A 271626-nucleotide genomic window follows, 5' to 3' on the forward strand; every position below is an offset into this window, starting at 1 on the left:
CCAGAGAGAGGCCTCAGAAGAAACCCAACCTGCCAATGCTTTGACCTTGGATTTCCAGCCTCCAGAAGCATGAGAACGTAACTTTCTGGGGTTTAAGCCACCCAGTCTGTGGTATTCTGTTATGGCGGCCCTAGAAAAGTAGTACAAAGACTATTTTGAAACCCAAATGCCAAAAGTCATCTTCTCTGTTATCTTCATTATACTGGGAAAAAAAGCCCACCTGAGGCTTTATAATTTAGTCACAGAGTAGTCCAGCAGATTTTCCGAGGTCCGCAGGAAGACACAGATTTGATCCCAGTGCTCTTCTCTCTGGGCAGGCAGGTTGGGATAGCAGAAAAAACATAAGCCTTCTGGTAAATCTAGGCTCTTCCACCTAGAAGATAGCCTGCAGTTTAAAATTGTCACTTTTCTGAGCCTCAGTTTGCTTATCTATAAAACAGATGAGCTGTGAAAATTACATGAGGTTACATTCAGGCTGCATATATAAAATACCCAGCATGGGCCTGGCATGTAATAGGCAGAAAGCAAACAAATATAGTTCTATTACTGTTTCTGCTCACTTTATCATGACCTTATCGTGACCTTGGTATTCTCTGCTGGAAAAGAGCAGGGGGAAGCATGTTATTTTTAAAATAGATTTTTAGCCCTATGTGCTAACATTCAAATGTCTGGGTGGTTGAAAAGATGAGCATTAGGTGTTCAGAGTGCTGGATTACCCACAACTGTTCTCCAAAAACTGTCAAGAGTCAAGATTTTGGTGTAAATATTTTGTGTCCTCTGAACTGTTTTTAATTCCTATTTTTTCAGTGCTCCACTCCAAGAACCCTGGTTCTCTCACATGTGACTCATAGCTTCTCAGAACCCCTCAAAACTTTCTTTTTACTCTATTTTATTCTTCTGGAATTTTCCAAAATGTCTATAATGCCTAGGTATTAATTTTTAACTAGGAAAGAATTACATCATAAAATCTACCAAGGGGTTAAGTAAGAGTCCACGATGAATTTGGTTGTTTGGTCATTGCTGAGTTTGATGGAGGGCGTTTAAGTGAGTGATAGTGGCAGATGCCAGCGTGCGTGGGTGGAGGAGTGACAGAAGAGCCAGACAGACACACGTGGATGACTGTGGCAAGGGAGCCAGATTGGGGGAAGCCTTCTCTCGCATGGGAGCAGACTTGGATGTACTTATAGGTGGAAGGAAGTAGCTCCCAGAGAGGGTGAGATGATAAAAATAGATAAGAGAGCAAGGACTGGGGAGGAAGAGGAATTGGGTTTGAGGCTCACACAGGTGATGAGTTAGCCTGGGACTGCAGGAGGGCTGCAATCTTTTCCTCTGGGACAGGTGGAAAAGAGGAAAGTCACGGACGTTGTAGTAAGTTTAGAGGTAGAGGAGGGAGAGGTTGAGTGGTTACTATCTCATAGCTCATTTTCTTGGTGACAAATGATCTCAACTGCTGAGATTGAGGGGGATGGGCTGGAGAAAGGGCTTATGGAGAGCATGTGGAGAGTGAGAAAGGGCATTTGATAGGGATGAGTGAAACCATTGCGAGTGAGGGCTGAGATGAAGGTTGAGAGAAAATAGGGTTATAGAGACAATTGTGAGTCACTAAAGGTTTTTGGGGAGAAGAATGTGATAATAAATGTATTTTAGGACATTTTTAAAGTGCTGGTATGCTAGATGTTGCAGGTAAGCTTCGCCAAATTTTAGGGTGACTGGTAATGGGACGAAAGAAGGGGTGGTAAGCAGGGTCCTTTTAAAGGAAGATCATCTAGAACTTTATAAAAAGGGAGATGTCATCTCTTCTTGGCCAGCTGGCTCCCTATGACACTCTGACATTGAAGGATGCTAAAGGGAGACTGGCAGGCTGGAGGAGATTCTTGGGACTGTTCTGCTTTCTGTTCCTGTCAGTGTCACCTAAGAAAGGTTCTTCACCCTGTCGATGATAATTGGTTCTAGTTCCCATTTTTTCTTACAATTCCAAGCCAACTTTGGAGACACCAGCCCTAGCCAGCTGGCCTCCTCTGCTTAGAGATGTCAGTGTTCCTCCAGTGAGCTCAGGAGACACCAACACTGACAGGCAACCCCCAGGTCTCAGCCCCAGGTCAGCAGGCCTGTCCTTTAAGTTTCTAGACTCTGACAACCCCGAACGTTTCCCTTTCCCTCTTAGCCCTAGGAATGGTAGCTGCTTCCTGCAATTCTATGTTCCCTCAGTATTCCCCCTTTATCTTCCAGTCCCCAACAACTGCTTAGCCAGTTTCTTCAGGTTAATTCTATTAAAAAAACAAAAAAACAAAAAACTGTGTTTTTTGCTTTCTTGATTAAATCCTTACTATAGAGTTACTGCATTAATTTGCTGGGTTGCTATAACAAATTACCCCAAACTGGGTGGCTTAAACAACAGAAATGTATTGTTTCATAGTTCTGGAGGCTAGAAGTCTGGAAACAAGGTTGGCAGGGTTCGTTCCTTCTGAGGGCTGGGAGGGAAGTTTGTAAATGGCCATCTTATGTCGCTATTCTGTCTTCGCTCTGTGTGTGTCTGTCTTCAAATTTCCCCCTTCTATAGATACCAGTCATGTCGGATTAGAGCTCACCCTAATGACCTTGCTTTAACTTGATTACCTTTGTAAAAATCCTATGTCCAAACAAAGTTACATTCTGAGGTACAGGGGGTTAAGACTTCACCACACAGATATTGCAGGACGTGGCAGGAGGCCACAGTTCAGCCCCCTAACAGTGGCCTTTAGCATAACGAGTAGCAATTAGAGAAAATTGTGTGTTTAACTTTTGGTTAGTCCACTTCTAGCTTTATGTCCTTGGGCAAGTAGCCTAATCTCTCAAAACCTCAATTTTTATCCTTTAGGAAATGGATACAGTAATTCCTCCTTCAAAAATTAAGTGAGATAATATTTTTAAAAATTTCAATTCTCTTCTCCCTCCCTTTCTTTCTTCCTTCTCCTTTCTTCCTTCTTCTTTCTTTTTCTCCTTTCCTTCCTTCTTTTCTTCTTCCTTTGTTTTTTTGTATTTTCCTAGGAGAAGATAAACATGTTGCTCCTTCACCTTCCCCTGCTCACTCTATTATTCTCATCCTGTTTGGATGAAAAGATAGAGCAAGGGTTGTGCTGAGCATTGGAAAGTCACACCTCCACTAACCGCTCTCTGCAACACTTATTCTAACTCAAGTGCTACTAATAGGGTTTCTTTTTGCGCCCCCCCCCCCCCCCGTAACTTGTTTCTCTGCTCCCTTTAACACGATCTGGGTGTGTCCCTGTAGAGACCCTACTTTCCCAAACAAGTCTTGGCCAAGTATCTTGCTGCAAATCATACCCCACGTCTCAGGGGAGAGTGCTTTTCCACACACTACTTTGTTTAGAAATCCTTGTTCCTGGAAGCTAAAAAGCTATGAGTTTCTTAAAATGTAATGATTACCTATGAACAGGAAAGCTAAATATAGTCATGCAAAATGTAATATTTTGAAACAGAAGAGCATTGTTTAAACAAGATCATGTATAGTGTTCTACCATGTAGGGATACAGTGAGAGGTCTCAGTGGAGTTTGTATTATATGACATTTTGTAAAAAAAAAAAAAAAATGGAATTTTTAGAGTGGTATGACAGTTAATTTTATGTATCAACATGACTGGGCCAAAAGGTGCCCAAATATCAGGTCTAAACTACTCTGGTTGTTTCTGTGAAGGTGTTTTTGGATGGGATTAACATTTACATCAGTAGACTGGATAGACTGCCCTTCCTAATTTGGGTGGGCCTCATCCAATCAGTTGAAGGCCTGCATAGAACCAAAAGGCTGACCTTTTCCTGAATAAGAGAATTCCTTCTGCCTGACTATCTTTGAACTGAGATTACAACTTTTTCCTGTCTTTGCACTCAAACTGAAACATCAGCTCTTTCTGGGCCTTGAGACTGCTGACCTTCAGATTGGAACTGCTGTTTTTCAGGTTTCAGACTCCTACTAGAACTATACCATTGGCTCTCCTGGGTCTGTAGCTTGCCAACTCACCCTGCAGACCTTGGAACTTGTCAGTCTCCATAATCATGTGAAACCAATGCTTTATACTAAATCTTTCTATATATATTTACATCCTACTGGTACTGTTTTTCTGGAGAAACTGGTTCAGGCTAGAAAAAATTTTAGCAGTTCTTAAACTTCAGTGTGAATACAAATCACATGGCATCTTGTTAAAATGCAGATTCTGATTCAGGAGGTCTGAGGTGGGGACTAAGACCCTGCACTTCTAAAAAGTTCCTAGGTGATACTGATACTGTTTGTCCACTGACCACACTGAATACTGAAGCTTTAGGGATCATAATGTAGAGGTTATCAACTAGCTGCACATTAGAATTATCTGGAGTGCTTTTAACAAATATTCATGCCTGGATCTCAACTCCAAGAGGTTTAACTGATTTAACTGGTCTGTGGCTAGACTCAAGCATCAGTGTCTTTCTTTAAAAGACAGGTGATCCCAGGTGATTTTAATTTGCAGCCATTTTCGAAAGTCACTGCTCTCATTCAGGGCCTCTCAAAACTTTAATATGTATAGGAATCACCTGGGAATCTTGTTAAAATGCAGATTCTGAGCCTGGAGCCTGAGATTCTGCATTTCTAAAAACTTCTATGTCACTTCAGGGCTGCTGGTCCACAAACCACATTTTGAGTAGGAATGGTCTAATTCAGGGTTTCTCAACCTTGGCATTATTGACACTTTGGACCAGCTAATTCTTTGTTTTAGGGGGGGCTATCCTGTGTGTTGTAAAAGATGTTTAGTAGCATCCCTGGCCTCTAACAGATGCTAGTAGCACACTCCCTTACCCGGGACCAGTTGTGACAACTGAAAGTATCTCTGGACATTGTCAAATCTTTCCTGAGGGGCAAAATCACCACTGCTACCACTATCCCCTACCAAGTTTGTCTAAACCAACTTCCTCATTTTATTAGAAACTGCAGTCCTGTTACAATGTCCCCATCTTCTAAGGATCTCAGTATCTTTAGATATTTGAAAGCTGACAGATCACAAGGATGATAGCTCCCTCAAATGAACTGTGGTAGGTAGAATAATACCTGCCTCCCAAGATGTCCATGTCCTGTTCCTGAAACTTGTGCATATGTTACTTTACATGGCAGAAGAGACTGTGCAGATATGATTAAGTTAAAGACCTTGAAATAAGGAAATAATTCTGGATTATCCAGGTTGATCCAATGTAATCACTAGGGAATAGGAGAAGCAATGATGAAAGAAGGGCTAGAGAGAAAGAGAGAGATTAGAAGATGCTATGCTCTTGGTTTTGAAGATGGAAGAAGGGTCCACAATGTGGACAGCTTCTAGAAGGTGGAGTGTCAGAGGGAACAGATTCTCTCCTAGAGCCTCTAAAAGGAATGCAACGTTGCCTACACCTTGATGATGGCCCAGTGAAACCCATTTCATATTTTGAAACTTCAGAAGTGTTAAGAGAATGAATATGTGTTGTTTTAGGCTAACAAGTTTGTGGTACAATGCTACAGCAGCAATAAACTAATACACAGGGGAACATGATAAACAGGTAAACAGTCCTTTGTTGTGGGAGAACCTTTGTTGTAACGTCACACTTGGGTGGAATGGAGTGGATGGGAAGGTGACTGAGGAAGCTGAACAGACTCTGAAGTGGGAGGAAATTAATAACACTGTTCCAAGTTAAGAGTAATTTTTGGACAATACCATGTGGACCAAGGCAGGGCCAGTGGGAACAGATGGACAAGGCATATGCCTGGCCAATTAGGGTGGAGTGCATTGGGTGTGTTGTGTATGGGGGACTTTAGACCATCAGCTCACTGTTTCTGAGTCATGGGCCCAGAGGGCTTGGATAGGACTTTGTCATCCTCAAACTTTGCGCATTAGAATCCCTAGGAAGACTTAAAAAAATCCAGCTGTTCAGTATGAATCTCATACCAATTAAGTAAAACTCTGGGAACTTAAGTAGCTTTCAAAACTTCATGTGATTCCAATGTGACATCACACTTAGAAGAAGAACAGATGAGCAACAGACTAATAAATATACTGAAGTCTAAATGAATTGGTTTTGGGAATAACAGTCCTTTGGTACTTTGGTTTGGCTATGTTTCTTGGGGAGAATAACGTGAATAAGAAACATGGTACCACCTGATGTCCCACAGCCAGTAAGTGGTGGACTAAGGATGCGGATGCAAGCAGGTGTTATGTAGGTGACACCTCACCAGCAGGCCAGGGCATCGGAGAAGAAAGCTTGGAATATTGAGGGCCAGGACTGAGAGTGAGGGTAGGTATCCAAATCATGGCATCCTTAGAAATTAGGTATAATTTCTAAGTATAAACTTGTGCTAGCCTCAAGGTCAATATCAATAAAACAAAGGAAAGTCTCCAGGAACCCATGAACCACCAGAGCCTTCATGAGTATAACTTTCCCTGGTATTTCAGGGCATGTCTTAGAGAGATACTTCTTCCAGAATCCTCCCCTAACCTCCAAGTTCGAGTTACAGCCTCCCTTTTATTTTTATTTTTAATTTCTTTAACTTTTATTTATTTTTGAGAGGCAGAGAGAAACAGAGTGTGAGTGGGAGAGGGGCAGAGAAAGAAGGAGACACAGAATCTAAAGCAGGCTCCAGGCTCTGAGCTGTCAGCACAGAGCTCGGCGTGGGGCTCGAACCCACAAACCGTGAGATCATGACCTAAGCTGAAGTCAGATGCTTAACCAACTGAGCCACCCAAGTGCCCCTAGAGCCTCCCTTTTATTTTTATTTATTTATTTATTTATTTATTTATTTATTTATTTATTGGTCATTTCAAAGTAGAGAGCCTCCTTTTTAAAGCACTTCCTAGACTGCCACGTTTAATCTTTCCATCTGGTATGGTGGTTAAATGATCCTCTATGTCCTCAGGCTAAGTGTGATTTATGTAAAGGCAATGCTATTGGCCCCTGTGTAGAGTCTATTTATTATTCTATAGCCTCTGGATAGCACAAAAAATGGCATCTGTGGCAGAGTAGGAAAGCATGCATTGAACCTTGAGGTTAAAAAAAAAAAAGAAAACAGGAACTACAACCAATGTAGGTAATTAAGCTAAATGTTCAGGGTAATGTGCCTAAGGGCCTTTCTATACCCTGATAGGACCTCACCTCCCAACTCCCACCCCAGGCTGGCCATCACCACCACCAGAGAGCATGTGTCAGGAGGGCCTAGAGGAGATCCCAAATTTGTGCCTACCAAGTATCTCTAGTTGATAGAGTGTATCCTTTCCTGACAGCCGTATCTATACCCTGATAGGACCTCACCTCCCAACTCCCACCCCAGGCTGGCCATCGCCACCACCAGAGAGCATGTGTCAGGAGGGCCTAGAGGAGATCCCAAATTTGTGCCTACCAAGTATGTCTAGTTGATAGAGTGTATCCTTTCCTGACAGCCGTAGCCTTTAAGCCTACAGCAGCCAAGTAAAATTTGCATATAATCTATCTGACTGTTGGTTCTTACCAATTCTAAAACCCAGTCTTCTATTGGACTAGTGACCACTTTTCACTCAATATTATACTTGCCTGTTTAACTGTTTAAACCCTCCACCAAACCAGAATTTTTAAGGTGGCAGAGAACTCTATCTTCTTTACTTCTTTTATTTTCATTGTGAGTATAGTGCCTTACCACATAGTAAGCTCTTATTTATCTTTGCTGAATGATTGAGAATGAGGATGAGTTTTTGGCATGTTGAGCTTGAGGAGCCTTTGAGACGAGACCTTGAGGTGAAGATACCTGCTAAGTAGCAGGTATGTAAGACAGAAGCTCAGGAGGTTGTTCTGAGCTGGAGTTAGAGAAGTTAGAGAGCTGAAGTTAGAGAGATGCCCTGGATAGGAATGAGGGCACTAAGTCAAAGTGTCTAGAATAGGACGTTATTGACATTTGGGGCTTGATAATTCTTCATTGTGGAAGGCTGTGCTATGCATTGTAGAATGTTTAGCAGCATGCTTAAACTCTTCTCACTGGATGCCAGTAGCATCTCCCAACTTGTGACAATCAAAAATGTCCCCAGATTTTTTCAGATGTTGCCTAGAGGGTAAAATTGGTCCTGGTCCAGGATGACAAAAGCATTGGGAGGGCAGCACTTATTTGTGTGCACGTCCCCAAACACTTGGCTGTGTAGAGCCAAATGAGGGGCACTTCCTCATTGCCTCATGATCTCATCCATGCTTCTATCCTGTTTCTTCAGCCCAGACACTCACTTTGATAATGGAAGTAGCAATATGACATCAACAGAAGCAGTAATTATGACCATGCTACATAGAAAAGACAAAACAAAAACAAAGTCATAATCTCAGTCCTGTAAAACTGGGGCTCTTTCCCTCATTTCATGCAAGAAGAATGCCCCCTTCCAGATTGAGATCCCCATCTGAGGTGCTACACAGCAACTTTGAACTCTTGGGCCCTTGGATACAAGCTGAGACTTCTGAGAGAATGTAGGTCTGCCTGGAGGTGTGGTGGTTCTGAGGAAGTAGTTTGGAGCAGGTGCCAAATAAGATATTTCTTCTGAGGCTCCACACATCAACCCTTTCCTTTCACACTTGGAAATATGTGCTGAGCTAACCACACGGTAGCCTCAGTCAGGCCAGTGAGTGATGTTTCCCAAGATTTAATCATTGGAATGCTGCACGTACATTGAAGTCTCAAAATGAATTCACTTTGTTTCTTAAACGATAGGAACGTGAGAAATAAAGACACAGGGCAATTCAGAAAGGGTGGATGTATGTCATCTCACAGCAATATTGGTAGGATGTTTGGAGCGCTTTCCTTCGGGGTCTAGTTGGGAGTAGGAAGGGCTGGCTTTTCTCCCTATATCCCTTCCTATATCTCCCAGAACATTTGCCATGTTGGGAAAAACTTCATTTAGATCTCTTTGGGAAAAAGAAAATCAAGCTCGTCTAGGAAAACACTGCTTCTTCTCTGTTTATGGTACTAAGCATCTTATTTTCTACTATGTCTCATAATGAAATATTCATTACAACATGAAAGGGATCATAATATGAAAGTAAAAAGCATAGAAGGAGCCAGTGGTCACTGTCAAAAGAGTAGCATAATGAAGGTGGGTAAATGGGTCACTTGACCCTCGTATCATTCAACATTTATGGAGCTTCTATTATGTTCCATTCTGTGTGCTAGGCGCAGTAGATGCAGGTAGAAAAGATACAATTTGGAACCACAGGTTGGTAAATAGCTGACTGCCAGCCAAGATGATAATCTCAAGGAGAAGTAAGGGGGGGCTTTGGGTACACGTAAGGGGTACTGTAGATGAGATGGGGTCAGGGAAAGGGTCCCAGAGGAGGTATCATGTAAGCAGGTGGGAGTTATCCAGGTAAAGGTGTGGCTGTTGGGATGGGCAGGGAGTGAGGATTCCAAGCCTAGGGCAATTCAGATGCCCAGGGGGTAGAGAGAGAATGAAGACTAGAAGCAATTTAGTTTGGCTGGTGTAGACAGTGTCAACTGTTGGGGGTGTGGGAGGCTAGCAGAGGAGGCGAGGGAGGTGTGCTTGGGGGAATCCATGTAAGAAATTCTTTGGTTAGCAGCAGGAGCCAGCTGGAAGCCAGATCTAGAGAAACGGGTATCTCCAACATTGGAGCCTGGTATGGCTTTAACAAGAAAGCCCCTTGGGCTTCCTGCTGACTCCAACCCACAGGCTCAGTAAGTAGCTAGCAGGCCCAGAGTGGGGTTTTGGTCTTGGCAGGTGGTGGTGGAGTTGGATTTCTTGAGCTCTGCACGGGCACAGATATGTCTAGTGACACTGTAGTTCCAGGGCCAGACCGAACTTTGCTCCAGTGTTGGTAGGAAGTACTCTGAGGGAATACATATGTAGAATAAAACAATATGATTCATTTCAAAAGAGGAAGGAATTCACAAATAATTGATGCTAATTAGAGGTAAGTGACAACTTAGCTGGAGTTTCTGTTGGCCATCAGGGATAAGTGGATAGTGCCAGCTTGAAGGTAGAGTGTCAGGGTGAGCCCTCCTCCATGCCACCTGTCAAAATCTCTTCTCCAGTTTGGCCAAGTCCGTGATCTCACTGGACCCCTTAAGAAATCCCAAATCAGTACTCTAAGCCTCACCCTGCGGCCGCCTTGCCTGTAGCACTTCTGTTCCCTCCCACCTACATGGTTGGCCCTCCATGCCTCAGGATCCCTCTTAGCAGCCACCACACGGGACTCCTAATAGAGTTCCATCAAATTTAAGAGGCATATTTTCAGTTATAAAATAAGTCATGGAGATATAATGTACAGCACAGAAAACATAGTCAATAATATTGTAATAACTTTGTATGGTGACAGGTGGTAACTACACTTATGGTGATCATTTTGTAATGTATAAAAATATTGAATCAGTATGGTGTATACCTGGAACTAATAGGATATTGTATGTCAATTATGCTTCAACAACAACAAAAAATTCAGAGCTAGAGGGAGTTTGCAGAGGAAGGTATCCAACTTCTTCATTTAACAGCTGAGGAAACACAATTTACAGCTGAGAGCTGTTGGAGGAAGCCATTATCTGCTATGCAAGCTGAGCAACAGAGAAAGCCTGACTGCAGCAAGAGAGGCCATGAGGCAGAGAAATACTCAGAAAGGGGCAGAGATGAGAGATGGTCAAAGAAAATTCCATTTGCCTGGTTCCACCTATTCTTGAGGTCCAGCTGCTTTCCTGCCTTCAGGCTCTTTGAGGCCCTCCTGGACCCTAATGATAAATTCCCTTTTCCCTTATGGTAGCTAAAGTCAGTATCGATTATATGTACGGGTGCTACCTCACACACATAATGAATCAGGATTCAGGTGTGTAAAGTCACCTGCAAGAGAAAAAGGTGAATTTCTAGCTGAAATTAAGTACTGGTTTCTTGTGGCCACTGTAAAAAAAAAATGACCAGAGTCTTTGTGGCTTAAAACAACAAAAATGTATTTTCTTACAGTCCTGGAGTCAGAGGTCCAAAATCAGGATCACTGGGCTGAAACCAACGTGCCAGCAGGGCCATGCTCACTCCAAGACCATGCTCCTTCCACAGAGGAGATCTTTCCTTCTCTAGGAGAGAATCTGTTTCTTGCCTCTTCCAGCCTCCAGCGGTTGCTACCATTCCTTGACTTATGGTCACTTCAGTCTCTGCCTGTCGTCTTCTCTCTGTGCACTGAATGTGACAAGGCATTTAAGGCCTTGTCATATAATCCAGGATAATTCTCTATCTCAAGATATTTAATGTAATCCCATCTGCAAAGACCCCTTTCGCCATATAAAGTAACATTCACAGATTCTACAGATTCGGATGTGGATATCTTTCAGGGGAACATCATTCAGCCTACCACATTTTGTTAAAAAACAAAATGCCAATTTAAAACGCTGATAGCTGGCAGTGGAATGGTAAAGAAAGGCAGAGCCAGTGAAAGCACCAGATTGGATGAAGAACACAGGTTCTGACCCTCCAGGTCGGTATAGCCCCCTGGAGGAGATGGATACATCATGTTATCCTGGTCCAGGCACCAGCCACCATCCCTTGTTCTGATTTCAAGGAACTTTCTAATAATTTGGCTGCTTATGTAGATTAACCAACAGTGACAGAATGGGCTGATCTGTACACCAAAGCATCCAGTTTGTGGATCATTATATTTCTCACTGTGCATGTGAATATAATTTGCCAGCACACTAATAATAAATTCATCCCTGAAGGGGCAGTCAAACTGAGGAGTAGTAGCTTGGTCCTAATTTCAAATTCCCAAGAAAGAAGTTAAATTTTTTTAAGTCAATATCTGGGGCACCTGGATGGCACAGTCGGTGAAGAGTCCGACTTTGGTTCAGACCATGATCTCACGGTTCGTGGGTTTGAGCCCTGCTTCGGTCTCTGTGCTAACAGGTCAGAGCCTGGAGTCTGCTTCCGATTCTGTGTCTTCCCTTCTCTCTGCCCCTCCCCTGCTCACACTCTATCTCTCCCTCTCTCAAAAATAAATAAACATTTAAAACAAAAACTAAATAAATAAGTAAGTCAGTTTCCGACTGTGGAACAATCAACTGTGTCTAGGGAAGGAAGCCCCTTTGAATATACCGCTTTTATTTTATGCTCATTTGGGAAGGATAAATTGGAAGTTGGGTAATATGGCAAAGGACATAACTGTCCCCCACAGTCTGTGTAGTACTTAAATTCTCAGAGGGCATTCTATTTCCAAATGCTCCCTATGCCATCTAGTAACTCTTCTTCATGATGATGTGTTTGTGTGTATTTTCAGGATTCATGGTAAAACTAGTTTCTCCTTCCTCCCATTTATTCTTCTTACTTTCACCTAATTAGTCTCTATGAAATACCTTTGATGTATAATCTACAATGACTATTACTCACATAATTTCTGTGTTTTTAGCCTTATCTATGTATCGCCTGTATTTTATTACTTAATATTTTGAAAAAATCAACTCACTCTATAATTAAATACATTAATTTAAAAAATTAACTGTTTCTACCATAAGTGAAAAACTAATATCTCTATCCTTAAATAGAAGTTAATCATACAAATAAATGTAGCAGGATGTTAGAATGTGGCTTTTTTTTTAATTTTTATTTTTATTTATTTATTTTTTTTTTAAATTTTTTTTTCAACGCTTATTTATTTTTGGGACAGAGAGAGACAGAGCATGAACGGGGGAGGGGCAGAGAGAGAGGGAGACACAGAATCGGAAACAGGCTCCAGGCTCTGAGCCATCAGCCCAGAGCCTGATGCGGGGCTCGAACTCACGGACCGCGAGATCGTGACCTGGCTGAAGTCGGACGCTTAACCGACTGCGCCACCCAGGCGCCCCTAGAATGTGGCTTTTAACCACCATTTTGACTGAGGCTCCAATGCAATATACAATAGATACATTACCAGAGTTAGTATAGATGGACTCCTCCCATGCAAGTTTACAAAGGAAAATGGAGATAACTGGTTCCATGGTTTTTGCATCCCTTAGATCAGTGATATTTAAAATGAGTCGGAGGGTGGAGGGAGAGGAAGATCTGTGAAGGATCTCTTAGGAGGGGTCTGGTGCCAGAGACCCAAGAGAAGGCGTACTGCCTTCTCCTCCAAGCTACTGTGACAAGCTTTGCTGGAAACACACAGAAAGCTATAGAAGGTGTTCCCTGCAATTAGGGGACATAGAACAATGAACGGCAACTGACTCTATCTAAGAAAGGGTGGAAGTTAGAAAGACTGGTTAGGATTGGGCCATACTCCTAGCCATGGCTAGGGGCCATGTCCCCTAGAGTTTGGGGGACAAAGGAGGTGTGACCTATTCCTGTGGACATGATGTAGGCCATTTGGGAGAAAAACAGCTGGAGTGTAGTCAGATCATCTTGGGTATTTCCACTGAGTGGCCAGGAGAAACTCCAGCAAGAAAAACTAGGGGGAAGTGCTGGCTTCTGAGGGCTATGAAAGGAATCATCCATGACCACTTAGACTAGAAATGCTTGAGTTAAGTGCCCTGCGACAGGGAGTGATAGAAATTTCCATGAAATGCCCAGGCCAAAAGGAGTCCTCTAGCATGAATGATGCCTCAGCAGAGGTGAGTCTGATCACTTCCCCCAACTGTTCAATGAGGGCCAGCAACTCTGATTGCTTTAAGGCACCTGGCTATTCCCAGTTTCCTGGGTGTAGCCCAGGGATGGTGGCCTTTAGTGATTCAGTACTGTATGGACATTGCCATGAAGGTAAAAGGTGAATGGATGCTTCTAGCCTTGTTGTAGGAAGCCATGGTCATTTGTGCAGTCAAGTTAAGTTTGTGAGACATGCCTCCCCTCCCCCCACAAGTGGTAGACAGCACTTGGGTGAAGCCAGGGGCCAACCTGTGAGTGTGGCAGTGGTGAGACTGGGCCAACAGGCAGGTGGCAGTGGTGACTTAGTGGCCCTGGCATTTGTGTGCTGGTTTGTATATTCATCTGTGTACCCTGAACACTTCTTGTTTTCTATTTTCTGTTTTCTCTCTCTGATTTTCATTTCTCTGGGTTTTTTTTTTTTTTTAACTTGCCTTCCTATGGACTATGTGAACATTTTTTAGAATTCCATTTTGACTGTTCTGTAGTGATTTGGAGTATATCTCTTTGCAAAGCTTTTTTAGTAGTTGCTGTAACAATTACCTTATATATACCTAACTTGTCAGTCTGTTGGTGTCATCATTTTACCAGTTTGAGTAATCTTAGGGAAGCCATAACTCCCTTTATGTCTCTTTACCCTTTCCTATTTATAATATAATTGTCTTAAATATTTTATATTTGAGACATCAGTGTCATAACTTTTGCTGTACTTATCAAACATAATTTCAAAAACTCAAGAGAAGAAAAAGTCTATTGTATTTACCCATATTTTTGCTTACTGTGTTCCTCTTTGCTGATGTTCCAACGTTTCTTCTTTCACTGTTTCCTTTCTGTTTAGAGAACTTTGTTTAGACATTTTTAGTGTGGGTCTTCTGATGACTAATTTTCTTAGTTTTCCTTCACCGGAGAATATCTTGATTTCCCCTTCATTCCTGAAGGATATTTTTGCTCGGTATGGGACTCTGGAACTGAAAGTTCTTTCTTTTAATTTTTTTTTTAACGTTTATTTATTTTTGACAGAGAGAGAGCATGAGTGGGGTAGGGGCAGAGAGAGAGGGAGACACAGAATCCAAAGCAGGTTCCAGGCTCTGAGCTGTCAGCACAGAGCGCAATGCGGGGCTCGAACTCACGAACTGCGAGATCATGACCTGAGCCAAAGTCGGACACTCAACCAACTGAACCACCCAGGCGTCCCTGAAAGTTTTTTCTTTTAAGAACTTGAAGGGGCGCCTGGGTGGCTCAGTTGGTTGAGCGGCCGACTTCGTTCAGGTCATGATCTCGCAGTCTGTGAGTTCAAGCCCCGTGTCGGGCTCTGTGCTGACCGCTCAGAACCTGGAGCCTGTTTCAGATTCTGTGTCTCCCTCTCTCTGACCCTCCCCTGTTCATGCTGTGTCTCTCCCTGTCTCAAAAATAAATAAAACGTTAAAAAAAAAAAAAAAAGAACTTGAAAAACATTGTGCCACTTCCTTTTGGCCTTCATGATTTCTGATGAGAATTCTACTGCTATACAAATTATTTTTCTGTTGGGGCGCCTGGGTGGCGCAGTCGGTTAAGCGTCCGACTTCAGCCAGGTCACGATCTCGCGGTCCGTGAGTTCGAGCCCCGCGTCGGGCTCTGGGCTGATGGCTCAGAGCCTGGAGCCTGTTTCCGTTTCTGTGTCTCCCTCTCTCTCTGCCCCTCCCCCGTTCATGCTCTGTCTCTCTCTGTCCCAAAAATAAATAAACGTTGAAAAAAAAAAATTAAAAAAAAAAAAAAAACAAATTATTTTTCTGTTATAGGTAAGGTGTCATTTTTCTCTGACTGCTTTTGAGAGCTTTTCTTTGTCTTAAGTTTTCCAAAGGTTAATGATGATATGCCTTGGCATGGGTTTCTTTGAGTTTATCCTGTTGGAAATTTGCTAAGCTTCTTGAATCTGGAGGTATATGTCCCTTGCCAAATTTGGGATGTTTCCAATTACTATTTCTTTGAATAATTTTTCAGCCCCATCCTTTTTATTCTCTCCTGGGACTCTGATGACCCAAATGTTAGATCTTTTCTTATGATTCCACAAGTCCAAGGTTCTGTTCAGTTTTTCCAGTGAATGTTTTTTTTTTTCCTCTGTTGTTCAGATTGGGTAATTTCTATTGTTCTATATTTTATGCCATTGTTTCTTTCCTATGTCACCCCCCCCCCCAACTCCCATTATGCTATTGAGGCCATTGACTGAGATGTCTATTTTGGTTTTTGTATTTTCAGTTCTAAAATTTCCATTTGGTTCTTTATGTAATCTGTTTCTTTGCTGAGACCTTCTCTTGTTGGCTGGAGATTTTCTAGTTTTCATTTGTTTTAAACATTTCTAATTGCTCATTGAAGCATTTTTGTCATGGCTACCTAAAAATCTTCTTCAGATAATTCTAACATCTCTGTTATCCTAGCGTTGACATTTATTGATTTTTTTTCATTCAGATTGAGATATTCTGGGCTTTTGGTATGATGAATGATTTTTTATTGATATCCAGACATTTTCATATTATGTTATGAGTCTCTTGATCTTATTCAAACCTTCTGTTTTGTCTGGCTTTTTAGGACACTGCTCTGGCAGGAGAAGGGGACTGACATCTTGTTACTGCCAGATGGATGTAGACATCCAGGTTCCTCACTCAGTTTCCAATGATACCCAAGGCAATGAGCCTTTTGTTACTGTGGGACAGAAATGGGAGTTCTGATTCTCTATGAGTTCTCCACCGTCACTGTGTTGGAGGTGTCTTGCTTACCACAAGGCAGTGTGATGGTGAGATTCCTGACTCTACACTAGGCCTCTTGAGATAGCATCCTAGCAAGGAGATTGAGGGATGTCTCATTACTGCTGGGTGGGAATGGAAGTCAGACTCCCCACATGGTCTCCACTGACACTGTTGTACCACCCCAGCAGAGAGATTGGGTGTCTCATTACAGCCTCCCAAAGGTACAAGTCTAAGTTCCCCACTTGGAGTTTGCTGGTTTGAGAGGGGTTGAAGCATGTTTTTTTCCTTTGGTGCTTGCTTGAGGTAGAGGGTGTTTTGCCTAAAAACTGTTTTGCTACAATGCCCATTTTCTGGTCCTTTGGTTAAAGAGAACAGGCTTTTGATGAGGGTTTTTTTGTTTTTGTTTTTGTTTTGTCTGCAACTGTTTGGCATTTCTGAGCATTGCATGCTTCCTCAGCTCCATTTCTGAGTTGTATGAAACAAAAAGAAAACCCAGGGAGTTCACCACCATGCTGTTCCTTGGATCTCAAAGTCCTTTGTTCTCTCCATCTTTCAGAGTACTCTTATGTTTGTTTTATATTTTATGTCCAGGGTTTTCAGTTGTGCTTACTGGGAGCAATAGGGAAAAGTACATCTCCTCCATCTTCCTGGAAGCAGAAGTCACAGGTATCTTTTAAATGCTAATAAACACTTGGTGATTTGACTTGGGTTTATCATTTCCTCCCTTTCTACTCCTACCCTTTGCACAAAGACAAAAGAATAAAAGCACCAAATTAGTAATATATTTTTAATCAATTAATAATATATCTATATTTAATCAAAAGGCAGTTTAAAGAAAAAAGTAAATAAAATAAAGATATAATTTAAGATACATGTCTATCTACCCACATAGATATTTTTATACAAGTAATCACATGAAAGTTAGCAGATTCAAAAATATGTATACACTGATGCTGCAAATTGGTGAACCGTGGGTATCTTCTAGAGGCTCTCAGTCCTTGGGGTAGAAGCTGATAGTTACACTGGCCAAAAGTCCTGGGCAGAATCAAGAGTAATATGTTCCCTATTCTGCATGCAGGCAGTAGATCAGGGCACTTTGCCTTTTAGTTTCCAAATACACATATTCTTATCCATCTCTCTTCTAGGACAGACACAGCAGGGTAGTCAGACAGACAGATAAAACACATACTCACTGTGACACACTTGAACTAGACTAAGAGAAAAGTGACTAAAAATGGTTTTAATATAAGAAAAGAGTATGTGAACAATTAATTAGGAAGCATGGTGGGGCGCCTGGGTGGCTCAGTCAGTTAAGCGTCCGACTTCAGCTCAGGTCATGATCTCGCAGTCCGTGAGTTCGAGCCCCGTGTCAGGCTCTGTGCCAACAGCTCAGAGCCTGGAGCCTGTTTCAGATTCTGTGTCTCCCTCTCTCTCTGACCCTCCCCCATTCATGCTCTCTTTCTGTCTCAAAAATAAATAAACGTGAAAAAAAATTAAAAAAAAATTAGGAAGCATGGTGTGGAACACCAGCATTTGTTGATATTATACTATGAATTGGATACTCTATAAGTATTATCTCATTTAATTTTTTAAAATTTATTTTGAGAGACAAAGAGAGAGAGAGAAAGAGAGAGCATGAGTCAGGGAGGGGCAGAGAGAGAGGGACAGAGGATCTGAAGTGGGCTCCATGCTGATAGTAGACAGCCCAATGTGGGGCTCAAATTCACAAATCATGAGATCATGACCTGAGCCTAAATCAGATGCTCAACTGACTCAGCCACCCAGGTGCCCCCATCTCATTTAATTTTTAAAGGTTGGTATTATTACTCCCTTTTAACAAGTAAGTAAATTGAGGTTGCCTAAGACCACATCTAATAATTGCAAAGCCCAAATTCAGTTTGTTGGATTTGAAAATCTGCTTTGCTATCTATCTCTCATGGAAGAAGGTGGGATTCTGGGGAAAGTAGTGTTAGGAGATAAGGAAACAGAGATGCTTAATCAGTCTATGAAGTGACCACAGAGGACTGACTGATGTGGCTGGACTTCACTGCATTTTTCAGTCTCTTGTATTCTCACAACTGAGCTGTACGTTGTCCCAGAGTCTACAACCTTCTCTTCGTAGGATGCACTTTTATTTCAAGAGGAAAGTTTGGGCTGGTTCTGTTCTCTTCTTAGATTTAAAGGGAGTTGGCCGGGTCTTCTCTTCCTGAGTGTATATGACTAAGAGAGATGGGAGGGGGCCCACAGCACAGAAACTCATTGCCAAGAACATCTCAGGGTGGAGAGACCTCTGGAACATTTTTTCCACTCTGCATCAGACAGATTAGCATTTAATTGGTTTCAGCTGTTCTTAACATGCTGCCTAGAAAACTTCGATGTACTTTGCTAAATTCAATATTCCTTATGGCTAACAGATTAAAAGCCAAAAATACTCTTGAAGATCCTTGCTTTGGATCACACTGAGTTCTCTGCTATTGTTCACCCATTTGGAATGCTCTGGGAATGCTAAATACTTTGGATTTTGTATAAAAAAAGAAACAAATTTGTCTGTTATGACTCTTGGAATCAAGATATCTAGATCATAGTCCCAGCTTTTTCTGCATAGCCTGTGACTTCAGTAAACCTCTTCACCTCACTGGACTGCACTCAGTTTCAATCTAGAAAATGAGGAGCTTGAGCTCAATGATCTCAAAAGTTGCTTCCATATCTCAGGTTCTATAATTGTTTTCATTGTTCTGATGTTACAGTACAATTCTGAAAATACAATGATATGATAGTTTCTAATTAAGAAGGGTGCAGGTCAGCAATGGCAAATTGCATCTTGGAACCCATTCAGGGAGGGGGTTCAAAGAACATAAAATGGATACGGCTTACTCAACAGGTATTTTACTCTTCAAAGGCCAAAGGCCAAAGGGCTGGGGGGATCTCTGTTTCATGGTGTGTTGTTGGGCAAGGACACTTCAGTCCCCACCCTTCATGTCTCCATCTATGAAATGCAAATAAGAACACCAACCCATTAATGCAAAAATTTTTAAGAGGTTTAGTCAAAAGATGGGATGCAAATAGTGTGTATCAGACACTGAGGACCACAGCGGGGGTACAGCTACAGTGACTGCTCTTTTCTTAACCATCCCTCCTTGTTCTTCCCCACATTCCCTTAAATTGCTTATCCTCCAGCTTTTCTTTGCTTTTATTTCTTCTCCCTTGCTGAATCACCTTCATGGATCTTCTCTTTATCACTGCTAATTGATGACAGAGGTGGCACCTAGAGCAGCGGAAAGCTCAGAGAGGTTCTGCCCAGCTGTGTAGGACGACCTGAGGGGGAGCTTCTGAAGCACTGCTTGCCACTCACTTTACAGAAATTATAGGCCAGGCTTTACAGGGTCCCCAGCAGTTATTGCTACCTTATCACCCAATCTCAAATTAGCATTCAATTGACTAATTTTCAGGCTTAATCCTGAAGCCTGGGGGGACTCCCAACCCACCTCTGGCAGACCCAGGAGCTTCTTCAGTTACCTTCAGGGCTTTGAGGCCAAATGTGGGTTTACTTGAGCTTGAGCAGAGAGAGAGAGAGAGAGAGAGAGAGAGAGAGAGATGTGACGTATCTCTATTAAATGTCTTCTCCATCCTCTAAAGCTAAGGATCCCTCTATGCCTCCATGAAGGAATTAATGCCTGAAATAGCTCACATTGTTGGGCCCATAGCTGGTGGTGCTGCATTCATGGTCCAGGACCCATTTAGGGTCACAGGCTTTTCAAGGCCAAAGCAAATGCTAGCACCTTGGTGCAGGTACTAACATTGAAGAGCTGTCTGCTTTGGATGAGATGGTTCTCCAGGAGTTCATGCCTCGCATCGGTGGAGTAGATTTGTGTCAGCAACACACAGAGCTATGACATTGAAGGCAAGAGTAGATATTGAAAGTTGTAGGCTGCTTGTAAAATTTCATGAAGGGGACTGTATCAACATGGAAACTTCTTCCCTAGGGAAAAATCATGCACTGGGAGTCTAAAGTGTGGGAGAGAGTTTAGTCTTGGTTATTGACTCACCTATTTGGGAATGTCAGCCTTACTAGATTGGAAAATGGATGAACAGTGTTCTTTTCTTCTGGAAATGTCATGTGTCCACCTGAGAGAGGAAGGAAGGCTTGTAGACAGCAAGGTTTGCCCAGTCCCATCTGGCAGGTTTTTGCCATACTACAAGTAGGACTAGCCTGCACATGCTCTTCTCTATACGTGGTGGAACATTCTAGCTCTCTGAACAGCCGCAAGGGTATAGAACAAAACTGAGCCTATTGAGTGAGCCCACCAGTGCAGCAAGTCCCCAGTGTGTGCTGACCACTTACTTCCTCAGAACCCAGGTCTCACGTGATTATATGTAGAACACCTTACTGAATCTTTCCCTTGCAACTTGGAAATTAAACAGTATTTCAGGCATTATTTCTCTTAAGAGTTTACCCATGGTTGGAAATGTGAAGAGTCCATGGAATAAAAATGAAAACAAAAGAAGATGAAAGTTATTTGTAAACTCTAAAGTGCTGGTGCTGTTTATTTGTTGTTGCTATATAAACCCCATGGACGCTCCCCTGGTGGTCCCTATATTCTGTGTGCTGAGTCAGGGAACAGGGCCCTGTCAGCTGGTGACTTATATGCTCATATTCCCTGAGGAGAAGCCCAATCCTGTTCTTGTAGCCTGGCCAGCCTTGGCAGAAGGCCCAGGCTCATTAGGTCCTGATTGTGCTTTTTCTCCTCAAAGTCCTAGCGAGGCCCATGCACATTGACCCCAGGCACTTTCTCTCATTTTCCAACCTGGATTCACCTTCAGTTAAATACGGGTGATGGGAGATCACATAGTTTTCTTCTGTTTGATTATAAAGAGAGAACTTGAGGGAGCATGTATTCCTGAAGTCCCTCCCTGCTCCCCACACATTGCTCTGGCTCAGGTGTCAGAGAGGAGGGTGTGGTTGGAGTCATGCCCCAAGGCCCCCCAGCTCTCCCACACAGCCTCTATTTCTCCATTGAGTCCCCTTCCCAGCCCTTCTGAAGGCTTCTCTTTCTTTCTCTGGCATCCTTTCAGTCTGAACTCATGTAAACTATTCATGAGCCAGGCAGCATTATCCGATTTTTATAAACTCCACGATAGAGGTTTGTAAGAAAGCAAGTCCTGGTTGTGAAAGAGACCATGAACATCAAGTTCTCATACTGCTGCTTTAGAAATAGGTTTTATTAAAAACTGATTAGAATTTTTTTTGGGTAAGGACTGCTAAAAATATTAGGAATTGACTTGAAAACTCTACACTTCATTATGTTCATTTCCCCCAGTTTATTTGTTTACAGCCAGAAAATCTGACATATCTTAAGTTGCTTGCTTTTGCCATAGGCCATAAACTTAATTTTTAGCTGCTGCACCTTGGAAACCTAAGACACTTAGACCATTGTTATTTATATTCAGGAAAAATTTTTATTGTAATCAATCAGGTTTACTTTACCAGTAATTAGGTCAGCTGGGATAAATCTGCATCCCCCCCACCCTTTTTTAGTGGTGATTACATTATGAGAACTATTATATCTCATGATTATGCATTTGGATATTGTGCACTAACAAAAGAAAAACAATGAAATGAAATGAAATGAAACGTATAGGAGAAAACTCGATTCCCCTCTCCTCCCCATGCCCCTTTTTGGCTATTTGAACATAAACAGTTTTATTAATGTCCAGGGGAGTTTAAATTCTTCTTGTTAGGATGACTATTCTTTCCTAAGTGAAGATTTGTGCTCTGAAGTCATTGTATTCTTGGGCTTTGGTCCAAAGTGACTTCATTTTCTGCCTGCTGGGATTTCGGAGAGACTGCTAATGTAAGGGCGGCAGATTTGTGAGCCAAAGATGTCTTTTTTTTTCTGACTCATGTTAAATAGGACTGAACTGTGTGTTAAGATACAGCAAGTTTCTCCAACATTTCAATTAAGTGTTGCAGAATTCTACTTGGCCCAACCATGGAGTTCATTAAAATGTACATTATAGATCTGATAAACTTAACAATAAATTGGCATTGGGAAGGCACAGGAACAGCTACTAAAACTCTAAAAATAACAGTTCTCAGAGAACAGTTCTCAAACTCATATTAAACACATCAGAATTAATTTCAGCTGCATCAAAAAGCTGGCATGCAAGTCAGTCCAGGATTTTTTTTTAATTGGTTTGAATAGAATGGCAAAATAATTCTAGGGTTTTGAGATGGAAATGAAGAGTTTACTATTCATGAGCCCATTTATTAAGAATGATGCAGCCATCTCAGCCAGGAACATCAAGCCTTGTAGAATTTGACACCACTGTGAAGCAGGTTAACACTCCAGGGAGAGTATGAGCTAGAAAAAACTGTCAGTTATAAGTTCTTTCTCTCCAGTCAGTTACTCCAGCCTTCTGGAAGAAGAAAAGTTTCAGAAGTCACCTTAAAAGATAATCCAAGATATACAGAAACAATTTTTGTAGAAGGGTGTTTATTGCAACATTATTTATCATAGTGAGAAACTGGAAACAGCCAAAGAGCCAGAAAGGGGATTGGTTAAACAAACTATGGTACAGTTACACCATGGAATACTACACAATCATAAAATAATGTTATGTTGTAATTTTAAAACTCAGAAGAAAATTTTATGATTAATATTTTTTTTCAGTTTATTTATTTATTTTGAGAGAGACAGCATGAGCAGGAGAGGGCAGAGAGAGAATCCCGATGCAGGGCTCAAACTCACCAACTGAGATCATGACCTGAGCTGAAATCAAGAAGAGTTGGAGGCTCAACCAACTGAGCCACCCAGGCGCCCTAGAAACTTTTATGATATATTAAGCTACTTTTTATATATGGAGAGAAAAAAAAAAAAAAAAGCAGGCTAAAAAAATAGTAGACTCCAAAAGTTAATCGTGGCTGTCTCTAGGGCAATGCCAAAAAAGCTGAATTTTTCTCTCTGCCCTTTTCTATAAATCCTTTGTAATCAAAGAAAAGAGAAATAAATGCCACAAAAATATATTTTGTTTGCAAAATCTGCCAAGAGATGGTGAATCTTTTAATCTCTTATTTTTAAACTAGAACTCTGAAATTATGTGGCTTTTTAGAGATTCATCTACTTTTGTATTTCTCATCAATGTTTAAAAATATCTGTCATTTCCTATCATATTTGGAAGTTTTCTGCTCTCCATTTACACAATGCCCTGGGGAAATTAAATTTGACCTTGTCAAAGTCATCAGAAAAGCCTTAATCTTGTTTCTGTGTGAAACCTCTTTAAAAGTTGTTAGGTGGTGTGAATAGGCTGTTAGATTGGTCAAGAGGCCACCAGCACTGAAATAAAATGGTTTTTTATCACTGCAAAAACCTCCATGGATAAACTCCACCCTCGAAGCAACATACAAACCCCAGAAACTCAAAAGAAGACATATATGCTAAGCCAGAGTGCTCCTGCATGCAGAGCACAGATCAAACCACTTGTTTGATGCACTTGAAGATGCAGGATTGAGGCTTCAATCCATAAGACCGATCTGGGTGAACATCAGGCCTTAGGTTAAACCACTCTTGTATGGGAGGATCCCTGTGCACAATTTCACAGCACAATGAGAATGACTCTTGGTTAGATGGGAAATCCTACTAAGCCCTATTATCCAAGATTGTCGGGAAACTACAGTGTTACTGTATTAGCTGCTCTTGATTTGAGACACATGTGTCAAAAAAAAAAAACTACTCAATCCCCACCCCCACCCCCCCAAACAGCACAAAGAGGGGCATTCTAAAATCACGACTCAGCAATACTCAGTCCTTAGTGCTCCTCCCACCACAGCTGTCTGCCCAGGACCTGTGGCGGCGCGTCATGTTTCATGTTTCCTACCTCCACGTTGCACTCCAACGTGCAAAAAGGATGATGGAGCAGCATTTCTCTGTGCTTCCAGCCGTAGGTTGCCCTGGTTGCATGCTCTAGGGAAGGAGAGAGCAGAAACTCCAGGCCACAGAGGCATGGCAGGGTGGCATGGAGTGGTGGGGTACAGGAGGATGCAGTGGCCGGGTGCCCCTACCATGGGGATAAGGAGATCTAGGTCAGAGGAGCGGACGAGTAAAGTGAGGAAGAACAGAGGGTGACTAGAGAGGGGGTTAATAACGTGCGCAAGCAAGGTCGGGGCACCAAGCAGCGCAGAGGTGGGGAGGAGAGTGGGTGGGTGGCCCCGGGGCAGGGGGCGGGGTGAAGAACTGCTAGACGGTCAGGTGGGAGGCTTGGTGGGTAAAGTAGAGGTTCTTTGGACAGGGATCTGTGGATTATAGTTTTAGTTTTGTGTGTTTGAAAAATGTTTATTTTTCTCCATCACTCAAATGGTGGTTTAGCTGGATAGATCAGTCTAAGTTGAGAGTTTTGTTCATCCAGTTTTGTTCACCTTGAAGCTGCTTTTTCCATCATTTTGTGGCATTTAATGTTGCTTCTGAGAAATCTGGTAGTATTCTGTGTGTGTGTGTGTGTGTGTGTGTGTGAGAGAGAGAGAGAGAGAGAGAGAGAGAGAGAGAGAGAGGGAGAGAGGGAGGGAGAGAGAAAGAGAGAGAGGGAGAGAATCTGTATTTTCTTTCTGGCACGTTAAGATTTCCTTTTATTCTTTATGGTCTAAGTCTCATTACAAGGTGGGAATTTATTTTTATTTATCCTTTTGTCACCAAGAGCAAACTTTCAATCTGATGACCTATGGCTTTCTTTCCCTCTGGGGAATTCTTAGCCATTGCTTTATGCAAAGCAACTTACATGGCTTCTCTGTCATTCTTCCCATTCTCTTTTTTTGGGATCTCATGTTATATACATGTAATCACTCTTTTGTATATTTAAACTGTCTCTCTGTTGAATTTGGGGTGAGCACCTTAGGTTTGATCTTGCCAGTCACTGGTGCTTCCTTTACTGAGTCTAAAGTTCATTACACCTATTAAGTCGTTTTTAAAATTCCAAGGGCTACCTTTTCATTTTCAAGAGTTCTATTGGTTATTTTGCACATCTATCTATTCTTGCTTCATTTATGCCTGATTTTGTTCCGTATGGCTTTTTATAACTGTTAGTCTCTTATCTCTTTCAGCTTCCTTGTTTTAAACAATTTGTTATGCTATCCATTAAAATTATTTTTTTTCTGCAGAGAATTCATGTTCTGATTTAATGCTTTATTGACTGTAGGTTTTTAGGTTAGGATTTCACGGATTTTAGAATTTTGATCTGCAAGCTTATTTTGAATTGGAATATTTTTACTGTTGTTTGTTTTTAATCTGCTTTTTCCCCCTCTCTTCTATTTCTCTAAATCCATTTGGTTTTATAGTTGTCTTTTTACTTGACCCCCTGGAATTCCATTTCAGAACCAGCTGCTATAAAGGCAGGTCAAGGCTCTTGGCCAAAGTGATGTCAGAGATAACTTGGGTCCAGTCACTGGGCCAACACATGGCTTGGTTCTTTTCCTGGTTTCATGACTAGATCGCTTTTCATTGCCCCAGGTACACAGACTCTCCTAACTCATACATAGCTCAGGCAGTCTCTCTCAGTTGGTCACCCCAATTTAGGTCCCTTGTTGCAAGTGGAGTAGGCTCCCTGTCTAGCAGTCACCACTTCCTAATTCTGGGCCTGGAGACCAGCAGGTCCATGGCTTCAGCCCAACTCAGTCTTTGGAATTCTGTTGCTTTTCCTTGTCCACAGAGATAGCAATCTTTTCTTTCCCCCGGAACTCTGTAATGTCATTTTTGTTTCCTTTTTTATAGTTTATATTTGCCACATGTTAGGGAAAGAACAGCAATGCCAAAATGTGAACTTCGTGTCCCATTTATTAAAAGTCCATGGGGCACCTGGGTGGCTCAGTTGGTTGAGTGTCCGACTTCGGCTTGGGTCATGATCTCACAGTTCATGAGTTTGAGCCCCTCGTCGGGCTCACTGCTGTCAGCTCAGAACCTGCTTCAGATCCTCTGTCTCCTTCTCTCTCTGCTGCTCCCCTGCTCACGTCCTTTCTTTCAAAAGTAAGGTAAAACATTAAAAAAAAAGTCCAGCAGCTCTTTTTAAACATTTACCTTGCCATGATTTTACTTTTCTGTAACAGATGAGTAACTTTTAATTAATACACTGGCCATGGTTTGTAATGTTAAGGATTAAATGAGAATTTTATATTTAGCATTAGAACAACTTGCTGGCTATAAAAATAATAAGGCATGATTTTCCTTATCAAGGTTAAACTGTTCTTACTGGATCAAGAACTGTATATCTGAGTCAATTTGCAAATTCAGTGGTCCCCCAAGACCTAAAATCCAGAAAAAGCTAAGGATATTCTCTTAAGATTTTTAAAAAGATATGTAATCATAGGATTTTACAGCTCAAAGGAACATCAAAGATCATATATCATTAGCTCCTCATTTCTGGACCTGGAAAAGGAGACAGAGAAATTAAAGGTCTTGCTCAAGGTTACCTGGTAGCAAAGCTGGAACTTGAATAATTGGGTTCTCCTAGATTTGCATTTCTTCAACAAAGTTGTCCGCAGTATATATCAGAAGTGAGAGAACTAGGCTGCTTGATAAATGACATCCACTACGATGCTTAATTATTTACAAAGTGGAGGCATTTTACAGAACAAACCACATCTAGCTTTCTAGAGGTCTCGATTTCAATCTACTGTGTGTTTTTCAAATGAAAATATGTGTGTACCAGCATTTCTTGGTAATAGAGAAGAGTCAGCCAATACACTCCTTATTCTGTCCTTCACATGGCTATATCCCATGAAGTATTTTAGATCAATACGGGAATAAAAAATAAGAATAGATATGAAAATATTTCAGGGTCTACAGTTACAAGCATCAGAAGAGGACTCTAGGTAGAAAATAACTTATTACAAGGATTTTGTGTAGCTCATAAAATTGTTGAAAGGCTAAAGAATCAGACCATGGGGGCACCTGGGTGGCTCAATTGGTTAAGTGTCAGACTTAGGCTCAGGTCATGATCCCACGACTCGTGAGTTCGAGCCTCTCACGGGGCTCTGTGCTGACAGCTCAGAGCCTGAAGCCCGCTTTGGATTCTGTGTCTCCCTCTCTCTCTGCCCCTCCCCAGCTCACTGTCTGTCTCTGTCTCTGTCTCTCTCTCTCCTTCAAAAATAAATAAACATTAAAAAAAAAAAAAAAAAGAACCAGGCCATGGGATAAGCTTTCAGAAATGGGGCCCCAAACTGTAGAGCCAGCCTGCTGAGACAATCACTACTGCTGAAGAACTGAACACTAGTTGGTATAGTGAACCAGATGCTTATAGGAACTGGGCTTTACAGTTGTCCCCAGCGTCAATGCCATTGGTGTGCAGAGCATACCATCCTGTGAATGATACCTCTGGAATTGTGCAGTCATGGGAGCTGAGCAGTAACCCTGCTGATCCTGAAAACCAGTCTCCTCTTACCATTTTCTGCAGCAATATGGATTCTATGCAGAGCTTCCTTCTTTAAGTGGGAATCTGCTGTGCTTGCATATGTCTAATTGATGTACTCTGGCTTGTATGCTAATAAGCTAGCTGTAAACGAGGGGCCTGGGAAGCAAGTTTTCTTTCTGCCCTGGCTCTGAATATGGAAATGTCTCCAAATTTAGCAACCATGTTCAGGTACCAGGCAACTAGGAAGTTTGCTAACATGTACTACATTTAATTAAATACACTTTCCAAACAAATTAAGGAGAAGAAATGCTCATGGGGTTGCATATGGGGCAAGACCAGCGCTAAATATTCTCTATTTACTCCTCTGACATCACTCTCCACTCTTCTCCACCCTGCCCTGTGCCATCTGGAGGCTGATCTACAGGGACTGCATCAACCAGCTTCCTTGCCCTCTGCTTCCTGTTGGGTTTGGTCAGTGGGAGGGGCTGGCAGGAAATGGAAAGGTAGCAGAAGGGCAGAGTTTGGGTATTTAGTCCTCCAATTCCCTCCTGGCTGGACTGCAGGTTGTTCCTCTCCTGAAAGGTCTCTGTGGGGTGATCCTCTTTTACAGCTGCGGTTCTGACTACCACTCCTTTTTCCTGCCCCTTCAGGTTCTTGCTATTGCTAGCCCTGGGGCACTTATCCAACCCTTGTAGCTTCCCTTTCCCCTTTCCACATCTTATAAATAGCTTCACTTAAACTCTCCTCAATTATCCTATTAGCATGTTCTATCAGTTCCTTGCCAGGATCCTGAATAATATCTCCATCCCCAATGTGACATATGCTGGGGATCTTGTTTTCTCATCTTGCCAAAGTGCTAGAATGTATTTCCTTTTGTTTTCTTCTCAAACACAAATCACAGATAATTGAATTCTATGAAAATAATATTTTAAAAATATGACAGTAGGAAAAATCTGTCATTAGGGTTTCAAAATTTATTTTCTATAGCTATAACTTGGCCATGCATCATAAAAAGTACCCCCAACCAAATCATGAATTTGGGTTTCCATTTCAGACCAAGAGGGAGACTGGATCATATATATCTTTTTTAAAAAGTGTTTTGGCTGGTCCTGAGGCAAACACAAAGATGTTAAAGATGAAGGAGTCACAGAAACAATACAAAATGATAGATACTGCTCCTGCCTTTCCACATATTCCAATGGACATATTGCCTCCTTCAAAGTACCACAACTATGAGGAGGCTAAAATTAATACCCTGAGTGGATTTTCTTTTACAGAGAGAAAAATTGTGTGTCTGAATTCTCATAAAACTCTACAAAGGACTTCCTTGCTGAAATAGCTGTTTTCCCCGGTTGCTTCTGATTGATGGATAATTTCCTCTGACATTTTAACAGATGTCTTAGCCATTTCTGCCACCTGTAACATAGAATCCTCTACACCTGAAACCTTTACTAATATGATATAATAATGAGTCAATTGAAATTCTACTCCACTTGGCTTACAAAAATTTCCAAGGAAACAAGGTCAAATAAAGGTAACAAATAAAAAATCAACTGTTAGTATAGGTTCAACTGCGCCCCTTCCTTATCTACTCTTGGAGTTATGTATGTGATCATGGGTCTTCAGAATGATGGATGATGGAACTACATTATCTATGATCTCAAAAAATTGTTTTATTATGTTTAATATTACTAATGCCTTTTGCATGCCTAGATCTTCTCCACATTTTATGGGAAATGAAGAAATATTATGCAGTGCTTACTCTCAAAGAGCTTACAATATAATGGAAATGGCAGTGAATATTATTGACATAATATTAAATGCTTAATTGCTGTCATTCAATGGAGAGAAGTTCAGAGAAATCTGGTATGTTTCTGTATGATATATTTCATTGTTCCTAATTGGTCAACCAGCTTAGACCAGTCAATCTTTTTTTTTAATGTTTATTTTATTTTTAAGAGAGAGAGAGAGAGACAGAGTGTCAGCGGGGGAGGACAGAGAGGGAGGGAGACAGAATGTGAAGCAAGCTCTGGGCTCTGAGCTGTCAGCACAGAGCCCGATATGGGGCTTGAACTCACAAACCATGAGATTATGACCTGAGCCGAAGCTGGACTCTTAACTGACTGAGCAACCCAGGCATCCCCTCAATTGTTTATTCTTATCCTTTTCATAATACTTTCTCAACTATGTCTTATATTGTCTATATATACACCTCATAAAAAATTGTTGAATAAGACAAGGGTATGTACAGAGCAAGGACATATAATTAGCCTTAGAGGCCTTCTATATGATTGGATATTGATCCACTAACAGATTTTTGAATGCAATTGTCTGGCAGGCCGTTTACAAACTGGGCAACACCCTTTCATCTTGCTCAAATAAATACTATGAGCATCTTTGCAAAATATTGTGATTAAAAAATTGTGCCTGGTACTCTTATCTTTTATCTCTATCAAAAAATAATATGAAGTCAATTTAACCTGTTTTAATCGTTAGCTCACCAATGTTTATATAATATGCATCCCGGGGTATTGCAGAAAGTAATACAAGCTTGCTCACTCTAAGGATTCCATAATCCTTTTTTTTTTTTTTTCCTGTTTTTAGAAAAATCTGTGTTTTTTGCCTGGCTTAGATTTCTGGCACCTGTCCCATTTTCTGTTTCACTGAGACACGAGGCAGTGTTTCTGAGACCTATAATCTTTGATTCAGTCTGCAAAGCCTGTATACTGGGTTCTCTCTGACTCTCCTCATTTAGGTAGGACTCCAATTTATTCTCTGTGGTATCTGTTATACCCTCCTCAGTTTGAAGATCACGTTCCTTGCTGGAGAAGAAAGAAGCAATTGAGTAACTCTGCCTTTTCTCTGTTATCATTTAACAGGATCTTCTCTAAGCAGTTAGCTTATACTTTTCTTCATCTTCTTGCTTCAAACTGTGTGTATTTTCAAAGCCTTCTCTGTGGCTCTTATCATCTGGCACTCTTCACAGCCTTCTGTCACTTTCTTACAGGGTTTGTACAATTTTCTTATTCACTTTGGTTGGTGTCTTCTTTTATCGTTTGTACATGTCATTGCAAAATATAGACTCATCAGAGAACTCTTTGGTGTTCTTGTTAGTTTCTGCAGGTAATTATTATACTAGAGAGTTTAATTTTTCAGAATATCACAATTTAAAAAACCCAATATATTCCTTTTGATTGCCTCTGGTCTTGGGGTTATGTTTATATTTCCATGAGCCTTTGGAAGTTTGTTTTCTTAAAGCCTCAATTACATGTCTACTATAGCCAAAGGTTCTTCTTTTTTTTCTACTACAGATTCTAGTAGGACTTGCTTCCTTTCTTTCATCTCCAGGAAAGCAAGGACTACATTTTATTTCATATGTTCGTTGAAATATTTTCATCATATAAACATCACCAGCAAAGCCTTCTTTTCTGGTCAGAATCGAGGCTAGGGTAGCACTTCCCTTCCTTCTTTCTTGTACTTTCTGAAAGATAAAATGATCAGGCAGGCAAGTCAAGAATGTATTAAATTCTAAGATTGTTGCAGAGATTTTGAACAGATGTCTAAGTACTTGAAGTAACACATCAATATTACATCTTGCCTGTGTGACATTTTTATCATTTGATTTAGGAAAGCATCCCCCAGCTCCTCCTCTTAGCCTGGCTTTCTTAGCACGCTCCTACAAATGGCAGAAATCTCTCACTTGTGTTTAATCTTCTCCATATGCTGTACTTGTGGATTCCATATCTTTGCAGTTTTGACACATGGTGGTACTATATATCCATTTTTATCAGATCTGTTTATATTGAAAAACATATACCATTTCATTGCTTAAACCAGTTCTATTTCCCCAAGTTTCAGGGACATCTAGGAAATTGTATTTATATGTGTGGTATATCCACACATGATGTATTACCCATTTCCCTTCAGGAATACAGGAATTATTCCCCAGTCAACTGAACTCAAATTGAGAGACACTCTACAGTACACCTGAGAAGAATTTCTCAAAAATGTCAGGCTCATCAAAAACAAGAAAAGTCTGAGAAATTGTCACAGCCAGAAGGGCCTTAAGGACACATGATTGGAACTTAATGTGATATCTTAGACAGGATCCTTGAACAGAAAAAATAAAACTAATGAAATCCAAATAAGGTATGGAGTTTAGTAATAATGTATTATACATCCCTTCATTAGTTGTGACAAATGTATGATAGAGATACAGATGTTAACCACAGGGGCACCTGGATGTGGGATATACAGGAATTCTGTATCAATTTTGCAACTTTTCTGTAAATCTCAAACTATTCTAAAATAAAAACGTATATTTAAAAACTAACGAATTATTACTCCAGCTCCTGGGAATGTCACTGAAGCGGGTCTTCGCCCGTTGGTCTCTTCTAGGACTGCCTTAGTTGAAGACAGCTGCCTCATCTCCCAAGGCAAGTCCCTTGCAGGGTGGCCTGCATCCAATGACTGATTAATGTGGGGATGAAAGGTCAGTCCCTCTTGCTCCAGTTCAGGACAGCTCTGGAGGGTGATCACATCCTCAGAACTCCTCAGCAGGTTTGGCTGAGGCATTCCATGGAGACGGCATCAGAGCACCACTTCCCCCTCTGTTCAGTTCTGCTTCTTCCTTCCCATCCGCAGGTGTTAACACCAAGAGCAGTCTCTAATAAACTCCCTGCAAGCTTATCTCCAGCTCAGAGTCTGCTTCCTGAGAAACCCAACCTGGGACTATCTGCTTGTTTTAAAGTTTCAGTTACATTGTATTATCTTGTATGTTGAAACATGAATATTGGAGCCTTAAAGTGTTATCCAGTATTCCTGGATGATATGACACTGACATGAGCCAGGTTTTCTTTTCTTTTTTTTTAATGTTCATTTATTTTCGAGAGACAGAGCATGAGTGGGGAAGGGGCAGAGAGTGAGAGGGAGACAACGAATCTGAAGCAGGCTCCAGGCTCTGAGCTGTCAGCAGAGCCCAATGCGGGGCTTGAACCTATGGACTGTGAGATCATGACCTGAGCTGAAGCCGGTTGCTTAACCAACTGAGCCACTCAGGCACCCTGCTTTTCACTTTCTTAATCCTCCAAAGGCACAGCTTTCAGCTGGAAGAGCCAAGATAGTGCTGGTGCAGTTGGTACTCTGCCTGTCACCCTCCCTAACCAGCAGGGTCCTCTGTCTGAGGGTCTTCCACTGAGAGGATTCAGCATGAGGCACCCTGTCAAGGAAGGGTCCAGTGGGCTCACATCATTGGAGGGGTCCTTGGGGGCCAATAAGCCCTGTGTGTCAGTTTGGATCCTCTGGGGAGCATGATGGGACAGAGTCAGGAGTCAAGATAAAGAGGGAGGAAGCAGGCTGGGGCAGGGAAAGATTTCAGATTGTGAAGTACTCTGACACCTGTGAAAGGAAAGTAGCGCACATGCAGAATTGGGCAGAGCCCCAGATTGTGCTGCAGATCTAGCAAAGTCTCGGCCAGTCCAGTGGGGGAGATTTGCAGCAAAGACTGCTTATTAGGGTTGTCCTGCAATGGGCACAAGTGGCTGGGCCCTAGCACACCTGCTCAGGGTGCTCATTGACTGGGGACTGCCTGCGAAGTGCATGGCCTGGGCTTCAATGTTGAGGCAGATCCCAAAGGTGCTACAGCTGGAGGGCGCCAGAGAACCACTCCTTGCATCTGACTGGTAACTTGTTTCTTGATGAGAGATCCAAGTGGTGTACCTCCATGGCTGCCATAGTCCTCCCTCTGGCATTAGGGTCTCCTTCTCTACACATATTCAGGGAGCAGTCCCTCCATGGTTCCAGTGGACCCCGCTTCCTGAGGGCAAATGTAGAAGAGGGGGGCTAGTGGAAGAAATGCAGCCTACATGGTGCACAATACCATCCAGAATGGGGTTCTCATTGCCAGTGAGACAGTGAGGATAGAGGCACAGCACCTCATCTTATCATCTACTTTCTTGAACCATTGTCTACATTGCTTATGGCAACTGGGTCCTCCAGGAAGCAGATGTTGAGACACAGCCAGGAGTGTAAGACATTTATGGGAGGTGGGAGGGGGGGAACAATGCCTGAGAAAGATAAAGGGAAGGAGGAAGAACAAGGTAGAGCAAGCCTTTCAACCATGATGCAGATCTGACATCTGCGAAAGGAAAGAGGGAAGGAAGCAGGATTGAGGAGCAAGACCATCAGGCTGTGGCGTGGATCTGACAGTCTTGGCCAGCCCAGTGGGAGCTCTGCATCAAAAATGATCTGTTACAGGAGTCCTGCATGTGGTGGGAGTGGCCAGGCTCTGGCCCCTCCATGCTCAGCCCTTGACTGGGGCTGCCTGGCAGGAGCACCGCCTCGGTACGGCAGCTGCAGGCAGTGGCGAGTTCTTTCTTGAAGCAGGAATCTGAGCCGAAGGCCTCTGTGCCATCCCTCCCCCCCGCCCCGCCATTGCTCCAGCATGCTAACGCAGGCCCCAAGGCATTGGGGAGCCAACCCGCACCCCCCTCTGATGGCACGGTCACACATCCTGCTTGACCATGGTTTTACAAGGTAATGTATCATCAGGGGGCCTAAAAGTCTAGTTTGAGGTGGAGGGAGGAAGCTCTTGTCTGTAAAATAAAGCATTCAGTCTTATGAGGAAGCTATCTTTCTAGGACGTGAAGAGAACATGTGTTCCTCAGTTTTTCGTGGAGTGGGATGTCCTGCTGTTGCTTTTTTTCTTTAAAAAAAGTGATAAATTTGACATTCAACATTGTATAAGTTTAAGGTGTCCAGCGCTTACTTTGGTATATTTGTATATTGTAATATGATTGCCAGTGTAGCGATATTTATCACATTATCTAATTATAGTACAATGTTATTGCCTATATTCACAATACTGTACATTAGATCTCTATAACTTATTTACTGTTAAGAATGCCTTTGTTATTTTGAATGGGATTGTGTTGAATCTGTAGATGGCTTTGGGTATTATGGTCATTTTAACAATATTAATTCTACCGATCCATGAACACAGGATGTCTTTCCGTTTGTTTGTGTCTTCCTCAATTTCTGTCAGCAAAGTTTTGTGGTTTTCATTGTACAGATCTTTCATATCCCTGCTTAAGTTTATTCCTAAATATTTTGTTTTTTTTTTTATGCTATTTGAATGGGATGATTTTTTTTTCTGATGTTTCATAAATAGTGTAAAAGAATGCAATTGATTTTTGCATGTTGATTTTGTATCCTGCATTTTTACTGAAGTCATTGATTAATTCTAACAGTTTCTTGGCTGACTCTTTGGAATTCTGTACATACAAGATCATATCATCAGCAAATAATGACAATTTTACTTCTTCTTTTCTGTCTTGGATGCTTTTTATTTCTTTGTCTTGCCTAATTGCTCTTACTAGGACTTCCAGTACTATAATGAATAGGAGTGGTGAGAGTGTACACCCGTGCCTTGTTCCTGATCTTAGGGGAAATGTTTTCAATTTCTCTCCATTGAGTATAATGTTAGCCATGTGTCTGTCTTATATGGCCTTTGTTATGTTGAGGTATGTTCCTTCTATACCTGTATGTTAAGGTGGGTTTTTTTTTTTTTAAGTCTGTCTTTCTTTTCTTTTCTTTTTCTTTCTTTCTTTCTTTCTTTCTTTCTTTCTTTCTTTCTTTCTTTCTTTCTTTCTTTCTTTCTTTCTTCTTTCTTTCTTTCTTTCTTTCTTTCTTTCTTTCTTTCTTTCTTTCTTTCGAAAGAGAGACACCACAAGCAGGGGAGAAGCAGAGAGGGAGGGAGGAGAGAGAATGGGAATCTTAAGCAGGCTCCATGCCCATTGCAGAGCCTGATACAGGACTCGATCCCACTACTGTGAGACCGTGACCTGAGCTGAAACTTAGAATTGGACTCTCAACTGGCTGAACCACTCAGGTGCCCCTGTTAAGGTTTTTATCATGAAAAGATATTGTGTTTTGTCAAATGCTTTTTCTGCATCTATTGAGATAATCATGTGATTTTTGTCTTTCATTTTATTGGCGTGATGTATTACATGTATTGATTTGCCTATGTTAAATCATCCTTGCATCCCATGGATAAATTCTGCTTGGTCATAATAGTGTGTAATCCTTTTAATGTGTTCTTGAATTTTGTTTACTAATATTTTGCTGAGAATTTCTGCATCTGTATTTATCAGGGATATTGGTCTATATACTTTTTTTTCTTGTGGTATCCTTATCTGGTTTTGGTTTCAGAGTAATGCTGGCCTCATAGAATGAGTTTGGAAGTGTTTCCTTCTCCTCTATATTTTAGAAGAGTTTGAGGAAGATTGACATTAATTCTTTAAATGTTGATAGAATTCTCCAGTGAAGCCATCTGGTCCTCAAGTTTTTTGTGTTGGAGTTTTTTTTTTTTATTATTATTATTACAGATTCAATCTCTTTACTTGTCAATCTGTTCAGATTTTCTATTCCTGATTCAGTCTTGGTAGATTGTGTGTTTCTAGAACCATATCCATTTTGTCTAAGTTATGTAATTTGTTGGCTTATAGTAGTCTCTTATGATTCTACATATTTCTTAAAATTTTTTTAATTGTTTTTTTCGAGAGAGCAAGCAGGGGAGGGGCAGAGAGAGAGGGAGACACAGAATCTGAAGCAGACTCTAGGCTCTGAGCTGTCAGCACAGAGCCCAATGTGGGACTCAAACCCCCAAACTGCGAGATCATGACCAGCCAAAGTTGGGTGTTTAACCAACTAAGTCACCCAGGTACCCCAATTCTACATATTTCTATGGTATCAGTTGTAAGGTCTCCTCTTTCATTTTTTTTTTTTTTTTTTTTTTTTTTACTGTTTATTTTTTAGAGAGAGACAGAGTGTGAGTGGGGGAGGGGTAGAGAGAGAGGGGGAGGCAGAATCTGAAGCAGGCTCCAGACTCTGAGCTGTCAGCGCAGAGCCCAATGCCCACAAACCACAAGATCATGATCTGAAGTTGGATGTTTAACTGTTTAACTGGTGGAGTCACCTAGGCACCCCACCTCTTTTATCTCTAATTTTGAGTCTTCTCTCTTTTTTTCTTAGTTAAGTCTAGCTAAAGGTTTGTCAATTTTATTTATCTTTTCAAAGATCTGGCTCTTAGTTTTGTTGAAACTTTCTATTGTTTTTCTGGTCTCTATTAAATCACTTCTCCTAAGCCTCATTATTTCCTTCCTTCTGCTAGCTTTGGGCTTAATTCGTTATTATTATTTTTTCTAGTTCCTCGAGGTGCAAAGTTAAATGTTTATCTGAGATCTTCCTAATTTCTTTTCTTTTTAAGTTTAGAGAGAGAGAGAAAGAGAAAGAGAGAGCTGAAAGGGGGAGAGAGAGAGAGAATTCCAAGCAGGCTCCATGCTATCAGTGCAGAGCCAAACGCAGGGCTCAAACTCATGAACCTTGAGATCATGACCTAAGCCGAAACCGAGAGTTGGACGCTTAACTGACTGAGCCATCCAGGTGTCCCTCTAATGTCTTAATGTATGTGTTTATCCCTCTAAACTTTCCTCTCAGAACTGCTTTTGCGGCATCCCCCAATATTTGATTTGTCATGTTTTCATTTTTGTGTGTTTTGAGATCATTTTTTATTTCCCTTTTGATTCTTGCTTTGACCCGGTGGTTGTTTAGAAGAGTGTTGTTTAGTTTCAATATATTTGTAGATCTTCTTACATTCCTCTTGTTGTTGATTTCTAGTTTCATACCATTGTGGTCAGAAAAGATAGTTGGTATGATTTCGATCTTAAATTTGCTAAGATTTGTTTCATCGCCTATCATATGACCTACCTGGGAGAATACTCCATGTGCACTTGAAAAGAATGTGTATTCTGCTGCTGTTGGGTGTAAGGTCCTGTATATGTCTATTAAGTCCATTTATTCTAAAGTATGTTTCAATTCCATATCAATTCTTGTTGATTTTCTGTCTAGACAACCTATCTATTGCTGATAGTGGAGTACTGAAGTCCTCTACAATTATTGTACTATTGCCTACTGCTCCCTTAATATCTGTTATTAATTGCTTAACATATTTCAGGGCTCAGGTGTTGGGAGTGTATGTATTTACTACTGTCATGTCTTCTTGATGTATGGACCTCTTTATCATTATATAAGGACCTTCTTTGTTTCTTGTTGCTCTTTTTGGCTGGAAGACTATTTTGTCTGGTCTAAGTATGGCTACATGTAACCTTCTTTTTGTTTCTGTTTGCTTGGAATGTCATCTGACATCTTTTCACTTTATGTGTGTCTCTAGAGATGAAATGACTCTCCTCCTGGCAGCATATAGTGGGTATTGGTTTTTATACAGCCAGATACTTTGTGTCTTTTGATTAATGAGTTTAATCCATTTACTGTTGTTTCCATCTTGCAGGTGGTGAAACTGAGGACTAGAGAAGTGGAGTGACTTTTCCAAGGTCATATGGAGAGCAGGCAGTGAGGTCAAGGTGTAGATCAAAGCAGCCTGGCTCCAAGTCCCCCTAGGAACTCCTAGACTACACTGCCCATTTAAAGATTCCTCAAGCCTCCCTATGGTGCCTCAAGAAATCTTACAGGAAGAATCAAGAATAGATGGTCACTTGATAAAATTTAAGCCAAAGGAAGGTCCTTTGCTGGGAGGGATCACCCTTTTGTTTCTCCCAATGGGAACCAACATGCCATATGTCAGTCCTCCTCATGAAGGCTGCTAATTCTAGTCCTTCTGAGATGGCTCTTTTCAGTCTGAACTTTGGTCTCCCTTTAAATTGTTACTCTCCACTCCCCATTATATGTAGCCATGGCCTCCTGGCAAAGCAATTAACACCTGGAAAGGAGCTTATTTCCTCAGTGGCATTCTAGAATAATTTATTAATTTCTTTCCACTTGTTTGTCAGGACTCTTCATTTAGTGAGCCTCTTAGTCTAGGGGCCTGTGAGAAGCGTCTCAAATTCACTTTGGTTTTTTTATGTACTGTTACTTCCTACCCTTAGGAAACAAGCAAAGCAATGAATACTTAGTAATAAATTAACATGGAAAGTACACTAATTCATTTTAGAAAGATTTTTCTACTGGAAGGTTTTTCCAGTTAACCTTCCATCTCATATTACCCAGAAAATTGAATTAACAAGAATGTCCAATTCCCGGAGCAAGCTGGTCAATCCATATTTCAACGTAAAACAAAGTTAATATTTATGATCATTAATCTAATTTTTCTCTAGAGACTCGATTCATTTGGTTAATATTTTTCCTTGTAACTCTCTTACTTACCTTGTACATCTCTCCAATCTAGTTTCTTCTTGTTTGAAAATGGTTTAAGAATTGTGTCCCGAGTATAAGAAAATGTTCATGGAATTGGTCCATGGGATAAATATCCAGAAAAGCTACTCATAGGACATGGAAATACACATCATTGTTTTCATCACCTTAAGCAGGACAGTTAGACATCTTTGAGGTTCTGGTTTGTGTTTCAGCACAGGCTAGACAATACTGATTGGCCATAATATTGTATAATGTATGTTATCAGTTGTTAGACTTAATTGTGAAGTCAATGCAATGTCCTTTCACCAAGTTCATGGATATAATATTTATATGATTCTTCAAAGCCTGTGGAACATTTCCTACGTTCTGGGAAGCCAGGACCATGTTTCCCAAATCATGGTCCATGACCATGCACATCAGATCATCTTATGGATAGTGTCAAAAATGCAAATGGCTAGGCCCCTGGCAGAACAACTGAATGAGAATATTCAGAATCAAGCCCAAGCACATGCATTTTTATAATTCTTAAGCACACTGAAGTTTGAGAACCACAGGTTAGCCAAAGTAAACAGTTTAAGAATCAACCTAGGGTAGAACTTTTTGTGGACATTCACAGTCTGATTCTAAAACTTATCTGGAAAGGCAAAGGAATTAGAAAAGTCAAAATGATTCAGGAAAAGAACAAGGTTGGAGGCTTCAAAGCTTACTAAAAAGGTACAGTAATCCTGGAAAACATTATGGAATTTCCTCAAAAAATTAAAAATAGAGCTACCCTACGACCCAGCAATTGCACTATTAGGTATTTTTCCGAAGGATACAAAAATGCTGATTCGAAGGGGCACATGCACCCCAATGTTTATAGCAGCACTATCAACAATAGCCAAATTATGGGAAGAGCTCCAATGTCCATCGACTAATGAATGGATAAAGAAGATGCAGTGCGCACGCCCACGCGCGCGCGCGCGCGCGCGCACACACACACACACACACACACACACACACACACAGTGGAATATTACTTGGAGATCAAAAAGAACCAAATCTTGCCATTTGCAACAATGTGGATGGAACTAGAATATATTATGCTAAGCAAAATAACTCAGAGAAAGATAAATATATGATTTCACTCATATGTGTAATTTAAGAAACAAAACAGATGAACATAAAGGAAGGGGAGTAAAAATATGGTAAAAACAGAGAGGGAGGCAAACCATAAAAGACTTCTAAATACAGAGAACAAACTGAGGGTTGCTAGAGGGGTATTGAGTGGGGGATGGCATGAATGGGTGATGGGCATTAATGAGGGCACATGTTAGGGTGAGCACCAGGTGTTATATGTAAGTGATGAATCATTAAATTCTACTCTTGAAACCAATACTACACTATATGTTAACTAACTTGGATTTAAATTTTAAAATTTTAAATTCAACAATTTAAAAAAAAGATAATAAGAAATACAAAAAAAAACCCACCCCAAACTTTAAATGGGTAAATTGTATGGTATATAAATTATATCTCCAATAAAGTTGTAAAAAAAAATAAAAAGCACAGAAATCACAACTGTGTGGTATTGATGAAAAGACAGATACATAGATTGGTAGAACAGAATAAAGAATCCAGAAATAGACCCACAAAAATTGGCCAACTGAGTTTTGACACAAGTGCAAATGAAATTCAATGGAGAAGGGACAGTCTTTTCAACAAAAGGTACAGGAACACTTGGATGCCAGCAAGCATAAAAAGTGAACTTCAAATTATACTCCAAACCTTATATAAAAATTAACTCAAAATGGGTCACAGAACTAAATATAAAATGTAAAACTATAAAGGTTTTAGAAGAAACAATAAGAGGAAATCTTTGTGAGCTTGAGTTAGGCAGAGTTCTTAGAATGACACAAGCATCATCCCTAAAGAAAAAAATTGATAAATGGGACTTGATTAAAATTTAAAACTTTGCTTTGCACAGACATTGTTAAAAGAATGAAAGATAAGTTACAGACTGCGGGGAAATATGTGCACATCACATATCTGACAAATGGCTTTTATCCAAAATATATAAAACTCTCAAAACTCAACAGAAAGAAAACAAACAACTCAATTAAAAAAATAGGTGAAGGATTTGAACACATACTTTGTCATAGAAGAAAATACATGGATGGCAATAAACACATGGAAAGATGCTCAATATCATTAATTATTATGGAAATGCCAATTAATACTGCAACAAAATAACACTAAATTCCTATTAGAATGTCTAAAAACAAACAATTCCAAGAGCTAATGAGGATATAGAGTAACTGAAACTTTTAAATATTGCTGATAAGAATACTATGAAGTGGTACAGTTCCTTTATTATATATTATATAAATTATATATACATTTATCATAACATGAAGAAATCCCCTCTTAGGTATTCATCGAAATGAAATGAAAATTTATGTTAACATAAAAACCTGTATGCAAATATTCACAACAGCTTTATTCATAATTGCCAAAGATTGGAAACAACCCATGTATCTTTCAACTGGTGAATGGATAAACAAACGTTGTGCAGTTATACAATGGAACAACTCAGCGATAAAGAATGAACTACTGGGGGTGCCTGGGTGGCGCAGTGGGTTAAGCGTCCGACTTCAGCCAGGTCACGATCTCGCGGTCCGTGAGTTCGAGCCCCGCGTCGGGTTCTGGGCTGATGGCTCGGAGCCTGGAGCCTGTTTCCGATTCTGTGTCTCCCTCTCTCTCTGCCCCTCCCCCGTTCATGCTCTGTCTCTCTCTGTCCCAAAAATAAATAAACGTTGAAAAAAACAAAACAAAACAAACAAACAAAAAAGAATGAACTACTGATACATGCATCAAAATGGATGACTTTCATAAGCATTTTTCTAAGTGAAACCAAACCAAATCCAAAGGCTACATACTGCATGATCACCTTTATATGGCATTCAGAAAAGAGCAAAACTATAGGGACAAAGAGCTGACCGGTAGTTGCCAAGGACTAAAGGAAAGGGGAGTTTGTTTTTGTTGTTTTAGAGAGAAAGCAAGAGCATGAATGGGGGAGATGTGCAGAGGGAGAGAGAGAGAGAGAGAGTGAGAGAGAGAGAGAGAGAGAGAGAGAGAGAGAGAGAGAGAGAGAATCCCAAGCAGGCTCCATACTCAGCACGGACCCCAACATGGGGCTCGATCTCACAACCCTAGGCTCATGACCTGAGCTGAGCTGAAATCAAGTGTTGGACACTGAACCGACTGAGCAGCCCAGGCACAAAAGAGGAGTTCTGAATACAAAGGGGAAGCATATGTGAAAAGTTTATGGAACGCTTCTGTATATTAATGGTGGTGGTGGTTATCTGTCTCTATGAATCAGAAATATGCCAAAAATATAAATTTTACTTATGTGAATAAAAAAGAATCAGTAAAGGCATAACTGATTTAAAACTGCCAACGAATCCAAACTAATGTTTGTTGAGCATGTATTATGAGCAGGGCCTGGATTGGTGGTATGAGAAAAACAAAGCTTTATAATTAGTCCCTTCTCTCCACAGACACCAATCCACTGGAAGACACAAACCAGTACACAAATAACTTCCATGGGGCACTGAGAGATATATGCCCAACAAAGGAACAAAGAAGGTATAACTGGAGAACATTGGATTTTTACAAGGAGAACTGTAAGTTTGGAAAACTATCTGGCTGAGTCATAGCAGAAATAAATCAGATTATACACTGACCAAAAATGAGACAGGATAAAGTTATGAGCATAGAAAAATGTGATTATTGATCAGGCAAGGTGGGGTAACAAAAAGCAAACTCTAAATGTCATGAGACACATTCAATGCAAGCAAACTCTAAATGTCATGAGACACATTCAATGCATGTAATGCTATCTTTTTTTTTTTTTTTTAAAGACGAGTCAAACAAGTCAGTACTGATTCTTCCCAAGGAAGGGAAATGAAAAGATACAGGGTGTGAAGTTGTGGTAAAAGTTGTGTTGACTTTGGATTCCATGAACAATTTCTTCATTCCCTCCTCCCCCATAAAAATAGTTCCCTCCTTTGAGAACTACTGTTGGAAGAAAAGGCAGGTCTTCCATAAGTAGAATATGAAAGTCATTGTCAGGAGAGACCTCTTTGAGAGAGTCATCTGGTAGTTAGATCTTAAAGAGGAGGTTGATGTCAATGAGGTTTAAAATTAAAACTACCCCCTTTCGGCATTATGTATCTAGTAGGACAGTCATTCTCAAAGCATGGACCCTGGACCAGCTGCAAAGCTTCATTGGGGAACTTGTTAGAAATACAGGTTCTAAGACTTTAAGCCAAACCTACTGAATCAGAAACTTGGGTTGGGCCCAGCAATGTTTCAGCAAGCCATTGGTGTGATTCTGATGAATGTTTGAGGAGTTTGGGAGTTTGAGATGTCAAAACTGAATGCTGTGCTTAACTACTGTGACCAGCTGAAGGTGAAAAAGGAATATTAACTTCTAGTGACTACCCCCCCCCCCCCCACCTTCCAGACCCTTACTGGATCCAGCTGAAGGCTCTCCAGACCAATGAACAATGGCACTTGTTTTAATTTTTTTTAATGTTTATTTATTTTTGAGAGAAAGAGAGAGACAGAGCATGAACAGGGGAGGAGAGAGAGAGGGGGAGACACAGAACCCGAAGCAGGCTCCAGGCTCTGAGCTGTCAGCACAGAGCCCAATGCAGGGCTTGAACTCACAAATGGTGAGATCATGACCTGAGCTGAAGTTGGACGCTTAACTAACTGAGCAATGGCACTTGTTTTAACCAATCACATAAGACCTTTGGACTGGCTCCATTCTATCAGAGTATTAGTTTCCAATCCTTAATTAGCATAAACATCTTGAATCTCTTCCACTTTTCTAAAGCACTTACAAAATTCTGACTTTTCCCCCTTAGCAAACTAGTCAATGATTTTTTTTTTTTTTAACTGATGAGTGTCTTTTTGTCAGGCCAATAAATAAACTCTAAAGTCTGCTTTCTTTTTTACTGGTGAAGCTCTGGTGGCCTTGTCTTATTGCTTTACAGACAGCACACAGTCAGCAGGTTACTCTAGGATGTAAGCTTACGTTTTCATCACCGGACAAGTACTTTAGAATAGGAAGTTCTGTATTCTAATCCTTGTGTCAACCCAACTTGTGGAAGCAAGCTGCTTAGATCTTGGAGTGTCAGTTTTCTCATTTGTAAAAAACAAGGAGGTAATCATCAATCAACATAGTGGCTGTGAGGTTGCTGGGTAAAGTGGAAAGTGGATATACACAGAAGCATTAGTATCATTTTGTGAGCCTTTCTCCATACTGCATTCAATACCTTCATTTTTTCCCTTGTCATCAGAGCACCCCACAGGGGAAGCCTGCAGCCTGGGCATGGTCTATACTCCTCTGGAGGCCTTGCCAGCAGGGCAAACATCATTGTTTTGGAATTAATCTGGGTGAATGGAATGGCAGAAAATATTCCAGCTTGAGGGATCATAGATAAAAACATTAGATGATTATAGGAATACATTATAGACTTTCCATCAGAACTTGGAAATGACATTGCAAATTGGTGTGCAATTTACGATAAAAAATGCTCTTCTAATCCTTGGAATGAACAATTGGCTTATGGCAAATCTTCTGAGCCTCCCCAAATGAAAGTGTTCTGCATGCAGAGCATCTCATTACCTGACACAAACAAATAGGGTACAGCTGATGCCAGTGTCTAGCAGTCCTAGGAAATAAACTGCTGCTTCTGGTAAATAAGTGGGAGCTTATATTGAATTATTTGCTAAGGGCCAAATTAGTCCCTTGTAGTGTATGCAACATTTCTCAAGAATAAAAGATGTTTTTCTGCTTAAATAGTACCCTGACCAAGGCAATTATTACTGTAATGTATCTGACATAGGAATGATCCTGACACTTCCCTTGGGTCTTTAGGAATAAGAGGATTTTTCTAAAGCATGCTAACATTAAAAAGAAAGATCTCTAGACAAGCAGAGAATATATTTAATGGAGAAGGGAAGGTAACATCATTTGTCTAGCTCTTACTCTGTGCCAGGCACTGCACTAAATGTTACAAGTATTAGCCTTATCCTCACAATAACTCTGAGAGGTAGCTATATTCCCCCACATTTTAACAGAATAGGACACTGTGGCTCAGACCAGTTAAATGGTTTTCACAATGTCATAGAGCACACAGTTTATGGCAGAATGGAGATTCAAGTTCAGTAGGTGGTTGTTATCTAGACAGTTGCAGCAGCCTCCTGTGCTAGATAGCTTCCTATGCCCATCCAGATGCCATCTATACCTTTCTCCATCTTGCTTTGCACTTGGAGAGGCTGCCCCAACTTGCCTTTTGCTTTCCAGTTGTGTTTGACCCACAGGGAGTATTGGTCGGAGGCAAAAACAGGGAGGCAAGTGAGGCCTAGGTTTTTATGCTCCCCTCCCTAGCTCTTTCTTGCTCCATCATTCAGAAATCTTAGCTCCTCCTCCTCTGAGAGCCCTGCACCCTGGCCACATCTCCCCAAATCTTCCAATCTCAGTGTGCCATACAGTTAATTTTGCTTTGACCAGCTTATAACACATCAAAGCTTAGACATGACTGCCCCTCCATTTTGTTGTTGTTTTGTTGCTGGTCCTCATTCAAATGAAGTTGTTGAATGATGGACATGTTCTGCTTACCCTACACAGTGTCCTACCTGAATAGCTCCTGGTTCAATGTTTAGAGAGTGTCTCTACCTCTGGCTACTGCTCACTGAGAAAAACCAAAGGGTTTTTATGAACAAAAGCACCTCACTGAGCCATATGTGGTTTCTGAATGATGACATTCAGAGTCTGGTGAAAAATAGTAACAGAACCTGACATTAATACAAAGTTCTATAGCTTTACATTCATTGCTTTCTATTTAAGGATACATTAGAAGCTAGGTGTGGACCCGGAAAAAGAAAATAGCTGAACATGAAGTTAAAGTTTTTTTTAAAGACAGGTAATGACTGAACTCTGATCAAGACACATAACAGCTGTTGAAGGTCTCATCTTTTTCCAAACTATTTTCATTAAGCTGATGAAACTAGTCTGTTTGGACAGTGCTAACTAACTCCTGTTTTTTTGAGTGAATTTATTACCCATGACTTCAGAAGAATAAAGAGGAAATAGACTATTAAATAGAACAGATACAGTGAGTATTTCTCCACATGTTAATGCTATAGGTACAAATAAAACCCTTGGTGATCAGCAAATATAACAGTCCCAACATTTTCAAAGGTGCCATTCTTAAAAGTCTAATGTGATGCATGGATGGGCAATAGTTTTTTAAAAACCGGCTTCATGATATTTTTGTGCTTGAAATGACAAGATATTTTGGAATCATCATCTTACCAGAAGGTAGTTACTCTATTATTAGATAATTATGGCACTTAACACAAGAAAGGAAGCTAGAAATGGGTAGTATTTTAAAATGTCTTCCCATAATTACGAAATATCCCTTTTAGTCTCTAGTAATACTTCTTACCTCCAAGTGCACTTTGCTGATATTTAATTTTGTCAGATTTACTTTAATGAGTGTTTATGTAGTAGATCTTTTCTCATCCTTTTATTTTCAAACATCCTCTTTTTACTTAATGTGTGACTCTGGTGAATAAATAGCATATAGCTGGGTTTTGTGTTTTTTAAATGCAGTCTGACAAACTGTCTTTTAATTGGATTATAGACTACTGACATTTAAAATTATTAATAATTAATGGTAGAGTTTGAGTCTAACACCTTGTTATTTGTTCTCTTGTGCTTTGTTCCTTTTTTTTCTCATTTCCTGCCTTCTCTTGCATTATGAAAACATTTTTTATTATTCCATTTTTCTCTGTTCACTTTATAGTTATACATCTTACATAGTTCTCTTAGTTGTTACAGACACTACAATAAGCATCCTTGATGTGTTATAGTCTACCTTAAATGAGTACTCTTGATTTTACCACTCCCTAAATGAGGCAAGGACTTTTGCAACAGTTTAACTGTATTTAGTGCCCACCACAATTTGTGCTATTCTTGTCATGTATCTTACTTCTACATATGCATCTATTATTGTTCTGATGTAAACAGTCAATATTCTTTTATATTTAACCATGTATTTACCCTTTCCAGTGCCCTTTCATGCTACCTTCTGAGATCATTTTCTTTCAGCCTGAAGAACTTTCTAGTGTTTCTTTTGGTTCACAGCTGCTGGCACTGAAGTTTTATTTGTGTGAAAACTTCCTTACTTAATCTTCACTTTTATTTGTCTATCTGCATTGTGGCATGATTAACATATAATATTCATTCATTTTAGGTGTATAGCTTGATGAACTTTGGTAAATTGCATATATATGTGCATCCATACACCCCCCCCACCCCAAATCCAGTTTAGAATACTTCTATTACCCACAAAAAGTTTCCTTCTGCCCTTTTGCAGTCTATGCTTGCCCCAGGGAACCACTGGTCTGCTTCAGGTCGTTGTAGTTTTACCTTTTCTACAATTTCATATACATGGAATCATATAGTATGTTGCTTGTTGTGACTAATTTCTTCCATTTAGCACGGTGTTTTTGAGATTCATCCATGTTGTTATGTGTACCAGTAGCTCATTCCTCTTAATTACTGAGTAATAGCCCATTGTGTGGATATGCTGTATTTTGATTATCCATTCACTAGATGTTGGACATTTATATGGTTACATTTATGACTATTATAAATGCTTATGCTGTAAATATTCATATACCAGTTTTGTGACAATGTGTTTGCATTTTTCTTGGGTAGATATCTGGGAAATTGCTGAACCATATGGTAAGTATATGCTTAACTTTTTAAAAAATTGCTAAACTGACTTTCAAAGTGGTTCTACATTTTACATTCTTGCTTGTGATATATGAGGACTCCAGTTGCTCTACATTCACCAAAGCTTAATATTGTCAGTATTTAAATTTCAGCCACCATACTGAGTAAACTGTTAATTTGCATTTTCCTTTTTTTTTTTTTTTAATTTTTTTTTTGTTTTTCAACGTTTATTTATTTTTGGGAAGAGAGAGAGCATGAACGGGGGAGGGGCAGAGAGAGAGGGAGACACAGAATCGGAAACAGGCTCCAGGCTCTGAGCCATCAGCCCAGAGCCCGACGCGGGGCTCGAACTCACGGACCGCGAGATCGTGACCTGGCTGAAGTCGGACGCTTAACCGACTGCGCCACCCAGGCGCCCCTAATTTGCATTTTCCTAATGGCTAATGATTTGGTACATCTCTTCATGAGCTTGTGGGCCATCAATATACTTTTTCTGGTAAAATATTTGCTCAAATCTTTTGTTCAATTTGTCTCTGTCAAGTCTTGAGAGTTTTTAAAATATATCCTGAATATAAGTCCTTTGTCAGATACATGTTTTATTTTGCAAAGATCTTCTGTCTGTGGTTTGCCTTTTCATCTTTTTTGATATTAATATGATAGATGACATTGAATGACTTTGAGATATTGAACAACATCACATTAACAGGATAAATTCCCTTGATTCTGGTATATTATTCTTTTTATATATTACTGGATTCAATTTGCTAATATCTTGTTGGGATTTTTATGTCTCTGATAATGGAGTATATTCACCTCTAGTTTTCTTTTCCAGTACTAACTTTGTTTGGTTTTTATATCAAGATAATGCTAGCCTCATAAAGTAAGCTGGGGAGTGTTACCCCTCTTCTGTTTTCTGGAAGAAATTGTGTAGAAATAATATTAATTCTTCTTTAAACATTTTGCACATTCACCAGTGAAACTGCCTGGGCTTGGAGCTTTCTTCTTTGGAAGATTTTAAACTATGAATTTATCTCTTTAATAGCTATAGTACTATGTAGGTTAAAGAAGTTAGTCCATCTCACCTAAGTTGTTGAAAATTTGTGTGTTGAGTTGTTCTTCACTGTATTCCCTTATTATTTATTTATTTATTTATTTATTTATTTATTTATTTAAAATGTTTATTTTTGAGAGTGTGCAAGTGGGGGAGGGGCAGAGAAAGAGGGGGACAGGGGATCTGAAGCGGGCTCTGTGCTGATAGCAGTGAGTCAGATGAGGGGCTACAACTCATGAACCATGGGGTCATTATCTGAGCCAAAGTTAGACACTCAACCAACTGAGCCACCCAAACTTATTCTTTTAATGTCTGCAGGGTCTATAGTCATATCCTCTCTTTCATTCCTGATAGTGGCAATTTCTCTCCTCTCTGGCTAAAGATTGATCAATTTTATTGAGGTTTTGATCTCACCGATTTTTTTTTGTTGGTCTTGTTTTCAATTTCATTGATTTTTTTGCTCTTATATTTATTTTTTCTATCCTGCTTATTTGAGTTTTATTTTACTCATCATTTTTAAGTTTCTCAAGGTGGAGTTTAGAATATTGATTTGAGAACTTTCATCTTTGCCAATAAAACATTTAATGCTATAAATATTTCTCTAAGCAATGCTTTAATTGCATCCACATATTATGATATGTTGCATTTTCATTTTTGTTCAGTTTTAGATATTTTCTAATTTTTGCTTTAGAAAAGTATTTTAAAGAACTCAAGACGAGAATACTCATATTTACTTATATATTTGCTATTTCCTTGCTTTCTCTTCATTTCTGATGGGTTTCCTTCTAGTAACATTTTCCTTCAGTCTGAAGGATTTTCTTTAGCAATTATTTTTGGGTAGGTCTGCTTGCTCTTAGTTTTCCTTCATCGAGAATGTCTTTCATCCAGATGGCCAACAGACACATGAAAAGATGCTCAACATCACTCATCATCAGGGAAATACAAATCAAAACCACACTGAGATACCACCTTATGCCAGTCAGAGTGGCTAAAATGAACACATCAGGAGACTATAGATGCTAAAGAGAATGTGGAGAAAAGGGAACCCTCTTGCATTGTTGGTGGGAATGCAAACTGGTGCAGCTGCTCTGGAAAACAGTGTGGAGGTTCCTCAAAAAATTAAAAATAGATCTACCCTATGACCCTGTAATCGCACTGCTAGGAATTTACCCAAGGGATACAGGAGTACTGATGCATAGGGGCACTTGTACCCCAATGTTTATAGCAGCACTTTCAACAACAGCCAAATTATGGAAAGAGCCTAAATGTCCATCAACTGACAAATGGATAAAGAAGATGTGGTTTATATATACAATGGAACACTACTTGGCAATGAGAAAGAATGAAATCTGGCCATTTGCAGCAATGTGGATAGAACTGGAGGGTATTACACTAAGTGAAATAAGTCAGGCAGAGAAAGACAGATACCATGTGTTTTCACTCCCATGTGGATCCTGAGAAGCTTAACAGAAGACCATGGGGGAGGGGAAGGGGGAACAAAAAGTTACAGAGAGGGAGGGAGGCAAACCATAAGAGACAAATACTGAGAAACAAACTGAGGGTTGATGGAGGGGGGGTAGGAGAGAGGTAAAAGTGGGTGATGGGCACTGAGGAGGGCACTGTTAGGATGAGCACTGGATGTTGTATGGAAACCAATTCAATAATAAATTATGTTTAATATAAAAAAAGTAAAAATAAATAAAAAAAGAGAGAGAATGTCTTTATTTCATCTTCCTTCCTAAAGGTTGTTTTATTGGATATAGAATTCTGGTTTCAGTGTTTTTTTCCTAGCATTTTATGAATGTTGTTCCACTTCCTTCTGTCCTCCATAGTCTCTAGTAAGAATTCTATAGTTATTCAAATTATTGTCTGCCTTTAAATAATAAGTCCTTTTCCTCTGGGCACCCTCAAGTGTTTTTCTTTGTGGTTAGTTTATAAGTTTGCTAACAATATGTCTGGGCACAGAATTCTTTGGGTTTATCCTGTTGAGGTTTTCTGAACTCCTTGAGTCTGTAGATTTATGCCTTTGACAAAATTTGGGAATTTTTAGCCATCATTTCTTCAAATACTTTTTCTACACTCCACTTCTATCCTTCCCTGTGGGACTCTGATGACATCAATGCTAGATCATTTGTTATTATTTCACAGGTGTGTGAAACTCTATTCTTAAAAAAAAAATCTGTCTCCTCTCTCATTCACTTTGGGTAAATTCTACTGATCTGTCTTCAAGTTCACTTATACTTTCCTCTGCCATCTCTCTACTGATGTTGGGCCCATTTAGTTTTTGTTTTACAATTTTGTGTTTTTTAATTCTAAAATTGCCCTTTGTTTCTTCTTTATATCTTTAATTTATTTGCTGAGACTTTTTAGCTTTTTATATTTAAGAGTGTTTGCCTTTACTTTTTGGAGTATTTTCATAATAGTTGCTTTCATTATCAGATAATGTGTGTCATCTTGGCATTGGCATATATTGATTATCTTTTACCACACAGGGTTGAGATTTTCCTAGTTCTTTATGTGTTGATTATTTTTGGATTGTATTTTGGACATTTTGAATATTATATTATGGGATTCTGGGTATTTGTTTTGTTTTAACAGACAACCAATCCAGTTGGGTTCAGGTACACGTTCCAACCAGCTCTCTGTGGCTTCAATATAATGTCTAATTGCAAAGATTTCTCAGTGCTATTCAGATCTGTCTTGCATGTGCACCACCCAGTGGATAGTTTGGGACCCTGGCAGTGGTTAATTCTGTAGATTAGTTCTTACAGTCTCTGGCATGCTGTTTAGGGTTAGATCCATGTGTGTATACTTGGAAATGAGTTCATAAGCAACTTTATAGGGCTTTTCCAATATCCTCCCTATGGTAATTTCTTCAGTACTTTCTGGTTACCTGGAGTTATCCAGCAAGAATTTGGGTTATATTTATCCACTATGTTGCACACTTTTTGTAATTACAATGATGTTCAGGGCTAACCAGTATGATAACACAGAGAAGATAAAAAGTAATGGGGGTTTGTCTAACCCTCTGAGAATCACAGCTCTTCTAATCAGAGAGGAAGGTTCCCCTCCCTCAGCATTTTAGAATCCTGCAGGCCAGTTGTCACTACAGTTGCTGTCACTGCCACTGCTGTTATGGGATTTCTTAGAGGGTGGGGTATGAAAGAATGAAGAAAAGATAAGGGGCAGGGGTTTCCCACATTTGAGAATTAGGAGACTTCCATGCTTTGGGGGCCAGAAATAGATAGCTTCTCCTGGAGCTCTGTCTGTGCAGATGCCCACCTCCAAGTTTTGTGTTGCTTACAGTTCACCCTGATATATTGGAAGGAAAGGATAATAAACTCACCACCAGTTTGATGGTACTTCAAATTCTAGTCCTTTCCCCCAACCACCAGCTACTATTTAATTTTCAGAGTCCTTGAAAAAGCTGCTATATCCCATCTATCCAGGTTTTTATTCCCTGCATCCTGTGTGGACTATGTTTACTCCAGTGTACCCAGAATGGGAAGATTCTATCTTGTTTGAGCCACTGAATTATTGTTGGGTCCTTGGTAACAGTACTGAAACCCATCCAGACTTACTGGGTCATTTCCATCATTCCTTTGTTTTGCATTGCACCTACTCTGCAATCCTTTAATCTTGGATTAATCCTAAAATCCACCTTTTTGACCCCTACTCCTAGAATGATGAGCTGGGCTGAAGAAAATTCATTCAACCATGTGGGCTGGTGTCTTTCACTTGTTAAATATCTCTGCACAGCTCTCTTGCTCCTCAAAACTCTTACTGCCATACTTTCACTTTCTCAGCAGATGTCTTTACCTCCTACTACACAGAGAAAATGTCACTAGTAGGCAGTTTCTTACTGCTTACCTTTAGCAGTGTTTTCCTCTTGTTTTAAATAGATATCGCTCCTTCCCTTCTCCTGTTGAAGGAGCTATTGCTTCCTGCGCTCTGGATCCTGTCTCCTGTTTTCTTAACATTATCTATAAATTATTATCCTTTTTCTTCCATCTTCCACTTAATCTTCTTCAAGGGCTCCTATACTTCAGCATATAACATGCAAAGTCTCTATTTTACCTCAAGTATCACAAACATCTCCTAATACTCTTCCTGTATTAGTCAGGGTAACTCAAAAGGTATTTTTTTTTCTATATACATTTATTTTTTTTTTCAATATATGAAATTTATTGTCAAACTGGTTTCCATATAACACCCAGTGCTCATCCCAAAAGGTGCCCTCCTCAATACCCATCACCCACCCTCTCCTCCTTCCCACCCCCTTCAACCCTCAGTTTGTTCTCAGTTTTTAAGAGTCGCTTATGCTTTGGCTCTCTCCCACTCTAACCTCTTTTTCTTTTTTCCTTCCCCTCCCCCATGGGTTTCTGTTAAGTTTCTCAGGGTCTACATAAGAGTGAAACCATATGGTATCTGTCTTTCTCTGTATGGCTTATTTCACTTAGCATCACACTCTCCAGTTCCATCCACGTTGCTACAAAAGGCCATATTTCATTTTTTCTCATTGCCATGTAGTATTCCATTGTGTATATAAACCACAATTTCTTTATCCATTCATCAGTTGATGGACATTTAGGCTCTTTCCATAATTTGGCTATTGTTGAGAGTGCTGCTATAAACATTGGGGTACAAGTGCCCCTATGCATCAGTACTCCTGTATCCCTTGGGTAAATTCCTAGCAGTGCTATTGCTGGGTCATAGGGTAGGTCTATTTTTAATTTTCTGAGGAACCTCCACACTGTTTTCCAGAGTGGCTGCACCAGTTTGCATTCCCACCAACAGTGCAAGAGGGTTCCCGTTTCTCCACATCCTTGCCAGCATCTATAGTCTCCTGAGTTGTTCATTTTGGCCACTCTGACTGGCGTGAGGTGATATCTCAGTGTGGTTTTGATTTGTATTTCCCTGAAGGAGCGACGTTGAGCATCTTTTCATGTGCCTGTTGGCCATCCGGATGTCTTCTTTAGAGAAGTGTCTAAAGAAGTTTCATGTTTTCTGCCCATTTCTTCACTGGGTTATTTGTTTTTCGGGTGTGGAGTTTGGTGAGCTCTTTATAGATTTTGGATACTAGCCCTTTGTCCGATATGTCATTTGCAAATATCTTTTCCCATTCCGTTGGTTGCCTTTTAGTTTTGTTGGTTGTTTCCTTTGCTCTGCAGAAGCTTTTTATCTTCATAAGGTCCCAGTAGTTCATTTTTGCTTTTAATTCCTTTGCCTCCAAAAGGTATTTTTTTAATGATATTTATATCTCTGAGGCTTACTACACACAACTTTTTTTTTACTCACGTGAAGTTCAACATAAGTGTAATTGGCTGGGTGACTCTCCTGGGCACCCCTTTTCTGACTCAAGCATTCAGGTTCCTTCCATCTTGTGATAAAACCATTTTCAACATGAGGTCTTCAGGTTTTCTGTGGAAGTGAAAACTGTATGGGATAGATTCACTTAACCCCCTTGGCTCAAAATGACCTACACACTTTAACTCACATTCTTTTAGCAAAAACTGGTCACATGGCTCCACTTGGAGAGAGCTGGGATAGGTCGACCCTGGTGAAGCAAAGGCTTCCCAGAATCCACTCAATACTGTAGAATCTTGAATCGCTGAATCATAAATCTTCAGTGGCCAGCCACCTATTTCAGTTATACTTCTTACCTCCGGTCTTGCCACATATCCATCCACATAGAATCCATTGTGATCTTACCTAACACGGATATGATTGTGTCACTTCCCTGTTTAGCACTCATCAATTACTGCCCACTACCAAATAAATGAATCCAAACCCTTTGTTAGGGCATTCAAGACCATTTAGGATCTAGCCCTTCCAGCTTCATCTTTATGAGGTCTTGTCTTAGGCACCAGACCCATGAAACTGTTTCCAGTCCCCAGAAGCTGCATTATTGTTACTTGCCTCTGTACATTAGCACATGCTCTTCTGTCTGAAATATCCCTCTTTTCTGTGTCTAGTGGGAAAATGTCTACCTCTCTTTCAAAACTCAGTATAAGTATCTTCCTCTGTGGAGGCTACCTTCCTCCTTGGGAAAATTTTCTCCTTAGGTAGAGTTGGTCCTTTATTTTTTTTGTGCTACCACTGAGCTTTCATCAAACTTCCATAGTAATACCCATTACACTGAGTTGAAATTTTATTTTTACATATGTGTCTCTCCTTTTTTAAACTGTGGAGCTCCTTGAGAAAATTGGAGCTATGACTTGCTATCTTGCTATTTCTATTTCCTAATATAGTGTCTGCCACATGATGGATGCTTAATAAATGTTCATGTAATGAATAATTAAATGAATGAATAAATGCAGTACAATTTCAGATATTTCTTACACTTCTCTTTCAGTTTAATGTTCATCCTATATTTAAAAACTCTTAGGAAAATTATGAGCTTGTGCTATATTTACTGTCATCTTCTTCTAATGGAGAAGAATGGAAGACATTAAATTAAAGCCTTACAGAAATACACTAACATAAATTCTTGATTTGGTGGGGGAGGCTTCTCTATATTAAATCAACAAACTTAATGAAAGAATGAGCTGAAGCTATAGAGAGGTTAAAGTGAGGTTCTTCCCCTAGCCAGACTTATCAAAAAGAAAAGGGAGAGGACCCAAATAGATAAAATCATGAATCAAAGAGGAGAGATCACAACCAACACCAAAGAAATACAATTATAAGAGAGTACTATGAAAAATTACATGCCAACAAACTGGAAAATCTGAAATAAATGGACAAATTATTGAGACTCACACACTACCAAAACTGAAACAGAAGAAACAGAAAATTTGAACAGGCCTCTAACCAGCAAAGAAACTGAATCAGTTATCAAAAATCTCCAAACAAACAAGAGTTCTGGACCAGATGGCTTCACAGGGGAATTCTACCATACAGTTAAAGAAGAATTAATGCCTATTCTTCTCAAACTGTTCCAAAAAATAGAGATGGAAGGAAAGCTTCCAAACTCATTCTATGAAGCCAGCATTACCTTGATTCCAAAACCAGACAAAATCACACTAAAAAGGAGAACTAGGGGCCAATATCCCTGGTGAAACTGGATGCAAAATTCTCAACAAGATACTAGCAAATTGAATTCAACAGCACATTAAAAGAATTTCTCATCATGATCAAGTGGGATTTATTCTTGGGCTGCAGGTCTGGTTCAATATTTGCAAATCAATCGACATAATATACCACATTAATAAAAGAAAGGATAAGAACTACACGATCCTGTCAATAGATTCAGGAAAAGCATTTGACAAAATACAGCATCTTTCTTGATAAAAACCCTGAAGAAAGTAGGGGTAGAAAGAACATACCTCAACATCATAAAGGCCATATGTGAAAGTCCCACAGCAAATATCATTCTCAACGGGGAGAATCTGAGAGCTTTCCCCCTAAGGTCAGGAACATAACAAGGGTGTCCACTCTCACCACTATTATTCAACATAGCACTGGAAGTCTTAGTCTCAGCAATCAGACAACAAAAAGAAATAAAAGGCATACAAACTGACAAAGAAGAAGTCAAACTTTCACTCTTTGCAGATGACATAATACTCTGTATGGAAAACCCAAAAGACTCCACCAAAAAATTTCTAGAACTGATATGTGAATTCAGCAAAGTCACAGGATATAAAATCAATCAGTTGCATTTCTATACACCAATAATGAAGCAGCAGAAAAAGAAATCAAGGAATTGATCCCATTAAGAATTTCACCAAAAACCACGAGATACCTAGGAGTAAAGCTAACCAAAGAGGTAGAAGATGTCTACGCTGAAAACTATAGAAAGCTTATGAAAGAAATTGAAGAAGACCCCCCAAAAATGGGAAAATATTCCATGCTCCTGGATTGGAAGAACAAATATTGTTAAAATATTGATACTATGCAAAGCAATCTATACATTCAATGCAATCTCTAAAAATATAACACGAGCATTCTTCACAGAGCTAGAACAAACAATTGTAAAATTCATATGGAACCAGAAAAGACCCTGAATAGCCAAAGTAATGTTGAAAAAGAAAATCAAAGCTGGAGGCATCACAATTCCAGACTTCAAGCTGTATTACAAAGCTGTAATCATCAAGACAGTACGGTACTGGTGCAAAAACAGACACATAGATCAATGGAACAGATCAGAGAACCCAGAAATGGACCCCAGAATATATGGCCAACTAATCTTTGACAAAGCGGGGAAAGTATCCATTGGAAAAAAGACAGTCTCTTTAGCAAATGGTGCTGGGAGAACTGGACAGCAATGTGCAGAAGAATGAAACTGGACCATTCTCTTACACCATACACAAAAATAAATCCAAAATGGATGAAAGACCTAAATGTGAGACAAGAAACCATCAAAATCCTACAGGAGAAAACAGGCAGCAATCTCTTTGACCTTGGCCGCAGCAACTTCTTACTAGTTATGTCTGCAGAGGCAATGGAAATAAAAGCAAAAATGAATTATTGGGACCTCATCAAGATAAAAAGCTTCTGCACCATGAAGGAAACAATCAACAAAACTAAAAGGCAACTGATGGAATGGGAGAAGATATTTGAAAATGACATATCAGATAAAGGGTTAGTATTCAAACTCTATAAAGAACTTATCAAATTCAACACCCCCCAAAAAAAATCCAGGGAAGAAATGGGCAGAAGACATGAATAGACACTTTTCCAAAGAAGACATCCAGGTGGCTAACAGAGACATGAAAAGAGGCTCAACATCACTCATCATCAGAGAAATACAAATCAAAAACACAATGAGATATGACCTCACATCTGTCAGAAGGGCTAAAATAAACAACTCAGGAAACCAGATGTTGGTGAGGCTGTGGAGAAAAGGAAACACGTTTGCACTGTTGGTGGGAATGCAAATTGGTATAGCCACTCTGGGGGAAAAAAACAGTACAGTTTCCTCAAAAAGTTAAAAATAGAGCTACCCTATGACCCAGCAATTGCACTACTAGATATTTTTCCAAAGGATACAAAAATGCTGATTTGTAGGGGCACATGCACCCCAATGTTTATAGCAGCACTACTGACACTAGCCAAATTATGGAAAGAGCCCAATGTCCATCAACTGATGAATGGATAAAGATATGGTGTGTGTGTATGTGTGTGTGTGTGTGTATATATATATATATATATATATATATATATATATATATATAACGTAATATTACTCGGTGATCAAAAAGAATGAAATCTTGTTATTTGTAACAACGTGGATGGAACTAGAGTATTATCATGCTAAGAGACATAGATCAGTCAGAGAAAGATAAATATCATATGATTTCACTCACATGTGGAATTTAAGAAACACGGCAGATCAACATAGGGTAAAGGAAAGAAAAATAAGGTAAAAACACAGAGGAAGGCAAACCGTAAGAGATTTTTAAATACAGAGAATAAACTGAGGGTTGCCGGAGGGGGGAGCAGATGGATTAAATGGGTGATGAGCATGAAGGAGGACACTTGCTGGAATGAGCATTGGGTGTTATAAGTAAGTGATGAATCACTGGGTTCTACTCCTAAAACCAATAATACTATACTGTATGTTAACTAACTTTAATATAAATAAATAAGTGAGGTTCTTACTGATGCAAATATAATAGTTAAAGTTTCAACTCTGGAAAGTGAAAGAGTACAGAGAACACTAATAGGGACTTGAGAGGGTTTGGGTGATTGAGATGAAAAGCTGGAGGAAACATTACTTCAGTCCATAATACAGTCATGAAAGGTACAGAGGGGCAAGAATGCTTCCCTGAACTCTTCTGAAAAATGAGAAAATAATTACAGTTCATTTAGATTTTGAATTAACCATATTTCATTAATAATTCTGTGAGAATCATTGTTCATCTATTTCATATATACTATCTCTTAATTAACTAAACTGTTCAGTTAATCAGCTTATCATTCCATCTGACCAGTTTATGTAAGCAGAAATCACTCTATATTCAAAAGCAACAAACCATAAACCCAAATCCAAAAATCCCACAAATACCCTCATGCCTGTATTATTTATTCTGACCCATAATCAGTTACTATCATAATTTGGGTGGCCTCCAGCTTGATCTATTATAGAAGTTTGCCACCTAGGGTGGCTGGGGGCAGAGGGATCAGTGGGAAGCTGGAGTGAGGCAGGACTATTCTTTATCAAGTTGAGATAAGAATCAGAAAAACTGTCCCAGCTAGAGGGACTAATGCAGATCAGGAAAAGAGTCTGAGAAAGCCTCAGCCCTCATTTCTGACACCAGGATATGGATGCAACAGTGGGAAGTCTGCCTCTCCATGAATTTGGAGATTAGGGACATAAGGTCACCTTCTGAGTTGAACTAGTAAAATTCACAGACAATGGGGATATGATTAGTCATCTGTGGGAGTAAAACAAGACACTGTAAAATGCGTGGACCTCACAAAGCTCCAATCAAGATAGGTGATTTGGTGTAATCAGAGGAAGCCAAGTCCAGGATGTGAACGTCATTTAGCAGAGGATATTTAATCAATTGAATTGTACACTGCCTGGAGGAAGACTGGGTGGAAAGTGGATGGCGGTGTGGCCAGAAGGGGAAGTAATCAACTTGGGCTACAGAAAGTGAAAACCCAAGCACTGTGCAGAGGAGAGACCCTGCCCTTCGTGGCTGCTGGAGAAGTATGCTCTGCTGGGGGATTGGAGTGTCTCTTCTGATCTCTCTTCAGTACCCTTTGCACTCTTTGTTCAGCATTCATGTTCATTTTGTTCCTAGGATTGGCTGCCTTGGACAGTGGACATAAGACCTTCAGTCCCTGGGAAGAAATGTCTCCCACTGTAAATTTGTAAGTTGACTATTGAGTAAACTTATGGTTTTGCCTGATTCAAGTGACCTTGAATTCTGGAAACTTCTGAGATCCTGATGAGCATAAACAATAAAATTTGGAAGGTGGTCAAGGGGATACTACCTATGAGACCCCTTGATAGGCAGCCACAGCCTTCCCCTGGGAAGGCACTGACCTCATCTTCAGTCTTTTCTTGCTTTCAACAGACAGTGCCGCAATATCCACTGAGGTCAAGGATTCTTTTTTTTTTTTTAATTTTTTTTTTTTTAACGTTTATTTATTTTTGAGACAGAGAGAGAGCATGAACAGGGGAGGGTCAGAGAAAGAGGGAGACACAGAATCTGAAACAATCTCCAGGCTCTGAGCCGTCAGCACAGAGCCTGACGCGGGGCTCGAACCCAAGGACCGTGAGATCATGACCTGAGCCGAAGTCAGATGCTCAACCGACTGAGCCACCCAGGCGCCCCAAAGGATTCTTAATCTGATGAGGCCAATGAGCTAATTTGTTTTTTAAAGAAACTGTTTCTTTTCCATCAACCTTATTTCATTTTATTTGCCTTTGTGGAAGACCAGCTTAAGACCACTCAGTGGTTATTCTTACCCACTCAGTGGCGTGAGGAGTGGGAGCTGCAGACCAGTCTTCAGTGGTAGACTGAGTGCTCCAGTCTTCAGTAGGGAACTGCTGAATAGGGACAGAGGAAACCTGCATGCCCCCAGACCAGTCTGTGACTTCAAGTTGAATCACATAAACTCAGGAGCTGGAGTAGTCCATTCACCCTGAAATTCCTCTTTGGTCACAGCCTTTTTAGCAGCAGCCTGCTTTTCCTTTCCAATCTCTTCAGGATCTCTGTATAAGTAGACATTAGGCATGACCTTCCATGGATGTTCATGGGAAATGGTGTCACACATGCACAGAACTCCCCAGGTCAGCATCAATTTTCAGACCCACTGAGTGAGCTCCCTTGTTATTGCAAGGGATGGCAATGTCCACATAGCACAGAGGACAGTCTCTGTTACACAGAACAATGGTAGGCAGGTTAACATAAGACACCTCTCTGAGAGGCTGGTGGTCAGTCCTTGGATTAGTAACCACGAGAAATCTCAGCTCCCAGCAGGTTGCCTGGATCTGGTTAGTGAAGGCTCTGGGAGTGAAGCAGCCAGCAATAGGAGTGGCTCCAGCAGCAAACTTCAGCACAGCTTGCTGGCCAGTATTCCTGGATGATATGACACTGACATGAGCCAGGTTTTCTTTTTTTTAAATGTTTGTTTATTTTTGAGACACAGAGTGTGAGTGGGGGAGGGGCAGAGAGAGAGAGGGAGACAAAGAATCTGAAGCAAGATCCAGGCTCTAAGCTATCAGCACAGAGACTGACACGGGGCTCGAACTCACAAACCGTGAGTTCATGAACTGAGCTGAAGTCGGATGCTTAACCGACTGAGCCACCCATGCACCCCTGAGTCAGGTTTTCAATGGCAACAATGGCTCAAGCTGCCAAGAGAAGCTTCTCCCAGGTTCTCTTCAGATTCATGATGTAGATACCATCACTTTTCCTTTTGTAGATGTACTGTTCCATTTGGAATACCAACACAAGGTTGGTACCACCTAACTGGGTTCCTGCTGCAAGGAATTTGAGGGCATCCTACTCCTTCATTTGCTGGACGTCAAGGGCTCCAGACACTGTGAAAGTTCGCCTTTAAGTTACAATGGGAACATAAAACAACACCATTATAGACCCCTCCCTGGGTAGCGTGGAAAGCCAATGACCTAATTTTAAATGAATGTTTTGTTAAGTCCCATTTACTACTATGAAAAGAAATTCACAGATAATAAACCACCTATATACATATTTTTAATATAACATCCTAACTATAAAAATAAAGAAAAATACTGTTAGAAGAGGAATATTTTGTAATAAAATTTTAATATGTATTAGAGTATATTAATGCTTGGGGATGACTAACTAGAAGATAGAATAAACTAGTCCATTGCTTTGAGATCACAGTGAATGTGGCAGAGACAAATGTAGACACAGACAGGTGTGTTGGCAACTCAAATACCAAGAATGATGTCACTGTCAGTGAGAAACTTTTCTGAAATTATGACTATTGCTGGTAAAGTTCTCAACCAAACACAGTACAGTCTTCTCTTTCTTTAAAAATGCTTAGAGGGCATGTATGGAAAATTCCATGTATATTAACACTATGCAAAAGTAACTTGTATTTCCAAGTAAAATGGGACTGAATTCCACATCCAGACAATTATAAACAGATTTTTGCACACAAATGTCCAGTGTGACTTTTGAAGGTTATACGGGACACACAACATTTCTTGGTTAAGGTGCCTGTGCTGCACACAATTGCACAATAGCATCCTTGGTTCCCTCTCACTAAATGCCACTAGTGCCCCTCCCAATAATTGTGGCAATCAAAAATGCCCCCTTGAGTTTCCAATACATCCCTCAGGGGTGGTTCCACTCCTGTTGAGAAACACTGAATTAAATCAACAGGACTCAATATGAGGGTCCAATTAGACAAATGTGCCCTGTCCCATGGCATAATCATTCCATGACCTGGCATCAGAAAACCCCAGCTTGTGGGGAGAAGGGACAAGGATGGATGGAATCTAGTTCTAGAAGGAGAAGAAAGTAAGTAAGAAGTAATCAGGAAAGAAGTAAGAACTTAGGAGAGGAAACCAGGGTAATAGTTCACCTCTGGGATTTGGGCCAACATACAGGGAAGGGCCAACATAGAACTTTGGCTGCAGGGCCACCCATGTATCCAGGTTAGTTCTGGGTAGTAGTTATCCCAGACCTGGCTTAAAGGGAAGAATTTGTGGTCAACATGGGAGCCTGGATGTAGTCACTTGGTTCCTAGCACTTGGGTCTGGGTATGTGACTTATTTCCAAACCCCTTGTGCACAGCACCAGCCAGAAATGATTCAGCATTAGGCCTGGGCTTAAGCCTTCTCAAATCATAGCAGATGAGAAGATGGCAAAGTAAGGAAAGACCAACAGCCACAGTTTATCAATGCCACACATGTGACTGGAGAGGGGATATCTATACAACATTTGATTTTCTTACATTAGAGTGTTTTTTGCCCTCCCTTAAACACAAACTAATCAACTCTTTCTTCAAACAAAAATGCATGCTCAAGAGAACAGATTTGGGCATTCACAAACCATTTCACCCACCCCCACATCATTTATTTATTGGCTTCCTGTGGGTAGACATAAAACAGCTGCTTGGAACTCAGATTTGGAGTCCATTTCCAAAAGTGGGGTCATGAAGGCATGGCCATAAATCAAGGCAATTGTTATACTGAATACCATAATTTATAAGGATAAATACATAATTTTTCCTGGAGCCTGGGCTAAGGCCAGCCCTACAACCCATGCTTTGTGACTCAGGAGCCAAATAACACTCACATACACCCAATATTCCCTGAAGACCATCTCAACAGGATGATGCTTCATCTCCTGTGACCATTCCCAAAGTCCCATCCATGACAATTATCTAATCTCTGCTCAGAAATCAAATTATCCAATGCTTTTACTCTATTGGCTTGAGCAGGCTTCTTTGTGCATACAGTTCCTGGAAAATATAAAAAGATGCTCTTATTTCCATCACCACCCTTTCAAAGTTCTTATTACTTCATCTGTCCCACATTCATTAGAGTGGATGGTCATGAGAACAAGCTTGGCTTTATAGTGCTGGATAGAATGTATTAGCAAAATCGAGTCTTAAAAGACACAGAGAGAAATAAAAGCATTCTGTGCATGAGAAAAGATTTTCCATTTTAGCCTGTAAAAAGAGGGAAGGGACTAAAGAGATTATCTGCTACTACAAAATAATCAAGGAGATAGCTGACAATATTTTTGCCTCTTCCAGAAACTTTGATTCAATCGTGCTTAAGATATCACTGAACTATACACCCAAGGTTCCAACTCATTTTGCTGAGCTCTCACTTGCTGTCTGACATATTCTTCCCTCCACTCTTCCCCACTGTCTCCTGATCCGAGGTCTCCTATCTCCCTGTAAACACTATCCTCTAAGCCTATCGCAGCCCCTGGCTTTTGATCACGTACCTGGGTAGATTTCAGGTCTGTTTACATTTTGGTTGTTCCCTCCATGCCACCAACCAAGGATTTATCCCCTTTTAGCTTAAGATCTGAGAAGCCAATGGAAGTTACTGCACAAGGCCCTCTACGAAAAGGAAGGGCATCTGTACCTATGTACTAATATATTTCTCTGTGCTTTTTTAAAATGTGAAGGTGTCCTTAGGATTTCCTTCCTGTGTACAGTGTCTCAATTTAATGCCCTAAATTGAGATCCACTTCCCTGCTCAGAAACTTTTTTTTTTTTTTATGTTTATTTGTTTTGAGAGAGAGAGAGAGAGAGAGAGAGAGAGACAGAGCGCACGCAAGCAGGCTCTGTGCTGACAGTGGGGCTTGATCGTATGAATTGAACTGTGAGGTCATGACCTGAGCCAAAATTAAGAGTCAGACACTTAACCAGCTGAGCCACTTAGGTGCCAGCCTGCTCAGAAACTTTTCATTGTTTCTCCTTTTGACCACAAAGTCAAGTCCAAGTTTGTAACGTAGTATTCCAGATCCTCTATGATCTGCCACCAACACACCTTTCCAAGAAATCAACCCTTCTAGCCACAACGAGAGAAGCAGTGGCCAAATGTGTAGCCTTTGGGCTCAAATTCCAGCTCAGTCACTTATAAGCACTGTCCACAGGTAAATTACTTAAGCCTCTCTATGCCTCAGTGTCTTTGACTATAAAAATGCGATAATAATGGTACTAATTTGAACTGCATGAGAATCAGAAGAATTAATGTTAGCTGAGATAATGCAACAGCTGAGAACAGTGTCTGATACATGATAAGCATCATCTACTATTGCAATTATCTTTACTTACTACCCTTGCATTTTCCTATTTTTGCATCTTTTCTCAGTTACCAATTTCTGTAATGCTCTTTCAAACCTTCTCTCCACTCCTTTGAATTCTACCCATCCTTCAAAGCCCTGATGAGGTTTTTCCTTTTCTACAAGCTTCCCTGAACCGTTCAGTTCACAGTGTTTTTTCCTGTGTACCAACACACAGATTTTCTATTCCAGTAATTTTGCAAATGGTTACTTGTTGCTTCGTGGCACTTCTTGTATCGCTACCTTGTGATATTAACTTAAAATGAAATATCACCTGGTCTCCCCTAGTTAGCTTTTGAGTCCTTTGAAGGCAGGGACTCGGGCATGTCTTTGTGTAGAGCTCAGCACCTGTACATTGGCTTTCCAATAATACCTCAATAAATATCTGTTTATTTGACCTAATCTGATCCACAGGTTGAACGCAAGTTTGCTGGATGCTTTTGGAAGTGTGAACTAGAGGCAGTGTAGGAGATGTGGAACCTTAGTTATTCACTTGTAGAGCATTTATGGGATGTCTGTGCAACATGTTCCACTTCCAACTTGTACCTGACAAGGTATCAGCCCCTTTGCTCCAGGAGGAGGCACCAAGACTGGTGGGTGGAGATCTACTAGGATGAAATCAGGTACTGGGTTTGGCCAGAGGGGGCAGGCTTGGTGGCCAGAAGGGCGTTTAGAACAAAAATTTCGGTTCTCTCTCTCCCTACAGGATGCAGGGAGGCAAGGACACAGTCCCAGGGCTGGCTGCAACATAAGAAGGTCTCCTAAAGAGCAGTAGTTTCCACAAAGCAGTTTCGCAAATTCAGACCTTCCTTCCTTGGTTGCTCAGAGTTGCCCCTGGGTGGAAACCTTTGCCATCTAAGAGGGCCAGGGTGGGTAAGATAGGAGAAGGGCTAGTGTGGTATTGGGTCAAGACCTCTGGGTTCTAGTGCAGATTCTTTCACTAACTTCCTGGTTGGCTTGGACACTGATGTCATTGCCATTTTCTTAAGTCCCCTCATGTGTCAATGAGGTTGTTGGATGAATATGTAATAATCTCTAGGGTCCTGGTTCTCTGTAATATTGTATCACCCTAGAATTGTTCTCATAGTAGAGTCATTGTTATCTACAAAGTAAGAAACAGAGACCTCCTTTGTCTGAAATTCAGATTCCTCTGACCAGTGAAACTCAACTGAGTCAGTCCCTAGGGTACGGGATGGTCTCATTTATTGGGAGTGGCCCCGCTTGCTTACAACAGTCTTGGAATCCTTTTCCTTCTCCACCAAACCTGGGAAAGTAAGGACTTGCGATCCAGGGTAACGAAGAGGTGGCAGGGTAACAATGGGGCAAAGGTCTTAAACTGGGGCCATCTGTGTTTAACTAGTCAATTGTCCTTGCCTTTGGATTATCACTGAGTGTTTCCTCCCTGTAGCTCTGGTGAGAAAACTGGAGTCACAGTTGCTGATGAGTTCTAGGGAGATGAAGCAAGATGGCCCTGAGGTTTGGTGCCAAGTGAACACTGTGGTCAGAGAATGTCACTGGCCTTGGGCTCCGCCTTACTGAGGCATCCCCCAGGCACATTTACCCCTCCCACTGCCAGAAGGCACTCTCTCCTTCTGGTCACCCACATGTCCTCAGCAGTGTTCCTTGGATGCTCTAGCTGCTCCTGCTTCACTGCCACCCCTCCCTCTCAATTTAAGCTCATTACAGCCCCTCCCATGGACCCACCTCTATCCCCCAGCTAAGGCAGCCAGTCTGTCTTCTTTACTGACATCAGGATCCTGGGGTGTGAGATCACTGAGGTTGTTACCTCTTCATGCTTGTGAGCCCATCTTGTGCCTGGAAAATTATGTCGAGGAGGAAGATATTACTGCTGCCACCATGGGAAACTGCTTATTCTAGGATTTGGGAAATAGTGTGGCTGGCAGATGACTGTCTTGGACAGAACATGTACAAGGATACCAGTTCTTGTAGGACAAGTGGTCAAATGTGGAAATGGACATCTGTCCCACTTACTTAGTTTGCTTTCTTTACTTTGCCTTACCTCTTCCTGGCAATGCAACAGCTTTGGCTAGGTGCTTGGCTCTGTGACAGTTATGAGAGCTAATGGGAAGGAAGAGAAAACACACAGCCTGAACCTCCAAGGAGCTTGCAGTCTGGTCAGGGAAGCAAGGCATGCATACATTCGCAAGAATTCATAAGGGTGGCTGAAAGTATGGGAATTTTACCTGGAGTCTATGTTGAGTTTCAGCATCTAAAAATTCCAAGTTTATCTTTCTGGAGAGAAGGTCCAGAATTCTCTGATTTCAAAGGCACACTGGACTGCTCACAAGGATGAGTAAATGAGCTCAAGTTAGAAGACCTGGGCTGGAGTTCTGGCTTTCCACCTGCTATCTGTGTGATAGCACATTGTCTGACTGCCTTGATCCTCAGTTTCTTAATTTCTAAAATGGGGGTAATAATTTGTGTCCTACCTCTCTCATAGCATAATTGTGAGGATCAAATAAGACAAGTGTGTGAAAGTGCTTTTGAAACCATAAAGCACCATACAGGTAAAAGGTGTCATAGCCAAGACCAGAGGACAGCCTCTCCAGGGCCATGCTCTGGAACCGCAGGGGAGCCAGACAACCAGTGCCCAGCACAGCTCTCTGACTCTGTGAGCCCTGGGGCCTTGTCTACTGAAGGCAGGGCCTCTTGCTCCCTCAGCTGCATGGAAAATACTATCTGGCTAAACCTGGATTTTTTTTTAAACCTCTTCACTCTCTTCTTCTCCAGTCCCCATTTCCATTCCTTACCACCCAGCCAACCTCTATGAAAATGGTTTCCAAGTGGAATCTGGGTTTCAAGTTACATCACCACCAAATAATTCATGCCTTTCTGGAAGAGACCCAGAGATAAGTTGGGAACAACTTGTGTAGAAAATGAGAGGCCTGGTAGCCAATCCAAATATTGCGGACAGAATTTTTGTGAGCAAAGGCTTTCCAAAAAAACATTTGCCAAGATGGCTCACATCCCTGTAAGCAAAGATCAAGGTACAAGTTCATGAAACAAATGACACAGAGGTGGCTTAATGAAGGGTCTCTGGCATGTTGGTGAGAGGTGGGCCAGTGGGGACCGTGGGCCTTTCATCTGTCCATTTCTCTCTAGCTGCTGCTAAAGGCCTCTAATGCCATAAGAGTTCTTTTCTTTCCCAGTCTAGAAGAGAACCTGGGGAGCTAGCTCATCCAGGACATGCCTCTGTCTCTACCCTGGATGTTACCTGCAGCATTGTGGAACACAAAGGCTCTGTTCTTTCCATAAATACCTCTGGAGGAGAGTCACAGCCATGGTGACAGCCATCCTCTGTGACCCATTTTAGTGTTTAACAGTTGTCAGATCTTGAAAAGTGGGCCTCACAATGACCTTAAGATGCCATCTTAGCAGTTTTTGTTTATTTCCTGTTTCCTCTGGCTTCTACTGATTAGAGGAAGGGAATAGCCACTTCTCAAGTTTTCCACTTAAAAGTATGCCTTTAAATACTTGATCATAGTGGGCCCCCTCAACCTACATTTATCTAGATCTAATAATTTAAAAAACATTTTATGTGCTCACTAACTGGATTATAAACTTCTCCAACTGTTCTGTAATCTCTGCTACCTGACCTCCAGCTCCCCCTCCAAGAACTCCCCCGCAGTGCTCCCCTCCCCTTATTAGGCACCCACCTCTCTTCCCTTCCTAAGAACCTTTTCATCTTCAGTTCACCAACATTTGAACAGCTGTACAAGCACAAAATGTTTAATTTGGGAACAGAGTCTGTGGGCAGGAATGCTTTGTTAATTTCCAAAGTAATGCAAAGCCTAATTTAGAAACTCATATAGCAATTCTTTGGTTCTGGAAGTCACAGAGATTATAGATTGCACTGCAGAGGCAACCTGCCTGATGATGTTAGCACTTTGCAGTGCTGGGTTTTTCTGCAGCAGTTTCATTTTTTTTCCCATCAGAGAGACAGTGGGTCACTCCAATAGAAGCATTTGCTCCCTGATGACAGGGTCTATGTCTTGTTCAGACTCTCTGTATGGCCGGGCCTAGAAAGGGCAAGAAAGTGGTAAATATCTTTAAATTGCATTGCCTGTCTGTCCCCCTACTCCCTACTTTAGTCTTAAACTTGGTTCCAAACAGGTTCTGGAACTAGGAAGTGATGATGGTTACCAAGAATTGAGCAGGACAGAGATAACTGTGATCTGATCGTAGCACCACTACCATCCTTGAATCCAGGAGGCTTAAAGAAAGTTAAGATAACAAGAGTTAAGGTACTGAAAGTTAAGGTACTGGAGAGTATCATGTCCTACCAGATCTAATATTAGAATCCACCTCTCAGGGACACATACGACTGGATCTTAAAAATAATGAGACCCTGGATAGAACAGAATAGATTTGGAGGTAGAGACTATAGCGTGTAGAAATGAGGATACATCACTGCCACTGCCATAGTCACAGTACTTAGGGCTGGAACTGATATAGCTCCTGCTGAGCATCATGGCCCAGGAGCTATCTGTATCCTGTGCATGCTCAGGGTCCTCTTTTGGCCTCTCTGGGCTCCAGGCAAAGCTGCCTTCCATCAAATGCTCAGGGTGCTTGACTGTCCCAGGATGCTCTGGAACCTTAAAACATACTTAGTTGCATTTCTTGAATCTCCAGGGCTCAAAAGCCCAGAAAAAAGAATTCAATCTTTTGGTTGTTACCCCACAGACTCAGATATACAGATTGTGTGATAAACTAAAGGTCCCTGAGGGTCAGTCTGGAAAGAAATACAATGAGGAAGATCCCTGAGAGAAAGTCACCATGAATGAAGATACTGCGACAGAGTGGACCAGATCCAGTCCAGCACCTGAATATTAGATAATAAGAGGTTCCATGTAGAGTGCAAAGCTGAGTCCCTCTATTTCTCCCCTGGAGCCCCTCAGCCCCTGATCCCACAAGAGTTTCATGTTCTGGAAATGAGGGGCTGGGTCTTATGTAAGAAACACTATGTCACTAGAGGTTCAGCTATTCAGGTGTGGGCATCTTCTCTAAAAGACCTGGAAAACCTTGTCCTGTTGGTCAGGGAGGGAGACAACTACTGGAGGTCAGTAGTTGGGGGAGGTGGGCAACAGCTTAGCAGTAACCAATGGCAGTGGAGAGACTGCAGGGTGGCAAGGGCAGCAGGCCTGGAGGACAGAGACTAGAGAATAGACATGAAAGACGTGACTGCACAGCTAAGTAGTGGCAGAATGAACCACTTTTGTGGCACAGCATACATTTTAATCAAAGTATTAGTTTTTGCAAGATCTCAAAACCTTTCAAAGCTCAGCTCTTGGGTGGGTTCATCTCCATTTATTTTTCATTTATGTGACTAGCAGACCTAGGATGATGCAGAGAAATAACAAGAAAGAAGCACAGACAGAAACACAGATTCAGAGAAAACAAGAATTATAAAAAGAGGTACAAAGGGTTACTGAGAGAGTTTGAGAAAAAGGATTAGAGGTCGAACAGAACACAGAGGAAACAATTTGGGGGACAGAGGCAGGCAGACAGACTTATGAAATCGGTGTTCTGCGAGATGCTAACTGAGTCCCCTACAATGATGATCAGGCCGTCCTGGACTGAGCCGGCCTGGATTAAGAACCCAAGAGAAACCACAAAGGTTCATTGTTTTGTTTGTGCGGAGTTTTGGCTCCAGGCAACCTCCGCGCCGGCGTTCTGACACACTGCCTGAGCTCCCCCTGCTGGCCGCTCTGCAGAATTTCACCATCTGGGTCCAAGCGGAATCGGATTACGTAAGCTTCTTGAGCTTTGCACATCCATGTTTTTCCTTTCCTTTTTTAAAATTAAAAAAAATTTTATTTCCCTAGTTCCTGGTTTCTCCGAAGCCTGCTCTTTAATGCTGGGGTTTAAATGCCCTGACAGATTGCCATGGCCTTAAATGCCCAGTGAAGGCGGTCCTGAGAGACCCACCCTAATGAGGGTACAGGCAGGAGGCTGGCTGAGCAAACATATTTAATGAACACGTGCCACATACAAAGTGCTGTGGAAAGGCCTGAAGGGAGCTCATTTGGCCTTTAGTCTTTTTGCCTGAAAAATGACTGCTAGAATTAAACCGGTCTTATGGGGTTGGGGTGAGGGTGCTCCAGCCGGACCAGCCTTCCACAATAAGTCCCGAGAAGAGCCTACTGGGGCAGCAGCGATGGTGCCCGTCCTTCCTTTTTTCCCCTTCTCTTTATCCCCTTCATCTTTTCTTTATGAGGAAGAGGAATTGCAATGGCAAAACCCCTGGGGTGGGAAGGAGAAAAATACAAGTCTCCCCAAATGCCAAGTCGATTTGACTGCTAAGAATAGCTTTTATCTCTGGGAGGAAAGGCAGAAGACCTGGTTCTCTCTTCCCTCCAACTTAAGGTTGATTTTAAAGGGGCAGCATCCAGCATGGGAACACAGTAAGCCCTGTCGTTTCTAAAATGATTGAGTTCCAAGTCACAAAGCCTAGAGAGGGGCGATGTAGGAGGAGAGAACTTGCATCCAGAGGACTAGGGAAGGAGGTAAAGGTGGAGGCAAGAGGAAGATGGAAAGGAAGAGATCGAACAGGACACAGGAATCTCTGTTACACACTGAGCCCTGGTTTCTGTGGTTCCAAGGAGACTGACAAGGACAGTGAGACTTTTGGGGGGTGGCCTGGGGATGAGCAGTGGAACCAGTAGGGGCTCTAGGCAGTGGAGTCCCCACTATGGCTGTACTTTCGGGAAGGGGGACAGATTTCCAGAACTCTGGCTAGAATGTATGCTCATCATAACGAATCATTGTGACTCCCCTCCTTCCCAGCTACTCAGATGTTAGAAACACAAACTGTGTCTCTAAAAATTAAGTTTTCTTTCATGAAAGCGCTGCATTTCTCTCAGGGAAGAAAGTTAAAATGTTCCTAAAACATGAGTTCAGAGGCATAGAGTTATTCTCAAGGACTCTGGATAAAAACATCGAAAGGATTCCTTCTCCTTTGTTACCTAAAAACTGAACAGGTTTTTACTGCATTGCAGAAAGCAGTAATGGTCCTCAGGGAAGCAGTCACTTCTTTAGTCCCCTGTTCTGCCCTTGTAAAACCACCTTCCCTCCTCTACTTTATTTTCTTTCCTCCTGTCACCACTTCAGCCTTTTGCTTACATTGTCTCCTGGTCTCCTTAGGCTCTGGCTTCCTTCCCCACTTATCTTTCATGTCCCTCCTGGATCTGCTTCCCTGGCCAGAGTGCCCACTTGGTTGCCATATCTGCATGGGATCCCCAAATGTCTGATGCCCTGCAGCTTTCCAACAGGGCAAGTGGGATATCCCACAAAACTTGAGGAGAATCAGTCCCTGGGTCTTTCTTTACTCAAGGCAGTCTACAAACCACCTCTGGAAAACTACTAGGCAAGATGATAGCCCACAACTCATATTATGTTCTATCTCAAGTAGCCTTTGCCCACTTCTACCATGGAAGAGTATTTTAGTGACTCATGAGTCAATAGGAACAGAAGGGTCTTGGCAGGCACTGCATAAATACAAATAATGGTTATTTATCACAAATGAAAGTGACTCATAAGTAACTGAAACTTGCTTTTTGAATAAAAGGGAAAAATCTACAAACATCAAAAAGTAAAAAAAATAAAAGAGGAATACCCTGCAGAAGATGCCATTTCTCTGTATTGCTATAAGCTGAGTAAATGGTAGCAATTTCCTAAATGCTCCTGGAGAAGAAATGATTTTGGAAGAAATCTGCTCAGCGGCCACATGTTGCAGGTCAGGGCCAGCTACGACCAGCAGAGGGCAGACTTCAGTTATAAACAGAAACCTGCAGAGCAGTTGGTGGGGAAAGGGCAATTTAGGATTCCAAGGTTGTACCTTGCTTATTCCAGGCCATGCATAACCCTGAGATCATAGTCCAAGATTATGGACAGGATACAAGAGACTAGATTTCAAGGAATCAGTTATAAGCAGAGAATGACATGACTATAAATGTTCCTTTGTTTATAAGATTAAAGCCTGGTCAGAAGAGGCTGGTTCTGTGTACCCTCTCTGGGTGCTACAAGCTGCTGTTTAATGTGAATCACTGCAGTGACTGGTCCCCGTCCTGGGCCTGCCACAGTTACTCGAAGCTGCATGTTGTTTAGAGTGGAGATGTTTGGGCTTTGTAACTGATTTGGAAAAGCAAAGACTGTGTCCAGGATTTGGTGAAGAAGTTCCTGCTTTGATCGTTCCCTTTTGTTTAATGAATATAGAGAAACTGTATTCCCTGGGAAACAGATAGGAATGAAGACCATTAGAAATGGTTCCTTAAGATTTTCGCCAGCCTATCAGTTCCACTTCTAGATAGATACCCAAGAGAAGTGAAAACATATGTCCACACAAAAACCAGTACATGAAAGTTCATAACAGCATTATTCCTCATAGCCAAAAAATGGAAACAACCCAAGTGTCCACTGACAAACAGATAAATAAAATGCAGTCTGTCTGTACAACTGAATATTATTTAGTCAAAAAGGGATGAAGTACTAATCCATGTTACAACATGGATTAACCTTGAAACCTTCATGCTGATTGAGAGAAGCCAGTCACAGAGGACCACATATTGTATGATTCCATTTTTATGAAATGTCCAGAATAGGCAAAGTCACAGAAATAGAAAATAGATTAGTGGTTGTCAAGGGGAAGGGGTGGGGGGAGAGACGGGAAGTGACTGTTAATGACTATGGGATTTCTTTTGGGGGTGATGAAGATGTTCTGAAATTAGATAGTGGTGATGTATAACTCTGAAAATACACTAAAAAGCACTGAACTGTACACTATAAAACTGTCATAAAAAAAAAAAAAAAAGATTTTGACCAGGGCAGATGTTCTACAGGGAAAATCAGAGCAGGAAATAAGGAGAAAATAAAGAGAATATTTGACTTCTGAGAGACCCAGACCTACCACCAAGCAAATATATATATATATATATATATATATATATATATATATATATATATATTATATACATATAGTAGTTCAGTGCAGGCAGGAAATAGAGGTAACCACACCAGGTATAGAAAGCAAGGAGAATTATCCACAAAGCTGAACTGACCCTGTATCTTCTCCAGCTGACTGATTTGTAAAGGGTTGTCACCTTTCTGATTGTGCAGGCATGGTAACATGGGTGCTATTTCACTCAAGGCAAGAGGGCTGCATTTGTGTTGATGTCATGGTGCACCCCTGTGTGGAGCGAAATAAGGGAGAATTACACTCCTCAGGCTACGATAACAGGACAGACTTTCTAAGACCTCAGGAGCTGATGAAGAAGGAAGGTGATAATAATGAAGTCACCAGCTCAGCTCGCTGGGGGCCTCGTGGTCACACTTGAGTTCCAGGTATATAATCAGTAATGCCCACAAGAGTCTAGAAGCGCATACTTTGTTCTTTCTGTAGCTCCCACAGCACCTTGCAGAGGCTAAGCCCATGAGAGCCCTTGGTCAATACTTGCGAAAAGTGGAGGGAGGAAGAAATAGATGAGCACACAACTGAAAAGGCCTAGTGAAGTACCCTGGGATGACTGAAGCCATGCCAGGTATAGCCTTGGTCAACACACCAGAGAGGAAGTGGCCCTAAGTGAGAAAGACAAGAAGACATGACTTTGATCACTCACTCTCTCAGAACCACCCACCCACAGATCACTGGGCCTGCCTTGCTGAGCCCTGAAGCATTAATCAGAGCAAGATCCCAGGCACACCTGAGTTTGCCCTTGTACTACAACATGCTTGACAAGTCTTTAATTTCTTACATTCATCCAGTTCCTGGACATAAATTGCAATGTGTTACCATCCTTGTGTACTAGCATCCTTGTATCAGGATTTGCTTCATTTCTAAGATGTACTGTGAAGAAACTCTATGAAAGTTGCCTTTTAAAATTTGTGTTTACTGATTAGAAAAAAAAAAACAGCACCGTTTTGTTCTGTAATTGCTTAAGGTGACTGAGGAGAGCGATGATACTGGAGTATGATAAAATATTTTCCAGTTCTGTGTTTTTCTTCAAGTGTGGTCCTCTGGGTGAATGTTATACATTTTAGGGAACCTGGGACTATGGCTAACTATGTCTTAAAAAAACTTGCTTAATTATAGATTCAGCCAAGAGATGGGAACTCAGTAACTAATTAGGTAGCTAGAGCTTCAAACAGGCATAGAAACCAGAGCTCATAACACTTCCAATTACATAGTAAAGAAGGGGTTAAGAACAACTGGCCAAATAACAGTTGTTTTTAATAAATTGTATAAGTTTGGTGGTAGTAAGAAGTAGATTTGGGAGTTGAGCAGATCTGGATTTAAAGCTTGGCCTTTTCCTTCAGTTTCCTTTAGTGATGTGCACCGATCACCTATGCACCAGGCACTGTGTTTGGCATTGATGACAGAAGCACGAACAAGAAAGTCTCTCTCCTGGGGCGCCTGGGTGGCTCAGTCAGTTGGGTGTCCGACTTCGGCTCAGGTCATGATCTCACGGCTTGTGAATTCCAGCCCTATGTCAGGCTCTGTGCTAACAACTCAGAGCCTGGAGCCTGCTTCTGATTCTGTGTCTCCCTCTCTCTCTGCCTTTCCCCTGCTCATGCTCTCTCTCAAGAATAAATAAACATTAAAAAAAAAATTAAAAAAAGAAAGAAAGAAAGAAAGTCTCTCTCCTGAGGGGGCTTACAGTCCCAACAGCTACATAAAATACTTGTTATCTTAAAGGAGATGCTAAGCCTCTCTGCATCTAGATCTGTCAAATGGGGAGAAATGATATCTAATTTAAAAGTTATAGTAAGCATTAAACTGAATAACAAACAAAATGTGTGGGACGTTGTATTTTAAAAAATGTTGCTTTTCTTCCCCTTATAAAAACTTGGTATCATTTTATCATTTGCTACCACATAGCTACTATTTTAATTGAACATTCCTAGTTTAAAATGAGACCACATGGCTCAAGGCCTTGAATGGAATCCCCAAAGCCAAGTCCATTAGGAAACATTTAGAGGACTTCAGGGTAATAGGTGTGACATAAATGTCTAGGATGGTTGCTGATCAAAATCCAATCCTCTGATGCATGAAAGGAGAGCCCTTTGCTCTTCTCTGCATCTGCTTCCCTCCTCCTTCTTTCCTTTCAACCTACAGCATCTCCATGTTGCTGCTTCTCTCTCGTCTACTACAGTAATTGTGCTCCCAGACCCTCTGACTCAGAGACAGAGGCCTCTGTTGTGAACACGCAGTGCTGGCTGACCAGCACACTGGACAGTTCTGTGTCAGGGTTCTGTTGAATATTGACTTTTAATGACTCTAATGATTTCATCATTTTGTAGATTTTTGAAAGAAGATTGAGGGCTAGAGAGGTTGTGACTTGCTCAAGGTCTCACAATGGGAAGTAGAGTCAGGAATCTGAAATGCCTCGTGCTCCGCTGTATAAGAGCTTGGGTTTGGCCATCTCCATCTACCATGCATTTTAGATTCCTTTCTTACTATGCCAGTGTATTAAAAATAATTTTTTAAAGATACTAAGCTGTTGTAGTTTTAGGTTGTTTTTTCTAGAAGGCACAAACTGGTTAGATTTACCCTGGTATAAGAGGCCATTAGTTTAGCAAATCTACTTGCATTTTGTGACTGCCATGCTGAAAGTCCTAAAAATAAATGTAATAAAAGCTGCACTTGGGTCCAGCAGTCAAGAAGATAGAACTGGATTCTTTCCAAAGCCAGTATTTACACTTGGATGCCTCTGTCTTTCTCATTTACTTTAACAAGCTATTTCATAAGGTAACTTTATCTTTAAAGATACTTTTCATTTTTTTTTTTTTTTTTTTTTTTTTTTTTTTTTTTTTATAAGGGGAGGTAGTTTTTAGGAGAGAGCAAGGAATTTAAACTCAAGAGGTTTGGGCTCTAGTCCCAGTTCTGCTGGGTGACCTTATACTAATCGCTTCCCCTCTTTGAGCCAAAACTCACTTGTACAATGTATGGGGTGGACTAGCCTAGAGGTTTTCACACCATGGTCGGTGGGGCTTAATGATTTGCAGATTATATTCTGGGCCACAGTGGCAGATCTAAAGTGAAGGTTGGGAGTGGGAGAGGCTGGGGCTCCAGAACCACACTGTCCTCTCCTCTTCCCTCCCCTACTCGGAGCAGCATTCCTTTTGTTTGCCTTCCAGGGGGAGAGTCTGCATACGATTTTACTTGAAAGAAAGGTTCTACTGTTTCTTTAGCATTTAAAAATCATCAGCACAGCTCAATGATCAGAAGGAATCTTTCATGTTCTAACATTCTCTAGTTTCTAAGTTCAAAGATTGGCTCCTGATTTTTCTTTTTAGAGGTTTCTTTGCTGTTATGGACATACTCACCAATCACCCCTTAATTATAAACACTCTCTCTGCTGACCCCAGCTGACTGCTAACTATGTATTATGCGGGCTATAAAGATCCTGGAAATCAGCTTGTCTGGTAATCCTCCCCTAATAGCATTGCGACCGGCAGGGAGGAACATTTGCAGCAGTGTTAATTTGCTGACCAGGGATTTTATTTATTATTATTATTTTAACTTGCAGGCATTTGCTCCAACCACTTTGGAAAAGACAGTTCCAGAATCATCCTCAGCCCTGGCTGGCACAGCAGTGCCCTCATTTGTATGCTGCCGCTTTGTCTCTTGAAGGGCATTCTGCAACGCCATTCCTCACCGCTCCCCACCGCGCTCAACAGCTATGCAGATGGGGTTTCAATCCTCTCCTGCACATTTCATTTTTCCGGCTGTATGTCTTGCCGTGTGCTCACTAAGTCACCTCTAAACGCCAGCAATCTTTGACTGCCGTGGGTGCCGAGCCAGACTGCGCAGCCCAGCCCTTCCTGGAGCACCCCAGCCCTTTCTGGTACGGATTTATTTCATACATGATGTGGATGCTTTGCCCAGAGTGGAGCAAGAGCAGTTTTCCTTTACAAAGAACTGATTCAGATTTTCATCTAAAATCCACTAGTGCTAAAAGGAGATAAAGATTTACTTGCTTTGTCTAGTAGGAAATCAGCATTTTCTACTCACTGCAGGTCAGTAAGGTTCAAGAACTCTGCCAGATGAGTAAAATCAGGATATAGGATGGGGAAGGTGAACTGTGACTCAGGGCCTCTTCTGTATCACACTGAGCGTTCTTTACCTCATTTAATCCTTATAATAACCCTCTTAGGTAGGTATTCCCATCCGCATTCGTTATGGGAAGAAACTGAGGCTTGGAGAGGTAGAATAACTTGTCTAACACACAGTTAGCAAGTGACAGATGCAGGTATTGAACTTTCTATCTGGCACCAAATGCCATGTTCTTTCCACTGCACCATGCTGCCTTCTTGATGAGCATGCTGACTCATTTGGGAAGTTATGTAAGCTTGTAAATCACATTGAGATTCCCAGATAATGTGACTGCATAAAGAACAAAGTATTGCCACAATAATTTTGGTGCACCAGTGGAGAGAGAGGCACTCTGCTGTCTGGGAAGGGTTATATATAACTATTCAGAGGTAAAGGTCTGAACCAGTGGAATCCAAACCAGGGGCAATCATTTGTCACTTCCCCTCCCAACCTGTTCTGTAAGTAAACAAGGTTTTAACTATAAACATATGAATAAAGCTATGTATTCATTGAACTCACAAGTAGTTCCTCAAAGTCCAACATAGACTTTGGCCACCTGCAACAGGTATGCCAAAGGCACTCAGGATCATATGTTTCAGCACCACTCAAGGCCGTCACCTCCGTAAGGGGAAATAAACAATACTGGTCTGCAGCATTATCCACATACCCTTTTTATTGAATAGGGAAGTACCTGAATCAGATTTGCACTTTAGAAAGTTATTCCTGCCACTGTGAAGGAGAGAGTGAGAAGGGAGGCAATGTAGTGCTCTCAGTGCCCTGCCCTTGTCCCCTTAGCATTACTGTTATACATTGAAGGCCCATGACCCTCTGTGTTCTGGCTGGTAGTAGGCTTAGGCCATGCATAGTGCAGGCCAGAAGTGCTGGGGACTTCTTGCCCTTGAAAGCAGCCATAAGGCAATGACAGGTGGAGACCTGATGGATAAATAAGAGCCCAGCTCCCTTGCCTGTTGGTTGGGATAATGCTGAGGGGTATTCTGTACTGTCTCCCAGACTTGTCCAGTGGGATGGAGCTCCAGTGTCCTTCAGTGCTTGTTAACACATCCTGTATTGGCTTCTTTCACTTCCCTGTCTCATTCCCCAGCTCAGCTTCCAGGTCTCCTGGGATCACCTCTCCAATAAATTATTTATACTCAAATCCTTGTCTCAGGCTCTGTTTCTGGGAGGAACACAAATCAAAATCTTTCAATAACCTCAATGTAGAGATAGATAGCAGGGGCCCAGACAAAAGGAGTGGCAGTGGGAATGCAAAGGAGGGGATGGATATGAGCAATATTCACCCTGAGTTTTAGCTCTTCAAAGCTGGTTAAAGGGAGTGCTAAAGGGGTGGGGGCAGGGGGAAACTCTACAAGGACCCTGTTTCTGGAGCTTGAGCTCCTGGGTGGTTGCTGATGCCTTGAACTGAACCAGGGAATATATTTGGGGGTAAGAAAGTAAATCCAATTATGGATATGTAGGAGAAAGTGGCATCTGGCTCTGTGATGTCATTTGCAAGAGTGAAAGTACCCTCTTTGCTAAAAGCATCTTCCCAAACTGCTTACCATAGTGCTTGAAATTCTATATTACTCATTCCTTTGGCTTGCTTTTTCCAGAATCCTATTTTTAAAATGCTCCTGAGATTATTGATAATTTTGTTACGTGTGATAATAGCATTGTGGTTATGCAGGGAAAAAACCCTCCTTAATTGTTAGAAATACATCCTAAAGTATTTATGGGTAAAATGAAAGAGTCAGGGGTTTCTTTAAAACAATCCAGCAAAAAGAAAAGTGAAATGTACATGTAGGGGGGATAGATAAAATGACATTGACAAAATATTTCCAAATGTAAAAGCTCAGGATGAGTCTAAGAGGCTTATTGTATCATTTCCTCTACTTTGTGTACATTGAAAATTTCCATAATAAGAGAAACAAAACTTACCCCAACATTTTAAAAATGGGATGATGTCATTTCCAGAGTAAGGAAGATGCTTATAGGAATGAAAGAATTTAGAGATATTTAGTTTCATGTTGAGAAGGTAACATAATTTGATAGAAAATCTGAGCAAGTGATGGTAAGGTGCATTTTAGCTGTCCTCAGTCAGTCACATATACATGAAACAAACCTCATCGCTGGGCTCTACCTTCTCTGCTTGGTCAAGGTACCAAGTGAGAGATCTGCTCAGCTGAAGATCACAATTATGATAACAGAACACAGACTGCTAGCAGTAAGTCCTTCTCTAGACCTCAAGAGCTTAAATTCATATGACCACATTTTTACTTAGCCATCTCCTTGACATTTTAAAAAAGTCACATGAGTTAGACTCTAAATCTCTCAGAAGCCCTGATTGTCTTTCAGGGGCCAGACTGTTGCTGCATTTTAGAAAGCCAGAGTCAATCCAGGCAAAGATGTCAACACTACCTTTCACCTGGATAGAGACCTTCTCTCCAAACTTGTTAAACCAGAAGCTATACTATTCCCACCCACAATAGGTACAGAGTTTCTTCGGGGAAGGAGTAGTTTCTGCTAGCTGACTCTGAAATTGAAATATTGGGTATCAGTAGCTTTCTTGAAGAGGCTTTTACCAAAATCTACGAAAAGAAATACAGAATGTTTTGTTGTAATTCTACCAACACTGCAGCCTGCAGTGCAGAGAGTCCTGAGCCAGACCCTTCAGACCTTGTAGAGTAAGAAACAGAACTTGCTCTTAAAGGAGAGGGAGAAAAAGACAGTCCTAACATAGCTTGTAATACCAATAAGAATAAAAGAAGTGGTGTGCATTTTTAGGGAAGAGAAAAAATTACCTCAACTTAAGGGTCTTATGGAAAGGTTTCTAGAAGGTGGGGCGTTTGAACTGGACCTTGATGGATATAAATTTCAGTCAGCCATAGAGAGCAGGCAGGGCATGGATGGCCTTGATGTAGGAAAGACTATCAGCAAGCAAAGGAAAAGATGAACAAAAAGTCAACACTTTTTGTTCCAAACTTTTATAAATGCAAGTGGCCCTATGAACTAAGGAGCCAGGAGTCATGGCTTGGCCGATGGCTGCACTTTGTTTTGCTGAATATACATTTGGAAGCAGGTGGAGGAGGAGGCAGTTTGGCTGGAGGGGTTCTGAGAGCACACCTGCAGTGGGGGGAGGGGGAAGAAGAAGGGTAAGACAGCTCCAGCTGCTGTAGAGACAAGGCTGGGGGGAAGCAGAGATGTTAAAGGGCTTTGTTATGGCATTTTACTTTGTAATGTACTCCCTCCTCTGTAACTACACAAAATCTTCAGTAAAAAGCTGTCTTACTGATAATGCTTTAGGAATTGAATTTTTAATTCACAGTGGGGGCGGGGAGTGAAGAGGGGAGGAGTGGTGAGTATGGAGTATTACTAGAAGTAAGCAAGGGATGAAAACAGAGGCAGCAAGAGGGGTGAAGGTATATTTGGTTAATATATTCACTTTGAAATGAAGAAAGGAACTGGTCATTTAGCCCATTACCACTGTTGTGATGGGCCAGACACTGAGCTAGTGTTGGGATGCAGGGTGAGTCCAGCCTGCTGTGGCCTGGTCTTCAAAGAGCCTGCATTCTAGTGGGAGGTGAGGCAGGGATTAATTAAATAATAAAAAATGTAAAATTAGGATTGTAATTAGTGTTGTAAAGGAGAGGTCTACAATGCTGCAAAAGCTTGTAGAGCGATTTTACCTTGTTGGTTAGCCAAGGGGTGATAGAACTGAGTGAGTTCTGCAGGATGAATCAGAGTATGGTGTGTAATATTTGAGGCAGAGTGAAGAGTAAGTGCAAAGGCCCTGTGGAAGGAAGGAACTGAGGAGAGGCCAGTGTGGCTGGAGCACAGACAGTGATGGGGAGCATACAGCCAAGCACAGCTGAAGAGGCAGGAAGCAGACTTTAGCGAGTCTTGAAGTCATATAAGAGTTTAAACAGGGGTGCTAGGATAATGTGTATTTTAAAAGGTCACCCTAGCTGCTGTTTGGAAAAGAGATAGGAGTATGGTAAGGGTGGATGTAGGTAAGAAAGCCAACTAGGAGGCTATTGCTCTCCCTAAGCAAAAGATGATGATAGGGCAGCATTTTATACCATAGAAAAAAGCATGACATAGCCTCAGCTAAGCAGATCAACCCTCTTTTATGTTAAATTGACAAGCTGTAAGAAAATGTCACCTTATACTCTGTAGGCAACTTATTGTTCCTTTCAAGTACAAATATGTCCTTATGTAAGTGACTTTAGTAATAAGAACAGATATATGCTAAGACTAGGATGAAAAGACTGTCTCTGAAGGAGAGAAATGCAAAATGTAATATTCATGAGCTTTTGGATATGTCTACATGACAGATGTGTTTCTAAGTGTTCTGTATATTTTAAGCAGAAATCTTCTTTTCCTGGTTGGTTTGTATACAGCACACTAAATGGATGGAATGAGCGAACCATTATGTATGAGTTTCTTTGTCTTTTGGTAAAAATAATCCAGAGATGCATGTGCATTAAAATGTTTCCATATCACCTTCAATTCACCCTGCGTATTCTAATCTTGCTCAAGGAGAAATGGACAAACCACAATAGCACTGGGAAATTATATGCACTTCTATATTGGAAATAGAGCAAGGAGACATAGGCGAATAAAGAAAGATATAAGACACCTAAACCACCTAATTAAAAAACTTGATCTAACCTTGCACTCAATGACTTACAAAGTATACATTCTTTGTAAGCTTACATGGAACCATAATAAAAATGACTATGTATGATTAGAAGGCTTTGTTCACTTTATAATAACTCATTGAACAGCATATGTATGATTTGTGCATTTTTCTTTCCATATGTATGTTAAATTTCAAAAAATGCTTTGTTAAAAAAAAAACAAACAAAAACTGACCATATAGGAAGCCCAAAGAAAGTCTCAATAAATTTCAAAGGACGAATATTATACAGTAATACAATTAAACTAGAAATTAACAGTAAAAAAATTGACGAAACAAAAAAAACTTCAGAAACTGAAAAACGTATTTCTAAATAACTTATCAGTTAAGGAAAATGCATAATAGAAATTATGAAATACTCAGAATTACATGAAAATCAAAATACTAAAAAAACATATGACTATATACCTAAAATTAAATTTATAGAATTATATGCATAAAAAATTATAAAACATAATATTAAAAATGAATAAGAAATGAATGAGAAATAGAATATTACAGTAATCTCAAGAAAAATAAAAGAAATAATTATAAGAGGAAAAATTGATTAGGGATGACAAAATAAAAAATGGGTTCTCTGGGGGCACCTTGGTGGTTCAGTCGGTTAAGTGACCGATTTTGGCTCAGGTCATGATATCACAGTTCATGGGTTCAAGCCTCGTGTCGGGCTCTGTGCTGACATCTCAGAGCCTGGAGCCTGCTTCAGATTCTAGGTCTCCCTCTCTCTCTGCCTCTCCGGCTCGCGTGCTCTGTCTGTCTGTATGTCTCTCTCTCTCTCTCAAAAATAAATAAACATAAAAAAAATTTTTTTTAATGGGGTCTCTGTAAAGACAAAGAAGACAAACTTCTAGCAAGATGGATGAAGAAAAAAAAGAAGCAATAAATAAACAGTATTGGTGCAGCCATTGTGGAAAACTGTATGGAGGTTCCCCAAAAAATTAAGATTAGAACTACCCTAAGATCTAGGAATTGCACTACTGGGTACTTACCCCCAAAATTAAAAACACTAATTCAAAGGGATACATGCACCCTTATGTTTATAGCAGCATTATCTACAATAGCCAAACTATGGACGCAGCCCAAGTGTCCTTCCATAGATGAATGGATAAATAAGATGGATAAGATCCATAAAATGAATGGATAAATAAGATAAATAAGAAAAATAAGAAATGGATAAATAGCGCTGAGCAAAATAAGTCAGTCAGAGAAAGACAAATACCATATGATCTCATTCATATGTGGAATTTAAGAAACAAAAGGAGCAAAGGAAAAAGGGAGAGAAAGGCAAACCAAGAAAAACCCTCTTAACTGTAGAGAACAAACTGATAGTTACCAGAGGGGAGACAGGTGGAGGGATAGGAGAAATAGGGGATGGGGATTATCGAGGACATGAAAACAAACAATATTAATGGCAAAATGAGGATCATAATTATAAAAACAGTGGAGACTGAGAAAATCATGAGATTAGAAACTCTGTAACAATTAAGTTTAAAACAAAATATTTAAGGGGCACCTGGGTGGCTCAGTCAGTGAAGCATCTGATTCTTGATTTCAGCTCAGGTCATGAACTCACGGTTCGGTTCGTGGGATAGATAGAGCCCTCTGTGCTGACAATGTGGAGCCTGCTTGGGATTCTTTCTCTTGCCCTCTCTCTGCCCCTCCCTGGCTCACACATGCCCTCTCTCTCTCCCCTCTCAAAAAAAAAAAAAAAAAAAAAAAACATTAAAAGCAATAAACAGACATTTGAGAAAATTTAAATTACCAAACTTCATTCCAAAGGAGATAGAAAACCTGAAAAAAACCCCATCATTAAAGAAATTGAATTGATAGCCAAAAGTCTCTCCTGAAAATAAAAAGGGAAGACCCAGGCAGTTGACAGTTTTAAAAAGATAATTTACAAAGTCTTCAAGGAATACAGTTCCTGTCTTAAACAAACCATTTTGGAGAATTAAAAAAAAAAAAAAAGGAAATATATTAATCTATCCACTTCTTTTCATGTAAATAAATTACCAAAACTGGACAAGAACAAAATAGGAAAAAGAAAATTATACAGCCAATTCATCAATGAACATAAATGGTAAGATCCTAAATAAAATGCTAATAAATTTAATTCAGTTTAATTATTTAATCACTACATTAAAAAACATATCATGGCCATGAAATAGTTAATTTCAGAATGCAAAATATTCCACATCAGAACAACCTACTGGCTAACAGACACATGAAAAGATGCTTAACATCACTCATCATCAGGAAAATACAAATCAAAACCATGACAAGACCACCTCACACCTGTCAGAATGGCTAAAATTAACACAGGAAACAACAGATGTTGGCAAGGATGCGGAGAAAGGGGAACCCTCTCACACTGTTCGTGGGAATGCAAATTGATGCACCCACTCTGGAAAACAGTATGGAGGTTCCTCAAAAAGTTAAAAATGGAACTACCCTAAGATCCAGCAACTGCACTGCTAGGTATTTATCCAAAGGATACAAAAATGCTGATTTGAAGGGGCACATACACCCTGATATTTACAGCAACACTATCAACAATAGCCAAATTGTGAAAAGAGCCCAAATGTCCAACAACTGATGAGTGGATATATCACTCAGCAATCAAAAAGAATGAAATCTTGCCCTTTGCAATGATGTGGATGGAGCTAGAGTATACTATGCTAAACAAAATATGTCAGTCAGAGAAAGATACCATATGATTTCACTCATATGTGGAATTTAAGAACAAAACAGATGAGGAGTGCCTGAGTAGCTCAGATGGTTAAACATCTGACTCTTGATTTTGGCTCAGGTCATGACCTCATGGTTCATGAGACTGAGTCTCTTATCTGGCTCTGTGCTGACAGTGTGGAGCTTGCTTGGGATTCTCTCTCTCCCTCTCTCTTTGTCCCTCCACCACTCATTCATGCTTTCTCTCTCTCAAAATAAGTAAATAAACTTAAAAAAAAAAAGAAACAAAGCAGATAAACATAGGGGAAGGGGAAAAAAAGAGAGGAAAGCAAACCATAAAGACTCTTAACTATAGAGAACAAACTGAGGGTTGATGGAGGGGAGGTGGGTGGGGCGTGGGCTAAATGGGTGATGGGTATTAAGGAGGGCACTGGTGATGAGCACTGGGTGTTATATGTCAGTGATGAATCACTAAATCCTACACATGAAACCAATTTTGCTATATATGTTAACTAACTAGAATTTAAATAAAAACTTGAAATAAAAAAACCTACTAAATTTCTCTGTGTTTTTAACAGATTAACAGACAAACCATATGACTATATAACAAAAATGTAGAAATATATTTGATCAATTATCACTCATTCATGATTAAAAAACGTTTGGGAAAGAATATAACAGAATTTTCTCAACCTGATAAAGGGCTTCTACCAAACCCTACAGCAAACATTTAATGGTGAACAGATTTCCTATTAAAGCTGGGAACAATATAGGAGACTCTCAGTTTCTGCTATCATAAAACATTGTACTGTAGGTCCTAGCTAATGCAGTGAGAGAGAGAGAGAGAGAGAGAGAGAGCGAGAGAGAGAGAAAACCAAGTATGAGACTTATAAGAGAAAAGGCAAGACTGCTTTTCTCAAGGTATGGCCAACTACATAGAACAATCCAAAGGAAGGAATAGAAAAGCCAACAGAAGTAATAAAGAGTTCAACAAGGATACTGGTTCCAAAATCAGTACACAAAAATCAATAATATTATAATACACCAGCAACAGTCATTTAGAAAATGTAATAGGAAAAGAAACAATTAACAATAGCAATGAAATCTATAATGTAGCAGAATTAATCTACTAGAGGAGGCAACAATTCCTCACGGAGAAAGTTACAAAACATGATTGAAGGGAATAAAGGACCTGACTAATAGATTACAGATGAGAAGATGCAATATGAGAAGAATGTCTGTTCTCCTCAAATTAAGGTATACATTTAGTGCAGTTCCAATCAAAATCCCAATGGATTTTTTTTTTCACGGAATTTAACATCTTAATACTAAATTCATCTGGAAAAGAAGAGGAACAAAAGTAGCTAACACAATTTCGAACTATAATAAAATGAAGAGATTTGCCTCCCGAAATACCAAGACTTACTATAAAGCTATAGTAGAAACAAGTAGAAAGTAATGTATGTTTGTAATGGACAGGCTGTGTAGTCTTAAAGTGTCTGCTGGATATACCACCACTTCTGAAGCAAGTAGTTCTATGTGGGTCTTCTCTAAACAAGATAAACTTCTGTGACTTAAGTGCATCTGTTGAGTAAAACCAGTAGTGTAGTCTTATTCATGACTGACTTCGACAGTGCCCAAATCAACAGAGCTGCAGATAAGTTGGATACAGTGAGAGCCAACCTCCCATGTGGTACTTTGAGGCAATCTAGATTGAATAGTGTCAAAGTGATTCAATAATATCCTCTTTTGGAGGAAGAGTAGATGCTAGTTAAACAAAGAGAAAGTGGTTTACTTGAGCTAAGATGGGACACTGAAGCTCTAAAGTATTGTTCTTATTCTCTCTTTGAACTGTTGTTCATTTCAATTTTGGAAGATAAATTCCTAGGGTGGCTACATAACCAAATGAGAGATAACTTTCCCTTCTACCCCATATTCTTAGGTCTCCTTGCAATTAAATTAATTCACATAGCACTTTGTATCTCTTCCTTGCAGCCTTAACAAGACGGATAAACAGGAAGATCAGGATTTGATGGGATGTGAAGCTTATATAATTTTGGAGGGGGGTGCTTTTTAAAGGAAAAATGCCAATGATAAGTAGGAGAATTTCCCACAGATTAGCTTCTGGTTCTGTATATTTCAAACCTTATTTCTCCTCCTCTACCCCTATATTTCCAGGGCCAGAATTCACAGGACAAGTTCATATCACAACACAAACTTTGATCCTGCACCTCCCCGGCACACTGGGTGTTAATGATATCCCTGGAAGCCATTCCTACGCCTGGATGCCTAGCAATAATTAAACTCCACTTGAAATTGATGTGAATCAAATAAATATGTCCCACTAAATTCAAATGTTCATTTGTCAGATCCCCCAAATGCCTCAGATCACTGCGATACCACCCACCAGGAGGGAAAATGTAATAGAAGAGAAGTCAGGAGAGACACAGCAGTCTTAGGCAACTGAGATTTAAATATCTTACTTCGTCTAATTTTACAGAAACAGAATGGCCATGTGAACACATTTCTAGGGCCCTTCCCAGGGTTCTGGAGAAGATCATGTAAGGAGGGGACCCTGAACTAGTTTGACAGTACATCACTTGCTGATATTCAACGTCAGGACAAGATTTTTGAAAACAATAATAAAGGAAAATGCTCACTAAATGTCAGCTGCTGACAATCACTGATTACTTAAATCTCCGGGCATTGGGTTTATTCCTGACTCAAAGTTGGGAATTTATTCACAAATTTACCTATGATCCTAGCCAATTAAGAGAAGGAATGCTCTTCATATTGCTGCAACTGGAACTTATCTGCTTCTTACAGTTTCTGTATTCACTTGTCCATCTTCTGTTCCCTGAAATCCTGTCCCAGTCTTATACTTGACTATCCCTGCATATTTGTATTTCTCTCCTTCTCCACTTTACCACTCCATCCCCCCTCTTCCAGCCAAATACAGTTTCACATACTTAGTCCTTGTAATCCATGTCCCAATAAATTCTGATAAATTCTATTAGGAAAAGTAAAAGTTCTTCAAAATATGAAATATTCATTGGTGAAGTGGTTACTTGTGAAATTGTTCCCCACTTGCATTGTTCCATCTGCTAACCCTAGTGCCTACATCCACTCCTATCAAAGTCTTAGCCATCCACTTGGAAATATCCAATCCTCAAAAATAATAGAAATCTACTGCAAATCTTGCAAAAGATGTGGACTTTCACAAAATTCATAAAAGCGATGTTTGCAGCAGCCTGCAAAGTCACTAATAAAGGAGGATCTCAGAGCGTTGTACTAGATAACAAAGGGGAAAAAGAGAAAATCAGTAAGAATAATGATGACATCAATGCTTCAAAAGGAAGTAATTTAGTTTCAAAGAATTAAGAGAGGACCTTGGGAAAACTGGAGAAAGGCCTCCAACATTTCTACAAATATGAGCCTCTGCAAAAATCAAATGCAAAGTGAAGGATAATGAGCTATATAAAAATAACTGTGGGGGCGCCTGGGTGGCTCAGTCGGGTTAAGCATCCGACTTTGGCCTAGGTCAGGATCTCACGGCTCTTGTGAGTTCGAGCCCCACATTGGGCTCTGTGCTGACGACTCAGAGCCTGGAGCCTGCTTTATATTCTGTGTTTCCCTCTCTCTCTGCCCCTCCTCTGTCCATGCTCTGTCTCTGTCTCTCTCAAAAATAAACATTAAAAAAAATTTTTTTTAAATAATAAAATAAAAATAACTGTGCCCACAAATTAACACTTGATTTATCAGAATTAGCACACAGTTGTAATTGTGACCTTAAATGTTAAATATAAGATATATTCATTTTCATAATTTTTTGATTGCATTATTTCAAGATAAAGGCTCAATCAAGTCTTTTTTTTCGTTATAGAATCCAGGTCTTCACGTTAAATAGATTCACTTTGGGAGGACCTTTCCTGGAAAAAGAAGAGGGAAAGGAAGACCTCTTGTACTCATCTCTGTTTTCCAAACGCAAAACGGTATAAGAATCCCCTCAAGAAACTATACAAAGTACAGACATATGGGTTCCCCTGCCAGATCAGTTCCGAATCTTCAAGAGCAGAAGAGAACTTAGGACTTCATCTTTTTGACAATCATCTAAAGGGATCCTTTTGATAACCAAGCAAATGTAGAAACAAACACCTTAACTAATCCAAAGGGAAATGATGAAGTTTATTCTGTCTTTCTCTCTCTTTCCCTCTCTCTTACCTTTATGAAGTCTTTTTAAAATGTTGTCATCTGTAGTCTTTGTACTCCTTTCTTCTTTCTTTTATCCTTTTGCATGCCTTTTTCCCATATCAGTGTCTAATCTATAAACAAAATTTTGAAACACCTTTGAAAAAAAAAAACCTCAGAACTCCTTTTATTCTCATTCCTTTAAAATTGAGTGTAAGCGATTTGTTTCAAATTTCTTTTTTCTACATTCCCTCAGCCTGCATTCTCATGAGCCCATTTTGCTCTAAGTTCATCTGGACATTAAACTGCTTTGCAAATATTATCATATTCTGTCTTCTCTTTCTGTACGGCCTGATTGCCAGCTCCTCAAAGACAACACCACGTCCTTCATTTCTTCTGCATTTCCCCCACTGAGCCTGGAAGATTGACTAAGACTCACTAGTGTGCAGTATGCTTCACGCAGTGGGTGCTTAATAAATGTTTTAAAACAATATTAAAATGTTGAATAAATGTGACAGCAGTGCTGCTCATCACTTCAAATGCCAACACTTTCTAGGTCCCTTCTCTGCCTAGCAACTATTTCCCAACATACCTATATGTCTTCAGACATTTCATCCAAGGTGAAGCTCTCTTTTGATCCAGCTTTCCTTGTCTGAGTTATGGAAATATTGTTTACATGCTTTCCCCTGAGGAGTACCTGACTGGTACCCAAAGACCCTGCTGTGCAACTTGAAGTTGCGTTTTCCCCTTGGTGATAGTGGGGGAAAGGGGAAAGACAGTAGGGATGGAGGTTTCCCTTGGGTTACTTTTTTTTTCTCCCTGAATCATCTTTCACATTAAGACACAATGCCTCTATGCATATTTTCGTATCTTGAAGGTATTTTTCATTTTTAGCACCTGAAGAGTGCTAAGGATTTTAGGTAAGGGGTATTTTAATCAAGATACTGTTTCTTCACGCGCTTTATTCAATATTTCATTTTTTAACGACCTACTAGTCAGGCAGGCAACATTTCTAACATCATTCTCCTATTCAACATTGTTTCGTGCCTAAGAAAAACACACCTTTACTTACGTTGTACGGGTCTAATGTGGTAACGTACAGAAAAGCTTATTCTCTTTTTTGGCAGAGGACATTGTGCTTTGCAAAGCACTTTGGCACCTCTCCATTATCTTATGTAATCCTCACAAAAGGTTTGTTAGGTAAACGGCATAGGGGTCATTACACAGGATGAGCAGGAGGAAAACTCACAGACGTTAAGTGACTTGTTCAAAGTCACACACCTTGGAGGGACCCACAGTGAAACAGGACTCTACTAGAGCCAGTCCCGTTCCCCGTGTCTGCCAGTCTCACACAGTTCAACTTCTCATAAAAAGCTCTGCTTTAAGAAAGGCTGCTAGGAAACAGCAGGCAACGAGCAACAGATTGTGGGTAGGTAGAAGGAGGAAGCGGGGGTGGGCGAAAAGAGCATACTGTGCATGCGCAGATCGCTATTAGGGCCCCAGGACCGCGAGGAAGGTTGCGGAAAGAAGCTTGAGTTCTTTGTCTCGCTCTCTCGCCTACCTTCAGCTGACGCGCAAGCGCACTCCCGCTGGATGAAGGTCAGAATAAAGTGGGGGAGGGCCTCGGAGTCGCGCAGGCGCGCTTCTGTGCCGGACTGCCAAGATGTCGTTCCCCAAGTACCAGCCTTCGCGCCTGGCCACTCTACCCTCCACCCTCGACCCAGCCGAATACGACGTATCTCCAGAAGCCCGGAAGGCGCAAGCCGAGCGGTTGGCCATAAGATCCCGACTTAAACGGGAGTACCTGCTTCAGTACAACGACCCCAGCCGCCGAGGGCTCATCGTGAGTCGGGGGCCGGCCGGGCGGGAATCAAGGGCCATAGAGTCCGGGCTGTCCCCTCACACCGGGCAGCCCAGACCGGCCAAGGGAGACCCCGCAGCGGGGCGGCCACCGTTCCAATCCGTATCTTAGACATTGGCCCTTTTCCAGGCTCAGAGAGCAGGCCAACCCACTAGCCCTTTGACCTTGGGCGGAGAGCTTGGTGGTCTACCGGACGGTTCTCAGTTCACACCGGGCTGGGTTTGAATCCTGGCTTGCTCACTAAAGTGACACAACTCTGCTGCTTAGCCTCGGTTTTCCTGTCTGGAAAATGGGATTAATACAGCACTTCCTACTTTATGAGGCTGTGACGAGGATTAAATGAGACCAGGCACATCACCAGCCAACACAGTGACCGGGCTGTAATGAATGTAATGAGTGCTCAGAAAATGTGTTGTGTGTGTTATTATTATTTTTTTTTAAAGCAGTTTTCCACCATTCAGTTCACAATTCATATCAATACTGCTCTCTCCTGATGGGAATATAGTGATTTTTCAATTTATATCTTTTAAAGACCCCAAAACTGCAGCTATTGAAGCTGTGGTCTTTGGATTCATATGCCAAGGCAGCACAAGTTGGCAAACTATGTGACCTTAGGCAATTTGCCTACTCTCTCCAAACGTTAATTTTCTGATCTTATGTGGGAATGGTAGTATACTCTTTATAAAGCCATTGTGAGGTTAAATGAAATAGTTTGTATAACATTCCAGGCACTTAATATATAACCAGTAGACTGATAGCTATTATTTAATGAGTGCACTTTTTGATAATTTTCTGTCCAAGAGCTGTTTAAATATGATGTCAAATATACTAAAAACAAAACAAAAAACCCCAAAACAAAACAAAACAAAACAAAAAACACTTTTCCCAACAGTTGAATTGGTGTTCTGTAGGACTTTTTGGAAGTTATGAGAATTGAAGGAAATTTAAATTGTGCAGGCACTATCTAAACCCTTTCCGAATATTCAAATGTCACAAGTATTCAGAATTAGGCCCTGTTATTAACCCCATTTTACAGATTGGAAGACAACATGGGAAGGACAAGTAGGTCATAGAGTGATACTCCCTTAGCAAGTGATAGAGCAGAATTTAAACCTTGATCTTTGTAACCCAAAACATCTGCTTAACCAGTTGGCTGTACCAATTCTAGTTAGAACTGGAGAAGAAGGTGTTTACTTGAGAAGGTGTGGAGAGAGACGTTTGTTATTTACATACACAGGTGGGTTTGATGTGCCAGATAGCTGAAGTTTAACCCCAGATTGTCTTTTTTCCAGTTCTGTGCCCTAGGACAGTTTCAGTTTTGTCATATAAAAGAGACAGTAATACCTACCTCATTGGTTGTTCTGTTAATTAAATAAATGAGTGCCTGGCACTTAATCATTTAGTGATCAATACATGGAAATTCCTTGCCTAATCTTTAAGAATGATTGATTCAATGAACAAATAATTGCTGTAATAGGCTAGGCCCTGTGTTAGATGCTGAGGTGACAGTGTAGATTCCTGTCCTCATAGAGCTTTCTTTCCAGTGGGGCAGACAAGTAATAAACAGATTTAAAAACTAATTTAGGGGCACCTGGGTAGCTCAGTCAGTTAAATGTCCGGCTTTTGACTTGGGTTCACGTCATGATCTCATGGTTTGTGAGTTTTAGCTCTGCATCAGGTTCTGCGCTGACAGCGTGGAGCCTGCTTGGGATTCTGTCTCTCCCTCCGACTGCCCCTCTCCTGCTTGCTCTTTGTCTCTCTCTCTCCCAAAATAGATACATAAGCTTAAAAAAGTAAATCATTTAGCATGTTAGTGATAAGTGATAAGAAAAATAAAGCAAGGAAGGGAATTAGGAATGTGTGTATATAGTAGGGAGGGACAGCAGCTGAAATGTTAGATATCCCTAGGGAAGGCCTTCCATGGAAGGTGACATGAAGGAAGTGAGGTGAGGGAGATAGCCACACAGCTCTCAGGGAAAGTAGCATTTTAGGTGGAGGGGACAGGTGTTGAGGTCCTTAGGAGTGTGCCTGGTTAGTTTCAAAAATACTGAAGAGACCATTGTGACTAAAGTGGAGAAAGGTGGAAGCAAAGTAGGAAGAGATGAGGTCAGAAAGGTACTTGGAACTAGATCACACCAAGAAGGACTTTTACTGAGTGAGTAATCTGCCCTTATACTTTAACTTCTCTCTGGTTGCTTACTTAAAAATACATTATGGAGGACAAGAGCAAGGAGTCTAGTTAGGAGGCTTTTGAGGTAATCTATCAGGGTTTTTTTGGCAGTGTAGGTGGTAAGAAGTGGTGAATTATGAGTATGTATTGAAAGTAAAGCCAACCAGATTTGCTAGCAGATTGGATGTGAGGTGTAAGAGAGAGAAGGGTGAAGAATGACTCCAAGGCTTTTGACCTAAGTTATCAGAACAATGAAGTTGCTTTTTACCAAGGTAGAGAAGAATGTGAGAGGAGCAGGGATGGAGATGGAGTGGAACATTGGGAAATCAGTTTGGGATACATCACATTTGACATGCCTGTTAGACAACATGACAGTGTTGAGCAGGTAGTTGGATATTATGTCTGGAGTTCGGGGTAGAGGTCTGGGGAAGTAAAATTTTGGGAGTCATCGGCCTATAGATGGATATTTAAAACCATGTGACAGGAGGAGCTCATCAAGGGAATGAATGTAGATGGAAAAGACAGCAAAGGGGCACTTGGGTGGCTCAGTCAGTGAAGTGTCCAACTCTTCGCTTCAGCTCAGGTCATGATCTCACGGCTCAGGTCATGATCTCACAGTTCGTAAGTTTGGCCCCCGAATGGGGCTCTGCACTGACAGTGTGGAGCCTGCTTGGGGTTTGTCTCTCCCTCTCTCTCTGCCCCTCCCCTGCTTGCTCTCTATCTCTCCCAAAATAAAAATAAACAAACAAACAAAAAGACCAGTAAGGTCTAAGGTCCAGTATTAAGCGTTTAGAGAAATAAGGACATAGAGAGCAAAAGAGACCAAGAGGGAATGGCCACAGGGTTTGGAGGAAAACCAGGCAGGTGTGTGTCCTGAAAGCCAAAAGAAATGATGTGAAGGATTGTTCACCATGTCAGATGCTGCTGATAGTTCTTTGGAGATAGAGTGGTGTCAAAGAAGGAAAACTATCTCCCATGGAATGTGTTTTGGAACCTCTCTTAACAACAGTACCAGGCTCAATAAACTATGGTCATGGGGCTATTGATGTTTTTATGAAATAAAATATCTGTTTCTGGAAGACTGATCTGGCAGGTAAATATGTAGAGACGCGACTGGCAAATTGAGAATCATGTCATGGGAGAATCATTCAAATACATTAATAGTAGAAGGGATAGATACAAGAATAGATGTATTTATCCTTTCAGGTATTGACCTCAAACATCCCCTTAAACCTGTGTATATCTTGTGTCTTCACCTTTACTGTTTCTGCAGACACTTTGGTTTAAAAATGTATCTGTGGAAGATCCAGTTTAACTATTTTAATTCTACCAATCATGACTTCCTTGGCATTGTATAGGACCTTGAATGTTCTCCTTTAGTATTTAAGTTTTAAAGCTGATTTAATTTGCTTATTTTTAATCTGCCTATCAGTTAATTGGAGCAAATAATTTTTATAAAATCATTTGGGGATTTAGCTAATTAAGTTTAATTATGTGTTTGGGACAGATTTGCTATCTTATATAGTTGTTCTAGTATAAATATATTAAAATGGGTAATTACTTTTTTTAAACCAAGACAGTCTGATTATTTTTTTTAACAACCTTGTCCTCACTACAAATTATTTTAATAGTGTTAAATGTAATAGTTTTGCTTGTAAAATATCTGCCAAGTCAGCTTAAAGAAATTAAAGTTCAGAGTTAGCCTACCTCAGTCTTCACCTTCCTGCAATTTGTATGTAGCCTGGAAAGACAGGGCAGGGTGGGGGGTAGCATTAGAAAGGGTCCTGGAAACAAAGTACAAAGCATGACAGAGCATATGAAATCAGTCCTCATCGGGAATACTGTGGTTCAGTTGGTCACACTTTAAGAACGACAATGAAGCTAAAAAAAAAAAAAAAAATCCAGAAAAGAAAAAAAAAAAAAGATCAAAGACAAAAAGTGGCTTCTCTGACAGCTTAAAAAGACTAGGTTTCTTGGGACAGCTGGGTGACTCAATTGGTTAAGCATCTGACTTCGGCTCAGGTCATGATCTCACCATTTGTGAGTTTGAGCCCTGTGTCAGGCTCTGTGCTGGCAGCTTGGAACATGGAGCCTGCTTTGATTCTGTGTCTCCCTTCTCTTTGTCCCTTCCCGGCTCAAGCTCTTTCTCTCTCTCTCTCTCAAAAATAAATTAAAAAAAATAAAAGATTATATTTCTTAAATCTCAAATAAATAGAAAGCTGAAGGGTGATATAAGAATATTTTAAATTCTGAAGGATTTGAACAAGATCATCAGACAGTTAATTCAACAAATACTAGAAATGAAAGGTCTTCCCCAAAGCTATTTAGGAATATTCAGGGCTTACCCTTAGCTGTGGTGGAGCACAAAAGGCATCTGCGGTCCTCCCCCACAAAAGTTTTGATGAGATTGTTTCAGTGTGGTCCTGCTTAAGTTCCTGTAACTTTTTGTTTTCATGAATTTCAGGAAGATCCTGCCTTGATTCGTTGGACCTATGCAAGATCAGCAAATATCTATCCCAATTTCAGACCCACTCCCAAGACCTCACTCTTAGGAGCTCTATTTGGAATTGGGCCCCTCTTCTTCTGGTATTATGTTTTCAAAACTGACAGAGTAAGTATTGGGGCCTGATATTTACTTTCTGTGTGATTAGTTCCCCGTGCTAGCTGCAGCTCTTTCTCTTGTCCATTGCCACCAGCCTTACCCCTTACCCCATCTACCCCTCTACTCTTTTATCTTTATTCCTTTCCAGCAAGAGTTAAAAGAGAAAGTTTCGATTACATGTTTGGTTTTATTGCTTTATCATTTCAACTCTTACTGAAATATACTTTACTAAAATTCATGATAGTCGCTGAGACTTTCAAATTTAATTTAATGGCTGCTCTAGAATATCAAGTAATAAGTTGGTCAGTTTAAATTTCTAAGACTTGAACTTAGAGCTCATGAAAGAGTTTTCCTGGTGTGTTTTAGATGATGTAAGGAAATTGTGCTGTGAATATTAAGTGAGAGAATACAGAAATAACTTTAAAAAGTTAATATAGAAGTTAAACTTTGCTATCTTTAGAAATTATCTTGGTGAATTTTTATATTTAGTTTTCTTAGTTCATCTGTTTTTAAAAGAGATGTTTATTTGGTTAACTATTAGCAGAATACATAAGTCATTTAGTGTGTTCCCTACTTGTATGAATTCTAGTTATATTGGTCACATTTTTGTGAATTAATGTTAAAACTTCCTAATACCCTAACAAGAGGAAAGCAAAAGCAACCCGTGGTGGGAATCTGCCATCAGAGGCCATATGATCGCAGAGAAAGCCAAGCTTATCTTTGACAGCTAGTACTAGACCCCCGGGAGGCCTCATGTTGCCATATAGACTGGAACCCACTCATCTAGCTCTGCCTTTAACTGGCCAATCCACTCTCCTGTTAGACCTTATATATATTTTTTTGATTGATAAATTAACTGCTTCACAGAAAGGTAGGCCACACTTACCCAGAAGGTGTTTGCATTTTGCTTTTGACATATGATTTTTAGTGGGGTAATAAAATGATTCCAACATGTGCACAGGATGTTTTTCTTTTCTTTTTTTTTTTTATGTTTATTTATTTTTGAGAGAGAGAGTGTGAACGTAAGCGGGAGAGGATCTGAAGCAGGCTCTATGCTGAGAGCAGAGAGCCCGATGTGGGGCTCAGACTCACAAACTGTGAGATCATGACCTGAGCCAAAGTCAGATACTTAACCAACTGAGCCACGCAGGCGCCCCATCTATTTTTTTTTAAATTTTTTTAACGTTTATTTATTTTTGAGACAGAGAGAGACAGAGCATGAACGGGGGAGAGGCAGACAGAGAGGGAGACACAGAATCAGAAGCAGGCTCCAGGCTCTGAGCCATCAGCCCAGAGCCCCACGCGGGGCTCGAACTCACGGACCGCGAGATCGTGACCTGAGCTGAAGTCGGACGCTTAACTGACTGAGCCACCCAGGCGCCCCTCTATTTTTTTTTTTTTTATGTTTATTTTTACTTTATTGAGAGAGAGGGAGAGAGAATCCCAAGCAGGCTCAGCACTGTCAGTACAGAGCCTGACATAGGGCTTGGTCTCACAAACGGCAAGATCATGACCTGAGCCAAAACCAAAAGTCAAATGCTTAACCAACTGAGCCACCCAGGTGCCCTACATAAGATGTTTTTCAATAGGAATGTTTTTTCATTGTCCCTTTATTTCTTCAGACTGCTACTTCTTCCCTCATACAATATGGGATGGGAATTAGCTTTGGAGTATTTAAGTCTTGTTTCAGAGTTGTACTGTGGGTTCTGCCAGAATACTTTGTTTTTTTGTTTGTTTTTGTATTTTCTAGTACTTTTTTGTTTGTTTATATATTTTGCAAAATGGTCACCAGAGTTAGTCTAGTTAACATCTGTCACCATACATAGTTACAAAAAACAATCTTTTTTCTTATAATGAGGACTTAAGAATAATTCTCTTAGCAACTTTCAAATATTCAATATAGTATTATTGACTGTAGTCACCATGCTGTACATTATATTCCCATGACTTATTTAGTTTGTGATTGGAAGTTTGTACCTTTTGATCCCCTTCACCCATTTTGCCCACTGCCCACCTCCTGCCCCTGTCACCTACCTGTGTGTTCTCTGTATCTATATGCTTGTACTTATGAAATTGCGAGATTTCATTCTTTTTTTTTTTTTTATTATGGCTGAATAGTATTCCATTGTATACATATACCATGTCTTTATTCATCCATTGATGGACACTGAGGTTGTTTCTGTATCTTGGCTGTTGTAAATAGTGTTGCAATGAACAGGGGTCAGAATGTGTTGTTTCTAATGCAGTTTTTTTTTGTTTGTTTTTTGTTTTATTTGTTTGTTTGTTTGTTTGTTTTCTATCTCTGCAGGATAGGAAAGAAAAACTGATCCAGGAAGGAAAATTGGATCGAACATTTAGCATTTCATATTAAGTCTGGCAATGATGACTCTATGTATTATTGTTTAAATAAATCTCCTATTAATCATTAAATAGTTTCTCTTTCTTCCTATTACCTTAATTCAACAAATATTTGCTGTACATTGTATTATCCCTACTTTGTAAGAGTTCACAGTTTAATGAAGAAACAAATTCACGTTGATGCATTCAGTCATTCAGCAAATGAGTGTCTACTATGAGCCAGGCATTGTGCTCTGGTCCCAGAAGACAACAGTCAATAAGACAAGTTTAGGCCCTGTGCTTAAAGAGTACACTCTGACAACTGTTTTATTCCATTATTGTTATTTGAGAGCTCATTATATCTAGTACTACTTAATAATCTAAACTCGTGTCTGGCTCCAGCCCCAGCGGTAAATGCAACAGAACAGTAACATCAATGTGGTAAAAAAAGATATGACAGGGATTCAGGAAAGTGATATAGAAGCTCATGGAGAAACAATTCTGTCTAGGGAGATGGCATTTGATCAAGGCTCTGAAGATCACAGGGGCTAACAGGGCAAAACGGAAGCATTAAAGGGCAAGGTGTGTTGAGTATGGCTATATTGGGGGCCATTGTAGGGTAAGAAGACAGAGTAGAGGCCACGCTGAGGAAAAGAAGTAAAATGGTTTAGCACATGGGTTTTGAAGGTTAGATTGGGGTCAGAACCCTAGCTCAAGCTGAACAGTTGAGTTGGAATACAAGTCCTCCTGTTACCCCAGCTCTAGCATGGAGGTAGTAATGCCTACTTCCTCATAAGGTCATGAAGATAGAAATGAGATAACATAGTATTGCTCAATAAAATAAAGCTACATGCTTTATAGTTCAGTCTTGAAACAGTAGGGTGACAATTGGACCTATGAAGGCAGAGTAAGAAAGTGTTACAGGAAGAGCTTGCTCTTTAGGGCTGATTTACGTTAGTATATTGTTTTTAATTTTAAGAGCATATTCACAAGTCTTCTCATCTGAATCTTATATGAGTCTGGGGTACTCAGAAACAGAACCTGAGAAAGAAGCTTATGTGCAGGTTATGTGCAGGGAGTGATGTGAAAGAACAAGTAGGAGACTGGTAAGAGTGAAGCAGGGGTAGAAGGACAGCCCATCAGGTGTGTGTGATTGGCCTGTTGCCTCAGAGTAGCAGGCTTAATTCCACCAGGGACCTTGAGGAGCCCTGTGGAACGTACACAGAATGTGTACAAGGGAAAAATGAGTATCCATGAGCTGGTCCCCGAGTTGGTTGAGAGTTGTCTCATGCAGTTAATTCCCTTTCACTTCCAGGTATGGGTGTGCCTCAGAATGGCTGAGGGTGCTTACAGGCTTCTCACATGGAGGGGGAAGAAAGCCTAGGGCAGGAAGCAAGTGATGTGCTACACAGCTGAGGTGTCTTGTTGACAGTTCCACACCTGCAGGAGCTAGGAGCTGCAGCAGCAATTGGAGTAAAAAGACTGGCCAAGAGGAAATGAGGTAGGCACAAGAAGTAGACGATTTCCTTATCCACTCCATGCACTGCTTGGATCTGGGTGCACTTCAATCTGTAACATGTCATTCAGGGTGGTGGCTAGGTCCAATCTCAGCATAGGAGGGTTAGTGGAACAAGTTTCAGTCCTGCACTGTGGAAATGTCTGAAGCCATAACTGACATTCGTCATTTCCCTATACCAAACTTTCTAGGTTTTCCCTCCTTGGATATCACTTTAGACGGTCTAGATTGCTTGCTTGAAGGAGTCACTGGGTCCTTTATCTGCCAAGGCCAGAACCTTAGTTACTCCTGTATCATCAGGTCTTTGTTGAAGCAATTGCCTATTTACATTTATCCCTGGACATGGAAGCATCAAGAAGCACTAGTAAATCTGCATTCCAGATGTATCCCTTTAGGCCCCCATTGTGTAGCAGCTACCCTAGCTCCTTGTAATGAAAGTCATTTAGTGCTGCCAATATGGAAACCTTTTTTTTTCCTTTTGTCCACTGTTTCCCAGGCACAAGAAGCCCCAAATTACCAGGAGATAGTCACAGTTTCCGATTAAAGTGAAATCCTGTGATATTGTGATTTATAATAAGAAATACATATTTGGTCATTGTCCTCATTTCTGTCACAGAGCTCCTAAAACCCTGGGGATTTTCTGAGAGTTGTGTTAAAGGCGTCTTTTGTTATATTAATGAGGCAAGTTTCGGACCACATCTAAGGCTGGGGTTGGTTGCCAAGAGAACCAACTGTCTGATTAGACGGTTGGAACTTGTAGTCCCCTTCTGTGACCTTGCATTTGTATCCCTGCTCTGCCACTTGTGAAGTGACCTGGAAAGTATTTACATTCTCTGTGACTCAGTTTTCTTATCTTTAAAATAGATATACTAGTAATACTTACATTGTTATTAAACTCATTGTTTGAAGAGTTACTGTTTACAAAGTATTTAGTATTTAGGGTAGTTCTATTTTTAACTTAAAAAAATTTTTTTTAATGTTTTGTTTTGTTTTTGAGAGACAGAGAGACACAGCATGAGTGGGGGAAGAGCAGAGAGAGAGGGAGACACAGAATCTGAAGCAGGCTCCAGGCTCCGAGCTGTCAGCACAGAGCCTAACTCAGGGCTTGAACCCACAAACTGTGAGATTATGACCTGAGCAGAGTCGGACACCTAACTGACTGAGCCACCCAGGTGCCCCCTATTTTTAACCTTTTGAGGAAATGTCGTACTGTTTTCTACAGTGGGTGTACCAGTTTGCATTCCTAACCAACAGTGCAACAATTCCTTTTTCTCCACATCCTCACCAACACCTATTGTTACTTGTGTTTTTGATTTTCTCCATTCTGATAGGTGTGAGGTGATACCTCGCTGTAGTTTTGATTTACATATCCCTGGTGATGAGTGATTTTGAGCATCTTTTCATTGTGTCTGTTGGCTGTCAGGATGTCTTCTTTGGAAAAAATGTCTATTCATGTCTCCTGCCCATTTTTAAATTGGATTATTCATTTTTTGTGTGTTGAGTTTGATAAGTTCTTTATAGATTTTGGATACTAACCCTTTATTGGATATGTCATTTGTAAATATCTTCTCCCATTCCATAGGTTGCCTTTTAGTTTTGCTGATGGTAAAACATTTTTTTTTAACATTGAGAATTATTGAGCAATGTGTTCTTAAGAGTTTAATCAATTTCTAAATATTTCTCACTACCACAAACAATGCCCCAAATCACACCCAGAAGTGGTCTGCTGAGGATACCAATTGCCACCTCATCTGAGTGCTATAATGTTACCGTGTGTCTGACTCATGCGGCTGGCCGTGAGCACTGGGCACAGGAGCCTACACTGGTATTGCTGCCTCTGTTGGCCCAAAAGCTAAAGCTTGTTACAGCCACAGCCACCAGAAAAAGTTCCTCAAGGTTCCTGTATCTTCCCATCACTTGCTCCTGAAAAACTTCTTGTTGCAGGGGAGGGTGAAAAAGCAAGCATATGGCATGTTCAGCTTGAAAATGTGAGGCAGATACGGAATTCCCAAACATAAGAAAGTGGTTCAAATGCTGCGCAGCCAAAAATGACAAGGAACCAGAACCAGATCATAAAGCCTTTATCACAGTTAAGGGCTTCTTCCTAATGGCAATGGGAGCCACTGAAGGTATTAAGCAGGAGTAACCTCATTGGATTTGCATCCCTGGAAGATCATTTTGGATTCTGGAGGAGGAGGATCTCAGGGCAAGAAAGGCTAGAGGTTGACCAGTTATCAGGCTGTTGTAAGACTTATGGCTAGAAATGATTTTCAATTTTTGAGACAAGCCCTCTCTGCAGAACAAAGCAGTCCCTACTAATCCCAGGATGACTCATTTGGATGTGAACTTGTCGAAAGCTTTATGAAAGTCTAAATATATTATCTCTATTAGTTCCCCTTTATGCACATGCTTGAGGAGCCAGTCTTAATAATTCCATATCCGTGTACATCATCCCTTCCTCTCTTTGGGACAATATTGCTTCTCTAACAGGCTGGTTTGTTTAAGTACTGTGTCTTTTTACCCTTTATTATGGACCCTGCCTGGTGAAAAATATTACATTCATGCTCTGATCCAAATCTCTTTGGGTCCATTTCCTGATTTATTTTCCTTTTTCTTTTTTCTCATTCCTGGCGGGCACTTGACAGTCTTCTTGTGACTTTGGGGAAGCTACAGAGTAATGGTTATTGCTACATTCTTCAAGATCGTTAATGAAGTAATTGAGGATATTAGAGATTTGTACGAGAAACTATTTTGATCAAAGATGCATGATTTAAAGATATGGACAGCGCTTGAAAATTAGTAAATTATAAAACACCATAAATATATTAAAAGATTCGAGCTTTTCAAAATGTCTGCTGCTACTTTCTACCTTTGTATGAACAAATAGAATTTTATCATGTTTCTTAAAAAAATTTTTTTTAATGTTTACTTTTGAGAGTGAGCGGAAGAGGGGCATAGAGAGAGGGAGACAGAGGATCCAAAGCAGCTCTGTGCTGACAGGAGAGAGCCTGGTGCGGGGCCCAAACTCACAAACCATGAGATCATGACCTGAGCTGAAGTTGGACACCTAACCAGCTGTGTCACCCAGGCGCCCTTATCATGTTTCTATTAGAGGATCCGTTTATACCAACAGTTATGATTGTAATCCTTCTACTAGTCTCCCCTCTGGCTGCCTTGTTTATTGCCATTTCCCCTTCTGCTGATATTCACTGTGGCCTGGAGGGACACTGATCCCTGTCATCTACCCTTCAACATTCCAAGAAAGTGCAGTGTGCATCGATCTCATCGCCAAGCTTCAGGATTTAAAAGATTAAAGTCAACCTAAAGTCTGACATCCAGTCATTTGAACATTGCTGGTGAAACATCTGAGATTTCTGGAGCAAACAAACTTACCATTAGAATTCAAGTTCTTAAAAAAAAAAAAAAAAAAAAAAAGAATTCAAGTTCTTTTCCTCCATAATTACAAGGAGTATTATCTTAGCAGTTTTGAGTCAATTCTTTACTTCTATCATCAATTGCATTTAAATCATTCATCTCTTACTTGATAATTAGGCTCTAAAGAAAATGGGGAGTGGAAATGGAGGAAGGAGGCAACTGGCTGAGTCTGCTCCAGAAATCAATGTAGGAGGGACTCAGGGGGTACCAGTCTGATATGAAATTGTTGGGAGTAGGAGGTGAAGGAACTTCTCTTGAAACTACATCTGCACAGGTAAGCACATTTTTTTCTACTTATTTTCATAATTTAAGAAAACAAAGTTTGCTAGAGAGGGTTTTATTTATGCTTTATATAGGATGGAGACAGCATCAAAGAGTGTTACTATTTTAAAAAAGTGTTTTTGAAGTTTATTTATTTATCCTGAGAGAGACGGAGACAGTGTGAATTGGGGAGGGGCAGAGAGAGAGGGAGAGGGAGAATCCCAAGCAGGCTCCACACTGACAGTGCAGGCCCAATGCAGGGCTTGAACTCACAAAACCGAGAGATTATGACCTGAGCTGAAACCAAGAGTTGGACAATTAACTGACTGAGCCACCCAGGCACCCTGAGTGTTACTATTTTTTATATGAAGTGACTTGGATGAGGGTAGATGGAGATAAGGGTGGCCAACTACCCTGAAGCTATCTATTAGAAACTGGATAGGCAGCTTCTCCTTCGAAATCATGCTCTAGAGAAGGGGTGGCACAGAAGTGTTTGGTCCTATCAGGACCTTTGGGAGGAGACATGGTGCAGGCTGCAAGGAGAATGAGCTGCTGTTGGTCTGCAGGTTCTAGGGATGGTTGGTTTCCTGTCGCCACAGGGGTGAAGGAGCCTGTGTCTACTGAATTCTAGTAGGACATTGGCTGTCAGGTCTCCTCTGAATTGATCACTTCACTGAGCTCAGTCATGTACTAAGCATTGAGGATACTTATATAATAAAGATACAGCTCCTTATTGGAGGAATGAACAATGGAGAAAAACAATTATAGCAGCCAACACTTAATTAAACTTTTGCTTGTGTTCTAGTCACTAAGTTAAAGTTAGGGCTTTACACATCTCACTGCATGCCTTAAAATTCCCCATGATGCAGAGGGATTTAGAGAGGTTAACTAATTTGCTTGAGTCCTCTAGCTAATAAGGGCTGAGTCAGAACTTAAATGTGGGCAGGCTGACTCCAGAGGGCATATCTTTAACCATTCTTTGGACAGGATAAAGACTGACGCTGTGTGGAGTCCAGTACTGAGAAAGAATACCTAACCCAGCCTGGAGGGTTCAAGAGGTGGCATCTTTAAGAGTAGAGACTGCCACTTGCACCTTTAGATTTTCTAGCACATCCACAGGTATATAGAATGTTAGAACCAGAAAAATCTTTAAAGATCTGCTAGTCTCATAGCCTAATTCTATAGGAAAGATTTGGACAGGAGAAATGATTTGTCCGTTTCTTCAAGAAATCCTAACTTGAGGATTAGAAATCTAAGGCTTTTTTTCTTTTTCTTTTAAAATTTTTATTTAAATTCTAGTTTGTTAACCTACAGTGCAATATTGGTTTCAGGTGTAGAATTCAGTGATTCATCACTTACATACAATACCCAGTGCTCATCACAAGTGCCCTCTTTTGTACCCATCACCCATTTAGCCCATCCCGCCCCCCAACCTCCCTCCATCAAACCTCAGTTTGTTCTCTATAGTTAAGAGTCTCTTATGGTTTGTTTCTCTTCTTTTCCCCCTTCCCATATGTTCATGTTTTGTTTCTTAAATTCCACATATGACTGAAATGATACGGTGTTTGTCTTTCTCTGAGTGACTTATTTCACTTAGCATAATACATGTTAGCTCTATCCACATCATTGCAAATGGCAAGACTTCATTCCTTTTTATGGCTGACTAATATTCATATATATATATATATATATACACACACATATATATATGTGTACATATATATATATATACACACACACACACATACATACATACATACATACATACTTACATACAAACATACACATACACACCCCATGTCTTCTTTTTCCATTCATCAGTTGATGGATGCATGGACATTTGGACTCTTTCCATAATTTGGCTATTGTTGATAATGCTACTATAAACATTGAGGTGCATGTACCCCATCAAATCTGTATTTTTGTATCCTTTGGGTTACCTAGTAGTGCAATTACTAAATCATAGGGTAATTCTATTCTTAACTTTTTGAGGAACCTCCATACTGTTTTCCAGAGTGGCTGCATCAGTTTGCATTTCCACCAACAGTGTTAAGGGGGCTCCTCTTACTTCTCCACATCCTTGCCAATACTTGTTTCTTTTGTTGTTGATTTTAGCCATTCTGATAGGTGTGAGGATTTCTTCTTTGGAAAATGTCTATTCATGTCTTCTGCCCAGTTCTTCACTGGATCATTTGGTTTTTTAGGTATGGAGTTTGATAAGGTCTTTATATATTTTGGATACTAACCCTTTATCAGATATGTCATTTGCAAATATCTTCTTCCATTCTGTAGGCTGCCTTTTATTTTTGTTGATTGTTTTCTTCACTTTGCAGAAGTTTTTTATCTTGATGAGGTCCCAATAGTTCATTTTACTTTTGTTTCCCTTGCCTTCAGAGACGTGTCTAGTGAGAAGCTGCTCCAGCTGAGGTCAAAGAGGCTACTGCCTGAGTTCTCCTGTAGTCTTTTGATGGTTTCCTGTCTCACATTTAGGTCTGTCATCCATTTTGAAAGGTGTAAGAAAGTGGTCCAGTTTCATTCTTTTCCATGTTGCTGTCCAGTTTTCCCAACATTTTATTTGTTGAAGAGACTGTCTTTTTTTTCATTGGATATTCTTTCCTACTCTGTTGAAGATTAGTTGGCCATATAGTTGTGTATCCAGTTCTGGGTTTTCTATTCTGTTCCATTGATCCACGTGTCTGTTTTTTTGCCAGACAATATGGTACTGGCACAAAAACAGGAAGCTAGGTTTTGATTAAGAACACTGGCTCTGATTTTCCATGTCACCTGTTTGTGATGAAAAATGAGACTTGGGATAATTGAAACAGTTGCTCACCAACCTACTATTTGTACTTCATACAAACAGAAGACTTGATAAGGCATATTAATAAGGATGTATTTGGAGGAATCAGGCAGATGTTTGGAGCATTTCCTGTATAAAGCAAATATTCGCAGATTTGTCTCTTGTGGCTGTGAGAGTGAAGATGTTAGGTTCAAACCCAATGCCTTCTGTATTGTTCTTGCTGGATTCCCACAGGAAGCTATCCCTGACAGGCACCAGCTTGCCCACCAACACCCAATAGCCCTCCTTTCCTTCTGATAGAACCCCAATTTGTACAGGAGGTTGCTGGAATTCCCTTTATCTCAGGCAAGGTGTGCATGATCCCAGCTCCAGGGAATGAATTGGGGATTGTTCTAAGTGTGGACATGGGACTCAGTTCTGTGCATAAGACATAAGGAGGATCTGCAGGGGAGGGCTTTCTTTCCCAAATAAAAAGGAATTTCCCAAGGAGAAATCCTTTCTGTTCCTTCCCCCTTTTGCTTTCTTCTTTTCCTCTGACCAATAACATGGGTATGAGGCCTAGAAATGGAATGAAGATAAAACAATTTGCCAAAAATAGTGGAGCGGAAAAGCAGAATGAACTTGGGTCTAGGATCACTTCATGTCCTGACCTGCCAACCTCAGACTTCTTTTATACGATAAAGTCCTAGTTGTTAAGCTAATGCTAGATTTTCAGTTTTGCAGGTTTTTTTTTCCTTACAGTTGAATGCACTCTTAATTGATACCATGTCTTTTTATTAAGAGAAGTCATATCATAAAGTACACCTGTCCTTCAGGTTTTAATTTTATTCATAGGATCCAAAATAAAGGTAGTAATATGGTTTCACTCTTACGTGGATCCTGAGAAACTTAACAGAAACCCATGGGGGAGGGGAAGGAAAAAAAAAAAAAAAAGAGAGGTTAGAGTGGGAGAGAGCCAAAGCATAAGAGACTGTTAAAAACTGAGAACAAACTGAGGGTTGATGGGGGGTGGGAGGGAGGGGAGAGTGGGTGATGGGTATTGAGGAGGGCACCTTTTGGGATGAGCACTGGGTGTTGTATGGAAACCAATTTGACAATAAATTTCATATATTAAAAAAAAAAAATAAAAAATAAAAAAAATTTTTTAACATTAAAAGAAAAAAAACAAAAAACAAAATAAAGGTAGTAAATGCTTGTGAATGAGCAAAACTGCCTCATCTGTTAAATTTCTTTTCCAGGGAATGTATAGAATTGCATACATTTGGTTTTTACAAGGTATGACTGTTGATAGTGCTGTGGTGAGTTGCGTCGAAGTTTCTGATATCATTTCAGATTTATTTATTTGTTAAATTTGTTTATTTATTTGTAAGTAAGTAACCTCTCCATCCAACGTGGGGCTCAAACTCACAACCCTGAGATCTAGAGTCCATGCTTTTCTGACTGAGCCAGCCGGGCGCCCTATCATTTTGCATTTAAAAAAACTGAGAATAGGCTAATTAGAGTTCCAAAGGCCTACATGATTAGTTAAGATTCCTCCAGGAAAAGCTCTGTAGCTAGTCATATGCAAACTACTTACATCAAAGTGTAGATTCTGTCTTAACTTTCACTTTAATTGAGCTATTAATATGCACTGTTGAGATCTTAAATTGAGCTTTAATATGGTTTTCATGTTTCAAAACCTAGAAGATGTCAAAAAGGAGGTGGTACTTCTAAATTTTCTACACTTTGGGCTTCTGTTACTTACTGCATTAGAATCATCAGCTATATGCTTGTTTATTTAGTGACAAGGACCTTGGCTTACTCATTCCAGTGTCACCTGCAGTACGTGGCACAACAGCCTCATTGAGGCAGGAATGAATAAGTATTCACTGAGTCACAGTAGCAACAATAGCCACTAACAATAATAGTTGCTAATATTTCCCTATGCTCACCGTGTGCCAAGATTAGTGTGGGTGCCTTCAGTGCATGGTTTTATTTCATCCCCACCAAATCCTTGTGAAACAGATAAGTTCCTTCATTCAAATGAGGAAGGGAAGGCTTAGAGAGGTTAAGTCACTTGCTCAAACTTATTCAGCACAGTCTTGAGTCCAGAGTCTTGGATTCCTTATGAAGAAGTATCTACATTTTACAGTCGAGGAAACAGCAGCTCAGAGAAGTTAAGTAACTTGGTCAGGGTCACGCAGCTCATAAGTGGTAGAACCTGGATTTGAACCCAGTCTTGTTCTAGCATCTGTTCTCTTAACTATGCACTATATGGGCATGCCTCAGATTTTTGATGCAATTATATAAAGTTGGTTATATGAAATTGAAGGCTAGTTGATCAGTAAATGTAATGAAGAACTTTAAAGGTCAGCACTCAAGCCTTTTTTTTTTTTTTTTTTTTTTGTAGTAGTAAGATATCTTTCCAAGACAGAACTTCTTTCAAATCCATAGTGATAACTTTTTTGTCACTCTGGTACAGAAACTACACATTAACTTCTAACTTGTAAAGAATTTACATCTAGGCCTTAGGTTTCCTAACACCTCTCTTTCCCACACTCTTCCTGTGTCCCACCTGGGTACCAAATTTCACTCCTTCTGGAGGGAGTCAGTGGCCCTTCTCACCACTGCATTTGAAGGCTCCTTTCCTTCCTGGGTAATACCTCCAACACAGCCCATGCCCTCCCCCTGCCTTTTTTTTGAGCAAAGTAATAGAATTTATTGAGAGAAAGTGTAAAGCTCTCAAGAGTGAGAGGGCCCCCAACTGGGTTGCCGCTGGGGATTTCTGTCCCTGGCTTTTTATTGGGACCTTATCAGAAAGTCTGTGAGAATCCACACATGGCACCTAGCCCAGTCAGGTCTGGAACACGTTTATCTTATCCTCTTTATTCCCCAAACACCACTGCCACTGCCTCTTCTTCAGTCTTGCACTTGTAGCTGCATCCTGCCTCCCTAAAGTTCCCTTATCTCCTTTTCTAATGTAACCCTTTCCCTAATCATTCCTCCCCCTGGAATAGGGCCTCTAACTGCTGTTAGGCAACAGGGACAATGACCGATGACCAGCTGGCTTCTTCAAGCTGACAAGGGATGGTGTGGGGGTATGGCAGTCTAAGTTTAAGGGTTGGTCAGTCGAGTGGCCCAAGGTATGGTTCCACAGGAAGCCTGACAGGCAGCAGGTGGCACAAACATCAGCAGACACAAAGACTTATTCTGTTTACTGGGAGATTTAGGGATATTTTTCACCTTAATTCTTCTCTTCCTTTCAATCTAGGAAGCCCTGATTCAGACCAGGATCTAAGGTTGGAAACAGAAGGTGTTTTGTTTTTTTTTAATTTTTTTTTTAACGTTTATTTATTTTTGAGACAGAGAGAGACAGAGCATGGACAGGGGAGGGGCAGAGAGAGAGGGCGACACAGAATCTGAAACAGGCTGCAGGCTCTGAGCGGTCAGCACAGAGCCCGACGCGGGGCTCGAACTCATGGACCGTGAGATCAGGACCTGAGCCGAAGTCAGACGCTTAACGGACCAAGCCACCCAAGCGCCCCCAGAAGGTGTTTTAGATACTAATCTTTTTTTTTTTTTTTTTTCAACGTTTATTTATTTTCGGGACAGAGAGAGACAGAGCATGAACGGGGGAGGGGCAGAGAGAGAGGGAAACACAGAATCGGAAACAGGCTCCAGGCTCTGAGCCATCAGCCCAGAGCCTGACGCGGGGCTCGAACTCACAGACCGCGAGATCGTGACCTGGCTGAAGTCGGACGCTCAACCAACTGCGCCACCCAGGCGCCCCTAGATACTAATCTTAAGGTAGTTTCCAAAACAGTGGTCCTCAGCCTTGCCTGTGCATTGGAATTGCTTGAGGAGTTTAAAAAAAAATTCTCATTTGGGGTAAGAATATACAATGGGAAAAAGACAATCCCTTCAACAAATGGTGCTGGACATTGTCAACAAATTGGACATGCCAAAGAATGAAACTGGACCACTTTCTTATACCATGCACAAATATAAACTCAAAATGGATTAAGGACCTAAATGTGAGACCTGAAACCATAAAAATCCTAGAAGAGAGCACAGGCGGTAATTTCTTTGACATCAGCTATAGCACCATTTTTCTAGAAATGTCTCCTGAGGCAAGGGAAACGAAAGCAAAAATGAACTATTGGGACTACATCAAAATAAAAAATCTTCTGCACAGCAAAGGAAACAACCAACAAAATTAAGACAACCTACGGAGGGGTGTTTGGGTGGCTCAGCTGACTCTTGATTTTGGCTCAGGTCATTTTCTCATGGTTTGTGGGATCGAACCGCATGTCAGGATCTGTGCTGACAGCACAGAGCCTGCTTGGGATTCTCCTCTCACTCTATCTCTCAAAAATAAATAAATAAACAATGACAAAAAAAATCACTTAAAAAAAAAAGACAACCTATGGAATGGGAGAAGATATTTGCAAATGTCTTATCTGATAAAAGGTTAGTATCCAAAATATATAAAGAACCAATACAGGTCAACACCCAAAAAACAAATAATCCAATTAAGAAATGGACAGAAGACATGAACAGTCATCTCTCCAAAGAAGATATCCAGATACCAATAGACACATGAAAAGATGCTCAACATCACTTATCATCAGGGAAATACAAATATGAGATATCACCTCACACCTGTCAGAATGGCTAAAATCAACAACACAAGAAACAAGTGTTGGTGAGGCTGTAGAGAAAAAGGAACCCTGGTACACTGTTGGTGAGAATGTAAACTGGTACAACCAGTGTGGAAAACAATATGTAGGCTCCTCAAAAAGTTAGAAATAGAACTACCCTACGATCCAGTAATTGCACTACTAGGTATTTACCTAAAAAATAAGAAAACGCTAATTTGAAAGGATATATGCACCCCTATGTTTATTGCAGCATCATTTACAATAGCCAAGATATGGAAGCAGTCCTAGTGTCCAATGATAGATGAATGGATAAAGAAGATGTAGTGTATATACAAAATGAAATATTATTCAGCCATAAAAAGGAATGAAGTCTTCCCATTTGCAATGACATGGAGGGAGCTAGAGAGTATAATGCTAAGTGAAGTAAGTCAGTCAGAGAAAGGCAAATCCCATAAGATTTCACTCCTATGTGGAATTTAAGAAACCAAACAAATGAACAAATAAAAAAATTAAAAAGACAAATTCAAAAACAGACTCTTAACTATAGAGAACAAACTGATGGTTACCAGGGGGAAGGAGGTGAAATAGGTGATGGGGTGGGGGGAGTAAGAGCACATTTATCATGATGAGCACTGAGTAATGTATAGAATTGTTGAATCACTTTGTCATATACCTGAAACTAATATAACACTGTATGTTAACTTTATCGGAATGAAAATAAAAAACTTAAAACAAAAAATAACAAAATTCATTGGCGCTCTATCCTCACTATTCCCAACTTAGTTGATCTGCAGTATACTCCAGGCACTTGGAGTTTTGGAAGCTGCCAGGAGATCCAGTATACAGCTGAAGTTGAGGAACACTGTGGCTACAGCACGATTTCTCTACCTTGGCACCATTGACATTCAGCCCTGGCTAATTCTTTGTTCTGGGAGCCTGTCATGTGCACTATAGAATGTTTAGCAATGTCCCTAACCTTTATCTGCTAGATGCCAGTAGCACTTTCCTTAGTTGTGACAATCAAAAATGTCTCTAGACTTTGTCAGATGTCTTGGAGGAGACAAAACCCTACTGAGAATCACTGGTCTCGAGCCATTGCTGTTGTTCAAGCTACTGTGGAGACTTCTGTGAGAGAAGTTTCTCCAAAAGAAAAAAGAAAAAGGGAAGGTTGGCTTCTATTTCGCCCTCTCAGACAGGAAAATATATAATAATGCCAAGGGGATCAGTCAGAAAACCCTCCTGCGATTTGAGGAGAACTAATCAGGGTGCTTTTTTTTTTTTTTTTTTTTTAAAGAATTTTTATTTCTCAGTAAAGAGATGGTATATTTCTTCAGGAGTGTGGTAGAGGAAGGTGTTTTGGGAATAGGGAGTTAAGGAAAGGATACAGATCTTTCTAGCTGATCTGAAGCACAACAGAAGGAAACTAAATCTTTTTTTAATTAGCATGAACAGCCTGGCCTGGGGGAAATATTGTCTCTTGCTGAGGAGTTGCTGCCAGCAAGATAAAGTGGAGGAGATAAAGCACAAGGGCTCGGACTGGATGGATGTAAATGCTGAACGTTTCTTCAGCTCTAGGGAGGCTTGGCCACCAAACTGGTGATGGAGTGAACAGAAATAGATGAGAGTCTGGGTTCATGGTTAAAAGCAGAGTTAGAAGAGCTCATTCTGGAAAGACTGGTGTTTGGGAATAAACTATTTGAGTGGTTGTCTTAGTTTGGGTCATCTGAGAGAAGAGCTCAGGAAGCACCACAGGACAGTGGGGAAAGGAGGGGAGGGAAGCTAATAAGAAGTACATTATTGGGCTTTGCCACCATGGGCAGTGGAGCTTAATTCTTCTGGAAGTTGCAAGGGCCAGGGCTGAGCACAAGCCTCAGAGGTGTGGGCCAAGAGAGCTGGCGTGTTTATCCATGAATTCCCATTTGTCACTGGTTGATGGCTGTGCTTAGGGCCACACAATTCCAGCAGTTTTTTTTGGGTTTTGGTTTGGTCCTCGGGCAGAGTTGCCAATGTGGTGCAGGCAACTAGAAGCGGCTGGTCAGCACTGGATGGTTCTTGCAGGTAGGATATAGGTGGGCCACTAGCAACTTCTGCCATAGTGGTCAGTTTCAAAAATTTATTTAAAGCTATTAACTGCTTTGCTAATTAACAATGTTTAATTTTTAATAAAAATGTCTAATATAAAGACAAGGAACATCAGGAAGGCACACTGACCTCTGTCACCCTCAAAGATACCCACCTTACTGTTTGAGACCATGAGATATCACTGCCAGAAGCCTACCCATCATCTTGGCCCTGTCCTCAACTCCTCCTTCCCTTACCCCTTGCATACAGATCCCTAGCACCGTCTTTCAGGTCTTCTCCAAAGCACTCAGGAATTTATTCACTTCTGTCTCTGCTGCCACCTCATTAGTCCCAGGACAGTGCTGTCTTTTGCCTGGACTATTGCAATGGCCTGCTCCTGGGCTCCCCACACTAGCTTTTCTTTTAGTTCCTTGAACCCACCAGGCTTTTATTTCGGAATGCTCCTCCCCTCTACCACACCCCAGCCCAACCCTACCCTTCCAATGATTTGCTTCTTCCTATCTTTTAGGTTTGGCTGTCATTTCTTCATTGAAGATCTCTTTTAAAGAATGATCTCCCCTCCCCATCTGCTATTCCTATCTCAGTTCCTGTTTGTTTTGTTTTGGCATGTTTCACAATTTATAATTATTTTGTTTGTTTATTTCATCAGTCTCCCTCTTAGAATGTAACCTCTGTCAGGGCGAGAACCATATGTATCTCCTGGACCACCATATCCCTCATAGAGTTGCCAGATTTATCAAATAAAAATACAGGTTTCTGGGGCACCTGGGTGGCTCAGTCGGTTAAGCATCCAACTCTTGATTTCAGCTCAAGTCATGATCTTATGATCTGTGGGATTGAGCCCTGCATTGGGCTCCGCACTGACAGCCTGGAGCCTCCTTGACATTCTCTCTCTTTGTCTCTCTCTGCCCTTCCCAGGCTCATTCTCTCTCTTTCTCTCTCTCTCAATAAATAAATAAACTTAAAAAAAAAAAAGACAGGTTTCCATGTCCACTCTTGTACTAAAAATTATTCAGGGTTTATCTGAAATTCAAATTTACCTGGGCATCTTTTGTTTTATTTGGCAGCCCTGGTTCCTAGGCCCTGGTACATAGCTGACTCTCACTACCCGTTGTTAAACAAAAACTTAGTAGCAGCATATCAAAATTGATACTTGGGCAACACAGAGGAGAGAATGTGCTAAAACTATAGAACTAGAGTGGTGAAAAATACACTTGCCATTCTTTTCTGTTCTGATTTGCCTGTTTTCTCTCTCCAAGAGAACCTAATCAGCTCACCACAGAGTCTTGGACAGCCTAGTCCTTGGGAGGGATGCCGGCCACAGGAAGGGAGCTGTTGGGCATAGTGTTTGTATACTGCACTGCCTCATTTTTGCTGTGGTTCTGTGCTGGGACCTTGATCTTCTTTGGTTCTGGTGTCCCCAGACTGTGAGCTCGCTAAGGGGAGAGATGACTTCTTCCTTCTCAATCACTCACCCCCAGGGACTCACTCTGTAGATGACACGTAGCAAGGACTCATTGAATGGCTCTCAAGTGGTATGATCAATGAATGAATAGTAGGGGGGCTAACCACTCTGGTTTGACCGGGCCTGAGGGTTTCATGAGATATGGGGTTTTCAGTGGAAAAAACAGGACTGCTGGTCTCCTCACTGAATGATGCTCACTCTTGGTGGCTGGGCTTCTTGTCCACAACCAACTATACTGGCTGCTACATGACTATCATAATTAGCCTGCTGTTCTGGCTGCCCATCTGTTTTAGGAAGACACTGGATGTTTGGAGCTCTGCTGACCCCCTGTGCTTCCCTATGCCTGGGACCTTGGCCTTGGCTTCAGCCTCAGTTCATGGTCCCTATGTTGGCCTGTCCTTCCTTGTGGTCTGTGGTAAACACCCTGGATTTGCGCTCCTGGAATAAGGGCATCCAGGCAAACTCATGTGAAAAGACTCTTGATCTTGAGCCAATCTCATGGACTGCCCCCAGTCCTGGCCACTATAGGTATGTCTAATCACGACCTGATTATGACCAATTGCTACTTCCACAGAATACCAGTCAAGTATTTATTGAGGAATTAAGCTGACATAGAACTTTCCAAAAACATTTCTACAAATGTCTGAGTTATTTGCCTGTGAAATAGTGAGTTCTCATTTTAACCGACCCCCTCCCCCATACTGCCAGAAGGCGTGATATTCTAAACAAAACCACACAAATCCATTCTCAATTATGATAGCACTGCTTCAGTCTCAGTTAGGTCCTGCTGGGTTCCTGGAATTGGGAGTGAAGTGGCTCTTGAGAGGTTCCCAGCACTTGTAGTAATTCTCATCCAAACAATTAGAGGTCTTGAGCCCCCACTTGGTGACGGCCATACTTAGAGAAGACTCAAACATAAATGCCTGTAGGAAATGGGGGAGGGGACAAAAAAGAAGTGAGGTGGATAATAAAATACATTTGATTAGATGTCAAGAGAAAAGATGTAGGTAGGCAGAATCTTTGAATAATGAATCATGTGTGCTAGCAGGGTGAGGACAACAGGCTCACACCTTGGGTTCTGGCTCCAGCCCTACCACTTCTAGGCGAGTGATACCTGGTGCAAGACCCTTACCTTCTCCGAGCTCCAAGTTTCATACTATACAATGGAATTGGGCATGTAAGCATCACATTGTCCTTGCAGCATTATGGAGCTAAATATGCTAGATCCAAGGGCAGAGGTGGAAGAGTTTTAGGAATATTCATCTTCTTAGGAGCCATCACTTACTGTGGCTAAGTCCCTGTGGGGAGGCCATAACCCCCATTTTTGCAGAGGAGGAAACTGGCTCAAAGCTGGAAGTGGCTTGTCTTAAGCGATAGTAACAAGAGGTGGCAGAGCTGAGATTTGAGTTTTGTTCTTAAGGACTCTGACCAGGAGATGGCCTGGGAAAAGGAGAAGGAGGTAAAGAGAGAGTGAGGAGGAAGAGGTGGAGGAGGAGGAGGAGGAGGAGGGAAGGAGGAGGTAGGACTGGCTGTGTAGTACTTTTAAAAAACCTATCCCAGAAGACTGAATGGTTGATGTCCCTCTGTGTTCAGGAGGTTTTTGTCCCCAACAGAAAGAATATGCAAGTGCTCTGTGCAGCTTAGACATTCTAGCTTCACCAATTGCTGATTTTCCTACCATTGTGGCTTTAAAAATTTTTTTTTTCAACGTTTTTATTTATTTTTGGGACAGAGAGAGACAGAGCATGAACGGGGGAGGGGCAGAGAGAGAGGGAGACACAGAATCGGAAACAAGCTCCAGGCTCTGAGCCATCAGCCCAGAGCCTGACGCGGGGCTCAAACTCACAAACCGCGAGATCGTGACCTGGCTGAAGTCGGACGCTTAACCGACTGCGCCACCCAGGCGCCCCCCATTGTGGCTTTTAAAAATAAAACAAAAACAAAATAAAACCCTACAATTCTTATGTGTTCACATTATTGGAAATTTTAAAAATATAGATGGACGAAAGGAAGATAAAAGTTGGGTCACAACCCAGAGAACCCATGTTAATGTTTGGTATCTAATATACATTAGCTTCAGGGAGATGATTGTCCCTGCCTGACTTCTCACCACAGGCTTGATATGAGGACTGTATCAGATTGTGTGGAACCATCGTGCACATTATAAAGCACTATTCAGATATAAGGGTTGTTATTATGGTCATTCTTGTCTGTTGTTGCCTCTTTGCTGCCTGCTTCTTAAGAAGCTTGCTGTCTGAACAGAGTAACAAAACCCCATCCCAGCTGAGTTATGAGGACGGTATTATACAAAGTTCATTTATTCCAAACTGGAATAAGGATGAGGTGTATAGATAGGCCTGGGTCTCAATTATATAATGGAAAATGGTGATGGAGACCCAAAGTTAGGTCTAAGTAAAGTGCTGGACCCTCCCCTGCCAGGTAGTCTGGGCTGTCTGGCTACTCAAGCCTCCCCTGCCCTTAATCCCTTACATAGGAGAGTTCTTTCTGGCTAGTGCTCCAGGCCCTATGCATTTCCCAGAGTCTTGTTCCTCATAAAAACAGCTCTGTCCTTGCCTCATTGATGTAGAACAGTGCTCCCTGATAACACTGACATCCAAAGCCAAGTTGGGCACCAAAGGTTACTGAGTGGCAAGTGTGGGGTAGCCCATGTACCTGAAAGAGCCGTTGGCTTATTTTTTTATTTTTTATTTTATTTTTATTTTTTGAGAGATCAGGGAGGGGAAGAGGGAGAGAGAAAGAATCTCAAGCAGGCTCCACACTCAGTGCATAGCCCAAGATGGGGCTCAATCTCACAACCCTGAGATCATGACCTGAGCCGAAATCAAGAGTCAGAGATGCGCAACTGACTGAGCCACCCAGGCACCCCTGGAAGCGATATCTTAATTGAGATGGTCAAACCACATCTCAAAGAGATGTAGAGTTCCATAGAAATTTTGCAAAGGCCCTTGGAAAGGGAAAGAGAGCCAAGGTCAAGCAGATGGGACTCTGCACCCTCCCCTTGCAGATCAGCTCTATCAGCTCTGGTCCTGGAACTGTTCAATGCAAACTGCATTGGACAGAGAGACATAATGCTGTCTGTTTGCAAGCTGGGCATGGAGTCAGGAAGGCCTGTGCTATTGATTTTAAAGTCAGGTAGCATTGAAGGCATTTGTTTAAAAATGTAAAGCAAATTTGCATATGACTTAACATAAAATTACTCCTTGTGGTCCATAAACTCCACCTCCAAGAATGCAAAAATAAAGTAAAACTAAGTACCGCAGCCAACTGCAATTGTGTTCAGCCTCAATGTTTATAGCTTGACACAGGAAGAACGCAAAACAGATTTTAAATCCCATCAATTTCATCCCATGCCAAAGGAGAGCAAAAGAAAATGAGAAAACAGCTGAGAACTGCTTCTCACAAGCCCAGACTATAGTGAGGCAAAGGCTTTCTGATCCTCCTTGGCTTGAGAATTCCATTGAAGGTGACATCCTGCATCCCTGGGTACTGTGGCCCTAGAGGATTACCTCAAAAAGCAGGAGATGATTCTGAGACACAGCATATATACTCTGGGCTGCATACAGATAAGAGAAGACCTATTACATAGTATTAATAATATTCCTTCATATTTGAACAGTGCTGGACAGTCTGTAAGGTTAAATACAGCCACCTGCTGGGATGAATACCACACCCATTCTACAGATGGGGGAAAATGAAGCACAGAGAAGTTAAGTAACTTATTCAGGGTTTGTAGGAACTAAGAGCTAGGATTTTTTTTCAGCTTATTTTTATTTATTTTGAGAGAGAGATAGAGAGCAATCAGGGGAGGGGCAGAGAGAGAGGGAGACTGAATCCCAAGCAGGCTCTGCACTGTCAGTGCAGAGCCCAGTGTGGGACTTGAATTCATGAACTGTGAGATTGTGACCTGAGCCAAAATCAAGATTTGGACATTTAACCTACCAAGCCACTCGGGTGTCCCCAAAGAGCTAGGATTTGATCCCAGGTCTGACGCAAGTCCGAATATCTTTCTACCCTATCACATCAGAAGTCTAGTATACGTTTAGGGGTGTGTACATACACACACAGGCATATACACACAGAGAGACACACACTCTCCTCTCCTGACTCCTTCTCTCTGACGTTGGAGAAATACAAAAGCAGCCACTCCTCTCAACAAGGTTGGGGACCCCCAAGGCTGCCAGAGCTTGGCATTTAACTTGCTTACCATGGTGCCATCAGCAATCCTCTCGGGTGCCAGCTTGGCTTTGCTGGCCTTCTCAAAGCAGTCAGCATCAGGCCCGTGGGGGGTCATTGAGCTGTGCAGGCTGCCTCCCCCTGGCAGGAATCCACCTTGCTTTGCCTCATAGTGACCTTTGATAAGTCCCATGAATTCACTCATGCAGTTCCCTAGGAGGGTTGAAATAGTATTATTTTAATGTTTATTCATTTTTGAGAGATGGAGAGAGACAGAACATGGGCGAGGGAGACACAGAATCTGAAGCAGGCTCCAGGTTCTGAGCTGTCAGCACAGAGCCCGATGCAGGGCTTGAACCTATGGACCATGGGATCGTAACCTGAGCTGAAGTTGGACGCTTAACCAACTGAGCCACCCAGGCACCCCTGAAATAATATTATTTTAATTATCTAAGGCAAAACATGTAAAATACCAAGACCTCCCAAGCATTTTTTCTGTGCACTGCCAAGAAGATAGGAGAATATGATACATTTTTAGGATTACTAAAGAATACAGAGGCGGGAGGAACCCACAAAACATTCATTAATGTGGAACCCTTGGTAGGCAAAACTCTACTTGATGGCCATGTGGATTTTCAGAGGTCTTAAGTTCCATTGCCTGAAACAAATGATGTTGAATCTAAAGAAAATCATAGCCAGACGATTTTAATAATAATTAAAATGAAAGTAATAATAAAGAATAGATGTACTCTGTCATCTAGGCTTATAAGCCCCATATTAAAATGATCTTTTTTCCCACATCTTATCTAATCCTCCTCCAAATAGCCCCACAGTAGTACATGGTATCACCATATTTCTGATTCCCAATCGAGAAAACTGAGATGGAGTGTGTGTGTGTGTGTGTGTGTGTGTGTGTGTGTGTTGATGGAAGGGTCATATAATGGAAAGAACGCTGGACTTGGAGTCTATTATCAAATGATAATCCATGTGAAAGGATCTTAGTATCTGTAAAAAACAGTCCATAAATGCTATATAGTCTAACAAATACTATCTTCTGTAGCTGAATCTACCATCTTATTTTCCACTCTCCAAAATGCCTCTGAGATTCATTCTTTTCTTTCTATTTCCATTGCTATTCTCTTTATAGAATCCTAAAATTTTTAAATTGGAAAGGATCACTACTTCTACTCAATACAGAAGAATATTCTATGTCATTCCTGGCATTACTTCTTGGGTCTGCCTGCATGCCTCCTGTGAATGGAAGCTTTCTACTCAACAAAGCAGTCTACCATATTATTGAAAAGCTCTGGGTGTTAGAAAGTTCTCTCATATTAAATGGAAATTTGCTTTAATATAAGTATGTTGGTTTTGTGCTTTCTGGAGTCAAAAAATTTGACAAAAAAATCACCATGTGCCTACTATTTCAATCATGTTTCTATTGAAATAAACCTCTTTATTGGAACAGCAACATATTTAGAGCAAGAATTAAAGAAATACAACACCTGAGCAAATTTAAGTGTCTTTCTATCCATTCACCCATCTACCCATCCATCTGTCCATTCTCCACCCCATCTGTCTACTGATCCATCCATCCCACAGATGTAATTGAACACTCTGCTAAGTTCTGTGATTGAGTAAGAAGTAGCCCCTTTAAAGTTACTTTCATAGTCCCTTCTGTGACAGTGCCGAGAGTGAAAATCATGAGCAGAGCAGAGAGCTATGACATTGGCAACCCTTGCAAAGCTGGACATTGGCATGATAAGTTCCTTACATGTGAAGTATAATCAAGTGCCAAAATATTTCTGTCATTAACTAGGCAGTCATTTTTATCCTGCCTAGGAAACAAAATTCTGCTGCAGGCACACGTAGAAAAGGTAAGACCCGAATCATAGCTCTACTCATTATTCCATGAAGCAGAAATAGAGGAAAAGAAGCAACTGTAAGCATAAAGTGTCTATATTTTAAAAGCAGATCTGCTCATGACTTAAATGTTCTGTCACACTCCTCAATCTAGTATGTGTCCTCAGAGTCACCTTCATGGCTTAATTTTAAGAAGAGAGCAATACAGAATTCAGCTTTGATCTGAATATGAATTTAGGTAGCAATGACTTTGGTGATGACATTTCTATATCATTTTCTATATTTCAAAGGGCAGGGGGAGGGTAGACCTTGCCTCTCTGATTAATGCTGAATCCAGTTGACTAAAGTACATTAAGATGACTGGAGGCAATATTTCTACAGAAATAATTCTTCACTTCTCCTATAAAGTCACATCCAAGTAGCAAAGATTTTGATAATATTGCTAAAGCAATAGTTTTAATATATCTGGAAAAAATAATTTCCAACTTGGGGTTCTGTATTTTTTCCAACTAAATCAGGCAACCATACCTTTCTGTTATCTATCCTGGCCAAATGTACTTGAGAGACTTTTAAAAAATTATAAGAGGCATTTCACAAGGTCATTTGTTTCAGGCAGGCTGAACTACAAGCTCAAGTCTAGGAGTGGCTGGAGAGCTGTAGCACAACAGCAAACTTGTCTAAGTTAGACAGTTCTATTATCCTTCTCTGTGGGTAGGGAGGTAAGCCACAGGCCAGTGTTTCTCAACATGTGGCCTGTAGACCTCCGGCATCAGAAAGTCTTGCTGCCTTGCTAATTCAAAATGCAGATTCTGAGGTTCTACCTCAGAACCAACTAATTATACTCTCCAAGAGTGGGTGCTGGGGATACATTTTTTTTAAGAGTCATTCTAAGTGATTTTTATCTCCCTAATATTCTCAAAGTGTGGTTCCTGGAACAGCAGCATCAGCATCACATGGGGACCTGTTACAAAAGCAAATTCTCAGGCCCCACCCTGGACCTTACTAAAACAGAAATTCTGAAGGTGGGGCCCAAGAATCTGTTTTAACAAGCCTTCCAGGTGACACTAACATATATGAAAATTTGAAAACTACCATCTCAGGTACGTAGAGGTACATAGCAGCCTCAAAACAATAGTGAAATAGTGAATTATCTGTGAAATAGTGAATTATCAAGGGCTAGCATGTAAGGTACAGGCTAAGCTAAAGCAGTTCTCCTGGACAGCAGGTCTTCTAGGGGATTGATTTCCAGAACAGTCAGGGCCTATGATGGGCTTGATACTCTTCAGAAAAGATGATAGTTTATTTTGACTCTATTGACAAAGTAGTATCTTTGTGGTGGTAACTGATTGTATCCTTTTCTCCACCATAATGATGTCACCTGAAAAAGGTGGTGCTGGAATTAGACCATAAAATGGCTTTCTTCCATCCTTAGGGCCCTACTTCTCCACCTTTTATAAATGCCTAAATTACCCATTCAGTGCACTGTTATATCTTGTTGAGCTGGGGCACCTGGGAGCTGGTACATATAGGGAGGAACCTTATATAGACAGCCCTGAGGTTGACTAAGGAAAGGGATTTATTTTTAAGAATGTTCCAGCTGTGGAGTGCCTGGATGGCTCAGTCGGTCAGGCACCTGATTCTTGACTTCGACTCAGGTCATGATCTCACGGTTTGTGGGTTAGAGCTCCATATAGGGCTCTGTTCTGAGGGCGCAGACCCTGTTTGGGATTCACTCTCTCTGTGTTCGTTCCTCCCCCACTTGCTCTCTCTCTCTCAAAAATAAATAAACTTGAAAAAAAAAAAGAATATTCTAGCTGAAATGTACCTCAGAGTCTTTTCAGAACTCTATGTACAGAAATGCAATCTCCAAGAAGTGGAATTGTACATTGACCTTTAGGTTGGATTTACAGCTAGCTATTGCACAACTAAAAATGCCAACTTCATTAAATATAGCCATGAAATACCTTATTCATTCTTGGTGATGCATTTACTAATTAAATAAATGTTTATTAGATGCATATTGTATGTTGGGCACTGGGCTAGGCACATCAGTTACTCCTAACGAGTGTATGTGTGCTCTGGCACACATTTAATTCAATTAAACCCCGACTCGACCACTTAACTAGATGTGGGGCCTTGAGCAAGTTACTCAATCTTTCCAAATTACTTAATCCTTTATGCCTCAATTTCACCTTCTGAAAAAAAGGGAATAATGATATTACCTCCCTCTTACAACTGTTTTGAGGATTAAGTGGGTTAATTCTTATAAGGAACGTATAGCCATGGAAAATGGTTAATAATTGTTAGCTGCTAGTAATAATATTAATAAAATAAAAATAATAGATTTAGTAAGTTCTGTTCTAGGTAACTAATACTCCACAGAAACTGCTTCCAGAATGGAGTCCATTCCCTAGTGTGAACGGCAGTCTGTTTCATCCCACCAAAATAATTGGAGAAGGCACACTTCCTGGCTCTCGAACCAGACTTAGATCAAGAGCTTTCCAAAAACAACAAAGTTACCAACCACATCCCACCATTCTCTCTCCCCTAAAAAGAAGGGTCTGACATGTAAAGAAACGTCTTGCTTCACACTTTATCAGCCTTTCTGCCTCTCCTCAGGGCCAGGGAAACTGGGCTGTAGGCATTAATTACTTCCTTCTCAGAGTCAACACATCACTGCCATCTCCATCTGTGGTGTTTCAGCTGCTACAAGTCTGAGGAGCAGCACTGGGTCTTGGGAGGCAGGATCCTGAAAGCCAGCCAGAGCATGGTGTCTGGAAACTCCTTGGTGGTATTCCCAATGGGTAATAAGTTTCACCGCGTTGCTATCTCTTTGGTTTCCAATGTGGCTTGGGAAAAGAGAGACTTACTGTGGTAATAAGGAGGCCTGAAGGTCTTATCAGCAACCCCCCATCGAGGTGGGAAGATGACAAAATCAGCGACAGCCACCCCAGGGCGGACAGACTTGGCGGTCAATACTGTGAAGATGGATGGGTCCTGTGAAAGCACAAGGAGACACTGAGCCCACGATGGAAAGGAGGCAGCTGGACAATGGCACATGTGTCCCCACACTGGAAGGGGTTTCCAAGTTGATGCTCTAAATTCTGATCAAACCACACAGGCCAGGCTAAGTGTTCTGGGCTTATCGATGAGGTGCAGTAATCACTCATCTGACTTTCCCCTCTTGCTGTGCATGAAGCAAAATGAATTAATTCCAGCTAAGAAGACTTGGAACTGCTTTCTCATCCTGCTGAGCCCCCATTTCATGCAAATATTACCATGTGGGTCTGAGAACCAGTCATGTCTGCCTCTCAACCTCAGGTCAGGGTGAAGAGCTGGGATGTGCTTCAGGGAGTTCTTGGCAGAATAGATGCTCAGAGTGAGGTTGAAACAGCAGTAAAATAGTATCTAGCTTTTGGTATAAATGTAGAATGTGCTTCTCTTTGGGGGCCTCGCAGAGATTCCAGATGCCATCCTCATTGCTTTCTTACCCCTGTTTGATTCTCAGGTCTAAAATCCACCACTTACATCACTAGTTTGGACGGTGGTAGTGTCGAGGGAAACAATATTGTGATTTTAAAAGAACTTTAGAATCTTTCAGTGGAAAGATTGAGATTCAATTTAATTGAAATCAATGATCATGTTTGCTTTCACATGCCATTCTAGGGTCTGGGATTTAAAGATGGTTGAGATCTATCTATTCCTTGCCCTTTTAGCATTACTAGTGGTGGTAGTGGTTGTGGGGGGGTGCTGAAGGAGTCATAAAACAGGTGCATGAACAACTAATCCTAGCAAGGTGCCAAGGATAATCTCACTTTATAAGTAGAAATCCAAGGGAGTATAGAGAGTGCCTGCCTACCTGAGAGGATCAGGGGAGGCTTCGAAGAGGAGGTGATATTTGAGGAAGGTCCTGAGGAATGAAAGGAGAAAGAAAGAAAAAGGAGGGAGGCAGGAAAGAGAGGAAAAGGCATTTGAAACATAGAAAACAAGAAATACATCAAAGTGCACAGAGATTTTGTCAAGAGGCAAGAAAGCATTGCCAGGGTGCACTGGCAAAGGGAAGAGGGGCTAAGAGTTAATACTGGAAAAAGGAGTCCAGGGCCAGATGGTGGAGAACATCAGATACCATGCTTCAGAGCTCAGATGATCCTAAACCACAGGGAGGCTGAAAAGGTTTTCTAATGCAGTGGTAGAATGACCAGACCTGAATTTTGGCTTATCGATAAGGTGCAGTAATCACTCATCTGACTTTCCCCTCTTGCTGTGCATGAAGCAAAATGAATTAACACCAGCTAATTTTGGAAAAAAATCAATGATCATGTTTGCTTTCACATGCCATTCTAGGGTCTGGGATTCAAAGATGGTTGAGATCTATCTATTCCTTACCCCTTTAGCATTGCTAGTGGTGGTAGTGGTGGTGGGGGGTGCTGAAGGAGTCATAAAATAGGATTTTGGAAAAATTTTGGAAAAATAACTGTGGCAGCAGCACAGAGATTGAAACTATGCAAAGGCAAGCCAAAAACCCAACCCTATTGCCGTGAGACTTTAAACTTCTTCATCCGTCATGAGAAATGATCTGAAACTATTAAAGAAAAGGTAGTGAGGCTCAAATAAAGCTCTATCAGTGTCTCAGGGTCCTTTTTCATGCTGTTTTGGTCTTGATGCCTCATTTTCTTTTCCCTTTTGGTTTTGTTACGAGTTGTTGCTCTTCAGAAAGGTAGTTTTGTCCCCCTAGAGATAAACTGAACTGGCTCAGAGTAATCTTCCTGTCTCTGGTTCTCTGGCTTCTGCTCTAATTATCCCGTCAGCTTGTGGGTTAAGTTAATCTATTATGAACCAGGCTGCAAAATGAACTTTCCCCCAGGATCTCAGAGCTAGCACTTTATCATGAATGTGGGGCCTTGGGAGCTTGCCCTGTAGACCAGGGACCTATTTGTGGGCCTCTAATTGAGTGAAAAATATGACCAAGTTCACTTTCTTTGGTTTAAATTCAAGCACTGAACATTCTGAGGAACTTTAGAAGAGGGCTGTCTGCTCCATCACTGCTGAAAACAGCCAGGAGTAGAGGCACTGGAATAAGCAGCTAGACCAAGCAGACTCAGCATTTGTAAGCAGGACAGAGAACTTTCCAAATCCAGAGGTTTTCCTTTCTTATCACTTTATCACTAATATTAGCCTTTTCCAAGAAGAAACTAAGTTTTTAGCCATCTATTGGGGTTGCCGTGATCCTCTGTGTGAGAACCGGGCTGTGTTCAAAGGTGAGTGTTACATGGAAGGCTTGGCTCTCCCACTAGCTTGTTATTTACTCCTTCACCAAAGCCTTGCTGTAGATGATTCAAATTCCTGTCAGCATAATGATGAATGACTATATCGTGGCCTTCCAAGGGTGACACTGGAAACGTTAAATCTGTGAACGTCAGGGGACTACTATGGACCCCTCCCATCCAAGGGCTACCCTATCTCCAGGCCCCTCCATGGTTCAGACTTACTGCGTGGTCAAAGGCCACTGAATTAATGACCATGAAGTTCTCCAGGTTGTACTTGTAGGGGGTGTAGTTCCCGTGCCAGGCCACAACGTTAAATGGGGAGACATCCTGATCACACAAACACAAAAAAAGCAGGAAAGGGTGATCTTAGTACTTAATGCTTTTGTAGCTGTGATTCCACAGTTTGTATTTGGCATCACTGTCTCTCCTGATTTGATTTTGTTCACATAATCTAATAATACCATCCTTTGGGAGAAGTATAACCCTGAATCATGTTGTGGTTGCTTCACGTGCCTACAGACTGTCCCTTGCTAAGCCACTAACCCTATTTTTCCAGTTCATAAGCTGCAGCTGCCTCAGATCACATGTGCAGCAGAAGCACAATGCATTCTCCAAGTAGTGCCTTTTCAACAATTTTTAACACAGTTGTGAGAATCTGCGAATGTCAGCAATTCTCAGACAATCTGGGCCACCGTCTGGGTTTCCCGGTGCACTTGCTGTGACTGCTCTCCAGGTAATTGCTGTCTAGAGGAGCTTCTGGTACATGCAGTGCCTGGGTTGGTAAGTGCAGGAGGGTGAGAAGGGATCTAAGAGTTCCCTTAGGACTCAAGGACTTGAGTTTCCAGAACAATCCTAAGGTGATGCTTCCTGGGCCTGCCCTGGGGTAGGAGAGGATCAGTGCTCTGTTACAGGAAGGTAGTCCCCATTGTAGTTATGCATCTGTTCTGGAAACGGAACCCAATTCAGAATGTTCTAAAGACTTTACTGAAGGGACTACTCAGACAGATATGATTAGAGTTAAGTGAACTGACTAGAGATGGTGAGGTTTCTGAGTCTAGCAACAGTGGGAAGACATTGCCATTCCTAGGCCTGAGGGATATGGGAAGAAAATGCTGTTATAGGATTCAAGCAAGAGCTAGAACCATGAAGAAGGGGCTGTTCAGTGGTGTGGTGGTATATATTTAACAACTGCCTCTCTGGAAAAAATTAAAAAGCTCTGTTTTATAGCATTTGCTAATTTCTGGGGTATAAATACTCTCACCATGATCATTTTTTCATCTACTAACGTGATGTTGCTGAACACAAAGCTGGGAAGAATGTGTATATTAGCTCTTTCATGCCAGTATGAACTGGTTTCAGCACACCACCGAGGCTACCCAACAGGAGCTGAGATCATGGAGGGATGAAGTCCCAACTAGGGAAGAAGCAGGGGAAGAAAAACCCCAACTTGTCTTTCCTCCTGCCCTCCAATTTCCTGTGAGTACCTCTCACAGGTTGAACCTAACCAAAAGCCTAGGGAGCCCATATAGGTCAAGCTCTCAGGTGACAGATTGTGGCAGAGAAGGGATAATGGATCAATGTAGGAGGTCACACAAGGAATAACCAGCACAGAGTTCACTTGGGAAGTGGAAACCCATGGAGCTGCTGGCTGCCTCTAGAATGATGGCTCTCTCTCAACTGTATGTCAAAAATAATATGGGGAGCATGCTTAAAATGACTGAAGGTTTCCACACTCCCAGAAGTTATCATTTTTGCTAGGCTGGAGTAACATCAAAGAACCTGCATTTTAAACAAGCCTCCCTCAGAATTTCTGATGCAAATGATCTCTGAACCACATTCTGAGAAATCCTGACCCAGACAATATGAAGGTGACAATGTGTCAATAAGGCAGGCAATTAACTCTCAGGGGTTAATTTTAAGTGCCAAACTAGTTGGCCTCTGTTGGTTAGCATACCCTCTAGATGCTGTCCAAGAAAAATAATATGCCTTGAAAAATATAAGCAATATGTCAAATGGGCAAAAATAATGCTAATAGATAATGGTAAACAGAAGAAATCTTTGGATTGCTTTGTTTATATGATTACTTTCTGCTAATATATATTCCATATATTAAGTAATAATATAATATATCTGATATAGATTACATATTGTTATTATTTGTTAATATATCCCTAATAAGGGATAAGCCTTTGCTTGTCTTTGAGTTTACAAGGCTGTTGGTATAAACTAAGTCAAGCTAATGAACTGAGTTCTACTTGTTTTGTGTCAGTCATGGCTTGTATTTGAAATATGGTAGCCATTGATAATATAAATATTGGGTGACCTGCTTGTTTACTCATTTCCCTTTTCAGAACAAACTATCCTGCCTGTATATTATATTTTATACACCATTTATAGAGATCTACTATATTGCCAGGATTTTTATTGCTTGGTGAGTAGAAAGAGCATGACCTTTGGAGTCAAAGAGATATAGGTACTAATGCTTGTTCTGCCATTTACTATGGCATTTGGCAAATTATTTGTAATTCCCTTTTCATGACTATAAATGAGACAAATAGTACCTTATTTGTAATTATTTAGTGGTATGGTAAAGATTAAAGAATATAATATATGTCAAGTACTTATAAAGATTAAAGAATATATGTCGAGTACTTAACACTGGCCTTAGCAATCAGTAGGTGCTTAATATTCCCTTCCTGTCTTCCAATCATCCTCTTACTTTACCTGTTTGGCAGCAAATAGCTTGCCCTGGTATTTATTAATCACAGTGTAGCCACCTGGCACTTGGCGATCTTCATACCAGGCAACGGGTATCAAAAAATCACGAGGATTGGCCAGGCCATTAGCTCCTAGAACACAGCAACCCAAAAGTCTTTTAGACACTTGTGAAATCATATAGGAAAGATGCCTACAGTTGCACAAAGAGAAAGGGCTCTCTTCCATGTCAAAAGCCATTCCATAATTTGTTTTCATTGTCCAAATGCTCATTGGAATCCTTTTTACCTTTTACCTCCTAAAAGGAAGGTAAAGGATTAGGAAAAAGATTAGGAAACATGATTAGTAAAAAGAATCATGAAAATCATCATCATCATCATCATCATCATCATCATCATCATCACCAGCATCACCTCCTAAAGTTGTAGAGTAAGTATGGCTTATCAACCCTGTTACAGGCATTACTGCATCACTGCAGGTGAGGGGAGAGGATGAGGCTAGAAAAGAGGCAAAGGGAAGGTCTGGTAGAATACTAGAACTTCTCTGTTAAGAAAACCATGATGATTCTAGAACTCATCTACAGTCCTTGATCTCAAAAAGGAAGGGTTACATACTGTGGCCCCAGGCATGCCTCTGCTCCTCAGACAGAACTCAGAATCAATCTGCAGAATTGCTCTCCAGCCTGACAAATCTGTCTGCCACTCAGGAAAAAAGTATTCAGGACTTGCCTGCTTACCTTTGCTTAGGAGCGAGTGTTCCCTCCAGAGAAGGAAAATAAATCAAAAGACCAAAAATAAAAAGTATAAGTGCAAAAACATAATTTAACTCTGAGAGGAGAGACCTGGGGAGTGTTTTATCATTTCCAGCTCCTGGGGTTAAAAAATATAAGCCCCCAGCTGGTTAGTAAATTATATATATTTTCCAGAGGGTACGTGTTCCATGGAACCTGGAGGCTATGCTGGCTGTAGAGCAGCAGGAAGCCAGACTGAAGTGGGAAGAGCGGGTGGTGAGCAGGATGACAGACGGCCCACCGTGGCTCCAGCTGCCTCTCTGCTGCCTCCCACCTTCCTCTGACTATTTGGATCTCCCCAGGGGAGTGACCAGAAGGCACATGCTGGCCTGGCCTGTTTTGCTCTAAAAAAGCTGTTGACAAGGAAAGGAAGAACTGGGAGGTGTGGCCACCACCTTCAGCAAACATGCCAAAGATGAAACCAAGGGCCCATTTTCCAAGCCACTCCTTTCACTCCAAGAGATGTTTTGAGAACAACTCCTACCACCTTCACTTCTCTCCTGCATCTTCTGCCTCCAGTTTGCCAGAAGAATCGGGGGTGGGGACCTTGATTCACTTTTGAAAGTTTTAATCTGCCTCATAGAGGCTGTGGTTTCTAGCTCCTTCAGAGCTCTGAGTTAACTGTGTAGATTTTGTGGAATGTGATGAGTAGGAATGTGAAGTTTGTAGACTATCCGCACTTCAGCCTGTGTCCCCTTTCCATAGGAGTATAGCCCTTGTTATAGCTTTTCTCTACTTTATCGTCTACACACACCCTATTGACGTAAGAAGATGATCTCCCTCCTATTCACAAAGCTTATTCCCACATGTATGTTTTTGCTTAAGCTGTTCCCTTTCCTTTTATTTTTCCTCAACTCTTCATCAAGGATTAATCAAATCTCATGTCTTCTGTAAAGCTGTTCCTGGTGACTTGGCCCCCCAGTAACCCAAACTTCTACATCCTTCAGGATATACACTGTATAACCAGAAATCTATTTTACATTGTCTGTTCTTCAACAGTCTATATACTACTCTAGAGAGAGATTTAGAACATGTTGGCTTTGGTTGTTCACTTTTATGTATGTATTTTATGGGAAAAGGCTTGTGTTACCCTTGATGAGATTCCTGTCAGTACCCTCAGCACAACACAAGAGCCAAGACTAGCTGATGGATTGATATACCGATGAACTAATTAATGATTTTATTTCATCAGTTGGGTCCGCCATGACACTGAATCCCTGAACTTAGAGGTCTGAAAAAAATATTTGGGGTTGCTTAGGGAGTTCTAATAGGTTTCTGAACTTCTCAACTACACTTGGTCTAGAGAAGTTGTCTGGAGAGGAAAGTTGAAATTTGAGTGAGATAATGAGGGGAGAAGGGTGTGTCACTCTCATGAGATTATCTGTCCTATCTCTCAAGGGAGCCTAAAAGCTTGTAGTGAAGATTTACCAATTGGTCCCAGGTCAGGCAACTCAAAGTGGACGCCGTAGACCTCCAGGATGTAGCCCCTGGTCTCCTCGAAGACATCTATGCTGAACCGCATTCCTCTCTGGAATGGGAAGCAGACACTGGTGAGCACTCCCAAATCATACCTGTAGCTATAAAGAAGACGCCCCAGAGCCACAGCCAGCCCCACATGCAAAAAGTACAGCTATAGTCTGTTGAGGTATGTTTGAGAGGTGACCAGCTCAAAGATGAGTTAAAACGAAAAATTTAGGGCGTTTGGGTGGCTCAGTCAGTTAAGCATCTACCTTCGGCTCAGACCATGACCTCATGGTTCCTGAGTATGAGCCCGGCATCGGACTCTGCTGTCCACGTGAAGCTCGCTTTAGATGCTTTAGACCCTTTCTCTCTGCCCCTCCCCCCACTTGCACATGCTCTTTCTCAAAAATAAATAAAAACTTTTTAAAAATTAAAAATAAATAAATAATTACTTAAAACAGACAAACAAAAAAGGAAAAGTATAACTCCTAATCACATCTATGACCCAAACCAATTCTAATCTAATCTCTCATTGGACTCAGAGATCCCAGTGCTCTGATATAGCCACATTTTTAAGAAATTAATCTTCACTGCACCCCCTCCCCCAATCCATGTGAACAGAACCCTGTCTAAAGTATATATAAGTATTTCGGAAAGCAAATTGACAATGCTCTTTGCTTTGTGATGGTGTCTTATTTTAAAACAAACCAGGCACCCAAGCCTGCTTACCCTTCGGCACAAGAGCCTTCTGCATGACTAAAACTCCCTCTCCTTGCTTAGACACGATCCACCAAGAAATTTTAGAGTTGGAAATAACAGCAGCTGAAACATCTAATTGCTCCCAAATTAGGGAGAGGCAAGGGAGAGGGGACACATCACCAACCTGAATGACGCAGATCTCATTGGGCTGCACAAGCATCTTGCCAAACTCAGTGTAAATGAGAAGTTTCCCTTTCTGGGGAACTAACAAAAAAGACAGGGCAGCAGTGAGCAATTCTTCCCATGTGAGGACCACTTCATGAAGAGCAAAAGGCTTAAGGGCTGCATTTGATTTTTCATTCCAAAAGAAAAGAGCTTTATTGAGTCTCATGGAGGGAAATGGATATTCTGACAACTTAGGTTAGCAATTTTACTACCTAGAAGAAAGTGAAAGAAAAAAGTTGACTCTGTTTACTCTTGGTTGCCAGGAAAAGAGTTTGTATATGCACAGTTTTGTGGATTGACCAAAAAGGGCAGCAGAAATAGGATGGAAAACCACTTGTTTCTGGTAGTTCCAGCAAGAGTCTGGCATTTGCATATCTAATGTCTACACCAAAATGTTGACTTCAAAATATCAATACTGAAACCATCAAATAGAATGGGCAGACCAAAGAAATCTCTAACAGACATTCTGTTTTAGATGGCATCCTGAAAATTTCTATTTAAACTGCAGATATCGATAACAGATGGTATATTATTGAGTGGGTTTGAAGGCAAATAGAGTTATCTTAGTAAATTAATCACAGATTGGTATTACTCTTTATTTCCTTTCAGTTGCCAGATCTCCCATGTTATAAAGGCCCAGCAGAGATAGGCAAAGGCAGAGAGACTATGGAATAGAGTAGGGGCTTTGAGGTACACCAGGAATCTGTTCCAGACCACCAATGACCTCTAGACCTCAGTCTGCAGATTGGACTACATAAGATAGACTGAAGGATAAAGGAAAATAATATGTATAAAATAGAAAAGTTGCTTGTGATTGGGGACCAATTCACAGTGAAATCTTCAGAACTTACCAATCAAGAAGTCCCCATCTGAATTGTAAAAACATCTGAAACATAAAGAATAATTCCTGTGATTTTTCAGTTTTAACAATGTTCAGACAAATTAGCTCACAACACAAAATTGTTTACTACCCACCATGTGCCAGGCTCAGTACTGGGTATAAACTGGTGAGTAAAATGACCCAATCTCTGCACTCATGCAGCTTACAGTCAGGAAGCTTACAGTAGGAAGTCAGATAGCAATCAAATAATTACAGAATATCATCATAAACTGTCATGGCACTATGAAAGTCAAGTTCAGGAGAATGGAAGAAAAATGAACCTGTTCTAATGGGAGGGGTCAGCAAAAGCTTCCCTGAAGAAGAGATATTTGACCTGAGATTTGGAGGAATTATCTAGGCAAGAGTTTGGGGAGTGGGGAGAACATTCCAGACAGAAACAACAGCACATGCAAATAAATGCTGTGAGGCAGGAGAACACATGGCAGGTTGAAAGAACTGTATGAAGACTACTGTGGCTCAAGTGAAAAGAGAGAAGGTGGAATGATGTGAGGCTGGACCCACAGGTACATCTTCAGTGCTTTGTCATGGCTCAGAGAATTTAAATGACTTGCCCAAGATTACTCAGCTAGGAAGAGTGGAATTGGGTTTGGATGTAACATTCTGGTTCCAGAGGTAGAGTGCAAAACTGCCATGAGATTCTGCTTCCCCAAGAAAAGGCAGAATGCCATTTATATATTTTTCTAGTTCAAAAATTTAAGCTCCTCTATTGAGGAATGTTAAGTTTGCACAATTATTACCTGAAGCCAAAGTCTGTCAGCCTGACCTACCACCAACTTGTGGCCCTTAATGGCTTCTCATGCAGTATGACTTTGGGCTCAAAAACAGTCCTGGGGAACTTTAAGAAATTAGAGATATTCTGACCCAACCTGGTTAAAGTCAAAATGCCTCTTGGACTACTCCACCTTCCCAATGCCCATCGTCTGTTTTCTATTTACATTGTTATGTGACATTTTTGTTTATGTTACAGGAGTCAGTCAAGTTTGAAGCCCTCACTTATTTTTATTAATTAATGTATATCAATGTTGCTCTGGGGAAAAAACAATAACATAAAACAACCTGGCTTTCACCCTCTCACCAATAGCTCTTAGGGAATGGGGATGTTCTGCCCCAGTACTGAGCCACTTACCTGTTCCCCATGGAGGTGTTACACAGGAAAATATGGATGGCAAGCCCATTGTTAGACTTTATGTCTCCAGCTCCACACAAGGTGTGCAGGCCCTGGGAGAGACCGCAGGAGAAGGAGGGGTGAATGTGAGTATTGTCCAAGACGCCAGCCCTCCTCCTGGTCCCTGAGAGCCATGTGGCAAGGTTTTACCAGGGTCTGCCCTGTGGGACAAGTGAGACATTTGGGGTCCAGCCTGCCTCTGGGGAGCCTGAGATTTACTGTTTATGTTTAGTAGGTGGTGGCTCACCCTATTTGCCAGCCATGGCCCTAGATTTGGACTGTCTCAGTGGCTAAGATCACTTTACTTGGCATTTTATCAGTTTTGTGCTTAAGATCAACCTAGAGGAGAGTTTCTTTTGGAGGTAAAACTAGGCACCTAGGAGGCCTAGGGAGGAAGGTTGCCACATCAGTGTTCCCCAAATACACCTTACCATGTAGGCAGCCCCGTGCTTATACATAGGGTCAGCCCTATTTTTTCCAGAACAGGGAAGTGGAAGCATTCTGACCAACTGTAATCCTCTCTGCTGATAATCCACAGTCCAAGAAACCTTAACACCTGGGTCTTCTCAAAACTCTCAGCCCCAACCTGCAGATGAGAAGCCTGAAAGGAGGGAGCTCTGCTCCTTCAGATATCCACAGTTCACCCACAGTGGGGGATTTATTTTTGTATTTTAACTCAGTTTGCCAGTTTGGGGTCTATTTAGATGAGTCTACACAGAGCTTGGAGCATTGAATATAGACAAGGAATTTGCATGATCCAGAAAATTTGGCTTATGGCTGGGCACCTGGACTCTCCCTAAGTAAGCCATTGGCTGAGGTTGGTCTGCAAAGGCCTCCACTGGCTTCTTTGAGCCCCTCCTCATTGTAGCTCCCTTCCTTCTCCCCTACAATGTTTGCTCTGAGCACAAGTGTTCCAATACTCCCAGCCCTTATAACTACCAAGCAGAACTTGTGACCAGCATTGCATTAACTAGAGTTGTCGACCTGAGTTGATGCTACTCTAGCCCAAGGGTCCATTTCAGAAAGTTCATGAACTTGGATGGGGACAAAATTATATATTTATTTTGACTAATCTCTGAAATGTATCATTTGCTTTAATTAATATGAATGTAAGCAAAAACCCACAGAAATATTAGAAGTGCCTGTAACCTTTCCACTGATAGAAATCATGGGTTCTTTATATCACATTATAGTTATTATGGCTATTCCAGAGTATCATTTATGTTCGTACTTCTAACAACCATAGTTATTAGATATTTTCATAGATCTTGTGATGTAGTGCATTAATAAGGAAGCATATATGTTACTATAAACCAAACCAAATTTGTTATTTTAATATGTTAATCATTGTATTTCAATATAATCAGCTTCTTTGTAATTTTATGGAATTTATTTTATGCATTTAAAAATACAAGATTTGCCAGACTATTAAAGGAGTCCATGGGGGGAAAAAGGCTAAGAACCCTTTTCTAGCCAAAAACAAAAAACCTTAGGTAGGTCAATGCTCAATTTCCACTGGCCATTCAGAGATGTTGTAAATAGCTTACCAGTGCCCTTTGGTGTCAGGGGCCATATGGTGCCTAAGTAAGACATCGCTCGGCCAGCCCTGAAAACAGAGGCAGGTGGTTCTGTCTCTGCTGCCTGCCTCTAAGTCTGCTTCCGCTTGGCATTCAGCCTGAAGATGGCTGGATCACTCACTGGGGAAGAAAGAGCAGAGGGCAGGTGTGGATGCTGTTGACTTACACTCACAAAGTCCACTTTCTTCTGAGACGTTTTTGGAATCTCAAATGGTTTCCATCGAAGCTGGAAAAAAGATACACATAACAGGAAAATTATTTTAGAAGGGGAAACCATAGACTTTCTAAACAAATAGCATCGACTACACAGAGAAAGGACAGCTGTTTCTTCTGTGTGGCTCTGACTACTTGTAATTTTGTTCTTTTACAATTAATAATTACCCATTATTTCCTAAAGGGTCTCAGTTGGGTTCTCTGTGTGTATGCACTGTGTGTGTGTATGTGTGTTTAACCTATATGTATATATATTGTTTTCATTCTTTAGCACTTTAAATTTAAAAAAAAATAAAAAAAGATCATTGCTTCTTATTTCAGAAGCTGTTTGTTTCCCTTAACATTTTTCTCAGGCACATCAGTGAGTTTTGACTGATGCTGCTTTTTCTGCTATTTATAATCGGCTTCCTTTCCTGGCATGCCAGCCTCTCTGTGTGGGCTCCTGACACTGCAGGGGAAGGTTCTGCTTCTACTTCCAGCCCTGGGAGGTTTGAATTACTTCTTTAAGAGAAAGAGAAAGCACCCAACTGAGGCTGGATTTAGTAAATGTAGCACCAAGGTTCAATTTCTTCACCAAACCCCACGTTTGTCTCCAGGCTGCCTGACAGTTCAGTTTAAATCACAACAATCTTTAATTTAATAATGAAATGATCTAAGGAAGTTGGGGAGAAAAATAAGCAGGTCTAGGACCTACTAGAAGTGTCGGCCCAGCACTTATTAATCAACTTGGCAGCAAGCCTGACCCAGCCAGGCTGGCAGCGGATAAACTGAGGAGCCTCAGGACATTGCATGGGGTGACCTGTGTCCCGATGGCTGGCTCCACTGGCTGTGGCACCTGGTCAATGCAGGTGAGGCAGGGCCTCTGCTCGGTCATGAGGCTCAGCTCATTTTGTATTTCAGAAAGGCAGCCAAGTGGGAAAGGAAGCAGCAAGTGGAAAAGTTGGCACTGGGATTATTCTGTCTCTCTGACATACACAGTTGGGCAGGAGTCTTTATTGTTTAAAAGCAAAGCAGAATTATCTCATTTGGGGACTACTTAAAAAGGTTGTAAAATGTTGATTTGGAAGACATTGTTGAAATCATGTCTCAGAAAGAAGGAAAAGGTTTAGGATGAATTCCTTTAAGGATGATGTTTTCTGGGGCAGGAGGGAGAACCTGAGAGCAAGGATCTAGGAAAGGGTTTCTCAACCTTGGCACTACTGACACTTTGTATTGGATAATTCCTTGTTGTGGGAGGCTGTCCTATGTAGTGTGGGATGTGTGGCCGCATCCCTGACTGCTACTCACTAGATGCCAGTAGCACTCCCCCAAGTTGTAGCAACCAAAAATGTCTCCGTATGTTGTCACATGTCATCTGGGGGACAAATTTCCCCTGGTTGAAAACCACTGACCTGGGAGGATAGTCCCCTGACATTAAGAAGGGCCACAGCTAAGCACTGCTAGTTTTTTGAGAGGAGGTTCTGATCTACTACTAACCACTACATGCTGCTTCCCTCTATAGTAGCAGTGTGCAGAGTTTGTAAACCCAGGAAGATTGTCTGGAAGATTAGACTACTGAGCATCTTTGTCTCAAGAAGAGTTATCATTTCAGATTTCCCAATGGAAGGGATTTAACCATCAGATCAATGATTGCCTGGGTAACCTTTAGACCTATCCAGAGATTCTAAACCTGCTTACCCATAAGTCACCCAGAAGGTCTTTGAGACCCAAGACCAAATTAGATCAGAATCTGTTCAGTATTTTTTAAATGCTCTTCTAATGGGGCAGCTACAGTTTAAGAATTGGCACACCCAGCCAGAGATTCTGTGATTCTCATACTGCTGAACCAAGCATCATGTTCAGAAAAGTCCACTAAGTCAACCAATCAACCAATTAGTCAGTCAACTAAATTGTGGTACTTTGGCCAGATGTGGCAGTAACATGCCAGCTACCAAACAGCAAGAATGTTTAAATAATATAAGGATTTATACACCTAAGAAAAAAGAGCAAGAACAGAGAACTCCCTTCAGACGTAACTTGAGTCGATCTTCTGCACGACATATCATAGTGAAATTGGCAAAATACAAGGATAAAGAGAAAATTCTGAAAGCAGCAAGGGGTAAACGTGCCCTAACATATAAAGGGAGACCTATAAGACTCGTGATGGATCTCTCTTTTGAAACTTGGCAGGCCAGAAAGGATTGGCACGAGATCTTTAATGTGCTGAACAGAAAAAATATGCAGCCGAGAATCCTTTATCCAGCAAGTCTGTCATTTAGAATAGAAGGAGAGATAAAGGTCTTCCCAAACAAACAAAAACTGAAGGAATTTGTCACCACTAAACCAGCCCTACAAGAGATCCTAAGGGGGATCCTGTGAGAAAAAGTACCAGAGACATCGCTACAAGCATAAAACATACAGACATGACAATGACTCTAAACCCATATCTTTCTATAATAACACTGAATGTAAATGGATTAAATGCACCAACCAAAAGACATAGGGTGTCAGAATGGATAAAAAAACAAGACCCATCTATTTGCTATCCACAAGAGACTCATTTTATTTATTTTTTTATTTAAAAAAAAATTTTTTTTTTTACATTTATTTATTTTTGAGACAGAGAGGGACAGAGCATGAACAGGGGAGGGTCAGAGAGAGAGGGAGACACAGAATCTGAAACAGGCTCCAGGTTCTGAGCTGTCAGCACAGAGCCTGATGCGGGGCTCGAACTCACAGACTGTGAGATCATGACCTGAGCCGAAGTCAGTCGCCCAACCCACTGAGCCACCCAGGCGCCCCAAGAGACTCATTTTAGATCCGAGGACACCTTTAGATTGAGAGTGAGGGGATGGAGAACTATTTATCATGCTACTGGAAGCCAAAAGAAAGAGATGTAACAAGAGATGAAGAAGGGCATTATATAATAATTACAGGGTCTATCCATCAGGAAGAGCTAACAATTATAAATGTCTATGCGCCGAATACCGGAGCCCCCAAATATATAAAACAATTACTCATAAACATAAGCAACCTTATTGATAAGAATGTGATAATTGCAGGGGACTTTAACACTCCACTTACAGAAATGGATAGATCATCTAGACACATGGTCAATAAAGAAACAAGGGCCCTGAATGACACATTGGATCAGATGGACTTGACAGATATATTTAGAACTCTGCATCCCAAAGAAACAGAATATACTTTCTTCTCGAGTGCACATGGAACATTCTCCAAGATAGATCATATACTGGGTTACAAAACAGCCCTTCATAAGTATACAAGAATTGAAATTATACCATGCATACTTTCAGATCACAATGCGATGAAGCTTGAAATCAACCACACGAAAAAGTCTGGAAAACCTCCAAAAGCATGGAGGTTAAAGAACACCTTACTAAAGAATGAGTGGGTCAACCAGGCAATTAGAGAAGAAATTAAAAAATATATGGAAACAAACGAAAATGAAAATACAACAATCCAAACGCTTTGGGACGCAGCGAAGGCAGTCCTGAGAGGAAAATACATTGCAATCCGGGCCTATCTCAAGAAACAAGAAAAATCCCAAATACAAAATCTAACAGCACGCCTAAAGGAAATAGAAGCAGAACAGCAAAGACAGCCTAAACCAAGCAGAAGAAGAGAAATAATAAAGATCAGAGCAGAAATAAACAATATAGAATCTAAAAAAACTGTAGAGCAGATCAACGAAATCAAGAGTTGGTTTTTTGAAAAAATAAACAAGATTGACAAATCTCTAGCCAGGCTTCTCAAAAAGAAAAGGGAGATGACTCAAATAGATAAAATCATGAATGAAAATGGAATTATTACAACCAATCCCTCAGAGATACAAACAATTATCAGGGAATACTATGAAAAATTATATGCCAACAAATTGGACAACCTGGAAGAAATGGACAAATTCCTAAACACCCACACTTTTCCAAAACTCAATCAGGAGGAAATAGAAAGCTTGAACAGACCCATAACCAGCAAAGAAATTGAATCGGTTATCAAAAATCTCCCAACAAATAAGAGTCCAGGACCAGATGGCTTCCCAGGGGAGTTCTACCAGACGTTTAAAGTAGAGAAGGGGCGCCTGGGTGGCGCAGTCGGTTAAGCGTCCGACTTCAGCCAGGTCACGATCTCGCGGTCCGTGAGTTCGAGCCCCGCGTCAGGCTCTGGGCTGATGGCTCAGAGCCTGGAGCCTGTTTCCGATTCTGTGTCTCCCTCTCTCTCTGCCCCTTCCCCGTTCATGCTCTGTCTCTCTCTGTCCCAAAAATAAATAAACGTTGAAAAAAAATTTTTTTTAAAGTAGAGATAATACCTATTCTTCTCAAGCTGTTCCAGAAATACAAAGGGAAGGAAAACTTCCAGACTCATTCTATGAAGCCAGTATTACTTTGATTCCTAAACCAGACAGAGACCCAGTAAAAAAAGAGAACTACAGGCCAATATCCCTGATGAATATGGATGCAAAAATTCTCAATAAGATACTAGCAAATCAAATTCAACAGCATATAAAAAGAATTATTCACCATGATCAAGTGGGATTCACTCCTGGGATGCAGGGCTGGTTCAACATTCGCAAATCAATCAACGTGATACATCACATTAATAAAAGAAAAGATAAGAACCATATGATCCTGTCAATCGATGCAGAAAAGGCCTTTGACAAAATTCAGCACCCTTTCTTAATAAAAACCCTTGAGAAAGTCGGGATAGAAGGAACATACTTAAAGATCATAAAAGCCATTTATGAAAAGCCCACAGCTAACATCATCCTCAATGGGGAAAAACTGAGAGTTTTTTCCCTGAGATCAGGAACACGACAGGGATGCCCACTCTCACCACTGTTGTTTAACATAGTGTTGGAAGTTCTAGCATCAGCAATCAGACAACAAAAGGAAATCAAAGGCATCAAAATTGGCAAAGATGAAGTCAAGCTTTCGCTTTTTGCAGATGACATGATATTATACACGGAAAATCCGATAGACTCCACCAAAAGTCTGCTAGAACTGATACATGAATTCAGCAAAGTTGCAGGATACAAAATCAATGTACAGAAATCAGTTGCATTCTTATACACTAACAATGAAGCAACAGAAAGACAAATAAAGAAACTGATCCCATTCACAATTGCACCAAGAAGCATAAAATACCTAGGAATAAACCTAACCAAAGATGTAAAAGATCTGTATGCTGAAAACTATAGAAAGCTTATGAAGGTAATTGAAGAAGATATAAAGAAATGGAAAGACATTCCCTGCTTATGGATTGGAAGAATAAATATTGTCAAAATGTCAATACTACCCAAAGCTATCTACCATTCAATGCAATCCCGATAAAAATTGCACCAGCATTCTTCTCGAAACTAGAACAAGCAATTCTAAAATTCATATGGAACCACAAAAGGCCCGGAATAGCCAAAGTAATTTTGAAGAAGAAGACCAAAGCAGGAGGCATCACAATCCCAGACTTTAGCCTCTACTACAAAGCTGTCATCATCAAGACAGCATGGTATTGGCACAAAAACAGACACATAGACCAATGGAATAGAATAGAAACCCCAGAACTAGACCCACAAACGTATGGCCAACTCATCTTTGACAAAGCAGGAAAGAACATCCAACGGAAAAAAGTCTCTTTAACAAATGGTGCTGGGAGAACTGAACAGCAACATGCAGAAGGTTGAAACTAGACCACTTTCTCACACCATTCACAAAAATAAACTCAAAATGGGGGCGCCTGGGTGGCGCAGTCGGTTAAGCGTCCAACTTCAGCCAGGTCACGATCTCGCGGTCCGTGAGTTCGAGCCCCGCGTCAGGCTCTGGGCTGATGGCTCAGAGCCTGGAGCCTGTTTCCGATTCTGTGTCTCCCTCTCTCTCTGCCCCTCCCCCGTTCATGCTCTGTCTCTCTCTGTCCCAAAAATAAATAAACGTTGAAAAAAAAAAATTAAAAAAAAAAACCCACAAAACTCAAAATGGATAAAGGACCTGAATGTGAGACAGGAAACCATCAAAACCCTAGAGGAAAAAGCAGGAAAAGACCTCTCTGACCTCAGCTGTAGCAATCTCTTACTCGACACATCCCCAAAGGTAAGGGAATTAAAAGCAAAAATGAATTACTGGGACCTTATGAAGATTAAAAGCTTCTGCACAGCAAAGGAAACAACCAACAAAACTAAAAGGCAACCAACGGAATGGGAAAAGATATTTGGAAATGACATATCAGATAAAGGGCTAGTATCCAAAATCTATAAAGAGCTCACCAAACTCCACACCCGAAAAACAAATAACCCAGTGAAGAAATGGGCAGAAAACATGAATAGACACTTCTCTAAAGAAGACATCCGGATGGCCAACAGGCACATGAAAAGATGCTCAACGTCGCTCCTTATCAGGGAAATACAAATCAAAACCACACTCAGATATCACCTCACGCCAGTCAGAGTGGCCAAAATGAACAACTCAGGAGACTATAGATGCTGGCGAGGATGTGGAGAAACGGGAACCCTCTTGCACTGTTGGTGGGAATGCAAACTGGTGCAGGCACTCTGGAAAACAGTGTGGAGGTTCCTCAGAAAATTAAAAATAGACCTACCCTATGACCCAGCAATAGCACTGCTAAGAATTTACCCAAGGGATACAGGAGTACTGATGCATAGGGGCACTTGTACCCCAATGTTTATAACAGCACTCTCAACAATAGCCAAATTATGGAAAGAGCCTAAATGTCCATCAACTGATGAATGGATAAAGAAATTGTGGTTTATATACACAATGGAGTACTACATGGCAATGAGAAAGAATGAACTATGGCCCTTTGTAGCAACGTGGATGGAATTGGAGAGTGTGATGCTAAGTGAAATAAGCCATACAGAGAAAGACAGATACCATATGGTTTCACTCTTATGTGGACCCTGAGAAACTTAACAGAAACCCATGGGGGAGGGGAACGGGGGAAAAAAAAAAAGAGGTTAGAGTGGGAGACAGCCAAAGCATAAGAGACTCTTAAAAACTGAGAACAAACTGAGGGTTTATGGGGGGTGGGAGGGAGGGGAGGGTTGGGGATGGGTATTGAGGAGGGCACCTTTTGGGATGAGCACTGGGTGTTGTATGGAAACCAATTTGACAATAAATTTCATATATTGAAAAATAAATAAATAAATAAATAAATAAATAAACGTTAAAAAAAAGAAAAAAGAGCAAGAGAAATACATAAGAGAAAAAAGGAGAAAGAAAGAAAGAAAGAAAGAAAGAAAGAAAGAAAGAAAGAAAAGAAAGAAAGAAAAAAGAAGGGAAGAGAAAGGAGAGAGAGAAGAAATTCCAGTAATAGGAGAACTGTCTGATTCGTTGCACTGAAACAACACCTTTGCAGATCTTACTGAAATTGAAATACCTGTTGTGGGTAGAAATAAAATCCTGACCCCTAAAGAAGAGGTTTGTCTTTTGTGAGTGGGAAAAACTGAACCAGAGAGGTTGAGAAGTTGGTTGGGTGGTTTGTGCTGGTCAGTTTTTCAGTTTTCTGTAGCATATCAGCTCTCAAGTCATGAGGAGAGAGCTGGGGGAGGCAGGTGTAAAGGCACCTGTATGATGATGTGTGGAGCATGGCTTCAACAGGACCCACATACTAGATGAAGAACTACTTCCTTGATACTACCTTGAAGGACCTTCTCTAATGCACAAAATAATACCCTTCAAATGATAGAGATGGTATGGGAAAGAAGTAATTTATCTGCTGAGTCTGATGGCAGTAGATTGCACAGGGTCTATATTCAATGTATTATGAAGGATAATAAAAGCTCAAGCTGGTTCTGATAAACCCAGTGCCAACAAGAAGAAGATTTTGATCTTCAGGCTAAAGATTTGTGTCAGGAGCTTCAGTACAATATGTTGTTGAATGCAAGAAGGGAGATTTGGGGAGAGGATAAACGGGAAGAACCCATGAAGTGGAGGGTAGAAATATCTCTTGCTAAAGCTAGATGTTGAGCTTAATTTCATGGTGTGGAAAAATAACCCACTGATCCAAGGCCAGCCCAAGGGGGCTGTGCATTGGGCTGAGCCAGCGAGGAGACCTGGATCCTGCTACTGCCTCTGTTTCCATTTATTCTGTGGCCTCAGTCAAGTAACTTTCTCTTTCTGGATTTTGTATCTCTTCTTGCATATAACAGTGGGGTGCTAGAGGAAACTATAATTCCAGAATTCTCTTCAGAGAGGAGCTTCTGAAAGTGATAAAGAGTGCTTGTTAATTGATTTAGTCCCATAAATTTTTTAACAATTTTATTCTACTATATATTATTGCTAAATAACCCCCCCCCCCAGAATTTAAACTTTTCAAAAACAGTGAAAATCAATTATAATACCCAATGCAATGCCTTGACTATAGAAGATATTAATAAATTTCTGTTGAATGATTGAATCTATGAATAAATAAATATAAGGCACTAAGAACATTGCCAAAATGTCAAAGAATAAGACTAAAGCAAATTTGTAAGATTACTTGGGTCAAATGACATTCAGGCAATAGTTAGTAAATTGGCAAACATTTCTAAAAGTCCAAAGATGTTTTTCTAGAATGTAAGTCAATTTTTATATGTGTGAGAAATCCTCAGTTCTTCCATATCCTTTCTGATTTTCTGTCTAGTTGTTCTGTCAATTGTTGAGAAAGAGATGTGGAAGCTTATAACTATAATTGTGAATTTATCCATTTCTCCTTTCAGTTCTAACATTGCTCCACATATTTTGTACTGTATTCTCCAAATTCCATTGGAAAATAAACTTTTACTTACTAGAAATGAGATGGTTAGAAATAATTTGAAAAGCATCTTAAGGGAATTAAAAATTTAGAATTAGACATTAAAAAATGGATGCCTTTTAAGTTTATTTACTTTGAGAAAGAGAGAGAGAGAAACAGAAAGAGAGAGAGCATGAGTGAGGGAGGGGTAGAGAGAGAGAATCCCAAGCAGTCTCAGCACTGTCAGCACAGAGCCTGATGTGGTGCTTGATCTCACGACTGTGAGATCATGACCTGAACTGAAATCAAGAGTCAGATACTTAACCGACTGAGTGACTAAGCACCCCCGAATTAAATATTTTTTAAGGTCACCAAAGGAGAAAAACAGAGAATTAGTGGCAACATTTAGTGATCAAAATTTGAAATGCATACTCAAGAATGAAAAGAAAATTAGAGAATTGGCCTCAATGTTTCCAGAGTCAGAAGATCGGGAGTTGGACTGGATTAGAATGTCTGAATATCACTTTCAACACTAAGATTCTTTTATTTACTGAAATTTCCTCCAAAATTGCCTGGGACTCAATTAGATTGGATGAGTTAGATACTCTCAACAACAATGGCTGACTAGAGGTAGACATATCTTTAGAAGTCTATACCGTCTATCCAAGAATTTTGGAGTAACTTGTAGATACAGAGTGATCACAGTGTATAAGCAATTATTACCAGTAGGTATGGGCTAGGAGAGGCCCGGGCTATTACTCTACAGTGAGTTTTAGTCCAGACTAGGGAAGGTGTGTGTATTTGTGTGTGGGGTAAATAAAATAAAACAGTGGCTCACTGAATTCTTCAGCAAATCTAGTAATTTAAGAGAAAAGCCAACATGATTTATGTGGAGAAAAATCAGGCTTTGAATGGCCCACTGGAGTTCTCTGAGATAATAGGCAAGAGCTCAGGTAAGGAGGATTCAAGTCACTATACTTTATTTAGACTTTCCAAAGTCTTTTGTGAAGCCACAAAAATGATGAGACTTCATGAGATTTGACTGACATTTTTTCATAAATAGAAACCTGGATTCCCATTTGACCTTGCCCTTGAGTGTAAAACTAAGAGCATTATATCCATTACTCAGCACCTCATGTAGAGCAGGAAACATAGTAGTCACTCAATTAATATTTGTTGGATGACATTTAATTCTCACAACAACCTTCTGAGACACCTATGATTGTCATCTCTATTTTAGAAATGAAAGAATTGGTGGTTTAGAGAATTTTTCTCTGCTAAGAATGGATACCAACATTCTCTCAGTCTCTCTTAGTAACCTATACCCTGAGCCCTTTAATCTCAGCCTATCTTGATTTGCTTCCCAAACTATTCGTGCTCTGCTTGGCTCCTGAACTCAGGGTTTGCCTTCCTTTAATGGTCTTAGACTTGGTCTTCCAATCTCACCCTTATTTACTGCTCCTTCAGTGCTAAGTTGCCCTGGGCCAATCTGACTCCTGGGACCCAAAACTTGCTAAGGTCCTGTGGTGTCAGTATTATTGTTCAAGCCCCTTATATTAATTCAATCAAATGACTGATTGGACCTCTCTGTGTGTCAGGTTTTATGCTAGGTGTGGAGATAAACATGACAGTCTCTGCCCTTAGGGAATCTATTACAGAAGACCCTGAAAGTGTGGGCACTTTCTGATAGGAAAATAAGGAAATAGGTAAGTAGAAATGACTTTGGAAGAGAAATATAAACAGGAATGTTCACTCAAAGATGTTTCCTGACACAGAGTCTATTTAACATTCTTATACATGGGAAATAAAAGATATGCACAATGAAATAATCTGGTTTTCAGAAAGCTCCAACATCTTTCCAAGGAGTGAAATGTAAGCTGATGCAGATGTACTCTAAAAAGAGCCAGCAAGTTGTCCCAAAGGGCTGAAGGGAGCGAAGTGCACTGTAATATTGGTAAACACAAGTAAGTGAATTTAGGAAAATGCAATCTAGTCTGTTTATAGGATGATGGGATCTGAACTATCAGGGAGTCAAGTCAATAAATGCTTGTGATTCTACTATTTGGAATAAGGCATGTGCTGAACACTTCAGGTCATATGAAGATGATGGAGACATAGATCCTATTCTCAAATACTCTGGGAAATATTGGAAGGGATAAATGAAGGAAGTGGTATTTAAGATGAGTCTTAAATTATGAGTGGGATTTGGATGAGTGAATATTTGTGAGGGAAAAAGAAAATTCCAGGTAGATGAAAGAGCATAAAGCACTACGGAAGAAAAACTTAGGGTATTGCCCTGAAATGGCAGACGTTCCAATATGGCCGGTATGTAGGGGATATTAAAGAAAGTGGAGGATTTGAAAGATATGATAGTAAATTAGGGCTCTTAACTGCCTATCTTGGAAGCCTGTACAGGAAGAAAAGAGGGAAGACAACTGTTTTCGGCTCGGGACATTGAGGAGATGAGGATTGTACTTAGCCATAATGATTATAATAGAAAAAATGGAAACACTCTATCTGACAATAGAGGAATTATCTTATAAACATACATTGGATTATGATGCCACATTAAAAATTATCTAGGGGTACCTGGGTGGCTCAGTCAGTTAAGCGTCCAACTAAGGTCAGTTAAGTTCAGGTCATGATCTCATGGTTTGTGAGTTCGAGCCCCGCGTCGGGCTCTGTGCTGACAGCTCAGAGCCTGCAGCCTGCTTCAGATTCTGTGTCTCTCTCTGTCTCTGCCCCTCCCCGGCTTGTGCTCTGTCGTCTTTCTCTCAAAGATAAATAAATATTAAAAAACAAAATAAAAAAAAATTATCTATACTTGGGGCAGCTCAGTTGGTTGAGCTTCTGACTTGGGCTCAGGTCATGATCTCATAGTTCATGGGTTTGAGCCCTGTCTGCATCAGGCTCTGTGCATGCAGCACGAAGCCTTCTTTGGATCCTCTGTGCCCCTCTCTCTTTGCACCTCCCATGCTCACACTCTCTTTCTCTCTCTCTCTCTCAATAAATAAATAAATAATTTCAAAAAATTATCTATACTCAAGGAGTTTAAAAAGACATGGGAAAAGGCACAAAATATGTTTAAATTAAAAAAACACAATGTTAAACTGTATTACAGCATGATTTCATTATAGTTAATATATATGTAGCTGATTTTTTTTTCAATTGAGGTGTAGTTGACACATGTTACATTAGTTTCAGGTGTAAAACCTAGTGGTTTGTCAAGTCTATGTGTTATGCTATGCTCGCTGCAAGTGTAGCTACCATCTGTCACCATACAACACTATTATAATACCATTGACTATGTTCCCCATGCTGTGCCTTTTATCCCTGTGACTTACTCATTTCATAATTAGGAGCCTATATCTGCTCCTCCCTTTCCCATTTTGCCCATTCCCCCACCTCTTTCCCCTCTGGCAACCATCAGTTTGTTCTCTGTATTTATGGGTCTGTTTCTGCTTTTTGTTTGTTTCTATAACTGATTTCTTTTTTTTTTTTTAATTTTTTTTTTCAGCGTTTATTTATTTTTGGGACAGAGAGAGACAGAGCATGAACGGGGGAGGGGCAGAGAGAGAGGGAGACACAGAATCAGAAACAGGCTCCAGGCTCTGAGCCATCAGCCCACAGCCTGACGCGGGGCTCGAACTCACGGACCGCGAGATCGTGACCTGGCTGAAGTCGGACGCTTAACCGACTGCGCCACCCAGGCGCCCCTATAACTGATTTCTTAAACAGCATTGATACAAGATTATTTACAGCCCTTCCTCTGCCCTTCCCTGCTCCTTTGGAAAATTGATTTGCCCATCCCCACTCCTCTCGGGTCTGGTGAACTGCAGCCTCATCATACAGATCCATCTTTCCTGGGAGTTTTCTAGGAAAGGGGGTGGAGACCTACACTGTCTGTTCTTGCTCCAGAGGCAAAAGGGAGGGGAGGAAGACCAGAGTTGTGAACCAGCGGTGGGTGGGGCTGAGGAGCTTGGGGAGAGGTGGCTGAGAGAGGACTCTGGATGGAGGGGGCTGGAGTCTAGGGAAACTGGGGAAAGGGGAGTTTACCAAGTGTTCTTGTAGGTCACATATTGGGTATCTTTTAATGCTCTCCAGAGAAGCAAATGAAGATTGGAATTATTTTCAATTACTTTTGGTTTCTGGCTGCATAGGACCCAGATCTTATTTACATATATGCACCAAAACCAAAGCAAACCAAAACAAAACAAAAACCAAACCAAAACCAAAACCAAAAAACTGAAAAGAAAGAAACCAAAACATTAGAAGTGGTTAACTCTGCATTGATGCGATTATTGGGCATTAACACTTTTATGTAGGTTTTGAATATATTAATGGGGGTGCATTATTGTTTAAAATATATAATATAACATATATGATATAAGTAGTTTCAATCGAGTGGTCTGGGCAGGCTGAACTGCAAAGGGTTAAGGAGTGAGTGGGGGTGATAAAGTGCAAGAAATATGGTGTGAATAGGAGAGACTTGGTCAAAAACTTAAAGAGGTGGGAAACCCAAGACATTTTTGCAGAGAGGGGGCTTTTAGGATGGTGAGATCTGAATAGTTTAACAAATTAAACAGCAAATACCCTGGGAGGGTATAGGTTTTGGAAACATTTTTGGTAATTTGCATGTCTTGGAGGCAAAGGAAATTTTATGGTTTGGTCTTCAATTAGCTATGAGGTGTTTATCACTTGGTCCAAATTATACTGGATGAGAACTAAGAGTTATTCCTTCAGCTGAGGCTTAACTGGCTCCAGTCTGGCTTTCCAAAAGTCCAAAGGTTAGGGCTGCAGTATTAAGAAAGATAAACTTTAAAGGACTCTGATTTTTAAAGGGGAATGTTGATTCAGGAATGCGAATTGAAATCTGCAAAATCACAGTTAAATTGGATGCAGATTTCTTTGTTAAATTCTGATATTCTCAAAGTTAGAGGAAGGTACATGATGAACAAAATTAGGTATATTTCTTATGAGAGATATTAATGGATTGGATGTGTTATGTCCACAGGTTGAATCTAAGTACACTCAAAAAAAGTTTGCATTAATTGTTAGACAATTGATTAAATAGATACTAAGGGAAAATAAAGGTTTGAGGAACATCGTCCTCAATCTTCCTGGGTAGGTATCAAAAATGACAGTGATGATAGCATATCCCACGATGCTCTCTTGGAAGAAACATTAGGTAATTCTTAAGTCTTCAAATTCCCAGAGATGACTAATGTGGGGAGTTGGTGAAGCTGATGAATTATTTATTTTGGTCTGTGACAGGTGAAGACATACCTACAATACAGACTTAAATGGGAAAGGACTGTCAGATGGGTACCTAATTATAATTGTCTCAGACTTTCTTTATGAGTCTAGTGTCCATATTTGGAAGAGGTTATAAGACGGGAAAAGTGATGAATGCAGATTGCTGTGGTTATTAATGAAGCGTAATTGGAAAGAGATATTAACTTGTCAAGAAGGTGTAAATGAAAAGACAAAAAGATCGATGCAGCATGAACAGCTAGGATGTGTGTATCAGGGCAAAGGAAGTAGGATGGCAGGGGAGGTAAGTCATGAACAAGAGGATGATAAACCACTACCTTCATGGAGCTGGTGCTCAGAGAGGCACTGGTGAGTTCTGGGGCACAGCTGTCCCACCGTGTGTGAGCACAGGTCATAAATGGGAAAAGAGGAAATACTGGAGAAGAAAGTCATTCAGTGGCCACCATACAGAATGTGTCTGAAGGAATTCAAAACAGGGAAAAAGTATCAAGTTCAAGGCGAAGTTCAAGGGGATGCTAGAATGAGAAACACAGAGAAGGGAGAGGAAACAAATACATATTGAGTGTCTACTACAAAGCAAGCAGAAACTGTTGATGCCTCTACATTAACTCAGACTTTTTAATGTAGTTGCCTCCAACTTCCCTCTCAAAGTGCTAATTAGTTATAAAACAATAAGATAATATACACAGATGGCATACTTGATGCTCACCTATGACGAGAGACTTCCATTTTTACTTTGTTAATTTCTACGTCATTTGAAGTTTTGTAAGTATATGTTTTTAACAAGACAAAACCAGAAAAATTCTATCAGAATGCGGTTAGCTTCCATAGATAAGCCACCCGTGCCACAAAATAATCACTATAACGGGGTGTATTCATGTTAAATAAAATGTATCAATAATTGGGGCTCCTGGGTGGCTCAGTCAGTTAAGTGTCTGACTTTGGCTCAGGTCATGAGCTCACGGGTTCATGAGTTTGAGCCCCACATTGGGCTCTGTGCTGACAGCTTGGAGCCTGCTTGGGTTTCTCTGCCTCGCTCTGTCTCTGACCGTCCTCCTCCCTCACTCTCTATCCCTCTCCCTTGAAATAAATAAACTTAAAGAAAAAGAAAGTGTATCATTAATAGTTATAGAAATAATAATGTCTAATAAAAGGATATTACTGAGAATGTTACGTATCATAGTCACATTTTCCTTAGGTTAGGCTTAAAACCTGACCCCCAACCCCTAATAAACTATATAAAATAACCATAAACCAATCTATAAAGACGTATTAAGGTTTTAGAGGTTTTGATGACTGGTGTGGATGATATGAGCAGGCAGGGGCACTGAAACTTCCCACTCCTCCTTATTTACCACTAGTTATTTGACAGTTACCATAAAGGCCCCATGATTTGAATTCCCAAACATTTACCTATGGCCTTTTTCTATAATCCTTCTTTTAGTTTACTCAATTTAGTGTAGTTTGTTCTCAAATTTAGTGTACATAAGAATGACCATATGGGGTGGCATATAGGAAACCATGTATCCTTTAATTTATAGGTAATTCAAGGATTTTGCCCTTAATTTTTGTCTTACTTGCTGATTCTACAACCACCCTGTTCCTTTGTATGATATGAAAGTTGGCTCTACTTGAGAGAACTGTCAGAAACTTAATTGGCTATTCCCTATGTTGCCTGAAGAAAAGAATAGGGAAACTCTTGTGGCCCAAATACCCTTTCAACTTTCCCAAACTAGTGTATATTAAATGCTTAATTTATTTAGCCTGACCAGGAATCCTACCAAAGTACAGGTATCTGTCCTTTATATTTTCTAACAGAAAATAGAGTTCCATTATTAAGTAATCAGGTCTATTGATTGGTCAAAAACAAACAAGCATGACCATTGTAACTCTAAGAGAGAAATTAGAGAATTTGAGATGTAACCCATTGAGGAATCAAGTAGATTCCCAGAAAATGAGCGGTGACTTTCGCTAGAATTATTTCTGGCCCTTTCTGAGATGAGTGGGTGAACTAAATCGTTAAATGTGTGAGGTAAATGGTTAAATGAGGATGATCTGCCAGATGCATTCCTAACTTGAGGATGGGAGAGAAAGTGGTCAAATGGGATTGGATTAGGAGGCCAGGTGAGACTCAACGATGAGGCGGAGATGGAGACAGGGACCCCACGTTGGTTGTGCAAATTGTGTTCTGCACAAGAGCCCTGGCTGGAGGAAGGGGGAAGGGGCAGGAGAGGAAAATCTGGCTTTGGGTCTTGGCAGGGGACTGTGTCTGCAGGGTTGGGGGTTGGAGCAGGGGCTGACCTTTCCCATATGCTGAGAGGCAAAAATAGGCCCGTGGTGAATGGGGAGGATATTTGCTACATGCATTAAACTTCACACAAGTTTAAGGGTCAATTATTTAGATAACATATCCTGGTTGCAAAATGGCTGTGAGATGGCTAAACTTTTGTTAACTTACATTTTGTTTTCCACTCCGAATGCCTCCCTTCCTGTCCCTGTTGGAGAAGGGTGAGTAGCATTCAAGCAGGTACTCAGTTCCCTGAGATTTCCATAATGAGGGAAAAGCTGGAGCAGAGCAGGAAACCAAAAGTAACTATGGCTATTCTGGCTTTTTTTCTACAAAAAGTATAAGCACTTAGGGGAAGGCGATTTGTAGGTACAGACATAATGTCTTGGTAACCCAAGAGGAGGTCACAGATTTCCTAGGGCTGTGGAAAGGAGAGAAAGAGAGAGAGACAGAGAGACAGAGAGACAGAGAGACAGGGGCAGTGAAAGAGGGAGGGAGAGAATCCCAAGCAGGCTCTGCACTGTCAGGGCGGAGCCCCATGTGGGGCTCAATCTCATGAACTGAACCAAACTGTGAGATTATGACCTGAGCCAAAATCAAGTCAGACACTTAACTGACTGAGACATCCAGGCACCCCTAAAATAACATAAAATGAAAAAACAAATTTACCTGAATATAAAACCTGAGATTTATATGTACCACTGGTGCCTTTAAGTGAATATATCAAAATGGCTATATCAGAGTCATGGGTCTTGCCTCCTGTGTGCCAGGCATGTACTGTGTGAAGCATGTTCATACCTGTTCTTTCATGTAATCGTCACAACAGCACTGCATGGCAGATGTTGTGATCACCCCAGTTTACAGGTGAGATACCATGGCTCAAAGACCCAGCAAGTAAGTAGAGGAGCAGGGATGCAAACCCAGGTACGTTTTACTTCCTGCATTATATACCTGGTATCAGTGACATGTACCCAAGCTCAGAGACAATGGGAATATACTAGAGTTCTCAAAGGTAAAAAAACAAAAACAGAGCTCAGTCCGCTATAGCACTGGGTCCGTCTCATTACTGAAAACTGGGTATATAAACACACACACACACTCATTCATGCATGTGAATTCCAGTTTTCCCAGCAAACAATTCCAAAATTCCCAGCCAAGTATGAGCAAAAGAACAGACACACTTTAGCATTTATTTTTTACAAAGTGTCTAATTTCTCAAAGACCAAGGTTTGACCTAAATATTTATATTCAAGGCTTTGGATGCCTGGTATGCACCAATTCACAGGACCATTTTACCTGGTTAGGGTCAGGATCAACTTCATCCCAGTTGTGAGTGACATGGCCTTGGTCAATGGACTCAAAGGGCTTGTGGGAAACTGAAGGTAGAATCCGATACAGCCAGCTGGGGGGGAAACAAGGACACATAAGCCTTAGGGTGGTGTTATTAGGGATACACAGACTGGCTCAGGAAGTACCATCAGGAAGATGCTCAAGTCAACAACGATCTGTGGGCTTTAATGTGAGAAGCAATGACACAGCATCACTTCTTAATAGCCACTGCTGCCCATAGCCCTGGCCTCTTCCCACCTTTCCACTCTGCCCATTACTCTTCAAATTGAGCCTCTGGCTCTTGGTTGTTCCCATACTGACAAAAAAATAAAGAATTGTCTTTTCCAATGACAACTATTAAGGAAGGGGAAGTATCTTGAGGGATATCTGTACAGGAAAATCCATAGAAAAGCATTAGTGTGTATACGTCATTGGACACTATTTCTTATTCTGGAAGGTGAGGACAATGAATCCTACATAGACTGAGAGAATATAGGGTGTTTCTTTGTTATTTTTGAAATATAAATTTTTTCTTTAAAATTATAAAAGCAATACATGACTATGGTAGAAATAATTCAAGAAATTCAAGAAATTCAAAAGTCCCTAAGGGTAAATGGTTCTTCCAATTTCTCCTCCAATTTCTTCAGGGCCAATTATCAGAAGCATCAGAGCCTAACAATCTTCTTATATATTCTCTCAGATATTACCAGTGCATATATAAACAAAATTGCCAAATCACTGTACCACTTTATTCTCACAACAATACTGTGTGAGTGACTGATGGCTCGTGTCTTCACAAATAGGAGGCATTATTAAAAATGATTTTGGCCCTATAGGCAAAAAATAGTATTTCATTTTTATTTTGTATTAACTTTATTATGAGTAAGGTCAAGAATCTGTATGTTTATTGGTTCTTTGTAATTTTTCTATGAATTACTTGTACAAGTCATTTACCATTTTTTTTATTGGGTTATGTATCTTTTTGATACTAATTTGTAAGAGGTTTAGGACATTAACACTCTGTACTCCAAAATTATAAGATGATCTGTCCATATAGTCTTACAGTTAGTAATTTCTTTCTTTCTTTCTTTCTTTCTTTCTTTCTTTCTTTCTTTCTCCTTTTCAAGTTTTGTTATCTGTGTATGTCAAGGTCTGAGCCAAAGATCTCCCTGCCAGGACCCAGATCTCAGGCTTCAGGAAGAGAAGATGCAGGAATCCTGAAGAGCACCAGGAGAAGAACCATCCAGAAGTTGCGAGGGACACTGGAGCTTGCTAAGTGGGACCCAAGTCCTTTCAGAGACCATTACTCTGGCAGTGTACAGAACAAAAAGGAACACTACTTCTGACAATGGGAGACTAGACCTGCTTAAACAGCCTCTGGCCCCTTAAACCCTAGGACAGTCTACTTCAAGGGATGGAGTTTGCCTGGCCCTACACTGAACCATTTGGGAGATAAAAGGGCTAGATTGTCCAGGTTCCATTTGATTCCTCCAGTTCTAAATGATGTGACCTCTGACCTTGCACTTTATGCTTATGAATAAACCAAGCCTCTGTAGTTTCTAGTAGTTAAGGGCATGCATACATATCTAAGAAACAACTGTGTGACCCTGGGCAAGTTATGTTTCTCATCCTTATCTCCTAGGATTATTGTGAGGATTCAGAGTTTATGTATTTAGAGTGCCTGGAACATAGTAAATTCTCACTTACTAGATATGTGTTGAATTGTCTGCCTACCCCTAATCATCTGGGTTTTTAAGATGGTCCAAATTTTCCACATTCTCTGTCCTGACTCTCCCCTCCTCAGTACCTGAGGGATCAGCTAACAATCTGATAAAAAGTAACCCTTGATAGATATAATCTCTGAGAGTTTTGTGAGGCCCTCTACTCTGATTTAAATGAGAAGTGACTCACTGTAAGAATTCCAGGCTTACCTGGTTCTATCTTTCCACTGGGGATTTTGAGCATTTTCACAAAAATTATTGTGGATACCTTTGGAGAGTTCTAAACAGATGGGTGAGCCATGCCTAGTGTCCCTTGTTTTTTAGCTGTTTATAAAACTCCCCAGGCAGCACTACATTACCCTGGGCAGAGATTTAATTCTGATTCAAGGAATGGTGCCAGCTTCTTAATGAAATGCCAACAGCTCCTTTTCAGCCTCCTGGAACAGAGCTAAGCTCCTGCTGGCTGAAGATATCACTGAATAATGGGGGTAGGCAGCAGAATCTGGAGTCCAGGTGTCCCATTATTGAATGGCCATAAAGTCAAGAACATAGTCATGGAGGCTAGGTTGTCATAAATTAAAATGAACGGGAATTGTCAGTGTTCCTTCCTTACCTTGACTGGAATTGCAGAGAGAGAGAGAGAGAGAGAGAGAGAGGTGATTAAACGATAATAGAATTAACCCCTGAGTTTTGACAAGTATGGGAAACGATCTCTTCTTCCCTCCATGCACATATCTGTCAAGACAGAAGCAGTATTGTTATGGATAGACGTAGTAGCATAGCACTTGCCATAGCTCACACTCAGTTCTCTGACAGCCTCCTAGGGGTACCCTGTATTGGAGGGAGAAATACTACTATGCTGACAGTAATGGTGATTGGAATAATTAATGTTAATTGAGCACTCACCATGTGCCAGGCAATGTGCTAAGTACTTTATATGCACTGTTTCCTTTAATCCTCACCACAACTATGAAATAGGTACTATCGTCATCTCTTTGACAAATGAGGAATCATAGGCTCTGAGGGGGTAGATGACTTGCTCAAGGTCACACAGCTTAAAGGAGAAGGAGGCATGATTTAAGCTCAGGGGACCTGACTTCAGAGTGGGCATAATTAACCACTAAAGACAACAACCTATCGTTCGTGTGGTCCATTGTGCTGTCGTAGTCACTACCTCATTTGCTCCCTAGGAGGAGACTGTGGAGGTAAAGCCAGTCCCATCCACTAAGCAGTACCAGACCAACTGCCCTCCTCCCCAAGTCTCCAAAATTAGGAGCACTCCTCTCCACAGATGCCCTAGCCTGACATTCCTATAGTTCGACACTACTTGTTTAAGTACGACACTTACTGCCTCCCCAAACCACAACATCTATTGTGTTCAATCTGCCCCATGGGAGTAAATCAAGGGAGTGAGTTCATTGACCTGGCTTGTGGGATTAGAGGAAGCATGCAACATGACACATTTTGCTAATGAATGTGCTGGTTTCCAGCAAAGGCAAATTCCAAAGAGTAAAAACCTTATTAATTCAAACCACAAGAGGCCATAATAGATGACCTTTCAATTGCCCGAGGTTAGTTATCCAATATTTTCATGCAAAGAAATAATATTTCTAGTCAGCTGAAGAAGATGTTACACTGAATCATCTGTAATTTTGAGTTACTCATTATTTAAAAACAAACAAACAAACAAACAAATCAAAATTGAAAATTCAACTGGACAACCCTTTGGGGAAGGCCAGTTTACTGGGGACATTTTCTTTTCTTTAAAAAAATTTTTTTTTTAGTTTACTTATTTTTGAGAGAGAGAGCGCGCGCATGAGTGGGGGAGGGGCACAAAAAGAAGGAGACACAGAATCTGAAGCAGGCTCCAGGCTCTGAACTGTCAGCACAGGGCCTGACGCGGGGTTTGAACCCGTGAACTGCAAGATCATGACCTGAGCCAAAGTCGTATGCTCAACTAACTTAGCCACCCATGCACCTACTGGGGACATTTTCCTTTGGAGACAAGTGATAATGTAAATGGAGCTGGACATGTGTGTTTTCCAAGACTCTGTGCAGCTGCTTCCTTACTTTTTTCCACCAGTGACTTGATCCTAGCTGGAGACAAGCCCTCCCCTCACAATTACCCAGAGTACAGCCTGTGAAAAGCAGAATCTTCGGCAGCCCTGGGAAGTGATGGCCCAGATGTAGGAGCCAGCACTAAGTACTAGTCATAAATCCCACAGCCTTCAGGTCAGAATTAATCTAATCCTGTACCTTCTCTTATTTGTGCTCCGTGGACAAGTGAAAGCCGATCCTGAGAGCTGCTCAGCATACAGGTTATAAGGGCAGACTTGAGGATTGTTCTAAAACAAAGGAGGCAATAAACAACATCACTCCAATCAGAAAAGCATCTCACCTTCCTGCAAACAATTCAGTGGGGGAATTCTGTCCTGGATGAGGATGCTCTGGTCCACTGCACAAGACCATCTTCAACCCATATATACTTTTTGTAACAACTGTTTAGGTGACTTTCCTCGTGTTTAGAAAAGCAATACATGTGTAATACAGAACATTTATAAAATATAACCCATGATCTCACCATCCAGAAATAACCCAATGTTGTCACACTGGTACATTTCCTTCCATTCTTATCCTCCAAAATAAGGATCCAATGATGGATGATGTGTGTAGTCCTATAATGATCACGAAATTTTTTTTGGTGGAAGAAACACCATATCATGAGCAATTTTTTCATGCCATAAAATATTCTTTAAAATTTTTGAAAATATTTTGTATGCCATACTTTTGTTATTGTAACCAACACTAGTGTAAACATCTTTGTGGATCCATTTTTAGGACTGATTATTTTCTCATCATTGTCATAACTCATGCCATTGTCATAACTCATGCCTCTTAACCTTGAGCCTAGGGGATCCTCCTGAAAGTCTTACAGTTAGTCTTGCTATTTCAGATTGGGTGCTTTGCCATAGGTAACCACCATCCCACTTTAATCTTTGTATTGGCATTGTTGTGTATCCCAAGTATCTTAATGAGTTGGGAAACTCCTAGACAGTTCCCAGGAACAATGGTGAGTAGATGCACTTTGGCCTGAGGGCTGGTTATTCATTCCTACAAATCAGAGCTCTCTAAGCTGATATTCTATTTATCCATACCTGTCCTTCTGGCAGAGCACCTGGGCAGCGAGGGTCCTCTGAGGCACATTCATTCCCGAATCCAGAAATGTACTGCATATGACAAAGATACGAAGGCTGTCATTAAAGTATTTAAAGAGCATTTCACGGGGCGCCTGGGTGGCGCAGTCGGTTAAGCGTCCGACTTCAGCCAGGTCACGATCTCGCGGTCCGTGAGTTCGAGCCCCGCGTCAGGCTCTGGGCTGATGGCTCAGAGCCTGGAGCTTGTTTCGGATTCTGTGTCTCCCTCTCTCTCTGCCCCTCCCCCGTTCATGCTCTGTCTCTCTCTGTCCCCAAAATAAATAAACGTTGAAAAAAAAAATTTAAAGAGCATTTCACATTGATAGTCTAATGAAGGTAAGAATTTCTATAAGGACATGTGTTTGTGTATGATGTTCCATATGTAATATGTTTGCTATGTCTTGGCATGTGGACCATCTAGGAAAGAAAATATGCTCTGTGTGAATTTTAAAGACCACCAATTAGGGGCTTCTGGGTGGCTCAGTTGGCTAAGCGTCCGACTTTGGCTCAGGTCATGATCTCAAGGTCTGTGAGTTTGAGCTCCGCATCAGGCTCTGTGCTGACAGCTCAGAGCCTGAAGCCTATTTCAGATTCTGTGTGTCCCTCTCTCTCTGCCCCTCCCCCCACTCATGCTCTGTCTCTCTGTCTCTCTGTCAAAAATAAAATAAACATTAAAAAATTTTTTTTAATTAAAAAAAAAAAGACCACCAATTAATTGGGAGAAGACTCCTGAATATTGCATAGACTTTCCACCCTTAGCTATACTTAGTTGATTTGTGGGTTTGTTCTTAATTATTCCACCCCAAGAACAGTTTCTTTAATTATCTTTCCGCCAGGAAATTCTGGAGAAAGGAGATAACTAGGCATCACCTCAACTCCAGATTAGTAGGATCTTGCTGGGCCTAGACTGCAACCTCCCTGTGTGTGGAGCTCCATTCCCCTCCATGCTCTGAAACAAGCAACTAAAAATAGGCATGTGGATCCAGTCTACAGCAGAACGCTTGAGGGAAAGATCTCCAAACTAGCCTTGTCGAGAGGCAGAAGCCTATATTTTCTGATTCATCTATGGAACACTTGTGTACATATTTGTATTTTTGTGGCTACATGGAAACAAAATCTGGAGATATGGGTGGCTTTCACAAGTGCCAGACCAGAGTCTGTCCACAGTGGTACAATGGAGTCTATTTGATTGCCGGCTGTTTCCTTTATACCTAGAGGGAAAAAAAGTTAAAGACTTTCTCAACAAAGTAAAGTATGAGAGCCCCTGGAATTTATTCTTACAGCACTTAGCATACCTGTGAGCTCTTGCTCACTGTCTGGCTTCTCTGCAAGTTGGTAAGCCCCAAGAAATCTGTAGCAGTCTTGTTCGCCTGGATGTGCCCTGTGCCTGATTTACCAGAGGGTACTCAATAGATACCTATTGTTTGATTTAGCCTTTCACTTAAAGCCTATTCTGAGTGTATGTATGCTGCCGTAGGTGGGGTTAGAACCCCCTTTTCTCTAACTCAAATATTTAAAAATGGCTATTTTCTGCCCATAGTTGTTCCTAATAAACGGACTTAATTTTAGCTCTGGATAATGAAAGTGCAGCCTTGCTCTCTGAGTGAAATGCCACCATCCGAGCACATGTCTTTAAAAGATATAAGAAGGATGCTAGTGGGTGGAGGGTGAGCCCTCCAGAGTTCTCAGCAGCATGGAGACAGATGAGCTGAATGCAATACGCCTGGATGTGTGAGCAACGATCAGGCCAATAACTGCTATATTTGGAAGGAATATCAAATGTGAAATGTTATGACCTAGAAAGCAATGGAAGTGAAATTATTCTTTTTGCCTCCAGACACAATTTTTTTTTTTTTTTTGTACTTTGGAAAATCTATCAGCACTAAAAACACTGAGTTATATTATACACAGATAGGTTAACTGCAGCGACATGCAATTTGGACTGATTTCTTTGGGGAAATGGTAGAGCATTGCGACTCTCCACTGAGTACAATTTTCTTCTCTCAGAATGGGCCTCACGCTCACTGTCAACAGGAATGAATTGGAGTTGCTGAGAAATGGTAATGACCCCAAATTATCTTCAATTCTGTAGAATGGAATTTTAGACCAATCTGTGACTGAAGCAAGCCATTGAGCATGACAGCGCCCTTACTTTCTTTGTTCAACTGCCACATTGTTTCTCTCTGCAAGAGAGGCCGGGGAGTCTTAAGTGTTGAGGCATACAGCTGAACCTTCTCCAGTCATGGGCGGGTTTACTTATTAACCTTCCCCATTCTTTGCAACTGCTGGTCTCAGAACAGAGTCCAGGGTTCTATGTATTTTTGGCACAAGGGAAAAGAGACTTAGTATATGTAGTTCTGAAGCATTTGCTTCTGACTGCTTTAAAAAATAGAAAAGAAAGTAGAAAGAACAGCTGGTGGTTTGGAAGGGAGCCACCCAGCTCTGAGAGAGGTGTGAGTTCTGAGCCTGTTTCTGCATCTTAGCTGTGGTGCATTGGCTGACGAGGAGGCGGAAAATGCTGACTCACTCTCCAGTCAGTCGGTTTTCCTAATCCTCGGAGAGAAGAATTTACAGATGAGTTTATTAGAGCTTTCAAATGCCATGTCCCTTATTGCCGAAGGTATCTGACTTGAGGAAGCAGTATTCAGCAGGTGCTTTCCCAAGTTGCTGAGATCAAGGGCAGAATCTGAACTCTGCTTATATCAGCTGTGAAAATCCAAGTGTGCAACTCCAGCTGGTTCAGTGACTATGTACAAATATTCCTTATGCAAGAAGAAAAGAAAATCTAACATTAAGCAAGTGAGTTTGTATGTTTTCTTCAGTCCAGATTTCTGAATAACAATCCAACATAAAAAAATGATCTCACTTTTCTCCAAGAGAATGATATGAATCCTTTCTAAACAAAAGAACAATTAGCGAGCTCCATATAACTTCAGTTGTCTGGCAGCTGCCTACCATACCGCTTTTTAATCCTCGCCTGGTCCCTGGGACGTACTCTGTGTCAGAGTAGGCTTATGAGGTGCTTTCTCCCAACTCTGATTCTGGGTAATGCCCTGATGGGACGGGCAGATGGTGCACCTCACTGCCTTTCACTGAGCATAAAGGAAGGAGAGAGAAGTCAGGGTGGAGATGGAACGATAGCTACCTTGTTCCTGTGGCAAGAGTCCAGTATTTCTAATGAACTGTGCTGGGAACAGAGAACAGAGATTGTTGGGAACTTGCAGGTTATTGTGGTAGAGCTGAATAATGACCTTCAATGATATCCATGTCTGAATCCCTGGGAACTTCCTACACTCAAAGAGACTTTGAGGATGTGAGTGAAGTACGAATCTTGAGGTGAGGGATTATCCTGGATGATTTGGGTGCGCCCCAAATGTAATCACAAGTGCCTTAGTACAGGGAGGTGGAGGGATATACAGCTACAGAAGAGGAAAAGGCAGTGCAGTGACAGGCAGAGGCTGGAGTGATGTGCTTTGAAGATGGAGACTCAATCACGGAATGCAGGCAGCTTGGGGAAGCTTGAGTTTAGCCCTGGGAAACTGATTTCACAGTTCTGACTTCCATAACTGTAGGAGAATAAATATGTGTGGTTTTAAGCCACTAAATTTGTGGTAATTTGTTACAACAGAAACAGGAAACAAATACAATCACAATATTAGTGGGACCCGTCTCTGGCTAATCATTAGAATCACCTCCAGAAATTTATCAAACACACACCCAGACCTAGTGAATGAAAATATTTGATAGTGGGGCCCAAAATCTGGATATTGAACAGCTCTTCATTTTAGAAATGAGGAAATCAAGACTTGTAGAAGTGAAGGGACTTAAGAATGTGGAATAGTCTGTTTGAAATTTAACCTTATTATTTTCTCTTTTGAATTTTCTTCCCCCAGTTGTGCTGCTTTTACATAAATGTGATTTCTTTTAGGCTTTGTGTTGATATATCCGTTAAAATGAAGACATAAAAGCTGAGAAGTATATTTTTTAACTTATGTAATGTTTATTGATTAGAATGATGCAATCTGGTTTTCTGTGTTTGGATTCCTGATCTCTAGAGCTAACCTTTGCTCGTGCAGATCAGACAGCAGCCAGGGAAGAAAGCCTTTGAAATTGAGAACAAAGACCAGCATGCAATTTACATTGGTCTGCTGGTGCTGTGCATAATAAGTTGCTAAAAATTTCAGCAGGATAGGATTTTAGATATAATTTATTTATAAATGGTAAGGATGTTTCCAGCCCCTGCTGAACTCTCCCATAGGATTTTCATCAGGAAACAAAATTCTTATGCACTCTCCCTTTCCCAGAGCTTCAGCTGCCACCATTGATAGGATGACCTCCTGTATCTATTAACCTGGTCTTACCCCCTCCCCTGAGATCCAGATCCATACATCCCACTGCCTCCTGGGTATGTCAACTTGGCTGTCCCTGCAGCAGCTCAAATTTAGCTGAAACTCTCTTGGCTCCCAGAATATGCTGGGCTGTCTGTGTATGCCGTGCCTTTGCACTTGTTTTTTCTCTGCCCCCCACCTCTTTTCATTTAGCCAATTTCTACTTCTCTCTTATGACTCAGCTGAGGAACAGCCTTCTTCAAGAAGTTTCTCTTGACCCTACCTAGCCCAGACTCGGTTCCTTTACAGTATCAACCTGTGGCATCAGTACTAACACATAATATTTGCTGAATGAAAGAAAGAGAGTTCTTTCTCAGCATTTCCGACTCTTGGTCACACATGAAGGTAAAGAAACAAACGTTTACTTCAGTGTTGTGTGTTTTCAGGATCCCTATCAACTGGGGCGATGTTTGATTCTTCAAACTCAGCATCAGTTGAAGGGCATTAGGAAAGTGTTCAAATTCTGCATTCCTGAAAGAAGCCCGGAGTGTGGCTCACCTGACTTGAGTCAAGTTCTGGAAAGTTCTCCTCAGTTCCACATGCATGTGTTGGGCACTGATAGAGCCCAGGCTGGACACTAGGTGTGGTTTTAGACACTGGGAAAACAGTCCCCTTCCCTGGACTTAAGGCACACGGTCCAGTAGATGTCACAAAATCTCCTTTTGGAACTTGGGATTTGGATTCTGACAAACCAGGTTCTGATCTAGTCTCTGTCACCTATAAGTAGTGACCTTGGGCAAGTCACTTAATCTCTCCAAACTTTCTTTTCCTTTTTGGTTAAATAGAAACAAGAGTGCCTACATCTCAGATCTATTTTGAGGATTACAATATGAGTTAATTCATTAATAGCACATAACCCACACATATTTTTCAATTGCACATTAAATAATAAAAAGGAATTACTTCCTAGAGGAATTGCTAGGGCTTCTATTGGCCAAGCGCCAATTGTGGATCCTCAAAATAACTGAATAGACACGGCAGATCTAATTGGTTGGCTGGAGGCAGTCCAGGAAGCTGTAGCAACAGGAAGATATCAGGGAGTAGGGGCTGGGAAGCAGACAGTGAGATATGTGTCTGCCCATGGTCGTTGGAGGGGGGGGGCGGGGAGCCCTTATGATGTCTACAGATTCCCAAGACAATATTTGAAATGAACAAAAGCAAAAGATGGACAATGAAGGTTTCATCTCTTTTCTTTACCACCTTTCCATCAACACCCCCAGCTCCAGCCATGCCTGCGGACACCGTGGCAAAACCTCTGAACACAGGGGTTTAGAACATGGCCTCTCTAGGTCCTTCCTGACTCCGACACTCTGGGGTTCTCAGAAGCTTCCGTAAATTCTGGCTGAAGAAGCCACAGCAAACTTGGCAGATAGTCTCTTACCTTCAACTCGGCCATTTTCCCTCTGCTGCAGATGTGATGACTTCAGAAAACACAGGCCCAGAGAGGGTATGAAGCTAAAATGCTTCTGTTTCTCCTCCAATCCACCCTCTGAATGTTATTCCCACCACTTCACCGTGCTCACTGGTTAGCAGGCGGCTCAAACTAGCCACAAAAATTGCCTAACTGATAAACTAGGGAGAAAGTCCAGCATGCTTGTTTTCAAACTGCTTACACAATTGTCTTTGCTTTTCACTAAATCTAGGCTGTTTCTGGAAGAGTTTGCAGAGCCTATCTCCTCTCCAGCCGAGGTAAAGATTAGCCAATTATGTGTCCCAGTGAAAAGAAGGAGGTTTATTACTGAAGACAGAGAATGGAAAGCTCTCTGGGAAAGGAACCGTGGTAGTTAAGGCATGCTGTGTGCGGCAGAGGCTTCTCTCAGTCCTGACTCAGGCCTGGAAGGAACAGGGCAGGGTATTCATTCTCTGCTGGGCAGTGACAAAATGAATTGTGCTCTGGCACAGGTGTTTACACACAGCTGCTTGAAACAGGGACTGAGTCTGGACAGCTGTCCAGAGGTACCTCCAAGGGATGAGCTGGGTGAACTGTCCAGAGTCTGAAGTGCTTCACTTAAAGCAAACGGAGATGTTTGCTATTGTTCCTTTCATTTCTTAAATATATTTAGTGGTTTTTTAAAATAAATTCTTTAAAAATCTTGTTTTCTAATACCTTTATCCTTCTAAAAGCGGACCAAGAAATTACTTTCCAGCCACCTTTTCCATGACTCCCTTGCCCTTCATCTTGGCTATTCTCCTTAGCCATGGTTAGATATCCACCTTGTGGCTAATTGTACTCAGGAAGAAAGAAACTATATATCGAGTGCCTGTTCATGCCAGGTTTTTCCATAGAAATTATCTCATTTAATTTCACAAGAACAGTCTTGTAAACTAGGCTTTATCATCACAAACTTAAGTGCAACAGACCAGGCAGGAAATGTAGGCTAGGTGGTATTTCAAGATAAGACTTCTAAATGAAGCTCCAATTTTTTTTTTTTAATTTTTTTTTTCAACGTTTATTTATTTCTGGGACAGAGAGAGACAGAGTATGAACGGGGGAGGGGCAGAGAGAGAGGGAGACACAGAATCGGAAACAGGCTCCAGGCTCTGAGCCATCAGCCCAGAGCCTGACGCGGGGCTCGAACTCATGGACCGCGAGATCGTGACCTGGCTGAAGTCGGACGCTTAACCGACTGCGCCACCCAGGCGCCCCGAAGCTCCAATTTTTAAACACTGGAAACTAGAACAAACACGCGAATGAATGAATGAATGAATGACTAGATAAAACCATTGTGGTAGATTGCAAAAATGTCCATAATTTTCTCCCATCCTTGTATGCATGCTCTTTTGTAATGTTGGACTTTGCTGCTCTTCACATAAAGAGATGTAGTCTTTTTCTTACCTCCTTGAATCTTACTTTGGTTAATAGCAAGCACAACACAAGCAGGGGCGTGAATAGTGCTTGTGCCTTAGGATTTGTCCATTTCTTACTACTTGAAATTACCATGCAGAGAAGCTGGGCCAATCTCCTTGAGAATGAGAAACCACATGAAGAGAGAAGTTAGTCCAGCACCAACTGCCGGACATGTTGAATGATGCAGTCTGGCTGTCATATAACTGGAGACACATGAACGATCCCAGGTGAAAATGGCAGAAGAACCCCCAGCAAGACCTAGTCCAAATTGCTGACTCACAGAATTGTGGGCAAATGGAATGGTGTATTTTATGGTATTTAATGGGGTGGTTTGGTGAGATAACTGATACACTGATATAAAAAACATACACGCAGATTTGAAAAGGTCATGGGCCATCAGCTTAGACCCTCTGCTCTATATTAAATGGGTCTAAGTTACCGCCAGAGGTCCCCAGGCTCCAACATACTGCAGTAGCAGCAGATGATTTGCCTGTGTATGAGGTGTTAGCACAGAGAGGGCCAGAAAAAAATGACAGGTTGGTAGCAAACCAACCTGTGTGGATTGATGCCTGAGTTCCAGACAGTTATAGGACATCTCAGCATATGTCAGCATAGACAGATGACACTGTGGTATTACGTAAGCTTGCTTCCCTGGAATTTATATACAAACCCTGGAGGAAGTGGTATGTGTTGGGGGAGGCCCTGGTTTTACTGAGGCTAAGTTTTTGTTACTCCTGCAGTATGCAGACTCAAAATCAAAAATGAATTCCAGAAAAAATATTTCTTACATCTGTGTTTATGAGTACTTTGAGTCTTCAATCTATCTATCCTGGAAGTGAGTCTTTGGTGGTTAGAGGGAAAAAATGAATGGGAGTCAATAAAAGACAAGGGAAAAGCTTTACTGCTTTATTTTTCCATAGGCTTCCTATGTTCTTTCCATTGAATCAGCTTTGAAGGCAAATTCAAGAAGCGTTTAAACTCTTTCCTAGGGTGTAGGAGATTTCTGAAAGAGTAAGAAAGTGGTCACAGATCCTTGATTGGATGAAAATTACTTCCAGGAGCTTGAAAATATTTGAAATTGAATAACCTATCACCAAACTTTATGCATTTCTCCTGACTTAACTGTATTTCTTTTTTGTTTTTATAAACGTGATTCCATAAAACAAGTATTTGCTTTGTATAACTATGTGCCAGGCACTGTGCTTTATACACACAAGGGATAGGAGAATAAATAAAACTCAGCAACAGCTCTGATTTGAGGTCTGATGGTTTTCCACTTTAATTAATGTAACCACACACTCATTTCTTTATCTTACAATTATTGAGGACCTGCTATGTGCCAGACTGTGTGAGATGTAGGGGATACAAAGATGACTAACTCAGTCCTGTTCTCTACTAGTGCAGCATACTGCAGAAGGCTATTACAACAGAGAACCGTATCTGCTGTGACAGAGACGAGCCCAGGGTGCTACAGGAGGGATTGAAGGGCACCTAGTCCTGAGCAGGAGGGCAGGGAAGGCTTCTCAAAGGAGGCGATAACTGAGCCAAGCTTCACAGGATGAGTTGGATAGGGCATTGAGCAGAGGAAAGAGTGTGTGCAAACACAGAAAAGTGGAAGGGCAGTGCATTCAAAGAGCTGTGTTTAGGGCAGAGTGGAGGGGTCTAGTGAGGGAAGACCGGGAAGGGAAAGTTTGGCAGACATCTGAAGCAGGGATTGAGGGATGCCATCTGGGCAGGTGTCAAAAAGACACCCAGTGGAGGGAGAAGTTTGTGTAGGGACAAGGCAAACACACTCTGGATCAGAACAGAGTCACGCTGTCAAAGTTGTGAGCAACAAGAACAAAGATGCTAAAAACCAGCAGAAGAGGATAGATTCGGTGAAACAATACAGGGAAAGCGTGAGGGGGGAGAATTTGAAAAGGACCAGGAAGTGGAGACAGCAGGTATCTGCTTCTCCCAGATTCTAGTAGAAATTAGGTTTACCCTCTGCAGAAGCTTCAGAAGAAAAGTCAGAGGAGTTCCAGATTCACACCACCAGATTGTGGAGTAGGACCAAAACCACGTGTAGGTAAGTGATGAAACCTCCAGCCTCCTTCTTCCACTGCACTTCCTGAGAATGCTATCAGGAAATGTTTCACCCTCCAGAAAGGAGACTGGAAAGATTCTTCTCTAGGACAGTAATCCATACATACTGGATATTTTGATAAATATTAAATATAAAAGGTAAAGTCTTTCCAGAAATGCTTCTTTTAATAAGTGGATGCCTCCCCCATTAGTTCGTATTTCCACGAATTAGTAATTCTCATTTGTAGTTCTGATTTCCAGAATAAGACATGATTCAACATCATTTAATCTCACTTTTTGGTTTTAAGACATGTTAAGAAAATTCATTCACATAGATAAGTAGATATGAATGGAAGGAATTTTATTACCTCACTTCTCCTTCTGAATCAAGTATCAAAAATCACATAGCAATCTATCATAAACATCATTTTTAGTCACCTATCAACAACTCAGGTTCTCCTTTAATTTTTTTGCAAGGAAATAATTGGGAATCTGATTGGAAAAGGCTTGGTTACCCAGCTATTGGAATCAATGACTTTAATTAAATGTTACCTTTTCACTTAGATGTGCCTTTTCTAACTCATTTTACTTAGAAAGGGTTGAGAAAATAAATGTTAATTTTATATTCCTTTGCCTGTATAATTATTTTTCACAAAAATGTTATTTTGATATTTTGATAGACCAAGCAAGAAGACTTGCCATGAAGAAATGTGCCATAGCCTTGGTTATTTCTTACCAAAACTCTCTTCGCTGTGTTCTCAGGAACTAGGAACCGCTTCCTTGAGAGGTCTGTTTTTTTTTTTTTTTTTTGTTTGTTTGTTTTTTTTTAATAATTGTGTGAGTGGAACAAAGTCCTTAAATAAAACTAATATTCAGAATTGTCCTTTTATTGGCATCCTAAGACATTTACACCCTGGGCCAATATACCACATTCCTACATAAGCAAGATATTCCTTTTCCACTGTGGGAAAAGGACAATTGAGAAAGAAAGCACAGGTGGGAAGAACTAGCACTGAGCTGCATTCACAAGAAGAACAATTTTAACATACATAATGGAGATGGATGACCTGGAAAATGATTCCCCTAAAACTATCTGTGTCCATGCACCTCTTGGAGGGGACATGTGTACCCATCCCAGTTGGAAGACCACAGATCCACACCAAGAAAGTGGCAAACATTTCATCCTGGGAGCTGGGGTAGTGTTACAGGGTAATGTGAAGGAGTGTGACAGGTCTGGAGAGCAATCACCCCAGGATGGAGTTAGAGAAGTTGCAGTTAGAGGGTCTCCCCAAAAAAAGATGGAATTGATAAATGTACTTGCTGGTACTGAGCAAGATTTTATGTCTTTGTGGGAATGCAGGGGTTTCATCCTTCACCAATACTTACTGATGACCTTGGTAAGGCTTAGTGATTAGCCAGCTGAGAAAACAAATGTGGTACAAGTGAGGGACCGTGTATGAGATGGCAAGGCATCTTATTAGAAATAAATACACCTGGAATGCAGAACATGGTGGTAGTAAAAATGACAGTGGTACATTAAAAACAAACATCTCCTGTTTTGCCAATAGAGAATGGGACAATCATGTCATGATTGCTGTGGCATGTATCACCTTGAGAGGGAAGAGTGGCTCAGCTCATGAAGGCGAAATCATTTAAGGAAGCCCAAGATGAACTTTGATGAACTATGTAATGGTGCCATTAAGTACATTCCGCATATTCTCTATGATAGTTTATTATCTTTCTCAGAGTGTGGATCCCAGGCCACTCACTGCAGAATCACCTGGTTTGTCTGTTAAAAATACAAAATCCTGGCTCTATCCTATATACATAGAATTGGGCAAGGAGAGGGGGGCTGATAAAATCCCAGAATCTGCATTTTTAAGCACTTCAGAGGATTTTTATGCACATTTGAGTCCGAAAGCCACTGCTTTAAGTCCTTAAATGGAGGTACTAATAGTAACTGGAAGTCGGACCCCCTTCCTACTCTATGGAGCAGCCCTGGTAGGCTTCAGCTCCAATTTTGCATCAGGCAAACATACTGTGGAATATTTGAGGCTCACGGTTCTCCTAGGGCTAGATTGCCTGGAACCTTTCCTCTCCTACCATAGTGATTTCACTCAGTCTGGGGACTACAGAGGAATGGATTTTTTATTTCCTTCTCCTCCTTCCCCGCAAACAGTATCCTCCTCTGAATTTTAACAGATATTAAATCAATGCAGACATCCTGTTAGACCTTCAAACTTCTTAAAATAGATGCTACCTGTGCTTTAAAAATTTCAATTGAACAACATTTATTAAAAACCCACACAAGGTCCTCCCTAGGTTGGGTGCTATGGCATATACTATTCAAATGGACACTCCAAAGCTCTGGTCATAGCAGCAGTGAGGAGCTCTTCATCTCCGTCTGATGGCCCAGCACATCAGTTCCACGCAGTCCATTTTCAGAATGGACAGAAAAATAGCAGTGTCAAGGCACTGTCACGGATTATGTTATGGATGCCTCAAGTTTAGGGACTTCTGAGAACCTAAGATAAAGTGATATGGATCAACCCCTTTGGTGCGAGCAGCAATTCTTTTCAGAGCACAGAAGTGGAGAGGTCAACCCAAATCTTGGGCTGGATTTCAACGAAGGGCCCTGCCACCTGAGCGACAGATGAATGACTGTATGCCTTCATGTCTGGTTGCCTCCATGATAAATAACAACATTGGTTAGACATCTAAATCACAACAGGAAAAAAAAAAACCCAAAAGAACCTCTATTGCTAATTACCTGTTCCATCAAGAAAATTAAAGATTTAATTAATACTCTTTAGGAAGTATTTTGGTATTTACATTTGTTGATTATCCAAAAGCAATTTTGATGAGCAGATCTCAGGAAATCCCAGCAAAAATTATTCTTCAAAACATTCATTTTCAAGATCTTTGGCTAATAACATTCATCTTGGCAAACAGCCTTGTTTTGCTGCTACTAATACTTTGCAACAAATTTACCTTAGATTATTAAAAATTATTTTTTCTCAGAAAACTATAATTCAGTCAAGCCTCACAACCAAGAAGAAATGGAGTTGAGGAGTACTGCTAAGTTTTCAAGGCTGACCCTGAAAGGCATCAGTGATGGGTTATTTTTATTTTTTAGCAAGGGAGAAAATAAAGAAATTGAGAGAGGTTTTTTAATTAAGGGAAAGAAAGAGGAAGAAAGGGGAGAGAAGGAAAGGGTTATATGTATTTTCGCTTCTGTGTCGTTGTATTATTCTTTTATTTTTTCAGAATGTATGTATAATTTTTTTTAATTTATTGTTTACAAAGAGCTTTAGTTGGGTCTTTGTGCATGCATTTGTGCAGCCTCTGTCACAACTCGCTTGTGCCATACTCCACGCACAGATCCTGATTTGCATAGCTCTACTTTGTGTCAAAAAAGAAATCAGGCCTCGGTTTTATGGCTGAGGATATGAAGACAGACTGGAGAATATGCTAGCTGATCAAAAGTGCTTTAAAAATCCTTCCCCAAATTCCTACAACTGCCTTTCTAAAAGCACTGGCTAACCTTCTTATTTTAAGATCTTCTGGTAGCATACCTTGATTTCCAAAGTACTTCTGAAATTTAATTAAAGTGGAATAGAAAGTGAACTTAGTGTTTTTTGCCTAGTTTTTTTTTTTTTTTTTTTTTCCAACGTTTATTTATTTTTGGGACAGAGAGAGACAGAGCATGAACAGGGGAGGGGCAGAGAGAGAGGGAGACACAGAATCGGAAACAGGCTCCAGGCTCTGAGCCATCAGCCCAGAGCCTGACGCGGGGCTCGAACTCACCGACCGCGAGATCGTGACCTGGCTGAAGTCGGACGCTTAACCGACTGCGCCACCCAGGCGCCCCTTTTGCCTAGTTTTAAAATGAGGAGCTGAAAGTGTATACTTACTATTTTTTTCTAATATGGAGCAAAATCAGGACTGCAAAGACCTGCCTCAGAGCCAGAGAGCGGTTATGGGTAAAAAGGTGGTGCTGAATAAGGCAGCAAACTGCAGTTTTTGGAAACCAGGTCTATATATTAAAGAAGAACCAGGGCAGAGAGAATTAAACAAGCAAAAAAGATGGGTAAAAAAAGGAACGATGAACAATTATGCATACGTGCACATACACCACCACCCTCACAAAATGTTGGATTATGAAATCTAAGAATCCTAGTCCATAATTCATGTAAATGTGTTGCTGTAGAACTTATTTTTACTTCTCTCCATAAATACATTGTTGACACAGAAAATAACATTCTTAGTTTACCGACTACAGTTAAGAGACATTTCAGGAGTTGACTTTTCCTTTAAAAAAATAAAAACAGTAGAAGCTGTAAATCTCTCTTACTGCCCTTGAACAGGTCTTAGATTTCACCCTGCCTATTTCCAAATAGAAAACAATAAGACAGTGCAGACATCTGTAACCCAGAGTGAAGGATTTAGTGAGCTGTCAATTTCTCGGAGAATTCTCCTTTGCTGGTACTGCTGTTCTCTATGTATTATTAATCTATTTATATTTAACTCCAGCTATTAGTCTGCCTCTTCTAGCCACTGAACCATTTGCAAAGGAGAGGAGAGGGAGACAAGGGCTGCTATTATTAGGCATCCTTGTGTGTGATGAGAGTGGAGACAATTAAATAACACCATTTTGCTTCTTTGAAAACGACAGAGATTGTTTGGGGTGGACAACCCAGGGCTGCTTAACATAACCTTTCCCCTCAAGAAGGTAAAACAACAGAGATACATTTTTGAAGTACTTAATTAAGCCTTCAGCAAGGAGTGTGGGAAAGTTACAGACCTATAAAAAACCTTCCAATTCTGGGAAGAGTAAATTTTTTCTGTAGCACTCTGTCACTGCTCATTTACTGCATCATTTTGACAACATCTCATATTTCCACAAGGCTTTTACATAATCTATAAACAGGGACAGAAAGGTGAGGAACAGAATGGGGACAAAGTTTGGACCTCCCACGCTGTCACTTCCTTTCAGCTTTCCATTAAAGGGTGAGGCTGAAGGGTGGCATTTTAGGATGATTCTGCTAAAAGGCTGAAATATTAATAATCAACACAGCAAGAAGAAAGCTGTGCAGAACTGCCACCGCTTGCTCACTCTTCCAGGATGGGTGTAATTCAGTCATAATGAAGGCTCTTTAACGTTCCTCCCCCAAACCTTTTTCGATCAGGAAAGCCTGGAATCTGTTGGCAAGAAAGATAATCACGTTAAGTCTCAAGCAAGCCGAGTTCAAGTGCTAATAGCCTTATAAATTTTTCCCCTTATTTTCTGTTTCTTTATGTCACCCTGTTGTCCCTTACAGAATCATCTCTCTGAGGTTTTACTCAAATAATAAAATAAATGTTCCCAAAATGGAAAACATTTGCCAACAAATTGGTGATAGTGTCATCTAAATCAGGGAAGATGAAGGTGAATCTCATAACATCCGCCTACTGGACTTTTACATGAATTGTCTACATTGTGATAGGTCTGGGATATGTACCCTCTGGAGTCTTAAGCAAATGATTTTCTCCTATGATTTTATAATATAACCTTATCCCTGCATTCTTTTTGTTTCTTAGAACCTTATTTTCCCTTAATCTGATATTTTTGCTTCTGTATTTAGCAGGACAGAAGAAAATGCTTTTGCCTACAAAGGATCCCCACCCCCCCGCCTCACCCTTTTTTAAGCCACTTCTGAAAATAAATTTGGAAATCACCTCTCTTCAAATTTAAGAGCCCACTTTGTCAAGAATAGATACAGACCTGATTACCTTCCCTTAGAAAGTATCTCTTCTCTATGACCTGTGAGAAACAAATAAAGATTTTAAGGGCTTAGCAAAAGTGGTTCACTGTGGTTACCACTAATGGGACAAAAAGGCATATACCCAAATGAAGAGTTTTTTCAATAGTTATGGACATCTAGTACAATAAGTTAAATCTCATGCTAGTAAGATCAGGATTGTGGGCATATTTCCATAAAAGCTTGCCTTATTCCCAAAGGCATTAATAATAGATTAAAAATTAAATGAATACACAAAAATGGCTAAATCATAAGAGAATGGGATAATAACCCATGCAGTTCCCAGTGTACGGAAGCAAATCTGGCTCAAAGTTTCCTAGCAGTTAGCTCAAAGATACAAAACAGAACCCATAAGATAAAAGCAGAACACTTTTACTACTACAATAGTACAGGTATTCCTTATAGCCAAGTCTGTGTAATGTAGTGAACTGCCACATCCCTTGAGTAAACGCAGTGATAAATTTGGTAGGTCCTCAAAGGAGACAGATGACACAACATCAAAGGCATTCAATTAGCTTCTTTCTATGGACTTAATCTGCATCCTTAATTCAGTAGTTTCAGAACTGTATTTGGTCAGCAGGAGAAATGTGGTAATGCAGTGGATGTATCCGCACAAATCCATCACTACTATTGGAAAAAAAAAAAAAAACTCTCAAAAATACATGCCCTAATATAATTTAAGAGTACCATGTTTTCAGATGATAGAAAATAATTTTAAAAAATAATGAATTCTGTTCTAACACTTGAGAAACTGCACTGTTTGTGAAGGCGGTATGATTTTCTTTACACAGAGCTGTTGTGATTAAGAAGCCAATTGGATAAGAATACAGATTAGATGCAGATTAACTCTCTAAGACACTGGAATCCAGAATTATGAAGCTAAGAATTCCCCTGAATAAGAGCATGGCGTCTCCTTCCAGGGCTTTGCCACCTTGATCTCACTGGCTTGACAACCAAATCATCTGGATTCTTTCTATCGTTGAGACTATGGGTTACTTTTAGCCACAAGAGACCCAGTGTAAGGTTGCATTCACTGGCCACAGAGGTAGAAAACCTGGCTTGTGATTAGCACATATATCAAAATACTGGATCCCACAAAAACCAAGAAGAGGCTGACTCCTCCACAGCAGGTCAGGAAAACCCTATCATTCTAGAGTGGGGAAGAATTACTACTAAAGGGAGTCAGGAGAAGGAGCTAGATTCCCTCTTGGTAAATAAATCTTTATACTAAATTCTGGAAGATATGGTAGAAAACTGGGCAAAATTTAGTTGCCAGGTCCCGTGTTTTGAGGCAACCATGTTAGTCTGGAGGTCTGGCCAACTTCCTGATCCATATACCTTTCACTGTGGTGATGAAGAATGATGCTACTTTTTGCTTTTGCTCCTAATTCCCTACTCTCAACTTGCAGTGTCTTTCTCTTACCAAATATTGTTCTCTTCTTAAAGTGAACCAAGTTCCCTCTGATTTTTTTAAAATAAAGTCTTGCCTGACAACTCAGGTCACACTAGTCTATAACCCATTGTTTCTCTAGAGTCTAACTTATTAACATTTAAACCATTTTTTATTTTTTATTGATGTATGGTTGACATACTATAGTCGTTTCAGGTATATAACATAGTGATTCAACAATTATTACATTACAAAATGCGCACTACAATAAGTGTAGTTACCATCTGTCACCATATTACGATATTATTGACTGTATTTTCTATCCTGTACTCTTCATCCTTGTGACTTACTCAATTTTCAGCTAAAAGTTTGTACCTTTCTATCCCCTTCATCAATTTTCAAATTAATAAATTATTAACAAATTAAGCAATATATTGTGGGATCTTTCTGTGTCAGACGAAGATCTGTAAGTTGTTTCTCTCGGGGCAGAACAGTGTATCTGATGGAGGCCATGGATCTAAACTAAACGGAAGTTCTTATGTTTGAAGCTTGAAAATCATGTGGAGGGAAAATCCAGTTCCTTGCACTGCTTCCCAACATTTTTCATGTTATGGCACATTTAGAAAATGCTAATATTTGTACAGCACACTGGGTTAAATGAAAGAGGCTGCCGATCAGTTAGCCTGGCGGGCTCTGGCTGCTTCAACTGAGGGCATCACTATCTCGGCACACTTGTACCATATTTGCCACACTCCAGCTGGGAAGTTCTGTAATGAAGCAAACAGTTCTCGTATTAAACGGGTAGGGGTGTGGGGCTTATCTTATTATGACATAATGGACAAAAGGGCCAAATATTAGATCCCTAAATAGATAAAAGAAAAATGATTCACAAAGAAGAGCTATGAGGAGAGAAATGTTTTTCTTGTCCTCTTAAAAGGAAATGTAATACACGAATCAATCTTTTTCAATAATACATACAGAAATACATTCTTTTACTTTACTACGTAATGTCAACATGAGGCAAACAACTTAAACTTCGTCAATACTATGTGCGGTGGAGCCCCATGGCCTTGCGAAGGAAGGACAAACAGTGCTCTAAATTACCCGTATGCTGAGTCATTCTACATTTTCATTCCAGTTCAGGACAATAAGATGATGCTAGCAAGAGTCAATACTTGAATGCAAAGGTTTCTGATAGGGAAAATTACGGAATCAAGAAGATGACGTAACCTTAAAAGTAATAATAACATTTATGTGGAGAATAACAACAGCTGGGAGAGCAAAAAGAACGCAGGGCTTTAGGCAGAATCTCCTGGGTTCAGTGCCTTTTGTGGGGGCTGAGGGGATGTGAATAAATACAAGAAGAGCTGGAAAACAGGAAAACGTAATTTGTTTTAAGGAGGGAAATTAGGTTTCTTTTAAAATAACTCATTTAAATCCAGTAGCTTTCATCCTTTGCTTAGAGAACACTAGTGATAAAATAAATACGTCAGCAGGCCTTGAGCAATTATACCAACAGATAAGAGAGATCAACACAAATGTTCAGGCTATGAAGTTCAGGATGAAGGAATAAAAGGGCAAAGCATTCTCTAAAAACTTTAAACTCTCATAATATATAAATTAAGTTTAAAAATAACTTAATTGAAGCTATTACCTTATCAAAAAACCTACTGAGCTTGACAGCATTGGAAGAACCTGCAGCTAGGTACCGTGGATTTGTGCAATCCTAGAAGATAAAACATAAGATCCACATATGTCAGGAAACATCAGCTCCTTGTTAGTCACTACTGTTCCTGTTGCACTTTTCTATAGTAAAATGTTAGGCATAACACTCTCATGAAATATTCAAGTAATTTTCAAATCACAACGCACAAAGCTAAGCGGAAAGTGCTAAAGGAAGATAAGGGCGCTTTTTGTCATTTATGCTATGATAGAGCACACTGAACCAATGTATTCACCATCAAATAATTCATAAAGGAAAAGAGGATTGCTAATCTTACTAATAAGAAAACCAAGACACTAATCATGTGACCTACCTACATTTACCCTAAAAGCAGAAATAGAGCCAATAAAAACAACACTTCATTTTTTAGTACGAGTCACTCAACAGCATCATCTAATCAAGTAGTATATAGTTCATACACAAAGCGGGAATCATGAAAACAGGAGTTAGAGGAGCAAAGAACAAACAAAACAGTTGCCAGGGATTTCTCACTCATTGAATGCAAAGTACTACATCTCTTGGTAAGCCATAAAGGTAATAATAAACAATAAATATATTTTTTGATAATAAAAAATAAACAGTAGGTTTATTATTAAGTAACAATCTATTACTATTTAACAGGATTTTGAAAAATAGGAAAAAAAATGGGGCCCAGAAGAGACAAAACAATTTGGAACATTACAATGAAATAACTAGTAAATTACAATAATCAGTAAAGATCTCAAAAGGTTTATTATTTTTTTCCTGGAATTCCAGTGTCAAGCTGCCTTTGCTTGTCATCATTAACTTGCCACCTCAAGAGATAGAGCACTTTGATTTTTACCTCAAATGCCACCTAAGGCCAAACTATAAGGGTATCAGACAGGCTCCTTTACAAAGATGGCATTTGTCTTTCAGTTGTAGATGGCCTATGTCCCTTGGGCAATTACTGCAATTACTGTTGCATTTATTGTTTTGAATGTAATCTCTAAACCCACATGATTCCTTTGTAGTAAACTGTGTAATAATCACCTCTTTCACTCATATATAACACTTCAAGACTCACATTTTTCATTTTGGCTGGAAACTATAATGCATTTTCCAAAACCACACCAAAAAAGAGACTATAACAAGCTTTTCAAAAATCATAGAGTACTAGAAAAACCAGTAGATTAGCCAGAAAGTTCTGAATCTGAATATCTGTCCCAACATTTCTAGACTGTGTAGCATTGGTTAGGTTACTAAGCCTTTCAATTTGAGTTTACTAATTTGTGAAATGAAGATAACATAACAATACTTACCCCACAGGATTTTCATGAAAGTTATATAAGATAATGCATGTCTGGCACATACATAGCAGATACTGAAATATTAGTTCTCTCTTCATTCTAAGAAAATGCTATCAGATTGAATTTTCAGGCACAAAAGCACCTAACATAATGAACGTTAATTCCATGTATGGGGTAAAGAGACAACATCATCGTGGAAACTGTTGTACTTGAAAAAATGTATAAACACATTTATACAGCAATTGGGGCATATGAGACACAAACCTTAGGTAGACTTATGTTAGACATGTTTTCCAAAATGGATATTGATTACATAGTCATCACAATGTCAAAAGACTTCAAAGATGATTCAAGATAGAGCTATAGTGCTAAATACAAAAACTAAATCAAACAGCAAACAAAGCTTAATTCTAAGGCTCACGGTTTTACATTGACCAGGCTAGAGACACCCTATGATTTTAGGATGCCAATTTTAGAGTTGAAAGAGCCATCTGCCATTGACCATGGCTGGGGGCAAATACCAAAGATTAATAGCTTGTCAAAACTTGAGAAAGGAAGGGAAGGAAACTAGGGAAGATGCTTCAATATAATCACTTTGAAGTAAACACACAACAGAGAAAATCTGTCCTAGACACAATAAGCCTAACAGGATTTTAAAAAATAAGTAATCATTTCCCTTTTTATAATTTAAACCAATTTACTTTTTTTCAGGCACAAGATAGTAACTTTGATTCCACCTTTGATATATACATTTATGTTGATTCTTACTTTTTAAAACAGTTTTAAGTGAATTCAATATTGTAACTAATATTGTTACATTACATTTTTACTTGAGGCTTAATATCTACTTGCTGAGTCTTTCTGACTGCTATCTCTTTTTGAAACTCCTATCAAATTTTCCTCCTCATTTTTCTGCCCTGAATCCTCAAAACCCTCTTGTTTCTGTTGTATTCTTGAAGCTGTACATTGATAACAGGGCAAAAGTATGCTGTAGGTGAACTCTGTGGAGATCATGCGTGCCAAAGTACCACCACTTGCGTACCTTTATAACTTGTTAACAATTAAAAGATGGTGCTGCCTTTGCAAGTAAAGTAGGAAAAATACATACCTGGGTGATTGTCACAAAAACCCACAGGCACTACAAACAGATAGATTCCAAAATATATGGAAAGTAATTACTGGAACAAATTAAGTGTATTCAATGGCAAATTTCCCACTGGAAATAATGTTGAAACAAAGTAACTTCAACACTTCTTCAACAAGGACATCATATATCCTCTGTAGCAGAAATCCTCTGAAATATCATGGTCTAGTTCAACTAGCTGGGGCACTGACAGTGAATATTCCATGGTGGCAGGTGAGAAAAATAAGGCACCCCCACCACAAAGCAGAATGTAAAAATAACAGAATGGCAGGCAGAAGTGGATTCAGTTATGGGGCAGAGGTTGGTTTGAACCAACCAGTGTTCACAACTGTTGATTTGGAGTAAGGGCATCAGAATGACCTGAGTCATTAGCTAAAACTATAGAGCCCTGGTCCTCCTGTCAGATATTATGAATAAAAAGCTCCAGTGGTGGAGCACTTATTCAAATTTTTTCACAGCTACGTTGATAGTATAAATATATAGTCAGGTTTGGGTAATTAGTGATTTAGATGATTTCTAAGAGCTTTTTCAGTTCCAAGATTCTAAACGTTAGTTGGAGAATAATTAGGTGGAAGACAGGCTCAATTGCAGAGCACTGGCTCTGGAGTCAGAGTGCCTGGTTTGACCTGTCTGTATAACCACGGCCTAGTTACCTCTCTCTGGTTCTAATATTCATCTTTAAAATGGAGTTAATTACAGTACCTACCTTACAGTGTTGATGTGAAGACAAACGTGAGATAATGCACATAAAACACTAGAACGGTACGTGGCATGTAATAAATGCTCAGTAAATTACAGGCATTATCATTATTTAAAAAAATTTTTTTAAGGTTTATTTATTTATTTATTTTTTTTTGAGAGAGAGACAGAAACAATGTGAGCAGGGATGGGTCAGAGAGAGAGGGAGACAGAGAGAGAGGGAGACAGGCTCCAGGCTCTGAGCTGTCAGCACAGAGCCCAACGCAGGGCTTGAACTCCTGAACTACGAGATTATGACCTGAGCCAAAGTCAGACACTTAACCAACTGAGCTACTCAGGAGCCCCTAGTCATTAGTATTATTAAACCACAACTAGCACCATATGTCTGGAATTGCCAGTGCACTGAATATGTTGCAGAAATCCTACTTGTGAACCATGACATATAAACCATGACTGAAGCTGCTGGCCAGGATCCTTCTCTGGGCAACATTATCTGGCTTATGTGAAAACTTCTCTTAGCCTTTTTAGCATCCAGTTCAAATTGAACTAAATTTTCTCAGGAAGAAACTCAGTGCTCTGTATACATACAAGTTTGTATTAATTACTGCTCATGAAGCACTCCTAGTTTACACAGTTTGTAGTTTTCTCATTTATCTATTTCTTTGCTCTTGAAGTTAAAGTCTGTAGTTTAAGAAGCTGAGAGGCTTTTCTAAAGCAAGAATAATCAAGATATCAGTGACCTTTGTTACCTTAATTTAATTATTTTGATTTTGGTATGATCTTAAAAAATCTTTTCAAGAAAAAGCCCAGGGTTTACATTATTCATAGAACAAAGTTTGAACATTCCCACAGATCAGCATATAAGAAGGTTGAGTTGACTGTTCCCTATCTGACAGTCTATGTTGATTCCAATTTTCACTACATATTGGATCAGAACCCAAATGACTGATAGTAAGTATAAAGCTTCTTTCATGAGAATATATGACCTAAGTCTTCAATTTTGGCTTTGCCTAATGATAACACAAAAATGCATGAGTGAAAACACATACCAGATTAATTTCTTCTGCATTGAAATCCTCAGCTAGGAAAGCAGTCCTAGTTAAAACTTCATGGCGCTTGGTTTCATGAATCTGATCCAGTTTAGTCCCTATTACCAACAGTGGGATTTGGTTGTCAGCAAACTGTTCCCGGTCATAATCCCTATAATAAATAATAATGAAGAGGTGAATAGAATTTACCCTTCTGATGTAGATGTGTAATGTTTAAATGTAAGTAGCTTACGCTATTTTACTGAGATTTCACTGACTCTCGCTTACCCATCACCTATAAACCTACTTTTCTCCCAATTTCTTCCAAATACTTATTCATTTATCAATCCATCCTCACCATCTATAGAGTTCCAACTATTCATCTAACTACTCAAATTTTGTTTCCATGAATCTTTATAGACTACTTGAATAACTGAATGTCCACCAGGTATATGGAAGTAGGTTAACTTGACCTCTCCCAAAGTTCTGTATTCTCAGGCTAACAGCTCAGGAATTTTTCTAGGTAGATGCACAGAGTGAATTCAAACCTCAATCGAATGAAAATGCAAGAACCTAGCATGGCACTCAAACCTTTTGCCAGAGGGGAAAATGACAAGCTTCTGGGCATGCATAAGCTCTATACCTACCATACATATTTCTGTCTATGAATAGTAAAGAAAAATAGATCATTTCAGGAAAATAAGAAACAAGGGTGCTGAAGGCCAGAAAAATTGACCACAGATGATGCTATGCCTGGGACAAGATGGATTCAACAAATGGAAAAGGAAAAGAAACAGCTGAAATGCAAAACGAAAAGTAAAAGGAAAGAATTAAAAGCCAAATAGTTGTTTGTGCGGACACAAGAGTCATGGGAAAGAGAGGACAGACAATATGGATCACTCATGGTTAGTGGTCTTGGGTGACTGGCTATTACAATCCTTTTTTTTTTTTTTTTTTCAATTTTTACCCAAAGGACAGAGTGGTGTTCCTTCTATTACTGAAAGCAATATAGAGCCAATGTTGTTCAATTAATTGAAATTCTATTCACATATGAGAAATAAAACAGATTTGGATTCCTGACATGTTATAAGCTCAATTTACAATAGTCAGCAAAATCTGGTTGCAGACACTTTATGACAGCAAATCAATATTGCACAATACAATCAATACAACCCAGTTGAGCCTAGCTTTTCTTCTTCCTTTGACATTATTTGTCTTTCTCTTTAAATAATCTAAACTGGGGGTGTATAGTGTGTGTGTGCAAAATTACCACATCTTTTCGCCCTTCACAATAATCTTACAGTGCTTCAGTTACCGCCTAGCCTTGGAACACAAGTGTTTTCAACTATGTAACCTGCCATTCCTTAAAAATATTATCGTTGTATTTACTGCATCAAGCCAATAATAGCTTGAGTTCAAGGCCTTTGATTCTTCTTACCAACACTGACATTGATTTAGGAGACATAGTCCAAAATTGAAATCTGGTTTATTACAGAATAAAATTTTCAGAGTGTCCTCCTTTAGGAGTATTTCTGATACTAACTCTGGCTCACATACAAACTTTTGTATGTATTTTATCAGTCATCATTTTTGATAGACATCTATCTCTGTCACTTGCAGTCTTGTGTAATCTTTGTACATTAACAAATATTTGTACATATAACATAACATACATACATCGCACATAATATATATGTCGTGCATCAACATATACATGTATTCTATATGTAACATAACATATGTATGGTGCCATATACATTTAACTTATTCTCTTGTTTCTCTTTTTAGCTTTTCTTTTTATTCGCTTTTTCATTGAATCTTATATCCAATTTGAAATTTGATCTTGAAACCTCTTTTTAAAAAAAAAAAACCCATTAGATAAAAAACAGATGGGGAATTTTATCATGGATGGATACGGCTGGTAACAAGTCAACATCACAAAGAGACAGACAACCAGGTACTGTAATTATATGTATAATACCACTTAGGCAAAAACAAAAAACAAAACCCCCTGCATCTTTTAGACCATCTTTTTAAATTTTTTTTTTTTTAATGTTTATTTATTTTTGAGACAGAGAGAGACAGAGCATGAACGGGGGAGGGTCAGAGAGAGGGAGACCCAGAATCTGAAACAGGCTTCAGGCTCTGAGCTGTCAGCACAGAGCCCGACGCGGGGCTCGAACTCACGGACCACGAGATCATGACCTGAGCTGAAGTCGGCCGCTTAACCGACTGAGCCACCCAGGCGCCCCTAGACCATCTTTTTATATTTAACTATCATTTTAGAGAAGATTTAGGATTCAGAGAAACAAGGTAAACAGACGTTACACGGATATAGCCAGCAAAATCCAGAATACAAGAAACTCTACAGGACAAGCAAACTATCTTTCACAGACAAACTGCCAGAGTGCAAAAGAAAAAAAAAGGGGGGGGGGGGAAGGGGAATGTAAGATTAAAAGGTACTTAACAAACAAAATACAATGAATAGATCTTATCTAGATACTATTTTGAGCAAATCAACATTTATGAGACATATGGGGAATTAAAATAATATTTAATAGTAAGGAATCATTATTAAATTTTAAGTGGAACAACTATATTTTGGTTATATTAAAAAAGTCCTTATCATTTAAAGTTATACACAGAAGTATATATAGACGATATGATACAATGTCTAGAATTTGCTTTGAAAAATAAATGGAGAGGGGCGCCTGGGTGGCGCAGTCGGTTAAGCGTCCGACTTCAGCCAGGTCACGATCTCGCGGTCCGTGAGTTCGAGCCCCGCATCAGGCTCTGGGCTGATGGCTCGGAGCCTGGAGCCTGTTTCCGATTCTGTGTCTCCCTCTCTCTCTGCCCCTCCCCCGTTCATGCTCTGTCTCTCTCTGTCCCAAAAATAAATAAACGTTGGAAAAAAAATTAAAAAAAAATAAAAAATTAAAAAAAAAAAGAAAAATAAATGGAGAGACATACTGTGTTCATGGATTGGAACATGCAACAAAATTTCTTTCCAATTTGATTTATAGATTAAATGCAATTCAATCAAAATCCAAGCTGAATTTTTGTCAATATAGAAAGTTGGTTTCAAATTTATATGGAAAAGAAAATGAACTAGAATAGCTAACCAATTCTGAAAAAGGAACCACATTATATACTTTTAAGACTTACTATAATGTTACAATAACGAAGACAATGTCATATTGGTGAAGGGACAGACACACAGACCAATTGTACAGAATCAGAGAGTCTTGAAATAGAACCATATAAATATGGTCAACTGATTTTTGGCAAAGGAGTAAAAGCCATTCAATGGAGAAAGGATAATCTTTTGAACCAATGGTGTTGGAAAAACCGGACATTCATATACAAAAGTCAACCTCAATCAAAACCCCACACATCATAACTTATTCAAACCAGGTCACAGATCTAAAGAGAAACTTTCAACAACAAAGTTTCTAAAAGAAACAGGAGAAAACCTGTATGATCTGAGATTAGGCAAAGAGTTGTTAGACTTGATACCCAAAGCACAATATGTAAAAGAAAAAATTGAGAAATCAGACTGCATCAAGACGAAAAACTAATGCTTGAAAGATAACTGGTAAGAGAATAAAAAGACAATCTACAGACGGAGAGAAAAAAAATTTCGAATCAGACATCTTACAAAGTGTTATTGTGTTAGGTATATTCCTGTGATTGCTGTAACATTTCACACTAAAAGCGAAGTAATCTGGACTTACCCATTTGTTACCAACACTCCAGTTGGCACCAAATCCCTGTTGAGAGCTTCCAATGACCAACGATACAAGTTTTGGGATGACTTCTTATTTGTTAAGTCATGTACTAAAATAATACCTAAAATAATCAAAGAAACTCATGTCAATACTCCAACAATTTCTCTTCACTTTACAACTGGCAAAGTGAGGCTAAGTAAATACAAGGTTGCTGAATAAACCTAGCATTCTAGGATGATTAACAAACACAGGCACAATTAATTTAAAATTTGCTCTACAAATTTCTACAAATCATTAATTACAAAATTTTCTTTGTCAGTTATATAACCCTTTTTAATTCTATAGGGGCTGGCAAAATGTCAGTAAACTTTTAGAATGTCTTTTCTGCTTTTCTTTATTCAACACTTGACGAGTGCTTCCTCTGCCTGGTCCTAACTATAGAACTACCTCATCAATGAAAGGAATCAAAACTGGGGCGCCTGGGTGGCGCAGTCGGTTAAGCGTCCGACTTCAGCCAGGTCACGACCTCGCCGTCCATGAGTTCGAGCCCCGCGTCGGGCTCTGGGCTGATGGCTCAGAGCCTGGAGCCTGTTTCCGATTCTGTGTCTCCCTCTCTCTCTGCCCCTCCCCCGTTCATGCTCTGTCTCTCTCTGTCCCAAAAATAAATAAACGTTGAAAAAAAAAAAAAAAAAAAAAAGAAAGGAATCAAAACTATTTCAAGTATTTAAGAAATTATATTCCTACAAAAGCTAATTGTTTCGGCACTGTGCGTAGTGCCATCATAGATATCACACGTACACTACTACTTACTAAAATATTAAATAATAAAAATTTATTAAAAATATATTTATTTAATTTGATATAATTGCTATTTTGCAGCTGACAAAATGTAAATCACCTGAGCCTAATTAACTCAAAAGTCTAATCTTTTAGTTCTTTGAATTAATGACTAGCTATGAAAGCTTGATATCTATGAGATACTTAGTTAATAGAGCAAAGAACTATGTCACTAGAAGAAGGTAGGAAAAGCCAGTCAAAAAGTATGAATAGTAGAAAATAGGTGGACTTCTGAGAGATTGAGAAAAATAACAAAATGTAATGAGGTTCAGAAATACAATTAAATAGAATCAGGTATAGCAGACAAAAATGCAGAGCAGGTAGACAAAAGAGGAAAATGCATACTAGAGTTTAGAGTATCATCATGTGGTTAGAAGACTACAGATTTTCAAACCCTCAACCATTTCCTATGTTACCTAGATTCTACTATGAAGAGATGATGTGAAACTGATGATTCCTCTGTCTTCAAGATGTGAGATATGTCAATTTGAAAAAGAAGGGCAGAAAAGTTAGAACTATTTGGCTTCTCCGATTTTTACAGACATTTGTGCAAATAAGGTGCTTGTGCAAGTTACAGCTTGCTCAGATAAATCTGTATCCTCCTGGCATCTGGAACAAATAGAGAAATACAGATCTGACACTTGCCCTGTATTCAGTTATACTCACTCTACTTTCCTCAATAATGGGTTCTATTAGGCATTAAGGACACATGATACAGGACAGATTTAAAAAGAGCTACCATTAAAGAATATAGCTAATATCTATTCAGCACTTATATGCTACACATTGTGCCTTATATGTGTTCTCTAATTTGATTTCAGAACATCCCTCATGTTAGGTAAGAATTATCATCTTCATTGTACACGTGTGGAAACTAAAGCTCAGAGAGGCTGAGCAACTTGCTCTAAATCACATGGTAAGTGAGTTAGGCAGAATTTGAACTCAGGTAATCTAACAGCAAAAGATTGGGGGAAAGCAGAATTAAGTCAAAGGAGTGGCTTTTTCTCCTCTCCCTAACTTCCCAGATATAAATCTCAAAAAATTATGGGTGAGGCTTTTGGTTGGGAGATGCAAGGATTACAAAGGCCTAGATGAGCTATTAGCTGAATAGGGAGGAGTTTATTTTTGGAGGCTCTCTCTTTAAGGCTTTTGAGCTTTTAAGGACATTTGAACACCCTTTTTCTTTATTTTCCAATGAGCTGAAAGTTCTTTCTTGGTAGATTATGGGCTATAAGGGCCACAGTGGGGCCCAAAGGAAAGAAGTCAGTGTGACAGTTAATCAGAATATGTTCTAACCTTCAAAAGGGGCACAGACACTTTACAGGTTTCCTTCAGGGACTGCCAGCCTAGTTCATCACAGTGGGAGAAAGGTAGGGTTTGAGGGAAGAAAGTAACAGTGAAGAGTAAAGACTGTGCATTTGAATGGAGGGATCCTTCTGCTTTGTTTCTTGAGAAACCAAGGATGGTAGATGGAGTAAAGAAGTTTCAGTGCTTCTACCAAGAGAAATGTTCCAGAGCTAAGGTGAAAGAACATAAAAATTGGCCTTTCTTAACAGGGATTTCTTTTTAAACTTTAAGAAAGAGGAATATATCTCAGTTTTGTCATATATACAAATTAACATAATATATATTATTAACATAATATATATGCAACTATTTCAATAATATTCAAGGAAGAGACAAATCACTAATGAATAGTAGGTATAAAAAAGATAAATAAATATGGATTTAGATGGACTTCTTCAGCACTTAATAAGTTCACAACTCAGAACTCCATAAAGTTTCTAGGATTTAAATGGTCTTTATTATGTATTTATAATTTTGATCTTAACTCTTTCTCAAAAAGACCTAAACGGCAAAAGTGTTGTATATCCAAACCTGCTTTGCCATATCAGAGTGGTAGCAACTTTGTCAAGTCATTTGATTGATATAATCCAAGTTTATCACTTGATTCTAGATCTAAACCAGGCTTCATTTCCTTCTCTTCTGTTCTCTAAGAAGTCACTGAACACTACACCAGTCTTACCTTACTGTTTTTCTCATTTATATACATTCTATTAATATATGCCATTATCATGTATTTTCTTGCATGACAATATCGTATATTAGTGTCACCATCTTATAACTGTTTTGTTCCATTTATGAATGTTTTGTTTCTTCAAATAGATTGTGACACTTCAGGTCTGAACGAACACAACTCATCCTGTATTTTATAGTATGTATCCAATGGCCATCTCTACTTCTTGTTGTAGTATCCACAACACCTTATGATATGGGAAGATAAGATATTGAAAGGGGGCTATAAGAATGAAGAAGGTACTGAATAATTGCAATGTTTACCTAATATTGAATGTGATCTAAGCATAGTATAAATGAGGTGCAATTAAGAGCTAAGCATCTACCAGAAGGAAAAGGGTGAGATGGCAAATCTTTTTTTTTTTTTTATTATTTTTTTTTAATGTTTATTTATTTTTGAGAGAGAGAGAGGGAGAGACAGAACATGAACAGGGGAGGAGCACAGAGATAGGGACAGAGAATCAGAAGCAGGCTCCAGGCTCTGAGCTGTCAGCACAGAGCCCAACATGGGGCTCAAACTCACAAACTGTGAGACCATGACCTAAGCCGAAGCCGGACACTTAACTGACTGAGCCACCCAGGTGCCCCGTGAGACACCAAATCTTGTACATCAAAGACAAGTTGGATTATATTTCACAGTAAAAGAAAAAAAAAAGTGCTTCAAATAAATGAACTAAGAAAGGGGCAGAAGAAAAAAAAAACTCTATAGGTAAATTATAGCTCTCATTGGTTTAGTCCCTTGACACAGTAGGTGCTTTGTGCATTCCAGTTATGTCCTCGATTATACACCTCCACCTGGAAGTCTGCTCCAGGTATCTCTCTCTCTCAAAAATAAATAAATATTAAGAAAAAAATAAAATGTGATATGCAGACTTAAAGAGTTGTCAATACATTAGATCTTCCTTAAAATAAGATGTGTCTAGCATCCCATAGCATATTCTATTATCTGATTATCTGTACTCCTAGACCATTAATATACAGTAGAAATAAAAAATGCTTTACCATTTACAGAGTTGTAGAACACTGCTCTTGTGCTTTTCACACTGCTGGCACTGCCCACAGAGCCTCCAACATCCCATAATTCTATATAGTAGGTCTTCTCTTCTGGGGTTCCTTCTTTGTAGTCATGAACCTAACAAATCAATCCATCAAAATAATTATTATAACCACTAAAGACACTAGGAGCACCCTCATTCCAGTTTAAAGCACTGGACATTCTGTTTCAGCATGGCTCTTTCGTATCATTCTCATACCACCTCTCTCTGATCACCACCTGTCTTTCAAGAGTCCTCCCTCTAATACTCTCTCATACAACAATCCTAACATTTACAGCTCTCCTTCCATTTCCAAATCTTCACTTCCTGTGGATAAATGCCATAATTCATCACTTCAGTCACTCCTTTGCCCCTCTCTTGCACTGTGTTCATCTGACCAAATTCCAACCTTGACTATATCCACCTTTTCTCCAATTCCATGCCTGTAACCCAGCTTAGCTGAATGTGAAACTCAGAAAAATACACATTCAAGCTGACTGGATTCATTTTAAATTCCAGTCTACCTTTGGGGCTGCCCTTTAATAAGTTTCATAGTCCATTTCCTCTCTTCCTTTCCTAGATAACTATTTCACAATTTCTCTTCTTTTTCAAATTTCCAAAATCTTTTCCCTATCCTTAAGAACAGTTAAGAACCTTGCTTCTTGAGACAGAAGCAATCGGAAGAGAATTTCGACAGCCTGTTCTTCACATACCTATCCACCTCCCCGCATCTGTGCCCATATAATCTGCTTTTCCTCCAGCCATTACAGAGAAACTCTGTGTCCCCAAGGCCAAATCCCCTTCTTCTTTATGCCTGAGATCCTATGTCCCTTTTCTTGTCAAAGGTGTAGCTCTATCAATTCTCCTTTTTATCATCAAATATTCCCTCTCTGTTGAATAAGTCCTATCAGCATACAAACATGCCATAATTTTTCCCATCTTAAAATAAGCTTCTCTTGAACTCAAGTCCTCTTCCAGCTACCATACCACTTCTCTATTCCTTTTTACTGCAAAAGTTCTCCAGAGAGGTGTCTATTCTCAAGTCTCTAATTCTTTTCCTTACATTCATTCTCTTTTGAACTCATTCCTGTCACACTTGTGCCCCAATCACTCCACTAAAACATTCCTTATCAAGGTCACCAATGGCTTCCACATTGCTAAATCCAATGATCAACGAATGAGCAGTTTTCATCTTACCTTCCCAACCGATACAAATAATTATTCTTTGGCTTTGCAGTACATAGCTTCCAGGTTATTGCGCTCTCCTGGTTTTCTTCCCATTTCACTAGCTAATCCTTTTCAGTCTCCATTGGGGTGATCTTTACCTCCCTAATTGTTGGAGCATCCCAAGGTTTAGTTCTTGGATCTCTTTTCTTTATCAATACTGGCTCTCTTGACAACTTCATTTAATCTTATGATTTTAAATGTCATCATTATGTTGATGAATTCCAAATTTATATCCATCCTGGACTAGTCCCTTGAACTTCAGGCTACCATATCCACTAGACTACAATTTGGATGTCTAACAGGCACCTCAAATTTAACATATCTGAAAATAATTTCCTGATCTTCCTCTTAAGACTATTCTTCTCCCAGTAAAAGGCAATTCCATCCTTCCCGTTACTCAAAGGACCAAAAACTTAAGAGTGATCTTTAACTCATTTCATACTGTATACCTGATTTGTCAGAAAATCCTATTGCTTTTGTCTTAAAAATATATCAAAAATCAGTTAATTTTTCACCATCTCCACTATTAGCATCCAGGTCAAAGCCTTGATCCATCTCTTTGCCTGAATTAATGCAATCATCTCCTAAATGATCTCCCCACTACAGCCTTGCCTACTCATTTCTCCCCCCTTTGCACCCCTCTTCACATTTGTTTTTCATATAGTAATTAGCGTGATCCTTTTAATTTTTTTTTTCAACGTTTATTTATTTTTGGGACAGAGAGAGACAGAGCATGTAACGGGGGAGGGGCAGAGAGAGAGGGAGACACAGAATCGGAAACAGGCTCCAGGCTCTGAGCCATCAGCCCAGAGCCCGACGCGGGGCTCGAACTCACGGACTGCGAGATCGTGACCTGGCTGAAGTCGGACGCTTAACCGACTGCACCACCCAGGCGCCCCTAGCGTGATCCTTTTAAATGCAAGTTAGATCACATTCCCTTCTGCTAAAAACCCTCTAGGAGACATTCTTAGAGTAAACTCTAAAGTCTCTCCTTCCTCAGGAGCACCTAAGTGGCTTAGTTGGTTAAACATCAGACTTCAGCGTAGGTCATGACCTCACAGTTTGTGAGTTTGAGCCCCATGTCGGGCTCTGTGCTGATGCTCAGAACCTGGAGCCTGCTTCAGATTCTGTGTCTCCCTCTCTCTGTGCCTCCTCCACTCACACTCTGTGTCTCTCTCTCTCTCTCCTTTTCTCTCAAAAATAAACATTAATAAAAAAAATAAAGTCTCTCCCTTTCTCATGATCTAGACTCTACAGCCATTTATTGACTATACTATATAACTATTCAGAAATAGATTCTGATATATGGGAACTATATGTATTAGAATATAGCTAAGAGCCAGATTATAGTGTGGTGGTTGGGAGATGTGCATCAGAATCTTCCAAGAATTTTTAAAAAAATATATGTTCCAACAAAAGGAAATATAAGCAAGTGGAACTACATCAAATGAAAGAGCTTCTACACAGCAAAGGAAACCATCAAAAAAGTGAAAAGGCAATCTATGGAATGGGAGAAAATACATGCCAATCATATATCTGATAGGGGTTAATGTCCAAAATATATAAGAACTCACACAACTAAATAGCAAAAAAACAAGCAATCTGATTTAAATATGATCAAAGGAACTGAAGAGACATTTTTCCAAAAAAAGACATACAATGGCCAACAAGTACATGAATAAGTGCTCGACATCACTAATCAGGGAAATATAAATCAAAAACTACAATGAGATATCACCTCACACCCGTTAGAATGGCTGTCATAAAAAAGACAAGACATCAGGTGCCTGGGTGGCTCAATTAGTTAAGCATCTGACTATTGACTCTGGCTCAGGTCATGATCTCAAGGTTCGTGGGTTTGAGCCCCATGTCTGGCTCTGCACTGACAGTGTGGAGCCTGCTTGGGATTTTCTCTCTCTCTCTCTCTCTCTCTCTCTCTGCCCCTCTCTTGATCTTTCTCTCAAAATAAATAAAAAAAAATTAAAAACAAAAAAACATAAGAGATAACAAGTGTGGGCAAGGATGTGGATGAAAAAAAGCTCTTGTGCACTGCTGGTAGGAATGTATATTAGTACGACGACTATGAAAAACAGTATGGAAGTTCCTTAAAAAATTAAAAATAAAACTAAACTACCACATAATCCAGTAATCCCACTTCTGGGGATTTATTCAAAAGAAATGAAAACAGGATACTGAAGAGATATCTGGACTCTCATGTTCACTGCACAATAGCCAAGGTATGAAAATAATCTAAGTGCATGTCAATCAATGGATGATTGATAAAGAAGATATGGTGTGTACATACACATACACAGACACTGGAATATTATTCAGCCAGGAGGAAAGGAAATCCTGCTGTTTGCAAATACATGGATGGGCCTCAAGGGAATTACGCTAAGTGAAAAGAGTCAGATAAAGACAAATCGTGCATGGCACTACTTACATGTGGAATCTAAATAAAAAGTCAAACTTCTAGGGGTGCCTGGGTGGCGCAGTCGGTTAAGCGTCCAACTTCAGCCAGGTCACGATCTCGCGGTCCCTGAGTTCGAGCCCCGCGTCGGGCTCTGGGCTGATGGCTCAGAGCCTGGAGCCTGTTTCCGATTCTGTGTCTCCCTCTCTCTCTGCCCCTCCCCCATTCATGCTCTGTCTCTCTCTGTCCCCCAAAAAATAAATAAACGTTGAAAAAAAAAAAAGTCAAACTTCTAGAAACAGACAGTAGAAATGTAGTTGCCAGGAGTTGGGAATGGGTAAAGATTGGGAAAAAGGTACAGAGTTTATAAGATGAATAGATCTTAGGATCTAATTTAAAACATGGTAACTATAATTGACAACTTTGTATTATATAACTGAAATAAGCTAAGAGAGTAGAACTTAAATGTTCCAAATAAATACATAAATAAATAAGCGAGCAAGTATGTAACAGATATGTTAACTACGTAGATGAGAAGAATCTTTTCATGATGTCTATCAAATCATCAACGATATACACTTTAAATATCTTACAATTTTATGTGTTAATTATACCTCAGTAACAATGAAAAAAAAAAAAAGAGAGAGAAAAAAGTCCTTAAAGAAAAAAAAAAAAAAGAATAAGCCAGACTTACTGAATCAGGACCTTTGGGATTTAGCTCATGCATAATTTGAACCATTCTCCAAATGATTTTGCCATAACCCCTAGTTAAGAACTGCTGATTTTATAAAATGGAACTATTTTGGTTATCAGGAGGCCTAGATTATATTCTTGATTGCCACTGATTATCCCTGATATTTTTGATCCTCAGTTTCTTTGCCAATAAAATGAAGTTGTATTATATACACTTAGTGGCTGTGAAATAATAAAAAGCAAGATAGCTAAGTGGTTAAAAATAGATGTCATAAAATGTACTAAAACTCATATATTTAACAGAATGCATCACACTTTTCACTTATTCACATATTCTTGTCCAAATACTTTTAAGGAAAAATTGAAGTAAGACACTCTACATACCGTCACATTGACAAGAGAAGACCATTATCAGATTGACAACAAAGAGGATAGGACAGAAAAATGAGAATAACAAAATCATAGCAGTTGGGCAGCCCTGTGGATGATGAAAATTACTCCTGTATATTGTGATAAAAGGTATCACTATTTTGCTGTATGGTGAAAGAACTGATAATATGTGATCATGCTAAGTCATCAATAAAAAAGTTAAACTAGGGGCATCGGTGGATTAGCCAGTGAAGCATCCAACTCTTTATTTTGGCTCAGGTCATGATCTCATGGTTCATGAGACTGAGCCCGCATTGGGCTCTGCACTGACAGTGGGATTCTCTTGGGATTTTCTCCCTGTCTCTCTCTCTCTCTCTCTCTCTGCTCCTCTCTCTCCACTCTTCCCCTCTCAAAACAAAGAAATAAATAAACACTAAAAGAAAGTTTAACTATGTGAGTTTTGTTTGAAAACACAGGGAAATGTATATTTTATAAATATTTCCAAGCTAAGCCACTGGAAAGGGTCAATTATCTGTTATTGAAAAGCTCAGCCACTTTAGTGAACCTTTCTTGATTCTGCCTCCTTTCCCCATCTAAAACCAACCAGAGCCAGTTAGATACTATATTTGCTCCCATAACACCCTGATAAGAAGTTATTATCCATCTATCATTTCACTAACCATATTGTATAATTTATCTGTTGATGTATATTCTATTAGACTGTAAGCCTAAGGGGAGAAGTCATGCATTATTCATATTGGTAGACCAAGAAAATAGCATAATACCTGGCACATATTAGATGCTTGGATATGTTTGTTTAAATCAATGAATAAATTCAGAATATTTCATCTTCCAAGGGTTTATTACATTGGATTTCTTATTTGACTGAATTCCAGTGCTTCTCAAGTACAATTCTGAAAATGAACTAAATCAGAACGAATAGAAACCTTGTTAAAAATTAGATTCAAGTTGCATTTTTGATTTCTTAAACAAAAATTAGATTCTTAGACTGTCCCTGAAGCTTCTGGGATGGGGCTCAAAAATCTGTACTTTTACAGAGAGATCCCTAGGTGATTCTGACATATAATTAAGTTTGGCAATCAATGCAGGACATCACTTTTTTTCTCTAAAATTATTTCAAATGTCTAATGTTGCCTCCCCTAAAAGACTGTACAGTGACTTCCAAGAATAGCAATCATGTAATACATATGTAGCATGCCCTCTTAGTCTTGCAATGTACTAGGTCTGTTAGCCAGCTTGCTCTGGCTACATATACTCACTCCCAAGCCACATGGATGTCCTCATCTATACTCTTTCCTACCACAGAATACCTTCCCTAATCAATTCTTTCATTGTCTCCTTCCAGAATTACAAGAGAAGGTACCCTTCTTCCTTTCCAACTTGCTCAACTAATATTTAGCTTAACTTAATTCAAATGGAATGAGTCCTAAGAATTTTAAACCAGTGGCTTATAGTTTGTAGCTATGACATATCTTTCATATGGGTGAGTGGTCTCCAAGGGAAAACTTGACATTACAACAAGTATTGCTCTGGATACAGTAAGTGGTCAGTTGGTGCAATGCTAAGAGCCTAGCATGACTGAGAGTAATGGCAAATTATAAGAAATATGTTTTATATTTAAATCAGGTCATCAAGTATCTGATACTTTAAGTCATTAAAGACTTGACAGCTATGCAAGCAAGGATTTTCTCAAAAGGTAGCAACAGTATATGCTGCTAATTAAGTGGGAAAAGGAACCAGACTCCTCAATGCTGCTGTCACTTTGGTACTTCTCATTTATTCACCTTTTGATTTTTTATTAAAAACTATATCAAGACTAAGTACGAAAGGCTTTACCTCATTTGAGGAGTTTACCTATTACTTGTGACTTTTATGTAAAATTTTTTAATGTTTATTTATTTTTTGATGGAGAGAGAGAGCATGAGTTGGGGAGGGGCAGAGAGAGAGAGGGAGACACAGAATCCAAAGCAGGCTCCAGGCTCTGAGCTGTCAGCACAGAGCCAGATGCGGGGCTCAAACCCATTAGCTGTGAGATCATGACCTGAGCTGAAGTCAGATGCCCAACCAACTAAACCACCCAGGTGCCCCTATTATTTGTAACTTTTATAAAGCATGAAGAGGCTCTCTGCTCTTCCTCCACCCTTTTATTTAAAAAAAAAATTTTAAAGTTTATTTATTTATTTATTATTTATTTATTTATTTTGAGAGAAAGAGAGAGAGAGAGAGAGAGCATGAGCAGGGGAGGGGCAGAGAGAGGGAGAGAGAGAGAACCCCAAGTGGGCTCTGCACAAACTGTAAGATCATGACCTGAGCCGAAACCAGGAATCAGGCGCTTAACCAACTGAGCCATCCAGGTGCCCCTGCTCTTCCCCCTTTGACACACAGCCACATCTTCTGATGCAGTGCCAGCCACATCCCTGAGGCACAATGGTGAAGCCTGGAGTAAATGGATTTGGCCATATTGGGCGCCTGGTCACCACGGTTCCTTTTAACTCTGGCAAAGTGGATACTGTTTTCATCAATGACCCCTTCGTTGACCTTAACAACATGGACATGTTCCAGTATGATTCCACCCATGGCAAACTCAACAGCACAGTCAAGGCTGAGAATGGGAAACTTGCCATCAGTGAAAAGCCTAATTCTGTCTTCTAGGAGCAAGATCTCGCTAACATCAAATGAAGTGATGCTGATGCTGAGTATGTTGTGGAGTCCACTGGGTTTTCATCACCATGGAGAAAACTGGGGCTCACTTGAAGGATAGGGCCAAGAGGGTCATCATCTCTGCCCCTTCTGCTGATGTGCCCAAGTTTGTGATGGGCATGAACCATGAGAAATACGACAACTCCCTCAAGATTGTTAGCAATGCCTCCTGCACCACCAACTACTTTGCACCTCTGGCCAAGGTCATCTGTGACAACTGTGGGATCATGGAGGGACACATGACCACAGTGCATGCCATCACTGCCACCCAGAAGACCATGGGTGGTCCCTCTGAGAAGCTGTGGCATGATGGCCACGGGGCTGCACAGAATATCATAACTGCTTCTATTGGCACCACCAAGGCTATGGGTAAGGTCATCCCTGAGCTGAATGGGAAACTCACTGGCATGGCCTTCCATGTCCCTACCCTCAGCGTGTTAGTCATGGATTTGACCTGCCACCTAGAGAAAGCTGCCAAACACAATGACATCAAGAAGGTGGTGAAGCAGGGATCAGAGGGCCCCTCAAGGGCATCTGGGGCTACACTGAGGACCAGGTTGTCTCCTGCAACTTTAACAGTGACGCCCACTCTTCCAATGCTGGGCTGGCATTGACTTCAATCACCACTTTGTCAAGCTCATTTCCTGGTATGACAATGAATTTGGCTATGGCAATGGGTGGTAGACCTTATGGTCCACATGGGCTCTAAGGAGTAAGAGCTCCCTGGACCACCAGCACCAATGAAAGCAAGAAGAGAGAGGCCCTCAGCTGCTGGGAAGTCCTTGGCCCAACCCATTCCCCAACACACTGAGAATCTTCTGACCTCTATACAGTTTCCATTCCAGACCCCCCAAAGAAGGGGAGGAGTTTGGGGACCCCTACCTTGTCATGTACCATCAAAAAAGTATACTGCCAAACTTGTCTAATTTGCTGCTATACTTCCAATTCCTTGCAGTGTCTGAAACTCGGGCGGCATATAATATATGTACTAAAGGAACAAACGGATGAATGAAAAATATAAAGGTTACTGCTAATTGCCTCTTCCTTTCTAGTAATCTTATTTTGCCTTTAGCCAAGCTCATTTCCCCTATTTAAAAAAAAGACTGTCGCTTTCCCTTCTATTCTGTACCCATTCACTCCTTTATTTAACCTCTAAACTTTGTGAAAGATGGATTTAAACTTGTCTCTATTTCCTCTTTGCCTACTCACATCATTTGGTTTCTACTACTAACTTTCCATTGCAAGGTCAAAGGTCAAAGGTCAGGAATGACTTCATCATCACCATTTTTTCCCTCTCTCTCAGTTCTTACACCTCTATAGCATTTCATATCAAAACTCATTCTCTCCTTCATGAAATTCTCATCTCCATTTACTCTTGTGGTATTTCATCATCTTGGCTATCTTCTTACCTCTTTGATCAATCTATCTCTGACCTCTCTTCTCATCTTCAACTCTCCAAATATACCCCAAGGTTTTCTCTCAGGTCTTCTCTTTCTAAATTTGCTTTTTGGAAAAACTCACCATCTCTCACGGTCTGGGATTATATCTATATAGATGAGTCCAATTTAGAATTCTCTCTTAAGCTTCCCTACCTCATCTCTGAATGCCTTCTGGACAGTTTCAGTTGGAGAGCTCATAGATACTTCCCTTCATCATGTCCAGAAGTGAATTTATTATCATTTACTTCTCTTTCACCTATAATATATATCCCCCTTCTTGAGGAATAGTCAGTCCATTTGTCCATTGTCCAGGCCACCTGTTCAATCATTGACACCCAATATAATTTTCCATTCTTTACAAGCACCTCAACTCTTTCTCTTGAACTGCTATTAACACTTAACCTTCTCTATAAATGTTGTCTATCAGTGCTGTCTCAGAATGTTCTGCAATGATGGAAATGTCCAATACAGTAACCACTGGCAACATGTTACTATTGGGCAGTTCAAATGTTGCTAGTTTGTTTAACTGAGGAACTAAAATTTTAATTTAATTTAATTTAAATTTAAATTGCCACAATTAGTCTAGTGGTTACTGTATTTAACAGCAGAATACTTTTTTCTTAATACCATTCTGGAACATGAGGCAGTACAGAATAGTGCTCAAGAGCACAGGCTCTTGAACCAGACCACCTGGGTTTGAATTCCAACCCATCACTAACTAGCAATGTGACCTTGGACAAGACATTTAACACCTCTGTGCCTCTACTGCTTCATGTATCAAATAGGGGCACTAAGAGCACCTATCTGGAAGGGTTGTTGTGGGAATCACTTGAATTAGTTTGTAAAATTGGTGCTTAGGCAAAGTAAGCCATCATTCAGTACTATTGTTATTTATTTCTTTAAAAAAATTTTTTTTAACATTTATTTATTTTTGAGAGGCAGAAAGAGACAGAGTGCAAAAGAGGCAGAAGGACAGAGACAGAAGAAGGCACAGAATCTGAAGCAGGCTCCAGGCTCTGAGCAAGCTGTCAGCACAGAGCCCGATGCTTGGCTCGAACCCACGAACCATGAGATCATGACCTGAGCTGAAGTCAGACACTTAACCGACTGAGCCACCCAGGCACCCCAGTATGTTATTTTTAAAATTATTCATATATATGAACTTTGTGCCACCTACTAGATCCTACTTCACATTCTTAGTGAAGATAGAGATTGTCTTTTCTTTTTAAATTTCTCCTCAGTGCTTGCACATTATTATGCTGCCCAAAGAGGAAGTCAATAAATATTGATTGTATGCAATGTGTAAATTAGAGAGTTAAAATCCCATTAAAGTGAACAATAAATTACAAGTCAATTTCCTTATTTATAATTTGCGAAAAGATTAAAATTCTGTAAGTCTTGTTTTCATGATTAAGAGTAGCCATGCATTTATATTAGTCCCATTAGACTTGGGGCAACAAAATTAGAAGACAGTCATGAATGAAGAATATTTTAAAATAAAACTTTTCCCTTTTCCCTTCAATTCAGTTATGAATACCTCTCCAATGCATACTAAATCCAAAATGTTAGTAATTACTGAGTACATACATTAAGCTCATTAGTTTCACCCAATACTTGAATTAAACAATTACATTATCACCTTTATTATCTCTATTTTTAGTAAGCTCTTAGATGTAAAATGAGCTAAAACAGACGATTGTTTCTAAGAGTTTTGAAAAGAGCGTATTAACACATCTACCTGGATTCTGGAGATACCCTCTCTCTGGTTTCAATAACATAGAAGCTATAACTGCAATACAAAAGCTGCTACAGAAGAAAGTATTCCAAGCTATTTAGGTAATGGTTTTTATCAGATTTAATCATTCTTGCTAGAGGGAAGAACTGTTTACTTTATTACAACAGTAGTCAAAACAATTTACATGTCTATGACAACTTTCCTTAAGATTATCATTTACAGGGGCGCCTGGGTGGCGCAGTCGGTTAAGCGCCCGACTTCAGCCAGGTCACGATCTCGCGGTCCGTGAGTTCGAGCCCCGCATCGGGCTCTGGGCTGATGGCTCGGAGCCTGGAGCCTGTTTCCGATTCTGTGTCTCCCTCTCTCTCTGCCCCTCCTCTGTTCATGCTCTGTCTCTCTCTGTCCCAAAAATAAATAAACGTTGAAAAAAAAAAATTTTAAGATTATCATTTACAAATGCCTTTCACTTATGTTGTCATTCAAGAAATGCATTCTTCTCAAAGATGAAAGACAGAGACCAACTAGCTCAAGACACAGTGAAGAGTTATAACTTTCACTTCCATATGCCCCATTCTTCAACAATAATGCAGTTCAGGCCAGCCTGGCTTTATAGGAGTCAATTAGTACCAGACTCATTCCAGTAAAATCAGTCACAGTATAACATAACCTACAAACCTGAAGGCTAGCTAAAGTAGGCATTATTTACCTATATTCTGTAGAGGATAAACTAAGGCTCAGAGAAGTAAACTGATTACTCTAAAGTCACTCTTGAGGAAGCAAAAGGCAATATGGGAACTGACCCAGGAAGTGGGAGTTTAAATCTAAGTTTCTTTTCAATATTATGCTTTCCCACAGAAAGGGATTGTGAAAAGTCCAAAAGGAAATTCGGTCCAGAACTTGCTATTGGCAAGTTGCCAAATGAACTCATTATCTAGTATTTGTTTTTCTCCTATATCCAAGAATTTGGGAACATAGCAGGCTGAAATGACACATACAGGTCCCCTCTGACTTCAAATTCACAGAAATGCCATAGAAATATTTTTATAAAATAAAGAGGACAAGTTCAAGAAAAGAAAGGGAAATCCTGACATGCCAGAAATGAAGAACTTAAAATTAGAGTGAGAAGTGGGAACTGACCCAGATTCAGAGGAGACAGCTTCAGGGGCTGGTCCCTGGAGTTTTAGTGTCCATCCAGGAATAGAGATCTGTTTTCTGGCTTTTTTTTTTTTTTTTTTTTTTTAATGTTTATTTATTTTTGAGAGAGAAAGAAAGAGAGAGAGAGGCTGAGAGAGAGAGGCAGAGAGAGAGGGAGACAGACAATCTGAAGCAGGCTCTGTGCTGTCAGTGCAGAGCCCGACATGGGTCTCAATTTCATGAACTGTGAAATCATGACCCGAGATGAAGTTGGATGCTTAACTGACTGAGCTACCCAGATGCCCCTGTTTTCTGGCTTCTAAGGCAGAATATATATGAGTGGGTGACAAAGACCAGACTACAGTTCCCTTCATGAAATCTGGACCCTTGGTGAGCTGCCCAGTCAAAGAGAGTAGGAAGAACTGTCCACTGGTTCAGGAAAGTAGGAAAAACTTTCTGTCAGGGACTTCAGGTAGGGGTGGTACAGAACAGATAGAGGGTCCACAAAAAAATGAAAACCACAGGCCTGTACTAGAATCGGAAACTTAAAGAATATACATTATCTAGGTGGCATGGAGACTCCTAGCTGTAAAATTGTAAGTACCCTTGAAATCCCTAGGGCTCTGGCAGCAACAGAAATGAAAAGGTACTATACTTTCACAACAAGCACACAAAATTTCCACAGGGAAGAAGAAAAAAAATATCCTGCTGAAGATGTGATCATCTTCAAAGAATTATAAACTATACAAAGACATACATTTTCATGAGGTATAGTCAGCATACACAGCAAGTTGAATATCTATCACCCACTCAGAAAAAAATAAAACAATCCAAAAGAGGGGCGCCTGGGTGGCGCAGTCGGTTGGGCGTCCGACTTCAGCCAGGTCACGATCTCGCGGTCCGTGAGTTCGAGCCCCGCGTCGGGCTCTGGGCTGGTGGCTCGGAGCCTGGAGCCTGTTTCTGATTCTGTGTCTCCCTCTCTCTCTGCCCCTCCCCCGTTCATGCTCTGTCTCTCTCTGTCCCGGAGGTAAATAAATGTTGAAAAAAAATTAAAAAAAAAAAAAAAAAAAAAAAAAAAAAAAAAAAAAAACAATCCAAAAGAAACCATAAAATACTATGTTAATAAAATAAAAAGTAAAACCATAATGAAAGGTCAGGATATTTTGAAAGATTTTGACATTTGAAAAGGAACCAAAAGGAATATCTAGAAATAAAAAATTATAGTTACTGAGATGAAAAACTTGGTGCATATATTAAAAAGCAGATTAGACATAATTGAAGAGATTCTTTCAAAAAAATTTTTTTAATGTTTATTTATTTTTTGAGAGAGAGATGGAGACAGAGTGTGAGTGGGGGGGGGGGGGGCGGAGACAGAGGGAGGCACAGAATCTGAAGCAGGCTCCAGGCTCTGAGCTGTCAGCACAGAGCCCTGTGCGGGGCTCAAATTCACGAATCTGAGATCATGACCTGAGCCCAAGTCAGACGCTTAACCGAGGCGCCCCCAAAAATTCTTAATTAACTGGAAGGCAGATATGAATACATGATCCAGAACACACAAAGGAGAAACAAAAAATAGAAAACATGTAAGTACAATTAAAAGATACAGAGAATAAAAATCTAATACAAGTTCTGGGGCACCTGGGTGGCTCAGTTGGTTGGGCATCCGACTTCGGCTCAGGTCACGATCTCGCGGTTCGTGAGTTCCAGCCGCGTCAGGCTCTGTGCTGACGGCTCGGAGCCTGGAGCTGCTTCAGAGTCTGTGTCTCCCTCTCTCTCTGCCCCTCCCCTGCTCATGCTCTGTCTCTTTCTGTCTCAAAAATAAATAAACATTAAAAAAAATCTAATACAAGTTCAAAAGGAGAAGACAGAGTCAATGAGGGAAGACAACAGATAGTGGCTAAAAAATTTGAAAAATAAAGACAGACAGGAGAGGCACAACCTTATGACAGGATGACTAAAAATGAACACATACCTAGACATAAGTTAGCAAAACTACAGAACATCAAAAAAAAAAAAATCTTTTAAAAGCAACTAGAGAGAAGAAATTACCTTAAAAAGGAATAATAATTAGGCTGACAAAAGATTTCCAATCAGTAGAAATATAAGTCACAGTCTGTGGGACAACAGCTTCAAAGAACTGAAGGAAAATAACTGTCAATTGAACTAATTACAATTCCTTCCCTTTTCATTTCTTAAGTCAATGGAGAGATGTATGCTAGCAGAAGAGACACTTGGACAGGACTAGTTGGGATTAGCAAAGACCAACAGTATCTGGGAAGATAGAGAGTTAGGAAACTGTACCCAAGTTTGCTAAATGTGAAGTGGAAGAGAAGAAGACCCAGACATAAGGCTCCAGAAGCTTTTGACTTTATGTTTCTAGCCCCAAGTTGTCAGTCTTAGTGCCAAAGGATTAGATAGAATTATTTATGGAGCATGTTAAGTGAATTCTGGGTATATAACACAGTAATTAACACAGAAGTCTCTGGATTAAGACTATTTAGATAGATAGAGATCAGGTGCATTCAGGGTGGTATGACCATAGACTGGGTTAAGTCTAGGATCCAATCTTAACTCTGTTTTGCACTGAGTGAATTTGATCAAGGTAGTTTACTTCTCCATGTCTTAGTTTCTCCAGTTATGTTTCAGTTTAAAAAAGATTAAATAAGACAAGACATACAAGGCATTTGGCATAGTATCTAACGCAGAGTAGGTAGTTAATAAAGCCTAGCTATTAGTATCAGTTTTGACTACAGTACTATAATTTGATCATGTAGTTTGAAGGACTGATCTTTAATATGACTAAAGAAAAACTAAAATATCAGAAACACATACTCTGACATCTACTGAGCAGCCCACAGTCCATGATGGATTTCCCAGTACTTGATTCTGGCACAGAAGATGAACCAGTGAAGATTTCCCAACACCTGTAAAAGATTTAAGAACTCTAGTCATGTAAGAGACATGCTGAAATATCCATTATGACAAAAGTAAGACTGAGCATATGCAGTAATAATGATAGGTAAAGTATGGTTGGCTGAAGGGTGGTCATACCATACCAACCACTTAATAAGCTTTATTGATACAGAGAAGATGGTTAAAGACAGTGGTTCTCTCAAATTGTGCTTGAATATTGTGACAGGGATTCACCATTTCACCATTTCATATTTAGACCCTCTTGTTCTCCTATATAGTGATTTTTAAAAGGCAGTCAACAACCTGGCTCAGACTTGACCCTTTGGGAAAATAGAACTACTCTATTCCCTCTTCTACATCATGGTCCTTTACCTTAAGGCAGAACTTTATTTTCTTGTAGACCCACTGGGTTCAAGATAATGTAATTATTAATGCTAGAACTAGCATTTGGAGATCTAGATGAAGAAGAAAGAGAATGAGTTCTTCTGTATACCTGTATGTAGAGTCACTCATTCAATTAACAGCATTTTGGGATGCCACTGTAACAAGCATAGCTGGTGAATCTTTATGTAACACTAGTTGTAGCAAAAATTTAGACCACCTGTTTGTGGGCATTACTGTGTATGAACCTATTAATTATGTTTATTTTTTATTATAAAGAGTTATATTTACAGACAATCTGGAATGAATTTTAAAAAAGGAAAAATGGCCTGAAGAGCCCTATAAGCAACATGTAGGTTTATTTAATACCATTAGCAGGGGGTTTCTAAAAGTAGGTTGTTATTGTGAATATATACATGGTGAACTTAAAGACAATACCCGCCTTTGTTTACATAGCTGGTTTGGTCTGAAATATTCTCCCCATCCTGCCCATTCATTTTCGCTCCCAAATTGGCCTGGTGAATTAATCTTTCAAGACTCAGCATCTTTCTAGTTATAAAGTTTTCTTGAACTACACAGAGGTAGAACTAAGCACACTATCCACCATCCTCTGGGTCTCCTCTGTGCCCTGTACATTTTTCTACAAAGCACTTAAAAAACACATTATTACACTTCTTTGTTTATAGTTTTTATCCACTCAGTTTAAGTTCTTTGAGGGTTGGGACTAGGTTTTACACATTGTTTTCATCTCCAGTCTCCAGAACAGTGCCTTAATTAATATTTATTTAGGGGTTAAATTTTTCCATGTTATTACAGAATCTTCATAAACATTTAAAAAAATTATTTATTTTTGAGAGAGCGCAAGGGCAGGGAGAGGGGAACAGAGGATCTGAAGAGGGCTCTGCGTTGACAGACTGCTAGCCAGCCAGATGTGGGGCTTAAACTCAAGAACCTTGAGATCATGACTTGAGCTGAAGTCGGATGGTCAACTGATTGAGCCAACCAGGTATCCCTTCAGAAACATTTTTAATGTCTCCATAGTAGTTCAGAGAGTAGACATAACAATTTACTTAACCATTCCCTCATTATTAGATATGTTTTGAACTTTTCACTATGCTAAGAAAAGACTTGTTTAAATTTTTGTTTCAAATTAAAATGATTTCCATAGTATACCCTTCCAGAAGTGAAATGAACATTTAAAGTTCTTGATATATGTTGACAACTTTCATCTGGTTACTCTGCCACCAGCCATACATATAAGCCTGCAGATCCTGTTGCACCTCAAGAGTATGTATGTTGTTGCTTCTTCATCTATGTTAATTTGATTAAAAAAAAAAGTGACATCTTGCTTTAGTCTGCATTTCTTTACCTTCTGGTAAAGATATCCATTACAATCTTTGTTAATCAGTTGTCTTTCCTCTCTTATGAAATTATCTGTTGATGTTCTCTGCCCATTTATCTAATGGGTTTAGGGTTATCAATTTACACAACCTCTTTATATATTAGCTGTCTCATGCAGTTGAATCAAACATTTTCTCAGGCTTCCTTTTAATTCTTCTTATTTTTTTCAACACAGACTTTTAGATTTTTGAGTACCCAAATTTGGCTCTGTCTTTGTATTTACTGCACTGCATTTGACATCTGTGACCTTTAGGGCATATTGTTGATTGGTGTTTCCATGTAGGTTGTCTATGTTGGAGACATATATCTACACGCTTGGTTACCAGCCTGATGCAAGGTTTGAGCTTTAAGTTAAGCTTAACTGTGTCAGCAAACATCTCTATGCAGTTAATATTGTATAGCTCTCCATGAATTAACTGCTTTGGGTGGGAAGAGTTGACTAACCCTGGATAGATTGTCAGCAGTAAGAACTACTGAAGTGCCAAGAAAATTGGCTGACTATTCATTTCTTTAAGAATTTTGGGAGGTACTAATTCTATGATTAGATCAAAAGAATGCCCTTGATTTGCTTAGGGGAAAAAGTCCAATATAATTAAATAAATGCCAGTTCCAAATATAGTTGTTGGTAATGTGTTAAGCTTATCTCTTATCTCTGAAAGAACAAAGAGGAAAAACGTATGTGTGTATTAGTGAGACTTTCAGGATTCCTAACTAAATTATCAACTATCTCTAGGGGATATAAAACAAATCTCTACATTTTAAGTCATTCTTTTATATGTTTGTGAAATCCTCAACATTTCACAGGGGAAATAAGACTTTATTCAAAAATAAACTTTGAAGTCTGAATACAAAGGCAGATGAAGTGTAAAAAGCATACCCTTACCTGTTATTAAATCAGTGTTAAAAGGGAAATGACAAAAAGGCAATAACCGACTTTGCATACATAGCCTAATGTCCGTGAATGTGCGACAAGATCAATCAAGTGGGCGTGACTGTGTCTTCTGTTTTACAACCAGGCTATCAGGAAAAAGAAAAGCTTACTAATTGCCTGATCATTTTTCCACATTTAATGCAGCAGCCAATTCAACCCTGTTATGTAATGCATTGATTTCACAGTTACAGCCTCAGCACTTACTATAGTGTCTGCTATGTAGCAGGTACTTAAATATTTTTGTGAAAAAGAAAAAAACTGACTAATTCCAACAATATGGAACATCAAGCGTTGGTTAGATGTGATAGAAAAGTGAATTAAAAATGAGGGAGAAAGCCCACTTTATACATCATGAACCACGTTAGCTCTGAATTTGTCTCAAATTCTACTTGGTTATACTCTTGCCAAGTCCCATTAGACCATTATTACTAGCTGAGTGACTTCATTAACTTCAGCATCACTTCAAGCTAAAGAACTGGAGTTGATAACTTGGATTATATGAAAAGAATTTCATAATGCAACTTTCTTAAGGGGATATTAAATAATGCTATCTATAAAACATTTTGGAATGCAAATAATCTTCAGGCAATGTGGAAACATTCTTAACTTCCTCCTCTCCACCACAACTGTTTACAGTCTGTAAGGCTATTTTCAAGTTGTTTAGGGTGTATCCTCTCCATGGTATATCTTCCATGCATTTTGCATAATGTCTTTGCTTACAGCACACATTCAGAGGTCAACTCCAGAAAAGGACATCCACGAAATGCAAGGTTAGCATTTATTCCAAGTTCTTAATGAGCACAGGGCTGGAAGTTATGGTAAGAAAGAGAATGGTAGTGAGGTGAGAGGGGGAAATGCAGACCTCACTTCTAGTTCTCAAAAGTCCAAGGTGTCAAAAGAAGAATTTTAACACTAGGATTAAATTGAGCTCAGCATTAAATCCTAGCTGTTTCATAATATAGCCTTATCTTAATTGCTCTTTTTCTTACAACCTAGTACATAATAGGTTTTCAATTAGGATTAAAGAGAACAAAGAAATCAAGAAGCCCAGCTGAGAGTAAAACAGGACTAAAACAGGACTACACCCAATATTTCATTTCATAACATGACTTAGTGTTTAAGTGCGTAGACTCTGGGTTCAAACAGCTTCTGTCATTTATATCTCTCCTCTTCACTTTTCTCATCTGTAAAATGGGGTTAATAGGGCTGGTCTCAGATTAAATGAGTTAATATCTGTAAAGCAGTTGGAACAGTGTCATTTTTCTTAGTGTATGTTTGAATTCCGTAATGAACAAAATCTCTTGAAGGCACGATCCCAGCTTCTGTATCTTTCTTACAGCGCCCAATACAATACTCAATGTCTGCATATCTCTTAAAACAAAGGAATCGGCAATACAAGCTAGGATGCGGTCGCCCGGGAGACCAGCTTGGAAAGCTGCGAAGGCGGAGAAAGGTCGGGGCTCCGCGCCCCCCACCTGCAACGCCACCTTCGTCAGAGCAAAGTCCTCTGGGAAGTGTAGTTTTTAGACCTTGAGAGGGCTTTCAGCCACGGTCAGAGCCAGTTCGTTGGAGAAGCGGGGGAGTAGCGAAGGAAGAGGGTTATCAGATAACTCAACAGTGTCAGGAACTCTAGAGGTGGATTAAGCCGCTCACCTGAGTCTCCCAATACCAGTACCTTCACCCGATCCAGGGACGCCATCTTGCCACAGCCCGGAGTTAACGCCTGTTCCGGGATGGTAGGCCAACCAGAGCTGGGTATGGAAGAGAGAGTCTTCAATTTCATTGGCTAATCGAGGGTATGACTGTCTTGATCGGAGGCCTCGCTGTGCTGATTGGCCGGTACGGTTAAAAGTGGTGGGTGGGTTCCAAAACTGGTCGCAGGAATAAGGAATTGTCTTTGTCGCACTAGTGGCGTGGCTCGTTTAAGCCGGTAGTTGAGGCGCTGAGGGAAGCTGTAGTGGGAGTGTTCGAAGATTCGTTTTGGTAAACCTTGCTCCCTGTTCCTTGTTCTCGATTCCCTCGTCCGGCGTCGCATTTCAGGGTTTCTCCCCCTTTTCTCTCCTTTCTCCTTAGCTACCCGCATCCCCTTAGCTATTCCCTTGACGTGGTCCTCCAAAGAACCATTGACCCCGGAGCGGCCAGTGTGCGACCTCGGGTAGGACGGGCTTGGCTGCGCCGAGTGTGGCCCCAGGACTCACCTGGCACAGTCCGAGGGAATTTAGGGGCTCGGGGGCTCTCAGCGGGGAGGAGTGAACATTACAGAACCGAGCTCAGAACCGAGCTCGTGGAGGGCAGCCGGTTGCAGTTTTTGCGGTGATTATGCCGCTTTATGTACGAAGGTATGGAAAGTGCCATGGAACATGGTAACTGAAAAACACAGACGTATAGGATCCATGGTTTTCTAGAACCGGAATAGTGGTACGCTGAAATAATCTAATTGGATTCCCACATCCGCTCCTTTCTCCTTTGTTTTACATCCTGTAGCATAACCTTTTAAAACAGCAAATTTCAATCCTGTCACCGCCTGCTTAAAACCATATGAGGTTAAAGGAGAGGGTTTTCAGTAGTCTTTTTCTACTCTGGAAGCAGCAGTGGAGGAAGTGAATTGGGGGAAGCTGGCAGGGTGGGCATTTTGAACACGTGCTTAGGAGACTTCCTGGAAGTTTTATGAAAGTGCTAGACTAGCTGTGCTGGGTGCTAGAAAGTGGTGAACAAGATAAAGGCCCTGGTCTCAGAGACGGACATGAAGACAGTACAAATCTATTTACTGCGAGAAGTAAAGGGGAAGCGCTGTGTGTGAAAGGGGAACATTTAAGCTACTAGGGGGAATCTGGGAAGGTCTCCCCAAGAAACGTCATTTTATATGTGAAAGATGATTAGGAGAAGGGAGTTGAGCTTAGCTTTGTGGGCAGAATGAACAGTATGTGCAAAGGCCTGGAAGTGGAGAAAGCATGTGTGGCTTATGGAATTGGAATTGAGAGAATGCCAGTGTGTGGCTGGGAATGAGGCTGACAAGGGTCAACAGTGCAGAGAAGGGATGCATTTCAACTTTGTTTCTCCAACTCTGTGCCTGGCTAAATGTATGATGAGAATACATTGTTCAAAGACCAAACCAACTTGCCCTTGGGGGTCTGGACTGTGTTAGGGAGGTAGGTGAGGCTGGGAGGTGACTGATGGACTGTGAGGCTAAAAAAGAAGAAACAGGTTGGTGCCGAAAGGTCACACATTCAAAAGTCTCCAGAGGCCAGCCAAGCTTCTTCCCTGTTTAAAACCATCAACTGTTCTTCAGCTTCAGGTTATTGTTTCCCTGTGTGAACATGATCTCACTTTTTTCCTCAGATATTTCCAACTTTCAAGCTTAAAGTTGAAATTTATGTGAAATTTCACGATTTTTCAGTGTCGATGACTAATTCAGAAAATCTTCAAAACATTCTTTGGGTCAAACAATGTGACAGAGGCTGCCAGTTTGAGACCTCTGACTTAAGTAACATGATAAATCCAAAGACTGAGTAGGAGACTCAGCTTAAGTGGGGAAGTAGAAATGATAGAGGAGAGAACAAAATGTCAGGAAAGATGATTTTAGAATGTAGAGATTTTGCATAAGCTGGAACAGCGTGACTTCTTTCTTGAGCCCCAGTTTCATTTGTTCAGCTACCTGCTGGACATCTTCACAGAATATTCTGTGGTATATCCTCAAAGACAAGCATCTAAAAGTGAATGCCTCATTTCTTCCAAACCTGTTCCTCTTTCAGGTGTTAACTAATTTTTCTTAGTAGTAGTGTTCTCTTCCTAGCTACACTGGCTCAAAGCACATAACTATATGTCATTATTTAATAATATTAAGCATGTTGTTTAATGGGTGCAGTGTTTCAGTTTTACAAGATGCAAAGAGTTATGGAGATGGGGAGTGGGGATAGTTGTGCCACAGTATGAATATATTTAATACCACTCAACTGTATACTTCAAAATGGTTAATTGCTAAATTTTGTGTTATGTGTATTTTACCACAATAAAAAGTGTTGTCAAACAAACAAACAAACAAACAAACCCAAATAGCTATTTAAAATTTTCCCACTCTGTAACTCATTTCCAATAAATTATCAGATTCTTTTAATTTTGTTTTTGTAGTAAGTTTCATTCATCCTGTCCTTTCTTCCTTAGTTTAGGCTTGGTTACCATGGCTCTTAATAGCTTTGCAGTGGCTCCATCTTCAATACTTATGGCCATTTCTCATATTGTTACAAGAGTCACTTTTCTAAATAGAGGGTATTATTATCAATGCCCGTATTTAATGGCACTTTTCTGTTGTTAGCCCTGAAAGCAGAACACTTTACATGAATTATCTCAGGTAATCTGTACTTCAAATCTATGAGGAGGGTGCTATCAATCACTTATAGATGAGGAAACTGAGAATTTTCTAACGTCACCGGTAGGAAATGGTGGAGCTGGGATTCTAAACCAAAACTATTGTACTGCAGAGTCCCTCATGTCACTCCCTGCTTAAATCTGTAGGGCCCACTAAGGTGTTTCAGGCAAAGGAGACAGGCAAAATGATAATGTGTATTGGGGGGACATGTAGTAGCCACTCACCAAATTTGTCAGGAACAGTGGTCAGAGACTTTGTGTGTTGGAACACAGAATAAATAACAGGTTATAACAGAATAAATAAAATAACACTATGCCTAACCTGGCTCTCCCAGACCAGCTGAAACAAAATATCTGGGAATGGGGCCCAGGATGGGTGTTTTTAAATGCTCCCCAGATGACTCTGCTTTACAGCCAGGGTTGAGAACCATTGGTCTAGAATATGGAGCTTATGGAGTGGGAGGTCAGGGAGGGCAATATAACAGTAGGAAATAATACTGGAAAAGTAATTTATTTTGACATTTGTCTGCCATTTTTCGTTTGTTAGATATTTTAGAGGCTGTATGTTATGTTTTGCCAACTGTTGAGCATGTAAAACAGCAAACAAAAAACTGGGGTCAAATTGGAAAGGAGAACAAAATGCATCTGGTAGTATGCTATGATACTACTTTTGTGTTCAACTCAGGTACTTGCTCAGCATCCTTCAGCCTTGGGATGACAGGAATGTTTTAGGACTACAATAGGTTTGGATCTAGGTTCTGCTTTGTCTCATATATAGTCATTCCTGCCTGATTATTTACAATCTGAAATACTGTAACTGACTTTCCTTTTATCTTTCCTTTATTACACGTAGGGCATTATATTTCCCCCCCAAAATATGTGTATAGATTGGTTGTTTACGAATACCTTGATAGTATAGTACTGTGGATATAAAGACATTTCTTCTAAAAAAAGGTATTAAATCTGATTCTGTTGATAACCACTGATTATAAACAAAAGGTTCAATAGAAACTAATATTAATAAAAGAATGTGATTCTCTATTGAAAGAGTTCAATAGCCTCTTAAAAATTTCCCTATAGTGTAGGGAAATGTTGACATAGTCAAGTGTGGATAGTCTGGCTGTCACGTATTGATTTAATGATTAAACCAACATGGGAGCTACCCTTATCAACAAGTGTTTCCTAATATACATATTGCTTCACATTCTTATTTATTCACCACAATAACCTCACTGAGGTAATTAATATCCTTATTTCTCAGAGAGTAAAATGTGGCTTGAAGTTGTTTTAAGGAATTTGCTCAGGATCACACAGCTTCTAAAACTCAGGCTAACTGAATTCCAATGCACAGGCTTTTTAACAGCCACGTGAAAATCTAGCCCATGCCAGTGCGGGCTTGTAGAAGATAGCCTTATATGGGTCATGACGTGAGAACTGGGTAGTTTGTCCTGCAAGAAGGGATCCAGTATTTAAAGATATCTTGAGTTGTTTTTATTTTTGTTTTTTTTTTTTTTGACTGTTTACTCAACTGATCATCAGATTTAACTTTGCAAGGTTGGTAAAGCTATCTGGATCCAACTGTTAATTTCTTTCAGATTTATAACAGTAATTTTGCCAAACACCCATCTGGTGATTACTTATGTGTTTATTGGTTTATTGTGATTTTATTGTGAAAGCATGACTATGTAAAACCTCCTAGAATAGATTTTGGTAGGAAAATTTTTCTCAAGAAAAGAAATAAAGACACTTTAAGGATATACTGATAGATTTTTCAGGGGGTTCCCAGCATTCCCAAAGATTATAGCATTAAGAATAGTGAGGCTTCATTTATCTTTTTTGTTTCTTTTTCTGAAATAAAGTGGGCTTGATATAATACAACATTGCTATTGGTAATAAGTTTCTTTTTAGAATCAAGCACAGTAGATCATGAAAATGACCATTTAAGGAATATGTGAAGCTTTTAAAGTATAATCTGTGTACTGTAAAGGAAAATCTTGTTTTCTGTTAAATGCTTAGGCTTTATAAGTCTTTTTCTTAATTTTTTTTTAACATTTATTTATTTTTGAGACAGAGAGAGACAGAGCATGAATGCGGGAGGGTCAGAGAGAGAGGGTGACACAGAATCTGAAACAGGCTCCAGGCTGTGAGCTGTCAGCACAGAGCCCGACACAGGGCTCGAACTCAGACCGCGAGATCATGACATGAGCCAAAGTCAGATGCTTAACAGACTGAGCCACCCAGGCGCCCCTATAAGTCTTAAAACAATGTCTCAGATACCTTTGTGGCACTTCAAAGGGTGGTAACTACCAGCTCCCTATTGGGTTGATAATTCTAGATTTAAAATGATTACTATGTCCTTCTGATCCCTTTTTTTTTTTTTTTTTTTTCTGAATTTGGTTTATTTAAAGTTGAAGTTTGCTGCTAAAGATGGCAGACCCAGATGTCCTCACCGAGGTTCCTGCAGCATTGAAGAGGCTAGCCAAGTACGTGATCCGGGGGTTTTATGGCATTGAGCATGCTTTGGCCTTGGACATCTTGATCCGGAACCCCTGTGTGAAAGAGGAGGATATGTTGGAGCTGCTCAAGTTTGATCGGAAGCAACTTCGATCAGTTTTGAATAATTTAAAGGGAGATAAGTTCATCAAATGCAGAATGAGGGTAGAGACTGCTGCAGATGGGAAAACCACTCGCCATAACTACTACTTTATTAATTATCGTACTCTTGTTAACGTGGTAAAATATAAATTGGACCACATGAGAAGGAGGATTGAAACTGATGAGAGAGATTCCACCAACCGGGCTTCCTTCAAATGTCCTGTCTGTAGTAGTACTTTTACGGACTTAGAAGCTAATCAGCTCTTTGATCCTATGACAGGTGAGATTTTTTTCCAATTTATGAATCTTTCTTTTAAGTAATTTTAAAAAATAAACTGTATTTCTTAAATTGGTTTATCTAATTTTTTTAAAAAGCTTATTTATTTATTTTGAGAGAGGGAGAGAGAGAATGCATGCAAACTGGGAAGGGCAGAGAGAGAGGAAGAGAGAGAAATCCAAGCAGGGTCTGTGCTGAGAGTGTGGAGCCCGATGTGGAGCTGGGGCCCTAGGTGGAGCTCAATCCCATGAACCGTGAGATGACCTGAGCTGAAACCAAGAATCAGATGCTTAACCGACTGAGCCACCAGGCGTCCCTGGTTTAATTTTTGAACCAATCATGCATATCATAAAATTGAACGGATTCGTAAGTCCGTGTATGGTCATTCTTAGTCTTACTTTCTTGTTTGACTGTCATACTACTTTTAGAAGCTTGCCTTTTTCATTCACAAGGAAGTGTCCTCTATCACCCATGGCCCTCCTACCTCTGCTCCCACCCTCAACCCCTTATTTGCAGCTGTAGCCTAATCTGAAGGGTTGGCTTCTCTACCACTTTGAAGCCATTCTGACCTCTTTGACCTCTTCCTTCAACATTTATTTGAATGTCTACTTGTATCAGTCACTGCCAGAAAGTTATAAATGCTTTGTTAGTGGAAGTACAAAGTTCTATTAGGAGTATTTAACTAGGGCCTCTAATCTGCATTTGGGGAAGGCCTCTGGAAGAAGTACTGGCTGAGACCTAAAAGATAAGGGTCAGCCAGATGAAATAAGAGGGGCACCTTTTGCAGGTTTATTAGTGGAAGAGAATTGTCAACATGATCTGTAATTTGCTTCATCTAATTAAATGCTTTAGGTTTTAAGGATTTTTCTTATCAACACAGGATTGTAAAACATGCATTTTCTAAAAACACAATATGCCTAGTGTTAACATCAGGAACTTAAATTTTTTTTTAATGTTTATTTATTTTTGAGAGAGAGAGAGAGAGACACCACGACTGGGGGAGAGGCAGAGGGAGAGAGGGAGACACAGAATCTGAAACAGGCTCCAGGCTCTGGGCCATCAGCACAGAGCCTGATATGGAGCTCAAACTCTGAACAGTGAGATCATGACCTGAGCCGAAGTCAGACACTTAACCGACTGAGCCACCCAAGTGCCCCAACATCAGAAACTTTAAAGTGCTGGGTTGTATAGTAATTTTGTCTTGTTGTCATTTGTAAACTGGAAAAGAGTCTACAGTTTTGGTAATTATTCGGTGGATTAACTTTGTATTATTTTCTAGAGGCAAAAATCTATAGAGAGAGCCAATGCTGGTAAGTTAGATTGTCCCCTTGTTATGGTAGAATTCAGGAGTATAGGGTACTTTTTAGTTCATAGATCTGCCTTTTAAAAAACTATCTGAAAAATGTAAACTTTCACACATGAAATGTTCTATTGCAAAAAAAAAAAAAGATTTATGTATGTTTAATTTTCTAATTTTTGTATATGTTATGTATTGTCTATTTAAGAGAATTTTGCAATTATTTCTTAATGAGAATCCAAATATCAATTAAGATTATTAACCTAAAGAACTAGAAATAGCCGGTGACTTTTCTTATTTATTGTGAAGCAGTCATTTTAGATGAAAAGTAAATTAAAGAAGTCACATTTGGGGGCGCCTGGGTGGCTCAGTCGGTTAAGCGTCCGACTTCAGCCTGGGTCACGATCTCGCGGTCGGTGAGTTCGAGCCCCGCGTCGGCTCCGGGCTGATGGCTCAGAGCCTGGAGCCTGCTTCTGATTCTGTGTCTCCCTCTCTCTCTGCCCCTCCCCCGTTCATGCTCTGTCTCTCTCTGTCTCAAAAATAAATAAACGTTAAAAAAAAAAAATTAAAAAAAAAAAAAAAAGAAGTCACATTTGTATTAAATGTTTAATTTGTCAGAGCCTGCTTACCTTGAAAGGGCTTAACTAGGAAGAGATCTTGGTTGTAAGAAAATTTCAACCACCCTGAATATAAGAATTGCTTGAGTGTGCTATAGAGGAATGTTATAAAATGTATCTGGAGCTCTTTCAGAATAGACTAGAAAATTCTAATCATTTTTTCCATTCGCTCTAGCAGATTTCTTAAAGGAGCTCTGGGTTTTGGTTTTGTGATTCTCGGCAGATATTGGTGTTACAGTGGTTGTCTTTGTCACTCTTGACTACGGTAGTAGGTGTAATCCAGTCCCTCAGAGAGGGTAATCTAAAGTAATGTGCTTCTACATTTATTCATATGATACTTATTTAATTTCATGAGACTTTCTAAAGGGAAGTATTTCCACTACTTATAAATCAGTATGTAGGAGATTGATCTATAATGCTCTTTGTATTTCACTTAGGGTTAGTGTCTGAATGAAATTAGTTGTCAGCAATAGTTGGACTGTGTGGGAGATGGCCTAATATCAAAATATAGTCAAGATTATTTGAATCAAGGATATTGAGTCACTGATCAGACAGTACAGTCAACTTAATTGCCATTTATGTCTCCCTAGTGAAGGTGTCTTAAGGTATCATGATTGAAAATTTTTAGTCATTGGGGAACTTCATTCTGAAAATATACCTGCTTTTTGATTATAATTTGGTTTTTCATGTGGACTTTGCCTTTAAGGAAAGAATGTGCTGATTGGGTGATATTAGGCCCCAGTTTTTGTGTCAGTTCTGGTGTTTTGTTTTTTCACTATTAATGCCTTGACATCATCCCTTGGTTTTACATTCCCTTGAGAAATCTTGGTCTCTTTTTCTCTTTGCTCCCTTCCTCTGTTTTATTCATGCCCCACCCCCATTTTAAAGAAGATGGGAAATAAACATTTGGTATGTGTATCAGAGGAGAAGGAGGGAACTTTTTCTATTGTAATATTTATGCTCTCTTTAAATTGATAGAATTATAGTTTTCATTCAAGCCCAGTCTTGTACAAAGCTATTCTATTTCTTCCAGGTTGTTATTGGAGATTGATGATATTTCTGAGTAAATGATGGGGGAATCTGATAGGCATTTGTCTCCATTTCCATCTCAACAATTATTAGGTTGAACTGTGGTTTATATCAGTAATTAGGGGGCATTCAGGAATTAGATTTGAAGCTTTCTAGACTTAATTATTTCCATGAAAAAAGTTTTTAACTCAAGTGTATGGGCAGCTCCCTGCCACTGGACAAAGGATAATGACTCCTAGATGAGCATCCAGAAGTTCTAGGCTCAGGAAATTCTGAATTCAGCAAGAATTGTTTTACCATTGTTTATTCACATAAGCCAGTGATCTTTTTGCTTCAGTTCGTAGCCTTTCCTTACCCCATTTCTCTTTTCCCTAAAGGTTCTAGGTTCTTTCCATACTTCCCATTTAGATTTTGCCATTAGTATTCTTGGGTTGAACTCTCCCCAAATGTTTGATGCTTGGTCTATGTGAGATCTCTGCTCCCAGGTCCTTGTGCAGAGCTCCTAAAACTCTTATAATTTCCTAAGTGATAAGAGCACAAATAGTATCTTTTATTCTAATATTTGGCTTTTGACCCCTGTTTCTGACATAGGGCTCCTGAAACCTATGTGATTTCCTGGGTAATAAGAGTGTCTTTTGTCCTAATGAGGTCACTCTGGGTGGGTCCTGGATGGCTCCTGGATGAGGGCTGGTCACAGACCAAGCTAAGACCAAGCTTGGAATTTTCAGCCCCACCCCCTATTCTCTTGAGAAGGGAGAAGGGCTGAAAATGGAGTTGATGAGTGATCATCCATGCATGAGGAAGCTTCCATAAAAATCTCAGTAGTATGGGATTCAGGGATCTTTCAGGTTAGTGAACATGTGGAGGTGCAGGGAGAGTGATGCACTCTGAGAGGACAGGGAAGCCTGGTACGCTTTGCTAAATAGTTGGCCCTACACATCTTTTCCATCTGGATATTCATCTGTATCCTTTATCATATCCTTTAATAAACTGGTAAACATAAGTAAGTATATCCCTGAATTCTGTGTGCCGCTCTAGCAAATTAACTGAATCCAAGGAGGAGCTTGTTCGTTGGAACTTTCTATCTATAGCTGGTTGGTCAGAAGCACCCATGGTAACTTGGGCTTGTGACTGGCATCTGAAGTTGGGGTGAGGGGACAGTCTTGTAGGACTAAGCCCTCAGCCTGTGGGTTCTGATGCTCTCTCCAGGTAGCCATAACTGAGTTGAATGTTAGGACATCCAGCTGGTGTCACAGGGAATTACTTGGGGTAAAACCTCCACACATTTGGGGACCAGAAGAGTCAGAAGTGAAGTGTTGTGTGTGACTAGTAAAGGAGACACACAGGGAAGAAATACACAGTAGGGAAGAACTGGGCTTCTTGCTACATGGAAAGAAAAAAGGCTAAGGTTTTTCCGTTACAGTATGTATAGATACTTTATTTCATTAAAATGGAATGGCTTAGCCTTTGCCCATTAGTCTCTGATTTCAGAAGCTTAATCAGGCAAAACCAGCTGTTTTACTGAAATATGGGAATTTTATGTAATCAAAACAAAGACCATATGACATGAAATCCCTCAAATCAGCAAAATAGCATCTTTTAGATTTAGCAAGCTTTCTGGCCATGTAGGTAGATTTAGTATTTCTATTTCTACTTTAGTAGTCTCAACCAGGGGTGATTTAGCTAATGGCACTTTTTTTTTAAAGTTTATTTGTTTATTTTAAGAGAGAGAGGGTACATGCTCACGCACAGTGGAGGGGCAGAGAGTGAGGGAGAGAGAGAATCCCAAGCAGGCTCTGCACCTGTCAGTGCAGAGCCTGATGTAGGGCTACATCTCACAAACCGTGAGATCATGACCTGAGCCAAAATCAAGAGTCATATGCGTAACCAACTGTGCCATCCAGGCACCTCAGTTAATGGCCCTTCTAAGTTAAAGTCAGCAACAAGCTTCCCCAAAAGGAAGGGGAAGATTGTATTCTCCTTTAAGATTTGATGATATGGAAGTAGTTTTATATTTTTCATTTAAAAATTAATGCAGCCATAATGCCAGAGAAAATTTTGAAGAGAAAAAAAATTACCCGCAAACCACTGTCCTTTTGCATATGACCTATCATTATAATCGTAACCAAGAATAGTTTGTAATATCTTGGTTCCTTAATGTACCAAACTCTCCTGTTTCTATCTAGTGTTCAAAATATGCTTTACTAGGTGTGATTTTTCCCCCCTCATTTTCCTTTCCACCCCTTTTGGGCACTTTGTTTTTATCTATATTTTGTTAACATAGATATGATGCTTTGAACACTTTTATGTGTATAGCATTTTAATGTTTAAGTTTTTCCTTGAGAAGAATTCTCAGTAGTGGGAATAGTGAGTGAAAGAATATAGTTTTTATACTTCTTTTTAAAACATTTTTTTAATGTTTATTTTTGAGAGAGAGAGCAGGGAGGGGCAGAGAGAGAGGGAGACACAAAATCTGAAGCAGGCTCCAGACTCTGAGCTGTCAGCACAGAGCCCAATGTGGGACTCGAACCCACTAACTGTGAGATCATACATGACCTGAGTGAAAATCAAGAGGCAAATGCTTAACTGACTAAGCCACCCAGGCGCCCCTAGTTTTTGTATTTCTTTAAAGGCATATGTGGCACTGTAGTTTTGTCGGGGATCAGTAGGAGTTAAATTAAAAACAAAATTTTTTAATGTTTATTTATTTTTGGGAGAGAGAGAGAGAGAGAGCACACGCACAAGCAGGGGAAGGGCAGAGAGAGAGAGGGAGGCAGAGGATCCAAAGCGGGCTCTGTGCAACGGCAGACACCCTGATACAGGGCTTGAACTAATGAACCGAGAGATCATGGCCTGAGCTGAAGTCGGATGCTTAACTGACTGAGCCACCTAGGCACCCCAAGGAGATAAATTAAGTGTTTGAATTAGAAATAGTTTGGAAGCCCCTATTACTGAATTTACCTAGAGACTGAGAATCACATTTTATTTATTTATTTTTTTATTATTAAAAAAATTTTTTCTTTTTACATTTATTTATTTATTTATTTTTGAGAGGTCACAAGTGGGGAAGGGCAGAGAGAGAAGGAGACACAGAATCCGAAGCATGCTCCAGGCTCTGAGCTATCAGCACAAGAGCCCGACGTGGGGCTCGAACTCACGGACTGTGAGTTCATGACCTGAGCCGAAGTTGGACGCTCAACCAACTGAGCCACTCAGGCACCCCGAGAATCACATTTTAAATAAACTTTTGAATAAATTAAAAAAAGAATCTTATAACTATGTATATAATAAGTTTTTAGAAATAGGAATTTAGAGATTAATTTTTCTGGTTCAACTCATCTAATGATGTGTGTGTGGGTACACTTACACATGCCTGTGCTGTACTCTAGGGTTTGGAGGATCTTACCAAGTAATAAATCTGGGGCTGTATAGATTTCTAGGATGTTGTAGGTTGAGTATCAGGAAAGAATGTTCAGCTTGTTTTGTGTGGCTCCATGAAAATAGAGATACATTAGTATTAATAGTATTAGAAGAGACGGATTAGTGTTGAAGGAGTCTTTAATAACTAACTGTAAAAGAAAATAAGTGTCTGGTAAATAACTCTTAAAAACAGCTACAATGTTCCACTGTCTCTGGTCACTTGGAATATCAAGTAAACTCCATATCCACTTGGGATCTTCATATATAAATTTGGGGTTAAGTCATGAGTCCTTTCTTGCCTTGTGACTGCAGGTAAAGCTTTTTGGTTTATAAGCAGATCAGTTTCTTGATCCCCATATCATTAAAATTCCTCAATTTCCTTAACCAATATTTTTCAACTGTTAGGGTCCTGTATTTGTGAGACTCATTAAGACTTGTTAATAATGTTTATATTCATACAGCAGGCTACTTTTTCCTGTTCTTACCTCTTTCTACTTAGGACAGGAGATGTCTTATAAGCAGTATATTCAATTCCTGAAATGCTAATAACACAACCACACACACACACAAATATTACTAGGATTATTTGACTCAGTTGCTGATTTGGAATCTTGCCCAGGACAGTTTCATTAGAAAAGCATACTGGAAAACGCAGAAGTGTGGATTTGTTTTTGGGTGAGGGGAGGCGATTATTAAGTTAAAAAATAAAAGCAATTTACAGAAAGTTACAAAAAGATAGTAAAGAAACAAGTGTCTTCTCTCTTTTACCCTTCTCACCTCTTCAAAACCTTTAGGTCTGATTAAAAAAAAAAATTATGTTGCTTTGATCATGAGAATTTGAGGGCTTTTTTCTTAAATGAAACTTTTGGTGAGTTATATCCTTTTTGTATTTTGATGCTGATTATATGGAAGCTAATTCGTGAAAAGTTGCACTTTAGTTTGAGGCTGGCATATAATATCCTATTGATTATGGTCTTTCAAAGAATTGTATCAAAACCACAGATTTTTTTGCCTGCTCACTGCATGTTGAGATGGATTCGATTTAAGCCTAATTTAGATAATTTATTGCAGACTTTAGTATTTATGTAAGTACTATACTTCAATTTGCTGTTTTCCCTCCCAGGCATAGTATATTTTTTCCCCTTCATAGCGAGTTCCAGAATCTGAGAATATTGTATGATTATACCAAATCTACAAGTGCCCATTTATGGAAGGGCAGAAGCCAGTTTCATTGATAAGTTGAGTTATAGAGTGCGGGGTTTTACTAGATACATCACAAATATGTTTGAGATCTTCTGAATTAAAAAATTTGTTACAATTGCTTTTTTTTCCTTCTGCATGCAAAGCAGTGAGTATTTTACAGCGTTAATACATGTTCTGCAGTGAATTGTTAAAGGATAGTTTTTTAAGTACCTTTTTATTAAAGGTCAAATAATTATAGGAAATATATAACTATGTTCTTGTTATGTCTTTTGCTATTTTATAATAGCAGTTCCTTTTTCCATACATTTCCCCTTGCCCAATTAAACTGAAGAAATTTGCTTTATGAAATAAAGTTTAGAAATTAGAATAAAAGGTGATTTTTGAGACTAACATTTTAATGCATTTGCCTCTGAATATTTTGAGTTATAAAAGTTATAACAAAGGACTTGATGCTTTCAAAGAATAACCCAAGAGTGTGTGACTTTTGCATATTAGTTAAGAGGGAGTTGGGTGTTTTGGAGGATTAAAAATAACATTTGTTTCCTTTCTTCTAAAAATACATAACTAATATGTTAATGTAAACATATTAAGGATCCAAATAGTAGAAAAGTATGTCAAATAAAATGGCACATCTAGGTTTTCCACTCTGTGCGCTTCCACTCCACCCAGTCCCCACTCACACCACCTTTCATTGTGTTAACAACTATTGTTTTGTGGTTACCCTTCCAGTTCTCCCTCACACCCCAACCCCACCTGACTGCCTCAACCCCTTTTGAAATGTAAGAAAGCAAAGTGATTCTTTTTTTTTTAAGTGATTAAGTATGTTGTTGTTTTAACAGCTTATGGTTAATAAATATTGGTCAACTTCTGATAGTATTGTCAGGGTTTTTTAAGATACTTATTACATTGGGTCCTTTTGCAAAATTAGTGTGTTCAGTTGCCATGTCATTTTCATAAGTTTTGTTTAGTTTTTTTTAAGCAATGGCTATAAAACAGTAAAATGACAATGTTTTAGGATTCCAGAGTCTTGAGTTCTAGTCTTGGGTTATGTTAGTAATTATTCGCTTGGGTGAATCCTATAATCATTCTAGGCCTTTTTTTTTAGCATATGGAAAATGGTAAGTTCAGTCTTTTCTATACCATATATGGTTGAGAAACCTCTCAGCTCTAATTTCAGAGCACCCTTTGGTTTGGAGAATAGTTGATATTTAAAACGAATTTTTTTTTAATGTTTATATATTTTTGAGAGAGAGAGAGAGAGAGACAGACAGACAGAACGCAATTTGGGGAGGGGCAGAGAGAGAGGGAGACACAGAATCCGAAGCAGGCTCCAGGCTCCGAGCTGTCAGCACAGAGCCTGACATGGGGACTCGAACTCACGAACCGTGAGTTCATGACCTGAACCTCAGTTGGACGTTCCACCGACTGAGCCACCCAGGTGCCCCGAATAGTTGATATTTTAAAGTATATAGAGGCTAGGGTTTTATCATTTCTTTTAGAGGATAATGTTGGTCACTTTGGGTTAATTTGAAAGCCCTTGGTTAAAAATTGAAACTATTGGTTATAGTAGTGTTCATGTAGAAAATATGCTTTGTTTATGCTATCTTCAGAAACACTTTATGGCATAATGGAGAATAATATTTACATTTTTTGTCAGTTTTATTTTCCCAAGCTTCCAGTTCACTCCCTTTCCCCATGTATACGTAATCCATAAAATATTCAGTGGGGAGGGAAACTGCCCAAATATGCTTCCTAGGGTATATGGTGGTTGGATTCTTACATTGTGGTAAAATTAATCCCATATGTTAGTGATATGTCTTGAAGTTTTGTAGTTTCCTCTTTATCTCACTAGTTACTTGTTTTTTTTTTTTTTTTTTTTTAAAGTTTATTTATTTTTGGGACAGAGAGAGACAGAGCATGAACGGGGGAGGGGCAGAGAGAGAGGGAGACACAGAATCGGAAACAGGCTCCAGGCTCTGAGCCATCAGCCCAGAGCCCGACGCGGGGCTCGAACTCACGGACCGCGAGATCGTGACCCGGCTGAAGTCGGACGCTTAACCGACTGCTCCACCCAGGCGCCCCATTACTTGGTTTTAACATGGAACTGTTAATTGCCCCTTATTTTATTTTGTTTTTTCCTGGAAGTTTTTTGAGTGAGAAAGGACTTTATTTAGTTTTTTCACAGGATTGTCCAGAAAAGTTATCTTAGCCATTATCTCTTGCTTAGATTTCGCACCATTCTTAGTCTTCTTGCTTTCATTCTTGCTGCCCATTTGGACTGATTGTCATAGTAGCCAGCGACCCTTCTTAAAAAGCATATTAGACTCTATCACTCTTCTGTTCACAACCCTCCAAAGGCTTCTCCCCTCATTCAGAAAAGTCACAGTCCTTAACACAACCTACTTGCCTTTTTCATGCTATTTTCTCTTGCCAAATATCTGCCTGACTGGCTGGCTCCATTACATGTTTCAAACCTCATCTCACTTGCTGTATCAGAGGGGCCTTCCTCAAGTTTCATATGTAATAGAGCGTACCCCTTTCCATTGCCCTCCTTTATCTTTATCCTCTTTTCTTGCTTTTTCTTTATTATACTTATCAACACCTCATGTTATTTATTATTTTTTTTTTGTCTTGACTAATTCCTCACTACAATGTGAGCTCTACAAAAGCAGCTTCCTAGACTTAGGAAGGCCAAAAGGTAGGAAATCTTTTGGACATCAGTCCCACTGTGCTGGGGCGAGGGCTGTGCGGTGAGGGCTGTGCACAGCAGATACCCACCTGATCTCTGTTTCCTTGGGTAGCCTTGAGGATTTGCAACATGACTTGCAACATGACTAGCCCCTTGAGGGCTGCAACATGACTCCTGCTTCAGTGCTGCAGCACCTGTGCTATATCAAAGCAATTGGACTTTAAAAAAAATTTTTAATAGAAAAATGGCTGAATAATATTCCATTTGCAATTAATACTATGGCAAATCTTTGACAGTGAATTCTGGGCATTAAACTGATGATGTATACCAGAATGAAGAAGGAAAAAACATAATCCTAAATAATGTCTAATTGTTTAGGGAGTTGACTCATATCTTCTGCCCTTTTCCTCAATTATGATACATTTCCAAAACATTTTCTTTTTTTCAGACTAAGGAAGATAAACATTTTTTTCACTTTGGTTTTATTTGTATTTACTGTACCCTTAGTTGAATACTCACATAATTAAAATAAGTATGATGTTTGCTAAAATGAGTAATGTGTTGGAAGCAGTTAAGTGGAAGACGTTGGCCAGCATAATACATTTTCTCCTGTGTTGAGCAAAAGAAAAACGTTGTTTGAATTTTGTTGAACTTTATTGTTTTTTTTTTTTTCTTTTGTTTCCAGCCCTTCTCTCGCCTCCCTAACCCTTCCCCTGCCCTCAATTCATATTTGTTTTTACATTTTGTTATTTTGGGAGAAAGTTAAAATGATATAAACCACTTCTTTCCCTTCTTCCTCCTCCTCCCTCTCATGCCCACAGTTAGGTCTCCATTTCTTTTCTCATTTTGGGGTGATAACTTCATTAGAAGAGCCCTGAGTCATAGAATTGAGTCATTCATGTACTACAAAATAGACAACCCTAAAATATAGTTTTGAAATATCTATTTGTAAAAGACCTTTTCCTCCCTACTTTCAATTCCTTTTAGTTATCTACAACTGGATGTGTTTTGATTCTCTGGTGAAGCTGATGCATTAAGACTCAGCTGAGTAGGGGCACCTGGGTGGTTCAGTCTGGTTAAGTGTCTGACTTCAGCTCTGGTCATGATCTCACTGCTGGTGAGTTCAAGCCCCGAATGGGGCTCTGGGCTCTAATTCTGTGTCTAGGGCTGTCTCTGCCCACCCCTGCTCGCACTCTGTCTCTCTCTCAAAAATAAACATTAAAAAAAAGAAAAAAAAGAAGAAAAAAGACTTAGCTGAGTAAGTGCTTAGCATGTGATAGGCACTTAATGTTTGTTAAATAAATTATTTGTTACAAATCTTCTCTCCTTCTGTTTTGTATTTTAAGAAATTAGAGCCTATGTATGTACCTGGAGGAAGTTTGCTAAATTGTAGCCAGCGGGGATAATAGAAGGTAGGGAAAGGGACACGTAATTCAGGATGGTTAAGTACGTTTAGTTTTTTGAGTCAGAAATTTATATTTGAATCCAAGCTGAGTGATTTTTATTTTTAAGTTATGACCTGGTAAACTTGAGACTCTGAGTCTTTATTCCCTCATATGTTCTATTTGGATAATACTATTGTCACAGACTTGGCTGTGATGAACACATGGGAATATTTGTGAATAGTTGTCTTTGTTCTTTTGTGGTTTCTAAGAGTAGATGATCAAATGTGTTATCACTGAACTCTTATTTTTCTCCTAATCCCATCATTTATCATGCTTTGCCTAAGAGTCTTTGAGGACTCATTTCACCCTCTTGCCACATTCTTAAATCTTGCTTGCATGTTCCCTCTTATGTAGCTTTGTTCGCTGTTGCCAATTTTTGCCTTGGTCTTGAAAGGAAAGGTGGTACAGAGCTCTGAGTTTCAACTTGTTTCTTCTCTCACGCTTAAGTAGTACCTTCTGTACACACTACATAGTGCAGAGTGGTCCAGTTACAAGAAGAGATGGGTGTTTATCATATTGATTATTTAACAGCAGCTCTCCACCAGGAGTATTTGTTAAAATTCCTTGTGGAACTCTTAAAATTTATATTCCCGAGCACACTCCAGACCTATTGAGTCAGCATCTCTTGGCAGAGCCTGGGTATTATTTAAAAATAATTATTATTTAAAAATAATTTTTATGTTAACACTCAGTTAAGAACTGGCTGCTTGTTGGAAGACCATCTCAAGCCACTAAGACAGATCAATATTTATAAATGTCAGTTTTGACGATCTCATGTTCTTTCTCAAAATCTTTTGATCACTTTCCTATTACTCAAGAATAAAGTCATAATGAAGCTTGGCGTTTAAGATTCACTATGACCACCCTAGTTTATCTTGTTAATTCTGTTTTTTACCATTCTTCTTATTACCTCTATTCCTAACTATACTGAAACTACAGTTGAGTATTATTTTCAACTACCTGATTCTCTTATAATCTAGAATGTCCTGTTCTCCTCCCCTTCCCTTGATCTCTGTAACAGTTGCTTTTCTTGTAAATTCTACCTTAAACGGTCCACCTTCCATTGTGCTCTCAGCTAGAAGTCATAGTTCTTTGAACTCCCGGACACTTAATGTGCTTTATTTTCACACTGATCCCAGATGTTTATCTCCAGATATCTTTCATCTCTACTAAACTTTAAGCTTCTTGAGGGTAGATTTTGTGTCAATGTGTGTTTACCACCACCCACTCAGAAATACCCTTCTACTAAGTGTACTAAGTAACCCCCCACGAACCTCCTCCACTGCCACCTCTGATTTTTGGAAAGTTGATTTGCATTTTTTAATGTGTCCTGAAATTTATAAAAATGCTGCTGGTATGTTAAGGTAGTCTTAAGTCTTTTCCCATAAAATACAGAATTTCTTATTTTTCTTCTTGGATGCCAGATCTGGCTTTTGACAGGCTGGTTCTTGTTTACAACTGTGTTTTTGTGGCAAACATAGGACTCAAGATGTCAGGCCAACTCTTCCTCTTGTAATGTTTGCCAGACATGATAATTGTTGGGAAACAGTACTTCATGATTTTGTCACGATATGCATGTCTTCCAAGCAGAGGTACCAACCGCCTTTTTTGGGGACTATTTTTTCCATGGGTGTTTATATAGTGAGCAGCCTTGGAATATATATTGCTTCTCTCCTTAGCAAGGGTAAGTTTGCTTATTGTTCAGAATAATAAAATAGAGTCTTTCTCCACACCATGCTTTCTTAGTGTCCAAGATAATAAATATAGCATCACCCTCTAGAGCAGAGGACAGGCATGTTTTTGCCCAATATAAAATAGTTCAGGAACTTCCGAGTCTCCTGTAACATAACCCACTGCCTGTACAGTTGTCACCTGGCCCTCTTTGCGTCACCCAGTGGGAATTGGGGCTCAGGGAATTGGCACAAAAGCTGACACTGGCTATTGCTATTGCCATGAGTAATAAAGTTCTTTGTTTCTGACCTAGAAGTCTTATGTCTTTCTCCAGCATCCATGAAACCACAGGGTAACTTGGTAGCTTACAAGTAGGGTAAAAATCTCAGATCTTCCACAGTTCTCAACAGTAATATAAAAGCCACTCTTTTCAGAACTGCAAAATAGCCCTGCTGTAAATAACTCTTGTTAAATCTTGGTTTCAATTAAGCCTGGCTCTGGAAACTTACCTGGATGAGGCTAGAATTCCTTATGGCTACATACTATCTTCTCTTTCCCTCCATTTAGGGGGGTTAAAAGACTGTTATTCTGAAATTATATTCTATAACCGTAATCTTTTTTTCTTTCTCTTTTCCCCAAATAAAAGCATTGCTATTTTATATGGAGGAGCTACACTGACAAGCGTGTTGATTTGTTTACTTAAAGCTGAAGTTTGGAATATATATGCTGTCTTCAAAAGAAATGGGATATTTGTGAGGATTTTTTAAAAAACTTTGGTTGTAACATGATAATTTTAATGATAAATAATCTAATAAACTAGATAAATAATATGTGTTGGATGGTGACAAATGTTAAGGGGAAAAAAAGGATAGGGCATGGGGCGCCTGGGTGGCTCAGTCGGTTAAGCATCCGACTTCAGCTCAGGTCATGATCTTGTGGTTTGTGAATTTGAGCCCTGCATCGGGTTCTGTGCTGACAGCTCAGAGCCTGGAGCCTGCTTCGGATTCTGTGTCTCCCTCTCTCTCTGCCCCTCCTCCACACTCTCTCTCTCAAAAATAAACATTAAAAAGAGAAAAACAATTAAAAAAAAAAAAGGATAGGGCAGTGGTGAAATGTTAGATACAGTTGGCTAAGGAAGGCCTCACTGAGGTGATGTTTAAGTAAAGACCTGAAGTTAAGTTAGGAGACTAGCCATTTGACTATGTGGAGGGAAAACATTCCCAGCAGAGTAAACAAAGTGTCTGGTGCAAGACATTGAGGAGGCTGGGTAGTGATGCTTTGAAGACATACATTGAGAGGATTTATAGTGTTCCCATTTGTCTTAAATGTCTTTCTGCGCCTCACCAGAGCACTTGCTTTTAGGTTTATCTGTTAGGTACTTCTTGACGTACGGAAGGGGATTTTTTCCTTTAAAAGTATTTTTGAAAGCTACTGAATTAGATAATTTTTCTGCAGTATTCTCTAGTTCTCAGTGGTGGTCTCTGTAAGTGCCAGTCTTTTCAACAGTGATGGAAGTCCTACATCAGTGTGTTTTTTCCCCTTAACTTTTGTTTTAAATGTTTATTTATTTTTGAGAGAGACAGAGTGTGAGCGGAGGAGGGGCAGAGAGAGAGGGAGACAACAGAATCCAAAGCAGGCTCCAGGCTCTGAGCTGTCAGCACAGACCCCAGTGTGGGGCTTGAACTCACAGACTGCAAGATCATGACCTGAGCTGAAGTGGGGCACCCAACCAACTGAGCCACCCAGGTGCCCTGAGTGTGGTTTTCTTTTTTTTTTTTAATTCAAGTATTTGAGAGCTGATTTTAGACCTCACTTAAATGATTTTTCACTTTCACATAGTTTATATTTATATTTCCGTTGAAGAGAAGAGGCTGAAGCAGCCAGGAATAGTCAGAGAATAAGAGAGCATACCAACTAAAACCTCTCTAGCTAAGGTTACTCATTATCCTTTGTTACTAAATGTAAAAGCTGGTTTTCTATTCTTGTTGATCTTGAAAAATTAACACCACACCATTTCCTCCTTGAAACACTGTCCTGTCCCTCTGGTTGTACCATTTGTCTCAAGGCTTCTTCTTTCCTTGGGTTTATACCTTGACTTTCTATGCTGCTCCCTCCTATTACCCTTTTTGGCTACTCAGATCTGCTTAATGGCTTTAGTTACCTCCATGTTGTTGATTCTCCTGTCAGAATTTCTAACCCCCATTCTTGAGCTCTAAGCAGTTATTATAAGTTGGCTTCTAACATATCCATTTTGATGGCCATTGGTATATATGGATTCAGATATAAAAAGCAACTTTTAATCTTTTCCCTACAAAGCAAAAAAAACCTGTTCTTTCTCTCTTTCTTTAATTGGTAAATAGTATCCTTGTCTAGTTACTTAAGCTAGAGTCTTTATTCTGGTGTCCATTAGTCAAAGACCATCAGGTGCACACCCATAGGTAAACAAAGTTGGGTTTATTGATGCTTTCTGTAGCAAGGGAACCCATACATCATGAGGAACCTGCAGTGTCTCAGTAAGACCAAGCTGGACAGACTTAGAGAATTTGGGTTTTTGTTAGGTAATTTGGGGAGGATTAGGGAAATGGTGGGGGTTTGCTTTGCTTTGGGTGCTGTTAAAGAGTAGGGATAATTCTGTGATTGGGTGTTTTAAGAAATCTTTTCTAGGAGAAGAGGACAGGGTGAAGCTAGAAGTGTAATTGGTAAAGAAGCATTCATTCATGTTAGCTGGGATTTTTTTATGGTTGTACAGAGACCTTGCTTTTGTCTGTACTCAGACAGTCTCAGACTCAGACAGGCTTGGTTTTGCCTCACTCCCATCATGGACACAGAAGATCTTGTCTGATGTTGGTGATCTGTGAGATTCTGTTTGACAGAAAAATATCACAACCTAGCTATGAGTGCTAGGCCACGTCCCAGCTGTGAGGAGCTGCTTTTGTTTCTCTTTCTCATTTATTTGGAATAGATGTAAAAGATCGGGTACCATTTTGGCAGTAGGAAGATGGATGAAGACTATTTTAGACAGGGTATGTGAACAAAGAATTTACATGATATTGGCTGTTTGTGTGTGAGGAGCAGCAAAGAAACTTATTCTACTTGAAATATGTCAGTAGGATCTAGTGTTATGTTGAGGCAGAGATGCCTAGTTTACTTATTCCTTACCAGGAAAAGAGGGGTTGGAGGGGGTTATGTATCAATCACATACAGAGCTTTTTAAAACTAAATGTTTGTGTGCTTACTGTGCACCAGGCACTAAGGACATAGGTGATCTCTCTTAATCCCTCAAGTAAATTGGGTTAGAAATGAAGGATGCATATCTCTGGCTTTGGGGATAAGAACCAAACTGGAGATCCAAGTGGGATTAGTGGTGTGGACTGTTATGTAGTGTAAGAGTATAAGTTTCAGCATAATAGTTTGGGTTTGAATCCTGCCCCCTACACACAATTAGTAGTTGTCTGATCTTGAGCGAGTTACTTAACGCCTTAGAATCTCTGAATTTTAGATTTAAATGGGCAATAATTACACTAGCCTTACAGTGTTGGCAATAATTTAGTAAGTACAAGGTATATACAACAGCTGCTGTAACTACTTTTATTGGCTGTGTGACTTCAGACCAGTCACAAAACTCCTCAGAGCCTCAGTTCTGGTATCACTTTAGAGAATTAGTATAAGATCAAAAAGTGTACACGGAAGCATTTTATATACAGAAAGCACTATACAAATAAAATAAATATTAATGTCTAGGATATCATCTCTCAAGTGTTTGAATTTACTTGGCAGGTCAAGGACTGTGGTTGGGTTTTGATGTTTTGGGGTCAAATTATACAGGGTTTGAGTATTAGGATGAGAAATTTAGATTGGATGCTGTGGACTTTAGAAATTCAGACACTGGATAGACTTTAAGAAGAGCAGGGGGATGAGAGGACAAAAGTGGTGGCATAGGACAAAAGTTCTTGGAGTTGGAGAGCCAAGAACGTGGGGGTGGGGGTGGGGGGGCCAAAGACCAGATTAAGGCAGCTATTTCAGGCTGAGTAGTGGGGGCCTAGATTAGTGAAATGACAGCAGAAATGAAAAATCTGAGATGTTCTAAGGAATTCTAAGGAATTACTACTAATTTAGTTACAAGTTCAATGTGGGGGATATAGAAATAAGAAAAATAAAGACTTCTTGAACTTTAATTTGGAAAGGGATAGGTTAAATTTGTTAGATACAAATGGTTAATAAGTTTGAAGAAATAGCCTCTGACAATGTACAGGATGCCTAGAGACTTGGCTTTAGATATTTACCTGGCTTTCCTCATAATGCAGGCCCCAGTTTGTAATGTGCAAAAGGAAGGCTGTTGGAGAAGGGTGCAGGTTTCAGTGGTCAGTTGTAAAGATTTTGGTTTTAAGTTAAAATAAGTGTAAACATGTTAGAAATATGATTAAAAACTTTGCTGTGCTGCATTTAAAGGTGAAATTACTTTAAAATGGATTTAAAAAATGATAGATGGAAAGATACATGATAAATGTTGATTGTAGAATCTCGTTGGTGGGCACAGGGATGTTCAATGTAAAATTCTTTCAACTTCTCTGTATTTGAAGGTTTTAATAATAACATGCTAGAGGGGGATGGAGATATAAACTGTTTGCTAAAGGCTAGTCTTGAGAATTTATCTTGCCTGACCTGAGACTTTTGTTTTCTCTGTAGGAACTTTCCGCTGTACTTTTTGCCATACAGAGGTAGAAGAAGATGAATCAGCAATGCCCAAAAAAGACGCACGCACACTTTTGGCAAGATTTAATGAACAAATTGAGCCCATTTATGCTTTGCTTCGGGAAACAGAGGATGTGAACTTAGCCTATGAAATACTTGAGCCAGAACCCACAGAAATACCAGCCTTAAAACAAAGGTGAGTGAATGTAGGCCCTGTGCTCTTATGAAGAACACTTTTAAGTTTGCCCTTGTTTTAACCACCTGTACTTTGGGGAGCAGAAGTGAGTAAGTAATCTACCCAGGAGACTAAAGACGCATGTTACATAGATTCTCAGCTCTACCACATTTGTCTTATTGTGCCCGTGATGAAAGTTGTTTGTACTGAATGCAGAGCAGTGTGGGCCTTAGGCAAAATCTTTAAATAGTCAAGTTTGACTTCAACTATTCACTCGGCTTTGACCTGCTGCAACTCAGCCAGTTGTTAGCTAATCCTAAATTGGTGGTGCCTCTTGGGGATATTTGAATTTTCCTAGCCAAGTTCTGAAGGATGAAGTTCTTTAAAGAACACAGCATTTGTTTTTTCTTTTTTTTCTTTTTTTTTTAAACTTTTAAAAATATTTATTTATTTTTGAGAGAGAGACACACACAGAGCATGGGAAGGGGAGGGGCAGAGAGAGAGGGAGACACAGAATCTGAAGCAGGCTCCAGGCTCTGAGCTATCAGCACAGAGCCCAATGTGGGGCTCGAACCCACGAACCATGAGATCATGACCTAAGCTGAAGTCGGATGCTTAACCGACTGAGCCACCCAGGTGCCCCAGCTTTTTTTTTTCTTTGAAGCATTTTAACCATACATTTCATGCCTTCCTTAGTTTTCAATGCAACTTCTTTGAAAGTAAAGTATAGTAGGTGTGACATATGAGATAATATCTTCTTTTTAATGTGTTAATACTTTTTACTGTGGCTCCCTGTTTTTATTAGTATACCTTAATGTTTGAATTACAGAAGCAACCTTAGTTTTGGCATACTGCAGAAAGTGGTTTGTATTCTTATAAGAAAATCATAAATGTGAATTGGAGTTAGGGGGTGTTTTCCTACTCTACCGCATTTCTTTCTTCTTTCTAGTGTCCACCTAAGGGCTTAGAGTTTATACCCTTGCGTAGCAATTATAACTGTATGCTGTTCAGGAGTGCTCTCAGTATTTTATATGCTCTGGTGCTAATGTTATAGAAAAGCCAGTTCTGGAGTCCTGAGCAAATTGAGTTTCTTTTGGATAGTTAAAAAACAATCCAATTGTATAGAAACTTTTGTATTTATATGTTGTTACTAATTTTCTAGTCTGGCATCATGGATCAGTTAGGATGCCTTTACCTGTGATTATGGAAAACCAAACAAAAAGTAGCTTGAACATTCAGTAAGAAAAATCTGTCTAGTGTGACCAGAAGTGCTGAGGTAGTACAGTTCAATTAATTTCACAGCTCGGTTATATCCTCAAGGATCTATGTTTATACTGTGCTGTACTCGGCCTATTGGTTGTCCTCATGGAACCATGAGGGGAGCTAGCCTAAGATGGCTGTGTCTTTATAGGTATCACATGTAGAAGAAAATGTCCAAATGTAGAAAGAGAGACTGTTTCTTCCTGGTGTCCTAATTTAAGATTGAAGAAGGCTTTCCCAGAGGACAACCTTCATCCTACTCTATCCTAACATCTCACTAGCCAGAATTATTTATATGTATATTTCTAAACCAGAATCTGGCAAAGGTAGTGAGATCACATGATTGGTATTTAGACTAGTTAAGGTTTACCTCCTAGGGCTGGGGAAGGCCCCTGAGTCCTTTGGAGCAAACAGCCATCTGTAGTTGAATAAGACCAATAAGCAAAGAGAGAAACCACAATTGGTAGGCAACTAGTATCATCCACATCACAGATAGCCTTAAATTTTTGTTACTGGTCTTTGGTCTCTTATCAAGTATTTATTTTGTATATCTTTTTCTGTTGACTTCTGTAATACTGTAACTCTGATGTAGAAGCCTATGAGGCAAATTGATTTTGCAAAAACATAATTTTCTAAGCCTGTGGGTTATTTCATGTTGAAATATACCTCAGTATTCTCTAATTGTTTTCTACACAATGCAATTCTATCTGCAGATTATTCTTGTGCTTCCTCCTCTGAGTACAGTTATTTTCCTGTTTATGAAGATGCTTTCCCACTACGATAGCATTCTTTCACCACCACCACTGACATCATGCCTCTAATATTCCCCTCCTACTGCAATTCACCTCCATTCCAGGAGATTTATTTAGATATCCCTCACTCCATACCAGAGACAAATCTTAGTGGTACAGTGATGCTAGAGGCCCAACAGCAGCTCTGTATCTAGTCACCTGGTTTCTCCTTAGGAATGATGGTTACTTCAGGGATGAAGAAGGATCAGGAAATAAAGGAAATAAATGATCAGGAAAGGCTCTCCAACAGGTTGGTCACTAGAGAAGAAAGGCGGAAATGGGGGCAGGCAAGAGAGATAGAATGGGATATCTGGAACTGCTAAGTCCAGTTGTTTCCATGTGGTCAGGAGAAGGACCATTGGAACTAGGTTAAAAGGTGTTACCTTGGTGGAGATGGCCTCACCATGCATTTGACAAACTCCACTGCCTAGATATGACATCTTGAAAGGGATATGAATTTAGCATTTCTGTACTGTAGGATCTGTTTTGGAGGATAACAATTCTGTAATAGCTGTTTTGCCTTAGGCATAAGAAAAGAAACATCAGTAGAGTGGCATGAGCACTCAGAGATGATAGTAATTCATTGATTAAAAAAAAAAAAAAAAAAAGACTTAATTTAGTTTGGTTACTGATCTGTAACCAACTAAATTCTAGCTTATCCCCAGGTTAGAAAACCAAAGGCCCCTGTGAAGGGCTGTGGGTAGACTTAACCTAAGAGCTGATGGACGGTTATAGCCCTTTAGCAAGTCAACCCATTGGTGATATTTAAAGTCTTTCTGTCTTTCTTAAGTGGAATTCTTTTCAGTAATCTCTTTTTTTTGTCATCTGTTACCTAACAGTCACCTTGAAGATCTTTAAAATTTTAGTTTGAAATAATAGTCCTCCCTCACCCGAGTGAGTTATATGTCTTGAAAGTTCTAAAATTTCTTAGATAATGTAAAAAGATTCAAAACTGAATTGTCACTTTTGTCATCTTTAAGTAGAATGTGTACATTTTTTCCATAGACGAAATTTAAATATGCAGAAGAGGTGAACCTACCTGTCTCATCTGGGTTTTCTTTAGTGTCACATTTGCTGATAATTTAGATTTGTCTGTAACTGTGGTGAAGGTAGAGATAAAAATCTGTACAGTCAATTCTCTCTGGTTAAAAATACCTTTTAAAAATTTTTTTCCAAATTTAAAAAATTGGTTTAACTTGTGGTCAAATACTTCCTGCTTCAAACTGGAGTAAAACCAATATTTAGTTTCTACAATGAAGTACTGAAAACAAAGACTTTTTAAAAGTAATCTCCTGCTAATATTTGTTTTAAATGTCCTCTTCTTTTCCTTCACTCTTCTTGTTCTTCTCTACTCAAGTACTGAATACTTGTTGACCTTCAGAAGATAGGTTTCAGACTTAATGCTAAAGATAGAGCATAGATGAATACTATGTATTCTAGATTTTATAGCAAGAAACAATAGCTTCAGAAAGAGTAAATCATCTAAGAGTCTGGATGAAGGAGACAGATAAGGGCAGGGATATAGTTGGCCAGACCAGAGCTAGAGAAAAATTGAGTGGGTGGAGACAGAAAAGGCATAAGGCTAGCTCAGGGAGGCACGTTTGGGACAGACTGGCTCAGTACAGCAAGATAAGGATTTTGGCTAAGGACAGAAGAGACATTAAAAGGAGTCCAGGAAACTAAGTGAGAAAGGAGAGGGTCAGAATATAGAGGGAGCACAGAAACATATAAATGAAGATCATTGTATTCAGAGAAGAGAGAAGAGATGAGAAAGGAAAGTATATGCACAAGGGAGACCAAAATTCAAAAAGCAACTTATATACCAGAGCAAGCAGAGTCAGATTATAGCGAAGGCAGTGACATAGCCTTTTAGAAGACAACATGGAACTAGGAAGGAGATAGCTATGAGAGTGACTAGGAACAGATATGGATTAAATTGAGACATACATAGTAAAGAGTGCAAAAAGTAACATTAGATGAATGCAGTAAGAAAGAAAAGGTAGGAAGAAACCAGTTAATTGCAACCATAACAAGACTTTTAAACTACAAGGTGCAAATAGACGGATTGGGTACAGAGAGATGCCTAGTAGGCCCAGAGTCAGAGTGGGAGAGCAGATAACTGGGACAAAGTCTGTGAGACAGAATGGCACAGCCAGAGGCACGGATCAGCATGGTTTGGACAACTGGAAAGAGCACATTTTTTTTGATAGCAAAAGTGGCAGTGAGCTTGTAAATATCCAGAGGGAGAACAGGAGTGATAGAATAAGCCCATGATTACCTCCAGAGGGTGATTAGACACAGTGTTCCTAGGTTGAGATGTAATGGGCCAAGCAGATACATGGATGGAGATCTACATGACAGAAATCTTGCATAAGCATGTAGTAAAAACTAAACAAAACAAACAAAAAACTCAAGTAGATGTTAGCAGGCCCAGGAAGAAGAGCAGTGTAGTAAGCAGAAATGATGTAGGACCAAAGAGAAGGGAAAATAGTGAATGATTTCTGAGAGAGAGAAATACAGGACATAAAGCCAATGAAGAAGTGTTCATTAGGCTGAGATGAGACAGGGCTCCACACAGTCTAGGATCCATGGAAGAGATTCAGAGGAAAATGGAAGAGAAGTAAAGGAAAAATGGGCTACAAGAATCAGTCAATAGATACTTGAGGGAATACAGCAAAAGGTGTCAGAAAAGATACAGAGCAGGCACTAAATAAGCAGGTAGTTCATGAAACATGAAGATAGTTCATAGGGATAAAACATAGCTTTCTAAACAGAGATGGAGGGAGACCTATGCATAGAAGCTGATGCAGAAAAAGTATCAGTAGCAGGCAGAGAAAGACCAGGCATAAGCCTAGACACACAATCAAGTACATTCAAAAGAATGTGGAATGGACTGAAAGTGAAACAAGCAGATAAAACAGGGAATAGCAGAAAGACTGAAAACTTAACTAATAGGAGATAACATAAGTGACTAGAGAAAGATAAGGAATGATCAAGCCTGGAACAGGCTAAGAAGATCATGGGTGGCAGAGGTAAAAAGCAAAACAAAATAGACTGAGAAATAGATCATGGTTACTGCAGGGTAGAAATAATGGTTGGGGATGGATACGAGAGTCAGCATAGGTACAGAAATGGAAAGATACAACTCAGTAGAAAAGAGGTTAATTGTGCATAATGATATGCCTTTTTGGTGAATAGCAAGAGGGGAACATTAATTCTAAGTTGAGGCTGGTTTTGTAGAATACTTTGCTAGCTTCTCGGCACACAAAGAGGAAAAACACACAGAACCACTTTGAAACGTTCTTGGTTCAGGTGAGAGAGTGTTTTAAAAATGTAACATGTTTTGTTTGTTTGGGTTTTTTTTTTTTGTTTTTAAACAAAGTACTCATGAAAGGTATAACAGGGATTTTTGCCAGACTAGTGTCTTTAAGTGGATTATGTCACCTTTATTATTGTCTCTTCTCCTTAAGTAGATTTACTGAGATATCTTAAATTATGAAACCTTATTAATTTGTATATATATCAGATGATCTAGTGTTTGAGGAAGTTAAATACAAGTATGATACACTGAGTTATAAGAGTTTTCTCAGAATTGTTTAAGCATGTGTGCATGATTGCTAGATAGCATTTATTTGTAATTCTTCAGTAACCACCCCACCTCCCCCCGCAACTGCACTTGTTTTCCAACACCAAAACTTTACTTTTTCTTCTTTCTGCCCTCTTCTAATCTTTTTTATAGCAAGGACCGTGCAGCAACCACTGCTGGAGCTGCTGGCCTGGCAGGTGGGCACCACCGGGAAGCATGGGCCACCAAAGGTCCCTCCTATGAGGACTTATACACTCAGAATGTTGTCATTAACATGGATGACCAAGAAGATCATAGAGCTTCACTAGAGGGGAAATCTGCCAAAGAGAGACCCATTTGGTTGAGAGAGAGCACTGTCCAAGGAGCATATAATTCTGAAGAGATGAAGGAAGGTAAGAGTAGAAGTCAGTAAAATGAGTATCTTGGGTTCAGTAGAAAATGAACTTGACTTAGTGGGCAGTTCTTAGTTTTATTGGCATTTCGTTATGTTTGTTTTATAAAACGTGCATTATAGGAGGAAGTAAGAAATTCAGCAATAAGCATTAAAACCAACAATTATATATTTGTATTACCCTTCAACTTAGTTGAAATAAGTAGACCCTTTTTAAATCTCCATTTTCAGATTTAAGAAATTACCATTTCATTGTCTTAATTTTGTGGAAAAGTGCTATTATGTTCAAAGTGGACAAATTCACCTCTTCTTTATTCTCTTGTTGCCCTAACTTCTGCATTTTTATTTCTCTGAATTGGGAGCTAAAACTATACACTAGTCCAGACTCTTATATGTTGTCTCCTCATGAACACTAAGGAGTTTGTGCTACCTGAAAAAGATAAAAAGAAGCTACCTGAGTAAAGGATTATGGATTCTTACCATCCAAGAAGATTGACAGAACTCCATATTAGATTTTAGAAATCTCAGTGATCCGTAAAGGGTTGAAAATTACATAATAACCAGCAGTTTGAAAACTACAGCATTTTACTTTTTAAAACTTTAAGGAATCAGACTTTGGGTGGTGATGTTTGGGAGTATATAGAAAATACAAGACTCAGACTGGACAAAGATTACTCAGAAACTGGGAAGCAGAGATGAAAAGGAGTCTGTACCTCTGGTTATGTTTCATCAGCATTAGAATCTATGTGATTCTATTCCCAGGTTATGCATCATTTCTAACATATCATCTGAGTATTGTTCTGTAATGGTAAAGAATTATCAGTAACTGAAAACCTCTTGTGTTTTGGTATTTCTCTAACCTCTTTTCCCTTTATGATTTGCATTTCTTTACTAATTATAGCATACTGTGTATGCAAATAATTAAAAAAGTAGTGTGGATAAAATCAGGTAATACCTCTACTGTGATTCTCTTTGGTGTTTGAATTCTAGTTGGAAAAAAAGTTTTCCTTGGGAACCATAGGGCACTCTCTAGCTCCTTCCGGCTGATTAGCTTGGCTCTGGTGTTTAGTTATTTTGATTCAAATTGTTTTAGATTATATAGGAGTGAGGCTGTGAACTACTGAGGAGTCTCGTTTTCTCCAACTTGGCCTCCTGCCTGTTCTTAAAGCTACCAAACCTTTTCTTTGAACTTAGAAACAAAATTGAACAAAATAAGTCTCATAAGCTTAACATTCGATGTGTTCAGTTCCTAGAATGATAGAATTTGAATCATAAAGGCCTTTAAAAAGTCATAGTTTACCCAATTCAGACTTGTCAATATTTCTTCCTATATAAAATAGGATACTAAGATGTCTAAATTTGTCTTAAGTTTTATGACAGAATAGGCTCTGTCTAGTGAGTGTGAAGTGAGACTTCTTTGTCCAACACTTTTTTAAAATGTTTATTTTATCTTAGAGAGAGAGAGAGAGAGAGAGAGACCAAGTGTGAGCAGCGGATGGGCAGAGAGAGGGAGACACAGAATCTGAAGCAGGCTTCAGACTCTTAGCTGTCAGCACAGAGCCCTATGGGGGAATTAAACTCATGAACTGTGAGCTCATGACCAGAGCTGAAGTTGGATACTTAACTGACTAAGCCACCCAGGCGCCCCTGTCCAACACTTAATTTTCCTCAGACTTCAAGTCATTTTAATATCTTTCAGAATTTTATAGATTCTATCAGGTGCTCATTAGTATACTGAAAGCTGCTTTCCTTATAAATAGTCCTCTTCCCCCATTCCACCTTCATCTACATTTTTTGTTTTATTTTAATTGTCTTTTTCTGGGCCTTTTCCAACCATAATATACTTAATATCCAGCGACCAGAACAAATTATGTTGTCCATGCATAGATTCATCATTAATGATTTGAGTTTTACTTCCAGTATCCTGATTTTTACCTGATGCTTGTTGCTCTGTGTCTAGAAGCATATTAAGACCAACAACTTCAGAAACATGTGCAGGGATTTTTAAAGACCCTCCCTTGCCCTGTATCAGATAGCTTGGACCAGGTCTTTCAATATCTTTTAGATTATTTTTTTGTGGGCAGATTTTTTACACTTGCTGGTATAGAAAGAAATCCGCCAGTTTTCTGCCATTTATACAACTTTCAGCTCCTCTTATGTATGTTTTTTTTGCCACTAGTTTGGCCTTTAAGCATCCAGAATTGCTTAGCATCATCAGTGAACTTGACAATTTCCTGTTATATACATCTTCTTTGTAATTTATAACTCTATTAAATAAGACTGTGCTTGGAACTAGTGTTTCTACTTTACCATCCAGAAATTTGCTCATTTATCCTTATTTTCTTTCTGTCTTCATCTGTAACAGAATGGTTCCTTTTTTCCCCCAAACCTCTCAAGACCCTTGTCATAAATCTTTTAGATGTGACTATTCAGTTTATGAAACTAAATTGCTTTGCCCCTAATTTTATATTTACTTTAAACATTAATCAAAATCCTATGTTGGTAATAATATTAAGCTTATTGGAAAATTCTTCTCAAAGCAATGATTGCTTTAGAGACAATTCCTTGTCTTTTTTTTCCTATCGAAATACTGCATTGGCAGTAAGGACTCTGCGGGCGGGGGGGAGCCTCAGCCTTCGGCAGTGTTTTAAAGTAGTGAAGTTTGACTTTAATTCTCATTTTTACATCCATGATACCAGAAGCCTATTTTCTCTAACTTGGAACTTCTTGAACTTTTCTTGAACTTTCTCTAACTTGAACTTTTAACTTCTCAGTTCCTGTTTCCCTTTCTGTCTCTTAGTTGCCTATTCTCTTCTCTCAGGAGTTCTACACTTTCTAAATTGTCCAGGGTTACACTAATCCATCCTAGTGTGTTAATGAGAAGATGATTTCACTTCATTCATGGCCGGAGTTGGTCATTTCTGGGCTTTTTTTTTTTTTTTTTGTTAAGTTTATTTATTTGTTTTGACAGAGAGAGAGCATACGTGTATACACAGTTGGGGGAGGGGCAGAAAGGGAGACAGAATCCCAAGCAGGCTCCACATTGTCAGTGTGGAGCCCAATGAGGGGCTCAAACTCATGAATATGAGATCATGACCTGAGGCCAAGTCAGACACTTAACTGACTGAGCCACCCAGGTGCCCCATTTCTGGGCTTTTTGTTGTTGATGATGATGATAGATAACACTAATCCAAGTGCCAAGTTTATTCTAAGCGCTTCACAGATATTGAAGCAGAGAGAGATGAAGTAACTTGGCCAAAATCATACAGCTAATAACCGTTAGAGTCAAGATTTGAATCAGAGAGTTAGGTTCCAAAGAATATTTTTAATCCTTTTATGTTTTATTATTTAAAAAAACTTTTTTAATGTTTATTTTATTTTTGAGAGAGAGAGAGAGACAGAGTGTGAGCAGGGGAAGGGCAGAGAGAGGGAGACACAGAATCTGAAGCAGGCTCTAGTCTCTGAGCTGTTAGCACAGAGCCTGATGTGGGGCTTGAACCCGTGAACTGTGAGATCACGACCAGAGCTGAAATCGGACGCTTAACCAATTGAGCCACCCAGGCGCCCCAATTTTTTTTAATGTTTATTTATTTTGAGAGAGAGAGAGTGCACCGACAAACAGGGGAAGGGGCAGAGAGAGAGATAAATTCCCAAGTGGGCTCTGCAATGTGGGGCTCAATCCCATGAACCATGAGATCACAACCTTAGCCAAAATCAAGAGTTGGACACCCAACCAACTGAGCCACCTAGGTGTCCCTAATTCTTTTATATTTTTTAAATGCTAGTATATTTGGTATTCAGAATACAGAATACAAATGTTTTTCTTTAATTTTTTTATGTGTAATTTTTCATGATGTGTACACAAAGTGATAGGTATGTGGTGAGAGAAGCTTTGTTCCTAAGACTAGATTCCTTTTTATAAAGAGTTCAAAGTACGCTTAGTTTGTTTCAGAAAAATAAAGCTGCATTTATTCACCAATTCATCAAATATTAATTCAGTGCCTAAGAAGTGATAGGCCCTATTCTGGGTGCATGGAATATATCATTGAATAAAAAAAGTAAATATCTGCTTGTGGAGAACCTACATCCTGGGAAAGGAGGTGACAAAGACAATAGACATAAATTATTATGTTGGAAAATAAGTGCTATGGGGAAAAGAAGAAAGCATTGGGAGTATAGGATGGGGTGAATTAAAAGAAGGCAACATTTGAATGAAAACATAAAAGATATGAAAGATTCAGCTATGTAGATACATAGAGGAAAAATATCCCAGGTAGAGGAAACAGGCAGTACAAAGGCCCTAAGGTAGGAGTGAGTGTGGTATGTGCAGGGAATAGCATGGGGGCTACTATGGCAGGAGTAGAATGAGCAAAGGGAAAGAGAAAAGGAAAGTAAGTGAGCAGGAGGGGTTCCAGATAATGTAGGACTTTAAAGACCATTGTAAAGCTTTTGGCTTTTACTTTCTAAGCAAGATGAGAAGCCATGTTTGTGATTTCCTATTTTGCCAGCTACTGTGCTTGTTCCTTCATAGACATAATTACATTTGTTCTTATCCAAAGCCCTGTAAGATAGATGTTTTTATCACTCCATTTTACAGGAAAAGGTACCAAAGTTCAGAGACTAAAAACTTGCCCAAAGCAGTATAGCTTGCATGTAAAAGAATGAGGATTCGAATCCAGACTGTGTTACTCTTAGAACCCATGCACTTAAACCATGCTACTTAAATTCCAGTTTGTGAGAAACATTTTGAATCTCTTATGGACAGTTGTTCAAAAACTGGAACCAGTGAAGTCTGTGTTACTTTATAATAATGTATTTAAATATTAAAATATTACATATTTTATTAGTTATAAAGGAATGCCTTGTATATTTAAGGATATTGATTTTCTGGGTTTTTCCTTCCAGGTGGCATAGATATAGATGCGTTTCAGGAGCGTGAGGAGGGCCGTGCAGGGCCAGATGATAACGAGGAGGTCATGCGAGCACTGCTCATTCATGAGAAGAAGACCCCCTCTGCCACAGCAGGCTCAGTGGGGGCGGCTGCTCCTGTCACTGCTGCCAATGGCAGTGACTCGGAGAGTGAGACCAGTGAGTCAGACGATGACTCCCCACCTCGACCGGCAGCTGTGGCAGTGCATCATCGGGACGAGGACGACGAGGAGGACGATGAGTTTGAGGAAGTAGCAGATGACCCTGTTGTTATGGTGGCTGGCCGACCATTCTCCTACAGTGAAGTGAGCCAGCGGCCAGAGCTAGTGGCCCAGATGACACCAGAGGAGAAGGAAGCATACATAGCAATGGGACAGCGCATGTTTGAGGACCTCTTTGAGTGAGCTTTCCCTATCTTTTCTTCCTTTCTCCAATGCTAATTTCAAAAAGAAATTCCCTACCTTTGAAGAAAAGTGTTTAAGTGGTGTTCTGCCTTTCTTGAAGTAAAGAGCTCAAGAATAATGGGAGAGAAAGTTTGATTTTTATGCCAGAAGCTTCCCCAAAGGTAGGTTGGCTATAAGCATTTCCTTCCCTCTTATTACTCCAGTATTAATACCTTGCTGTATTTCAGATTTACCTAATCTTTGCCCCATTTTTCTCCCCTTCTGAAATGAATGCAGGCAGTCTTCCTGTCTGCCTGTAGAAGCCCACTATGATAGGTTATACGAATTCACTGATCACCTCCGTTTTGTTCTCACCAAGGATTCCCAACAGTTCCTGGTATTGCTGCCAAGAAGTTTGGCAACAGGCGAATCAATGATGAGTGACAGAAAAAAAAATCTTAAAACTTCTTATTGCCACACAGTTGAGGATTGGAGTCAATATATAAGACTCCGATGAAAATTTGTGTCTTTCGAGCTGACTTGACTGATAGTGTGTTGTTCTGCTTCATGCCTTTTGGTTTGGCTGTTGGATGATAGAAAACAGAATGTATATTTGGTAAGCCCTTATGAAATTAGGAAAAAAAACATGGATATAGGACGATTTCCTGTACAGGGTTAAAGAGTGGAGAGCATTGGGAACAGTGCCTTTTACAATTGCCTGAATTTGTGCTGATTTGGACATCCTTTATGGAAAGCTGAGACTGGTTCCCTTCTTTTTCCTGTCTTCTACAGTGGTATAAATTGTTGAATGAGGCCATTCCAGCAGAAATCAGCATATAAAAATTATTACTCCTCTCTTTTTTTTCCTTTCTCAACATCATTGAAGGCCTTCTTTGTCTCTCTTTTGATTCTTGTCTGACATGGTGTTTTAGAATGCATCTAGTGCATCGTTGAACATTGTAACCTCAAGGAATGTAGCTTACTTTTGGTTCTGATGTATAGCATGGTATTATTCCCTAAGGCAGAACTTTAAAAATAAAGAATATTCATGCAAGGGTCTATAGCAATTGTATTTTTTTTGTAATATTTTTCCTTGCATTATAATTTTTAAGTATTTATCATATTATAGTACACGTGTGAAGATAGATTTTAGAGTATCTGAGCCTTGTATGAAGTGATGTTTCATTTACTTGGGTTGTATTAATGATTGAATATTGACAATAAATCTATTTTATACCGACCAAAATTTGTTAATTTCTAGCTCTGTAACATCTTTGAGCATAATTAAAATGAATACTCTTCCCATTAAAACAGTGTTTCAGACTTTTTTCTCTTAATAGTTCTCTTTCAAATAACAGATACAGTTGTATATGGTCTAAGTTTTTTCTGGCAATAAGCTGCCTTAAGAATAACTTTTATGTATGTATCTTGTATATATGGTCCTATTCTTATCCTTTTAAACATTGTTTTTAAACTTTCATAGTTCTAGGAATAAATTCATTTAAGTAAAATATTAATCAGGTTATTTATTTATTTATTTACTTACTTACTTATTTTTATTTAAGTAATTTCTATACCCAACATACGGCTTGAACTCGCAGACCCCAAGATCAAGAGTCACACACTCTTTCGACTGAGCCAGCCAGTTGCCCCTAATCAGATGTTTTAAAACATAGTTGTAAGTGAACTGTCAGCTCTTTATTTCAATGAATGATTGTTTCTTGCTGTTTTTTCTTGAATCTAACTTGCATGTTCTACTTTTGAGAGCTACTGTTCTAGTTTTTCTTTCCTGTTCTCTACCAGCCTCTTAAAGAATCATAGACTAGTTGCATATTCCTTTCCTCTCCTTCTTACAGTCTGTGTTTTGCCCTATACTACACTGAAATGGCTTTGTCCAGTGTAACAGCCCTTTATTTCTCAGTAATCCATCTTTTCTCTTTGAAACATTTTCACATCCTAGCCATTATGCTGTCTTGGATCTCCTTAGTTCATTGGCTATTCTTTCTCAGTCTTCAGACTTTATTTCCTCCTCTGCTGTATCTATGCTGTATCTTTAAGCATAACTCAAGGCCTAGTTCTTTCTTTGTGTGTGTGTGTGTGTGTGTGTGTGTGTGTGTGTGTTTGTGTGTGTGTGTGTGTGTGTGTGTGTGTAATTTGTGTTACAGAAGAATGTCACAAGTGAAGACACAAGTATGAATAAGTATCTAGTGCAGCAGTGTTTGAAATAAAATATAGATACATAAATATATTAAATATGCATCGATCAGGAATTAAATCATTTTTTCATGAAGTTCTGTAGCCATTAAAGAGAATGTATTGATAGGCAAAGATATTCATTATGTGTTAAATATAGAAGGATTCTGGTTTTCTACATGTGTATGTGTAAAGAAGAAAGTATCTAACATATAATACTTACTATGTGCTTTACATCTGTTAACTCATTTAATCCTTTATAACAAACCTATGAGGTAGATATTTGTATTCAAAGATGCATATAATAAGCGATGACAGTTACTGTGGTCTTAATGGGTTATAGTGGAAAAGATATTCCCATTTTGTAAAAAGAATCAAGTGGACATTTAAAGAAGCTCTTGTAGAAAATATGCAGTAGAATTAAAGAAATAGAGTGACAAAAGCAAACTTTATGTTAGACTAGGATTTTTAGGTGTGACTTACTTTTTTAAAATCCTGGGTTTATCATTTCCTTAGAGAAATATCTCTGATTTTATGCCCAAAATTAATAGGAAAATATAATTTAATGTGTAACATTTTGGACATTACCCCCATTTCTATAATATACACAGGGATTCGATAGCGTTTGATATTATTTCATTGGACAGATTTATGTGTGTTGAATTGCGCAATAATCTGGTGAGAAAAGCCAGTCAGTGACAGCATGACCAAACATGGGAGCCCTGCCAATTATCAGCCTCTGAAGCTGTAGTAAGGGCAGGCTCACCAGCAAAGTTGGTTGATAGATGTAGTCAGTGTCTGTTGACCTAAGGATGGCTGGAATTGTTACACTCAACAGCCTGTAATAAGGATTGGTCAGGAACTCATCGTCTCTGAGTGAGTTATTATAACTCTAGTATCAGCTGCCCAGGTGTCCCAACCTTTCACTGTCCATTAAGATTTAAATAAAGAACACTTTTATTGTAATATAAGGGATACTTCTTACAATATCGTTTCTCTTTTTCTAGTGGGGAGAGTTGTGGAGGGGGCTAGTGTGGTTTATATTCTCCTGCTCTGCCTCCCTGCTTTCCTGGCTTCTCCACATCTCCTCCACACCACCTATACCAACTCCCACAGTGCCAGCAACACAAGTCCATGTAGCAGATACTCACTGAAGTTTTTACAGTAGTGGGAAGGAGATGGGCAATGAGAGGGCGTTTTATCTCAGCACTGCAGTGTCAAATATAAGAGTAGATCATATATATCCTTGTTCTTAAAGAGTTTCTGCCATCCTTACCTGTCTCATCCCAAGTCCTGCCTTCAAATCTTGCTGAAATTTCAGCTTCCTGTTTCCCTCTCTTCATCACACCTTTTTTTCCAAAGGTCTTGGAAAGTTATAAATGTATTAGAGAAAATAACTTACTTGTTTTATTCCTATTTCAAGTAATGCCTTGAAAGCGCTTATATCCAAAGTGGCCTATCCAAGATGGTTCCCTAACCAATGGGCCATCTTCCCATTGCTAAGTGTCAGCATAAGAGGTTAATTGGCTCTAAAAGGAACAGTTTTCTTTTTCCACTACACCAAAAAGTATTATTAATTATACTTTGCCAAAAGTCAAATGAATAACAATGATGAATAACAATCTTGGCCTTCAGATGATCCATTACCTTATATCTGGTAGAAAACTGCTTTAATTCTGTCTGCCCTTGAAGTTGAAGCCTCTTTCTTTCTTTCTCTTTCTTTCTTCCTTCCTCCCTCTCTCTCTCTCTCTTTCTCTCTCTCTCTCTTCCTTCCTTCCTTCCTTCCTTTCTCTCTCTCTCTCTCTCTCTCTCTCTCTCTCTCTCTTTCTTTCTTTCTTTCGAGAGACAGAGCATGAGCAGGGGAAGGCCAGAGAGAGAGGGAGACACAGAATCTGAAGCAGGCTCCAGACTCTGAGCATCAGCACAGAGCCCGTCGTGGGGTTTGAACTCAGGGACCACGAGGTCATGACCTGAGCTGAAGTCAGACACTCAACTGACTGAGCCACCCAGGCGCCCCTGAAGCCTTTTTCTTATTTACTTGCCTGCTTTCCCCAAATAGTACTTATGGAATATTGCTAATACTTAAGGAGTATTAGGTTTAAATTACCTAAAAATTTTTCCAGGGGTGCCTGGGAGGCTCAGTCAGTTAAGCAGCCAACTCTCGATTTTGGCTCAGGTCATGATCTCATGAGTTGGTGAGTTTGAGCCCCTTATTGGGCTCTGCGCTGAGTGTGTGGAGCCTGCTTGGGATTCTCTATCTCCCCTCTCTCTGCCCCTCCCCCATGTGTGCTGTCTCTGTCTCTCTCAAAATAGAAAAATAAACTAAAAAAATTTTTTTAAATAATAAATCAATCCAATTTGGCTTGCCTGGAACTCAGAAGAGTAGGTTCTAGTCCCAGCTCCAATTAAACAGACACACAGTGACATTGTTACCTGAGGCAGTCTTTCTGGGCCAGTTTCTCAGCTGTCAATAATGAGAGGATTATGCTAGGATCACAGTGATTCCTTTCTGCTCTGATATCTTATGGAGGTCAGTGGTAGGTAATAGATTTTTAAATGAGGCCTAATAACAAAAACCAAAAAGATGAGCAACAACAATTCAAACCAGGTGAAGGATATATCAAATGAGGGACTGGTGTAGTTGGCAGGTTTAGTATTTAAAATGTAGCCAACTTCATCCTAAACATTAGTAACTAGGTTTCTCTTTGGTACTTCACTTCTAATCATCTGAATGACTGAGGAGGAAATAATTGAATATTTCATAACAATTTTTGGTATTGTTTTGAGAGAATTGGACACTGAATGGAACAAGATTGGGAAGAGCAGCTCATTCTGTCTTGTACCAGTTGGTTTTATGGCTAGATTCCCAGCCAGGACAAGAGAAAGACTTAAATATGTACCTTTTTGTTCTCTTTATTCCTGAGCTTAAAATAAGTAATTAAGAAGTGGAAATCAAAAAACAAAATATGAAAATCTTTAGAATTTAGAAATTGGCCCTATTCCACCTTCTATTTATTTAGCATTTCGTTTCCACCAAAGCTATTTCACGTGTGTTATCTCTAGTAGATCTCTAGCTGGGCTACTATCACTTTGTTTTTCTTTAAATACCTAAAAATTTCTTGGGGAAATGAAGATTTTTCAGAAAGGAATTGGTATTATGGTAAATTTACTGTCTATTCTGTTGGCTTTTAATATTATAAAAGCAGCAAACTGAACAAGATAAGTACAGGTACTCCTAAGCCATGTAAAACCAAATGGCTTGAGAAGAGTCATGAAATTTTATTTCTTCCTTTGAAGAGCTAAAGGAATGAAGTAATTATGGTGTGCCCTGAAGGAAAGAAACGAGTCTCTTAACTTCTGTTAAGAAAGAGCTTCACATCCTTCTGAGTACTAGAGGATGCCTTTCTTCTTCCATTTGCAAAGCAGATAGGCCTAGTACAGGACCCAGTTTCAACAATCAACCCACATTTCCCACCACACAAAAGTACATTATCGCCCACCTAATGTAAATAAGTCTGAGAAACTAGTCTGAAAAGAAGGCTGGTGCCAGGTCCTAAAGTGCCTTGAATCATGTTAAGGCACACAGGATGGTTGTACGGTTTTGTTGTTGTTATATAAATATATTAATTATTTAAAAACTCATCCAATAATAAATACATAGTTTTTTAAAAAGAACCCCCCCCAAGCCCATCCCCATCTCACTACCCTGAGATAACCATTATCGATAGTTTAATGTGTGTATCCCAGACCTTTTCTAGGCCTTTAGAAACAACATGCACATGATACCCCCCGATTCACTGTAATGCTTTTTAAGTAAATGCAACCACATACACGTTGCCAGTTGCTTTTGAAGTATCTTGGATATCTTTTCATGTCAATATATTTAGATCTGCTTCATTTTTAAAAATAAGGACTAGATAGAATTTTATAATACAGTTGTATGATGGTTTATGTAACAGTTTCCTTACTGAATGGCGTTTAGGTAGTATCTAGTTTTTCACTATTAAAGTAACCTCATTCTTTTCATTTTTCAAGTATTTCTGTAGGGTGGAATCCTAAAGGAGAGCCAACCAAAGGGCATGTTCATTTTAAACTTTGATAGGTAATGCCAAATTACTCTTCAGAAAGATTGTGGGAGAATTGTAAGCAGGGGAACAATTTGTAGGTTTGACATTAGGTTGGAGTTTAAAACTGGAGATTATTAAGGCAATTTTAATAGTTTTGGTGAGTAATTTGGTCTAGCAAACTGTCCAAGTCAGTGGGGATGGAAAGGAGGGGACAGATTTGGTGATTGGATGAGGCAGTAGAAACTTGGATGAAACTCAGGTTTCTGATTGGGTGGTGGTTCTGTTTACCAAGATTGGAAATCCAGGAGGGGCAGGCTTTGCTCCTGTTTCGGCTCCCCATCTCCATAACTGGCACTACCATTTCAACTGTATGCTTAACTATATCCTCTTTGTTAGCCATCCTTTCTTTTTTTCATCTCACATGTAACTCATCAGCACATCCTATAGATTCAAAATATAACTTAATTTATATAATCTAATTTTGAAGGTAGAGCTGACTGGAATTGGTGATAAATTGAAAGTGTCTTCTAAATCTGACTTCTCACTACTTCTACCCCTACCAGCCTACTCCATGCCACGTCAACTCTTGCCTTGTCTGGGGCAGCAGCCTGCCAACTAGTCTCCCCACTTCCACTCTTAAACCACCCCCCAAAACATGCAGGGATTTGACCATTCCCCACACACAGACTTTTTAAAATGTAAGTCAGATGATCCTTCCCCCACCTTAGAATGCTTTATTGATTTTTTCCTAGAATCACATCCAGACCCCTTACCCTTTTCTTTAGGCCTTAAGTGGTCTGGCCCCTGGCTATGTTTATGCCCACATCTCCTACTCTTCCTGTTAACTATTCTCTAACCACATTGACATTCTCTCTGTTTTGCAAACATGCCAAACTTCTTTCTACCTTCTTTGCCCTGTTTTCTCTATATGAAACATTCTTCTCCACTCTTGTCCCCGTTACTTTACTTTCAGCTTCAATGCCACCTTCTCAGAGAAGCCTCTGCCCTATTAGCTAAAGTAGTCCTCTCTTCCACTTATGGTATTTTCTTGTTTTATTTTCTTCATAGCAAAACTGCTATTTTAAATGAACTTGTTTATTTTTTATTTAATTCTGCCTCTCAACTTCTCCCCTAAAAGACTATAAACTCCCTGAAGGTAGGATACTAGCATGTAGAATTCTGGCACATTGTAGGCCCAGTAAGTGTTGAATGGATGGATGGACAGATGACTTGGCACAAAGCGAACATAGCATTTTCCCCACCAAGGCTGATCATTTCGTTCCTGCTTGCATTGCATTATGTGTGTATATGTGTATGTATGTGTATATATATTCTCTTAATCAGTTAACTATGTTCACTTGTGGTTCATTGTACCTAGGGCTGTGTCTCCAGGACTAACAGTGAAGGGTGCTGGAATATAGCTTCTTGGTCACAGCCATTGAGACGTCTAGAAGCTTCAATTCTGAGGAACATTAGCTTTAATGTACATGGAAAAGGTAATTTAATGAGTATTTTTTCTAGAGCTGCACTGTCTGATAAGGTGGTCCCTAGCCACATGTGGCTACTGAGTACTTGAAATGTATGTAGTCCAAATTGAGATGTGCTAAATATAAAATATATACAAATTTTGAAGACTCAGTATGAAAATAAAGAATGTAAAATACCTTATTAATAATGTTTATATTGGTAATGTGTTGAAAAGATAATACTGTAGGTATGTTGGGTTAGAGAAAATGTACTATTAAACTAATTGCACCTGTTTTACTTTTTTAAAAATGTTTATTTATTTTTGAGAGAGAGAGATGGGGGCGGGGAGAGGCAGAGAGAGAGGGAGACAGAATCTGAAGCAGACTCCAGGCTGTGAGCTGTCAGCACAGAGCCCAATGCAGGGCTTGAACTCACGAATTGCTAGATCATGCCTGAGTTGACGTCGGATGCTTAAGTGACTGAGCCATCCAGTCGCCCCACACCTGTTTTACTTTTTATGGGCTGTCAGAAGATTTAAAATGACAAAAAAGACTCACATTTGTAGCTTGCGTTGTATTTCCATTGGACAGCACTGGTCAAGGGCATTTTCTTTGGGTGCTAGAGTTACATGTGTTGTCCTTAGTGATTATTTGCATTTTTCCTCAAATACAAGTTTTTGACCTGAATACTGTGCTCATGCTGCTTTCTTCCCTGGCCCTCTACCAGAAAGGTAGGCTTTGTTTTGTTTGTAAGCTCTTTGTTCTTGGGAACAATAATGGATTTTGCTTCTAGTTTAATTTATCCCCTTTTAAGGGTAGGATTGGTCGGGGTAAGGTAGGGTTTTTTCAGTTTGATTTTCCCTGAAGTAGGAGGAAATGTGGGGATAATGTTAGCAGTGGTGGTGAGGAACTGAGACGTTTTTGACTACTGAGACCAAGGCTGTGGTGTTGAACGTGCTGCTGACTCCTGGGAGATTGAATGGCCTGAGGACCCTGCAAAGCCGTGCCAGAGATGGAGGAGCTAAGAGCCAGTCCTAAACCAGGAGGGTTGGAAGCCCAATATGTTTCTCCCTATGCATTCTATTATATATATATATATATATATATATATAGTGTATGCAAAATTGCTTATGTGTTGTCTGTATCTCCTTCTTGCCAGAATGTAAGCTCCATGAGGGCAGAGACTTTCTTGCTCACTGTAGTGTTCTGGTTCATATCTCTGACTCAGTGCCTGGCACATAGTAAGTAATCATCAATACGTATTGAATGACTACACAATTATGTTTATTCAGGCCAGGAGTAAACTATGGCCTTTATGTAAGAGACAGTTAACTTTCAGTTTCTGTTGTTACTTGTATACCTAATGTTTGTGATGCTATTTTGTATTATCTTCCCATTTGGAATGCTTACAGATGGTGAGTGCTGATCTGCATAGCAAAGGGCATTTTCCCAGCAACTGGTGAAACCATCTAACCAAGAGTACATGACCAAATAAATCTAACCTGAGGCTTATGTGTGGATTTGTTCACTTAGTCTGTGTTACAGTCATTTTTTTAAAGAAGAAGTATGTAAGAACAAAGCTTGTGCTATTCCTTCAACTAGGGGTTTTATTTGTCTCATAATAAAATTGATGTTACCGTAGTTTCCTTCATGATATCAAAGACCCAGCTCTCTTTTATCTTTCTACTTTGCCATTCTTGGCAAATGTTTGTTGCTTCATGGCCACAAATGGCTGATCCACCTACGCCTTCAGGAAGAATGAAGGAGAGAGTAAGGGGATGATGTATATGCCACCCGAGTCAGCATCCCCTCCTCCCTTTTTTATGGGATATCTTTATGGTGGTAAAATTCACATAACATAAAATTAGCCATTTTAAAATGTATAGTTCATTGACATTTAGTACATTCACCATATTGTGCAGCCACAATCTCTACCTAGCTCCAAAACATTTTCATCATACCAAAAGAAAACCCGGTACCCGTTAAGCAGTTGCGACCCATTCTCCCCCTCCTCCCAGCCCTTGGCAACAACCAGTCTCCTGTCTATGGATTTACTTACTGTGGATATTTTGTATAAATGGAATTGTACGTACAGTATGTGATCTTTTGTGTCTGGCTTATTTCACTTCTCTAGCATAATGTTTTCAAGGTTTATCCCTGCAGCATGTATCAGTACTTCATTCCTCTCTGTGGCTGAATGGTATTCCATTATGTGTATATACCACAATTTGTTTATCCTTTCAGCTGTTGATGGGCATTTAGATTGTTTCCATATTTTGGCTGTTGTGAATAATGCTGCCATCAATATTTGCATACAAGTATTTGAGTACCTATTTTCAATTTGGGGGGTATATACCTAGGGTGAAACTGCTGGGTCATATGATAATTCTATGTTTATATGCTATTTGTTTTTAAAATAATACATCTGCCAGAACTGTGTGCGATAATTACTGACATTCATTGGGGGAATAGAGAGGGGCTTACAACCCAGATGTCTGTTTTGGATGTGAGAGTCAGCAGAGAATACCAGAACTCTAATATCAGAATATCAGAAACCCTTTCCTGGCAACAGCTACAGAGGACAGAGTAATAGTTGGCCTGGCTATGAGGTAAGAATTCAAGAGTCCTGGATTTTCTTTCCTGGAGGAATTGCTTCTGAGTTCCTCTTTACATCCATCACTGGAATTCGGACTAAGTCAAAACAGGGACTTATCCTGGCCCCCCAGAACCCTTACTTGGAACTGTGATCTCTATGCTCCTATTCTCTTTCACATAATCAAGCCTTTAAGTCCAAGGTCAGATGTGGGCCAATGTCTTCATTCGGTTAAGCATGAGGTGAGGCCCTTCTGTTGAACATGCTTGGAAGTATGCCAGTCAGGGGTGGTGGTGAGGGCAATTGTTAAGATCCAGAGGATGGATCCAGAACTAAATTGCCTTTCACAAGTATTTGCTCAGTATGAAGTCAGCTTTAATCAGCCCCATTCCACCGGCTTTAAAAACGGGAGGCAGGCAGCTTTTCATTTCAGGGTAGTGACCTACCAGGGAGGTCTAAAGAATGATTCTGACAGTGTTCCAAGAGAATCCTTCCCTCCTGTTATGTGCCTGTGTGCAGGTGTAATGTGTATGTAGGAGGGTGGAAAAAAGGCAAAACAGGGTGGGCCTTTATGTTTTGTGGGTGGGTGGAGAGGACCTACCATGCTGTGTATGTCAGTCACATTTCATATCTGACAGGCTGTAACTTCTAGTAAATTTAGTGATAATTTCTTTGCTGCTTTTCCTTCTGAGCTATACAATTATGGCAGTGTTATGGGTATCTATGTCCATGCCTTCTGCATTAGTCTACCTCCTTCAAGACGGACACGGTCTTTTCCCTCTCCTACCCCTAATGGGACAAAAACATCTACTAAGCAAAGAGCAAACTGAGAATCTGTAACAGTGGCTACTTTTGCTTCCTAAACTACTTTTTCACAAAGAGTGCTTTGGGCCACTGTGGGAATTCTTAAATATGTCCTTTTGACTGATGGTCTCTGTTTCAGCAGCTCTCTATACCACCTCCCCATTTCCCGAGTGCACCTGGAGAGTCCCTTAATAAATTTGCCTTTCTCCAATAAGTGCTACTCTCCCTCTGCCTCAAATTCTCCCTTGATTTTCTTCCTTCCTCTGCCTTATGTCTCCACAATCATCACTTCTAGAACAAGCCTTTTAGCCTATTTCCTATGGTGGGTGTGGGTGGTTTTCATTTATTCTCCCATGTTCCATCCATGTGATTCAGCTGAGATTGATGCCAGTCATAGTGATTGATTCAGAGAAGAGCATATGATCGGGCCAGACAATGAGAGTTACCTCAGGATTTTTGTTAAGATGAGAAAAAGTCACTCTCCTTTTCTACTAGAGTTACTTAACTGGTAGAGCATAACCAGTAGCTGCTGGGGACAATCTTTGTCACTAATTGAGGACATGTTGTCTGAAAATGAAGCCAGCATAGAGGAAAGCAGGCCATTGAAATGGAAAGAGACAGATTTGCAACATAACACTTGAGCACGGAGTCCTGCCACACTGGAAACTATTTTACCTTTGCAATCATTTCTAGTATGTGAGCTGAAATATCTTATTCTTAGGCCAGTTTGAGTTGGGTTTCTGTCCCTTGCAATTAAAAGTTTTAGCTTAGACAATGCTTATCAGCTCACTGTTATCTCCACTTCATCTTCACTCTGTACTTCCCTTTGGGCCCTATTCACTTGGAGATGGCATTTCACCTAAATCCTAAACCTCCTCAACTCTAAGCATAGTGATCCTTATCACTGTTACAGTCTCTTACATATATTTTTCCAGGGCTTTTTAGTCTGCTATAGCACTTTCCCATCTCATTTGATCTTCACATGAAGCTCTAAGGAAGGTGGAGAAGGGATTATTAACCTTCTTTCCTCAGCTGAGGAAACAAGTGGAAAGAATTTATAATGATTTGCCAATGTTGTGTTTATAGTCATTGTTGGGCCTCAAACCCAAGTTTCCTGACTGCTGATCTAGAAGAGTTCTCTCTTTTATGTGATATTGACACCCATGGGTAGAAACATGGCTCTAATATTAACTGAACACTCCTCTTCCATGGAGACTTTCTCTAGTACCTGTAGGCCGAACAGGACAGGAGGTTTCATCTTTATTTCAGTATCTCTTTCAGATTGGCTGTCCTCCATTTTCCATCATTTGGGTTCCATTTCATCTGTCTGTACCATCTGCCAAAAGTCTTTGTTACTGTTACAGGTTACTTCTCAAAGACTTAACCTAGTTTAAGAATGTGACTGGTTCTAGATTATATTATGACTTTCGTCCCACTGCCTATTTGAGATCCCCTTGACTTCTTCAACTCTCCAATTTCTTTAACAACTGAAGATCTCCCACAAAGTCCCTCAAACCGTCCATCATCCCTGCATATCTTCCTGATATGCTTTTGCTTTTATGCTTCTATGCCCTGGCTGGGGAGTGCAGCAGCAAAGATACTAACTGGTGGCTACTAGCTATGCTGTTTATTTTCATCTGGGCCCTTCCTGATGTGCAGATCTCTAGATGGCTACATTACTACAGTTGTTACTTCTCTCCTTGACCTTTGCCAAACCGTTCATGATCTTGCTTTCTCTATGCCTTTGAGGTCTGAGATTAGTTTACCTTCATATAACTTCTATAATAAACATTATTGGTTGAATAACATCCATTGCTCCCTTCCTAGTAGTACCTGATTTTTGCTAAAGGCTCCCCTTTCCAAAGAAGTACATGTGCTTCAGGAGAAGCTCACTCTCTAGTCATCCATACAGTTGGCTCTGATTGAACCAAGAGTAATTGTAGTAATAATCAGGGCTATTTATAAATATTCTAGTTCTCCTAGATACATGGTAGGATTGCATTTCCTAGCTTAAGTTAGTTGTGGCCATGTGACTTTCTTTGGCCAATAAAATGTGAATAAAAGTGATCTATATCATTTCCAAGCAGAAGACTTTAAGAGCCGAGGTAGGATTCACCAGGTACCTTTCCCACTGCAGCAGTGATTGCTAAATCATTTGTCAAGATGAAGACTCCATCAGCCATGGTCCCAGAGTGACCATAATGGTAGAGCTCCCCCTGCCGACCTATACTGGCATGTAAAGAGCAAGAAATAAATGTTTGCCGTATTAAGGCACTGAGATTTGGGAGTTGGCTATTACTGCAGTATAAGCAGGCCATCCTAGCTGACAGTAATCTCATCCTCTTACCAGTATCTGTGCCAGGAACCTAGCCTAAGCCAAGCAGTCCATGACATTCCTTGGTCAAGGAGTTGGTTAAGAAAAAGTCTTGCAACTCACTTGGTACAATGAGTTAAGAAGGGAGATTTGCTGGAATCTTGAGGAAAGAAGTTTCCTTACTTTTAAGAAAACCACCAAAAGAGATGAATTCTCCCTTCTTCTGGATGCTATGTATAAATGTGAAGCCTGGAGTTACTACAGTCATATTGCAACCAGCCTGAGGACAAAGCCAACACATGAAGAAATAATACCAAGAAGAGTCATAAAGAGATGAAGCCAAAGCCCTGACCGAATCATAACCAATCATTATTATCCCTCTTGTCTTTTTCAGTTAGAAAAGCCAATAAATTCCCTTTACTGCTTAAACCATTTGATTTGGGTTTTCTGTTACACACATCCAAACCTAACCGGGGCAGCTTCCTTTCTCAGTTCTTATCTGTACTTTCTACTCTTCCATCCAGTGTCAGCGAAATAATAACTAATAATGGTGTCCATTTTAAGAAGACTTGCTATGTATCTGACACAATGTTAAGTGCTTTCCAGGAGATTGTGATTCCATTTTGAGTGCCAAATATATATGAGTTTCTTTAGAGCAGAAATCTTTTATTTATATTTGTTTCTCCTACAATGGCAATTTGGTACAAAGTAGTTGCTCAACAAATATTATGATTAAACAAATATAAATTGAGGTTTACCCTCAAAGAGCTTACAATGTTGTTTATACAAGTCTCACAGCCTGAAAGATTAGAGACCAATATAAGACAGGATAAGCTGTTAGGTACTGAATTCAAAGCATGTTACTAATAATAAAGGCAATGAAGAAGAGATACCATTGTTGCCTAAAAGCTAGAGTAGTAAAAGGTTTTTGGAGAAGGTAAGATTTGATCTAAAAAAAAAAAAAGGAAGGAAAGAAAGAAAGAAAGAAAAAAAAAAGAAAGAAAGAAATCACATTTGGATAAGCATACCAGCGTGAGAGAATGGATATCACTTAAAGTTAGGGCAGTAAGGGGCGCCTGGCTGGCTCAGTTGGTGGGTGTACAACTCTTGGTCTCAGGGTTATGAGTTCAAGCCCCACATTGAGTGTAGAGATTACTTAAAAAACAAAATCTTTTAAAGGTAAAAAAATAAAAGGGCAGTAAAAGAAACAACATGGTCTCAAGAAGGAACATGATGCACTGAAGAACATTCAATACATTCAATTTAGGTGCTTGATAAACTTTTTTTTTTTTTTCATTTTTCTCATCATGACACAAAAGAGAGCCATTTCCCCTTGAAATATTTGATACAGGCTTGATATTAAAGAGGTGTGGCCACTACTCCACTTAGCTGCTTACTTGCATAAATCTCGTGCACATAGTAGGCAAATATCTAAAATTACAAAGACATCCATGCATCCGTTATTTCTTCCCAGAAAAAGAAGCTTCCCAGGGCCTGTCTGTCAAACATTCTACTTCTTTTCTGGCTCTATTAACTCAATGTTGGGCACACACTGGGACACAGTAGGCCCTCAGTTAAGTACTTGATTGAATTGATTTAAATTATCTGGTTTGAGAAGAAGTTATTTGCCCAGTGAGCCTGGTTTCTTAGCACATCAACACTTCATCAAACCTCTGTCAGATCAGATTCTCAATAGAGTATCTTAAATACGTGCTATTAAAATACCTAAATAGAAGTCCCATCTGTTTGAATAGACTGAGCCTGATGAATCAGCCGGAGAGGTGGGAGGCTGATCCAGCCAGACATGAACCGATCGGGTGGGGAACAGGCAGCTCTCTCTCCCTTTGCCACCCCAGAGTGCTCACACCAGAACATACAGATTTATAAAGAGAAAGCTGAATGAACCAGTCAGTAACCCATGAAGACTGATGCAAGCCACAGGGCAGTGTTTCTGGGCTAATTAAAAGAGGTCTGGCTGCAGCCCCTTGTTCCAGCTGTGGATCATGCTGAAACACATGTCAGTGAAGGAGAAAGAAGAGCCCAGGGACTTGCCCCTTTCATAATTCCTGTGCCTCTGAATTCTAGATTTTGTTTTCATGCCATTATAAAAAGCATTTAGAAAAACGGGATTTATTTTGGGAACTGTCACTGGTGAAGTTACCAAGGACTTAAAGACCTAAGATAAAATGCAATGATGGAAAAGTGTTGAGGAAGCTGCATCTCCCCGCCTCCCCCACCCTGCCAAGGATTTTGCACAAGCATCCATCCCCGATGAGATGTTATCAAGCCTGTGTTTCCAAATGGTCTTGGCTGCCAGAGTCCTAATCACAGTCAGCCTCTCAACTACCACGATCTCCCCTTTCCCACCTCCTTTTAAACACTGTGGCTGTGGCTTGTATTCTTTGATGCTACCATAAAGAAGGAACAAGATTTGGGAGTCCTTGACTAAACCAAAATACATGTTAAAAAATGTTCTTTCCTAACTTCTCCCGTTGGTAACACTTAGCACAAGAGGCCTTGCACACAATAGGGGTTCAATAAATAACGTGTTCAATGAAATTGAATGATGTCTCAGTTCTCTTAGCTAGAAAAAATTTTGATACACTTTCTTATCATCACTGACCTGATTTCTCTTCTGCTCAACTTTCACCAATATCTGTGTCCTTAACCCAGCCCCCATACATACAGGTAAACACAATCCTACTCTATCTAGGAACTAGATAGTATCTAGTATCTAGTACTAGTATCTAGTACTAGAAGCTAGTACCCCTTTAGGGTTCTGTTTATTCTCTTTATTAAATGAGAGGGGAAGTGAGAAAAATATGAGTCAAAGGATCCAGATTCTGGTCCTAGCGGTACCATTTACTTTGGGTCTGAGATAAGTGACTATGTTCAGATTCTTCACCTCTGAAATAAGAGTAATAATAATATATGCCTGACTTACTGCCTAGGCTAGTGTAAGTGTCAAATGAACAATATACATGAAAGCCCTTTGACAACAGAAAAAGCATTCTAAATGACTTTTCTTGTTATAAGAACCTAACCCCTTCTTTCAAATTCATGTAACAGTAAAGCACATGCAGTATCAACAAAGTTTTCCATAGTGTGTTTCCCTGGGAAATGGGCACCTTTTCACCTCCTTTCCCCAGCAGAGGCTAACTGGCTGGCTTCCTGGGGCCTGAATAGGATACTTTTACTTTTATGAATTCCCTGGGGTCCCAGGTCAGGCCTGCTCAGCTTTGCAGCATCAGAAACTTGATCTTGGCAGAGCCTCTGAGTTGATCAGACTCAGGGATGCTGACTCATACTAACTCACAAGAGACTGATATATAACCAGAATGCCAGTTTATTAATTTACAGTTAGAAACATTTGACCTGAACAGCTCCTCTTCTCCCTATAGGCCAGTTGCAAGGGAAGAGAGATCATCAGAAGGTTGCTCAATGAGCAAGGAACTTTGACACAGGGAGTTAGATAATTCAAATAGTTTGAATAATGTCAGGCTCTGCTCATCAGGCTCTGTATTTCCTCAACAGGAATCCCCCCTCCAAGTGGTCTAGATGTTTTTGGCAGGGGACCCAATTCCAGAGGCTTGCTTGCCTTTGCCAGAGTATGCCAAGTGTGCCCTTTCCCCTCAGTTCCTTTGCTGAATAATCCTCTTCTTACCTATACATTGCTCTTTATATGTGTTAATCCTTTTTCAGACCTCTTGAAGTGGAACTATGGCTCCCCAAACCAGTCTACTGTCTAGGGTGGGGCTGCTGCCCCCAAAGCACCTGGAGGACTCATAAAGAAATACTGTTTTGGCTCTACTAGAAATTCTGATTTATTGGGTCTGTGGAAAGGTTTAGGGATCTGAATGCTTACAGGGATCCCAAGTGACTCTGATCATTAACCAGGTTGGGAAACAACAGATATAAAAGTTTTATTTGTCTAAGAATCTAGACTGTTGCTTTAAGATGACTTTGCATATTCTGATCTGATCCATTAGGGATTGATTGTATAGATTAACTCTCAGAACAAAACATGATTTCCTAGTTCTCAAGGGCCAGTCATCATTGCATCCTTGAAACAACCTTCCTTCCTTTCTTTCCTTCCTTCTTTCTTCCTTCCATAAATATTTATAACTATTTAAAAATATAAGGGGGTTTACCAAGAGAAGGTTTTGGCAATCAGCACTTCAAGTGCCAAAAGCAAAAGTCGCTTTTAGGTGATAGTAGACTTGAGGATTAGAATACATATAATCCTGGTTCATAGATGGCTCTAAGGCCAGCTGATAAAGCCAAGGCCCAGCACTCAACAATCTAGAGACAATATCCCCATGGTAAGTAACCCCGAGTCTTGTCATACTGCCTGAGTTGATGTCCTCTAGGAAACAACCTTATGCCCACTTGAAGGGAAACTCCAAGTACTGTATCCCATTCCACTCATGGCAAAGAAAACAGATCACTGTCTTTCCTTTCAAACATGGTTCCCATCTCACAAGCTCCTGACAGTGTCTTGCTTCCAGTAGAGCACCAAAAGCAGGGAAATGAGAGTATCACCTAAGGAGAGGTGCCAATGCATGATGGGCATCTCAATATACCAGGCATTGTGCCCCCATACATGATATGCCATATGCATCACAAAAACCACTGATAGGGGTTAATATTCCCATTTTCCAGATGAAGAAATTAAAATTCAAAGGGATGAATAAACTGCTAAAGTTCATGTAAGCAGTAAGCAGTAGAATTGGGATTTGAATCTAAGCCTACTCAGTTCCAAGTTCTATGTTCTTTCCATGATTCCATACTGCTTAGTAAATAAGGGGTTTTGAAGTCAGAGTTTTGAGCATTAGATTCATTGGATGCATATGCTAAACTGTTATAGATAATACTTTAAATTTCTCTATACAGAATCATATATATATTATATATATCATATATACTAGTATCTAAATCTGCATTTAGTTATACAGCTAATTCTGATTTCTTTCTGGAACAAAAAAGGCTGTAATTGGGGACAGGATTGGGAGTCAGGGAGCCAGGATACTTGGTTTAGAGTCCTGGCTCTGCCATTCACTGACTGTGTGCCTTGGAAAACTCCTTTTTCCTACCTGGGCCTCAATTTCTTCATCTGCAAAAGGACGGGTCATGCTAGATCTCTAATATGCTAGGATTCTAGGACTGGTGACAACCGTTACCATGTTTCTTAGTTGTTTTAGATCAAAGCATAGCAACTGCATACTAGAAAAAAGAAACTGAATATATATATGAAAACTGTTTGAAAATAATTAATATTTACTAAGCACTTCATAGATGCCAAGGACTGTACTGGTTTATAAACTTTTGAATAAGTCTTGTCAACTCTATTTTTATTTATGCATCTCTGAGGAACAGAGAATAGGTAATATGCCCAGGATCCCATGGCTGGTCAATAGAAAAGCTGGTACTAAAATCCAGGCCTGATTCTGGGGCTAGCTCCCAAATATGGTCCTCTCCCCTGTACACCCTTGTTTTATGGCTACCATCATGATGACTGTGTAGGACATTTGAGATGATCTGATTTTGGAATATGAGGAAAAAGGAGCCCATATCAGCTCAGGTAAGAAAGCTTTCTAGAGGTGATTGTTATGGTTATCTCTCTTTGGGAGGGGAGTAGAAGTCAGACTGAATATGTTCAGGTTCAGAGTATGTTTCCATTTCAACTGTATCAGAGGAAATATTATACTGGTCATCAGATCTTGGCCATAAAATGGCTTCTATTTGTTAGTTTTATTAGTACACTTTGTTTTCCTAAGAGTAAGCTGATAAAAGTTAGGCTCTGGTTCCTTTAAGTGTAATTAAGAGGAAATAAACCAACAAAGGAAAAATCCTTTTCTGTCTAGTACTGATCTTGTGGAGGTGAAGGGAAGAGGAAGGAAGTGATGATTGCTCTCCAGAAGGTGAGAACTATCAGAGGGCTGAATCTTGTACAGACTGGAGCTGCTGCATTTACATCCATACTGTTCAAATGATGTCTTGATGCCAATCTGTTGTTTCTGCTCTTCCTGTACAGGGAAATGGGGTAGCTAGGTTGAGCCCTGGTGTAGCAGGAGCTGTAAACACATCATTAGCCTCATATACCTAGATCAGACCATAAGAGTATCCAATGTTGAGACCAAAAGTAGGAGAAGAATGAGGAAGGTAGAGGTAGTGTCACCACTTCTTTCTGTTTTCTTCCTTGCTCACTACCCACACTAAAGAGGCCTCTTTTTCATCTTTGTATGCCTTGTATTATATGTCATACAGGTGGGTTGGAGAGAATTGAAAAAGGCTGTCTATAAATTGCTCAAGCTAATTTAGAAGTCATTCTGCACCGTGTACCCAAGCCTACACTTTCAATAATGTCAGAAAAGTTTGCTTTACTTTTGCAATACATCAATAGGTTATGGTGTTTGTTTTTTTTTTTTTGTTTTTTTTTTTTACTAAACCTACAAGTAACAAAACTGTATAGTCACAGAAGTAAATCAGAATTCAAAATTGGCTAGATAGGAGTGTCTTGTCTATATCAATAAGACAAAGTGTACCAGAAATATTGCATAATTTTATATTTAGGGTAAAAAAAGAAAACCAGCTATTCAGGATGGAGATTACCTGGACAGTGTTCATATGAAAGAACTGGGAACTTTAACCACAAATTGAATATTTGCCAGCACTGTGATGTGTCTGCTGGAAAAAAAAAACAAACCAAAAACACAACAACAACAATCCAATCTTTGACTGCATGAAGGGAAGTGAAGTGGAGATAACAGGCACACTGGTCCTATTGCAGTGGGCTGTGGTCAGACCACACTGAAGTACTGGGTTCGGTGGTAGGTACCACAATTCTTGGGGGATATTGACCAACTGGAGCAAGGCAAATAGGATGATGAGAGGTCAGGAAATCAGAGATAGTTGATAGAAATGGTCACTTTTAGCATGGAGAAAACAAAAAGTTAACTGAAAAAATACCACATCGTTGTCTGCAAATATATCAAGGGCTTTTCTGTGACAGGCAGAATAAATTTGTTCTTCTCTGTCAAGATGTACAGCTAGACCAAGGAGTAAAAGTTAAGAAGGCAGATATCAGTTTAGCAAAGGAGCTGTTCAACAGTTGAGTCATTATCCCAAAGAGAGGGAGCTCCCAGATTCTAAAAAAAAATTTTTTTAAGGTTTATTCATTTTTGAGAGAGAGATTCAGAGTGTGAGCAGGGGAGGGCAGAGAGAGAGGGAAACACAGAATCCAAAGCAGGCTCCAGGCTCCAAGCTGTTCGCACAGAGCCTGATGCGGGGCTCCAACTCACAGACTGTGAGATCATGACCTGAGCCGAAATCAGACATCCAACCCACTGGGCCACCCAGGCGCCCCTCTCAGATTCTAGAATTACTGTGGCTAAGGCTACGAGGGAGATGACTTTACTTACACTGGTTGGAGGTGAGGTGAGAAGTGAGGAAGCATTATTTGTTTAATTTATATTCCCTAGACCAAGGGAGCCACCATTTTTCTCTGTTTTTCCCCAGTTGGATTCATTTCTTTGATTTCACCTGATATTTCATATTTTTCTTAGGTTTAAACGTGGAAGCCACTAACATTAGCTGAGGATTCAAGGCTTGTGACTTTCTGGACAGGGACCTCAGCTGGGAAAGCATGAGTCCTTAGGCATTCTCCTCATAGTGAAACTCAAGCTCTTGTACCCATACATTTGTTTAAAACAGAAAGACTCACTTTCCATTTTGAACATATATTAGGCAATTATTGTTTTTGCTGCAGAAATATTTTTATTATTCCATATATAGTGCTTTTAGTTCTTTGAGTTTAGTTTGATAATTCCTAGAAACTTTCTTCTCTGCTTTTAAAAATGATGAACATGGGACCCGGGGTGGCTCAGCTGGTTAAGTGTCTGACTCTTGGTTTTAGCTCAGGTCATGATCTCACAATCATGAGATCAAGCCCCACCTTGGGCTCTGCGCTGAGTGTGGAGCCTGCTTAAGATCCTTTCTCCCTCGTCCTTTGCCCCTCCCCCGCATGTGTACATGCTCTCTCTCTCAAAAAAAAAAAAAAAAAAAATGGTGAACAGACCTTTGATGACACGATACTTTTAATAATAATTACATTAAAAGATTAACATGAGGTATCTGATCTGAGGCTTGACTGTGCAGTTAAAATGATGCCAAGAGCCTTGCAAGATGCTTTCATTCAGCCCTCAAAAGAGATTGTTTACCACGCCCCCATCATTGTTTATTTTATAGTTATCCCACAAGGAAAGACATTCCTAAAAGCCTTGATCCAGGAGCTTAAGAGAATTATAGCCCAAATTTCTTTTTGGGAGACTACAAGCCTGGCTTGAAAATCTCTTGGAATAAAATACCAGTAATAACAACCAACAACAAGAATAACAACAGTAACAAATACTTTCCATAGCACTTATTATGTGCCAGGCACTATGTAAGCATTTTACAAATAGAATTCATTTAAATTTCACAATAATTCTGTGGTAGGTGCTATTATTATCTTCATTCAGTAGATGGGGAAAATATGGCATGGATAAGTTCTGTAACTTGCTCAGGGTCATAGAGCTAGCGAGATGGGAAGTTGGGAGTTCATGAGTTCTCACTCCAGAACCCACACTCTTAACCACCATACTATCTATACTACAAAACCTTAATATAAATCCGTGACTAAAGTTTCCAGTTTCAACATCTTATAATGTTTTTTTAAAAGGTGTGCTTTTTTCCATTATTAAAGTAATAGTGCAGGAGCTAAGAGACCTGACTTCAACGTCAGATAAACCTAGATTCAGATGTAGGCTCCCCACTGATAAGGTACTTCATTTCTTTAGTTTCTTTACATGTAAACCCATAGATTTATAAAGAGGAGTAAATGAAATAAAATACATAATGTGCTTGGCAGAGGTCCTGGCCTGGAGTCAGTGCTCAGGAAATATTAGTGCTCATTAATACATATTATAATTAAAGAAAATATGGGAAAACTGGAAATAGAAAGATGAAGGAAAAAAAGAAACCACCAATAATTACCACCTGAACTGATTTGGAAACTATTTTCATCTTGTCTTTTATCCATGTGTAAGAGAAAGTAACGTTCTGCTGTTTATAATTGAGTGAGGGTCCTGGTAGTTGGAATGCTGTCTGCTTGCTGAGTCATGATTGGTGGTGAGGATAAAAGTTGGGGAGGGGTGTGTGTGTGTGTGTGTGTGTGTGTGTGTGTGTGTGCAGAATTGCTCTGCATGATAGAGGGAAGTAAATAACATTCCCTAGGGGAAAAATAATTAAATTTTGGATTAGATCTTCTGAGCAGTCCCTGTTAAAGACAGAGAAGGAGGGCCCTAAGTTTAAGAATTGCTCTTGTTGGAATGGACTACATTTGTGATGTCTTTTATTCCAGTTCTCAATTCATTGAGAGTAATGATAAGTCTCTAAGAGCCCAGCCTGGGACACTTGTGCTAAGAGCCACTTCTCTAGCCTTCCATCTCCTCCAAGTCAGTCTTCTCTGACCCAGTCCTCCAAGCAGCAGTCAACAAGGTCTCTTGCTTGTTTCCTTATCTCAAGTCGGGCTCTTAAAGAAGTGGGAGCACACATGAGCCAACTTAAATCACATTAGTTAATTGTCCTGCAGATGCTTTATTAGTAGGAACACCTGGACCAGAAAGATCATTTCCCTGAGGGCTTGAGGTATGGGTGGCCACCAGAATCCAAGGAAACAATACTTGACCAGACTAATCTATAATCACAAGCTGATGTAGCTGAGTGATAGCCCAGGGAAGAATTTTACTTACCACTAAAATCCAGGTGCCTATATTACTGTTTACTTTTTTGCTTTACATTGCTTATTTCTAGCCACAAGTTTTAAAGTTATCATTATCCATTAAGTAAACCTGGACCCCAAGGACTGCAAATCCTGTGGTATCAGAATCATAATTCAATAAAAAAAGATTAAGGGGTAAAATAGTAAAACGAAATAAGGGCCTCCCTATTTCTATGGCTAACCTTTGGGAACAAATTGCATAAAACCAGAAGCTTCTTCATTAACCCCGTATGGATAGATTTTCAGCTGGGTCTAATCAGCCATGATCGCCCCTTGCTTGAACTAGTTGGGAACTAGTCAGTTTGATAGAGCCTGTTAGGAAGGGAAAAAATAAGTCTGGGAATTCTAGATAAAATTTAAGCAGACCTTAGAGCATGTTCTACAAAGAAAGACTATGGTGTAAATCTTCTGTTAAGCATTTAGTGGAAAGTTGGTCAGAATGACCTGTAGCAGGTGCACAAACTAAACTGAGAAGAGGGTAGGAGTCGGGGGTGGGGGCTGGGGAGTGGTTTAAAAGGAACAGCAGCTTCCCAGGTAAGGTCGGGCCTTTTCAGGGAATGCAACTTGAAACAGTGAAGGTAAGAGGAACGAGTTCAGCCATGTGAGTCCAGAGAGTCAGGTCCAAAGAGTCCAAGGTGTGAGGCTTTGGCCTTGCCAAGGCACCAGTGCAGGAGGTAGGGATGCAAAGAGAGGACTGGGAAATCCCAAGTAACCAAAAGATCCAGACTTAGAGGAATCATTAGGGCATCAAAAAAAAGGCATTTAAGGGGAAGCTCTCTCTGAAAGCATTTCAGGGTTGTTTGGCTCCTGTATCAGTTAGTAATTTTTAGCTTTAGGTAAAAGAAAAAGAAAGAAATCTGCTGAAAGTGTGACTTAAACCAGATGGACATATACTTTCTCTCAACATGAAGTTGGAAAGTTGGTAGTTCAGAGCAGGTGTAGTAGCACCACAGTATCACTGAAGTCCCAGCCTTATTCTTTCAGATGCCAACATCCTTAGCCTTTAGTTTCCATCCTCAAGATTGCCTCATGGTCACAGCCGATTTCTGCAGCTCCAGCCATCACATCTACAATGTAGGTAGGAGGAAGGGAGAGCACGCACGCACACACACACACACACACACACACACACATACACAGTGGTGAGTCAGCCAGTCCTCTTTAAAGAGCATTCCCTATTCTACCCTGTGATTTCTGCTGACATCTTTTCACTAAATCTGTTTCATATGACCAATATGACTCAAAGAGTGTCTGCAGAAATAGAATTTTTAAGCTTGGCATTTTTTGCCTTAAATGAAATTGGTGTAAGATAAAAGGGAATTACAGATATCAAGTAAGAAGTTGCTGTCTCTGTCACAATCCCCCCCCCCCCACCGTAAAATGACAGAAAAAATTATTTTCAACTCCTGATTATGTTTTGAGTGAGGTTCTAAATGTATTGGTGTTCTCTGGATATTCTTTCATTGATTCTGAGGAAGAGCAAGACAGTTTATAGGCAGTTTATTCCAACACTTGAATGAGCTAAGTCGAAAGATTAGATAACAAGGATATTAAAAAGGGATGCCTAGGAGAACAACCTGGAGGAAGTACATCATAATGATTCTTTACAGTGAAGGGTGAAGTAAGGGTTTCATGACTTTTCTAGTGTTTTGTTGTGCGTTTGTTTTATTTTAAATTTTCTTTTAAAAGATAGAGGATTTTCTATTGAGTTCCTTTTTCCTATTTTAAGACTCCTTGTAGAAGGAAAGCATTTGGGCCAGCCTACTTAAAGTGAGACATATGCCCAATGTGCAAAGTAGGCCAAAAGGCCACAAAATGTGTTTAGGAAACAAATCAGGGCATTTGAGATTGCCCTTGCAAACATATTGTGTGTGTGTGTGTGTGTGTGTGTGTGTGTGTGTGTGTGTGATAGTGAGTTCCATGTCATAGAGGAGACATAATGAGTTGGCAAAGGCCCCCAGGAGGGAAAATTAGAAGATGAGAGAGCTGCCCCAGATGAGAAAGCTACTGAAGAGCAGGTAGCACAGCAGGAGGCCTGTGGGAAGGGGCCCTGGCTTCTAGGGCTTTCACCACTCCTGCCTTTAACCAGCTGCACGATCCTGGGGAAATTAACCTGTTTTGTCCTGGTTTTCTTACCCATAAAATGAGAGAATAGGCCAAGATGACCATTACTATTCTTCGCAATCCTAGTTTTATTTTCTCTGTTGAACAAAGAACTAGGAAATATGTTTCAAGGTAAGGATAGAGGAGAATGAAAGAAGTTAAGTAGCCTAACATATGAAGAGGTTTAGCCATGAGTAAAAACACTTGGAAGGGGCATATGAAAACAAGAAAACCCTTTGGGAGTTATTTGAGGTGCATGGTAGCTGTATGGAACCCTTTTGGATTAGGGGATTTACCATACCCTGTTGATAAATTGAACAAGCTGATTGCAATTCTAGCGCCAGGAGAGGATCCCCACTTGCATCTAATTGTGGCCACCCAATTAAAATTCCTAAAATAAGGAATTACTTTTATTATTACCTAGCCAATGAAATGGACTAATTCCTTTAGAAAGATTTTTAACACAATTATTTTTAAATAGCATTAATTCCATAATTTTCTTAACCTTGCCATATAGCTTTCCCTAATGTCTTTTCCCCCAAACTCCCAGTCCTTTTCCCTTTAAACCCCCACAAGTCTTTCCCTCTTTAAATTTAGGAGCATCTAGTAATCAGTGTGTCTTACTTTCTGAATGCTTTTTAATTGAAAAACTAGGTACAGTGTGTACTTTTAATTGGAAAATCGAGAATGTGCATCTGTGTGTGTGTGTGTGTGTGTGTGTATGAGTGCACATGCACATGCAAGAGGTTACTGTGGTTGCTTTGAAATATTTTCCTGGAAAATATCTTACAATCTAACATACTGCTGTAATGAATTTTTTTTCAAATGCAAATAACACCCTGAATTCTGCAGAAGAAATGGTTTCTCTCCCTGCACTATCACACGAATTATAATTATTTAGTTATAATAGCTCTTCTTGGAGCAAAGCTTTGCTCATTCTTCTTGCCACCAGCTACTTGAAGATAAAGGGTAAAGTCTGTTTCCTGGGTTGGGAGGAAAGTCAATCAGCAGAATGTTAAAAAAAGAGGAAGCAGAACAGTGCAGATCTGGCCCCAGTTCTGTGGAAATTTAGTCTCTTCACCTTCACTGTGGCCTCAGTGCGGCGTCTATTCCTTGGTCTCCCTGAACCTTCAGGACTGCTTTGATAAACCCGGAGGTTCTAAGGCTTCTGCTCTAAGTCTCTTTCATTTTTAGCATATGGCACTGACATTATCCCATGAAACTGCTCTTTCAAAATCTTCCTTCACTGTGACATAGAGAAAACCCTTTCCATCCTTGTTTCCTCATCTAATCCTACAGATACAGGGAAAGAGGTGCCTCTCCACCTAGTTATTTTCTGTATTTCACATCCCTCCACAGTTCTTAGAGAACTTACCTCCTGATAAATTTTGAAGGAACAGGCTCTCTAGCTCTCAACAATGCCAGGCTCAGCACATTAGTGGAGACTAAAGAAAACCTGAGGCAGAAAATTCTAAAGAGCAATGTAGATCTTTACTAAAGTTTCTTAAGGGGATGGAGAAGGGACAGGCAAGACTTCCTTAAAATATCTTGTAAACTGTTCTCCTTCCCAAATCCTACTTCCTCCCTATCTGCATTTCCTTCTTGTACTTCCCATTACCCCATCATTCCCTCTGGGAGTCAACTTTAGTCTCCGAAACCATTTTGCTTCCATCAGCGTTTCCAACGACTCTCTCCCCTCCACACCACATGGCATAGCTAAGGCTCAATAACTATCAGCTGAAGAAAAATTTCTTTTCTTTAAAGTTCAGGGTACTGGGTGATCCTCATCATTTGATATTATAAATAGAGACAAGAATTATACTTGTTGTGAGAATTAAATGAGATAATATATATGTAAAGTTCTTAGAAGAGTGACTGGTACAAGACAGGCACTAAATACATTTTAGTTTCTATTATTAGCTATTTTTTCTGGCATGTCACATTTATTTTCCTTTTCTGGAAGTTTTTATTTCCCACTTGCTCCTATTCTCTATCACGATCTATACTGACGATTTGCAACTAGTCTTCCCTTAAAAATTAAATGATAAGCTTCTTGGAAAGATAAGATATTCTACATTTTCTTATTCTAGGTGCCTAAAATCTCCTAAAGTCTTTGGTTTCTAGGAGTTCAAAAGAAGTGAAAACAATATGAAAGGAACACATTGCAATACATACCATAGCTACCTAGAGAGTTCCATTAGTGGCAGAAGGAAAGAATATCAAGCTAGGCGGAATGCATTGGGAATACTTCATCAGAGTTTGGGAAGAGAAGAAAATAATTTTTGGCAGAGAATGAGGAAGGGCATTCAGCTGGGCATGAACTGTGGCTTGGAGCAAAAATGTAAAAGTTGTGTTCAGAGAATAGTTGCTTTATTATAATGAAGCAAAATGTTAAAACAAAGCAGTAAAATGTGAGGTTATTGAACAGTATAATTTGGGATTAACAAAGACTAGGCTGAAGGTAATAGGTAGAGCATTTAAAGCAAATGCAAAAGTGTCTAGATTTAATTCAGGGAAGAGTAAGATGCCATTCAGGCTTATACTTATTAATGATGATCTGCCTTATTTTCTGAGGGCTTACTATGTATGTACAAGGCATTGTACAAGAACCTCCTAAATGGTCTCCCTGTATTTCTTCTTGTTCTTCTACAAATTCTTTCCTCAATATAGCAGCCACAGTAATTTTTCTAAATGCCAATCTGATCATGTTGACTCCTCCCTTACCCTTCTTAAAATCCTTCACCAGCTTTTCTTTGCTCTTATATTAGAGACCAGATTTTTTAAGTAGCCGTTTAGGTCCTGCCACATCTGGCTCTATCCTCTTGAGTTTCAAGTCTTGTTCTCTTTTGGTCTCAACACTAGCCCTGCCCTCTCGGGGCTTGAGTGGTTCACAGATGCTTTTCTTACCCTGGACAGCTCCTGCCTGCCCATCTTGGTCTGGCTAATACTGATAGTCCTAAACATCTCCTTGTGAATAACAGTGTCAAGGAAGCCTAGATTAGGTTCTGCATTAACCTCTCTTACAGCTTTCCTTCATAGCATGGACACCCAAAGAGGTACACCAAGTGGATGTCCCTTCAAAAATTTGCTATTCAGCTGCAAAGAGTGCAGGTGACTGACCACCTTCTTTTAATGCCTTCAGGCCCTGCCTCAGCTTTCTAGCCAAGGCTACATTCTTCTGGAGCATCCACAATCTAATGACTGGACATAGTTGGTGGTCCTAGTGCCTGGCCATTTCTATCCCATGTAGGATTCCTCTAAGGGGAAATCTGCATTCTTGAGTCTCTCTTGAACCTCCAAGCCTTTGACAGATCTGCATTGTAGTCTGAAGCTCTTCCTGCCCAATTCTGCTTCCTCTGCTCTTAATGATTCTCAAGCACTAACCCCAATAAATCTCTTATGCTTCTAAGTCTATCTTAACTCCCTGGAGGGCCCAAATGATGCATAGCACTTATCACTATTTAAACATATATATTTATTTGTGTAGTATTCAATTAGTTTGCACCACACTGAAAAATTTGTTAGGGGAGGGGCCACTTCTTCACTTGAAATTATATTCTTAGTTATCTTCCAAAGTACATAAAAGCTCTCAAATTATTTGTGGCAAGATAGTGAAGAACTTTTACATGCATTATCTCACTAATCCTTTAAGAGAGGTTTTATTATTGTCTTATTTTGAATAACGAGGAAATTGACAGAAATTAATTTGCCCAAATTTGAATCCAGGTGTGTCTGATGTCAAAGACCTTCTGTACCTCTAACTTAATTCTCTTTCTGAGCAGATGAAAAAGAAGATCAGAATGATTCTTCAACCAGGACTCTTGAGTTTTCACCTTGCTGGGTCCTTGCTTTTAGCGAATATCTTGAGCATGATTTAAAAAACGATCTTACCTAATAAAATTGTACATTTCTAATAGTGTCTGGCACATAAAAATGCTCACTCCATGTGTAGTAAACTGGATGGGCAGTGGAGGGCAGGGATGATGCTTAAAAAGGAGGATTCTTGCTGCCTCTGTAGATGCCAGTAGAGGAGGGTGAGTCAATGCTACAGGTTCTCAAGAGAAATCGATGTCCAGTGACTCTAGAGCATAACTTTCTTTAATCACAACTCTCTTCC

The 271626-nt window shown here is 40.0% G+C and overlaps 4 protein-coding genes, 2 long non-coding RNA genes and 2 pseudogenes across 13 annotated transcripts; 4 read left to right on the forward strand and 4 right to left on the reverse strand.

Annotated features, from left to right (window-relative positions):
- Positions 1 to 18109: 18109 nt before the first annotated feature.
- On the reverse strand, positions 18110 to 21152 carry LOC123576109. The gene is made up of 3 exons (XR_006701167.1): positions 20361 to 21152; positions 19831 to 19867; positions 18110 to 19300 (listed from the first exon to the last, which is right to left on the reverse strand). It is a non-coding gene; the product is annotated as an uncharacterized LOC123576109 (long non-coding RNA).
- Positions 21153 to 60156: 39004 nt separating this feature from the next.
- LOC123610339 lies at positions 60157 to 60834 on the reverse strand (annotated as a pseudogene).
- Positions 60835 to 90713: 29879 nt separating this feature from the next.
- Positions 90714 to 103383, forward strand: NDUFB4 (NADH:ubiquinone oxidoreductase subunit B4). 3 transcript variants are annotated; one of them, XR_006718347.1, is made up of 4 exons: positions 90714 to 91036; positions 95689 to 95835; positions 99479 to 99664; positions 103232 to 103383. XR_006718347.1 is itself a non-coding variant. In XM_045502172.1 (3 exons), the coding sequence occupies exons 1-3, from the start codon at positions 90857 to 90859 to the stop codon at positions 99545 to 99547; spliced, it is 396 nt and encodes a 131-aa protein (XP_045358128.1). In that variant the 5' UTR covers positions 90714 to 90856; the 3' UTR covers positions 99548 to 102255. The 3 variants fall into 3 exon arrangements, 2 of the variants coding, with proteins under 2 accessions (XP_045358128.1, XP_045358129.1); XM_045502172.1 differs by lacking the exon at positions 103232 to 103383 and having other exon boundaries at positions 99479 to 102255; XM_045502173.1 differs by lacking the exons at positions 99479 to 99664; positions 103232 to 103383 and adding an exon at positions 98135 to 98256 and having other exon boundaries at positions 90718 to 91036.
- An 11555-nt stretch (positions 103384 to 114938) lies between these two features.
- On the reverse strand, positions 114939 to 163962 carry HGD (homogentisate 1,2-dioxygenase). The gene is made up of 14 exons (XM_045502171.1): positions 163722 to 163962; positions 157914 to 157985; positions 157015 to 157103; positions 153005 to 153110; positions 135383 to 135442; positions 133601 to 133692; positions 132425 to 132459; positions 131533 to 131612; positions 130617 to 130716; positions 128408 to 128532; positions 125906 to 126010; positions 123287 to 123413; positions 118588 to 118769; positions 114939 to 115285 (listed from the first exon to the last, which is right to left on the reverse strand). The coding sequence occupies exons 1-14, from the start codon at positions 163734 to 163736 to the stop codon at positions 115136 to 115138; spliced, it is 1338 nt and encodes a 445-aa protein (XP_045358127.1). The 5' UTR covers positions 163737 to 163962; the 3' UTR covers positions 114939 to 115135.
- A 6063-nt stretch (positions 163963 to 170025) lies between these two features.
- On the reverse strand, positions 170026 to 207068 carry RABL3 (RAB, member of RAS oncogene family like 3). Its single transcript, XM_045502181.1, has 9 exons — positions 206988 to 207068; positions 202541 to 202632; positions 187949 to 188078; positions 184040 to 184154; positions 180327 to 180477; positions 176098 to 176169; positions 173017 to 173055; positions 171130 to 172454; positions 170026 to 170894 (listed from the first exon to the last, which is right to left on the reverse strand). The coding sequence occupies exons 1-8, from the start codon at positions 207031 to 207033 to the stop codon at positions 172389 to 172391; spliced, it is 711 nt and encodes a 236-aa protein (XP_045358137.1). The 5' UTR covers positions 207034 to 207068; the 3' UTR covers positions 170026 to 170894; positions 171130 to 172388.
- On the forward strand, positions 195023 to 196316 carry LOC123610938 (annotated as a pseudogene).
- On the forward strand, positions 207066 to 243460 carry GTF2E1 (general transcription factor IIE subunit 1). 6 transcript variants are annotated; one of them, XM_045502180.1, is made up of 5 exons: positions 207066 to 207089; positions 212108 to 212574; positions 230629 to 230830; positions 236600 to 236838; positions 241743 to 243460. In XM_045502180.1, the coding sequence occupies exons 2-5, from the start codon at positions 212127 to 212129 to the stop codon at positions 242168 to 242170; spliced, it is 1317 nt and encodes a 438-aa protein (XP_045358136.1). In that variant the 5' UTR covers positions 207066 to 207089; positions 212108 to 212126; the 3' UTR covers positions 242171 to 243460. The 6 variants fall into 6 exon arrangements, with proteins under 6 accessions (XP_045358136.1, XP_045358135.1, XP_045358130.1 ...); XM_045502179.1 differs by lacking the exon at positions 207066 to 207089 and adding an exon at positions 207150 to 207173; XM_045502174.1 differs by lacking the exon at positions 207066 to 207089 and adding an exon at positions 207187 to 207317.
- A 7549-nt stretch (positions 243461 to 251009) lies between these two features.
- Positions 251010 to 251516, forward strand: LOC123576110. The gene is made up of 2 exons (XR_006701168.1): positions 251010 to 251116; positions 251288 to 251516. It is a non-coding gene; the product is annotated as an uncharacterized LOC123576110 (long non-coding RNA).
- The last annotated feature ends 20110 nt before the right edge of the window (positions 251517 to 271626 follow it).

This window comes from Leopardus geoffroyi, chromosome C2 (assembly GCF_018350155.1).
Source record: "Leopardus geoffroyi isolate Oge1 chromosome C2, O.geoffroyi_Oge1_pat1.0, whole genome shotgun sequence".
NCBI lineage: Eukaryota > Metazoa > Chordata > Mammalia > Carnivora > Felidae > Leopardus > Leopardus geoffroyi.

What these genes read in the sequence shown, in the direction of transcription:
- RABL3 (XM_045502181.1), bottom strand. Translation starts at nt 207,033, where the DNA reads ATGGCGTCCCTGGATCGGGTGAAGGTACTGGTATTGGGAGACTCAG. An exon ending in ACTGGTATTGGGAGACTCAG is followed by an intron (nt 202,633 to 206,987) that starts GTGAGCGGCTTA and finishes AATCTTTTACAG; the next exon opens with GTGTTGGGAAATCTTCACTG. An exon ending in GTTCTACAACTCTGTAAATG is followed by an intron (nt 184,155 to 187,948) that starts GTAAAGCATTTT and finishes TGATTATTTTAG; the next exon opens with GTATTATTTTAGTACATGAC.
- NDUFB4 (XM_045502172.1), top strand. Translation starts at nt 90,857, where the DNA reads ATGTCGTTCCCCAAGTACCAGCCTTCGCGCCTGGCCACTCTACCCTCC. An exon ending in CCAGCCGCCGAGGGCTCATC is followed by an intron (nt 91,037 to 95,688) that starts GTGAGTCGGGGG and finishes CATGAATTTCAG; the next exon opens with GAAGATCCTGCCTTGATTCG. An exon ending in ATGTTTTCAAAACTGACAGA is followed by an intron (nt 95,836 to 99,478) that starts GTAAGTATTGGG and finishes TTTCACTTCCAG; the next exon opens with GTATGGGTGTGCCTCAGAAT.
- GTF2E1 (XM_045502180.1), top strand. Translation starts at nt 212,127, where the DNA reads ATGGCAGACCCAGATGTCCTCACCGAGGTTCCTGCAGCATTGAAGAGG. An exon ending in GCTCTTTGATCCTATGACAG is followed by an intron (nt 212,575 to 230,628) that starts GTGAGATTTTTT and finishes TTTTCTCTGTAG; the next exon opens with GAACTTTCCGCTGTACTTTT. An exon ending in TTCTGAAGAGATGAAGGAAG is followed by an intron (nt 236,839 to 241,742) that starts GTAAGAGTAGAA and finishes TTTTCCTTCCAG; the next exon opens with GTGGCATAGATATAGATGCG.
- HGD (XM_045502171.1), bottom strand. An exon ending in TTGATCCTGACCCTAACCAG is followed by an intron (nt 135,443 to 153,004) that starts GTAAAATGGTCC and finishes TCTTTTTTCCAG; the next exon opens with CTTCGATGGAAACCATTTGA. An exon ending in CAGTGGCCTTTGACCACGCA is followed by an intron (nt 123,414 to 125,905) that starts GTAAGTCTGAAC and finishes GTGCTTTCACAG; the next exon opens with GACCCATCCATCTTCACAGT.